The 263,346-nt window shown below is 37.2% G+C and overlaps 1 protein-coding gene across 1 annotated transcript; it reads left to right on the top strand.

Moving 5' to 3' along the window:
• Positions 1-22,906: 22,906 nt before the first annotated feature.
• ADGRV1 (adhesion G protein-coupled receptor V1) lies at positions 22,907-250,459 on the top strand. The gene is made up of 90 exons (XM_065750127.1): positions 22,907-23,089; positions 24,993-25,142; positions 26,227-26,322; positions 27,132-27,236; positions 28,416-28,529; positions 31,460-32,025; positions 34,225-34,495; positions 34,943-35,272; positions 37,188-37,364; positions 38,093-38,316; positions 44,571-44,603; positions 46,264-46,390; positions 46,480-46,665; positions 48,377-48,557; positions 49,157-49,320; positions 49,943-50,066; positions 50,466-50,732; positions 53,167-53,293; positions 54,603-54,820; positions 55,990-56,733; positions 59,343-59,716; positions 61,232-61,408; positions 62,488-62,668; positions 63,246-63,448; positions 64,041-64,170; positions 65,603-65,683; positions 67,062-67,201; positions 69,323-69,932; positions 70,839-71,054; positions 72,268-72,483; positions 73,960-74,204; positions 74,396-74,577; positions 75,356-76,167; positions 77,585-77,794; positions 79,653-79,783; positions 80,089-80,188; positions 81,198-81,377; positions 82,266-82,429; positions 82,997-83,090; positions 84,861-84,939; positions 85,483-85,621; positions 86,106-86,247; positions 86,704-86,966; positions 87,985-88,160; positions 88,828-88,952; positions 89,484-89,650; positions 89,741-89,884; positions 90,096-90,203; positions 90,696-90,948; positions 91,592-91,714; positions 91,929-92,151; positions 92,562-92,766; positions 93,685-93,831; positions 96,047-96,302; positions 97,812-98,020; positions 98,773-98,946; positions 99,444-99,626; positions 100,306-100,485; positions 101,399-101,563; positions 102,877-102,994; positions 103,606-103,729; positions 104,100-104,238; positions 104,362-104,547; positions 104,843-105,075; positions 106,824-106,972; positions 108,161-108,362; positions 108,776-108,995; positions 110,108-110,347; positions 111,933-112,082; positions 112,749-113,219; positions 113,972-114,115; positions 115,508-115,679; positions 116,026-116,161; positions 117,781-118,628; positions 120,534-120,651; positions 121,379-121,550; positions 122,895-123,137; positions 123,685-124,092; positions 125,053-125,237; positions 125,857-126,106; positions 126,258-126,397; positions 128,046-128,206; positions 129,325-129,425; positions 170,543-170,659; positions 178,987-179,165; positions 199,762-199,919; positions 211,321-211,442; positions 239,406-239,597; positions 241,126-241,303; positions 250,004-250,459. The coding sequence occupies exons 1-90, from the start codon at positions 22,907-22,909 to the stop codon at positions 250,120-250,122; spliced, it is 18,669 nt and encodes a 6,222-aa protein (XP_065606199.1). The 3' UTR covers positions 250,123-250,459.
• Positions 250,460-263,346: the final 12,887 nt, after the last annotated feature.

Here is a 263,346-nt window from a genome sequence, read left to right as displayed (position 1 = left end):
CTGTGTGGATGGGCCAACAGCTGGATGAGGTGATCTTAGTGGTCTTTTCCAGCCTTAGTGCTGCTGTGATTGTTGTGTTTTGTGATGAAGCACAGAGCAGAACTAAGCTGCCACCTTCTAAAGAGGAAAGTGTATTGCCAGCAGGAAGCTGGACTCAGCTAGTAGAAGCTGATCTGTAGGCTTTTGTCCTGTGCTGGTGAAATTATTGCTGTTGATGCCAAACCTGTTACCTTCTCAAACAAAAGTTTGTTACATGTCAGAGAAGCATTTCTGAATAGTTGAGGAGTTGAAGGAGGGATATTTTATTTGCTACAAATTATTTGAAGACCTCTGCCCAGTCAGGGCCTGCTGAGAAATAAGCATATTTTTAATATGGGTCAGATGCACAGCTTGTGCTAATTAACAGCTGCACTCAGCGCCTCAGACAGAGCTCAACACAGGAGCTTCTATATGGCAACAAGGAGCTTGGATTGACAGATGATATGGCAAATGCTTCACTATGCCTTCAGGGGCACTGGAGTAATTCTAACAAAATGTAGGTTGCTCTGGAAGTAATGCTGTCTATTTATTTCTATGGAATCTAAAGCAGAGTGTAGAGAGGAAAAGGACCTGGGGGTGTTGGTTGATGCTCGGCTTAACATGAGCCAGCAGTGTGCCCAAGTGGCCAAGAAGGCCAACAGCATCCTGACCTGTATTAGAAATAGTGTAGCCAGCAGGAGCAGGGAGGTGATCATCCCCCTGTACTCAGCTCTGGTGCGGCCGCACCTCGAGTACTGTGTTCAGTTTTGGGCCCCTCACTACAAGAAGGACATTGAGGCCCTGGAGCGTGTTCAGAGAAGGGCAACAAAACTGGTGAGGGGTCTGGAGCACAAGTCTTATGAGGAGCAGCTGAGGGAGCTGGGATTGTTTAGTCTGGAGAAGAGGAGGCTCAGAGGAGACCTTATTGCACTCTGCCACTTCCTGAAGGGGGGTTGTGGTGAGGAGGGGGTGGGCCTCTTCTCCCTGATAAATAATGACAGGACAAGAGGGAATGGCCACAAGTTTCGCTGGGGAAGATTTAGATTAGACCTGAGGAAACATTTTTTCTCTGCAAGAGTGGTCAGGCACAGGAATGGCCTGCCTAGGGAGGTGGTTGAGGCACCATCCCTAGTGCTGTTCAAGAAGCGTTTAGATGAAGTGCTAAGGGATTTGATTTAGTAGTTCAGTGGGTAGGGATAGTGATAGGAGGATGGTTGGACTAGATGATCTTGTAGGTCCTTTCCAACCTAATGAACCTATGAACCTATAAGATAGAGTGCATTAGCGCTGATAGAGCACATTCTCAGTTATAAAACACTGTTTTTCAGCATAATCAACACCGCTGCTGATCGACAAGAATATACATGCCATGTTCATAAAAAATATGACTGGCTTTCTGGAACATACCCTGTCTTTCATGTTGCTGACGCTGCTTCTGAAACATGCCACGTACCACTCACAGTGCTCACATCCACTGTTTGGTCTTAGGAATCACTGAGCAAATGTTGATGAGTGTCAGTGGATGCATTTTTTTCCTGTTGGAGGAATTCAGTAATACCCGTTTGTTCTATGCACACTTCCACATCAGACGCTGTTCTGTCGGACTGCCCTTCCACTGCCCTCTGTCATACCACAGGTAAGGAAATATTGATGGAAGGTTCAGCCATACCATACTGCCGTACCAACATCCTTCTCTGACACTGTGGGCTAGCGTAACAAAACCGGAGGCATTACTTTAGGAATAGCCCTCGTAGGTTGGATTTTTCACCAGTGCTCCTGCTGTATTTCCAGAAAGAGCAATATGCCTTTCTGAAGTTAGCAAGATTTAATTAATTTCCCATCAGCTCTAACCTTTCTTTTGGGATCTCAAGTTGCTAAGAAGTAATTATAACAAAGTGAATGAGAATTCCATCTATTGAGAGGTGCCGTGCCATATCTGGCAAAGGATATCTATAGCACTAACCCATTTTGTGTTGTCATTTAAAGGAATCTTTCAGGAGCAGAGATGAAGTGACTGTAGTTGTCCGTAGCTGGGAAACTGATGACTCAACCCCTATTTGTGCTGTTGAAAGGCTGCTTTATGAGACCTGCCAGAGCTGCGGGTGGACCTGGAGCAGTCTGAAGGCAGGCATCATACCCAGTGATGCCTACACAGTGATGTCTGGTGGGCGTCCCTTCATAGGCAGTTCATGGCATATCTTTCTGGAGATTTTCTTTAATCTTTGGCTGGTGGAGCTACAAAAAAGGTCAGGGCAGGGTATTTCACTGTTTCTTTCATCCAAGGAGGTGTACCTCCAGGTCAAAATAGAACTGCTGAAGCAGCACTCTGCATTAGAGGGGGAATGAAAGTACTGGAGTTTGCTTTGACCTTGCTACACCCCTGTGTGTAACCATTTGTAAGCAGTGACATATTTCCATCAATAACAAAAGGGTATGTTCCAAACTTGATGAACAAGACTGTAGCTGCATGTCTCCCATGAATGCTAATAGGAATACCTCTTTTCTCCATCCTCATGTAAAGTTACTTTGCATATCCTAATAGTGCATTCTCAGTGAGCAGTGAGGTCAGTGTTAATCACTCCATGGCATTCCAAGAGCAAAGGCAGGGATCTCCACCGCATTCCCTTTGGTCATGCTATGTCTAGTGCGTATTAATCACAGTCAGGAATTTAGGCATTCACACAGACATATCTTAAGGGAATATTAGAAAGAAGCTCTAAAGAAGATGTAAGAGGGGTGATGTGGTCTTGAAGTTACATTTAATTAAAAAAAAATTGTTTGGAAATTTTGTATAAATAATGTCCCACAACACTTTTTATGAATTTTTATATCACTTCTGTTCATAGTGACAGGGCTAGATTGATATTTACATGGCTAGCACCAGTATCTAATTGTAAACTTTAATTACTTGATTGAAAAGATAAGCTATGAGTTACCAGAATATTCACTTTATGATTCACACAGCCTTTATCCATCTCTGCTTCCCTCTGTAGTGTTTGGGAGCAGTATGAAAGCTGTACAGTGCAGTTGTATCAGGGTAGATCTGCAGCTCCAGAGAAGTCCAATGAAGTGCTTCCCTAGGGAGTGTCTGGCTGTAAGATGTGCATAGTGCAAGGAGAGCACCTGTTGAAGAACTACAGAGTTATGCCAGAGGTAAATAAAGCTAAATTTGCAGGCATTTGCAGAGGAGTCTCTTCTCCAGTGGAACTATTTTCATATATGTATCTAACTGTGAGTACTGTAATCCAAGCCTTGATTCTCAAAATTTGCATAAACCATAAACACTGGTCCACAAGTTTGGGTCAATTTCACTTAAAAGTACAAATACAAAATTTAATTAGCAGTAATACGATTTTGACGAGAATAAATGCTAATTAACAGCATTTTATTATTTCCTAATTTCATATTTCATTTTTTTTTGCTACTTCCTTTCATTTATTTGACTGCAATTCATTACTTCTTAATCCTTTCTAAATTAGGTGTGTAAGTATTATAGAAATACTCTGTACACCTTTCATTTCACAACCAGTAGAGTGCGTTGGCTGAATGATGCTTATCTAAAAAAAAAAAATCCGTAAAGAACTTACTTGGAAGTAATTTTCCTTTTACTTTGCACAGTGTAGTTGTCCCCTGAATAAGAAAATCTTCCAGTGAAACCAGTCAGTAACAGAGTAGGCAGAAAGCAAAAATGGTCTATAGTCTTTAGAACAGTTATATCATTTTTTCACAGGCAGATTTTCCTTTAAAATCCGGAATTACTACTCATGTATCTCTGCAACAATGCATAAGATCTTCTGTAGCTCCAGTTTCGTCTCTGTGAATATCCAGTTAAGCAGCTGTTACTTTTTGGTAAAAAATCGTTTCAAAACTCCTTTCTTCTCTGAAGGAATTTTTAATTGTAGTCAAATATTTCTTTCATATTTTTTTAAATTAATTACACGTTACGTACTTGTTAACTTTTGCTCACTGTTTCCTTTAGCTCACAGTATTTGGGAATGTGGTTTGTTTGTATCCTCTCCTCTGAGTTTCAGTGTCATTTCTAAAGTGCAAACAGCAGATCTTAAGCAGTTCAAATGTGCTTCTCATTTATACTACGTAAAATGGTAAATAATTCCCTCCCCTATCCCCCTACAACTGTGGTCATTAATATTCTGTTGGCATATATGAAGGTCACACTAACTGTTCTGTCACATTCAGAGCATTGCTCTGGATGTGTAAGGTGAGCTGCTTCTCCTCTATACAGATTCTGCAGAGGAAAATGATCCAGAATACCGTTGGTAAGGAAGATATGAACTCCATTTTGGTTTTGAAAGTATTCTGTGGTGTTAACATGATTTGTTTTTATGGGACCAGCTTGCCAAGTGAGCCGCTGCACTGTAGTGCTGATATTTCTTTCCTGCTAATATTGACATCACAAACATCCAGTTGTAATGTTTATATTTAGATGGAGAAAGTGTTGAGCAGCATCAAATCTATTTGTGTTCCTGGTAGAACTACGTAATACAAATATTTTCATTTTGTTAAAATGCAGTTTATATTTCTTATGGAGAATGCTTTCTGAGGCCTACCAGCTAATTTTTAATCAGTTTAACAGCACTTCAGTATTAGCATTGCTGTATGTACCACACAGCAAAGACAAATCCTCCAACTATCCAGTTTATTGTCATTCAAGAATCTGAATTAAACTAAATTGCGCTAATTGTAGAAGGTAGTTCTTCTGTTTTCTTTTTTTTTTCTTTCTTTTTGTTTTGTTTTGTTTTCCTTTCTTTACCTTTTTATAAAGGGTAATCTGAGATTTCACTTATGTCCTTTTGGCTAGATTTGCTGTTGGTCTGCCTGACACTCCATTGCTGGGGCAGTTTGCTTTGTCTTTCTGACAGTTGGAATACTCTTAATCTTCCCATAACATATTGACAAACAGCAGTGGGCCAACAGTCCTCATAGTTAAGCATTTTTGAATGCTTTAGATGAAAGGTACAGAAATCAACTAAATTCTGAAAAGTATTTTCCCTAAGAAAATCTCTCATCTGTATGTAACTAAATTAGTAACTAAAAAAAGTTTGGTTTTTTTACTCTTTTCATATAAAAGTGATTAAAAGTAAAATAGATAATGTGTTCCAGCTGTCAGTAATCTAGAATATTTATTAATATATATCACTTATGAAATGGTTGTGCTTTTCATATAAAACATGCTGCTTTTGTATTTGCCTGTATCTTTGTCATCCATATTAAATAACAATTGATGCAAATTTAACACGATTTTATTATATTTTAACCTCAATGAAACTTCTACTGAAATCAATCATCCTATTAAACTTTTTTAAGCCCTTAAGGTGTGATTACAAATCCCCAATTTATGACATAAGTAGGAGAGTGATCTAATAGACAGAGAAACACTTTATCAGGGGCATTTTCATGAATTTTAAAAAAGATTCCTTCACACCTGTTCTCTTACAGCTTTTGTGTTTCCTTTCAGTTCAGCTTCTATATGGGACAGCAGAATGCATCAAAAGCTTTAGGTTCTTTGTCTGAGTATCAGATTTGTTAATGCAAATATATCATGAGTAATCCGTCCGTGAGGAGAGACAGTAGTATTGGCCACACAACATTAGTAAAATGTTTACAAGGTATTAATAAGCCTACTGTGACAAGATGTATTTAATGGGAAGCAACAAGGAATTTGTTTTATTAGTTTTCCTCCACCCTCTAGAAATAAATCTTAAAAGCTTCAGTATTGATTCAATGAAATGAATGGCTGAGTCCTTCTGGGGAGGCTCTGACAAGTGGACAAATGCTTCCATGGTTACGCTGTGCTATGCAGTATGGTTACTGAGCTTTGTTGGTTTCCTCCTTCTGCCATTGAAGTAAAATAACAGACCACAGGGAAGCACCACACATGGTGGGCATAAACTGGAAACAACTTTAAAAGATCGAGCTTGCTGATCTTACACAGATTTTAAACAATATGGTCTTTATTGATTTATACTCTATACCCTAAACACGCACTTCACTATTCTCTCCTCTATGTCTCTTTCTCATGGAACCTTTTTATTACTTATTTGAGACACTTTTAACTTGATTTGTAATAGCATAATAGCTTAAAGGCTGTGTTGGAATGTGTTTCATGTCAGTGTTAAGTATTTTATACTTTTCTAGGAATATTTTGTGTTCAATATTGTTACTGCATAAACATATATGGAATTTAATGCAGTTGTTATAGGGTGCTTTCCAGTACGGCATAATTAAGATGTTTGCTTTTCCATCTCCTTGCATCTTTTGTACCCAAATTTCAGGTGTCACAGGGATGAGGGTGATAATATAGAAGTCAAATCACATTATTTAAAATAATGAGTAAGTACAGGTATTTCATTAGCTTAAAAATGTTGCAGATTCAAGCATTACAGTGATAAAAGGAAACACAGGAAGCCTGAGATGTTGTTCAGCACAAAGTATAAATAAAACTGAAGGAGATGTGAGGAGAAGCCTTGCATCTTTTTCTCTTGCAGACCAAGTCTGAAAAGAATGAGTATTAACTTTTGTGTTACCAGTTGGTATTGTTCTTTCTTCTACATGCCTGAGAGCCCCAGGATCAGTTTAAGTTTCAGGATGCTAAACACTCAGGATGCTGGAACACTCCTTTGCAGACATAGTTCTTCAGCCAGGTTTGATGTCAGGACTTCCTACAGCCAAGAAAGCAGTGTTAGAGGATTTTTTTTTTTTTGGGGGGGGGACAAGTTCTGGCCCCACTGCTTCCTGTTGGAAACTTTCATTTATTCTGGTTACTTAAGCTACGTGTATTACTCAAGTAATATCTTTTTATCTCAAGTGGGAAAAATAATGAATCTGTAAACATTTAAACATTTCACAGAAAGAATTTCGGAAAAGAAGGTCAGCTCTTAAGTTGAAAAATGTAAATTATTTGTATTTCCAAGTAGGGCTTTTTTCATTACTTGAAGAAAGCAAAATATGTATCTGTGAATTGAAAAAAATAATTCAGAAGCTGAAGCCTTTATGCTTTTTCCTTAAGGCGACTTGACAAACATGTGGAAGACTTTCAGATGAAGAGTTTTTAATATTTTTATTATGTTTTACCTTCAGAACAGTGCAGTTTTGGTAAGCACTTCTAAACTTCAGTCTAGTGCTTAACCTGTCTGAAGCTGTGTTTTCAATGATTTGATGGATGTTTTCTGTGGGAGCTTCTGACTTGTTACATACAATCTACATTGTCCAAACCATGCTGCATATGAAGAGATGGACACACTGCGCTGCAAGAAACAAGAGTGCAACTTTATTTAGCAACAATAACTGCACAAGAGGAGCAGGCAGACAGTTCGTGCCAAGCTTTCATCTTGGTGTTTCTCCCTGTGGCCTTCAGACCAGTGAGCTCCTGCTGGAGTTTGAAAAAGGTTTCCGAGCTTTGTAAGACCAAACCATCTCTTCAGAGATGATGTTCTTTCTGTGTTATGATATAAATTGTGTCAAAACTGCATGCTGCAACTTGATAAAAATATCTGGGCTGCTTTAAGGTGAAACAAAGGAGTTTATGTTCTCATGAGTTGTTTGGGTTTTTTTTACATGTCAACAGATTTATATTGGTGTTTCTATAAAAGTCATCTCATTTTTTTGTGTATGTTTTGTCAGGTATATAGCCAAGTTCAATAGTAAATGGTCCTAGTTATGTGAATGGATGTAATAGGTGTTAAAAAACAGAAAACCACTGTGAGCAGATGCCAGGGAACATTTGCTTTTCTTTCCTAATATTTGAAATCTATTTACCTATCTGTTTAGCTATACCTATATGAATGAGGGCTGCTCTGAAGGTAATGCCTCCTTTTTTGTTGTATTGGACTGTGACATTAGAGGCAGATGTTTGTGATATGGCTCCCTGCCAATATTGCGTTAGATTTTATTGTTGTGCAACAGATGGAATTACCTAAGTAGATATTCTCATTTTCCATTGTGTTAAATACTGAATGTCTCAAAAAAATTGAGAATTGAACTCTGAATTTATCTGTATTTGCATACCAGCCAGATAAAAACTGCTGGGACAGAAATGTCCTCAGTCTTTGTCATGCTGTCTCTGCAGGTTGTAGTACTGTGGTACTGTTTGGATTTGTCAACATTGTGATCTTCCAAGTATCTGTTTGTTCATCAGGAAAGTTTTCAGTAAATTAAAGATTTTAATGTTAAACCATTCTCAGCCCACGAAGAAGGACATGCAGCAGTTGAGGTAGGAGACCTGTGTAAGTTAACTGGTACTTGCACAGGGAATGCATGCTAAACAAGCAAATTGTATTGAATCACATATGAAAATCCAGCCAAACAGAGAAGAGTGTAAGTGCTTATAGTGGTCTGTAATATTCTCAAGAACAGTCTTCTACAGAAATGCTCCTGAAACAGACTTGCTAGAATAAACAATTGTTCAAAGAGGATCTCCTTTCTACAAAAAAAAAAAACAAACAAAAAAAAACAACAACAACAAAAAAAAAAAACAATTGAACAAAAAGCAACAACAACAAAGCCAAACACAACAAAAACAACCATCAAGCAATCAAAAATCCACCAAGTGGATTTCTTACATCATCTGTATCTTGCTAGCCACATCATGAACAGAGGAGCAAGATTACCCTTCCTTTTACCTGTGAACTGTGACTGATCAGAACTGTGTCTGATGAGTGTTAGGCATTTTTGAAGAAATTAATAAGCAGTCAAGAGGTAAAGTTAACTTATGTCTGGTGTAGTTTAATTAACAGTTGATCTTACAAAACATCTATACGCAAGCTTGGTGGTCCTCATTCTGAGCAGTTCAGTCTGTTTGAGCTGAAGTACCAGAAATGGCTGTAGGCAAAAGCATATGCAGAACTGATATCTCAAAATTCTCAGAAATTCCTTTTTCCTAATTGTATCCAAATAAATGTTTAGCCCAGAATTTGGAATCTTGGAGTCCTCATACAAGTGACAAAAAAACCCTTTTCTTTATTAAGTGTGATAATTTTTAGAAGTTAAGAAACATGGAAGGAAACTCAATTTTATAGCTGTTCATTGATATTCAGCAGATTTCATTATTAGCACTTATTTCTACCTTCTTATAGTATATAAAGATGCAATACTGGGATTGAAAACCAAATGGCCTTCATATTCATGCAAAACAGACATCTGCTTGATAAATCAAAGAAAAAATGTAAAGAAGAGAAAATATACTCTTCTGAAGCCCTTTGTTTTTTTCTTCTTGCTCCATTAACTCCTCTTTTCCTTCTCAAAAATTTGTTTTTTCTTTTAGCTCACTCTCCACTGATCTTTCCTTTCAGATTATGCCAGCGAAGGGAAAAGGCAAGATTTCAAAACAAACAAACAAACTGGAGTCTATTGATTCTATTGCCTCTGCTTTCAATATTAGTTTACCCACAGCACAGCCATTTCTACTGTGCAGAGTTTTAATGAATTCAAATCAAAGGAAGTGCAAACAAATAAAGAATCAAGGGGTGTACTTAATACACCTTATTTACTGCTTTTATTGAATAGAGGAGTTAAGGCTGACCTGCAGAAATTGTCATGTGCAATGCCAAATCTATTGTAGGCCCAATACCAGGCCCAATTGTTCATTCCTGACATTTGTAAGGGGTGAGAGCACTGTGTGGGCAGCATGCTGAGCTGTTAAAAGTGTGTGTGGAGTGTCCCATGTCAGTCATCAATAACTTTCCAGCTGGTTGAGGAACACCACTGACGAAATCCCATGGGAGCTCTGTCTTATCCTTGTAGATGACAAAGGGAAACTTAAGTCTCTAGAGTGGTACGGTGAAAATAAATAATCAGGAAATCCTCAGGGCTCTAATGAAAACACAGAGTACTGCAAATTGAGTGGGAGAGGATAGGAAGAGTGATAGTCATTTCAGATCAGAATACACTTTTGTTCCAAGTCTTGTGTAAATTACTGTGAAACTATTCATGCGAATTAGTGAGTTCTCAGGATCTTCCTTGTTTTGTGTCTCAGTAATTAGCCGCGTTTAACATGCATTTGTTTACAGTAATTGAGGACTGAGGGCTATTAAGACAATCCCTCCGATACTGGACAGCTTGATAACTATAGCTGCAGGTGGGAGCCAAACTGAACTTAGAGTCACTTCTCTTCCCAGAGAAACTGTAGGACAAAGGACAACATGAGAAATAAGTTACACTGAAATAACATTACAGAAAAGTAGAAACAGATCAAAACTATTCCTAGTACTAATATCCAGTTTTGCTTCTTTGTATTAAATCATCTATGCCTGTATCTGTTATGCTGTAGATCTTTAGTCCAGAGATTCATCTTATTTAATATTTACATAGTGTCATTACCCTCAAAGTCAAAGATACACAATGTCTAAACTGAGACAGTCCTTTTCACTCCCTGTTTAGGAAATGCAGATAAACAAGCACCTCATGGAGGCAGTTCGTTCCATCCCACTAGGTGGCTAGGTAAGACTAGACTGCTGGTATTGAGTGGAATGCATTGCATTTTCATGCTTGTATTTTAGTTTTGTAAGTTAAATACTTGAGATCTTTGAGTCTTTTTACTAAGTAATTTTTCAGGCCTCTCATCACTCTCTTGTGTTTTCATTGCTTTTTACAGTTTACTTGCATTATTCCTGAATTGTGAACCACACAGCTCTACACATTTCCAATGCAATCACCAGACTAATGCTATCAGGAGACGTACAGTATTTTGTATCCTGTCACTTTGTTGTTGGTTTTGACTTCTCCTTTTAACTTCTGCACTTTATTGTTACCTTGCAAAGATAATATTAACCATAGCAGATTCTCTGCTGGCATTGTATAGTCCTTTCCCTGTGTCAATGTGATCCTTTTTTTCTGTATATTCCATGAGCTCTAGGTGAACTAAAAACACCAAAGAAAGCTGATTTGAAATGTAAGAATTCTCAGTAAGCTGTAGCAAGCATTGCAAATATCCTTCAGTTTTCATTCAGGGCAGAATCTTGTCCGGTCTTTGTTCCTAAAGGTACTATCTCAGAAATAAAGCCTTGAGCTTTAGTATATAAAATTATGCTGGAGTTATGCTTGGATTTATTTACAAGTACTAAAATGCTAATATTAGAAGAGGATTTTATGTTTAATTTTTACCTGGTGTAGGGAGCCTGCTTTAGCAAGGGGGTTGGACTTGATGATCTCTAGAAGTCCCTTCCAGCCCCTATGATTCTGTGATTCTGTGATTTTGTTTTTTCAGTACTAATGAGCAACATGGGTTTAAAAAATGCATCTGTCAATATTCACATGGCACGTACATGTTTTTGCATCACTTTTACACCAAGTTGTGTCAGAGCCACGATCTTTCTAGCTACTCAGGAGTGCTATTTTAATAAAAGTCTGAAGATTTGGGACAAGAAAAAAAAAAAAAGATAGGATCTTGTGAACTTGAAGTTTGGATATGTGGTTGTCCAGTGCTGTAGATTAAGAGTGCAGTGGGAGTTAGATTTCACTGGAGTTAGAATCAAGACCACTTTACAAATCTGATGGAATGGTTTCAATTTTTATGTGAGATGAATAGAGTGTTGGGAGCATTAATGCATCTATGCATTCTTATATGATATGCTATCTTATTCAGCCTATGTGAAACCGTGCTGCTGCCACCACCTTAGTTTTCAGTAGCATTTCCACTTTTTTTTTTTTTCCCCTATGCCATAGATTGGGGTAGTATGGTAAAGATTGTGTAAATGGGTCTAAGTAAGTGACATTTCATCAGAATTCAGTACTTACGTTGTTTCAGGGCTTAGATGCAACATTTTCTGGAAAAGTAGGAATTTTCATAACTTGTTTACCGTAAAATAGGAGACGTGGAGAGTGTGGGGGGCAAACGCTGTCAGAGCCTGGTTGTGAGGAATAGCTGTGGGTCAGGATTCATTTGGGGTGGAGGTAACCGTAAAGCAGGAATTAGATACTGGTGAAATATTGACTCCAAAGTAACTGATCTGGGGATGGAGATTGTGCATCGCTACCCACCACTGCATTGTTCTGATCAGCTGTGTGTCCAAGGGCTTGAATCCAAAATCTGTTCTTTGGCAACACCTGTCTGTTTGCTGCCTTCAGTAATAGACAGTGCAGCTAAGAGGGACAAACGAGGCAGCTACTGGAGGGGCTGGCTCTGAACTATAGTGGCACAGGGGCAATTGTTGGGGTTTGAAAAATGTTCTCCTCTTCCATCCCACCCCTTTTTATCTCCACAGCAGCAGAAAGGCAGCAGGAATTGGAGGAGGGAGGAGAGTGCTGTACTTCGCGCAGACAGGAGGGAGGAGTAGTAGACGGAGTGCATAATGCGTGAGTGACAGCGAGTGTGTGCAGGCGGCTCGCAGAGTCTAGAAGGCGCAGATGTCCATGTCCCCGGGTCTAGGTAGGTTTGTTGTCTCTATTTTTTTGGTTTGAGGTGGCAATCAGCTTTGAAGCATCCTATATCAGCTGCAGAGATCTGCACTTCCCAGCACTAGAGTTCTGCCAGCAGCACCTGTTGCAGCAGAGACAGGTTTAGCCAGCAGCAGATAGCAAGTGTGCTGCTTACCCATGAGTGGCCGCTGGACAGGGAGGGTGTGCTAAGGTTTTTGTTGTTCCAGCAGCTCCTCTTTCTGCTTTGTAGGGGAGGGCAGGTGGAGACCACAGTCTTTCCAGTGGAAAATACTGTTCACAGGGAAAGATATCTAGATGCATCTCAGCCTGAAGTGCTCTAACGGGCAGTTTTTAACTCTCAAAAATGCATGAAACTGTTGGTGTTTTAATTATGTGAAATAAAGTAAGTTGGGGAGCTGTGCATGCACTGTGTTTTGCAAAAGTGAATTAAAAATCAGAATGAATTTTTCAAATGATCAACTGATAAGAAATGAGGTGTAAACAGTTTAGTGGTTAAAACTGGAAGTATTTCTGATGCTTGTAGCTTTTGATATGCTGATTCTATTTTGCTGCATAATTTGCTCTGGCTAACCCAGATAAAGTTAAGATCGAATGCATACAGAACTGTTTGCCAAACATACGTAATTGTTTTATAATGAGTCTATAATTGCTTCATAGGATTGATGTGAAATAACATGACTGTTTTTAAATCTTATTCATTATACAGAGTCCAAAAGTGTAGGGTTATTGTTTTGTTTCTTTGTTTTTGCTGGTATACTTTACACCTTTCTTCTAGAATAAGTATTTCAGTTAAATAATTGACATTTTGAGTATCTTCCATGAGATCAGTTTAGTAAGTAGAATGTGATATATTTAGAAAGCAGCCTGTCTGGCCCAGAAACCTAAAACAGTCTTTTTCCTGCTAAGGTCTTCATCATTTCCATGTGGAGAGAATAAGCAGATTCTTGAAGAAATAGAATAATTTGTAAAGTAATATGTTCAGAACTGAAATGGCCAAATAGTTGATAACATAACAACTAATGTATTTCAAGAATGTACAAGTTTTTATTTCTAATTATCATTTCTGAGATAGTGTCATTACTAATATTTATTATTGATTTCCTATATACGTTTTTGTTTCAATAGTTTTGCTTGAAAAAATCACTAGTGTTCATCAAATTTGTGAGCTAATAAGTGAACTAGTTAGCATCAATAATGAAGAACATGCTTACTATCTCACATATGTGATCTGTATCCTGCTTGCATGGAAGACTGAAGAAAAAAAAAAAAGAAATTGCTTTTGTGAGAACTAATCCTGGACAGTTTATTTTGCTGACAGTATTTTTAAGGCTGAAAATTACTATTAGATGAGCTTTAAAGAAATGATACTCCTGATTGAGTTTGATTATTATAACAATCAAACCTACTGTGGTATTGTTTCCCTGGAAGTTGCTCTGAGCTTCATTTGATTGAAAATTTCAGAATGAAGTCTAAAACATACTTTAGTATTAAAACTTGTGCACAGTTACGTACACATTATGGCTTGCACTTTTTAATTTGCTTTTGTTTTCACATTAGAGAAATGAATATTCAAGCTTGCAGATGCAAATCTTTAAAACACCTGAGTGTTTCAATAGCTAAGCTGAAGTACTGCAAAAAATATGAAAGCATATACCTTCAATGTATAGTACTACAAAAAATACAGCTACAGAAAGGTGTAAGGATCTGAATCACAAGACACAGAGATTTTATAGCAATCTGGGAGAAAATTTTTGATGATTCACAAGTCACCTATAAAAAGTGATTTGTTACACAAATATTCTTCAGAATTACAATGTGATAAAGATGAAGTGATCAGTAAGTGTAGTATTTTCTGGAAGTACTTCATAGTTATGAAGCTTTACAATGCTTCACTTCAAGAATGCTTCTTTGAAAACACGGTGGCAAAGTATATTATTGCATGATAGTTCAAAAAGAAGGAGAATTAAGCTTTGTTTTGGCTGTATCTGGAGGTTTTTTTAGCCTCCTAAATATCCAAACCCTGCTATTATTTGAGAAAGGATGTGTGATGCCATTTAGCTTCCTTTTATTGCTGGTAACCCCTTCTACTTTTTTATTTGTTTGTTCTGGTTTGCTGTGTTTTTTTGTTTTGTTTTTCTTTTTGTTTTTTGTTTGGTTTTCGTTTTGGATTGCTGATGTATTGATTGATTGATTGGCCAGCCTTTTCCATACCTGTGTTCCCAAACTGAATCAGTTTGTAAGTAGTTCTCTAAGAACAGATGAGCAAAGAAAGACAGAATCATGCTGAAATACTTTCTTGCTCAGTGAGTACTGGGTCTTGATATAACATAGCCATTTTCACATGTGTTAATCCTATTGATTGGTTTTACTTATTTGTTTAAATTGCTTGCATTTCAGCTCCACAGGACTGGCAAATTTAGGTGTAAGTCATTGTTTGATATAACTGTGATATAATACTTTTCTTCACTTGAAATAATATCTGGGTAGTTATTTCAAACATATGTGGAAACTCAAATGCTATGCAAAATCTCAGTCATCAAATTCAAGCTTTCCGGACTATTGTTGCCAATCCTATGTATTAGTAATAGTTCCAGAAACCTAAGAGTTCTATCTAAATAAGAGCTATATTACTGTTTCCTTGAACACAAGGATTGACAGAAGGATTCCATGTTACCTGACATTTATCTTATTCCAGTTGGATCCACTGTTACATTTTATTACTCTGAAAGATACTGTGTCTGCAAAGCCTCACTTGCCTCAGCCACTGTTTTAAGTGAGTAATCTTGCTGCAAAGTGCTCTGTCTGCATAAAGATTTTAAAGTTTTTCTCCATATATGAAAATCTGTGGTAGTATGCAGAAAAAATCTGGATACCAAGAGTTCAGAAATACGATAAAAACATGAAAGCCAGAGTTTCATAGTTTGGCTTATTAATATTTCCTATCAAACCAGATTAAATTTATTTTACAAGGATAATTTTTAAATCCCAGCTAACGTTATTCATAGGATAAAGTTGTACTTACTAAAAGAGGATTATCTGACAGGCTAAAGTAAACAATAAGCATGATGCTTTCCATGTTCATTGCATTTTAGATATTGTAGATTTTGTAGCGAGTTGAAGACAATTATCTCTAAAATATCATAATAAATATTTATATACATATGCCAAGAGATTAGTTTGATTGTCTCAATATGTATTTAAGTTTATTAGAGTATAATTATGAAATTCATTTTTAGATTGCAAAAGAAACTTCATTCTCTTCAGTCACTTATCATGGACTGGTCCAATATGTTACAGCTCTAAGCTGTTTGAAGCTTAGCTTCATTAAGGATTTAACATGGCCTTAATTCAGCCATCTGTTATGGGTTTGGCAGACTAACAGATCTGAACTATTGGTCGAAGCTTTAGAAATTTCCCACATTTTTAAAGGTTAGGAAAAGAGCTATGTTTAAGAATAGATTTTGAATAATTACTGGCAAGACAATGGTGCAGAAGTGGGATAAAAAATGCATGTCATTCTCTGAAGCACAGGGTCCCCTGTCTGTCTTTAGCTTTGCTGAAGGATAATTAGCATTTCAACCAGCCAATTTGGTTACATGCAATGAAGTACTTTAATTTGCTGCTCTCGGCTTGGTGCTGTTGAGAACTAGCTCTGTGTAATCCTCTCAAAGCACCTTTCTTTCCAGCATAGTTATTGTCGCTGGTCTTAAATAACTAAACAACAAAGAAATTTCCTTGTCTTGAACTACAGGGTGCCTTAGAACAAGGAAAAGAAATAACCATATAATAAGGGAATGATTATAATTATTAAATAGTGATTATTAAATTGTGACACAGGTTAAAAGGTTTAGAAAAGCCAAGGGGGAAAGATAGTGCGAGAAGTCTTTGAAACCAAACAAGTTCCGCTTGGGGTGTTCTCTTCAGCACATAACTGCTTTATTATGTGTTTTATTTACTTACTTATTTTTTCCGTAGGTTTAAGGAATTAATTCATAATACACATTAGAGAGTGCTTTGTGCACTTTGGAAAATCTGGAAAATGTTGCACATTCATTTTTACGTACATTGAAAGAAGTCTTTGGGGTGTTAATTCTACAAATACATATCTGAAATAAAACCAGCATTCTTTGCTGCAGTCCAGTAACTAGATAAATGAACATCAGTATAGAAATGAAGCTTGTTTGAATAAACTTCGTAAATGTAATGTAAATTTTTTCATATTTAACAATGCACTTTTCTGAAGTCAAGAAAAAATCACCAAGACATTTATTCTGATAATTAGGCAACACATTAAAATGCTGTTTGGATCATAAATGTATGTTAACTTGTAATGATATGGAGTGGGTAGCAGTTATTCTGTGGTCAGACTATTGAAATAATGCCACCTAATCCCCACTGTCATTCTATAAGCTACTGTTCTACACTTTACAGGCTTTTTATTGCAAGATCACTAGGTATGAAGTATTATTGAAAACAGGCTGGGGTTTTTTTTGTTGTTCTTGTTTTGTTTTTTTTCCATTTTATTTCTTTTCAGTGTGAGAAAAAATAACCAGTATGTCAGAGAAGCCCAAAGTTATTTGTTCTAATACATGCTATTTATTCTCTACATAGCACTTCACTCAGGACAGGTATTAAGTGGTTTTGTCCTTGCTCACTTGTTCTAAAAATACATTAAATCTTGAGGAAATGAGAGAAAATTGCAAAATGGAGACAGAAATGGAAAGTTTAGATATTTACTCAAGTAGAATGAGTAGGTTGTTCGTCACTGAAGCCTGCAGGCCTTTCTCAGCTGGATTTCTTGTTCCACATATGCAAGAGCCTGTTCCTGAGGCAGGTTCAGACATTCAGCTGGTTCCACATAAGACTCCCTTGGGAGTGCTAACCAGCTTCATAGTTGCTTTTTGTTGCTGTTGTTATTTGTTTTAATTTTTTCTTCTTTTTTTGCAAGAAACCACCTGTAAACATGTGAAGGCTTCCTTGTGGTGTTTTATGCTCTATACTGAACAAAATTCAACAGCTAAAAACATAGACCTTGATCCTGGTAAACCCTGGAAAATAATCTCTATTAATGAAGGATGTCTGGTGTTCCATAGGTAGAAAAGACGTTCTTGGTTGGAGCTGAAAGCTAGATTTAACTACTAGTATAAAACTATTCCAAAATAATATATTGGTTTATTACATTATGTAGTTAGGTCTATATGTAGGTAGATTCTTTCCAGTTATGTGAAATTCTGCAGCTGAAATCAGTGTGTTAGGCTGATTTTCTTACTTTTTTTTTTCTCTGAATAAAAACTAAAGTGAATTTAACTTCCCATTAGTGTATGTCCTAACATACAAAACAGTAGCCAAAGTTTGTTTAAATTAGGCTTTGATCTGTTTGATTTATAAAGTAAACTGAATAATATTGAGTTATTTCATTTGAATTACTTTATATTAAATTTATGTGACTCTTGCAACTAATCAAAAGTTTCACTGTTAGACCAACAAATTACAAGGTAACTGCAAGTATGTTGTAGAAAAGGATTGTGTTTGCTCTGGTTGCAGTTTGCAGTCAGAAGTAGTTGATTCAGCATAGCTTGTTAGTTTTTTTCTTTTATTTCCCAAATGGGGACTGGTTACTCAGGAACTCTTTAGCATTTATGAGATAAAACTTTGTTCTTAAATCATTATTATGTAATTTAAAATTCAGGATTTTAATTTAGATCTGTTCAAATTGTTCTGAAGAAGCAAAAAGAAGAAACTGACTGAAATCTTGCATATTCTGGGCACATCGCTGTTTCTTCTCCTATTAAAAGGATGAGATTATTTGGATTTATTATCAGGCTTCTGTCATGGCCTTGGCTTGCATGTTCACCATTTTCAGTATTGGTTCCTGTCTGTTATGGTGGATTTACCTTTTGGACTTGTAATGCAAAAATGATGGCAGGTAATTTATGCATCTTTTCTTCCTTAGGATAAGATATTTGTGTTGGATAGGTGCCTTTTTCAAGGCAATGTCAACCGAAGTTAGTTTTTGTATTGAGGTGTTTTTCATTTCATGATCAGTTGGCTACTCCTGATGATACACATGGCCATATACAGTAAGAATTTTTTTTTTTTCAAGTGCAGCAATTTTTAGGAAGCAAATGGTCAGGTGAAACCTTTCCTTGATGTTAGTGCCATTAAACTCAAATGCAGATAAATATTAGCACCTGATTTCGTGCTGTATTTGGTACTATGCCATGGCAGCAATAGTTTGTAAGAAAGCAAGCAAACAGCTGAGCCCCAAAACTTCTGGACAGTGAAAGATGATCACAGGACTTCTGCACCTTACAGTCCACTTTTCTGCTTTGACTAGCAGTTTCCAATGTTAGTAATAAAAAGGGGTACCTATGGTACCCTTGTAGTAAAGAGGAAGACAGGAAAGTCTAGAGAGCAAAGGTATCAGTGACACCAAGTAACGTGCATGGGAATCGCCGAAACAGACTCACTGAAATTCTGTAACTATTAATGCTGTCCTTAGTGAGGAGTGCAGAAAACACGTTATTTTTCATTACTTACCATTCTCATCTTTAGTCATCCTGAAGCAAGTTGAAGAAAAACAAAATAAATATATATCCTATGATTATTTGAAAATAAAGCTTTGGAACATTCAGCCTTTTCTAGTCCCTAACAGAGCAAAAGAGTTATTCATCCTCCCATGTGTGAAAAAAACCAAGCAATTAAAACAAAAATGACCAAAAATAAGAACAACATAACAAAAAAGAAAAGGTGCAGACTGGAGTAGTACTGTTCAAATGTTTGCTTTTGCCAACAGAGCTGCTGTGTCCCCTTTTGTGTATGTGTTAACTGTAGGAAAGTTGAGGAAATTTGGAAGAAACAGCACCTGACAGTCTGTAGTAAAATGTTTCAGTGTTGGTTTCGGGTCACACAGCACAGAAAGTAGAATTCTAGTGAATCAGAGTTGCTTTCCTCTTGTTTGTTCAGTGGTTCTGCAACTGCCAGAAATAGAAATGCTGAAAATATGCAGTCTTTTAATATATTTCTGCACCAGGTGCAGGGAGGGCAGTGACCTCGTGAAACTTCTTGCTCTGTTCTGTTCCAGTGTACTACAGAGAATCTCCTCTTTACATATGAAAGAGCACATGTATTTGTCTCTCATTGTATTTAACCAAAGATGCTGTTGGGTGCTGACATCTCTGCAGTGAATAGACTTCTGTCTGGCAACCATTGATAACTGTAATGCTGCACTCAGTGCAAAGTACTAGGCATGCCAGTTTTTGAATGTTCTGCTTGGCTGGGTATCTGTAATCACAGAGAGTAGACAAGGACAGGCAGTGAGAAGTGCACTAAACTTCACACTTGCTGTGTTGTGCCATCTCAGTGAACTTCAGAAATCTATGATAAGTAGTGCAAAGATAAGCAGTGCTGATCAAGTTTTAGCTTCTGAGCTGGAAAGTTCTTGCTTCACAATGCTTGCTTGTTTCTTCTGGCAAGCAGCGATGACCAGTCAAAAGGACAGAGTGCTTAATCTTTCCATCTGTTTTGTTAGTGAACTCCCATTTCTCTTACCATTCTCTGTTCGATATCCAACATCTTATTAAATTTCAGATTTGGAATGTTTTGCAGTAGTTTTATTTCTCTTTATCTATGCATGTGCCATTATATTTTAGGTTTTCTCATTCTTCACTGAAAACAGACAAGAGGTCTTTAATTTTTATGGAGTTTTTATTTATTAAGCCTGAAAGCCAGTGTAAAAAATCTGAAGAAAAGACTTGTCATCTTTATAACAGTCTGCTGAAATGACCACCTATTCTTTATAAAGTTTAAAATCTTTATCTCAAATTTGTTTCATAAACTGAGCGGAAAAAAATGAGCTAATACTGGTGACTACGGGAAACTTCCTCTCCTGAGCTCCAGCTTTACAGTAGGTTGAAATAGTACTGCTCACATCATTTATGATGTCACTTTGGAAATTACTGTGTTAAATCTGTGTATGATGGGTTCTAAGAGTCTACTTTTTTCAAGGGAAACATAACTGCACTTCAGAAAGCACCGTAACATGAATGTAAGATGTGCTGAGTGTGACTTCTTTGCTTTTTTGTTATAAGGTTGAAGACTGTATTTTTTAGACTTTCAAGATATTCTGATACCATTGGAATGTCTACATAACTTGTTTGAGAGCTCCTTTGTTTTTGATGCTGGGAAACAGTTTTATTATTGTACATACTCTGTGCTATCTTGCTGCTGGCTGTTATTTCAAAACCGTTTTGATGACTTCAATTTATTAATCTCATTTATAGATGAACTGGATGTCCTGAATTGAAAGATCTGAAAGTAGATTAATCAATTGTGATCTGATTCACTGCAGTTTCAGTTTCATTTGAAGAAATCAAAATTGCAATCAGTAGAGTCATTTCTTAACCCCTGGCCTTGAAAAGGCTTCTGCTGAACTTTATGCAATGCAATTAACGAAGAACAAACTGTGTTCCTTTATAAATGTGTTTATCAAAACTGGAAATACTGAACACAGAGTTGATATTTAATAAAGTAATACATCTTTTGGGCTGTTGCAATAATTTTGTTCTTCATTCTTCAAATCTTGACTTAGGTTGTATTTAATATATTACATCTTCTCTTTTTTAATTAATCGTGATTTTCAAAGCTGAGGTTATGTGAGTGAAAACTGCTTTTGGCAGACTGTGCAAGGTAAATCTTAGTACAAATAATGTAACAAGGAAGAATACACACCAGCTAAATAATTGATGGTATGACTGAAACCTCTCTTGTTCCACAGGAGTAATCCTATAGTTTCAGAATGCTCTCTAGTAGAAGTAATAGAATTCAAGTAATTCTAAACTTTGTAATCTTGCCCTCAAGGATCAAGTTTTCAGTATTACTTACTAGGAGCATGTACCGTGGGAAGATATTTGCAAAGTCTATGGCAAAGTAACAGCTGAAGCGAAAAGGTCAACAAATTCTTCGGTTTGGTATGGATTATGCCAGCATTTGCAGACAGTGTAGTTGTCTCCGAGTTTACAAAGGTTACACAACTGTTCACTTTCAGGCTTGAGGGCTGCTGTTTATCTGAGCTGTTCTACAGAAAAATATAAATGCTTTGTAGCTCAATACAGTCACCTTTTGAAATGTTGAGGATTTTTAAAAGCCAATGATTTGTTGAGGTATTTTTCATCTTTGCTTTCTGCATGAGGCTTTTTCACTAACATCACTAAGCAGATCACTTCTTAAGAATAAAGCCTTGTTCTTAAAAGTCTGTTACACATTTAATTCTGAATAAAAGCTGTAGACATCTTGAATAACCATGTTCATGGGAATAAAAGTTCAGTTTGTAGAAGTATGAAGTGCTGCAGGAAGCTATTTTACAATATGACCTTTTTGCAAGAGCTAATGAAACACTTTTCTAAGTAGGTTGTAACATGTTTGAAAGCACAAATGGTTGGTCCTGATTTTTAGCATTTAGTTTCATTGATCACCTATTCCCTTTGTGATGTTCAGTAGGAGTGGGTGAATATTTTATTGTAAGTAATTAAAATCAGTTAATTTTGTCATTCTGCCCGTCTTGTCTTAGCAGAATTCTGTGAAACACTGATAGCTTTATTGACTATTTTTATATCATATAAAACATGTCATGTCTGTGAATAATTCTTGTTTAACAGGTTTGGAAACGGTTTTATTTCAAGTCCGTACAGTGGAAAATTAACCCCTTTCCAGACAGAATTCACTACAAGATGAATGGAAGTCTCTCTGAAGCTTTTTTTAATTTTATTGGTCCAATGGCTAGCTTGGTCTCTATTCAGTGCAAGATAGAAGTTATCAAATTGCATACATAGAAGTCTTAATATGTGTGCTGTATGTACAGTGTTTTCTAATTTTAAATCTGACATATGTTTCACAAAAATATGTCTACGTAGATGAGTCTCTGTGACAAGAAAGCATGAAAAAATCATAGGGTGAGAGAAGATGTGAAATCTTAGGTAAATATGCAAATGTTTGAAAACATCTCATGATCTATAAGATAGCAGGAGAATGTACATGAGATAACAGCAGACATCCAACCCTCCCTTTGTGCCAGTGTGTAATTTTAAACAGAATCAACAGAGGGAGAAAGAACAGGAACAGTAAGAATGAGTACACTGACAACCCTTACACTATTCTTTGCTGATTGGAAATGAAAATAATTATTTTTTTTGGTCAGCGTTTTTAAATGATGCTTTTTATTCCTCCACTTGGAAAACACTAGAAAATGCATTTTAGAATATCATAAGATGAACCTTATAGAAATATGTTATCTAAGTTGATGATACTTGAGACCTGTGCATGTTTATTTTTCTTATTTCTGAAGCTTATAAGGAAAACACAGGATTGGAAGGGCTTGCAGAAACCCTTCCAGAAAAGCTGACTGTGTTGGAAGGGTCAACAGAAATTGTTTTGTATATTTTAGGTACAGAATTTATTTTTAATTACTCATTTATATATATTTTTTTTTCTTACAGGGATGCACTCTGATTCTTTAGTAGTCTATTTGCTTTTAGCACTACTCATTCACTTCATATCTGGAGAAACAGAAGTGAAGTTCAGTGGACAAACTGAGTTTGTAGTTAATGAAACAAGTACAACTGTTATACGCCTTGTAATTGAGCGGACAGGGAGGCCTGCTAATGTCACAGCAGTTGTGTCGGTAAGAAACAATGCCAGTTATATTCTCAGTAAATATTAATATCTTTTTACTATTTGAATGTTGCTTATACTTTTACCAAGCCAGTGAAAAAGAATATGGTAGTTCACTGGAACAGTGGTTTGTTCCAAGGGAAGGGACTGTCCCCTCTGCTGTGCCCTGTCCTGGTGCAGCCTCACCTCCAGCATTGGGTGCATGTTTGGGTGCCACAATGTAAGAAGGACATGGAACTATTAGAAAGCATCCAGAGGAGGGCTATGAGATGGTGAGGGGTGTGTAACACAAGGCATATGAGGGCCCTGGGTGTGCTCAACACAGAGCAGAGCAGCTGAGGGCAGCCCATGGCAGCACAGCTCCTCACAGGGAGCAGAGGGAACATGGAGCTGTGTCAGAAGGGGCAGCTGTGGGTCAGGGAAAGGTTCTGCATGATGGGCATGGAACGGGCTGCACAGGGCAGTGCTGAAACTGACAGAGTTCAGGGAGTGTTTGGACAGCTCTCTCAGACACAGGGTTTGGGTTTGGTGCTGCTGTGTGGAGTTGATCCTTGTGGATCCCTTCCTACTTGGGAGATGCTATGTACAACAGGGTTTTTTTACAAGAGAATTTCTTCTGAATGTGCCAATAGTTTTGAGAAGATGGCTTACATGTTAGTGAAGGAGCCAGGTCCCGCTTCTCAGGAGGAACATTTTTGTGCTAGCTGCAGGTTCCTAAAAATAGTGCAGGTATATCACATTTTCCCCGTTGAAGACTACTTTAGAACCTGCACTTTGATAGATATTCCACTGTTTGAGAGGTCTGAGTTGCTTTCATTATTACTTTTATTTCTTAGTTTCTGTTAACTGTGATTGTACCCCCTTTAAATATTCAAACACTTTGGAGTTTGTGTCATGCTGTATACGTATGTAGTAATATGCTCTGTGGTATAAGGACAACACAGCAGTGCATCAGAGACATAGAGTTTATGAATTTTTTCAGTGAATAGACAGAGGAAACTATCAGTTTCTAGCTTATTCTCCTGTAACAAAATGGGGAAACACTTGTAGAAATTACAGGAGTAGAAGGGGATCTGTAGGGATTTCAAACTGTATTACTATTAACTTTATTACTTTATCCACCTTGACAAAAATGTAATTGTATTTTGAATCTAGAACTGGCTTAGTTTCCATATTAAGGTCTGCCAGCTATGGAAATGGTTTTAAAATTACTTACTGAGTGCACTGTTTTGATTTGTCAGTTCATCATAGCCAAGAAAATCTTGGAAAAAACAAACGTAATGACAAAGAGTATGCCAGTTCGTCTCAACATCCAGCAGTAGGTTTAATTTAGAGACTTTGCTGTCTTAAAGATCACTGGCTCTGTAATCTCTCCTATAACCACCTTACCTATCATTGATTCAATACAATTTTCTGTGGTTGAGTGAAGTGAAAGCTGAGCTTTACGTTTTAGAAGAATTCACCTTTCCCAGCAATAGCAATCCAAACATTACCGAACATTATAGGTTACATTTGTAGTCTCCTTATATTTGCTAGAATGATGGTGGAAGGCAGAAGGCAGTTATATCTTCAGGTAAGTTAAATGCAGGTGGGCTAAAATAAGCCATGTGGATCTGTGCTTGGAACAGTCTTTCTGTTAAGAAATAGTCCTTTATTACATTATACAGAAGATATACAGTGACAAGGAGGGATGTTGTAAGTGGTTCAGAGTAAAGTGCTGTTATTTCTGATTACTCAGCATGGATATAAAGGCCCATTATCTGTACCATTATCTATAAATAATTTGTGTAACAGTGGGGTTAATATCAGGAGAAATCATGTTCAAAGACAAGTGTATGAAATCTGGGAAACCAGTGCAGAATATTATAAAAGATTGGACAGGAAGATGACATTTAATTGTGCATTTATTGTAGATTCATGGGGAAGACACAGGAGACTTTTTTGACACGTATGCAGCTGCATTTATACCTGATACAGAAACAAACCGAACAGTATATATATCTGTTTGCGATGATGACCTTCCAGAGGCTGACGAGACATTCACATTCTACTTGACACTACCAGTAAGTCAATGTTTTTGAATTCATCTTTTATCCAGCTGTGTAATCTGGGTAATCTGACATGAACAAATAGTATTCCACAGAATTCTGTGAAGTTGCACTTCTTGTGAGTTTAAGTCTTAAACAGGTATGAGCTACAATTTGAAGAATAATCAGAACAGTTCTTACTGGTCCTTTAGAAGGTCTTTCCATTTCTCTGAGTGTCTCTGTATGTTATTGCAGTGCAGTATAGAGATATACTGCAGGTTAAGAAGGCATTACATTCTGTTGCGGCCATTTCAAGAGGTTTCATTAGAGTCCAAAGAATTAGATAATGAAGAAAGTCATCCTTTCCTGTTTTATTGCATACACTGTATCTAAAAGAGAGAGTGGAAGTAGCAAAAGAAGAACTATGATGTCTGGTCCTCCAGAAGCAAATAATAGATGAGCCTCTCCTGAAAACAGCCAAACAGATTTTTATAAATATTTACAAATCTCCTCCGCATATTTTTCTACCTTACAGAAGTCATGCTAGAAGGAGAGATTTCTATTTTTTTTAAGTAACAGACCATGACTAAATTTGAAGTCAGTTCAGCATAGAAGAATTTTATGCTTTTTGTGTTCCTCAGCAAATTTTGGCTGTAAATGCCATGTTGTGACTTCTTTTGATGTGTAAATGCAGTAGCTCATTTTTAAACCACTGTAAACAATTTGCTTCTTTAGTTGCTATCTCAGTTCACATAATAGCTTCAAAGTCTTGGATTTATACAAAAGTTAGAAAAGAGAACAACTTGTGAGTTTGTGGCAGTATTGCATGCTTCAGATATATTTCTCTGTACCCATGTTGTCGTTATTAGATTGCCAAACTGTAAGTAATTATTTACAAATTTTGTTCCATGCTCTTTGTGGGCCATATAGAATGTATTTCCTCAATGACAATGAACTTTTTTGTTGCTTTCTATTAATCTGAGCAATATCCACTGTAATGCACAATAAAAACAGAAGTCAATTTCCATAGAGTTATATTTAAATTACAACACAGTTAAATCTAAATGTTTTTCTTATTTTCTCCATATTTAATATCTTGTTTTTGTTTTGTTAATTTTAGAAACAATCTTCAAAGATAAAGCTTGGCTCACCCAAGACTGTCACTGTAACAATCTTATCAAATGACAATGCCTTTGGAATAATTTCTTTTAACATGGTATGGCTTTTTTATGGTGTATATAAAAATGTTAGAAAGCACAGAAGGGAAATTTTCAAAGATGCTGGTAGTTATTCAGCTGAATCCTTTGAAAACAGTTTTTCAGTTATATTTTTTAAAACACCTTTAGTGGCAATCCATATATGCATTTGTAACTTATGCATACATACAACTTTAATACTTCTGTGTTTTTAGGTGTTCACAAATAGCCTAAGTGCCTCATATGTTAGTATAGAAAGTATCTATGCCTTATTGCTAGCATTCTCACAACTTAATCTTTTTATAGGATTTCTCTGTAAAAAAAAAACATGAACATATAAAAATTTTAAAGCTACAATACTAAGCCCAGCTTTTCACTGAACTAGTGAGTCCTTAACATGTCACATAACCATCTCTAAAAGCATCCGATGACCTAAATGATTGTCCTGTAATAGACAGTCAATTTATAGCTATTTTACTAATGAATAACCTCATAATGCTGAAAATGTATTTTTAATAGCTTAGGAGCTCCTAAAGATACCAGTAATCTTACGCCAGTGCTTTCTGTATGTTCATTAAGTTTGTTTACAGAAAACAAAAACCACAAAATAACCCTCTTTGCATAACATGATAAATATTTACTTGAAATCTCTCAAGGTTTTTATTAGCTGAACTAATTGGTTGCTAGGAAATGTATGCCATCACTGGACTGGTTTGTAGAGTGGATTAACTTGTCTGTGGGAGTTTGGTATTTCTATGGTAACAGTTTCTTCATTCTGCTGTGATATTTGATCTGTGCCTAATTGTCTCTCCCTTTTCTTCCTCATTAGTCTGCCTTAATCACTGTGAATGAGCCCAGAGGCAGAAATGAATTTGTGCCTCTTACTCTAATTAGAGAGAGGGGAACCTATGGGACAGTCATTGTAACTTTTGAGGTGAGTTTATCTGAAAGACTTCATACTTCAGCCTACGGGATGGAACTGAGAGGCTGTAATCACAGTTTACTGAAGTTTGTAAAAAAAAAAAAGGGGGGGTGGGAAAATACCTACATTTACAATTGCCAAATCTAATTAATAAAATTGATTCTTAATACCTGTCATAGAAGACACTGTAACTGCCTGACTGTTTAATTTGAATAAATATTAAGAGTAACGAGAGAAAACTGAATATTCTCTGTTGTTCATCTTTCAAGGAGGGCAACAGATGCAGTATTAGTTTACATTGTTAGAAAACAATGCATTTTGTGTGTAATAAGTGTCCTTATATATATATATATGTACTTACATATAAACATCAGAGTGAGTCTTGAAAGGTTAGCCCAGATTTGAACATGTAGGTATGAGAACTCAGGATTTAGTGAAATTCTGTCTATAATCTTCTGTATCTTTATCTGTATTTTGAATTTCCAGAAACTAAAGCTTTCAAATAATTACTCATGTTGAATATTTATGCTGTATTTACCTGCTTGATTTGAATGTGATAAAGTTATTGCTTTTATTGCTTTATCATCTAGCTCAGCTTCTATTACATACCTTAAAATTATATATATAGTTTTTCAAATGGGTATTTCTTTATCAGTTTCCTGTCCCTGGGGCATCGAGGGTTTCATCTTACAGCATCATTTATGTATATGTATTGAAAAATATTTTTCAAGATATTCTAAAACAAAAACATCTCACATTGCTTTTAATTGTCTTCCTTGTCTTTCAGATTTCACTTTTACATTTAGTATCTTTAACAAGTCAAGATAGGAGTGCAAAGCCAACAATATATTTATTTTAGAATTTAATATAAAACACTACTGATGTGAACTGAATTTTAATGATTATTTTGGTAATGTCAAAGAATCAATTATGCATCAGAATATTCCAGTCCTCATAGGAAGTCCCCTACATGGAAGCAGTTTTCTTCCTCCTGTTCTGGCAATACATCATTTCTTCAGATTGGTTGCACTGAGTTATTCAGTTCACCAAAAAAGAGTAGGTCTTCACAACTGAACATACATATTTGAACCTAGGAGATGACTAAGCATGCCACACTGTACACTGCCTATAGTACCTCCACCAGACTTGTGTTTTATATACTTCTGATGAGAAAAAAATAATACTTTGCAGATAAAAGATGGTCCAAACCCTGCCGAAGAAGACTTTAGTCCAGCCATGGGTAACATTACATTTACTCCTGGAAGATCTACACTAACTTATAATTTAACTGTGCTTGATGATCAGGTAAGAACTGGTTAACTGTGGTTCTGAAAATGTGTAATAAGTTATACAAATGGTTTGCATGGATAAGGATAATAAAGTGATGTTTTCACTCCATGGACTCTTTATTTTCAGTCTTTCTAATATTTCTTCTATAATCCTCATCAGTGAATATTTTTAGTTTCTGAGCTTATTCTGGCCTCTCTGACCACTAGCTGCTACTGCAGCAAACATAGAAATGAACCATTACGCCATTTTTTCAAATGATCCTATTTGCATGGCCAAAGGTAGTGTTCTCAAATGGAACATCAGTTTATCATTCAGTTTTTCTTTCTAAATGTGATTTGCTTTTCCCTAATTTTCTGCATGCAGATTATATATATATATTTTTTTGGGGGGAGGGTGTCTCCATTAGTTTTTTAGGCAAAGTGAGTATAGTCATGATATTGCTTACAAGGTGCATTTTTTAATACATCCTTACTGAAGCCAGTGCAGATCCTCTGTCTTCCATTAACAATACATATGAATCTATTCTACTCCTTAATAAATTTTATTAAACTTCACTCACTTTTATATGTGTGAAGAGCAGAAATTGTATGTTTTTCACTAAAGAAAGAATATATTTAGAATATTCAGGAAAAAAGTTTAAAAGAAGATGATTTACAGGATTTTGTGTAGATACGTTTCAGAGAAAAAGGATACTTGAAAAAATTCTGAAAATAGATGAGACCTGAAAGAAACAGGCAGTTCTGAACAGCCTGAATACAAGGTGATAATTAACATTTTTCTACTTCCAGATTGAAAATTGAAAAAAAATACTCACATGTTGAGAAGTTTTCTTTTAATCTCAGAACAAACAAAATAAGCAAATGTGATACAAAACAGCTTAATAAGGAAATTAATAGAAATTAAATAGAAAAAAATTTAAAGTGAAAGGCATCTATCTTCGAAGTGAGCAACTTTAAAGCAACTTTTTACATTTTCACATTGTAAAATGTGTCAGTCCTTGTTTCTGCTTGTACTTTCAGCATTTAGAAACTGTGCTAGACTGGTGTGCTGAAGTGTAGAAACGTCTGATTAGATAACATTTCTGTGGCATAAACACAGGAAGAAATTGTTAATGGTTTTTCCTTTCGGGAAGATGTGAATTTATTATTTTTTTCTGAGAGGTGTTATAAAAAGTTTCTGAAAGATCTGTATCAGTAAAGCGAGTCAGTGACTTTTTTCTCTGCAAGCTTTTCACATCTGTATGTGAAAGATGAGTTTTACTTAAAAGAATGTAGTGATGAGGATAGAGCTTATGGTAATCCAGTGTTACTGTCAGAATTTTCTTTGAGCTTTTAAGATTTGAAGTTAGGAAAAACAATGTAACAAGTATTTTCTTGGACTCTTTATATGGAAATAAGGAGACTATTGTCTTGATTTCTGCATCTCTAGATTGAGAAATTTTAGTGTGTACATTTTCTGCTTTAGTGAAGAATAAAGGAAAACTTTAAGAGAAAACAAAAGAGGCAAGGTAGTGCTGGAAATAATTTATCTGATTGTATTTGAAGCTTGATGAGTATTTATTAGCCAAGCATGATGCAATTAAGTGCTCCATGTCTTATTTATACAAAATAATAAGATGTAATCTGCAACTGTAATTGAATATATACTCTGACTGGTGCTTAAGTGCATATTTTTGTGGTGCAAGTCAGTGTATTGATTGGTAAACTAAAATGAACATAAGTTAATAATAATAGTTTCAATAAGATAAATCTGTGTTAAATCTCAGTATAGGGGAAAGGTGGCTGAGAGCTTGCAAATTTCACACTGGAGAAAAAGTGACCTCCCATTCAACAACAGTACCCACATTTATGTGCCATAAGCCAAAAAGGGAGAAAACTGTCCTCAGCTATAAAGACAGCTGCATGTTCACTCTTTTGGCCCTGGAAGATGATCTGATGGTGATCAATTAACAAATTAATATAAAAGGGAAGAAATATTGCACCACATGGAATTGTGGCTCTTTTTTTAACTTAGTAAACAGAAGCGCATGAAAACATTGTAAGTTGCAATAAATAGGCAATTTTGTTGTGGAATTTCTCTCAGAAGCAACTAATGCTGTCTTTTTTGAGAGACCAAAACAAAGATGAAATGATCATAGGTAATTTTTAAAGATTTAATTCTTATCTATCTTAATAAAGTAAATATGTATTTGAATTATGTAGATTTAGCAAAACAAAATGTAGGGAATAAGATTTAGGAATATGAAGGAAAAATATCCTTAAATTCTGAAGCTTATAGATCATGCTTTATCACCTGCTGCATCAGTTATCATGAAATAAATGAAATTACTACAAGGTAATTGATTAAAATTATATCTCAGTTTTAGCTAAAGTCTACTGAATAGCCTAGCATCAGAAAGCATGTCCTTAGATCTGTGACAAAGTCTCTCTGAGAATGTCTGTGTGTCTGAAAATAGGGGAGGAAAAAAAAGGACAAAAGTAGGTTGCATCCATATATTCATGTATTCTTTCAGGCCTACATAAAGGTAAATAAATGTTAACATCAGCAAACCAAGATGTCAGTCTAAATAACCGGGAGGAATATTTGTTCCCAAACTGAGTGCTTGGTTTCTGAAAGTTGAGTTTGGATCTCCTCATAGTCTCAAATTGGAAAAATTTTCTGATTCTTGCCTACTTTTTTGTTTGTTTGTTTTTATTTGGCTTTCCCCACTTTTTAATACAGAGAACACAAGAATTATATTTTAGAAAATGCAAACATTCTGTTTTGAAAAGGGATCTTCAGCCAAAGTTGCAAGAATGATTTTTTTGCTTATTCATTTTAATATGAGTAGTGTTCTCAGGTTTGTGTTGTTGACCCTTTTTCCAAAATATATAAAACATTTCTCAGTAAAAGTTCTGCATATACTTGAAATGTGACTTACACTCTTTCTAATATTGTTTTCCCAGATACCTGAAAATGATGAATTGTTTGTTATTTATTTGAGGAGTGTGGAAGGAGGGGCTGAAATCAACACCACGAAAAATTCCATTCAGATTAATATTAGGAAAAATGACAGCCCTGTGCATTTCATTCAGAGCACTTACGTGGTACCTGAGGAAGTGGATGTGTTGAGAATTCAAGTGGTTCGTGGTAAAGATGACAGTGGAAAATTAATTGGACCTGATGATTGTGAAGTATCTGTCAGTTATGCCGTGATAACTGGGAATTCAACATCACATGCACAGCTTAATTTAGATTTCCTAGATCTACAGCCAAATACAACTATTGTTTTCCCACCTCTAGTTCATGAAATATATATGAAATTCAAGATCCTTGATGATGCCATACCAGAAATCGCTGAGACCTTTCAGATCATGCTTCTTAAGGACACTTTACAGGGAGATGCTGTTTTGGTTAATCCATCTACTGTTCATGTCACCATCCAACCAAATGATAAACCCTATGGAGTGCTTTCAATCAACAGTATCCTTTTTGCTCAGACTGTTATCATTGATGAAGATCAAATTTCAAGGTACTACAGATGTTCAGACACTATCTACTCACATTAAGAGATTTTATTTTGAGATTTGCTTGTCACTGTTAAGCATCCTTAAGATTCCATTTATGGTAATTATAAAATCACTGCTGAAAATTTGATGTAGAAAACACCCACTCTGATTATTAACTATGTCTATAAAGATTTCAAGGGAATAATGTCTAATGATGCAGAATTATTTTAATTGGAATTAAAAACTGTACATATTTAATGATGTTCTCCAGATACTGAAAAATCCTTAATCTAAAAGCAGGATCATGTGAAGCTGAGATGCTGCCATACACCAGTTCATAAGAATGGGAAATAGATTTCAAGCTTCCTTTCCCAATATGTCTTTGCATATGCAGTATACTGTCAGTGTTCTCGGATTGAATGCCTTCTATGAAATACTCACTACCTTTAAAGTTCTGAATAATTAAAGTAGATGTAATTTTATGGATAAATTAGAATCAAAGCTCTATAGGAATGTTTGCAGGCAGCACTAATTATACAGTGGTAATATAATCATTTAAAACGTGCACTGCTACTACTGATTTCACCCTCAGAGACACATGTAATGTATCAAGCTATGATTTCCTGAACAATTTCCAGCAAATAGAGGCCAGCCCTTCAGTATTCACCATTCTTTCTCAGATGTATGTAGCATCACATTTCTATTATCATAAAGATAATAAAATATTTGAGTATGGAAGCAAAAAGTTAACTCAGATTTGTTATTTAAACAGTGGTGCCTAACAAGTGCATTTTGATGTAATCTGTAAAACAGTTCAGAAAATTATTAGAGAAGTTTTCTGAGATGTAACATATTTCCAGACAAAAACGTAATGTGCCAAGTCTCCACTTCTCAGTATCATTCTTGTTGTAAACAAAGTTCTAAGAAATTCTTTAGAAATATTACTGATTTCTTTAGATATATAAGCTCATCAGTAAATGCTCCACAAAAATTCTTCACGAGTGTTGCAGTTTTACAGATGTTAAGCCCTGACCAGATGTCAGTTGCAGCAGTTAATACTGATTCATACAATCATAGAATGATTTGGGTTGGAAGGGACCTTTAAAATCATCTAGTTTCCAAACCCCTGCTATAGGCAGGGACATATCCTAATAGACAGGTTGCTCAAAGCACCATCTGTGGGGTAAATAACTCCCAAGGATGGTACTTCACAAAGAAATAGCATAGATAACATTATATTTTGAGTAGTTCTATATAGATAGGATACAAATGAGAAGATGGCTCACCTTCAGGATATCAAGGCTCACAGGGGACTCCACGTAGGAGAGATCTCTGAGAAGAGATCCTTCCCTGGTGGTGGTCAGCCCTTAAATGGGGTTCGGGAGAGGTGGAGCCAGGCTCCACCCCTTCCAATCACACAGGTATATCACCTTCACCTGTGGCACCATGGCTGACTCAGTGCTCACCTCAGGTGACCAATCAGTGGTTCAGGTCGTGATTCAGCAGTTCCCATACACCATCAAGCCTGGCCTTGAATGCTTCCAGGGAGGGGCCATTCACAACCTCTCTGGGCAAACTGTTCTAGTGTCACTACTCTCACAGTTAGGAATTTCTTCCTTATATTGTCTTAATCTCTTGTCTTCCAGTTTAAAACTAATTTTCCTCATTCTGTTGCTACATTCCCTGATAAAGAAAGAGACCCTCCCCAGCTTTCCTGTAGGTGCCCTTCAGGTACTGGAAGGCCACTGTAAGGTCCCCTTGGAGCCTTTTCCTGTCTGAAGAGTCCCAGCTGTCTCAGCCTGACCACATAGGGGGGTTGCTTCAGCCTTCTGATTATTTTCATGGCCCTCCTCTGGACCCAGTCCAACAACTCCGTGTCCTTCTTGTGTTGGGGGCCCTAGAACTGAAAGTTGTACTTCAGATGGGGGTCTCTTGAGAGCAGAGTAGAGGGGCAGAATCACTTTCCTCGATCTGTTGTCCATGCCTGTCTTGATGCAGTCCGGGATTCTGTTGGCCTTCTGAGCTGCAAGTGCTCATGCTGAGGTTTTCATCAATGGACAGCCCCACGGGCCTCTCTTCAGGGCTTCTCTCAAGCCGTTCTCTGCCCAGAATGTTCCACTGAAGCCAGTGTAAATCTTGGATAACTAAATCATGGATAACTAAATTAAGAAAAACTAATCATAATGATACGCTATGAACTTTTATTTCATTCAAAACCATAGGTTTGAAGGAATCACAATAGTAAGAAATGGTGGAACACATGGAAATATTTCTGTGACCTGGATTATAATCCGGAATAGCAGTGATTCCTCACCTGTGACTTCAGACCTCATTCCAGAGACTGGGGAGATACATTTTAACCAAGGACAGATGCTGGTTACACTTGCTCTGAACATTGTTAATGATGATACTCCAGAAGAAGCAGAGCCCTACCTTCTGAAGCTCTTAGCTCATACTGTACAAGGAGGTGCAGAAGTCAGTGAACCATCTGAGGTAAGTTTACTTTCAGAACATGTTTTGGAGGAGGTGAGTAGGCAGTAGAGACTTGACCGTTTTTGTTGTATTGGCTAAACTGGGTGAAGTAGTTATTGAGTTTAAATGAAGCAAGCTAATGTATTCTTAGTATACAGAGCCACAGCTCATTTATTTGGCTTAACATGTTATGGAAGGCCTAAGTTATTTAACTCAGTACAATTCAGTTTAGATGATTCTCATCAAATTCAGACATAGATGAAGCGTGGTGGGAAAGTTGCTATTGTCAGTGTAGTGCTGCTTGTGCACAAATAATACTTTGGGGTTGTCAACCTGATTTCCTTCTTGAGTTCCAGTTCATTCAGGTGAAAAATGTACAGTGAAAGGATATAATCTAATGAAAGTATGAAAACTGTGATGCATAGTAACTGTAGCATTGAGTGATTGTAACTGTTTTCTGTTTTGCAGCTTTTGTTTTACATTCAGGATAGTGATGATGTTTATGGCCTAATAAAATTTTATCCTTTGGAGAATCAGAAGATTGAAAGTAATCCAACAGGGCGCTTTTTGTCCTTGAGTTTTGCAAGGGAGAGAGGAACCGTTGGAGATGTGCAGTTAATTTACACTGCACTGTATATTCCAGCTGGAGATCTGGATCCTGAGAGAGCAAAAGAAGGCATTCTAAATACCTCTATAAACAACATTGTCATGTTTCCAGAAGGAAGAACACATGAAACTCTAAATATACCAATAAGAAATGATGCATTTCTTCAAAATGGTGCTCATTTTCTCATACAGGTATCATAACTGGGTTTTTCAGTTTATTTTAATATGATCAGTGTAATGTAGTTCTCCTTCCCCTTCAGTGTAATTTAGATGACCATTCCTTTTTAAATAGAAAGCGCAGCTTAGCTCTAAAGCAAAGATTATTTTTTTTTTTTTTGTAAAGAAACAGCCTAATTAGCTGTGACATAAAGAGTTCTGCACTTAATCAATAATTACACATTAAAAGAAAAAAACAAACAGGATTCAGGTATCAATCACAAAATTTAACGAAATGAGGTCAGTGGTGATGGTTACCTGCCTTTTGAGTTCTGTTTCTCTTTCTGCCCCATGGCTTAGAGTTTGAACAAAATGAGGTTCTTAAATTACAGAAGCAGGACAAATTTCAGAAGTACAAAGAAAAAAAATTGAACCTGTCACCTTCCAACTCAATTCTACTCTATAAATTAAAAATTGTCAAACTTGTATTATCTTATGTATAAGTTTATCAGAAAATTTGATTTTCTTTTTTCATTTTTCCTGTTACAGTTTTCTTTGCTGCTTTTTTTTTTTCTTCATTTCCTTTTCTATCTGAATTTACAGGAAGAGAATTTTTGTCCTTATTAGTTAAGGTTGTCTGAAAAATGTACTAAAACAGTTTTTGACAGAAAAATGTATTTTCAGAAAAAATATTTTAGGAAGAAAAAGTCTATTTTAAGACTTCCATTTTTTTCACTAGATTTTTGTTGTTGTTGTTGTTTTTGTTTATTTTAACAAATTATTGTTCAGAAGTACTGCTGTGGAATGTTTTGGGTATTGTTACTGATGTTTGTTACTCATTTTCTCAGCCCAAAATTTCTATTTCAAGTGATTAACTGTGACACTTAGGTAATCTGGTATAAACTATCCAGATGGTGAACTTGATGCACGAGACTATTTGACACAACCAAAGAGAAATCACAGAAATCACTGATGAATTTCTTATATTTCTTCCTTGAATTAAAATTCTATCCATTTTAAATTAGATATCTTCAGAATTCAAATGAAGGTGCTAAAACACAGATATAAAAATTGTCAGACTTCATGCTTTTCTTATTGTCTAGCAAAGATGTTTTAATTGCTTCTGAAACCTTTAAAAGATTTCCTCCATCTCCTTCTTCCTCCATTCTCATAAAAGAGGAAAAAAAAAAGAAAATGGTTTCCAGCATTATACTGTTTTACCAGTATTCATTTTTTGGCATTCACAGTTCGGTTAGGAATTGCTTTCTGGAATGCAGTTATTAAGTTACTGTGTTCGATGTCTGCAAGAGGCCTGAAAGATCCTCAGAGTAATTGAAACATCTGATTCAAAATCACTTTTAAATGTAAATTCAAGTAATGTTGAAGTATGGGGCTCAATACGGTAAGTATATCAGAATGCATCAGCTTCAGTGATCCCAGACACTGTGCCTGGATTCTCAAACTGTATTCCAGCAGATTCAAGTATAGTTTTTTTTTTTTCTGCATTTTCTCCATGAACCATGAAATTATTTTCATTTGAACAACCATAATCAGAGGAACTTTCCATCACATTTAGAAACTTGTTTTTTAGAAAGTTTTTTTTTTTATTATTAGTGCAAGGTGATAATCAAATGAGTGGTGCTGTTAATAGGTTTTGTGTAGTGGGTGTAGATGGATCAGTCTCCATCTCTGACTGAGTTCCTCTTGAGTTATGCAGGCTAATATGATTTTTCTGGGAGGTGTACTATTCTGCTGAGAGTTCAACAATACCCACTAAAATTCTTTGACACGTCTATTAATAAATTTTTGTAACAGCATTGCTGTTAGCAGGAAAAATTTGTTCTGGAGCTATATGATTCCTCCATTTTAAAACTATTCTGAAATGTCAGGACTGTTCTGACTTGTTACTTAGGCTCCTTGTTTCTCAGTTTGGTCTTCCTCTTTCCTACAGCTCAAAGGAGTTGAACTAGTGAATAGAATTCCTCTGGTCCCCTCTGTGAGTCCTAGACTAGGTGAGATTCGAAATATTTCTCTCAGGATTACGCCAGATATTGCTAATGGAGAAATAGGCTTTATTAGCAATCTTCCGATTATTCTTTCTGAGCCAGAAGATTCTCCTGCCACAGTGGTAAGTAAAACTTTTTACATTGACCTTGCCTATGGAAAACATACTTGAAGAAATCATCGTTTCCTATACTCAGTGTAGCATTTTGAAGTTAATGTTCCTCCAAATTATGCCAATCCCAAACATTACCTCGCTTAAAAACTACATAAACTTGTAGAACTATGTTCTGAAATGATCTATTAAGTAAGTAGCAGAAAAGTGAAATTGGCCTTTGTTTTCTCTGTAACTATCTAAAACCAGTAAACATTTAAAAACACTTAGCCTTTGGTGCTCACACAGAACCAAAAATACAGATATTTTCAGTCTTTGTGAAGGTAGTAATGTAAGGGACCAATATACATCCAAATCAGATAACTCATTTCACATTCTTAGATTAGAACTGGTAATTGCCTTAAACACAATTGCACTGAACTGTTAATTGCAAGGTAAATTTGTGGTGCTTATGTTTAAAGTGTAGGTTATGTTTTGAAGAAGAGTGCATTCATAAAATTCATCATACAGTTGTTTGTTTGGCTGCTTACTGATTTGTGAAATGAATAGTCTATCATCTACACTAAGTGTCTGATAACTGGTTAAAAGTTTTACGTACATATACTTTCATCCATATTTTGATATGGCATATGAAGTTATAGCTAAAAAAGCTGAACATTTTTATGCTTATATTCAAATAGTAATTTACAAGGGGCTAATTGTTTTTCCATCTAGTCACAACAAATTCATGTGTTCTATAGGTTTCTATTGCATTGCATCGAGATGGGACTGATGGTCAAGCAGTGGTGTTCTGGAGTTTGAAACCTTCTGGTCTCAATCAAAAGGCAGTAACGCATGACGATATTAGTCCTTTTAATGGCTCTGTTGTTTTCTTATCTGGACAAAGTGATACTACAATCAACATTACCATTAAGGCTGATGATATACCTGAAATGAACGAAACAGTGTTATTAACTTTGGACAGGTATTACATCCTAATCTCTATTCATACGTATCATATGCAATACTCGATAAAACACTAGCACTTTATTAATTAGGACCTATTACTCTCATTGAGTCAGTATGTGTCTGTAGAATGATTAGGCTATTGATTCAAACTGTGTATGGATTCTACTTTCACTGAGATTGATGTTAGAAACTTTTTTTTTTATTTATTACCTGATGACTTAACTCTGACTGAATTTTGATGAAAGTACTGCGCTATTTTGAAAATTCTTTCAGCTTTGTTCTTTTTTTATAACTGTTGGTTCCAACAAATATTTTTCAGAAAAGTAATAGTAAGATAATTGGAAAAGGTACAGTGAGAAGTAAAAAGCAATGAAACTGTTTTTCAGTCAGAAGGTTTTTATGTTCTGCTGTTACTGCAAAAATAGATTGCTGTTTATTTGTTTGATCTCCATGTTCTGTGTTGCCTGCTCTTGATAATTAGGTACTTCTGTCTAGCCTCAATAATATTCCAGGGTGATTACTAACACAACTGATGAGAATGCAGTGGTGTCGCTGAAGCATGATATTCTAGTTGCCTCTCTACAGTAGATTGGGATTATTAGGGTGACCCAAGGTGAAGGGGACCTCAGGTAGTATTACTATTTACATGTGAATTTTCCTCAGAATAGTTAAAGTAGTTTATATCCAGGAGTGAATTCCTTCTTTGAGTTACTAACAGGAAAACTGTGACTTCTTTACATTTTCTAGCAGCTTGCCTCTCATGCTCTCATACTACCTCCTATTAGTCTAAGGTGCATTTTTCCACTTCTGCTGGAGACATGCAGTGGTTTGCCTCAAGCAGCTTCCACATTGAACATCTACTTGAAAAATCTTCACCTCATCCAAAATATGTGTTTTTTAGAGGAACTGTTAACTAGCTCATAGGAGTTTCAACACCAAATACCCATGGTGATTATACATTAGCCAGCAGAAGGCAAGAAGCTCTTCAAGTTATTGTTGATTACAAGAAGGTTGAAGTTCAGACAACATGATTTTTTGACAGGAAAGATGTTATCCATTGCAGGATTGGCTTGCTTCATTAAAAAATGACTAGTTAGTGCATCTAACTCTGAATGATTTATTCCAATCTACCTTGGCTACTCATTACATTAAAAGGTGAATCCCGTACAAGGCAAAAACAATGAGACTATTGCAAGCAGTTCTCTGCTTTCCTTTCTGTGGATGAAACTGGTTTGAAGGAATTCATTAGAGACTCTGGCATAGTAAGATTGAAATGATGACTAAACTTGTGAGTGCAAGGTTGTTGTTAATGCAGAGTGGAATGAAAAGAAGCAAGTAAGTAGATAGTGGTATGCAGCTTAAAAGGTGTTGGGTTTTGTTTTTATGGGGTTTTTTTTATTTCAGTTCTGACTGCTGTGCAGGTGTATGAAACCACAATTTTATTCTGTTTATTCTGAGCTGTCTCTGTAGGCTGTGTCTTGAAAATGATGGCTGAAATAAGGATTGAATTGGCAGCTGAACAAATACAACCAGTGTTCTGCTTTCACTATGTATGGTGGGAATAGTAGCATCCGCTGATCATGAAGTGGCTAGTAAAAAGTGTGCCAACAATAAGCAGCTTTCCCACACTTGACAGGGTCAGAGAATGAACTAAGGAACAGGTGGTCTGGACTATAAAAAAAAAAGAAAGGCATAAAGAAATGGGAGAATTTGAACTTTTCTCTAAGCCTGGATAATGTCCCTCACTTTAATTAGCAGAAACACAGAATGACATGACTGCAGAGATTGACATTTCAGTGCTGGAGGTGTGTCTTCATATCAGGGCTGAAAATTCTGGCAGGGTGATGTATTAAGCTTGTGCTGTTGCTTACTCAACGTTTGGTACTTTTTGGACAAACAGAAGATTTCAGTTTCCAAGGCTGGCAGCAAGCACTTTATAGTACTAGTGAATTAGCATGAAAACAAAGATAGACTGTGCAGTAGATGTGCTTGTACTGTTTTATAAATTATAGTGTAAGTCAGTGTGGAAAGAAAGCATGTAAGAACTTCAGTGAAACTGTAGACACTGGAATATGTTCATAGAGCATTCAATAGACTAGCATGGATAATGTAATCAGTGTAATTAGTTCCAACAAGGATGAGTTGTTTAGCAGTTGTTGGTGGTGTTAGGGCAGTTAAACTTTAAATGAGATTTAATTCCATCCATATCTGTAAGAAAAGATTCCTAGGCCATTGAAATAGTATTTTCCTTTCTTACTATATGGTCTTTATCTACAGGCCATAGATATTAAAGCTAGCTCTGAACTATTTCCACAAAATGAAAGCAACTGTGTATCATGAAGAATACACTTCCAAAGAAGACAGATGAGTAAGAAAGAACAAGACAATCTTGTGTCTGCTGAAGATTCTTCATACTTTGTTTTTTTTAGGAGCAGCTTCAGGTTGAATGCCTGCCTTTTCTGAATAGGCCTGAATTGATACCAAACATAAAATAAAACCAGATGTCTGTAATGAAAGCTATATGAGAAAGAAAAAGCCGTGGTCTTCCTGATGAATGTAGATGGAACAGGCCATGGAAATTGTGTGTATGCTTTGTGAAAGCATATACATACTAGGGCTGTTCATTTTACCTGGTAAGCACAAATAGAAATCAAGTTTTTTTCAAAATCTTATTGTTGTTTTTCCCTTCTACACAATGTGTTCTTCTATTGTCAGTTGTCATCTCCTCAGTTAAGGTGCAGACAGCTATTGTTTTGACAGCTGGCACAACTGAAAGACCAGAATCCCCAGGCCATGAGGTTTGAGGCAGCCCTGTATTTGTGCTCCTGAATGAGTAGTGCTAAGATTGAAAATCTGGAGATTATGGGATATGGGAACAGGAATATACTGATAAATTTATTTTGATTTGTGGAAGTAATAATCACTAACAGATGGCTGTTTTAACAGTCCTTGTGCACTACTGATTTTTGAGCGTTCATTCATAGAAATGAGAATGCCACATCAGATTCATAAACATTTAGTATGACTTATGTTTCATTTCCTATATATAATAAAGAAAAATTGAAGCAACATGATATGGAGATCTTTATAATACTAGTTATTTCTGCAGTGGGATACAAATTACCATAGGTTGAAATTCCGTCATCAGTATATGTAGAAAATGATTACACGAGTTACAAAGTGATTTTTCCGACAATTGTATGTATAAAATCCAGGTTTCACTATTTTATCGTGAAATATATGGCAGCTATTTTTTATTTTTAGCGTCTTTTTTGTTAAAGATGTTACTGAGTGTCAGAAGTTAGCAAATCATGGGAGAGTCATTTAAAGCATGGTGGACTATCAATGGTCAGTGCACAAGTGATTTTCTGAGTTTTTGCATTGGGATGCAAAGAAAATCTGACATACTATATCTTGGAGCTGGGATTTTCTTCTAACTTGGTGATTTCCTATGGTTAATTTCTGTATCAATATCTTATCTATCTTATTTAAATTCTGCATTAAGTAATACATGTAATGGTGTATGAGTAATCTGAGAGTAAAATAATGGCTTTTTCTTCAGGACAGACTGTTTTAATGGAGAAAAAGAATTCTGAAAGTAGAATGTTGAAATGAGTGCCACTGAACACCTACTGCTTGATTTTATTAATTTTTAAAATATTAACACCATATCTCTCCTGCTGTGAGCAACAGAATAAAATCACCTCCAAAATCAAGTAAATGATGGATTAAACCAGGAGAGAAGTTTTTTGCCCTGAAGAGAAGTACTGTGGAATGTATAATTTGGCAAATCCTAATGTAATGCAGTTCTTTATAGGCAGGTCCTGCTGCTAATTAAATGAGTAGATAATCCTGAAAAAAATAGAGTGAACAATAAATGCAAACTTATGAAGCAAATTGAGTAATATCCCACAAGATATTTGAATTCCCCTTTGTTGAGATACTCTGATAGAAAAGAGAGGTTGGTTTTAATAATGACAGTGATGCAGACTCACAAGTGCAATCAGTTGTCATTCAGAATATTCACTTTCTGCAGGAATTTCAGTCCTCTTTCAAAGCTATCGTCAGTGACCCTGTGCCTCTCAGTAATAATTGTTTTATTTGTGATTCTGTTTAGTGCTTAAAAACATTGAAATTCCCATGGTATCTTAAACTTAGTCAAAAACTTACTTTGTAGTATTTTATAGATCCGTGCATGTAAAAAAGTGGAAGAACATTTTGAAACTCCTGTTAGTTATCCCAATTCATCAGTAGTTACTGATAAATAATAATAGTGATTTTATTTTTTATTTTTTAAAGAAAGCATTTCCCTAATGACCAGCCATTTCACATTATAACTGCCATATTGGAAATACCTTATATGTTTTGAGACTGCTTTTCTTACATTAGCATCATATGGACCTATAAAATGTAATAAAATGAAACTTTGTGTCACAGATAACCTCATTACAGGAAAAGTTAAGGAGATGAAGTGGCTTTCCCAGTGAGCTGTATCTCCTTACTCTGGTCAAGCATTCTCTTCACTAGCTGGAGCTGCTTGCCATGGTTAAGCTGCAGTACAAAAGCAGCTGTTGGCCTGGAGGCTTGGTGTAGGCACAGGGCCTGCTCTCCAGTCCCATAGCTTCTCTGTCAGGTTATGAGCCTCACCAAACAAGGCCCAAGTTCTGCCTTTGCTGTATAGTTGGGTACACGCCCTCAGTGCAGGACCCCTGGGAGCATGAACAGGGTGGCTAAAACATATTGGATGTAGAGAAGCATTTAGGGTTCTGCTGAGGGTCGTAGCTTCCTGCTCAAAGTTTCATGCCACTCTTTGAGGAATGCTTTACCATGTATGGCTTAGCCCTGTTTGAACTTCAGCATCAGGATTTGAAGAGCGTGTTGAACCAGAAAGTACGCATTTCAGTTATGAAAGTAAAAAGTCTGAAGGGTTCTATTGTGTGTAAGGTAGTTTTATCACAGTGTGATTTTCAAGGCAATAGAACTGGGCACTTTATTTTGTAGAAATAAGTGTGAAAATACTGGATTTCAAATATTTCGGGCTTAAATTTAAAATAAACCTTCCCAACATCCTATTTTATTGCAGATTTTAAATTTTTCTTTGGTTAATGTATTCTATGCAATGAGAATTTATACATATGTGTACCTTACAATGAAGGCATCATTTAAAAAAAACAAAAAACTTGATACCTGTTTAGAGTTGGAAAGCTCAGCCTAGGTGCTTCTATTCAATTTTTGCATAGGATGGTTTATGACTTTTTGAGGTAGTAACTAAGGTTACTGTGTTAATAGTGGAGTAGCGATAATAGCAATCTGACCAGTTTTGATATCATCCAGAGAAAATGTGGTCAGAGATATTAAAAATTTAAAAAACACAATGAAGGGACTGAAGTGTTCACAATGAGGCCTGGAGGGAGAAACCTCTGACACAGTATTTTCTCTTTACCTGTTGGTGGACTGAACCTTACTGTTTGCTTCCAGTTCAGAAAGCTCTCTATATTCAGAGCAGACTTATACTGTGACTCTTTTAAATAATGAATTATTCTCAGTCTTCCATGTCGTATCAAAGAACACCTGTAGGTGTTTGAGATGCACACCTCATCCTCTTCCAGTTTTTGTATTGCTACCATTACAACTGTACTCCAGCACTAATCCTCAGTTGTTCTTAACAGACTTGTTATCTAAGCTGTATTTAGACTCATGCAGTGTAACTGTGAAGCTGAAAGAATGTATATACGTGTATATTCATAATCTTGAGTAATATGATTAATTCAGAATTGTCTTTAGTAAAGTTTACTGTGAGTTTGTGACAGATTACTTTTTTGTTATATAGCCATTACAGCTCCTTTTGTGTTCATCCTATTTTTTTTTAATAATTACTTCATCAGATTGATGAAATACTCAATCATAGAGGCATGTAAATTCTTTTCCTAATGGAGGACTAAGTATTTGTAAATGTGGACTGCTGCTGCATTTCTGAGCATGTAATAGTCAAGCTCTTTGAGAAGGGCTCGGCAGGCAATATCTTGAATGTACCTTGACATTCTGAATTGGTCATGGGACATTTCTCATATGTGGAAGCTGCCCACTTGCTAGCATTTGTCAGCAGGAAGACAAGCTAACAGGATTCCCTTAAAATATCCTTTATAAGCTTTTGGAAAGTAAAAATAAAAGCTTTATTTATTTATTTATTTAATTGAAATTCTTGGAAGTGGTACTTTCATTCCATTCCATCCCCTTTCTTTTTTTCTTTCTTTTTCTCTGTGCTAACAGGGTAGAAACAGAAAGGTTTGTCGTGTATTTTGGGTAAGTGCAGTGAACTGTTTTTTGTGTTTAGTAAATCAGTGCTTTGTTTTAAAACTGGTTAGTTTGAAGTTGTCTTTATTACTTCTTTTTCTGACAGGAATCACTCTTTCTTCATCTCTTCAGACAATGCATGATCCCCCTTTGGTGTTTCATTTGATGGCATGGGTTTCTGGCTTGAAGGCATTTTTTTATTTAAGATCTGTGAATGATGAAAGTTATGAATGCATGCCTCTGTTTTATATTTGAATGTTTAATGGAATAATAGATTAGTTGTTCAAAACTGCCACAAATACAGTTTGCACTAACTAAATGGCTGAAATGGCTGGCACTACAGGGGAGTTTCTGTTATCAAAAATGGGTAAAGTTATCTTGTTTTTGAATAGCACACATATAGTTTATGTTAACGTTTCTTTTTCTATCAACATTTTTTGCCACAAGCATGAATATGTTACTCTATTAAAGAGATAATTCTATATTTTGCATCTATTGTCTTGTTGTCTAGACTGGCAATTTCTTTCTTTTTTCTTGTGGCGGAAGGTTCCAGTTATTTGTGGAGTACTTGTAGACATAGTCCTGGAGTTGGTTTCAATCTTGGAGTCAATAGATATAATTCCTTTCTGAACAGAACAGTATTTGTTGAAATCTGGTTTGTAGTACAGTGAAAGCACAAAAATGCTTACAGAAGGCTGGAATGAGACTCCATAGAAAACATAAAACAGATAGAAAACATGAAAGATGTGAGGGAATCTAAACACATAAATTATAATAAATTGTATATAGGCCGTGAGCCTGAAGCTATATTCTTGATGCATTCTTCAATAGTATTTCTCTGGAATTCTTAGTGTAATAAATTAAAAATGAGGTTGCTGAAAATTACTGCTTCTGAGGAAAGGAGTACAAGTAATAGGCAAGGTCACATGTGGCCCATTCATGCTACTGAGTAGGATGAAGATGGTGTAACATGGAATCCCAGAGAGATAAATCCCTTACCAAGAAGAATTTGAAGTGTATTTGGTCAGCATATTTCATAGTTCACCATGTGCTTTGTGAGAGGGTTTGCAAAGGAAGGAAGGAGACAGGCGATTGAGAGTTAGGGTTAGAGTTAGGGTTAGGGTTGATCTGACAACCTCTGGAGGTTGTCTCCTATGTCTTCTGAAAGCAGATGGGCACATAGTTGAGCATGGAATCCTCAGTACTGAGGAGAGATATGTCAGTAATGAATTTTGTCTGAAGAGGCTAAGGGTGGTGATGTGTGATTATTAATACAATGTCAGTGTACTTAGTTTTGGATTTTCCTTTATGCCTTGATCCAAATACAAATACCAAATTTAGATTACTTTTTTCTTGCACAATTCTGTTTCTTTTCCTGTGTGTTTTATTCTTGTGTGATTTAAAAACAAAACAAAACAAACTAGACAGAGATAACAGGTGTAAGAACTAACCAGAAAACAGAAAAGGGCTTAAAAAAATAATTTCATAAATAAATAATACATTTTAATATTGTGCCTTGCTTACTTTATTCTATTCCTTACAGGTAACAGCTGGTTATCATAACTTATTCAAAAACTTCATCACTATTCTGTCCTCTGCATTTATATGGATTTACTTACCAAAGCAAATTGCCATTTGAAAAAAAACACCTTTTACCTTCTTTCCTCAGGGTCAGTGTGGAAAATCAGATACTGAAATATGGGTTTACTACTCGTGAAATCATTATTTTGGAAAATGATGATCCTGGAGGAGTGTTTGAATTTTCTTCCTCTTCCAGAGGTCCCTACAGTATCAAGGTAGTTGTCTGAGTCATATCTCTTAAACCTTATAGGCAAATTGGTTTAAACAGAACGCTGGAAAAAAAGATGGATTTTCTGTTTTACAGGAAGGGGAGTCTGTTGAGCTGCAGATTGTTCGCACCAGAGGAAGTCTTGTCAGGCAGTTTCTACGCTACACGGTAGAACCAAGAGACAATAATGAGTTTTATGGGAGCACAGGAATTCTGGAATTTAAACCTGGTGAAAGAGAGATCATAATTACCCTACTGACAAGAATGGATGGGATTCCAGAGGTAAAAATTTATATTTTCCTCTCTTCATTTTGTTTATGGAGACATTAGTTCATTGGTTAGTAAAATAAAAATGATTTCACCGCTGAATACTGTCAGTTTCTATATAGAATTTACAAGATTTTTCTGACTTGTGAGAAATAAATAAATGAATATTAGAGTTTCTCTATTAGCCCTATTGATTGGTAATCCCAAGAATCTGCAAAATCTGGGCATATTTCTGTCCTTACTATTTATTTCTGCTTTTCTTTATCCAGTTTTCATTTCGCTGTATTGTCTATCCTGGATTCCATCATAAAGTTTACATGGATTTAGTTGCACCATATTCATATTAACATAAATCTTAGCTTCTGTGATTCAGCACTCTTTCCTGCCTTTGCCTACACATTTCTGTGCCATATTTTGCATAAACAGCTGTATTTGTCTGACCCTGCTAAGGAGCTGCTGAAAGAGCTAAGCTGTCAAAAAGCCACCTGTAAAAGCTTTAGGGTACTTTATCATTTTTGTCACGCCAGATGATAATCAGCCATCTTTTGATGGACAGGTGGAGGGTCATATGCTGAGGGAATTAAGAGAACACAGAATCTTCAGTTGCAATAGGCTACTGTTGAAATTCGTGTTTATTTTTCCTAAACACATAAAGAGACATAGAATGAGTCTGAATTGTACTTGCAGAAGCCAGGAACATAAGGCTAGCAAGTAAAAGTTGGGCACTAAAGCAGTAAGTTCTTTAAAAGTTAATTAGTTCTTCATCTGCAGTCTAAGAAAAAAATATTTCCCTGCTTACAGCTGTTTTACTAGTCTGGCTAAGTAAGTCATACATGTTGAGATGCTCAGATAAATACATGTGCCAGGACTAAGAAATAAGAAAGCTTTTTTATTGTCCTCTGTCTCCGGAAGTAGCTAAATGCAGAAGCATATGGGCAAAACAAGTATATAAATAGCTTTTCACCAGAATGCTTTCTGAGCCACCAAGGGTTGGTAGCCCCAGGAAGCCTGGAATAATAGCTGGTCTTTGTTTGTAATAATCCTCAGTGCATTTTTTTTTCTCTTAATTGGAACAGTTTTGCTTAGCACTCAGGTAAAGACTTAGTATCCGTGACATTCCTCAGTAATGAATGCCATTTTTTAACTGAACTCTATGTGAAGAACCAGTTCATTCTTTTTTTCTTTCCTTGTAACTACCAGTGGGATTCACTGAGCTCTCTCCAGTTTAGACTAATTCTGTGGCCTTCTAGATATATGGGTGCAATAGTTGTTCTGATGTTCTCTCAAATTTTTTCTTGTATAGGAAGTACTAAGTCCCATTAGGTTAATAAAGCCAGCTAATGGATTCTTTCTAGATCAGCATGCTGTAAGTGGTTTTAAAATCTTTGCTTTACCTGTATCAAAACCAAGAATGTAAAGAAATCTTAGGTAAAAGAAAACTTACATTCCAGAGAGTATTACAGATATGTCATACCACTGAATTTATGTGATTCTATGTTAAATATAGAATTTATATAAAAAAAAGTCCTTGCTTACAATCTTGGAGAAAATGGTGCTTTTAGATATAGAAAATTCTAACGATTTATCTGATAGCAGTGTACAAATACTTCTTGCATATAGAAAGAGTAATTTCCTTTTGTTTAGAGACTGGGGACTACAGTCCATTTTGGTGTTGATGTAAATGTTGAATATATATTTTTATTTTGGCTGTGTTTCTTTCGTCTAGATGGATGAGGTATATTTTGTGGTACTTAGTGCCTACAGTGAAATGCCGGGGAAACTGGGAAATGCCACAACGGTCAGTATAACCATTTTAAAGAATGATGATCCACATGGTATCATTGAGTTTCTACCTGATGAACTAACAGTAACAATAAATGAAAGTAAAGGAGAAGACATCTATTCTGGTAATTCCTTTTTATTAGAGTTACTTCTTTATCTACTGTCTGCTCCCGAAAGGCTTCTTTTCCACTTCCTAGGATAATGTCTGACTGAAGTCTCCTCTGAGGAGTTTCCAGAGTGGTATAATGCCAGTGATATGAGCAGTAGAGACTCGAATAGAGAGAGATGGACCTGGAAAAACAGAGGGATCAATTCCATTAAAAAAAAAAAGTGGCTAAAAATGTGCCAGAAGGGAGGGGTGGATTGCAGATGAAAGTGCAAACTGCACTGTGAAGACAGAAGCTCTTTTTTGTGCAGCACAAATAATAGAACATTTTTTTAGAGAAACGTAATTAAATCTCCAAATGGATGATACTCACTGATCTCTTTCTATTTAGTTATCAATTATTTTTACAAGCAAGAATTAGCATGTGAAACTAAAGCAGTTTGAACTGCTTTAATAAATAACATCTTTGTTTGTCCTCTCCTGTAGTACTTACTGGTTATGAAATGAGCTTATTATTGCTTATTATTTTCCTTCCTTTTCCTACATTTCATATGTGCTTACCTTTTCCATTTTGAATTCCATTGTTCTGAATATGACTGTGTATGTTTGCATTTTCAGCCATTTACAGAGTTATAAGAAACCAAGGAAAGTATGGAAAAGTTAATGTGTCTTGGGTTGTTGATCCAGCATGTACCAATGATGTCTATCCTGAAGGAGGGACTGTTTTCTTTAATAATCTGGAGTTTTCTAAAAATATCACCATTTACTCACTGCCAGATGAGGTAAACACTTTAATGCTGTTTTATGGTGAGAATGTGGCGCAAAGAATAAGTGCTAAAACATTGGTATTCAGGAAGAGAATGAAGGAATTCCTGCTTATTGACAGCTTGATAACTTACAGAAAGGATGAAATTATTTAGTTAGAACTGAGATAACTTCAGCAAATCATATAAGAATTTCAGAACCTGAAAAAAGTTGAGAGCTGAGTGTAACTGTAGTGTGGTAAAGTTATAGGAAAGTTTATTTGAGTAAAACTAATGTCCTGATAGCTGGAATCTTAATTTCATTGTTATACACAAATATATTTGAAGTAATGTAAGAAAGATTGAGAACAATAGATAATAAATTAATAAATCTGTAAAAAATAAATATATCAGAAGCAGGAAGCTGGAAGATGACTTTCGTGTCATCACTACAGCAGTAAAGAGGAAATTTACTTATTGATGGCAATTCGTTTGTAAGTGTATGAACTGTCTTATGTAATCCCTTTTGACAAACCTACAGATTGATAAATATGAAGTGATAGTTAGAAATCTCTGGCCTATTAATCACTTTGGCTATTCATTTGAAATTTTTCAGTATTTTGTATGCTGGAAATTAATTTATTAACACTTTCTCATTCAGATACCTGAAGAGAGAGAAGTATTCATCATCAGCTTATTCAATGTTACAGGTGGAGCCAGACTGGGCAATGTAACCACTGCAGTTTTAGAAATTGCAGAGAATGATGATCCCATATATTTTGCAGGTTTGGAACTATTGTTTTTAAATATCGAAAGTGCACAGTACCTAAAACAGATAAGTACATATTTTCACAGACCAGGTAACTGAGAAATCTTTATTCCAAGAGGACAAGTGCAAAACTTGCATTTTTTCATTGTATTTAATTCATATTTGATTCCTTCAGAACTTTTGCTTATTTATGCTTTGTTGTTGTTATGCACGCTAATGCTGATATTGAGATTGGTTGGCTTTCAAGGTACAGAAGTATTCCTTTGTATATGGAATTATTTTCATGCCTTTACTACCTGTACCTTCTATTTCACTGAAAAAGAATGAGGATTAATTACAGAGCATGAGGAAAATAGAGCAAATGCAAGGAACTCAGGCTTGAACTCAGGTAGGTTTTTTGTTTTTGTATTTTCAGAACCTCTGACAGTGACTGTTCAAGAAGGAAGTGCTGCAAACTTTACAGTCTTAAGGAATGGATCTGTTGATGTTGCTGTTGCTGTCCAATATGTTACTGTCAATGGAGATGCAACAGCTGAAGAAGGAGACTTTATTCCTAGTGGAAAGAGCAGCATCATTTTGTTCAATATTGGAGAAAGAGAGCAGAACTTATCTGTATATATTAATGATGATGATACCCCTGAAACTGATGAAATGTTTTATGTCTTCCTTTTGAATTCTACAGGTAAAAGTAATGATTTGATGTATGCATAGTGACTCTTGTCTTGCTGAAATTTTTTAGCAGCATAGTCTTTTCGTAATGTTTACCCCAAGACTTCCATACAATTGCTGTAAAAATTGTGATTGGATTTTCATCTTGGATTTAATTTTTGTTAGAAACAAGATTTTCATTAGAAACAAGATTTAAATGATGCAGTTGAGACCTTTCCTGCAAAACCAACTGAAGTGAAAGTCTCTTTTCAAATGTAAATGCTCCAAATGTGATGGGTTTCAACATATCTACAACAACAGTGCGATTATAAAGAATTTTAGAACTGCTACAATCTCAGGAAATGAAGAGTTCTTTTAATTTTTATTTGTGCTCTGGTGTATACTACACAACTACCTGATTTTTTTAAAAGCAAACAGAAAAGCAGTATTTAAAGAAAGACTATGTAACTCAGTTTCTGTTTTTTTTTTTTTTTTGTGCTAGTAAAAATGTGTATGCACTCTGGGATTATATTTTTATGAGGCTTAATCTACAGAAAAATATATATTAGAATTACCCAGTGGACCATATCTAAAGGAAGAATTTATTATCAAAGGACTAACATCCTCTTTTTTTAAAAAATTATTTTTCATAGTTATTACTTATCAAGAAACAATCCAAATTATCCAGCACATTCCTGTAGTTTTTCAAGTACATATCTTTTGGAATAAATCATCACTGTTGTATAATATGTATGAGAACAAAAAGGGGAAGTAAAAGAAATACATAAATTTTCTTGTTCTCCAACTGCTTAATAAAGACCCCTCCCAACCAAAACTCAAGGTATTGTGGCAGTCATTTGCTTTTTTTTTTAATGATTTACTGTCTTTCAGTTTTTATTATTCTGTAGCTGAGTGGTAATAACAAGCAGTGAATGCACTGCAAATCTTTTCAATGTCAAGTAAATCTAAAGTGAATGAACCATCGCAGCAATATGTAAGAGCTGAGGGGCTGTAATTTAATAAAGCAAGGAAAGATGATCATTATTAACCAACAAACTGTACCTTGAGATTGTGTAACAGGTTCTCAGTAAAATAACTACCAGAGATTCAATTCAAGTTAGAAAACCTATAATTAGATATCTTCATTTAGGCATCTATGAGCACACTAAGCGCCTTAGCTCTTGTTGTTTGAGATGATCTACTCTTTACAGTTGATAAAGCTAGTGAGTGATTCAGGTCACACTGAAGTGGGCTGGCCTATGAGTTGCTCACAGGGCTGCACTGATGTCAAACAGAATCCTACCCTGCCGTTGCTTCCCGTTGGTGGCAGGCAGACAGAGGATGATAAGGACATTTTAATTAATTATTTGAGTGTGAGGTAGTTTGTCTGTTTCCTGAGACCAGAAATTCTTCACTGTGGTACCCAGGTTTCTACAGCACCTTAAATCTAGGGAAAGTGTTAGACAAAACCATACTTCTTTCTTCGTAAGTTTTGTCTGTTTCAGTCTCTTTCTACTTATTTCAAGATCTATGTGTGGTTTTTCTTATCACCCCATTGGGAACGTACAATGGCTTCTCTCCTGACACAGTGGTCCTACAAGAATGGATATCCACAGTCCCCCTTTTCTTCTTAAAGGTGCAGCTTGTCATTGTTGAGCCTGTCTAGAATCACTAAGAATACAGAATATTTCAGAGTGCATTCCAGAAAGCAGTTTCATTGATGTTCTTTCTGTGGTCTGTTACATGTATTGGCCTTAAGTATTATAGAGCTTTTGATAATTATACTGGAACTGTTGTACCTGACAGACAATACAAATGGAAGTATATGAAGTTAAATGTGTAGGCTCATTCATTAATGTGGAACTAAAGCTGGTCTGACACTCATAAATAGGATTAAAAATGGCATAGAATTGGAGACACGGTGTTAAGATTAACATCTCTAAAATGCTAATGTGCACAACAGTAATCCTACAAGCTTTTCTTCTGCATCATATTATCTTATAATTTTTCATTTTGTTATTCCATGATATGAGTATAAACTCTTAGGCACTGTTCTTAGCTTGTATTTAGTTTAAATGCAATGCTTTTAGGTCAGAAGGAAGTCTGGGTTCTTTGAATACCTTCTTATTTTATTCTATACCTCTTAATATCTAATCATTTTGACTTAGACATCTGTTCAAACACAAAATATGACCCCTTATATAGTCCTTTGCCCTAGCTAGGGACAACTATATGCAAGGATGCCAAGGAAATAGAATCATGTGTTCACAGTTCATGACATAACATATATTTTCCTAAAAACATTTTTACCCTGATTTGCCTGAATATCTCAAATACTGCTTTTCACTGACTGCTATAACTCTTCTTTTTATTTTTGCATAAAAGCAGTTGGTCTAAGTAGAAAACATCATTGGATTTATAGTTACTACATTTATAATTCCAATTCTGATTCCTCCCTCTCCTTTTAGGAGACACTGTTATCTTTGAGGCTGGAGTGGCTACAGTTATAATTGAAGCAAATGATGACCCTAATGGAATTTTCTCTTTGGAACCTTTGGAAAAGGCAGTGGAAGAAGGCAAGAGTAACATTTTTATGTAAGTAGCTGTTAAATAATATTTGTCGCTCTTTTGGAACTGCTGTATGTGGTACTTTGCCAGAAGTACTTTGATCTAACTTCATGCAAGATGATACTGATAGAATCGTATTGTAGAAAAATAGCTTTAAATAAAATTTGGAATAAATTATTTGTAAAGCATTGAAGGCATATACTGTAATATTTTAAAATAGGACAGACTTACATTGCATTGCAAGTACATAGGGACATAGTGTTGTTCTATTCTCAGCACTCTGTAGGAACAGAAGAATCTGACTGAGCATCGTGTAACCTCTGCTAATTGAAAAGTAAAAAAAACTTCTCAACAAATAGCTAAATAAGACTGTGGCTATAGATGGCTTTTGAAACACAGCTACAAATCTATTCTACTCTTTTTTTTAAACTAGTTTATTTTCTTTTATCTATTAATTACAGATTGAACTCTATTCTCAAATTCCAGATGTGACAGCCTTCTAGGCTGAAAATGCTCTTCTCTAATCTGACCTTTGGTATTTTCCTTTCTGCCACAGAGTTGTGTTAAGAATGAGAAGGGTTGAAGAAATGAATGTATTTGACATCTTATCTTGTTGCATAATAAATTAGTAAATAAACATAGTATTGAATTATAATTTGATGAAGATTATTATTGGTTTTTTTTGTTGTTGTTAAGAAATTTCTAGACCAGATGTAAAGAGAAGTTAGACTGTCATAAACATGGTAGTGTGAATAGTTAAGGTGCTTTCATATTTTTTTAATTATCTTTATGTATATATTTGATTTTGGTTTGTTTTAAGCAGATTGTTTTAACATGTCTTAATCATAATTATGAAATATTGTTTTCAGTTAGTATATTCTTAATCTCAAATAAGGCATAGAACGTAACCCTAATTTAATACTAATTTAAGAAATAGTTGAAAGAGGCTTGATGACTAGATGATTAAATGCCTGCAGTTAACTGTAAATGATTCTCTTTCCTGTCTAAAGGTGTCTAAATTTATTAATTTTTATTGTTTTATTGTTCAATTTCTGATGTATTTTATATTCATGTTTATTGTTTACATTCTAGAAATACAAGATTAACTATATTTGGGCCTTCACAGGCTATTTTTTTTCTAAGGTACATGTGGTATACCTGGGAGTAGAATTATACTGCAGAATTACTGGCCCTTAATTGGAGTTATGTTTATTGTTCAATATTATTTAGAAAATAGTTCATTGCTTTTCTCTCTAAGGAAGATGACAGTCTTTGTGTTTTCCTTTCCTACTGAATATTGATGCCAGGACCCACTGTTTCTTGTATCACTGAACAGGGTTTTGAGACATAGAGGACATTTCGGCAATGTTTCTTTGAGTTGGCAGCTGTTTGATAATAACTCTGCACTGAGGCCAGGAGATGAGTTCTACAAAACTTATGGAACTGTGCTCTTCATGGATGGTGAAAGATCAAAGCCAGTAACACTACATGCTATTTCAGATAGAATTCCCGAATTCAATGAATTTTACATTCTAAAGTTGGTGAATGCTTCAGGTATTGTCTTCCGTATCACCATTCACTTCATATCTGGTAGAAAAGAATTGTGTTTAGTCAATGAAAAAGAAACCAGCACTGGAAAGAGCATTGTTTTGAACCATGTCTTGATATCCTATGATTTTCTGGTACTGTTTTAGGTTTCATTTTTCATTTAGTATTAAATAAGGTATATGCATATGGTTTGTTCCTGAATTACTGTTATACATACTTTGTTGATCTGAACTTTAAAAAGGATGCCTCTTCATTTCTGAACTGAAAGTTTAGTACTTTCATTTTAGAAACAGAGAGATCTACATTTCAGAGACACATTTCTCCATGCAGAAGAAGAAATATTAAAGATATTAAAGACTATGCATATCTACTGTAATAGAGTTCCTTTATTTATTTTTTTTTCCCTAGAGGAGGTAAACCACTTGTAGACACCACCTCATATGACATAAATTACAACTTCAGATTGCTACTGGGTGTATTTCCTAATCTGGATTCATTCCATCTCAGTACTATTTATGGTCTTCTGTACCCTGGTGCAACTGAAAATGTGTGTTGACCTTTCCTGTAAGTGAAATCCATATGGGTGTACAAAAGATTTCCTACTTAAAATAGGTAGATCACTGTACACTTTGAGTGGAGAGTTTGCATTTACATCATGATCTTCATATCATAAATTCTTACTGCGGAGAAATAGATGACTAATAGCACAGCTTGTCAGCAGTTTTAATGCACAATTGTTCACTGATTTTGCAAGGGACGTATGCTTCTGTTTCTGAAGCAATGGACAAGATTTTGCCATTCACAGTCATGTAAGTTTTGGACTAATGTCAGAACTGATTTTGGCCCCATGCTTATCAAATGAAACAGCAGTTATCTAATTAAGACAAGTTGAATTTAATCTTTTTTAAGCCGAAAGATATCTTTGCGTTTTGCGGCTGAAAAATAAGATGGGTTTTTCTTATGGAAAATGTGCCACCATAGCATTTTAAAAATAATACAATTAAATTACATGGTTTTAAAGTTAGGTGATTTTCTGGTAGTCCACAGGATCTTAGAGTAAGATTTAGGCCTTTTAAAAAACATATTTTATTTAAGAATTGAAATACTTTATAATTTTTTTCCTGATCATGTCTGAAACCAGCCATTAACTTTTACTCTTAACTTCTGTTATGTAGGTGGATCTCCTGGTCCTGGTGGCCAGTTATCTGAAACCAACCTTTCTGTAATCGTCATGATCCCTTTCAATGATGACCCTTTTGGAGTGTTTGTTATAGATCCAGAGAGCCAGGAGAGAGAGATTGTGGAAGATACTCTTTCTGAAGACGATCATTCCTATATTACAGACTTCACCATCTGGAGACAGCAAGGCACATTTGGTGTTGTCCGATTAGGCTGGGAAATACTGTCTAGTACATTCTCAGATGGACTGCCAGCAATGATAGATTTCTTATTGCTTGGATCATTTCCAAGTTCAGTAAAATCACAGCCCCACATGAGGCGCCATCACAGTGGAACAGATGCTTTGTATTTCAGTGGAAAAGGGGATGCATTTGGCATTATTGGTCCTGAATACCCCTACAGTGGAAATACTGCACTAACCAATTTTACATTTTCAGCGTGGCTAATTCCTAATGTCAGTACAGATGGCTATATAGTTGAAAAGGACAATGATAATGGGACTTTATATTATGGTGTGAAACTCCAAACAAATGATTCTCATGTTTCTGTAGTTCTTCATTATACAGCATTAGGATCCAATATGACATATATGGCCAAAACAGCAATCGTGAAATACCTGGATGAGAATACTTGGCTTCACCTTTTGATTACTCTCAATGAAAGTATAATTGAATTTTACATTGATGGAATTCTTGTTCTGGGAGGAATGAAGAGTTTGAAAGGAGAGGCAATTGTTGATGGTGAGCCAACAGATTTAATTATATTTCTCTTTATATGAAGTTCTGAAATGCAGAGAAGCAATATACTGAAGTGATCGGTTCTGATTAGTTAATGTAAAAGGACAAGGAAAAAGAATGAAAAAAAAAAGAAAAACATTACTTCAGGATTTTAAGAAAGTTCATGGAAATAAGGCATGCAATGTTCTAAAAAATTCAAACCTGTTAACAAGCTTAGACTATATGAATTTGAAAATAAAACTATATATACATAAAATGTACATTTACTGCAATTAATAATTTCAATAAGATTTAGCTACAAGAAAGATACTGAGTTGCTAGAACACATTTGGAGAAGGACAGTGAAGCTGGAAAAGTGACTAAAAGAAAAGACATGACAAGCCGGTGAGGGAACTGGGTGTATTTAGTCTGGGAGAAGGCTAAGGGGAAGCCTAATTGCTCTCCTCAGTGCCCTGACAGGAGCTTGTAGTGAGAATGAAAGTGGTCTCTTTTATCAGATGGCAAGTGATAGGACATGAGGAAAAAGCCAGGTTGTTCAGGAAACAACATCTGGAAGAATTTCATGGAAATAGTGGTTAGGCACTAGAACAGTCTTCTGAGGCGCAGTCATCATTTCTGGAGGAATTTAAGAGACACGTGGTGCTTAGGGGTGTGGTTTAGTGGCTGACTTGTATTGTTAGGTCCTGGGCGTAAATGATTCTATGCATGTATGATTGTATTTACAGCAATGAAGCTTAGGAAGGGCTTTATTCCTTTCAGTTTCGGAAAAAAAAAGATGTGTGAAATGCAGTAATGCTTTTGTTACCAAACCTGTATCTTGAAGATAGCATTTTACAGGGTGTAGATTTACTGAAATACAAATTAACAAACTTAATGCTTGGTTTCATTATATTCCAAGGAAAATTAGCATATGTACTTCAGTTAATATAACATGGACATTGCAGATCTTTTAGGATTTTAATTATAGGTAACTATTGTCTGACCTGCAGTAACACTGACTAGGGAAGTGCCAGAAATTCCTCTATAAAGTCAAATGTTATGTGGTTGGAAAAAATTTATATTTATTCTTTTATTGTCGATTTTCTGTTATTCTGTACGCTTTTTTTTTTCCCTTGTTGACAATCTCTATCCTTCAGTCTTTCTCCTTCTCTTCTTCAGTTTCATGTTTTCTTCAGTAAGGACAGACATTCTCATGGATGATTATAAAATTCTTGATTAGAGCTTCCATTTCTCTAATTGAAGAAAGAGAATTTTAAAAGATAGAGTATGTCAAACACATATACATCAACATATATATATATATATATATATACACGCACACACACACACAAAAGTTGAGTGAAAACAGAGAACTTAGTCGTATAGTGTATTGTATTTCTGCTTTTAAAATTCCAGTGCCTGAAATCTCAGAAATAAATTTTTCCCAGTGTAAAAACAGTAGTACTTCTGCAATTAAAAAGTTCCATCAGATTTGTCGTACTTCAGCTTTTTCCCCCTCAGTTTCTGAAACAAATATGTGTGAAATGCAATAATGCTTTTATTGCTAGAAGGGTATGTCTGAGTCAGTGTAAATTTTCTTTATTGATGGATATGTTTGGGTATACAGCAATTGCGAGGTAAATATTCTGTCTCTCTTAGTTTAATGTTCATTGCTGCACAGTGGTGAGCTTAGTGGCCCAGTTTTTCTCACCGTACTCCACCTGATGCCCTGTAACTATTATTAGTTGCTGTGGTTGCTTATCATTGTATAAGTATGTATATGGTATGCTTGCCACTCAGTCATATATATGCCAGAACATCGAGGAGTAGGATTTTTGCTTCTTTGTTTTCAGAAAAGCAGCTGATAACAGCTGAGATGCATGTGTTTTAGCAGAATAGGGTAGAATAGAATGCAATAGAACACAGTGGAGTAGAAAAGAGTGGAATGGAATATATAACATATATAACAGAATGGAATAGAATAGAAATGAATATGACTTACTGGTTTAGTGTGTGTGTAAAAAGGGCAGCTGTGAACGTATAATTTGCTAAATATTATAACTGTTTAGAGTGAGAGAAGTAGTAATGCTACTGTAAAAAGCATTTGTGGATTCTTATTGAAATCTGTACACCTGGTGCAGTTGATGAAACCTATGTTCAGAAATGCTAATACAGTGTTGAAGAGTATTGTGGAAATTGATCAACTACCCTACTAAAGAGAGTCAAAATAGGGTTTGTTAGGCAAAACAAAGAATGAAAGGAGTTGCAGTTCAGTTCTGCAAATCTGTGGAGGAGAGAGGGAACCTCTGGCTTCTAAACCTCGTAAAACTAAGGGATTGTGACAATGTGTTGTTAGAATTAATGGGATGGAAAAACCTGGACAGTCTAAGATGGAATTGTTTGGCCTGTGATAATCTCAATGAAGCACTGAGTCATGGTACAGGGAACCTTCTGATTTTTTGATTCAAGATCAATATTATTCCAAATTCAGTGGTAAACTGTGTACTATTTATGTTTATTTTTTATTTATTACTGTGTTTTTTTTTCTTTTACAAAAAGAGCAGTTTAATTACAGACTTCTACTACTTCAGAGAAAAGCAGTAATGTGAAAAAAATTATAATTTTCTTCTCAGGTCCAGGAATAGTAAGAATTGGAGCAGGAATCAATGGTAGCTGTAGGTACACAGGGCTAATGCAAGATGTAAGGCTTTATGAACGTAAACTGACACGTGCAGAGATCTATGAACTCCATGCAACTCCTGCAAAAAATGATGTCCACCCTGTGTCTGGGTATTTGGAGTATCAGCAAGGAGAGACCAATAAATCATTCATCGTGTCTGCAAAAGATGACAATGAGGAAGAAGGAGAGGAATTATTCATACTAAAGCTCATTTGTGTGCGTGGTGGAGCTCGAATTTCGCATGAAAATACCACAGCAAGATTAAGAATACAGAAAAGTGATAATGCTAATGGTCTGTTTGGCTTCACGGGAGCATGTATCCCTGAGGTAAGGCGGTCACAGGAAAATTATAGGTGAAGGTCTGTGCGCAGAAAGGTTAATCCCAGGACCAGATGACCTGAACAAAGTCTTAACTTAAATTGCTTGCTGTCAGTTTTGTTAATACTAGCAGCGTTGTTTGGTTGGTTTTATTTTTTAAGATTTTTGTTTTCAATGTAATTGAAATGTAAATTTCAATGTAAATTTGCTACTTTTTGGAGCAGATCAAAAAAAACATAAATCATCTACTTTAATCAGTTATGAGGAGAAGAACATGACAGCTGTTTTTATTACTAGTGTATTATTTTGGAGAAAAAACAATGAGTATCGTTTCTGAACTGGGAGCTCTTACAAACTTATAATTACATTCTTTTTACTCAGAGTGCTAATGTGCAACATTTTTTAGAATAACGTCACTGACTGAGTGATGCTAGTTTTCAGTTTGGCTCAGTTTGCTTTTTGTGTGCCTACCATATGCTATGATAATGGATTCCTTCAGGTTCAAATGCCACTGATACACTGTGATGCCACAGATCATCAACCAAGCATGAAGAGAAATTAAACATTTATATGGTATGTTAATTGTTTTGGACCTCTCTTATGTCCATTTCACCAAGGAAGTATTAGAACTCTTAGTGATGATGCAGGAGCACAGCAGTTTTTTGCCAGTAGTTTGACTGCTTTGTGTGCGTCTATCTGCTAGACAGCCTGAAGTCATACACAGTATCCACACTGTGTTACAAAGCATCCCTGAGATTTAGTTAATGAGTATGATAACATTAACCTTTCTGAAAATTTTCAGATAAAATTATTTTATTTTTGGTATTGCTATAATTCATTTCTAAAACATATGATCCATATGAATATATTTACAAAGATCTGAAATTTTTTGCTGCAGAATTCAAATTCTCTGTTAAAACAGACTTGTAAGGAGGACTGTAGAAGAGAAAATTCATGAAAGACATTTGAAAGGACCCAGTGGTTTCAGCAGAACTGAGAATTTGTTCCCAGTTAGGGTAGTATGGTTAGGCTGTGATTGGACTTGGTGATCTTGAAGGTCTCTTCCATCCTGAGCAATTCTATGATTCTATGATTCTATTTTTTCCTATAGCACTTGGAAAAGGGATGACCCAATTCTTTCTGCAAATTATTGTCAAGGAAAATGAAGATAAACTGCATTAATATGAAGTACTTTTAGTTGCTTTCAAGTTGTACATTTCGATCTTATAGATTCTGTTTCTGCCACATAGCTTTGGGAAAGAGATTCTGTCCAGGATAAATTGTATGTGTTATTTTCCTTAGTCCCGGGGGACGCATTAGAAACTGTTGCAAATTCCACTAGGATTGTTCTGACTACTATCAAAGTCAGTTTCTGCTTCCTAAGACTCCATAAGAGCTGAAAATAACATGACAGCATTTATTTTATTTTTTTTAGCTAAAAATTTGAGTGACATTAGAGAATTCTATGTTATTGTTTATTCACTGGATTTACTCTTACAGAAGCAAACCTTTGCTTTCTTTCAGAGTTCTGATGAAGGTTCTACTATATCCTGTGTTGTGGAGCGTACAAGGGGAGCCCTAGACTACGTGTATATAAAGTACATTATCTCACAGGTTGATTCCACTGGCATTAATTACTCTGTTACCGATTTTTCTAATAGCAGTGGCACTATCACATTCCTCCCTTGGCAGAGATCAGAGGTAAACCCTACCTTCCTATTAACTATTCATCCTGTCCTTTACAAACCTTCTGGAGAATATCTTCCGAGGGTGCTGACTGGCTTTCATATTGGAGAGTGTTTACTTAGTATAACTTTTGTCATATTTTTCTTCATTATTTGATTTGTTGTTGTTGTTGTTGTTTTTTATATCACTGTCAAGAAAGTTGTATGATAGATCCTTATAGATCTGTGTATACCTCAGTTGAGGAATTAAAATTTGTGCATGTATATTTGGCTGCACATAAAGTTAGATAAATGTATATATACATTATATACAAATGAATAACAATATTTCTGTACATGCGTACAGAAAAGTTTTAGAAGTGTAAATAGTCCACGTACTTTTGAAAATCATCATGTTTTGAACTGAGTCCTGTAATCCAAATTTATCTTCACATTAGTTCAATAGCAGTAAAGTTAACTGCTGGTCTTGCATCCAGGTTCTACGTCCTTTTGCCTAAACTGTTTTAATGAATTCTGACCTGCAACACTGGATTTGTACAGTTATTTGAAGAAGTGGAGAGAGTTCATGTGTGTTTTCTTGTACTGTTTACATAATAAGCATGAATTCTGAGTAGAGGATGCCATCCTCAGTTTCACTTACATCAGTCTGCAAAAGACGATGTGAACTGATGGAAATTCACCAAAGACATTTGAAAGGATCCCAGTGGCTTCAGTTGAACTGAGAATTTGTTCCCAGTTAAGTAACAACTGACAAAAGCTTGTCATATCTGCAAGTAGTTTGTTCATGTCATTAGTCATTCAGCTTTAACTGTGGTGAATCATATTACTGCATTTCATAGAATTATACGAAGTAGAAGTTTTCTTATCTTTTCTAATCTGGTGTCCTGGATAAGGTGTTCCTTGCTCTACCTAGTGGCAGAAAAGGGCTGATATACACTCTTGGCTCCACTGCCTTGTGGTCCATTACCTTCAGAACTACACAGGAGATACAGTTGACTGACTAATTAAAGAATTCCCTGAGTTAGGCAGGTTCATGAAGCTCATCATGCTGAATGTTGCATGGTTTGATTTTTCCATGATTTGATCCTTCTCTAGGTGTTAAATTTGCATGTTATTGATGATGACATTCCGGAGTTAAATGAATATTTCCGTGTGACATTAGTCTCTGCAGTGTCTGGAGATGGAAAAATAGGTTCAACTCCTACCAGTGGAGCAAGTATAGATCCAGAGAAAGAAACTACTGACATCAGCATCAAAGCCAGTGACCACCCATATGGTAACAGTGATGGAAATCTACAGTCTTGTTTCAAATAATTGGTAGTTCTTGCTAGTCAGATAAAAATTCTTCTTAGTCTTGACAACTGAAGTAGTAATGCCAAGTATTCCACTTTATCTAACTTGAGGTTAACTCATTGTTTATATACCTGGAAGGATGGTGAATTGTTCCAGAGAATTTTAAAAGAAGGCCTTGAAGTTTTCCTAATGAAACAGGCAATGGTCCCCTTGTGAGAGCAAATAAAGGCTATGCGTTGATCTTGTGGAAAATTTTAAACAAATGTGATTTTCTGACAATGAGCATCATTTCTGCATGCCTGTTATACTACTAAATAGCCAGTAATGTGAGACTCTTTTGGGAAGAGCTGATTTTTTTATAGTGCTGTTGCTTTATCAAGACGAACAGGAAGATCAGTGAGAGAGGAGAAGACATAGCACATTTCTGGAATCTGTGTGATGCATGCATAAGGATAGATGGACATAAGTGATTTTTAATTTCAGAACCATTGTGAATTATTAATAATTATCATTTAAATTTGCTTCAAGAAGCCAAGTAAGTAATACTTCTTGTATGCTAGGTCTGCTCCAGTTCTCTGTGGGACTACCTCCTCAGACAGATGATAAAATGATTCTTCCATCTTATTCTGTGCCCCATATTACTATTAAAGAAGAAGTAGGACATGTCAGATTACTGGTTGTTCGTGCACAAGGCCTTCTTGGAACAGTTCTGGTGGAATACAGAACAGTGCCACTTACGGCTTTCAGTCCAAAAGATTACCAGGTATGGTCATTGCCAAGGTAGTATAACTATTTAGGGATTTAATTGCAATGCTAAAAACAGCCTTCAGTTTGACTACTCCAGCTATGACTCTTTCATGGAAAGACTGCTGTTTGTGGTGATGTGGTAAATTAATATGTAATATTCCCTTTAACATATATGTTGCTATGTGACTTCTATGTTCTTTCTATGTAGGAAGTTCCATTTCCTAAGAAAATACTCTGGTTTTGTCTTAAGAGAGATGTCAGTGTAGCAAGAAGTTTTGCTGTTTTTGTATATCAAATCATTCAGATGCATGTACAGATTAAATTATGCATTTATGTCCTGGGTTTTCTACATGCTTTAATAAGTAACCTGCATTTATATACGCTTGCTTATCCAGCTGATAATTGTGCAGAAAAATTACAAATGAATACAGATGTTCACCATCTGTCCATTTAGATGTCTTTTACTGTAAAATTGAATAATCAGGGTTTTTTTTTAAAGCGTAAGTGAAGAAAAATGGATGTTTTGAAAAAGACAAAATTAGAGTTTCTTTTATTTTTATATGGATGAAAACATTAGAACAAAAATATGAAGAGCTTCCATCTTGCAGGCTGTCATGGGCACACTGGAATTTCAGCCAGGAGAAAGATACAAGTACATTACTGTTAACATCACTGATAATTCTATTCCTGAATTAGAAAAAACATTTGAAGTGGAGCTGTTGAACCCAGAGGGAGGAGGTAAGTCACTTTCATCCATCACTTAGGTGTATTTTCATTAACTCCATTTATTAGAATCTTTTCTTTCTTAGTATTATTTTAATGTAATTTCTGAAAATAAACAAAAACCACTCCTGCATTCCTCAAGCTGTATTCTTATTTCTTAGGAAAAAAATATTCCTCAGTTTATTTGTTAATTACTGTAAAAAAGCAGACATGAAAAGGCGGTTGCTGTTTTTCACTTTATGCGACAATGGTTGGTAATGAGAATTAAAATAATATAGAAATTGTATTAGAAACTCATTGCATTTCAGAATTTTTGAATATTTATAAAATTATTGAGGAGGTGGTGGTTTTTTAAAAAATTGCTTTTTTTTTTCTTTTTTCCATCTATCTGAGTGGAATCAGAGTAAATGCAATACATTGGCTCCTAATGTGTTCAGCTGGGTTACAGTAATACTAGGCTGTGGGCTTTAAGAAGTTTGGGAATAACAGCCAAGTTGTAGCTGTCAGGTAGCTATTGTAAGGACAAGGAAAAATGCTCCAAGGAATTACTGGTTTAAGGTGCCAGGACAACAAGCATCAGAGGTCTTCATAATCCCTTAAATCAGCTTCTTCAATTGGAGAAAGTTTTTAGAGGAGATTTAATATCTGGGGAACTAAATTATTGGAGACACTGAGAGTCATATATTGATTTTTTTTTACTGGATGCTGTGGAAGTGTGATGCACTATAGGAAGTTGTGTCATATTACTTTGGATAAAACCAGCCATCCACTGTGTTTCTATGTGTCTATGGTATAGTGCGGCCTTAGTGATTCTTTTGATAAAATTATTAGACTTATTGTGTATTTTGTTTTTTTGGATGAATACTTGTTTTATTATGAGAAATAAAATCTTATTTTTCAAATTGCTGTGTCAGAAAACTTAAAACTAAATTTAATAACCCAGGAAGTTGATATCCTCCTTAAAATGAACTCTCTTTTTGGCCTTTCAAATACCACTCCAAGTACAAAGTTCAGGGTAAAGTCTCCACTAGTTAAGCTTTCTGCAGATCATCCCAACCTCCTGACATGTTCTCACCTTATGAAATGTTAGAATAAAGGGTCTGGGGAGCTTACTTCCATTATTTCAAATATACATTTCTCTATAACAAATGTCAGGAGTGAGAAATGGAAAAAGCAAGAAGTGGTTACAAAAAGGCAAAGAAAAGAAAGACAAAAAATGGGTGTAGATGTTTTCTTTCCTTCTGACCTCCTGATGCTATTTTCAATGTCATAAATTAATAAGTTTTAATCAGAGGTTCTGTACACTTCCGTAACTGTAGTTTATGCCTTCCTGGAATGCTTTTCTCTTTTTTTTCTTGTTGTCCAGAATTGTTTAAATTACCCTCTGCTTACTCTGTGTTTATAAATGTATATATGTGTATATATGTGTGTGTCTGTCATCTAAAAGTTGCTGAGCTCTTTAGAAATGATGGCAGTGGTAGTGGTGATGGGAACGTGGATTTCTTCCTTCAAACTGCCTATCAACATGGTAAGCATTTTGGATTAACCTTTATTTCCTTATTGCTAGCTGTAATATCCCTCATAAATTATTCCATTGACGTGGCTTATAATAGCATTGCCTTATTTGTAGATTCAGATGATTCATTTAGGTGTGTCATAGAATTCTGTCAAGATTTTCTTTACCCTGTTAAGGCAAATAGCTGTCAGTGCTGACTGTAACACAGCAAGTAGCTTCTCTATCTTCAAAACTATGTTGTTGTGAAACACAGTATTGTTAATTAGGATGTATGGGCTGCAAAATAGGTTTTGTTGTCAGGCATCAATTTTTCTGGAGAACAAAGAGCAAAGACAATTTTTAAATTGAGGGCAATTGAAGAATTAGCTGACTGTGTGCTTTGATACTTGTTTCATTTCACTTCCAGTCTCTGCATGTCAAAAACACCCTTACTGCAGTTTTTTAAAGGAATGCTTTGGTATTTTTTTTTTAATTCAATTTCTTTATGTTTGTGTCTATATCATGACATACAGGGAAAAATAACCCTGAGAAAATACAAAAAATACAAAGCAAACCAAAACAAACAAACAAACAAACAAGCAAACAAAAATTTTATACAGAAAACACGAAAATTATAATTATACATGCCTTTGATTTTAGCCTTACTGACCTGAAAAAAAATTGTTTTAGCACCCATTATATAATTATTCCACAGTGGCAGTCTGATTTTCTAATTTATTTCTAAATTCAGAGGAGTTCAGTTTGTAACTACTGAGTGGTTTTACAACTTTTTGGAGCTTCGAGGGGAGTACTTCTTTCTCTTCTGTGTTTCCAGAAATTGTTTTCTTAAGTGCCAGGCTCTTTTTAAGCAGCAAGTTATTTTACCTAAGATGATAATTGTAGTGGTAACACTTCCTGGATTTATTTATTTATTATTTCTATTTCTATTTCTATTTCTATTCCAACTGCTGTTGTGAGAGCACTTGCTTTTGTCCAATCTGTGGGTCACCATGTTTCATTGCATAACTGACCACCACCTTAAATTTTGATTGATACTCATTAATTAAACGGCAAATTTTCCTTCTGTTCCTCCCTTAAAATATTTAGGTGTTTTGTTTTTTTTTTTCTTTGATATGCTGTTCCTCACAAGGGTTGCCAGGACTGCATTACTACAAGTCAGTGCTTTGTGCATTTGGATAGTTATTGCCATAGTTTTAAATTCATTAAAAAATAAAAAGCTAAACAGCACAAATATGTACTTTTTATAACAGTGTGTTCCTTAGATCTCTTTTGTGTAAGAAATGGTGCTAGAAAAAAAATAATAACGCTGTTTATCTTGATTCACAGCTTCTGCTCTGTATAATCTTTCTTGTACTCCCACAATAACTCATTTTGGAACTTGCACTTACAGCCAGCTTGGGAATTGCATCGCACATCATTGTGACTATTGAAGCTTCTGATGATGCTCATGGAGTGTTTGAGTTCAGTGAGGAGTCACTCTCAGTGTATGGAACTGAGCCTGAAGATGGAGATAGCAATATTGTGCTGCAGGTTAGAAACTTCTGGGTTTCATGCTGCTAGGCAGTCCTGTTCTTTTCTGTTTTTACAGAGCATTCTGTTTACCCTTGGCCTAAAAGTTTTTTAGCTAGATTTAACATGCACATCTGTTTTCTCTCTTCATACCTCCATTCCTTTTGTGTATCTTTCAGCTTAAAGCTAAAATGACGTAATAGTTATATCCGTAGGTTTAAAATTAATTCTGTGTGTTTACATTTGAGATAGAAATATTTTAATTGAAGTGGTAAGGCACACCAAGTACAGCAAAGCTGAGATGATAATGATTAGACTTTTTTTAAAACATTATTGCTAATTCTTTTGTCAACAATTTTGTGCTATATGTAATAGTGGAGCTAAACTGTATGCAGTTTGTAGGAAGGGTGTTGTGGATGAAGTGGCCATTGGATGTCTTGCCATAAAGTATTCATGTTTAGAATCTGTTGTGGTAGGAAGAAAATGGCAAGTAAAACTTCAGCCTTTGATATGGGGAGAGCAGACTGCAGACTGCTTGAGGAGCTACTTGACAAGGATACTGCTTTTGTGTGTATTGGAGTCCATCAATGCCGGTCAGTTTCTTAAGACTACCTCTTAAGTGCACAGAAATAGGCAATTCCAAAATATTAGAAGTCAAAAAAGTTGGGCAGAAGACTGGTTTGACAGAGCAGGGATCTTCTTGAGTTTAGGTGGAAAAATAAAGTGTATGGCCACAGGAAGCAAGGTCTGGCTACTTAGGAGGCCTGTGAAGATTATGTTTGCCATTGCAAGGAGAAGGTTTGTGTAACCAAACTCAATTAGAGTTGAAGCCAGCTAATACTGTGTGGGACAACAAAAGAGGCTTTTAAAAGTATAATAACAGTAAAACATGGGTCCTTTATTTGATGAGGATGGCCACCTCACAAATAAGGACCTTAATAACATGGAGACACTGGGTATGGACTGGGTCCCCTGGAGCCCTGAGTTGCGAGACTGAGTAATTATCAACTCCCAGCCAACTCCAAGTTTATGTGGGATTTTATGCATATAAATCTATGGTGCCTGATGGAATTCATCTCAGGCTACTTGAAGAGCTGGCTGATGTAATCATGGGACTTTTCTCAATTATTTGGAAATCTGGAAAGGTCCCAGTTAACTGGATGTTGGCAAATGCTGTCCCAGTCTTCAAGAAGGGCAAAAAAGAAGATCCCACTAGTTACAGGCATGTTAGTATCACTTTGGTGCCTGGTAAAATTATGAAGAATGTTCTGGGAGTTATTGAAAAATACATGAAAGAAGATGAAGTAATTGGTCACAGTCAGCACAGGTTCACAAGGGAAATTTCTCTTAAGATATTTATTATCCATTTACAACAAAATTACTCATCTAGCAGAAAAGGGACAGTCAGCTGATGTAAGGTAAATTAGGAGGAGCTGTTGAATTACTGATTTTTAGAGGCTCCTTGCAGAGAGATAGTGGCAAATCAGTGGGCTGAACAATACCAATTATATGAATTCTAAGAAGAGGAGGTGGCCAGAATTAGTATGTGGGACAGGACAGCTCCGGCTGTGTGTACATACTGAGGAGAGCAGTCACACAGAAAGGGAGCTGTGGATTCTGACTGACACAGAGTTGAATATGAGGCACTGTGTGCCCTGCAGCCCAAAGGGCCAGTTATACCCTGGGGTACAGCAGTCCCAGCACTGCCATCAGGTGAGGGAGGGGCTGTGCCTTCTACTCTGTGTTGCGTAGCCTCGCCTCCAGCACTGTTTGCAGGGTGATGCCACAGTGAAAGAAGGACATCAAGGTATTATTGAGCATCCAGAGGAGGGCTAAAAAGATGAGGAGGGGTCTGGAGGGCAAGGTGTGAAGGGCAGCTGAGGGTCAGGGAAAGGCATTGCACCAGAGGATGGAGGGCATGGAACGGGCTGCTCAGAATGCTTGGAAAGCACTCTCAGACAAAGGATTTGAATGTTGGGTAGTCCTCTGCGAAGGCAAGAGTTGTATTTGATCGTCCTTGTGAGTCCCTTCTGACTCAGGGTATTCTATGGTTCCATGACTTTGCTCCATACTGTATTTTCTTTCTTATGGCACCAAAAAAAAAACCCAAACACCACATAAATCTTTGTATTTTCCACTTAGATTGTGAGAACTCATGGGGCTCTGTCTGAAGTGACGCTGCACTGGGTCATAGACTGTGATCTTACTGAAGATCTGATCTCTACATATGGAATCGTAACATTCAATGTTGGCCAAGTGAGAGCAAACATCACAGTACAAGTTTCTCACGATGAAGTTCCTGAACTGGATGAGATGTTTTCAGTTTTGATCATCAACATTTCCAGTGGTTGTCTTGGAAATCATACTAATGCAACATTAACAGTTTTAGCTAATGATGATCCATATGGACTTTTCATCTTTTCTGAGAAAAACAGACCAATCAAAGTTGAGGAAGAAATAAAAAATATCTCCCTAACAATAGTAAGGCTTGGTGGTCTCTTTGGTACAGTAATGGTAACATACAGAACTCTAGGTGATGAGGAACAGTTGTCCGCTCTTCCACCTAATGTTGTTAGAGCAATACAAGGAAAGGATTATATACCCATTGCTGGTTATACAGTCTTTGCTGCCAATGAAAGTGAGGCCACAATACCTTTGCCTATATTGGATGATGATGATCCTGAGAGGTCAGAATCTATTTTTGTGGAGCTAAACAATACTGTTTTGATTGAAAAAGTTCAAGATCGGCCAAGTAAGTATCTTACAAATGTAAACTGAAAATTTAAGTATGCAGGCTAATATTTAAGCTTTGTAGAATAACATGCAACAAATGAAATTATATTAAACTTTTACCTCTGCCTAACTCAGTATAGTTACATATTCTATGACTTGATATGTTAGAGTATTTTATATTCAGTATGATAATTCTATGTTTACTGTCAGCATGTATTTCCTTTATCATTATATTTTGTCCGGTGTAGATAAGCATTTCTTTATCCCTACTGCATTTGCCTTATCCAAGGCCTTTTAGGCTAATTGTCTTACTATATTGTTTTTGTGCATTGATAATTGTTCACTTGATGTTGTTTCTCTGAAGCACAGTGTTAGGAAATAAGTTATGTCCATTTGCTGAAAGCTGAAAGAACCTTTTAAAATTTAGGTGGTGTAGAATCACAGATGCATGCTGTTTTTCATTAGTGTGTAGAATGTTTGCTTGATTTTTTATTCTGATAGTTCTGGTCCTTACAGCCTGATTTATACTTCAGAGCTTCTTTGACATGCCTCACTGGTTTCCTCCCCCCACATCCTCCTCAAGATTAATCATGATTTAAGGGAAACTTCACCAATAATTCTGCTGGGAACTGACAGGACACATATTTCAAAATTCTATTGTCCTATAGACAAATAAATAAATGATTTTGGTAATAGCTCACCTCTTCCCTGTGCCACAGCAGGCTAAATTAAGTTAATAAAAATCAGGATTTTCTACCATAACACAATAAAAATACTAAAAGTACCTTCGTTTTATTTTGTCAAAATTTGAAACGATTGCTTTGTTAAAGCTAGTAGTGGCTCACATGTCTATGAACATAGAACATAGCCACATATAGGAAACATTTCTGACTTGTTCACACTAAGTTGTTTTTTGACATTTCAGTTGTAAATTCTCCTCGTCTTGGAGCAGCGAGTGAGACAATAGCTCATGTAATTATCAATGCCAATGATGATGCTTTTGGAACACTTCAGCTTTCAGCTTCAACTGTGCGAGTTGCTGAAAATTATGTTGGACCAATCATTAATGTGACCAGAACTGGGGGAATTTTTGCAGATGTTTCTGTGAAATTTAAAGCTATGCCAATAACTGCAACGGCAGGTGAGAAATCAGAACAGCAGAAATACGCATTGTGTGAAAGCAGAAAGGGCATTCTGTTTGCTTTCACTGACCAAAGCAAACACATGCGTATCAAATGCAGTCTAATGAAACAGGTAAAAAAATAATGAAGTGTAGTGTTTACTGACTGTGCTTAGGAGACAGGAATCCAAGCCCTGTGGGACCATACAACACATTTTACAAAGCTCTAAGTCATCATTACTGAAGAATCTAGCAAGAGAAATAAGGAAAGGAAGTGGCTTTTCATTTCCTTAGTGGCTGCCCACATCATCAAATTGAAAAAAACAATGTACAAACCAACAAACAAATAAATAAATCCCATAACGGTATATGTAGGTACTTTATAGTCCTGCATATGTATTTAAACCCATCATGCATGGCACATATGAATTTACTGAAAGGCAAGTGAGAGCTGAGAACTCAGCTGTGAAACAGAAAAAAAATAACCAAAACTCAAGAAGCTTTTTGCTTCTGAAGATAAGTGATAAAGTTCTGCACTCAATACCTGAAACTGAAAAATTACATGAAGAAAGGAGCAACTTTATGAACTACAAGCTCAAAAATCTCCTAAGTGGTTAGACCCACTGTATTTCATCTGTGCTGAAGGCTGAGTAGTATACCAGAATATATTTTCAATTGTGTTCTGAAGTTTAGCCATTATCTATCATATCTTAGTTGTTAATTAGGCATTCTTGGAGAAAAGTGTGACTAAAATAAGGTCTGTGTGCACACTCTTCCCCTTCAATAAAATTTACTTTGACAAAAGTATTTCTGTTTAATTTTATCTCCTGGAATGCCAGACAGCTATCAGAAATCTAAGACAGAAGTATCTCAGTAGGGTGACCTTCTCAATGGAAGAGAATAATGGACTTCTTGTAATTGCCTTTTGAACTTACAGTTTAAACTGTTTTGGCCTGAGTTTTAGTTTAATCCATCTTGATATTTAGAAGGCATTAGGTAATGAAAAACAATGTGTTCCCTGGCTTTGAAGATTAAAAAAAAAAAGGGTATTTGAACACAAGGGAACAAATGTCTAAGCAGAGAAGGTCACTGATTATACTGTATACATTATAATGTATATATTATATATATTACTGATGATAAATATTAGTGGTGCTCCATAATGAGACATAGTGTGTTAATATTCTTCTGTGTTTTTATTGGTTTTGGTTTTTTGTTTTATCTACAAATCTAGGAGAGGACTACAGTGTAGCCTCATCAGATGTTGTCTTACTAGAAGGAGAAACAAGTAAAGCTGTGCCAATTTATATAATTAATGATATAAATCCTGAAGTTGAGGAGTCCTTTTATGTTCAGCTGCTGAATCAAACAACAGGTGGAGCCTTGCTTGGATCGTTGACTAGAGCAATCATAATTATTGAGGCTTCTGATGACCCATTTGGATCTTTTGGTAAGTGAATCTCCCTATTTTCTCTCTTCTGTTAACATTTTTACAACATATTTTTGTCTCTGTGAAGACAAAGAGTCTGGATGAAGATAGTAAAAGATAAAGGAAAATAAACTTATAATGAGACATATAATGAAACATATAATGAAGTTCATAAGTTCATAAGTTCATAAGGTTGGAAAGGACCTATAAGATCATCTAGTCCAACCATCCTCCTATCACTATCTCTACCCAACTACTAAAATTAAGTCCTTTAGCACCTCATCTAAACGCTTCTTGAACAGCGCTAGGGATGGTGCCTCAACCACCTCCCTAGGCAGGCCATTCCAGTGCCTGACCACTCTTTCAGAAAAGAAATGCTTCCTCAGGTCTAATCTAAATCTTCCCCGGCGCAACTTGTGGCCATTCCCTCTCGTCCTGTCATTACTTATCAGGGAGAAGAGGCCTACCCCCTCCTCACCACAACCCCCCTTCAGGAAGTGGTAGAGTGCAATAAGGTCTCCTCTGAGCCTCCTCTTCTCCAGACTGAACAATCCCAGCTCCCTCAGCCGCTCCTCATAAGACTTGTGCTCCAGACCCCTCACCAGTTTTGTTGCCCTTCTCTGAACACACTCCAGGGCCTCAATGTCCTTCTTGTAGTGAGGGGCCCAAAACTGAACACAGTACTCAAGGTGCGGCCGCACCAGAGCTGAGTACAGGGGGATGATCACCTCCCTGCTCCTGCTGGCTACACTATTTCTAATACAGGCCAGGATGCTGTTGGCCTTCTTGGCCACCTTGGCACACTGCCGGCTCATGTTGAGCCGAGCATCAACCAACACCCCCAGGTCCTTTTCCTCTCTACATTCTTCAAGCCATTCTGCCCCAAGCCTATAGCATTGCATGGGGTTAGGGGGTAATGGTGCTTTAATATAGCAAAATGGAAGGAATAGTCAGTTCATGTATCAAGATTTTTTTCATAAGAGAAAAGAAAGTGGATTTTTAAGTCTTCCAGTGGAGATGGGTAGATTTTAAATTACTTAAACAAAAACCAAACAACAAAAAACCCTTTTTATTTCTTCTAAGTGCTGAATTCCTGCAATAGATTTAAGCCAAAGTCTACATGCCAATATCTGTTGAAATAGTTTAGTCTCTTCGTTTTACTAAACATTCACACAAAGCAGTCTTTCATGCTAAAATTTTCTCACTGGACATCATAACCAATGGGTTTTTGAAATGGTCAGAAATATCTCATGGCTTGCCTTGAACAATAGATGTGATGGAATAAACATTTGGGAAGAGAAATAAAAGCTTAATTTTCATGCAAATTTTCTCTGTAAATGAAATTATTAATTCTGAAAGTTTAGATTTTGTTTTAAACTTGATTAAATGTGATTTGCCTTTATAATCAAGCAGAGTAACACTATATACAAATAAGGATTATATTTCTACTTTAAAGATTGTGATTAACGCAGTAGTCCTCTCTGTGCTGTACTTTAGTTTTTCAGATTACTGAATCCACTGTGGAGGAGCCTGAGTTTGGATCAGTACCCATACACCTGCCAGTGATACGCAACGCTGGGACGCTTGGTAATGTGACTGTTCATTGGATTGCTACCATTGATGGGCATCTTGCTCATGCTGACCTGCAGTTTGCCACAGGCAATATTACTTTTGCCCCTGGAGAAACCTTTCAGATGCTTCTGCTGGAAGTCCTTGCTGATGATGTTCCAGAAATAGAAGAAGTAAGTCAAGCAGTTATATTTTTCTTGAACAGTATTTGAGTTTTAAACTGTTACTGAAATACATGTAATGGAAAACAAGGAGTGCTCTGGCCAGAAGGTATAGGATATTCCTTTTATACTCAGTCTATTATTATTGTTAGAAATACCGCAAATAGTTTAGCATTAATTGTTTTTCTGTTTTTCTTCTTGAGATTGTCCTTGTAGTATTAACTCAGGCCTCCAATGGTGGTGCTATTGGGTTAGATGGCATGGCAAAAATTACAATACCTGCCAATGATAATCCTTATGGCACAGTTTTCTTTCATCAGTCCTTATATCGAATCCAGGAGCCACTAGAAAGAAATTTGCTCGCAAACATTACAGTCAGACGAAGGTTTGTACAATCTTTGCTTTATTTATAATTACTAATTTTCTTTATTTTTTCTTTGCTGTAATGTCAGATGTCCTGCTTCTCTCATATAAATATTTGCATCAGTATTTTCATCAATTCTCCAGTCTGCCAGCTCAATACATTTTCATGTACATTGTTTCTGATGTAGATGTCTGCTTACTAGGAATGTACACAAGTTACTTAAATGTAATATATATTGAAATATATGACAAACTTTCTGTGCATGGTGTATGTGAAGATTCTTTTTATCCACTAAATCATCAGATTATTTAGGCCTGCTCAATATCCTGCTCCTATGATTAGAACTGAAAGAAAAGTAAGCCAACAATTGCAGAATGGAAATCAAAAAGAAAGGGAAAATGAGATTTAAGTATGTGATCTTAGAGGAAGAATTACAAGGCTGCAGAGCACTGGCTTTTTTTAAATTGCTATTGAAGAGAACTAGCAAGTCCTGAGAGGACAGAGATAATTCCAAGAAAGAAATGTTTACTAATGTGCAATTGTAACAGAGTATTACCCAAACTATAAATAATCAATCCTGCCATCCGCAAAGCAAGCAAGCAAACAAACACACAAACAAATAGTTATTTTGGTACTGGCTTCAAAGGAAATGCTTTTTAATCCATTACTTGGATTTTTTCATCAATTCAGATGTAGCCAATCAAATTTTTTCACTTCTATTCTTAACACAGAAACTATGATAGAGTATCAGACATACTTTGTCAACTAACAAGAGTTTCTTTATTATAACATCTTTTAGTGAGGGAAGATTTGGTCAGCTGCAAATTTTCTACAGCACGTCTGATACTGACATTGTCGCTCTTGCTGTTGAGCAAGGTCAGGATATCCTGTCCTATTATGAGTCTCCTGTACAAGGAATTCCTGACCAACCGTCCAAGACCGGAGTGAATGTGTCAGCAGCAAGTAACCCAGTGTATGTCTGTGCAACTCAGTGCCTAAAAGAACAAGCCTGTTCAGCCTTTACATTTTCCAGTGCCTCTGGGGTTCCTCTCTGCCTTTGGATGACATCAGAGGTCAGCCCTTTAACTAACACTTCAGGATTCTGGACCTACAAGAAGAACTTTACCAGTGCATTCATGCTCTTTAGCACACTAGCCATTGCTGGCAGTGATTATCAACCCATTACAAGACAATGGACCATAATGGAGGAAGGAGAAGAATTTGCAAATCTTACAGTTACCATACTGCCTGATGATGTGCCAGAACTGGATGAGGAATTCACTATAACCCTTTTGAAAGTTGAACTAATGAACATTTCAGCCAGCATAAAAAATCAACCAACTATAGGACAGCCAAATACTTGCACAGTTATCATAATGATGAATGGAGATGCGTTCGGAGTATTTAAGATCCACAGTGTAAATCCCAATGCATCAGAGAGAGGACTGTATGTTGAAGTAGAGGAACGCCCTCAGACTGATGTGCAGCTAATGATCCACAGAACGGAAGGCAGCCTGGGACAAGTGACAGTCCAATGGCATGTAACTGGTGGAACTGCTACCCCAAACGTGGATTTTGTAGGTGTTGGTGAGACTCTGGTGTTTGCTGAAGGTGAGACAAAGTTTTGCATTGATTTCTCTTCTATAAATGTAACAAAAAGAACCCAAGTAAATTCTTTGGATGTTTTTACGAGTATCATCTTGTTCTTAGACTTTATCTCCTTGAAGGCACAGGACATGTGTCCAAAAGAGAATGGTTGTATATTAGTGTATAGGATTATCTTTCAGAACACACACAATGGTAGTGAAAAAAAATGAAAACCATAAATATCTAAGAGTTTTGTTAAAGAGGTATTGCACTGTGCTGCTTTATAAAGATTCCTTTACATCACGTAAGTAGGGAATAATAATGCTGAAGAGAGTTGCAGCAGCAAGGATAATAGAAATGGGAATCAGACTTGTTTTTTTGTTAGCCTTTGGTCAGAATGGTGCAGAATTTTCATGGCATCTATTTTAAATTCTGAGATCATATTGCATAATGTAATAACATACTTAAAAATTTTTTGATCAGGACAAACAAATCATTGGCAGACTTTACTTACGTAAAGTGATGTATTTAATGTTGTATTGTGATCATTATGTATGCATAATGTGATGTATTTAATAATTTATTCTATATTTTCAAAGCCTGTGTTGATGAAACAAATAGTTTGAAAAGAATTTAAGGAGCCTAGTAAGGATTATAGTGTGCTAGCTAGCTTGATAAACCATCTAAATGCAAAAGATGTTTTCTCTTTTTCTTCTGGCCATGATTCTGAGGCTGACGTATAATTATATGAGTGGTTAATGAGTTTATAACTATTTTGAAAGACAGTATAGCTGAAAAAATGTGTACCTTGTGAATGGTTAGTCTCAGAATCGTAAACCACAGCTAGCTTGTGCATGTGGACTCAGCTAGAGCACTGTATTGTAAATTTTAATGGATATATAGAGATTAGAGATTGATAGTATTTTCTACTTTTATTATTATTCTTTCATGGCCTCAAAAGCAAGGAACTAACATAATGACAGTCTATATTAATGCATGCCTGCACAGTAAATATATTTAAATTGAGTGTACACACTTGTGCATATGTTTATCAGAGAACTTAGGAGCTTGGTAATTTAAAAATAATGTATTTTTAAAAAAGAATAACATTCCTCTCTCTAAGTTAAATTTTAAATTGAGAAAATATGTAACACAAATGAAGAATTCTAGACATTAAGAAATAATTCCTATTTTGTTAATTTCTATATAGTGTGATTGTATACTTAATGTGATAATTTTATTTGGCTAAAGTCACTGTTCAGAAATAGTTGAATGAAGCTTCGTAATGACATTCAGTAAACTTCTAGCAGGATCAGTAAGGATGATTCGTGCACTTCTGTTTTTTCCTCAAGAATAATTCCTTTCAAAAAGAGATCATTATCTTTTTCCAAGGTGATATCCACGTGCACTTGTATGTTTACATGAATTCTTCTCTGTGCAGGTGAAACAAAAAAGATGGTTGTGCTGACCATTTTAGATGATCCAGAGCCAGAGGATGATGAAAGTATCAAAATCAGCCTTATTCATACTGAAGGAGGGAGTCGGATTCTGCCCAGTTTTGACACTGTCACGGTGATTATTCTGGCAAGTGATAATGTGGCAGGGATTATAAGCTTCCATACAGCCTCAAGATCAGTTATTGGTCATGAAGGTGAGTCCTTAGTGTTGACTGTGCTCAGATTAACATCAATTTCCATCTTCATGCCTTCTGTTGAGAACAACTCACAGTGATTCTTTCACTGTACAGTGAATGCCAGCAGACAGAGAATAATCACGTGCATGAATTAATTTGAATTTCAAACTCTTGCAAGGATTTACAGAATCTAAGGTTGCAGACATATCAGGAGACCATCCGGCCCCACTTCTGCTCCAGCAGAGGGACATCCAGAGTAGGGTGCCGAGACCCAAGTCCAGGTAACTTTTGGAGATCTCTAAGGAGGAGAAGCCACAGCCTCTCTGGGCACTCTATGCCACTGCTCCATCACATGCACAGCATAGAGGTGCTGCCCCATGCTCAAAGGGGATGTCCTGTGCACCACTTTGTGCACATTGTCTCTGGTCCTGGCATTGGGCACCACTTAACAGAGACTGGCTGCATCCTCTGTGTAGCTCCTCTTCAAGAATTTATGGAGACCGGTGAGATTCCCACAGAGCATTTTCTTCTCCAGGCTGAGCATTTCCTGCTCTTTACAGAGGATGGTATTTTTCTAGTAGTGTTTTTAACATTTAGAATTCGGTTAGAATTTATATTTACATTTCTTGGGATAGTAAGTACATACATGAAGTATGTGAAAATGATGTATTGGACTTCAGTGTTTGCATTATCATGGAATGGCTTTATCTGTCATAATGCACTTTTTCCCAGTCTAGATAAAATTCACTGCATTTTATAAAGTTGTATTAAAAAAACCTTTGTCTTATTTGTGGTTTTAGCAAACCACTTTTCTGTTAAGTGTTGACTTGTTTTTAATGGGTGTGCAGAATTCTCAAATTGGATCTGATTAACTTCAGTGCAGTGTTAAAATGGATCATAGAGATTTTGAGTGTACCCTCAGATATGCAACTGTAGAAGTGGAATCCGCAAAAATTTTTCTGAAGCCTAACTTCTGTGCACCTGAAAGATGCCGGTGGCATATGGATACAATATCCCTATCTATTGTAAATAAACATCTGTTCTCTGCTGTGAATGTTTTGCATAATATTACCAGTGTTGCCCACTGGTCTATGCCGTATGGGTACAACGTGGAAATTTCACATGACCACACTGAAAATATTTAATATTAGTTGTATAATAGATTGAAAGTTTAAAACTGTGTTCTCTATATTTTACAAACATTTCTAAAAGGTTTGCTCTTCTTAATTAAAAAGCTGTGAGAGTTAAATGGTCAGTGTGCAAAATAGCATAATATTCACTTTCTGTACATGAACCCTATCAGTCAATACTGATTAACTCTGAAGTTATAAGGAATTACTAACATTTTATGACTGTTTTCTAATACTGATGATATATGCAAGTTCAGACTCACATAGAACTTAGAAATAGTCTTTGGCATTTTTTCTTCATGCATTATATAATGTCACAAGACTGTACAAATGTTGGGGTAACAATTATTCATTTCCAGGGAGTTGTTTTAAAATACTGTTTTTGTTCTGCCTGGTTCATACAGCACTTACAGACTCTTAATGCTTTGTTTATGCATAGTTTTTTGAGCATTCACATTTGAAGTTATTTGTCTGCTCCAAGTTCCCTCCTATTTTTGTAGTTCTTTCCACATGTGAACTAAAAATGAAAAAACTTAGAAGAAAAGGTTTGAATTTGGGTTTTTCTCTTCTTTAGATTATAACAACTGAAACAAATTGAAACTGAAACAAATTGAAACAATTAAAATGTGAATGTCTTTCAGAATGGTCATTTTAACTGTGTGATATTTGTTTTTGACTTCTCATTTTTACAACTGTTATATTGTAAAATGCAACCCAAATGGTTGCACCTTGTCCTTTATTCCTAGGAGAACAACTACAATTCCATATTGTCAGAACTGCTCCAGGACTTGGAAATGTTACAGTTGAGTGGAAGATTGTAGGGCATAATGTGGAGCAAAATTTTGAAACCTATTCTGGAGTACTTTTTTTTGCTGAGGTAAGAACATAAGCAGTGTTTTTGACTACATAAAAATATTGTAATTACAGCTGAGTGGAGAAAATAATGTGATTTTTTTCAACAATATTTGTTTCTTTATCTGATTATTTACTTGCTCTTACTCTTAGACTTCCAAGATGGAGGGAGCATATGATTCTTGATGCTTAATTAACATTTCTTGAAGGTATCGTTAGAAACATGCCATAATGTTAGTTGTGTTTTATATCTATACATTATACATATGCATATATATAAATACAAATTACATATACACAATAATGACAATTCAATTTAATATTAAATAGGGAACATTGAATACAACCCTGTATGTTCATCTGCTGGATGACCATATTCCTGAAGAAAAAGAAGAATACCAAATCATCTTATACAACATCAAAACAGAAGGTATTACAGAACTAAGGCTGATACATCTTTAAAAGAGCATTTAAAAATATAATATTTTCATATTTATTACTTCATTTTGAAGGTGTAGGACTAAGCAAACTCCTAATGGTGCAAAGTATGGAAAGTTCATTAACATTTTATTTAAAGAAGCTTGATTTACATATATGCACACCACATCTATGTGCATAAGTGTAAACCCCATAGTATCACTACAGATAATGCTTAAGTTTTTTAATCCTGATTTAACTCCACCTATTCATTTCGTTGGTCAGTTACTTTCCTTTAACTGAATGCAGACTTGTGTTTTCTGATGCATCAAGTTATGATGAAATGCATAGATATTTTTATGTTTTAAAACCATCTTGTTATCTTAGTGATCTGCCTCTGAATTTAATGTGGTCAGAATATTTTATTCTTGCCATCCCAAATACAGTGAGAAATGAAGCCGGAAACTCCATTCCTTGTATAAAACCCTCCATCAAGCTGAAGTTAATGTCCACTAATTTGGTATGGGTAGTAGTGCTGCTGGGTGACTTACTGCCTTCCTGGAGTCATGTGTTGACCCTTGTAAACAATCAGGATTATCATAGTTATTCATCAAGGCAGTATTTGGCAAAGGTGGTAATTTTTTTTGATTGTGAAGTAGAATATAGTTTCAAGCTTTCAAGGTTTCCCAGTAAGTCCTGGGAAAATTTTCCTTTTAAAATAAAGCATATTTAGTAAGTTGATAGTACTGGTTTATTAAGTTTCCTAATTACTAAATACATTGTTGTGACTTTATACTTGGTATGCATACAATTTCTGATAAGACTGTATATTCCTGTATTTGTTGTAGAAAGTAAATGTATGTGCTTATATAGGTCTTACACCTTCCATAAGCTTCAATGAGCTTTGTTTTTATTATATTTGGATAGCTGCTGGCTACCATTTGAATTTAATATCAGTACTAGTAAAATTAAAAAAAAATTCTTAACACTTTATTCACTGCAGTCCATTGATTCTCTTGCAGGAGTTTCTCCTACAGGTGCTGCTGTTTTGGATAGTCAAGGGTATGAAGCTGTTATAACAGTTGAAGCTAGTGATGAACCACATGGAGTTCTGAATTTTGCTTCCACATCAAGAGTACTTCTGAGTCCAGAAGAAAACAAGACAATTCAGCTTTTTATTAACAGAGAATTTGGATCCCTAGGTCTGTATAATAATTCTAAGAGAATGGAAGTTTTGTTTTGATAATCGTTTGGCAATTATAAGTCATGATAATAGACTGTAAAGTTTGGAAAAGTCTTGGATACAGTCAAAAAGTTCAGAATGTCTAAGCTTCTTAATGTGTGCCTGGAAACTAGGTACTAACTAAAACTAGAGCCATAATGCTCATCTATACAGCAAAGAATATGAAATCTCTGGCATACGCCAAGGTCTCTTACTAAATCAAATGGCTGTCATTGTTTATTCATTAAATAGGACTATTTTTTCCCTTATATATTATTTCATACAGAGTAGCTTTTATTTTCATATGCTGTTTAACTCTTTTAACGTTTACTACTTGATTTACTCTGACAGAGATGACTTTATTCTAAAAATGTTCAAATCTTCTATTTGGTAATATTTATGTTTGTCCCCTGATTTATTTTGTTTGTTTGCTTGTTTGTTTGTTGAAGTCAATCTGACTGGAAAACAAGGTAGATTTATTAAGCTGTGTTTCTGAGTACTAACTTTAGAGCTTTTCTTTGGTAACAGCATTCCTGAACGGTGTCTTTGGCACAAAAACTGATGTTAATAATGTATGAGATGTCTAATTTAGTAACACTTCCGCAATATTTTTATCTGCAAAACTTCAAATATGTCTGAATATAATTCTTCCTGATGACTTCTGGATTTTTGTTGGACATGCCAGCAAAAGCCAGATTGAAAGCACATTTATTTACTAACAAAAGTCCTTTAGTTTGAGTGTACTTTGGATTGCTCTTTTAATTCTTCTGTTTTGCAGTTAATCTATTTTTTGGATAAGAAATTGATCTCTTGTCTTTATCAATTAATATAAGGACTGAAAAAAATTTTTTCCTCACAAATTAAACAGGTACTATCAATATTACATATGCCACAGTTACAGGAGTGCTCTCTGTAAGTAATCAGACAGAACCAGCCTTGGCTGAACCAGGAGATGATTATATACCTGCCTCTGGTTCACTGATTTTAGAAGAAGGAGAGACTTCAGCCACCATAAATATTACTATTTTAGAGGTAAGCTCTACACCTTTTCATTTTGTACTTCAACAGAGGAATATTTTGGAAAATGAAGCTTGGAGCCTATATATTACCAGAAGCTATGTTTTGATTTCATTGTCATTTAGAAAGCTGATTTCAGTCTTAATAGTAGGAACACAGGAGAGCAAATAGTCACAGAAAGCAGCTGTACTTCTACATAAATGAAATAAAGCTGTCTCATTAAAGCTTTACTAAATATCTGTTACTATCTATTACTATCTAGAACAGTGTGGTTTTTGCTGGGTAGTGGCTTTTACTTTCTCAGTGTTCGAGATTCATGCTTTTAACATTAGGCAGTAATTTATTTGCAAGAATAGTTTAGTGTCACCAGAGGATCTTTTCATGAAATTTAGTGCCTCGCTTCATGATTCTTTTACGAGAATCAGTTTTACACCCAATACGTTTTTTTTCCCAGGAAAATACAATAATACATGTATTTTTTTGTCACTGTAATGTTAGAGAGTTCAAGTGTGTTGTTTTTCTGTTAACTTAGATTTCTTAAAGAAAAATGAAAAGAGCACATACTGTATTTGTGTTTTGCAGGATGATGTACCAGAAGTGCAAGAATTCTTCTTGGTTAATTTAACTTCAGTGGAACTCATCATGAACCAATCAATTTTATCCTCACCTAGGCTGGGTAAAACATCTTATATAAAATTGTATTTTTTCCTTTTTTATGGCTTATATGATTTCAGGAAATTATCATTACTTCACTTACATACCAACTATGCCAAGATAAGATGTGGTCATCTTAAAGAAACACAGAATATAAAATATATTCATTGCTGTACTTATTTCCTTCATAGCCTATAGGGAAAATATAAAGTAATTTTCATAGAGGAGTTACTGATAATTAGTTGGAAAGCAAAATTACCTGAAAAGCTTAATGTCAGTGTCTTTATCTCATTTTTATTTATGAAGTACGTAGCAAAAATGTGAAAAAAATTACTTAGTTTTTGTTCTATAAAAAATCTGTTCACTCCTTTAAAAATCTCTTTTAGTGATTCTTTTGTCCTATTTACTTTTAGGAACCATGTCCTATGGTTTTCTTACTCTTTCAGTAATCTTCCTATGCCTTTTATTTCCTCATTCTTCTGCTTCTGAATTCAGTAAATAGGTGTTATTGGCTTAAGGACACTTGGACTATCCTATGATACTAAAGACTGTTTATACTCTTTCAGACATCTTCTTTGACTCTTTTCCTTCTTCTTTGCATGCTTATAGAAGTGACTGAGTTAATTCGTTACAGACTGAAAGGTAACTTTCAAAACCTTTAGCCATTGTGTAGACACTGAGCTCTGCTTAGTTGAGTCTGAAATGTAAAAGGAATAGAAGGGTAGGAAGTGGATGATCAAGGGAGGGTTGGGATGCCAGACATAGAATAAGAAGTCTGATGTTCATGGCTAACTATTACAGATCCCAGGTGAACAGATCTACCATCAAATAAGATGAAGTGTGTGTTAGAAGTCATGCAGTAATTGCTAGCCCTGCCTCAGGATTTCTTCAGCTCAGTAATACTTCTATTATCATTGTAGAGCTATCACTCATCTTAATCTCTGCCTTATACTGACAGGTTTATATTCATGGCAGTGATCTACTTTTATTGTTTTGTCTGAATTGATAAAAATCTTTCCTATGGTTCTAAATATAGTATATTTCCTGCAGACTCAATGAAGCCAGGTTGCTTTTAGAAATAAAGATATAATTTATAAAAAGTGAGTTGAAGTAAATTAAATTAGTCATGTGTTTCTGTTATCTGAACAAATTATGGCTGTATTTTTTGCAGAAGAAGTTCTGACTGTCAAATTCTTGCAGCTAGTGGAAATTAACCTATTATTCAGTGTTTTCACACTGTGATACATTCAGTTATGTCATGTTTATTGCAAATACACGTCTTTATGAAGCAATAGAATTTTACAGTATGTAAATAAAAAAAAACAAATAAATTAATAATTATTTTTTGCTTGTATGTGAGGTGTGTGCCATTAAGGTGTATAACGAAGTAGTGAAGAATGAATGGGAAATGAAATACTGGGTCATTTATCTTACTCAATTACTCGCTCATATTTAGAATAGCACAGTCTACAAAGCATTAAATTTAACCATAATAAATGCTTACAATGAAGACAAATTAAGATTCCATGACAAATCTATCTTTTAGTATTTTCAAGTGTTTATGTATTGTGTTTGCTTTCTGAGTTTTCTTTAGTCATTTTTTGTAATATGCATTGTTTAATGTTACAGATATAATTCAAGCCAAGATATTGCATATCCTATGTACTCCTCCACATTTTAGAAGTCATTATGAAATTGGTAGAGTTTGAAAAAACGCTTCTGTTAATTCCTGAAAATATTGAAACTTGACTTTATTGTTCTTTCATTTTTGTCATTCTATTTTGCCTTTTAGATGTGGAAGGTTTAGCATCTCAAATTATTATTGACGCTAATGATGGAGTAAGAGGAGTAATTGAATGGGAAGGTACCAAGTAAGTTTTGTCTTCCTTGAGAACTCATTGAGCTTGTTAGTGATAAGAGTCGCCCATTTTCTTTGTAACTTAACAGTAAAACTCTTGTTAAATATAGTGTCATATTTTTAAGATGGCTAAACATCATTCCGTTCATTATAAATGCAGTAGATTTCCATGCTGCAAGTAAACATTTACAGTATGTTTGCTCAGTATTCTTTTGCAGCTTACCTACTTTTACTGTTGTCCTTTAATATTGAAAATATTTGCCTGCATTAGTTGTTCCAACTTCTCCGTTCATGTAAGCATGTATTCTTGACCTCCCAGATCTTTTTATCAGACTGATTTCTAGAAGCTGGAAAGAATGCATGCATGAACATGAGCTGTGTATAGATAGATTTCCTTAAACTCTCACATAATTATCAGTAAAAAGAACAATCTTCTATGGCTTAATTCAGTTCAGATAAAGGTGAAAAGATTATATTAGGCAACTATAATGTAGGGAATTGTTTAGTTCAAAAGAACATAGTGAATATTGAGACCTTTTATTGCTTTTTATTTTAGTTTTGAAGTTAATGAATCTCATGGGAATCTGACAATAATGGCTTACCGGAACAGAGGATCATATGGCAATGTGTCTGTATTTTTTTATGCCCAAAATTTGGAGGCCCAGATGGGTTTGGATTTTTACGTGACCTCAAGGGTAAGCGGTAATCTATAAACTAAGTAATTTTCATTACTACGGCTTTCTTCGAAGAATATCTAATGAATTATTCTGCAGAATGATTATAGTGCAGCTAGATATCTCAAGTTGTTTCAATTATTTTGAACAAAAAGAAATAAAATGCTCTCACAGTATCTTTATTTTTTAATAAATATTCTTTTTCAGCATAAGCACAATGTAAACTTCGCAAATTTAATTTTGTTTAGATATTAAAGCTTTTTCATAAAAGATTTTTTTACAACTGAACTTTCAAAGTAAACTACTCTTGTTTGTCCTTTAGTTCTGTAATGTGCTGTACTTCTATATTTCTGTTTCAATCAGTTCACAAGGGACACAGAGTGTATGACTTTTCACATGCCTCCTCTTTGTTTACATATAATAGAATTCTATTTACCATATTTGAAAAATTATGTGTGGTATTACCTGATGTAAGTATTCATTGCTCTGTGTGTTTCAATGATAGACTATTTTTTTTGCTGATGGAGAAAGGCATAAGTCTATTGATGTCATGATTTTTGATGATGAGACTCCTGAAGGTGACGAGAAGTTCCAGTTAATCTTAACAAATCCTTCTCTGGGGCTGGAATTAGGGGAGAACACAACAGGTAAAACTTAGTTTCAATGTTCTCATTCTTTGGAATTCTACAGCAATCATTTTAGTTTCATATTTCTCAGTAATCATTTTCACATAACACCATTGTCCTGCTATGGTGAATATATGCCTCTGAAATGTTTAACTTCCCAATGAAATCTGGGAAATTAATGTTTTATGTGAAATAAGGTAACAATAAGCAAGAAACAGTCTCAGTAAAAAGAGACCTTTTTAGATGTTTATAATCCTTTTATAGAAGGGGCTATATTCTTCCTGTACAGGCATCTTCCTTGTTAAAGTGAAATGGCTGCTTATTTCTTTTAGGCAGGACATGCAGGGATTACACATTAAAGGAAGAATGCATGTAATGAAAGGTTTGGGTTTATTTTACACATTATGTTAGCATATATCTGTAATTATATTTTACAGTGCTAATTAAAAAATATTTTCATTGTTTATTTCTCAAAAGCTACAATCACTATACTTGCCAATGATGATGGCCATGGAGTTTTGTCATTCAATAACAGTGAACACTTCTTCTTGAGAGAGCAAACAGCTATCCATTTGATGGAAAGTGTTGCAGTGTTGAACATTATTAGGGAACCTCCTCAGGGAATATTTGGCACTGTGACTGTTCAATATCTTGTAAGTGAAATTAATTCCTCAGAGCCATCAGTGGATTTGACCCCTTCTCAAGGATACATTGTACTGGAAGAGGGAGTCAGAGTGAAGGTAATATGCTAGTTATTACTAGAAAAATAAAGGAGCTTGTTTTGAATTTGTTGGAAAGATTTGGAAGTATCTGAATTTTGTCTTTTTTTTTTTTTCATTTTTTCTTTTTTTCTTCATTTACAAAGCACACTAATTCACGATCTGATACTAATTTCTTGTCATTGTCTTAATTTTCATGCTCTTCCACATAAATGGGTTCATTTTTAGATATTTCTTCTTGAAGTAGTCACTAAATATAATTTATCGTGAAAGTGAATAGGAATATAAAACATTTCAAATTCTTTATTATTTCCAAGTGCATAATTACTGTTTGTTTTTTTTTAATTTTATATAACAAAGATATATCTGCCTCTGTAGTTTTTACTTGTTCAGGTAACCTGAAGCATGAGCCCCAAATTAAAGTGAAACATCCAACTTTCTCTAGATTGTTCTATGTTAATTTGTGGTTGCCTTGCCTTCTCCTGCATAGTGGTGAAGGAGAAAGAAAGAAGCATTGAGAGGAAAGAATAGTTCCAGTATCCCTTTATTCTTTCCTTTTTTCTCCCTTTTCCCAGCATCAGTGCCAGGATTTTCCTGTTTCCCTACAGACAAGATAGTTTCCAACTAAACTGAATTAAAAACTATCTTAACTAAGTTACACTCATAGCTGTATGGTGGCTGTGAACTTCCAAGAAATGTGTGGAATAAATGGACCAAAAAAAAAAAGGAAGTAAGAATCAAAATTTAAAATAGTATTTTAGAGTGTTGTAGGATTTGAAGAGAGAAAAGAGAAGGAAAAAAAGAGTGAATTTGTTCAACTTAGAGTTGTACCAGTGGAAGCACCAGAAAGATGACTTTAAAACCTCAGCCTAATCAGTCCTTACCTCAGTCTTGTCCTCTCCAGATTTATGAACTAATATTCTTTTGTGTGTTTTCCAGAACCTTGCAGTGAGAGGAAGGAAAGGTGTCACTTTCTGTTAGAATTGCATCCTCATCTGTCATGTCTCAGTAACATTGTATACTTGTTTTTTGTTGTCAGACACTGCATATTTCTGCCATACTAGACGAAGAACCAGAAATGGATGAGTACTTTATTGTCACCCTGTTCAATCCGACTGGAGGAGCCAGATTAGGCACAAGAGTGGAAACAATGATTACTGTTTTACAGAACCAGGCTCCTCTAGGGCTTTTCAGCATCTTTCCAGTTTCCAATAGGTACTCTAAACTGATCAAGTTAAAAGGAAGTAATGTTTTATATTCAAAAGAGAGGATATTTCTTTGCAATTTTATTTTTTATTAGTTCTACTGAAGAAACTCAGCAGCCTAATTTTAAAGCATTTGTAACTTTGAAAGGTCAAATACTATTGCTGCTAAACAAAAGAAAAATACTTAAAAGGGCTGTTCATAATCAGATTTTTTTTTCATATATTGGTACTTCACTAGTGCCTATGTGTTCCACTAGTAGTCAACTAGTAGCCATATTAAGAGCCTCCAGATGTCAAACAAATACCTAGGAAATCATACAGCTTATACTTCATATACATTTTTTGGCCTGTGTAGAACACAATTTTACAGAAGGATGTTTTTCAGAAACAAATGATCCACATGAAATGACATTTTAAAAAATCATTCAGCTTAAACCATGCAAATAATATGTTAAATTACAGCGTAGTGAAAGATCTTGTACTGCCTGTGATTTTGCCAAAGCATTAGGATAAGAAACTTTGGGCAATCCTAACTAATGTAGCTACCACTCCATCAGATAATGAAATCAGTTTATTTCTGCAGCTGGAATTGTACTGTAAAAATCTTATTTTGTAATATATTTTAAAAAATAATACATTTTTTCTTCTTTTTATTATTTTATGAATGTCATATTTAGGTCAAATTTCCTTATAATTGAAGAAGCCAACACTACAGTTTATTTAAAAGTTTCACGGACTAATGGGCTCAACACATCTGTGAGCATTGAATGGGAGACATTGTCAAACACTGCATTTGGCATGAGTACGTTTACTTTATAGAGAATGTCTATTGATTTTGTCAAAATCGTTAATAAGAGACAAACCAAACACATATTGGATTGTAAATTCATTCATTCAAGCTTGATTAAATGATTTTCTTTGAGTACGTGAAGATTCATTAGCTGAAATAGCTTAGCTGCTTAAGAGTCACCTTGTCATCAGCCACTTCTGCCAGAGTTTCAGTAATATCTGTTGCTGTTTTTGCTGATAATACAAGCATTGCTTTCACTACTCTTTTAAAAATATGTATATATTTTTCTTAACTACTTGTAATTCTTGATCTTTTTTTTTAGTATAAATGACATGGTTTACATACGCCTGACATAATATTATTTTGAAAAAAGGCTATGACATGCATTTCTGTCTTATCTTCCAGTGTGTCTACTGTGATGCATTTGTGGGAGGCTATCATTTAATGACTGCTTCAATCTTGTCCAAACTAGTACTTACACTGAAGGAAGTTATCCTTCCATCTCTGCCCTCCTAAACAGAGTTTTGTTTTACTATGTTGCAGGGGGTGATATCAGTGTCCTGTCTGTTTTGCAAAGTTTTGTGGAGGAGTCAGTGTCTGGTTGGTGTTTCTTTACCTCAGGAGAAATCTTATATGGTGTTCTGTTGCGTGTGCCTCCGGCTACATTTTCTACTGTCTACCAGTGGAAGGGAATATTTATTCCCGTTGAGGTAAATGTTTGTTTCCAAACACTTTGGGGTTTGATGCTAGTTAATAAAGAATTTAAGTGATAATCTGACTTTTTAAAATTCCTCTCACAGAATTTCACTATGTGGAATCCCAAAAGCTGCATGTCTTTCCAAATTGGTGGGTATTCCTACCTTGTGATTAGCCATGGAGGAGCTGGACAGGGAGCTTCCAACAACAGTGTGTATACATTAATGCCTGGACACAGATTGTTGTGGGTAAATCTATTGTACTTATACAATCATAAAATAATGTAGATTGGCCAGGGCCTTAGGGATATCTTCCAGTCCATATTTTGCAAAAAAAAAGCATTCTGTGTGATAAAATATTTTGAGATTTCTGAAATACTATATGATTTTAGTAAGCATATTTGTATATACACATATACAGATAAACAATCACCCAACAATTGTCATGTTTCTCATACAGGTACAGACTCTATCTATTCTGGATACCAGACATGTGAAACATTTTGCTGTGGAGAAGAAAGACTATTTGATTATTGTGAGCTACACAATTAGTTCCAGTTCTATCCAGGTTTGAATATTCTTCAGTTTTCTCTGACTCAGATGTGGGTAGTTTTTTTAGTTTTAGAAATGAAAGAATAATAGTAAATCTATAAGTGTACATTTCAAAGAACTTAGTTCTGATTCTGTTATAAATTTATAAGTAAAATTACAGGCTTGTTTTTGTGTATGAATATTTGTCATGAACATGTAATTTACATCTGGTTTGTTTTCATTGCAAGTGTTATTTCTTTTTTTTTAAATTTAGTATATACACAGCAAAGAACAAAAATATGTTAAGAGCATAAACCTGTTTCTCTGGAGAGCAGGCACAGCTGCTTGCAGTAAGGTAGTTACCAGCCACTTAACAGTGGACTTCAGTCTTAATATATGGTCCACCTTAGAAACTAGGAATTTAGTTCACTGTAAATCTTTGCAATTTTTTTTTTTGTCATGTCATTTACTTTCTTTTCTCTCAGTGCTAATCAAGAATATATAAAGAAAAATTTTCATATTTCCACAGATTTTCCAGTGGAATAAAAACACATTTCTTCTGCATCATCAACTTCCACTTTATGGAGTTCTGAACGTAGTCTTGTTTCCTAGGGGAGGCTTTATGTATATGTTAGTTTCTTTATCAAATACCAGCCAAAACATGCTCATGTACCAGTGGTTGAATAATGAGTTTAGGAAGCTTCATGAAGTACCAGAAAAAGAAGTAAAACATATGGAGTCCTGGATTTCTGGATCTGATATCTATTTAATTACTGCAAAAGGTATTCAGTGGAAAACAACAAAAGAGTTTGCTAAGTATATGACAGTTTGTTTGATAGGAAAGGTATTGGTTGTAAAGGAGTTCAGGTAGGGATTGAATTATTACTGCGGGGGTGACAATCCTCAAAAAGAATGTAACCCTGATAAATATTTTATCAAAATAATCTGCTTTTTCTCTGGGAAAATAAAAGCATTGTGTTTGTTTTCAAATACTTATGAGACAAATGTATTCTCAAGAGCAAGGGAGATAATAACTACACATCCACCTGCTGATCACAGTGCTCACTGGTCAGCAAAGAACATATTTACTTTTCTACAGGTTTGGTATTTTAGATCTTTTATCCCTGTGGCTAAGGTGTTTATGTTGCAGTTCACACTTTTCTTTGCAATTGGCTCTTGTCAGATTTCAGTTTTAGTGTTCATACATGTTAATACTTACACTAAAGCCATTAAATGATGTCAGTGAATAAAATATCACATGGGCATCACTGGTACTATGGAGTTATGAACCAAATGAAAAGAAAAAATAATCTGTTGCACTTTGTAATTAAAACTACCAAACATTGACTTTTGAAGGGCAACTAGTATGTGAGTTAACTAAAAGGTAGCAAATTATGTGAGCTTTGTTATTTTGATTCTTTTTAGAATCTGGATATTCTTCGGAAATATTTATCTGGGAGACAGGGCAGACTACTTTTAGGCACTTTCAGTCTCTTCCAGTGCCTGGTGTCAGAAACATCCATGTCTTCATGCCCCCTTCAGGCTTAGGTGAGACTTAAATGAAAATATTTATTCAAATCCTAGTTTATAATTCTGGAACTGTAAAAATAGATGTGCTGTTTTTGTTTGTTTGTTTGTTTTTTTGTATTTATTTATCAAACCATGACAGTTGATCTACAAAGAATATTTCAGATGCCATATAAAGATCTTTTGAATATATGTAACACTTAAATAATTTATTTATCTTCTTTTCTCTGTGTAGTTCACATCCTGCTAGCTGCTAAAGATATAACAGAACTGTATTCTTGGAACTCAGAAGCAAACTGGTTCTCTTTAATACTAGAAGCCCCATATGTGGATCATATCACATCAGTTATTGCAAGATCTTTGAACTCCAGCAAGAGCTTGATTGTTTTGTCCATGGAATCCAACTCACAGATTTATGAAATGACCACTGTTTCCAACCAATCAGATTTTATACCCAGGTAAGTTTTTTTGTTTTATATAACTTGTCTCACAGCTCCTGTATTTCTTTTTCTGTGGTTACGGTATGGGCGTGATGAGCTTATTTTATTAACATCAAGGAGAATTTTTCACTGTTTAAGATAACCTGAAGTCAGACAGCTTCACCTCTGATTTTGGTATGACTTCATTTTTTTAAAAGCTTAAATCCTAAATTGATAGATTAATTTGCATTTATAATTATTTTCAGTTGCTTTATGATCTAATGTTTTTTTGTTAGAGAAAATACCCTTTTAACCCAAAATACTTCAAAGGAATTTAAAAAAATAATTGCATTTCAAAAATGCTCAGTAAATTTACAACAAAGCTTTCAGAGATAATTAATTGGCTGTTCTAAATTTATAATTTTTATATGCACATGTTTTTGTGCTAGTTCAGGTGAATTGATATTTGATCCTGGGGACATGGAAGGTGTGATAGCGGTCAATATCCTTGATGACACTATTCCAGAAGAGGAGGAATGCTTCAGAGTGTGGCTGAAAAACCCTAAAGGAGGTGCAGAGATTGGTGCTTATGGTTTTGTTAACATTATTATTCCTTCTAATGACAATGCCTATGGAGTCATTGCATTTGCTCAGGTAAAAATTCTAAGGTAAATCATTAAAAAATGTATGTATAATTTCTGAATAACTGAACACAAATATACTGGAAGTGTCAAATTCAGATTTTTTTTCAGAATTTTTCTCTAATGCCACCTAATAATCTACTTTTTAACATCTAGTTAGCATTGCTATGTGATTATGTAGAACACTAGGTGACAGGATGTAAGTTTCACAGTCTTTATTATGAGAATTTCTAATCCCCTTATGTTAGATTGACATGTCAGTTTATCAACTTGGTTTTGCAACAAACTAAAAATTCAATTTTTGGGTGTCATATTATTTGATGGCATCTGGTTGCTGCTTATTTTATTATTCAAGTGAATTCAGTAAACAAAGAGTTTACCGAAGAGCCTTTGTCTTGCTCCTCTTAAAGGGGGTTCTCTTATAGAGGTATACCTGATGGTGAGATTAAGACACAGTGGGTCAAACATTTGCCTGACTGGTGTATTACAAATCCTTGTTGATAGGGAGGTAGGGAAGAGAAGACAGGCAATAGAAAAGAGATAGAAAATTAAAGTAATGCGTCTTCGTAGAAAGTAAGAGGGATAGTCATCACCCAGGTTTTCAACGTTGCTCCTAGTTTTTCCGTTGGTCTCAGGAACTCATCCAGTCACCATGGGGGATGGGAGAAAGGCAGGAAGCTTTGCAGTGAGCAGGACATGGGGGCGTTTCTTTCCTAAGAGGTTTTTTCCCTCTTAGGGGATTCCTAACATCCATGAAACCTACCTTGATAGGTCATACATATTAATTGATTAAAGTTATATTTGTCTACTTAATGATCTACAAGTTTATTGATTCTTGATGTTATTGGCCCTTTTTGAATACCAAGATCACTAAATAAACTTTTATTTAGAAGAAAATAACATTGTGGTTTTGCTATTCTGTGTTTTCCAGAATTCTTTATTTAAGCAGGTTGAAGAAATGGAACAGGACAGTTTAATCACTTTGAATGTTGAACGTTTAATAGGAACGTATGGACGAGTTACAGTAGAATGGATAGCTAATGGGAGCATAAGTGATGTATTTCCAGTTTCAGGAATGGTATGTACATCACTGATATTATGGAAGCACTGACAGAAGATTACCCCAGACAATTGGTGCGGACCAATAGGAAAGTAGTAGTACTTGTACTATTTGTAAGATTTCCCCTGTTCTTTTAATTTTGGCTTCCTGGTCCTTGCCTGTGATGTTAGCAGTTCTCATTTTTGCCTGTCATGTAATACCACAACATGACTCTTTAGAACCAGATACTACAATTCTGTCCAGGCAGTAGAAATGTTTATCTGTAGTATCTTCTTTCCATCTTCCATTTTTTTTCTGCTGTGAGATCTGGCTAGCCAAGTCATTGCATAGGTAGGAATCTAGGTGTGTTTGCTCCTGTTGGAGCCAATACACTTGAGAACTTCATTGGCTTAGGAGAATATCACAAGTCCATGCTTAGCTTATTTCTAAAACTGTTCAGATTTTCAGTCATATTAAAATCTTTTTTTTTTTTTTTTTTTTTTTGCTGTCTGGAGATTAATATGCTTTAGAACACATAAATGTGATGTTCTTTAGGTGAAGTGCCTTCACCCAGGGGCCATCTATTAAAGACACAAAACCCTGTGATCCATGAGGTTGTGGAGCTCCAACACAACTCACAGCTATGGGAAGAAGGGCCAAAAAATTTTAGAAATAAGCTTTACTACTAGAAATAATGAGTCTGAAATACAGCGTATGAAGTGTGATAAAAAGATTTCGAGATAAATCAAAATGGGGAAACAATGAACTGACAATGGGGCACTGCTGGGCTTGCTCACAAAGGCTATGTGTAGGCCCCACTGCCAGAAACTTGCCACATAAGCCCAAACACTTGGCCACTCCTATGGGACTTTGAGATAATCAATAGGAGAGAGAGAGCCTTGATGCTGTGCAAGTGCTCCTCACCAATAACTGAAAAATTGATCTGTTAGAGCTTTCTAGCCACAAATGCAAAGTACAACACTTTATCAGCTTCTGTGAGGAAAGAAAGCTCCACTTCAGCCAGACCAAACACATTATAGAAGGAAGAATGCTGAGTTATCAGCGGTTAATTGATTCTTGCTCTCCTTGTAATGTTTGAGAAAACATCAAACTTAAGTGTACTTTGCAAGAAACCTCAGTGAAGAAAGCTAATTTTGCATAATTTGAAAAGCAAATTTTGAAGAACAAGTTTAATGTGAGCCGGCAATGTGTGCTTCTGTAATAGTCTGCTTTAGGCAGAGCATTGCAAGGGGATTAAAGGAGATAATCCTGCTTCTCTACTCAGCACTGGTGAGAAACATCTGTATTGCTTAGTCCAGCTGTGGGTTCTCTAGAGAATCAGAAAGTCCAAGGAAGGCCCCTAAATGTCATTAAGGGATTGGAGCATTTTATATATGGGAAGAAGTTCAAGGAGGATCTTATCATCCTTCATAAATACCTGGGAGAGGAGTAAAGAAGACAGAGAAATACTTTTCCTATTGTGTCCTGTGCCTGCAATAGGTACAATACAAAAAATTCTATTTGAGCACAAGAAGTTTGGCATCAGTAGTCAGATTTGGTGACCCTCCCATGGGTCCCTCCAAACTCAGGATATTCTATTATTGTATTACTCTACGAATCTTAAGGAAAGACACCATTATTGTATGGGTGGTGAGACGCTGACACAAGTTGCTAAGATAATTTGTGAAGCCTCTGTCCTATCCTTGGAGGTATTCAAAGTCAGGCTGGACATAGACGGGGTAACCTTCATAGTTGAACATATTCTTAGCAGGAAAGTTTGGACGTGTTGATCTCAGAGGTCCTTTCTAACCTCTACCCTTCTGCAATTCTGTGATAATGAGCACTTTCAAATGACTGACCTGTTCTGCCTCATCTTGAAGTGCAGCTTCAAAGAAGTTGAACACCTGTTTATAATGAAAATATTTGTAGTTTGCTTGATTATACCAAACTCATTCTCATGGTGATTACTGTACTTCTAATAGAGAATTTGTTTCTAGCTTTCGGTCTTGAGTTTCATAGTATTTTACCACAGTGCCTTTTTCTTGAAGCAACATTTTGTTGTCTGTGTCTTCTAGATCTCATATTTTGTTGTAATTTTTTTTTTTGTATCCCTTCCCCTCCCTTCTTCTCTTTTTTTCTTTCTTCTCTTTTCTTCTCCATTTTCTCTTCTGCTATTATTGGTAGAGTTATACAAATAAAATAGTTGGTATGACAACACTGAGATGATGTTTGTCTTTTTTCCCTCAAACATTAGATTACCTTTTCAGAAGGTCAGGCACTGTCAACGATCACACTGACAATTCTTGCAGACAGTGCTGCAGAGCTTTCAGAGTCTGTGGCTATCACCCTCACTCATGTTACCACTGTGGGTGTTCAAGATCCTACAAAAGGAGCTATCATTGATCCCAGAAGATCAAGAGCAGTACTTACCATTTTACCTAGTGATTCCCCACATGGTGTGATTGGTTGGCATACAAACTCTCTCCTCGTTAAAGTCTCAGAGCCAGAAGGTATGTCTGTTTTTTGATTGTTGTAAAACATGGATGTATTTTTTTAGGGTAAGATTGTTTTTTTAAGATGACATTGGTTATGTGAAGAGCAGTGTTCTTATACAAATTTTATAGTAGAAATATCTTTAAAAATACCTAGCTATGTTATTTCATTGCATGCTGTGTGTCACATTTCACATAGCAATATTACCTCATTACTTTTAAGGGGATAAGCTGTTAAAACGTTGGCATCCTCTGTTGTATTTCACTAGTACATAAAATCCTTCTGTTTAGTTGAAAATTTGCCTATTTGGTTAGCTTTATAATCTGATTAAAATAATTTACAGAAAAACACTTTCCTCAGGAAATAAGTCAAGAAGAGAGAGGGGAAGATAGAAAGAAGTAGAACAAGTGTGCATTACATTTCAAGAAAACTGAAGATTGCTTTTACCAGCTCATTTGATTGGATGATATCAGACTTTAAAGAACCTAACGTGTGGTTTGCCTGAAGAGAATTAAGTGGTGCTTGAGCTCCTGCTCTCTCTAATGGCCCAGGAATGCTGGCAGCTGATTCCTCTAGCTCTTTCTACAAACTTGGTGGATTTCCAGCAGCTGGCTGGGAGGATGGAAAGATAAGCTAATAATACTTCAAAAGCCCAATTGAAATTTGCCTGGCAATTTAATATCTTGTCCATAAAAAATATACATTTTTATGACATGTACATTTTCCTCATTTTCCATCGGAATATTAGTGGAGCTAAACCTCTCTGCCTGTTCTATTTTAAGGTCAAATAGCACTGAAGGGATTTTCTTTCTTCCATATAGAAAATGTACTATTGTGAAATAGTAGCTAATTAGTACATTAGTCAATTCATACAAATAATTAGTTTGATTTTAAAGCACAAAGCCTGATGATTTTTATCTCTTCGAGTTCCCCAGTCATAAACTTATCCAGATGCTCTGTTGAGTTCGCTGGAAAAAAAAAAAAAAAAAAAAAAAGAAAAAGAAGTAAATCTACTTTCCCTAAAAGGAGATCCTAGCCTTAGTGAAATAAGCATATCTCATTTTCTTCAAAATCTGTGTTACAGAAAGCCAAAATGGCTTCTTCTAAAATTTACAATCAAAGTGACTAGATGCAGCAGAGTTTTCCGTTATTATAATTAATGGTGGACAGGTAAAGAACAGGCAAAAATAATGAGATTGAAGGCATGAAAGAAAAATGAATAAGGATAGCAATACTAAATAAAAGTTTGTACAAAAAGCATTTTAAGCTGTAAATATTCAGAAATTTTTTATTCCTCTAGGTACTGTTTTAAAATAGTTTACTAGCTTTACGTACTGTTATGTGTTTGCACTGTCTATGTCTGTTCATTGTCTGAGTCAAACATGGCTATGTTGCTAAGCAGAGCTGGAGTGGACTCTAGTAAGGAACTCCATTACAATTAGGCAAGCTGGAAATCAAGCAGAGCAAGGGTTTAAAACAATCACATGTTCATTTCTCCCCCCCCCCCCCCCCCATCCTTTTTATAGGACAAATGAATTCCACTACTATTACTTTGCAAATTGTTCGTGAGCAAGGATTTGTTGGAGAGATTGCAGTTCAGTTGAGTACCAAACCTAACTTGGATCTTCCCCTCTCCAACCAAGCAACAGAGAATGAGGATTATATAATAGAAAAGAAGACAATTATTATGACAGAGAATACAACAATAACTTCAGTCATGATCACAATTTTACCTGTGAGTAGTCTTAATGACTTCAGTCAATAATTTATTAAAAAAAAAATGAAGATTACTGTTCCTAATTTAAGAAAAGGACTTAGTATTCTAGAAAAGACCAAGGTAGGATTCAGACAGTTTTAAATTACTGGGAATTGCAGTCATGTATTTCAAAAGAATTTTTGTACTGGCTACTGGGAGGGAACTAAGTAGTTTGCTTTGCTGTACTACTCAAGTTAATATTTATTAAAGAGGAGAAAATTTTAAATCTCTTAGTATCCTGTTATTTTTGCTACTTACTAAAGTTTTATGTATAGTTTATTTTATCTTACATGCTTATTAACAGATTTGTTCTGTAGTTTTAAAAATGTGATTTTTTCACTAAAAGTAGATGGATTATTCAGCATGGAGGTACTGTTTTATAAGTTCTGGTTTAGTTTCTGAAATCTGACCAACTTGTATTATAGATAGGAGAAAGAAGTAGCAGCTAACAATTCCCACTATTGCTTCAGCAGGTTTGGAATCTGACTACCAACTTCAGCTTCTAAAATTTAGTAAAGGTACTCTCTCCTACCTTTCACATGATGTGAAGTAAGGAATTGGTTTTATAATCCCAAGTTCTCAGTCAGCATCCCTGAAGTAGTTATCTTTATGCATGTAATTGAATCTTATAAAACATAAAGTTTATAAAGGTATAAACATATAAAATTAATAGTTATAAATTAATTATATTACCTTGTAGGATAAATGTGACATTTAAAATATTTTTGCAGGACAATGTTCCAGAATTACAGGAAGGATTTATAATCAATATTACTGATGTGCAACTGATTGATTCTCACACTAGAGGTCAGCCAAGTGTGAAGAGGCTTGGTTTAGAAATAGCTGAAATAATAATTGAAGAAAATGATGATGCCAGAGGAATATTTAGTTTCAGTGTTAAAAAAGTAAGTGAACTTGAATGACCTACATTTGCAGTCTGGTCCAGGGAGCTGCTTTGGCAAGGGGGTTGGACTTGATGATGTCTAGAGGTCCCTTCAAACCAGTACAATTCTGTAGTGATTCTGTGAAAACCACTTAAAATCACATTTCAGCAGGAGAGTCTGTGATTTCAGACCACTTTTGATATTATTCTAATAGGGTTTATGTTAGTAAATTGTTTGGGATAAACAGGCCACATGTCAGACAAGCAATTTAGTCTTCGAATTTTCTTCACAATTAATGTGCAAAACTTACTAGAGAGCTGGAAATGCTAAAATGAGAGTCACATAATTTTCTGAGAGGAACCTCAGGATGTCATCTAATAGGTACTTTAGCTATGCAAGATCACTACTAAATTCAGATCAATTTACAAATGATTATGTAATTCTTTATTTATTCTTATCCAAAAGGCAATCAAAGAATAGCAGCTGTGATACACACTAGTTTCTTATTGAATTTACAGGATAAAACTGGAACTGTTGCTGGTTATGAAGTACCATCACCACATAATATACTGAAACTTCCAGTTGTTCGACAGGCTGGGAGGTTTGGTTCAGCAGTTCTGTATTGGGAAGCCATTCTTTTAACTGCTGGCTTTGAAGACTTTACACCGTCATCTGGAAACCTTACATTTGAAAATGAGCAGGTAGGCACTTGCTTAAAGTTTGTCCCTAGTTATAAACTGAGAGTTTCTTACATTTTCTACCAGTAGAATTTTCATCCATTCATTGAGATCATTATATTTATTGCTGTAGGGTATGAATTATTCTCCTCACTTCAGTGCTTTAACATGGAGAAGCACAGTGTTTTTGTATTTGTATTTGTAATGTATTTGGTATACGTATACACTGTGTATTTGTAATTTGTATTTGGTCAAAATATTAACCAGATAGGAATGTATCCCTTTGGTACCTCTAATTGAAGCCATGATTTCTTGGAATAAAGCCCTTTACACTAAAAACCGACAATATAACATATCTTCCATACAGACTTTCAGAATGTACCTGTATGTTTCTTTAGTTTAGTGTTAAATTTCACACTGCCCCTGCAAAAACTTAGTGTATATAGGAGATATTTATGTCAAGAGAACTGGTCTTCAGCAATAGGAAAGTATACTTTTGAGCAGAATTGAAGCTGAATTACAGTGTGGTCTACCTGTATATGTAAATATACAAGTACAGTAAGAAATGAGCACAATCAAAGGATGCTTATCTAATCATATAAAATTTATTTTATATTTCACATTTTTAAAATAGTTCATACAGTATATTAGAAATGAAATTTAATTGTTTATTTATTTATTTATTTTACTGTTTTTCTTTCAGGCTACAGGAGAAATAGAAATTACGATCATAGATGACAATGAAGTTGAATTCCTTGAGATCTTCAAAATTGCTTTAGTGAGGGTAACTGGTGGTGCAAGACTTGGCAATGAAACAGTAGTAACTGTTGCTATTCCACCCAATGATTCCCCTGTTGGAGTGTTTGGCTTTGAAGAAAAAAATGTGAGTTTCATTTTATTTGAATTGCACTATATTATTTTCTTGCATTTGATTTGGATTGCAAAAACGGGATTGTGGATTTGTGTTGCTAACACACAGTTGATTTTGATAAGCCTTTGGTGCATTGGAAGACAATTCTTTCATTGAAAATGGATTTCATCACAAGAAGGTTGAGGGAGGTGATGTGGGCCTCTACCCTGCTTTCATGAGATCCCACCTGGAGTGCTGCTTCCAGTTATGGGGGCCCCAACACAAGAAGGACACTGAGCTGTTGGAGTGAGTCCAGGGGTGGGCCATGAAGACAATAGGAGGGCTGGAGTACCTCCTCTGTGAGGACAGGCTGAGAGAGCTGGGGCTCTTAAACCTAAAGAAGAGAAGGCTTGGAGAGGACATTATAGTGGTCTACCAGTACCTTAAGGGGGCCTACAGGAAAGGTGGGGAGGGACTTTTTTATAAGGGCATGTAGAGACAGGGCAAGGGGAAATGATTATAAACTGGAAGAGGGTAGATTTAGGTAGGATTTTTATTATTTTACTGAATGTTAAAATGGATTTAATAATCTTTGTTACTGAAACTAAAGTTTGGAAATAAATTACAAATCATTTCTCATCTTAGTGATTGACAGTGAATGATTCTTCTGCTGTCCATTTTACTCATGCTTTGAGTGCTTGTGACTCATTGTCTGTAATTGTTGTGAATCATAGACCATACGAAAGTAACTTGAGTGCCTTGTATTTGTTAGCAGAATTCATTTATTGTGTCTGTTATCTTCTTATTGATTTTCATTTTTTCCTTGTTTTATATTGATGTTAGTAATGCCTTTCTTGTATTTTTCTTACTTCTTTTTTTTTTTCCAAGTCACTTTGGGTGCATTTGCTAAAACTTTTTATTCCTCTTCCTGTTCTTTCTCCTTCAGATAACAGTGAAGGAACCTCAAACACCTGATGACTCTGCAGCAATTGCACTGTTCACTGTAAGTCGAAGTCCAGGTGGACAGGGAGCAGTTAAAGTGATATGGGTTCTTGAGGAGGCTGCCAGACATGACCTGACCCCTCTGAATGGTACTCTTCACTTTAATGAGGTATTTCTGATACAACAATAAATGATCTACTATTCTTAGATCTACAGAAATGAGAAAGACGAAGAAATGTCCAACCTTTGCAGATTTTAAAAATAAACAGAAGTCACCCTAGTGATTTTCAAATTGTACAGTTTTATTTGTTTGAGTTTTCATGGCAGGTCAAAGCACTGAAACAAGAGATTAAATATTGGATATTGTCAAGCTATTGTTATTTCAACATTGTATTTTACAGGCTACTACAAATTTTTAATGAATAAATGTGTTTTCAAATGAGGTATAACCTGGCCCATTTCTTGTGATTGGCTTAAAGTAGTTTTTATTGTTATGTAAGTTCTTAAGTTGTATGATTACATATAAGGATACAGGTATATTCATATGGTCTAGGAAAGTTATAAATGTTTTTTCCTATATTATTCTTAAAGTATTTATCCATTGTCAAAAATGTGGATTGGATAGGAATTTGCTGTGATCTGTTACTCATAATCTTAATAACTCAATTTGCATATTATATTGAATATTGTCAACGGTTTATGGGCAGGTTCGACCCAGTTCCATGACGATTGGTGTGGGGGACCCACGCCCCAGGAAAGGGGAAGGGGGAAAGGGAAAAGGGAAAAGGGAGGTGGGCCTAGGAACAAAACAGTGGCAACAATCTGAGAAGGAAAGCTAATTTACTAAATAGATATTAGAAAGCAAAACAACACAATATAATACAATATAATTGGAATTAAATCTAATAAATCAAATAAAATGAGCAAGAGAGAGTGTCCGATAAACCGAAAGCGAGACGGCAGTGAGCACCCACTGCTGAGTCGATCCCAAAGGAAAGAGAACGTCCTGTGATTGCAGACAGTTTTTATCTTTCCCTCTGAGTATAAACACATAAGAACTCAAAGCATCGCAACGTCCTCTGGGGAATGTAGTTCTTCTCTTCTGAGACAGGTATACCTGGAACTATCGATGATCCACTGAGCTGGAGCATTAACTCTTTAACTCTAAATGCACTACATGATGTTATGTTGTGGAAAACCAGTACCAAAAATCATAAAACCATGACAAATATATTTATTCTAGTCTGAAAATTTCATGTGAATATAATTTAAAAATAATATCTGTCATTATTTAGTTGAGAGAGCATTTTAGGTAAATCAGAAATTCCTTTTTTAAAAAAATGATTCAGAATATACCAATCATATGCATACTTAGCATGGTTTGTTGAAGATCAGTAGTTTTTTGCGTAGTACAATATTGTATTTTTTTTAGTTTCACTTTATATATATAAACATATATCTTCTGGTCTTTACGTGATCCAGACTGAGTCCCAGAAGTTTATTGTTATACGTGCAGTTGAAGATGGTATTCTGGAAGGAAATGAAACATTTGCCATTCAGCTAGTCTCTGCTGGAGATGCAGAGATATCCCCCGTAAATGGTAAATAATTATTTAACTACATTCTGTTTTTAGACACTTCATACGAGAACTCAAGTAAGCCTGTTCATATTACATTGCAGCGCTTATTTATACTGAGTTTTGGAATGTTTTTTGATGTAAGTTCTTGGGTTGTTTTGGAATGTCAGTCCTTATTTCATATGTTGTTTCCTTGTCTGAAGAAATGAGTGAGAATTTTAGGATGTAGTTTTTCATTCTAAATTAATTGTTGTTATGAAGCGCTGTGTTCAGCAGTAGAAAAACAAACAAAATACGGCAACTCAGAACAGTTAACATTGTGCAAAAAGAATTCTTTAACATAAAGCAACAGCCAAAACCAGCTTGAGCCCTGTAAGAACTGTAGGTTAGTTTTGTTTGTAAGGGACAATGCAACGTCGTGGTCTTTTAGTGGAAAGCCATGAAAAAGCAGACTTCCTGATTAAACCAGGTTGATGAGGGCCTTTTCTTATCCCATTCTAAAGACAGAAGGATGAGGTTTCTGCAGGCTTTCTAAGTGGCCAGTACTTAAAATTCAAAAAAATTTTCATAATTTAACTTCCAGTTGTACATTTAAAAATATGTATTTACTGTTAGAAGTTCTGTTCTTTTCATAGGTCTGGCCACCATCACTATTTTGGGTGATGAAGGAGCTTCTGGAGTGGTTGGAATAGCTCACTCATTTAAGCATGTTCTGATTGGAGAACCTTCTGGCAATTATAATGGAACTGCTCTTATTTGGTAGGTGCAGTTCTCATTTCTCCAAATAAAGGTCAATTTCAGAAGCGATGGAAAATCTGTATTTGTAAGCATTTCCTGATTGCTGTATATTATTATCACTTCTAAAATGAGAAATAGTTTTAAAATTAGAAATGTATTTTTAAGTAAGGTCAGAATATACATCATAGGAGTCATGAACTGCATAAATGTTCTCTCTTTGAAGAAAGAATTGTGAAGATCTTAGTAGTAATCTAATACATTAAAATTCAATCTTCATAGTCCTAATAGCATTTCTGTTATGTGCAACACTATGACATACTTGTTTTCTCTGGATCAGATATTAACTATTAAAAGCAGAAAATAAAATCTGTATTCGTGTTCTAACCTGCAGCCTGACACGTGGCCCAGGGATTTTTGGTGAAATCATGATATATTGGAATATAACACCTCCTCATTATACAGAATTTACTGAGATATCAGGAACCTTGACAATGAGAGATAGACAGTCTGCTGCAGTTGTTTTAATACAGGTATTAGATTTTACACCTCTAGTCCTTCCTTTTATTAGATTTTATCTTGGTTAGAAACTAATTATACCTGACTCCCAGGAAATAGTATAAATCCTTTTAGCTTTCATTGTTCTTCCTCTCTAGGCTCTAGATGACAACAATCCTGAGGAGAGGAGTTACTACCAGTTTCAGCTAACTGGAGTCAGTGATGGAGCGCTCATAAATGAATCTAGCAACATAGCAAATATTACCATGGCTGCCAGTGATCTTCCATATGGAGAGTTTACATTTTCAAGAGAACTATTACAAACAACGGAAGAAGAAAGAGGGGTATTAGATTAAACTTAATTCATATGTAAAATGTTACAAGATTTCAGTATCTTTATGCTTAACCTCAAAAGAAAAATAAAGATTTCTTGTGTTTATCATAGCACAGTCTCTATCATGGCTTTTGGACTTACTACTCTGAGAAAGATAGCCATCTGCCAGGCTGCACTGTGTTTACTGTTATCTATAAACCTGTGGAAAAGATGCCTTTAGAATAGTTCTGAAAGCAACTGTAATAGGAGAGCAAAGTTTCTTATCTATTTATTTATCTATTTAATAAGTGCTCTTTTCCACTTAGGTTAACATCACTATTGTGCGTTCCAGAGGGTGCTATGGCAAAGTGCGTCTTTGGTTTCAGATAATAAATGGAACTGCAGAGGAGGGAATTGATTTCACTCCCACAGTAAGGGAGGTGTTATTTGAACCAGATCAGGAGAGTAAAACGATTTTGGTTGAAATTCATGACGATGAAATTCCTGAAGGTCCTGAAGACTTTTCAGTGATTATGTCCAAAGTGGAACTCCAAGGAAGGTAAACTAAAAATATCTTGTTGCACACAGGATAGGTAACAAGCTGAAAAACATGATACCTCACTTAACTGCATAAAGTCATCAATGGAATTTAACTGTTGTCATGTAAAACTTAATAAGACAGCGCTGACAGTGATCATTATAGAAATGAGGAACTCATTTTTTTTTAATATTGGCATAAACTTTTTGCTGATTAGGAGTCCGTACATTGCATTCAGTTATTGAATGCATAAAAGCCATACATTGCACTCATTTCTTAAATGCATAAGAAACAAGTGTTGACAAGATTGTTATACATTCTAGTACAAGTAAAATATGGTTATTTAGTTGAGACATGCTTATTAAGTTATAAACTGTCTGTGGTTTAGAACTGTCACAAAGAACACTTTCTACCAAAAGGAACAGCAAAGCAGTGAATGCAGCACTGCATTTCAGGCAGATGTAATAAGTCTGCATGCAAATACTTTTCTGTTCCATTCCTTTTTCCTTACTGTATATAGCTAATTGTCTCTTTCCTGCCTGTCCAAAGTGTAAATGAATATTGTTTAAAATAAAGCATCAAATGTGCTGGAATCCTTGTCCTAAATCAGAGTACAGGATTAAAAGGATTGCCAAATTTGGCTGAAATTACATAGTCACTTTCTCCATTAAGTTGATAATTTATTGTTTTAAATCCTGTTTTTGTGTAGCTGTCATTCTTGGACACCCAGTTGCTGTCTCACTCTTCTCTCATATCTGAAAACACTATTGGACTACTGTAATTTCTTAATTTTAAATGACTAATGATTTAGAATTTCCGTGTCGCATATACATTCCAGACAATATGCAGTGTCTGAAATTGCTATGTACCTTCATTTCATGTGCACAAGTGAAACTCAGAGCCCATTATTCTTGATGCAATGGGTTCTTCTTTATGGGAATACATCAAGAAAAATAGAAACACAAATGTGACATATGTGAACTTGTCACTGTATGGAATTACTTTGATGAGGAACTGTAGTTTTTCTGATTCCAACCTCCTAGTTCTTTTTATTTTTATCTCCTGCAAGAAACTGTATTAAAATTTTATGTTTATAGTGACTGTGTTAGGAAAGATCATCAAAGTAATGGATTCCAACAGAGGTACAAACACAGCTCATTATGATAGCCATGTAATATATTAGCAATAGGAATGACCTATACAGGCAATTACCAGTTAAGATTTTCTTGATGGAAGTTTTTAAGGAAAAACATATTGTCATGTGTAATTCATAGGTTTCACTGTTAACAGATGGTTAATCTGCTTAGAGTATAAGCTTGAAAGAAAAAATGGAAGGTATACATTGCTGGAAGTAAACTATTATTGTTTCATATATTGTTTTAGGAAAATGTGGCAGAAAGTCTTTGGTGATTACTCTCAGAAAATAGAAGCATTTGTAGTAATCATTACATTGTCACATGTGCATCTTAAGATTGCATTGTCTACAGTGTGCATCTTTAGATTGGACATAAGGAAAAACTTCTCTCAGTGCTCAGGCACTGGCATGGCCTGCACAGGGAGGTGGAGGAGTTGCTGTCCCTGGCAGTATTCAAGAGGTGACTGGATGAGGAACTATGAGATATGATTTAGTAGCTTGTGGGTAGTACTGGTAATGGGTGGATGGTTGGACTAGATGATCTAGTAGATCCTTTCCAACTTTATACTACTATGATTCTATGATTCATACTTTCACAATATTTATTTATTTATTTTTATTGTGTTCTTGAAAGTGGATTTGATTTTACCATCCAAGAAAATGGTCTACAGGTGGATCAGCCTCCTATAATAGGAAATATATCCACAGTGCGAGTAACTATAGCAAAAAGTGACAATGCAGAAGGCATCATAGAATTTGATCCACAGTACATCCTTCTACAAGGTTAGTTTACAGTATGTTTTCAGTGTGAGTTAGAAGATATGTCTGTGACTCAAACTTTTTTTTTTTTGAGTTAGTTTCCAACATCTTGTTTGAGTTTGATGCAAACTATATAAGCAACTGTAAGTAAGTTCTTCAGCAATTTTTCTTCATAATTTCTGTCACTATGTCACAATTGTGGAGATTGTACTACTTCTGTGTCTGGCAGTAAACTTCAGAGTGAGAGGATGAGAAAAAAGGACTGCTACATGTTTCAGTGTTTTTCATCGTAAGATGAGGTCATTCAGAGTATTCTCAGTTTGCCTTTGAGACACTCAACAGTAACGCTGAAACTACTTTGGTATTTCTAAATGGAAATTACCTTAAGAATACATAACGGTTGTTTCGCACAGATCTTTCTTATGTGTGTGTTGCCATTAAAAATAATAACTAAGCCAACCTGATATATATGCAGTTGAATAACAGATGAAACCAGCTTATTTTTCCGTTAAAAACAGTAAAAATATAAACGAAATGAACTGACCTTTCATATGAGCTAAAATAATTTCATTCCTTGTCTTTATTCTTCTAGATTCTCAACATACCTCGCTCCATTTAGTTTGCTCTTGACTATTTCTTTTGAATTTAATTTGTTCCTGAGATGATTGCCTCTCTGCTGAAGTGTTTAAAATCTGTCTCAAATTTTCTTCATTTATCACATTAAGTAGAAGACATTACCATAATCCTGAAGACTTGCTTTTACATATTTATTGAGGACAAAATGAGCTACTATAGTAGGATAGAGTGTCTTAACATGTAAACTTTTCTTTTAAAGGAACAATAACCAGTCATTCATGTGGATGATTTTACAGTAGTGTTAGGTTTTGTTTTTTTTTCCCATTACTTATTTATTTGATAGAAATGCTTACATTACCTTTAATAGCTAGAGATCTAAATGAAAAATAGCAGGGGATGTCTTTAGAATCGAAACTTCCATCTTGATTGAAGAAAAAAGTGCTATAAGAAACAACTTCTTGGTTGCATTAAAATGATTTTAGAAGTGGAGTATTCAATTTTCAGAAGTAATGCTTGCGGAAGCTTCTGAAAATTCCTTCTGTTGAGCATGGAAAGAAACAGACTTTTTAATATAAATAATTATGTACTAAGAATGACAAACTAGCTATGGTACTTTTTTCTTATTTATTCTCGTAGTAGAGGAAGATGCTGGAGTAATCATGATTCCTGTTGTGAGGAAGCGTGGAACTTACGGCTATGTAACAGCTGATTTTCTTTCTCGAAGTATTTCTGCACTTCCCAATGGTGTTGACTATGTAATCCATAATAACTCAGTTACATTTTATCATGGCCAGAACCAAACATTTATCTACATATCTATTATTGATGATGAAGAAAGGTAATTTACTTTTCTTATAATTTTTCATTAAATTACTATTCAGCAATCCATTTTCTAGCATAAGCAGTATACCTGCATGTAGAATTGGAATAAAAAAGGAAATTGCTGCAGTGCTGAAAAATGCGTCTAAATTTAGAAAGAGAAATTATTACTGAAGTTTTGTAGACATATGAAACATAGACATTTCATTAGATTATCAGAATTACTAGGTATTTATTAGGTATTAGGTATTTAACATAAATGGGAAGTAGAATATTATTATTTCACTTATCACTATTCATTGTGAAAGGGAGGAATCTTCTGTTGGAAGTTTTATTGAGCTGACTTCTGGGATATATTCAGATAGCTCCGTGATTGAGTTACTTGAATTAAGTATATTTTGAAATACTTTTTTTTTTTTTTTCCCCACGCAGTGAATTTGCAGAGCAATTTGAAATCCAGCTGACAGGAGCTACTGGAGGAGCAGTCCTTGGACTCCATCTAGTGAGCCAGATCACTATTGCTAAAAGTGACTCGCCACAGGGCATTGTCCGATTTATCAACAAAAGTCAAATTATTCTTCCCAATCCTGATACACCCATGGCAGTGTCTCTGGTGCTTGAAAGGACAGGAAGATTGTTAGGAGACACAGAGGTAGGCTCTGGCTGCCAACTGTGTTGGTTGCTAAGTCAAAATGCTCCTGCATTTTCCTTCAGAATCTTTATGGCTGAATTCTGGTGGGATAAGTACAGCTTTTTACTGTGCTTTTATTGCACATACTTGCAGTATAGCAAAAAAATGTAGTTAAACTTCTCTTCTGTTTCTCCATCTTTCTTTCAACTTTCATTATGGTTTGATGTTTTAAACTAGCTCCTAATCCTCTCAGAAATGTGGTTCATATCTTACACCACAGGCTTCATTTAATGTAGTTGAATTGCTTCCCCAAGCTGGTCAATATTTTTTTAAATTATTTTCAGAAAATGGTTCATATGAAATTTTTAGGTTTCCAGACCACTGATTAAGAGGGATAAAAATATGAACCAAGGCAAGCTTTTCATAGTTTTGACAAATGTCTAGAAAATATCCTTCCCATGTAAAAAAGTGTTAGTCTTCTTTTATTTTTTTTTCTCTAGATGTCATTTGATAAAATGGAAAAAAATTAAAGTGATCAAAATTAAAATTATGTGAAAAGTGCAGAACAAGTCTTCTTCAAAAGCAAATCTAATTACAGGAAATTTTGAAAATATTCTAGCTTTTAGTCAGGCTGGCTCCAAAAGTACAAAAAATCATTTGAGGAATTTAAAACTTTTATTGCAGAATATTATATCATTGTTAGTCATTTAAGGTCAAATATTGCATTTCATAGGGTATGTATACCCATTTACTTGGGGAGTTTCACAAAAGAAATCTGGATAAGTGCAAAATTAAGAACTGGCATGTTGGTTCCCAATTATGTGATCTAAAGAACCCTGTTTCATTTCCAACTATTTAGATATATTATTAATATATCAATTTTAATAAATTGGCATTGTATTAAACTCTTCAAAATTTCCTTTTGTAATTTGTTATGCTTATTTTTTCAAAGCATTATTTAATTTTCTACATGCAGTTCATTATGAATATTTTGTAGTTTCAACAGAGAATTAGCCTTCTTACTTAGCAGATTAAGGCACTTTATTTCACTTATGGTGCTCTGTCATTTCTTGCTCTTGGTGGCCTATTATAACATAGCATCTTTCTTATTCTGAAACTGATATCTTCCACAGATTAATTGGGACATTTTAGGGCCCAATTCAGAAGAAATTTTATCTCCTTTGAATAGTGACATTGGTGACCCTGTAAATGGATCGTTTTATTTTGGAGAAGGAGAAGGAGGTCTGAGAGCTATTCATCTACAAATCTGTCCTCATGAAGAAATTGAAGTTCAGGAGATATTTGTTGTTAGGCTGAGCCTTGTAAGGGGTGAAACAGAAATAGATCCTAAGGCGAACAACGTTACACTAATAGTAAGTCATGCTCGCATTTCTGTTTTCTGAGACATATGTTGATACCAGTATTTATCCTGTGAATATTAATTTTATAAATTAATCATCTGGATTACGTAGTTTGTCATTTGGCTTTCTTGTCTCTTTTACTCACATGTACTGGTATGATTTCAGTTCTTAAGAAAATGTTTCAAATAATCTATCTGTAAAAATGAGTATATGAGCCCTGACTTGGCTCTCTTCCTTGCAAAAGCATATGGTTCTTTTTTGTGAGAGCATGGATGCGTCTTAATTCCCAACTGTTTGTTCACCATTTTGACCTCTACTTCTCCTCCCACTAGCACATATTAAAGAAATGAGAAAATCACAGTGAAAGACCGATAATCAGTCATATAGGCAGAGAAAGTTGTCAAGGATAAATATTTACTCAGTGGATAATGTGGTTAAATTTTATAAAGGAGACTTTAGAAGAAGTGGGCAAGAAAAAAAAAAGTCACATTGTATTTTTCTGGCCTGTATTGTAATGTATTGATGTATTTAACTCCTTTTTATACAGGTGTTCCTTCAGGGACCTAGGTTTATTCCTTGAAATGAAGTGCATACCAATGCACACCATATTTCATCTTGCATACCAATGAATTATTTTCTCTGTAGGCACTAGTGTTTGTGCAGAGCTAATCCAGTCTTTGAATCCAGAAGTCTTTGATTCTTCATACACCCTTTATGACTGGTGAAACGACACTAGTGCAGTAAGAATACAAAAATAATCAAAATATTTACTAATTGGATTTTGAGTTCAGTTTGTGTACTCTTCCCTCTATCTCTCTCTAGGTGGTCAGATGATATGTAAGGAAGCTTTAGAGGGTAGACTGGATTCATGGTAAAAAAAATTAGAATAAATTTGCAGCAAGGATTTATTATAGATATAGTTACAGTTAGTGTCTATAGTTATCTGTGATCTCACCATCCAGATCTGGGCAGTTTTGAGTTTGTTGAAAACTGAAAAAGGGACGCTCATGCTTTCTCTACTATGTCATAGTACCTTATCTCCACGGGATACTCTTTCCAAGTTCTTTCAAAATTAATTTATTCTCTCAAATATGTTTTAACCATTTACAATGTACAACTTGTTTGTGGTTGAGTAAGGCTTGATGAAATGGAGGAGTGATGGAATTGTCATTGCCATTTGTTTTCAAATGAAGCTTCAATTAATCAAAGACCAAGATGTTTGTGCATTTATTGACAACATAAAATTTTGATTCCTATTTAATTTCAAACTTTCTCGGACTTCTTCATGTATTGCTATAGGATCTTCTGGCAAGTCAGCAAGTCATACACACATCTCTTATAACAATCTTGTTTGTGCACATATAGGCTTGACATCACTCCCTCCTCATACCCTGATGCTCCTTATGCTGTTTTTTTTAATTCTTGTTCTCACAATCTCTGTTAGCTGTTACTGAACTTCTGAACCTTAAGATGAGAAAACTCAATAGGAAGAGTTAATAGATACATGCCCTGTAGCATACAACAATGAAAACTTTAATGATTTTAGCAAGAATATAATTGTCTGCTTTTCTGATTTTGTTGTTTGCTTCATTTTCAGATACAGAAGTTTGGTGATCCCAATGGAATTGTACAGTTTGCTCCTGAGTCGTTATTTGTGAGGAACTACACAGAACCCTCAACACTGGAAGGACCACAAAGTATTACACTGTTTCTCAGACGAGTTCAAGGGACTTTGGGAAACATAACGGTATTCCCATTCTTACGTGTTTTCCTATTATGCAGTACAACTTGAAATCATTAGTGTGAACATACAGAGAACAATGGGAATATTTTTTTCTGCTTCTTTCAATTACTTGTTGTTCCAATTCATTTTTGTAATGTTGCCTTTCAGACTGAATTTAGCAAGGGGTTCAGCTTAAGTGCCTGTGGTTTGGAAGTTCATAGTCTCTTCACTTACAGAAAAAAAAGAAATATAGTGCTGAGGTTGTCTGTCTTCTTTCTCTGTCCGTATTTCCTTGTCGTTTTGTTGGAAGAGGAGAGCATATTTTTATAGTGAGCTTTCTTTCAGAACATCAATATTTACCTTTTTTTCCAGCTATGTATAGAAGTTTGGTTCCAACTATTTTGAACCTCCACTCAATGTTATTTAGCTGAAGTGTTATAGAAGGCTATGTTTTAACAATTATTTAGTTGTTATTTACTCATTTATTTTCTTCCAATTAATGAGAGAATCTTCTGTATTAAATGAGAATTCTTGACCACTTTCTGTTCTAAGGAGTCTTGGAGAGAGGACAGAGACCAAAGATATCATGGTGTAAAAAAACAGAAGCAATTTTTAAACATTTCAAAATATATGTGTGTTTGTGATTCTGTGTAATTTTGTTTTCTTTTGCATTTTTTTAACTTGTTTCAGGTTTACTGGAAGATATATAGTGAATTTGACATCACAGGTGACTTTCTTACAGCAGAGGGATCTGTTGTCATTGCTGACCAGCAGAGTACAGCAGAAATAATTATCTACCTGTTACCTGATGATGTTCCAGAACTAGATGAGAACTATATAGTGCAACTGATTTCAGTGGAAGGTGGAGCAGATTTAGATGAAGATAAAAGTATTTCGAAGATCAATGTTTTTGCAAATGATGACCCCCATGGAGTGTTTGCCCTGTACTCTGATCAGCAGTCAGTATTAATAGAGAGAGACCTTGATCGCTATGTTCAGATTAATGTAACTCGGCATGCTGGGACATTTCGAGAAGTGGTCATTGAGTACCGTATCTTGTCTCATCAAGAAGAACTATTTGCACCTGAAAATGAGAGGGGATATCTCACCATAAAAGATGGTGCTAGCTTTGGTGTGAAAAGAGTGCCAATAAACAGCCAGGTCTGTATTATCCTTTTAGATCCTTTCATGTCTAGTGTTTACTTTTGTCTATAATCACAATACAAATGTGCTGGAATGAGTAGATAGGCTCAGCAGTATCCACTATTGAGGAAGAGCAAAGACATTTTATTAAGTAATTTTTAAATGTTTTTTTAACCTTATGAATCTTCCATTTATGGGTAGAAGTGGAGTTAAATACTGTGTTTTCTGATATTTGCAATCTTACTGCTATGCAAACATTCATATAGTCTGTTTGTCTCCATCAGTGATATTCTTTATTATAATTACCACATTTTATTGTCATATGCATCAAAGTACTTTCTCAAGTTTCTGATTTGGATTGTCAGTAGCAATCTGCTGCTGACATATAGAGCAGCAGATATATTTATCCTCAGCACTGCCAGCTTATTTGGTATACTTAGTACAGAGTTACATTCATAGTGTGGTGAATCATAAAGATGAAAAGTGAGCAGAGGCCCACTTTTCCATTTAAAATTTATTAAAATAGCAATAAATGCTTTGCAAATTCACAGTTCAACGAAGTGCTTGTCAGTCACATCCTCAACACTGATGTTTTATCCATAGTTCTTTTGAGCAAGACTATAAAATGCTAGTCTTCAAAACACTGCTTTTCTATGTAAGTAGAACAAAAGTTGCTCATCAGTCTGCTAATTAATTTTTTGAACCGGTGCATATCATGCCTTTTCTGGAATTAATTTTCTACCTTTTAATTTAAACTCTCTCTTTCAAAGGCATTCCTTTCATTGGGCTTGAACTTTACTCTGGAGCTGATTAATGTAAGCCTGGTTAGGGATAGTGCCAAGGATGTGCCTAAAATATTAGGAAAAGCAAAGTCAGCTGTTGTGCTTATTCCTGCAGAAGCTGCCAATTCACAGGTCAGTATAATATTTCAGGCTGTAGGATAACATTTCTACCATACAGCATACAGTTAATAAATGCAGTTAGGGTTCAGTTTGCTCTTAAAGTTTTTTTTCATTGCAACCAATTTAATGACTGACAAGACTTCTGTAATTATTATACTATCCTAGATACAACATTTTTTAATTTTTATAGAAAATGCATGAAAATATCTCTTCAACCAATAATTCTGATGTAAATGCTACAATCAATCCATGCAGGTCACTCTGAAAGTAACACCTCCTATTTATTTCTGTGTAAACTATGACAGATACAAAGAACACGATTACACTTTTTGGTAGAGCAGGTTCTCAGCTACAACTCATTATTTTTCAACATAATCACCATCATTATCTGATCTGCACAGATGAGCTGATCAAGGTGCTCTTCATTTCATGATGTGATAGCTGTGTGTGGCCAACCAGAACATGGCTTGTCTTTCACATCATTGTTGCCACTGCTGAAATGCAACACCTACCCTTCATTGTGCTCACACTCAATGTTTGATCTCCATAGATGTTCATCAAGCATCTGTGTATGTCAGTGGGTGCCACTTTTTATTCGTGGAAGAATCCAGTGACACACCTTTGCTCCATCTGCACATCCAAGTCAGACATCATTCTGTCAGGCTACCCCACTGCTGCCACCTGTCACACAGCAACAACACGTAACAGGATATTGGCAGGAAGGTTCAGTTTCTACTGCCGTATCACTGACATCTGCCTCTGTTTTCTTGGGCTGAAATAATAAAATAGGCAGCATTACTTTCAGAACAGAACTTGTATGTTTTTGCTAATGAAATTTAAAAGACAAGTAGTAGTTCTGGAATAATTCTGCCTTTAAGTACAACAGCCCTGAAGTAGGTAACAGCAACTATATTGAAGTATATGCAAAAAGAAGAGGTGGAAGTCATGCAATTTTTTTAATGCAGTTGGCAATACATTTGGCTAATCACACTGTGAGATATTCTAGCTTTGGCTAATTTATATGACCATGAGAAAAGAGAATTTGCCTATTCTAATATGGTATATGCTTCAACTGATTTCTTATCTACTAGACAAAGACAATGGAATTCTTAAGTGTTTTTAAGTAATTTTATTTCTGTTAAAGCCCTGATATTTCTTTTAATTTCTAATTAAACTTTTAATTTTGAGATTTAATTCTCAAAAAGCTCACATTTAGCAGAATTCTCATAGACTCGTTAAGGAATTGTTCGTACATATAAATGCATGTATTCCAGGCTTATGTCACAACTACATGTAAAATGATTGTGAAATTCCCGTTTTAAAAAATATATAGTTTGCTTGCATATATTTTACTGTTCATTCTTACTCCATTTTTCTGTAAGAAAATCTGCAATGTTTCCACAGGTTGGCTTTGAATCTGTGATTTTACGGCTTACAAATGTCGTAGCAGGGACAGGTCAGGCTGTCATAACCAGAAAAGGAGTTTATGGCTCTGTAACAGTTAACTGGATTTCAGGATACCCACCAGAACTAATCACTGACTTCATTCAGCCAGGCAATATAAATCCTTCATTTGGTAAGTGCTCGTCTGAGGAAGGAGGTATGACAGTTGCTTTTACTTATGGGTACCTGTACATATTTCCTTAATATATTAATGAAGTGTCATCAGAATGGAACTGTATGGTCCGTTTTTCATCTGTAAACAATATGTTTATTTCATGAGTAGAGAAAGAACTGTATGCAAAGAAATAAAGTCTGTGAGGTAAGCATAATGTTATGTACTGACAGACAGCTTTGTGTAGGAAGGACTGTTAAATTTCTTCGTGCTAAGTATCCCATCTCAGCACATACCCAGGTAGAATGAGAATTTCTATTTAGTGACTTTGAACTGTGCCCTCTCTCTTCTCTCTCTCTTACTTCAGGTATTGTTCTATTTTCCTCTGGTGAGCAAAGTAAAGTAATCTCATTTCGGGCTACTCCAGACATAGATAAACGTGAGTCATTTGCCATCTCTTTAACAGAAGTGCACAGCAATGTGTCTGGTGGGGCTCAACTGAGGTAAGGTTATTACTTAAAATCCTTGGTTTCACAGATACTGTAAGAATTATGATCTGTATACAGGAATATGCCTTATAAAACCCACTTCTGACTTACAGAGAGGTAGGAGGATTAGTTCCTTTTTTGGTAAATTTGCAAATCTTGTTTCAGTTCTACAGATCTGACCTTAGCAGAACTGAAGCTTCTCTCAAATTCCTATCTACTTCATGCCTGGAGGATCCAGGGTGTCCAGAATGTATCTCAAATCACAGGGACAGTTAAGAAAACGAAGAAACAAGATTGACAACTTTAGCCAGGAAGCTGAAGAATGAAAACAGCTCTAATAGTTTTTGTTAGTCTCTCTAAAAATCCATAATAAGATGTTCTTAGGTAAAAATTGCTATTTCAAATAAATTAAAACAAAATTCAGAATATGCTTTAATTATATTAAAAATGTTCTTAAAAGTAGAACTATTTCATTTAATGTAGTCTTCCATCTAAAATAGATTGTTACCTATTCTTCAAACTATTTTATTTTCGTTCTTCCTTATTTATTGATAGCTAAAAGTGGTATAAAATGAATGGACATAGAGCTGCACCGTGTATGGAGAAAGGTATTTGCTTCTCCACATTACAAATATACCAGCAAGTCAGAAGGAAGTAAGGAATGAACTGGATGACTAAACTCCTTGGACAGACCCATTCTCCTAGGCTTGAATGTTCTGTGGACTGGTGTCCTCAGAGCACCTAATTAACGTGTGAATTAAAAATCTCGAGTGTACAAGAATGGTGTTTTTTAGAAAACTTTTTACTAGATTGCACAGGAGGCAAAGCTGATAATTTTGACTCCTGTAGTGATGAAAAGTGTCTAATTTGTTAATGAAAATCACACACTGCAATTGTAGTGCTATTTGGTAGCCCATCGCACTGAATTACTGGGTCAGTTACATCTGAAATATAAGGCCCAAGGTTTAGTGAAGGTCTTTTTGGAAGCAGATTAACACAGTCTTCAGCACTATGCATTTTTTTCCTCATAAGAAGGGTATATATTTACTATGAGCATAGTAGAGTTCAAACTGATACTTAATGGTGCAAATCTGGAAACAACTAGTATGAGTAATATTGTGAGGGGATGATTAGTAGTTCAAAATCCCACTGTAAGTCTTCAAATAGATTCTATCTGCTTCCTGGCTAAAATGGTAGATCTGCTATCACTAGTCAAGTCCACAATTTTCTCTGTACAGGAAGTTTGTTCTTCAGTTAGGAGTTGTATTTTTCTGAGTACCTATATTGTAATGCATCTCCCTGCTTTTTGTACACAATTTAAAAACTTCATACCTACTTTTCCCTCTCTGTTTTCTCACAAAGACTGAATTTCTCCTGTATTCTGTATTCTGAGTTAATTCAGGATGTATTAAGCCTGAGAAAGGCTGTTCGACGATAATTCAAACATTTTTTAAAAGAGTCTCTTTATGTCTTAGCTTGTATAGGTGCTATTTCTTCCCTCAGCTGTTACAATTTTTTCTTTTAATTAAACTTCTTACTGCCTTCACTAGTTATTCACTGGAAGCTATTTTGTCTCTTTCAGTTTTCTTATTTCCTGTTTGATCATTCAACTTTCACTATCTTTTCTGTTTCAGACCAGGATTTACAATAGCTGAAATTGAGCCAATGGGGATATTCCAGTTTGCTTTTAACTCAACATTCGTTTCAGTTGAAGAAAATGTTGAGTCAGTTACACTGCATGTCCAAAAACTGTTTGGATTTCGGAGTAATGTCACTAAATTGATGTATCAGACCACTCCAGGAAGTGCCAAACCACTAGAGGACTTTAGGCCTATTTATAATGGGGAGCTTATATTTGCACATTTTCAGACAAATGCCATGATTAAAATATCCATAATTGATGACTCTGTTTCTGAAATGGAGGAATCCTTTTTTGTAAATTTGACTTCCGTTGAAACTCTGGATTTTCAACCTGCTGAACATGACTGGAGTCCACGTTTAAATCCAGCTTTCAGTGTTGCAACAATTAATATCCTGGCTAATGATATTCTTCATGGAATACTAAGTTTGGGGCCAGAGTTTATTTATGTTGAAGAAGATGCAACCAATAATACTCCTAACACAGTGAAAATTAATATCAGAAGGACCCAGGGATTTACTGGCAATATTGAAGTAACTATTAAAACCTTCGGAGGAATAAGTGCACAGAGTGGAGTAGATTTATATCCTTTTGAAAATTTTTATGGAAAATCAAACTTTATGTGGGCAATGGAAGGAGAAGATTTTGAGGAACAGCCAGTCTCTCTGACTTTGCTGGATGGAGAAAAAGAAAGCACGGTGTCCATAAAGATTTTTGATGATGATGAGCCTGAAGGACAGGAATTGTTTTATGTTTTCCTCTCAGACCCTAAACACGGAGCTCAGATTGTGAAAGGAAAGGATGAATATGGATTTGCTGCTTTTGCAACAGTATTTATTGAAGGTACCGTTGGTTTGTTTTTTCCCCAGTAAATAAGTACATTTATTGGAATTAAGTAATAGTGATTAACCGTAGGTACTTATAACAATATTTATGTAAACTTTGGCAGTTCTGTGGGACAACAAACAAGGTACTGTGTTGTCAAATCTTGACTTTTTCAGTTTGGAGAAAGCATCTAATATACCAGAGCCCAGTATGCATCCATTAGCAGTTTACCTCAAGTTACATTTACAGATTCTACTCATCTGTGCTCTTATTCCTGTCAAAAAGGGAAAGGCTAAATTTGAGTGGTTTTGTTGCATATGTAGTACCATTGCTTTTTTTTTTTTTTTTTCACTTCCACAATGCATGGGACTTTATGAAGCATTAAGAAAACAAACAAACAGGGAATCTGGTTTCATATTTTTATACTATCTAATTCAGTTATTTGTTTTAGTCATCCTCTGCTTCTGGAGATGGAAGATAGGATTAAGCTTAAGTGGATGTAAGGGAAGAATTTTTCTTTTGATCACTGGCACTTTTTATTGCTACTTTGAAGGAGAGATATCAGAACTCTCAATTTCACTTCACCATATTATGTGTAAGGTACAGCTTTTACAGGAATGTGTATTCATATTGTCTTAACAATGTAAGATAGATGTTGGGAAGCAAGATTAACCTTTGCTGTTGAATGAGTGTATGCAGCAACCAAAATTATGTACCAGGAATTTGATGAAAACATGAGTGCACAATCTCTCAAACTCACCATGCAAGTAACCAGTTGGAAATAGGTGCAAGTTTATTAAATAGGAGTGTGTGTAAGGACAGAGTGGAAATTGAACTTGTATTTAATCCCACAGATGTATATTATATGTTCTAGAGTTATACCCTGAGCATAATGTGTGTGTAGAGTAAGATCAAGAGACAGTTTAAGAGGCATTGAACGTACCTGCATTTAACTCTGTAAAGATACCTCAGATTAAATATGTATGCATGCACAAAAGCAAATGCACTTTCTGTCCATTGTCAGCACGTATACTGATGTTTTAATATGCAGAGTAGCTCTCACTACGTTTAAGGAGAGACCCTTCAACAGCAAGATTTTATGGGACACAGTGGAGGCATTAGTTTCCCTTCATTATCTCTGTTCTGGGCTCTGGTTGGTTGGTGGTTTTTTTTTTTTGGTTTGCTTGTTTGTTTTTGTTTGTTTGTTTTTGCGGTGTTGTTTGTTTTTTTTTCTCCTTTACTGCTTTGCTGAAAGTATATTCTCATGAGAACAATGCAGTATTTTCTAGCTCTCTAGTTCCACACACTGAATTAAAGAGAAGAAAACAAATGTAGCAATATGGGAAGATGACTGGATCCAATAGAGTGGGTGGGCAGAATAAGAGAGGTAAAGTGATGTCCTTGGAAGCTTGACGCGTCCTCGGGAGCATAACCAGCAATGATAGGGGCACATTGAAGATAATTTCTGTTTAGAAATGGAATGTTTTAATGGGTAGACATATTATATCCAGGGTGAGTAACTCATAGAGTGATTGTATGGTTTATGGAACTGCTCTTGACTACTCTAATACCTCGTCTCTCGATGGTAGGGAACAGAAATTCAGTTTGCTGAATACTGATGAAAATATAGATTTATGTGCACAAGTGGAACCAGGATTCTCATGATTTACATTCAGAGGAATTCTGTAGGTTAAAGTATGTGAAGTGTAGAAATGCCAGCATTTGAAGTTGGAGATAGATATGGAATGTACATAAAGAATAGTAATACCAAAAGCAATTTTCTGAAGGCATCCTGTAGTGGTCCTTTGGGGAGCATACTTCTGGTACCCATTTATTATCTTTATTTTATTTTTAGAGTAAAAATATAATTTAGTCACAGCTCAATTTCCTAGCCAATTTATTTTATGACTGTTTCCTATCTAGGAAGTGATCTTCAGAACGGCATTTTGGGATTCATTCCAGAAGTACAAAGTGGTCTTGTACTTGATGAAGACTCAGAAAACAGAGAGGTGCTGCTGGTTGTTGCAAGGCAACCGAACAGGTGCAGACAGCAATTGATCCAAGTACTCTTCACACATTCTGTGTTAAATCAAGGGTGCTGCTGTTAGCAGAAGAGGATATTGTAGAATTTTTTAAATATTTTTTGCCTTCCAGCTCCTTTAATAATTTCCCAGATTTTGGCAAACTTGCTTTAGTATGATTAGGCCTGTCACTGTGCTGGAAGCAGAAACAGAAAAGCTCGTAATGTGGCTGTGTGTGGCTGTGAAAGTTTAGATTAGTTTAAGGATTTACACTGCTGAAAGTGAAATTAAAATTCTCTTCTTCCTATGTAGTATATAGAAGGTATGAATATGTGAATGAGCAATTGACACAGTGTTTAAGTGTTAGAACTATCCCTGGGTAGCGCGGAGCTTGTTTTTTTTTTTGTACATTCATATGTACTTCAAACAAATATCCTCAAATATTATATGTTCCTGAAACTTACAGGAAAGTCAGATTCTGACTGTCTTTCCAGACACTCGTTTACCATAGTATTAAAGAATTAAATTGAGTATACCCTTGAATTTCAAGGGCCAGTTTCTGTGTTGCAGCTGATACCATGAAAAGTCAAGAAGAAATGTGGGTGCTCATCATTGCTTTAATTTCTTCCTGTGTTATTTTCTTTAATCTCTGCAGATTTGAGAGAAAGTAATTTAGAGTTTTCCATCTTAAGTCAGCTTGTTGCTTAGTTTGTTTTGAGCATGTTTGTTCTTTTAATTCGTTTATAGGGCATTTGAAGATGTGAAGATCTTTTGGCGTGTGACATTTAATGAAACAAATCCTATCCTTCTGAAGGATGGTGTGAACTTGGAGAATGAACTTGTGTCTGTGCTGGGAGCTACTACCTGCATAGCAGGTCAAACAATGTGCAACATCTCAATTGAAATAAAACCTGATAATGTAAGTAGTTAGTGCATGTTTATGTATAGCACAATGTCACTGAATTGTAATTTGTCAAGATGAAGAAATACATCTCTGGTACTGAGGAACTGATGCGTAGGACATGGCTGGAAGTTAGTAACAGCATCTGCTCAGTTTCTCAGAAAACGTGTTTTTATGTACAGGTTTGTACTGCCTCCATTGTGATTGGTAAAAATGCAGAAAAGAGTTAAGTATTTAATGTGAGGGGTAAAATTCAGGTCTCACTTTCCATAGAGCTATAGAAAAACCAGAATGGAGTTATTTTACTGAAATGTTTGTTCTTTTATGCTCAATTCTTAACCTTCACACAGAAAATTTTTAACCGTCAAACACTCATTTTTGTGATTTTTGCAAATCATATCCTTTAAAAAATAATATCATGTTCAGCAAAAAACTTCTAGAATAACTTATGCTTATTTTTTTTACCTATGTCTTGCATGATGATCTGCGAATGCTATTCAATCGTAAAACTGTATAAGGATGTCTGAATGTCTGAAAATCTCTCTGTATACATCCAAGTTGAGAATAGTGAAGTCTGGTTTAGCAGCCATCATCCATTGAAAACATTTAGCATTTGCCAGTTGGGTATGCATAAGCATAACTGCCTCAAGAGGCCCAACTGGAACTCAAAAAATCAGACATCATTTAATTAACACAAAACACGACATTCAGTAATTTTTGTTGACAATAAAATGATCATTGTATAGAGCAGTCACTTAAGAAATGTGGGATCAATGATTTATCATTCTTATAGAGTGTTCAGAAAGGTTTAAACTTCCCAGGGCTTTATCCTTGCAGCTAGGCTAGTGGCAAAGCTGAAGCATGGGGAACAGAAAAGACTTCCTCATTTTTTCTGACTGCTTTATAGAAAGTAGTGCAAGTAGTAGAAAACAGTAAGAAGGGTGCATTGCCGTAGTTCATGAAGACAGCCATCCTTCTTCAGATGTTAATTTTTAAATTAAAGAGCCAGTGAATAAAATATATAGAGTAGTTTACTATGATGTTTAGTTTACTATGATGTCTTATAGCAAAAATATTAATACCTCTAATGTATAAACAGCTGCTTTACTGCAATCAAGTACATCATCATGTGAAAACCTCAGATGTCACTGTTGCACACTGACAGTGTGGTGTCTATTGCAACATTTTTTAGGGGATATGCTTCGTTGTACTTACTGCATATTTCAATAAAAGTGTTTGTGGTAAGTATTAGTACAAGTTGCACATTAGTAAAATTGCACATCCAAAAAAAGATATATGCTTTTTAAAGCTGGAAATAATTAAAACCGTTTATTGATATGAAAAATTGTTCCTTGTTTACAGGTACCTGAATTTGAAACGTATTTTTTCGTTGAGCTGTATGCTGTAGGCACAGGAGCTGCGCTGAACAACAGTGCCAGATTTGCATTTGTAACAGTTCTTGAAAGTGATGCACCTCATGGTTTAGTATATTTCGCTGTGGGATCTCGTTTTGCTGTGGCTCATAAGAAAACAACTTTAATCAGTCTGCAGTTGCTCAGAGATTCTAGTACATCAGTAACCACAATGGTTAGCTACAACATGAAGGTAAGAATGATCTATTATTAAATCATTGCTTATTCTCTGAAGTCAGTTTGACTGCAGTTAATTGGATGTTTCTTTGAACTATGTATACTGAAATTCAGACTATTATCAATTCATATTATTTTCAGCAGATTTCTGGAATGTTTACTTCGCATTTGCATAGTTTTTACTTACAGATCTGTACTCTGATTTGATGGTACTTATCCTGCATGTATAAACTTACATGGAACCCTCTGGAATTCACCTTGTTGATATTTACCCAGAAAAGCTTTGTGATTATTTTTCTCAAAAAAGTGAGAGAGCCTGTTTACTGATTTGGATAATTCTTCCTTCTGTGTTCCCACTTACCAAACTGAGAGATTCCTCTTTCAGAGACATATTTCATGTAATGTAATAGTGATAACCAATCTTAGGAAGTGCATTTTGAAAGGAGACTTTGTTTTATGCACCTAAATTTTAAGCATTTAGCATATTTTTGTTCAACAGCAGCTGTTTTCCAACAATCACATCTATTATCATGGTATCTAAAACTCTTTTGCTTTGTTTAAAGGAGCTGCAGAAGCCTGAAACTATTGGTCGGACCTTCATATCTCCAGCTGTTGCAGGACAAGATTTTGACAAATCAGAAGGTTTACTTACTTTTGAACCTGGACAGAGAAATAAGTTTTTGGATGTGACCCTTACTCCAAAGACAGCATCATTAAACCCGTTTCCTAAACGCTTCCAAGTTGTGCTTTCTAATCCCACAGGAGGTGCCAAACTAGATGATCTATATAGTGTTGCTAATGTCACCATTGTCTCAGATTTGGACTCCTTGCCATTCTGGATGCTGATTGATCAACTACATCAGCCTCTCGATGACATGATTTTACAAAGAGTCCTTCAGAATCTGAATGTCAAGGTGTCTACAGAAACTACTGAAGAACAGCTTACTGCAGTGATGCATGTAATAGATAAGGTAAATGTTTCCCGATCTTGACTAAAGACCAGTGACTTTAATAAGTGTGGCCTGTGATAAGATCAAAGTTATAATTCACAACAGGGTCCCAGGAGCACAGACTGTGAAAGTAAAAATGCAAACAAGTCCCATGATCAAGGAATAAACTTGTTGCTAGTTAGGATGATGATAGCAAATAGTAGAAGAATTAGATTTGGAAGAGCAACTAGTATTAATTTTGCATATTCACACATAGCTCAAGATTTTCTGTTGTACAGAAGTTTACCTTCAATGCTATACTTTCAGAGAACTTGTTCATATCTTTGTTGGTTCTATCCCTGGCACAAGAAAATGAGTCATGTATATCTTCTACTGTCAACGCACAGACTGATAGTACCACGGCCAACTTGGAGTCCACTGTACTCTTAGCTAGGCATACAGCTTGCCTTTATTCCAGCAATAGCGTTGGAAATTGAGTTGGCACTACAGCTGGGCACTTTAGCACTGCACTGAATTCTGTGAAAACTCCAGGTCTAGTTCCGTGGCATTCTGTCTCTTCTGTGCCTCTGGAATAATGCACACAAACAGAAAAACAGGCATCTAGACATTGAATATTATAGCACTGTTCATGAAGAGGACATAATAATTTCTAATTGTTGCAGGTTTTACACAGAAAATAGATAAAATAATGTCAAAAATTCTCAAAAGGAAAACAGTTCTTGATTTGTGAAAGAATGAATGCCACATGGTTTCTTTACATAAATGGAGTTGATTAGTAAGCACATGTCTATGTAATTTTGCCATTAGATTGCCCCTCACATCTTAGCAGCAGTGATTATAAGTTGGAAAAATTGTCCTGAACATTCAGAAAAATACTGCGAGAAAAATTAAGATGTTGTAAAAGACAAAAGAGTTAATTGTGAGGAAATGATTTCAGCAGGCTTCTGTGCTGTTTGATAATTTTTTTTCCCTTCACAATAGGTTACAGATGTAGGTGAAAAACATTTACTCACTGGTAAAAGTAGAAGTCTTTTCTATGAGATACTCTGTGCTCTTGCTAGCCCAAAGCGCAAGGACACACGAGGATATAGCCTGCTTGCTGAGGTGACTGAGAAGTTCGCTTTTTCTTTGCTGACTGAGATAATGTGTGGATCAGCAGGGGAGAGGTTAGTGAACATGAATTCATAGTTTTTATTTTAAATATATGGTAAAATATTGACATGCATATAAGAAGATTTAAGTGAAGTTTTTAGGTGTGGGTCTTGCCTATCATCTGTTGTGAGGCTTTAATGACAATGTGTTCTGCTATGGAACACATGTGCAAAACACTAAATAGGCAGTAAATGACATACATACAAGCATTACCCAGAACAGAACTTGAAAGTTGCAATTCTTTTTTCTGAATCTATTTGGTTTATCTACTAGAAGATGAAGCAAAATCATCAGTTTTGATGACTCCTCCTTTTGTAAACTCAGTTTCACATCAAGTTATAAAAAGAATAGCTTAGTTTATCAGGGAGTAATTTTGTTTGCATGTCATGATAAACAAAACCCTGGAGGAAAATAGAGGATTTGGAATATGTAATTATTACATACATATATACCTGACATATTTATTACTTCAGCTTTTCATTTCTTTTCATAGCAACTGAAACTGTCTATTAAATGTCTTAAATCCTAAAATTATGGAGTAATAATGTATTAATTACAAATATGCTTTAGAATCACTCTGTGCAAATAGCTAAAGCTCAGTTCCACTTATCTGTTGCTTCCCTATTTCAACAGAGGCAAAAATATCCTTGATAGCTGTCCACATATTGCAATAATGGCTCACAACTGGTATCCTCAGCAAATCAATGGACACAGATTTGATGGAAGAGATGGGGATTCTATTCAAGTGCCTGAACATTTATTGAAGGTCTCTGTTGTATTATCTCCTCCCCAAGAAAAGAATTGTGAATCTATACAGTTCACAGAATACAGCAGTCAGCAGTGGTTTCTCAGTGGAGATAAAGAGCTTGCCCTGAAGAACAAGGTTTGAAAATAATACATTTTATTTTTACAATAAATCAGCTCAATTAAGGTACTACTCAAAACAAACAAAGTGCACTTAAAATAGTGTGTATTTCTGAATAAAATGAGCACTGACTGTAGAATTTCAGTATTAAATTTGTATTTAATTTCAGGTTTTTTCTATGAGTTTGAAGAGTCAGAGCTCACACCCTTTGAAAGACAACAGTGAAGTAATTTATCGCATTTACACTACAGGAGGACGGATTGTTCCAAAGAAGTCTCTATGTCTCCTTTGGAATCAAGCTGCAGAAAGGTTATTTTATTCATCTGTTTAATGTTCTAATTTCCACAGTGAACCTGTGTATTTGTCTAAAATGTAATAACTCTGATTAGATCATCTGTAATTATAAGATTTCTGTTTCCCATCTGTCTTTTGTTTTGTTTTATTTATCTTTTCTGGACATTGTACTATCGTACAACAACTTTCATACAATACAATAGGTCATTATTCTAGCTTGGATAATTCTGAAACTTCTACTTTTGACTTCTTTCACCAAAATACCATTTAGGTTATGTAAAAATGAGGCAGAGCTGACAGGTCATAAATTCCAGAATTGCATTTCTTTGTCAATCTTGATGTTTTTTTTCTACTTCTTTACAGTTGTTATCAGACAGCACTTAAAATCCATTTTTACAGAAGTAAAGAATTAAACATGCTTCTCCAGTGTTGCTTCAAGTCTCTGACTCAGGATGTTCCTAATTTTACTAGCTTCTAGTCTTTTCTTGAGGTCTGTAAGAGAAGTTACTGTGTAAGTGAGCAAGAAAAGATTTCTTAAGAGCAGATCAAGGATTTATTTAAACCAGTAACCTGTCTTACATAGTGACAGAATAATCATGTCATAGCTTCCCTAATAAAACTCTGTTACCGTGCAGTGACTCCATGAGCTGAATTTTCCTTATCATTACTCCATCCAAATCATTATTCCACCACAAACTTGTGTAGTCTTTACTTGCACCACCAAAGACTTTTAGCATCTAGCACATCTTTTCAATTGGATGCCTATAGGGCTACCACGTTTGGGTTTTTTTGACAGGAGACATCTGCTGCTTGTTCTGAATATACTGCTACTAACTTCATTTGATGTTTTGTGCTTTTCAGAAGAGGCAATGGAACTCTCATCATTCTCTGTTCTTACTGCTATTCATACCATTGTAAACAATGGGACAGGGTTTTGCATGCGTCTCTTCAGTGCTCCATTATTCAGTCTGTGTCTTTCCCTCTCACACAAAATAAGTCAGTGAATTCAAAGAATTTTGTTCTGTACTCAGGGTACAGTTGGTTTGACTCTGATGTCATTAAAATAACTTGATAGTATCAGTCTGAAACTGATAGAAATTATTTCTGTTCAGAATGGAGGAGCAGCAGAATGTGCCTATATCCTCTCCATTTATCTAGGTGCTATTGTAGACAAGGTGTACTTTCAATTAGAAATTACTTGGTTTGTCACCTGTGCTATCCTCTTCCCAAGTCATTTCAGAAATACTGAATAACAAACAAAACATGATGCTAATTTCAAAACAACAAATATAAGTATAAAATTAAGTGTTCTCCACAGTGAGGTAGGATATAGTGCAGGTAGCAAACAAGATCAACAATCAGTGCCATATTTGTTGCAGAACTTTAAAAAATATGACTAAAGAAATTCTTTAATGGAAAAAAAAAACATTCATTATCATCTGTTCAAAATTTCTTTTTAATACTAACAGTTAAAACAAAGCCATAAACAATATTTTAATTTCATGTAAATGTTTTATTATGGAAGAGATCACAATGAACTATTTATTGAAATGAAATAGTTTAGAAAACTGCATTTTTCAGAGGTAAAATGAAAATTTTCAAAAATGCTTACTATGTAAATTACACAAATCCATTTACAACTTTGTAAACCTTTGTTCTGCAGCTGGTTATCTGATAGTGGGTTCTGCAGAGTGATTGATGACACATCAGGCTATGTGGAATGTGCTTGTTCTCATATGTCCATTTATGCAGTGTATGCCCAAATAGATGACTTATCTTCATACAATGAGGCCTTTTTCTCTTCTGGATTCATCTGCATTTCAGGTCAGTAGATATAATTTTCTCATTATCAGTCACTAGTGACCAGAAAGATTAATTGATTTTTAACAATTTTAGTAACTCATGACAATCTTTTTAACTGGAGGACTATAAACTAACTTCATACTACTGAAGTTGCTATCTGGGCTGCTATATGCACATTTAAAAATTTTCACACTGAAGTAAAATACAGACCAGAAGAGAAGTATGTTGTATGTTGTTTTCTCATGTTGTTTTATTGAACCATGCAAAAGTGAAAAATGTCAGTTATTTAGGGCATGAAACTTTAAAATGCAAAATACTTCTCTGATGGTAACAGCAGTAGAGTTGTCCTTTATTGTTAACTCTTTCAGCCAGTGTTGTACTTCACCTGAAAGTTCTTCAACAATTTAAGTTTACAGTTTACACTCAGAAGTGATAATTTGAAGGAGATAGACTTGTGTCACATGTAGAGTTTTACTGCATTCTGCTGCCTAACTGCAGTCTAAAATCTTGAGAGAAGACGAGAGTTTAAACTTAACAGGATCATGACTGTTTTCATTGACAGCTATGGTAGCATTTGAAGAAGGCTCAAGGCCTCAGACAAGAAGATCTAAGTTTTAAATGTTAACATTACACCTTTCACACTGCAGTCAGTTCACTTGTGCTGCAGTCAGTCCTGAATAAAGTACTTCCTTCTTCACCTGCTGATGGGCACTGTGCAAGCAGAACCTATAAGTAATGAGATCACAAAAAAAAAACATGCTAAAGAGATTCTTGGTTTACTCCTCAGGCACTTAAATGGTGTTCTGGGTCTGCTCCATGTGAGGTTTATGAATTCTTTCCTTTATATTTAACTATTACGGCAATCATCCATATGTAGAAATAAAAAAATACTTTGCAAAAATGACTGCTCTATATTATGTAATTATTTTAGCTCCCAATGAGATGAAAAATAGATGTTAAAAATAAATTCATGTGTCATGTGACACAAAATTAACGTTCTCTTCAGTTTTTGTTCTTTTACTTTTTTTTTTTTTTTTTAAATCCTGATCCGCACCTTCAAGAGAGCAAACATTGTTTTCTTTCTGTAGCATAGTGTATTGGTCTAAGTCTTTAATTTCCATTTTTTTGTTCCTGTGTAGGTTTCACTTTGGCTATTATCTCCCACCTTTTCTGTACCAGATGTGCAATGTTTGCAGCTAAACTTCTCACTCATATGATGGTTGCTTGTTTGGGTACTCAGGTAAGAAAACAAGCTGAAGTTTCTAAGTGTAAATTAAGTAAGTCATTGTTTTCCTTTTTGTCACATCCATGGTCATGTATGTAGACTTCCCTCTCCCTCTTCTCCCCCTCTCTTGTCCTCTCCCTCCCCTCCCCTCACAGTTTGACAGCAGCTGTTCAGAAAAGAAAACTACTTTAAGACAGTGGCAATAGAGAAGTTCGGAGCAGGTTGCTTTCATCAGGACTGAAAGGAACTACTCTGCTTGCTGTTCTAGCTGAAACAAAATTATTTTACAGTTATCTGTGTTGTGATGTATGGCATGTGTTCTGCTTAGAGAGAACTATCCTGTTTGTGAAACACAATTTTAATGGAACATTCTAAATATGTCTGTACAGCTATGTCCACTTAAGTATTTAGGAAGTACTGCTATGATTACTGATTTGCTATGCAGTTAACTTTTCAGATTTTCACTAGTACTAACAATATGATGTTATTTAAGACAGTTTCAACGGAGAACTTTCAACATTAAATCAGTACTTAATAATTGCTAACATAAACAAAAGGAAAGTGGTACCACTTTGCTTTTTTGTCTAGTAATACTTAAGCAGAATTTACAGCTAGTATGTCTCAAGCCATTCTACAGAAAGAATGTTTTTTCTTTATACAGTTAATTGTTTTTTTTCCAGAATAGAAATAGAGACACCTTTTCCAGTGAGATAGATTTGGTGTATATGAACATAATTAACTTCCCTCAAACATTTGCGCTTGTACAGGTTATTTTTCAATGGCTACCGATGCATTAATCAACATTATCAGTAGAAGGCAGTCAAACCTTTTCAGCGCATTGCTCAGAAACTTGTTCTTTCATGGCTATGCCTACTTTGTGTTTACTTCTCAGTGAAGGGGAATAGCGGTTCACAAAATCCAACCTCCTTTTCATTCTTCCTCATGGACCTAGAGCTTCCAGTGCTAACTGAGCATTTGTAAAGCATTCGAGAATGTATGTTTGCACATTTAGTATACCCAGTTTTGAAGGATCTCACCAAAAAAAACATAAAAGGCTAGAACTTTCTAAAAACCTTTTTTCTCTCACAATACTCAGGGTATCATGACATGACCAAAATACACTGCTTCTTGAAACCTCAGTTACTGATAGCAATTTGTTAGTTTATTTAGCCAGCCTATTTGTCATCAAAATTCATGCAACTATTCTGTTAAGAATCTCAAGGAAAAAAAAGTAGTGGGCTGAGATTTTCAGTTTTGGGGTAAATTTAAGTCAAGATTTCTGTACTTGAAAATATATAGCATGAATGAACTTCACATCATCAGTAGACTTTTACTCATCTGTAAGGTTCTTATTTTTGACAAACTAAACCTAGACTGGAATCTTAATAGGAGTTGGCATACTTTTGTCCTGGAATAAGTACTTTACAGATTGTTTGTACATCCTTACTCAGTTTGATGCATTGTATAGTCAGAAAATTTTAATGTGAATGTCTAGGCCATTTATACAGCATATGCTCTGTGTCTGTAGAAGACATTGAGTATTACGAGTGACATGAATGTATGGTAAGTTTTGACTTTTGTGTGTGAGCTACTCTCTATATATGTGCTGCAGTAACTTCTTTGTAGTATTTGAGCATGCGCTATCTGCTGACAGTAGTAATTGTGTACAAATGGCTCGTTATTCTGGACAGTAATACAGAGTTTAAGTCCAATAGTCTAATAGAAAATAAGTCATATGGGGAAATTTGTCACCCTTTTTGGGGGTTTTTTTTTGGCCAAACAGTAGGCATATACTTGCTAATTTAACCAGTCCTCAAGCTATAATTATCAAGCTGGCAAGCCAGATCCTTTCTTTCATTGTATTCAACAGAAATACAAGATAAAGAAGACTTACGGTGTTTAGCTGCCTGAAAGCTATGCAACCTGAGCCAATGCACAAACAAACATGTTAGATATGTGTTATAAAGATCAAATTGTGCAAACAACCCTAGTTTAAAAAAATTGTTAAACATTTATTTGAAAATGATAAAACTGTAGCCTTAAGAACTAATCCTTGGAAGAACTGTTATCACTTGGACTTAGTCAGATGTAGACAAAATTAGAAAACACAGTTCTCCTGGAAGTAGGATACGTTGGAAGGAAATGATGAAACTCCAAGAGGTGATACAGGAGTAGGATTGTGTAATCAAGAGGTAATGTGGAAGTAATGTGTTGGAAGGCTAAAAAAAAGTTTGGAGTTGAGTAGGAAGAGAACAGCTAATAGGATGGTGTATAAAAAAGTCCAAGGCAGAAGGGTAGACAGCCCTCAAGAACTCGGGGTTCAAACTTCAAGTAGCAAATTCTGCCATGTATTGTCTGTCATTTGATGAAAGTGGAACTTCTTTGTTGTTGATCTTAACCACTCCCTGCCAAACTAGTGGAAATCTTGATTTCGATATGGTTGAAATTCAGAAGAAATTATCATGTGTATCAAGATAGGGAAAGTTTAAAAAGAATATTCCAGGATGCGTGAGATATCTGATCGAACTTCCTTGAATCCTGCCAGGAGTAAACAATGCTGAACATGGTATTGTTAGCCCTTCATGAAGATGAACAGCTCACAAATTTAGTGAGATGTCAGAGTAAACAGGACCAGACCCAGTAGTCCAGAGTTGCTGTCCACTCTAGAAATTCAGCTTCATGATAAGGCTGGGATAACACTGAAGAATAAATTTATATTCTTTTTTGACTCTGCAATGAGAGCTAACACCTAAAATTTTCCTTCCAATAGATGGTTTCATTTGGAATTGATTATTTTTAGCTGATTTCAGTCATTCCCACAAAGTCAGAACAGTTTTAAATTTGTTTCAAAAGTAGTTTCATCTTAGCAGTAAGCAGAGCTATTTGGTTTTTAGTTTGTGTAAGTACATTTCATAGTAGATTCATCTAAATTGAATACTTTTATAATAAAATAGTTTTATGATCAGGAAGGCCCTGAAGGCCTAACTTTATCGTGCTATGTTACTAGTTGTGCGTTCTCAATAACCAAGTAGAATAAGATTGTCAAAGCTGGAGCTAATCAAAGATCTGTACTAGAAGAAATGATCATTTATCTCAACATGTCAGTGACCTGAGCTGTTTTGCTTATATATTTGTATACATTTTAGATTTAAATACACAGACTCTTTAGATAAGGTGTATCACATCTTTTAGAACCTGAGGGTCAAGAAATTCCTATCTCAGGCACTGGGGCATATGGAATAGGTGTCATACAAAATAAACCCTGAGGAAGTACTGTCCACACCGAGTGGTTCTTAGATATCTGGACGTGAGGGAACCAATTCACAATTACTGCCTATTTCCTTTATTCCTGTAGGGGGAGCAATTTTGCTTTTAAAGTTCCTAATTAGGGAGAGTGCAGAGTGGGGAGAACTCAGTTGTGAAATTTCTGTGCCCTGAGATGCTTGATATTAGCATGAAGTTATATGCTAATATTTAAAGACAAAGACCGGGCAAAAATAAGGGTCACTGCAGTGCAATAAGAAAATATATTTAACGTTTCAGACTAGAGAGTGTTGAAACTTAAAAGCCACTGCATTAGCTTTACCTCATCTTGAAAAGAATGAGGACAAGGAAAAGTGCTATTGGAGTTATGGTCAAGTGATGGAACCTATAAAAAGTTAAAATCTGAGATATACATATAATTTAATTTTTGTCATATTTTTTAACTTACATATGATTTTGATCTCACTAATAACTCATTGTTACGGTAGTACCTATCTATTTCTGCTTCTGTTACCTTTAGATAATGTTGCTTTACCATCTTGCTCACTTCTCTGATGTTGGAACTACATTAACAAAGTAGTGTTAATGCACAGGCTGTTAGTATCTGCTTAGAAATAATCATCTCCTAAGGTTTGCCAAAACAGAAATATGAGCAATACTATAACATATGTTAGAATTCTGCTACATTATCTCACACCTCCTGTCCTCACTGCAAACAGTCAAATGTTCTACTTATCACTTTAAAGTATAAAACTGTGAGATTTCTATAAGCTAATGCCTTCCAGCTCTTTTTTTTCTTTACATCCCTACTTTTTCCCAACATCACAAACTATCAGGGACCACATACAGAGTGAAATAGACAGCAGCTTTCCCAAGTTGCCTATTGATCCGTTACTCCACGTTTTACCAGAAGAAAAGTTATACTGCTCCCTCTCTCTGGTCCATGCTTTTCCTTTCTTATCTCTGTTCATTCCCCTTGTGTATGCCATTCTTATATAACAAACGTGTAGATAGCAATTATTCCTCCTAATTAGCAAATCTCCAAATTGCTCATTTTCCTGCTAAAAGGCTTTATTCAGGCCTGTCTTGTTGAAGACAAGATCCTCAGCAACTGCTGTTACGCAAATTCTGACCGCAGGACCATCTGGCCTGAAAAACCTAACCTAGGAAGGAGGAAATCTATCAGCTTTCTTGAGCAACAGTATCTCAGTAATTTCACTTTGCAGCAAATTAAAGTTATATTAACCAATAAATAGAAGCTAGACGGCTTCACTTTTTACACCACCACTATCACTTTGTTTGCATATTTCCATCTTCTAGCATATGCTTGTATTTTTTAATTTTTTTTTTTATTCAATTTTTGGCAGTTTCGTTGGGACTTTCTTCTTCACATCTTCCAGCCAGCTGATGTTCCATACACAGTAGATAACAAACCCTTTTAAAGACTAAAGAGGATTAATTACTGGTACAAATGATACCAGAGACTGACTGTGCCAGATTCATCTGGAAAGTACAGCTAGAAGTGTGTCAGGGTCTAGATTGTATATAGAAAATAATACAGTAAGATCACAGTTTGCTAGTTATCACAGTTAACTGTGATTAACTATAATTGCATATGTTTTGGTTGTTTCATCAGCAGGTAGAGGTCACAACATAATGACGAGAGAGTCTCTGTTCATTTTAGTTATCCTTTTCTTAATGCCACGTAGCTGAAGTTGATATTTTGTGCTAAATTAAATGTCATTTGAAATTTGAAACTAATTGCAGATCTGAATGAACTTGGGACAATGATTGTGAAATATGGTGAACACTGGTGAATGATCACTGAATAAAAGCAATAAAGAATTTGTGTTTGGATGGACAAGCAAAGAGCATATGAAATGTATGTTCATGTGGGAAAGTTTCATGTTCATGAAAAAAGTCTTTAAAAACATGATTGTTGATTATATGCTTTTTCACCACTATTTGGAAACAGGTGGCAAATGGGTAGTGTTCACAATGTCACATGAAGTTTAGTAGGATCCTTCAGAGTAGGATCAGAGTCCTCTAAATGTGTTATAAACAAATATTTTCTTTTCCTACCGCCTCTTTTACAGGTGCTCTAATAGTTCCTGCTATTGGTTACTTCTGAAGTGTTTTTAAAACATTTCAAGTTGTGCTTGAGTATATCTATTATCTAGACGCATTAGTCTATTTCGATTAGAGGCAATTATATCAGCATTCTCAAAAGATCTCTACAGCAGATATTAGACTGAGCTCTGTAACAGAATCAATTCTCACATTTAACCCTGCTCTGTAATTGGTGTAGATCTTTCAGCCTTGTACCTTGGAGCAAAGTTTGGGGTAAATGAGTGGTTGTTAATGTGTTCTAAAACCCTTCTTTTAATTATTGCCAATTCATTACTTCATTGTGATACACTTGGCTGTAACCTTGACCTGGAAAATGAAAAAGTGATGTTCATGTATTAATCTTTATTAACCTTCCTATTTCAGATAAGCGTGCAACTTCCCTTCTGTTCTATATAGAATAATATATGCCATTGATATTATGAAGCTCTTTAGTAACTTTTAGCTGATACCAAACATCATAGCTACTGATCATTTCAGATTAATTGCCAGTGTTTGTCCAAGCTTTCCAAGTTTGTCTTAGAACAGTAAAAAGCTTTCCTTATTAATCTTGATAGCAAATACTGTTGTTAAAAATATAGTTTGTTAATGTCAGACTGGTTTCTGTATGCTTAGTGAGTAATAGTATTATCTCTTCAGTTTCCTTCAGTGTTAAAAAATCCTATGAATCAAGGATGGAAAGATCATATTTATCTTTTTCTGACTATGTGAAAGTTTTCCTCTGTAATGTTTCTTTGGTTATGTTTATTTAAGAGAGTTTTGAATTAATTGAGCTTCGTCACTTCTAGCATTAAGATTTTAAGATTTATTTGTTCTGTACTTGTATGCTCAGTACTACTAAAATAATAAAATCAAAGGTGAACTCAATCTTAATCATACAAACAGATCATTCCTGACATAGGAAGCAAAGTTAAGGCCAAGTTGGTCTTCTGTTTAGAAGTGTGAAGTGAAAATGGTCCTTTTTAATCACAAGCACAAATGAGAAGTAACTCCTTTAAAATCCATGGATAGCAGTGGACTGAGCCTGAAGTTGCTGAACTTGTCTTGCTCTGGCTGGAGTGGAAGTCATTTGGGAGTTCATAGAAAACTCTAGAAATGCTGCCTTTTTTTTCCTGGAAAATTTTGCTTCATAAATATACTTTGCTTTGTATCATAAACTTTTACTAAGCTTGCCATAGTTTAGAGTTCTAGAAATAATGCTTTGTAAAATAATAAAATATAAAAACAAACATTTCTGAAGATAACAGTTCACAGTTGCCAGAGTTTCTAACATTCTGTTGAAAATGTGAAACTCATCCACATGTAGAACTAGAAGCCTTTGTGTAAAAACAAATAAAATTACTGTGAGCTTTATTTTTCAGTAGTACATTACCAGGTTAGTCTGTACATTCTATTCTGTCTGAGCAGAAGAGATCAGCAATGATGGTAAGAGAACTGGGAAGCATGTTCTATGAGTGGAAGCTGGGAACAGTTGGGTTGCTCAGTGTTCAAGAGACGTTTAGATAATGGCCCCAATAACATGCTTCAATTTTTGTTTAGCCCTGAAATGGTTAGGCAGTTGGACTCAATGGTCTTTGAAGGTTCCTACCTGCTGAACTTTAGAGAATCACAGAATTGTAGGGACTGGAAGGGACCTCTAGAGACCATCGAGTCCAACTCCCCTGCCAAAGCAGCTCCCTAGCCCAGGTTGCACAGGTAGGAAGCCAGATGAGTCTTGAACATCTCCAGAGAAGGAGACTCCACCACCTCTCACAGTACACCATGGTATGGGTACTAAAAGCAAACAAATGAAAAACAATTGTGCTTTACAAAAGTTATTAATAGGATTAAGAATAACAACAGGAAAAACTTATAAATGCAAGTTCGTAGAGGAGATTTGAAACTTTGTTAGAATTCACTGCTCTCTTGAGCTAATGGGGAAGTAGACTCCAGTTTTGTGAGAAACTAGAAAACAGGAAGAAATCCATTCCCTGCATCAGTTGGTCCTGTTTGATTTACACCCTATTTCATTTTATATGTGACAGCCAAGCTGTATTAGCCACCTACCACTGAAGTCTTCATAATCTACCTTTGTGTTCAGATTCCGGGCCAATAACTCCTCACAGGTACCAGACCCAAAATTTTCTTTTGCAAACTATATTTACTGTAAAAATTTTACTGTAGTTTGTAATTAATACAAATCAATAACAAAATTCATTTTCCTATGATTAGACACAAAGTAGACATCACCATAAAAAATCTACACACTCTAAATGTTGGACTAAGAAAATTATACTGTAATATACATTCATATAGACTTTCTGCCCTGAGTTTTTATTTTATATATATATATATTTTTTTTTTTTTTTGCTAGATGCAGAGACAGCTGCACGAGTTTTACAGGTTTTACACAAAGGTTGGCTCCAGTGCAGTGCATCTACCCCTCCTATACTCCCTTCACAGTCTTCCTCAGCATCAGAACATTCAAGCTGGTCAACGGTTTGAATTGCTCTATGGGAATTCTATCACACTCTCTTGACTATAGTAAAATTGCTTTCACTATTTTGAGTTTAACCTCTGTGAGTTTCTTCTCTTTAGTGATGCCTTTGTCATGGTAGTATCAAAACAAAGCAGAACCCTATCAGTTTTGGAAGTGTTAATGCATATGCCTAATTTCTATAAGCAGTAGGCACAAAATTATCCAAAGATAATTCTCTAGTAAAATCGTTCTTTACTAGATTACACTACTGCTATGGGAACTACGCTTGACACATTTGTTTTGCTTAGGTGTCCACTTCTTCATAATTAAATCTCTTGAGAATGATAATATAGAAATATTTGAAATTTATAACATTATTAAAATATTTTTTAAACATGCATTTATATTTAAGAAAAAAATTATTTTCTGTTGACTGAACAGAAGCAAGAATTTTAGTTTTTTTAATGTTTATACATATAATACACCAACATTATAGTAGTATCTGAACTGTTTAAAAACTCGGATGACAAAAAAAATTTATTAATTGATAAGTTATGTGAAACAGTATGCAATCAAAAACGTATCTGAAAGTCAATACATATATAGAAAAAGCAATTTTACATTGTCTATAAGTGAGAGATTCTGTGAAATTGCATATAATGTGATCCTACATCCTATAGCCTGTCAAGTTGCAGATGATTCCCAGACAACACAAGTACAATAATAATTTTATATCCTCACCTGATATAATCACACATAGTGGTAGGTTGAAGTTTTTTTGTGTGGGTTTTTTTATGAAAAATAATTAAATGGTTGGGCTGCAGTTCCCGGAAAAGTTGCTCTTGCTCATTATTTCTAGCTTATTTATGTTTAAAAAATAATACCAACTAAGAATAAGACACTGTTCAGTAACTTGTATTGCCGGAAATGATAACAGTGTTAAATAGATTTTCTTTTAGTAAAGAGGTCCAATTACTGCATTATTAATTATATTATTTAAGTACTCATTAAATGTGACATTATTTAATAGGTCTGTGTTAGTTTAAAACCTTCATTAAAGTATTACTGTAGGGGGTTTTGTAATCTTGTATTTTTCCATCAATATAGTGTTATATTTCCCACTGTCCTTATGAACTGGGAAACTTATTTGGATAGTGAATATAGGCTCTTAGGCCCTTGGTGAAGATGGAGATTATGTAGTTTTCAAGTGAAGTGGAAAAAAAAATTAGCACATTCTCTTTCCATTGACCTCTTTTAAATTATTGAATGATGTTAAGGTGATGTTTATTTGTTATATGTGTCTTAATAGCAGGTGGCAATTTCCTGTGTTGACAGCATCCTATTACACTGTACTGAATTTCACAATTGACCAGAGGCAGAAGATAGGATTTCAGTATGAGAAATGAGGCAATCAGCTACTTCTGTGTTACGTAATTGCAAATGTTTTTTTCTACGCTGTGAGTAGACAGAGTTAAGGTACAGACGTGATTATTCTTCATCCCTTTTTGTTGGACAAATGGAATGTTAATATCCTAAGACTGGAGAAACATTCTTTTATATCAGAATCTGTGAGGAGTTGTAACTTTTTGCAGTTGATGATTATTCCAATTATAGCTACAGCTAGATTGGTAAGAATGATCCTTCTGTTTTTTGGGTTTTTTTTTTTTTTTTTTTTTTTTTTGCCAAAGCATAAAAAATTGCCCTTCTTTTGTGTATTTTCTGAATTATGAATATTAATGAATAGTTCAATCTGTATGAAGCTTTATGTCTACAGAGTGAGAATAAGCCAAATTCTGTCACTTTTCTATGTAGTATAAGTTACTTTATGAGAAGTTTCATTTATTTCACCAGGACAGCCTAGGAATAAGTATCTCAGGATTAGAAAGTCTTAATTCTGGATTCTGTTTCAGAACTGGAAAAATCTGAGTGCAGTACATTGACATTAGATGTTATACTAAAGATGTTTTGAGTGAATTAATATCATTCCTTGGGAATTGCTGTGTGAGTGAAAAAAAATACTTTATCCATATTTCAAAAATACATTTAAACTGTACTAGACTAAAGCCTGATCCTTTTGTGTATAAACATACATATATGAACATATGTATTTATATAGAGATAAGAGTTAGGTATATGGTTAAGGAAATAAGAGAAAATACAGAGGTTAACTCAACCATATATGCAAGACTAAAGTAGCCAAAACAGAGTACGTGACTAAGTTGCAAACATAGGCATTCATGCAATTTAAAAAGAAGCTATGCAAAATTATGCGTGCATAATCACATGTGTATTCTTTGTTATATCTTTTTAATAACATATTTGAGAGCCTGCTAGTTATGACTTTCCAGTGCTTTCATGATTCTTAATTTTTTTCCTGAACTCTCACCTGTTTAGGATACTGTTTGTCCCTTAGTTATACAAAACTCAGTGTTTTCTTTTCAGAGTACTTCAGGGGTGTTCCAAGATGAATATACATTGGAGAAATGTCATAACTTACTTTTCTTAAGATATTGGTTATATAAACCATGCTTAATCTTTAATTTAGCTGCCTTTGTAGGCCTGCCAGATTCATGAGGCCTACACTATTTTCCTGTGAATTGTGCTAGAATGATAAGAAGTGCAGAGGACAGATTAATCCCTTTTCTTTGGTTAAAATAAAATTATTTCATAAGTAGAGAAAACAGTAGGTTTTCTTCCACAGTATTTACTGAAATTTTCCTTGCTTTTCTTCCGTTCTTAAAATCAGCTGTTTCTTAACAATGGCTCATACCATGCTCAAACTTGTAACTTCCTACATCCTTCCTACCCCTTCCTGTAATTAAATTCTGTTTCTTTTCTTCCTCCCTTCTGATTTTATCAGACTCCACCAAAACCCTCTTCACTCTACTGATTACCATCCATGACCTCTTCTTATCTCTTAGCTGTAGTAGAATACTTGATGCTTTGACATTCTGCTGCTCTTTCATTATAGTCTTTCTCATTCTGATACCTCACTGTGCCACATCCAGATGGTTGAGTGCAACCGTCCAGACAATTCTTTATCCAGAGAGTGCTCCATCTATCAAATCCGTTTTTCTCCAGTTTGACAACAAAGATGTCATGTGGGTCAGTGTCAAACACTTTGCACAAGTCCAGATAGATGACATAAGTTGCTCTTCCATCTGCTTTTTGTTTTAACCTGCTCTTCAACAACCTATACCTTGGATTCTCATTGCCTGTAGAAGCACTCCCATCTTGCTTTTCTACTGTTAATAATAATAGTAATAACAACAACAATTAAAAGATAAAACAAGTTAGATGGTTGATTAAAAAATAGGTTTGGCCCTTTGGAATTCAGTATTTATAAACTGTTGAACAAGATTTCTAGCAAGTTTAGCTAGCTGTTAGTATCTAGCAAGGCAGAAAAATATATTCTTCATTTGATACTCTTTATCTGATGTTGTTTGTACAGAGTAGAATTCTGTCTGTGACAATATAAAAGATTATAGAATTTTTATATATGTCTGTGCAGCTCAAATAAACGTTTTCCAGTATTGCTTTTTTTTCCTTTCTGTTTTATTTCTCTTTTTCTTTCTATCTTTCTGTATCTTGATGAGTGAGTTTTCTAGCTTTTGCTCTTCCAATTCTCTCCTCACCGACTGTTGCAGTGAATTGTTTGGTGACCATGCAATGGTTAGCTGCTGGCTCTGGTCAGCTGACCACATATAGTTACTAGCTGCCTTGCCCTTGAGGAGACAACACACCAGGGCCTGTAGTGACAGCAGAATGGGAAACAGTTGTAAACTGAAAGAGAGTAGATTTAGAATGGATATAGGGGTGAAACAATGGAACAGGCTGCCCAGAGAAGTTTTGGGTGCTCATTTGGAAGTGTTCTGTGTCATATTGGATGTGTCAATCTGTCTGAGGGTAGGGAGGCCCTACAGAGGGATCTGGATAGGCTGAATAGCTGGGCTCAGGTCAATGGGATGAGGTTCAATAAGGCCAAGTGCCGGGTCCTGCACTTTGGCCACAATAACCCCATGCAGTGCTATAGGCTTGGGGCAGAATGGCTTGAAGAATGTAGAGAGGAAAAGGACCTGGGGGTGTTGGTTGATGCTCGGCTTAACATGAGCCGGCAGTGTGCCCAGGTGGCCAAGAAGGCCAACAGCATCCTGGTCTGTATTAGAAATAGTGTAGCCAGCAGGAGCAGGGAGGTGATCATCCCCCTGTACTCAGCTCTGGTGCGGCCGCACCTCGAGTACTGTGTTCAGTTTTGGGCCCCTCACTACAAGAAGGACATTGAGGCCCTGGAGCGTATTCAGAGAAGGGCAACAAAACTGGTGAGCGGTCTGGAGCACAAGTCTTATGAGGAGCGGCTGAGGGAGCTGGGATTGTTTAGTCTGGAGAAGAGGAGGCTCAGAGAAGACCTTATTGCACTCTACCACTTCCTGAAGGGGGGTTGTGCTGAGGAGGGGGTGGGCCTCTTCTCCCTGATAAATAATGACAGGACGAGAGGGAATGGCCACAAGTTGCGCCAGGGAAGATTTAGATTAGATTTGAGGAAATATTTTTTCTCTGAATCTAACTTCAAGTATGAGGTTAGCAATGGTGTTAATGATATGTCTTCCTCTATATCTGAAGGAAAAAAACCTCACTGTTTTTCTCTTAGTCTCTTCAGATACACTTTCACTAGGTTTAAAACTGGTGAGACATTTTCTGAATGTATGCTTCGTTGTTCTAATCTGAAATTAAAAGCTTGGATTTATTTGTGACCAAAGTTAGAGGGGAAAAAAAAAAGAGGAAGACAGAATAAATTTCTCTCTACTGAAGATTATTCAAAAGAATGGGAAGATGTATGTGGAAAGACTAGTATGAACCCTATGAAGTATAGCTGAGACCTGTTTGAAGCTTTCTTCTGGGACAAAAGAGAGTAGTGCAGCGTACGCCTCTGAGGCTGCTGACTCTTCTGTTGAGGACTTCTCATGTTTTCTCCTCTCATCTGCACTCTGAAAGCACGTCAAATGGTCTTAGTTTCATCTCAGTTTAGAATGTGGTTTTGTTTCTTTTTTTTTCCTTTTCCCCTCAAAAGCAATTTTTTTAATAAATTCTACATAGAAGTCTGACCTTTAATTATTGTTGTGTACCTGCAGATGTCGAGGAACACATTTTTCAGATTCGTTCTTTACATATTTATTGTTAACTGTATATGAGGAGATTGAGAGGGATTCTTCACTTGAGATGTCCAGGACAGATAAGATAGATAGCATACACTGTAGAGAAAAATTAAAAGCCAGTAAATCTAGAAATAAAGTTTGCAGTGCACTGTGACACACTATGTTAACATAGCAAAATTCTTATAAAGATATATAAATGTTTAGCTACCTATAATACATCAGTTGTTCTTGAAATCTGGTTCAAAGAGGAACATATAAATATGTTGGGTTTTTTTTCAGATGTCTGATCTTGCTTTTCCTTCTCAGATAGAAACTTTTTCAATGGGTCTTATTCAGCATGTGCGTGTCAGATATGGTGATCTGATTAGGACTCTTATTTCTTTTTTCATAAACTTCAAACGTGTTTCAGACTTGACATCTCCCATCTTGTCTTCTTATGATTCAGTTCTTCTGTCTTTAAAACACAACAGCAACACAAAAAGAAAAAAAGAAAGGTATGCTAGCTTCAGTAAAGGAGAAGTAATAAGGCTCAGTGTGTGTATGTGCCACACCTTAAACCTCAAGCAGCATTCATCACTAGGATTTAGCATACCACCTCCTATTTATTCAGACTGTTCCCTCATGAGCTGGTATTTCAGCCATGTTTGCCTTAGATGAAGTGTGCCAGTTCTCAGCTTATCTCTGTTCTGAGTACTGGTGTTGTAGAAGAGCTCTGTCAACACTGCTTCATTCCTTGCCTGTTATCAAACAAGCATTGACTATGAGGAAAGGAGAACACCAAAGATGCTAATAATCCAATGTTGCTATTTCAGCTAATACCAGTTAGATTTCTGTTTCCATTTTCACATGTGCCTATCAGTGAACTGCTTTGGTGCTGTTTTTTTTTTTTAAATCTGTCGGGATTCAGTTACACCCATGTGAAACAGTATATAGTGACCAAGGCATACTGTCTGTGAAGGCTTCTAATCGCTCCCTTTTGCACTGGATATTTTACCTGTTGACATGCAGAATCACTGAGCAAGTGCATAACTCCTGACTCCTGCATATTAAACTAAATGTCTGCTCCAAGAGTAATTAATGTGGTTTTAACTTGTCACAACGTAAAAAGAGGTTGTATGCAACAGTGCTATACTTTTCAAAGGTCTTTCTTTTAGAGTAGGAACCTTAGAGTGTATAAGTTCTGATAAGAATTTGTGTGTTTTTCACAGTCAGTTTCCTAAGAATGAAGCTTTAATATGGAGATAAAGTCCCACATAAACTACACACCCTAATGCGGAATGTTTCAGCATGCCCTGTTCCCAGCCTGAATAAAAATGGTTCATTTCATCTTGGGACCTGACTATCAGTCTATAGGCTAGTCTGGATGGGAGGCTCCTTCCACTTCATTTTTTGATGCTATGCCAACACAGAAAAAAAAAATCAGAATTCCTTAGGTCAAGGTGAGGGAGCAAGAGGGAGCATAACTCTGTGGCTAACTGAGTGGGGCACCTACGTAGAAGAGGGGAGATCATGGTTGTGATTTCTGCTGAAAAGTCTGCACGAGAATCTTGTGCTGGAGAGTTATTTGTGTTTGGAGACTAATAACTGATCTGCCCCCTTCGCAGTCTTAAGGTTGAGGACAGCATGGAAGCCAAGTCTCTCCACTTCTTAGCTGGATCTTATAACCACTGACCTGTTGCATAAAAGAAGGGAGTTGCTGCCATCTCAACCATTCATTTTTTTTAAATGAAAGGATAAGCCTCCTGCCTTCTCCTGTCTTCTGTCTGCAAACTTGAATAAGATGTAGACACCTCCTTGCAATTCCAGATTGCAAGACTAACTTCTGAGAAGAGACAAGCTTTTTGAATTTTTCTCCCTTATGTGACCTCTTTCGGTGGAAATTGTGCCACTTACGGGCTGCAGTCAAAATGCCAGCTGCTATGAAATACATTCCTAGGAGCCTGTGGCAGCAGTGAAGCTGAGATGTACTCTGCCTGACACATCCTCGGCTGCATGCTCATATTGTCTTGTGTCTTTGTTACCTGCTTGGAAACCTTTGTAGCTTATCTGGATAGAGATTCCTTCCAGCCTGTTTGTGAATTACATTTTCAAGGGGACAAAGAGATGTGGGAGAAGTGCTGTGAACCACACCCTCCAGAACTCCAGAAGGGGAGAGTGCAGGTGAACTGAAATGTGTGTGCCTATTCTAGAAGCATCCTGCAATACTGATGTAGCCCCATGAGCACCCTGCAAATGCGCAAGGGGATGCCAAACTCCAGGTTCAAAGCAGGGATGCGGTTCAAGAGCCAAGCATCCACATTTCAGGGCTGCAAACTCTTTTTGGTGTTTTAATATAACACTTCCTGCTGAGAATCACCCAGGATGTTTGGTGGTGATGCTGGGAATGTGTTGAACACCAGCACCTTAACTATCCTTTCTCCATAGCACAAAACATTATTTGGTTTTGAAAGACTTTTTAAATGCTGATGAATATTTGAAGAGAGCAATCAAACACAGTTTTGAGAATTTCTAGTAAAAGGCTGAGTGATATGTTACAACATCCTCCATTGTTTATAAAAAAATTATTAATGAAATAACTTGTACTGTAATTTTCCTAAATATAGAACATACTGAGATACCTTGATATTCCAGAGAGTTATGTTTTTCACATGCACTTGCATCTTTCCTTTACTATTTAAATTGACAATCTAATTTAATTTGCAGTTCAGCTTTTAGTTTCCTGTTCAAATTAATGGTCTACCATTAGCCATAAATCACATACTGCCAAACCTCCCCCAAAGAACAGAAAGCTTGAAAAAAATGTTTCATACATAGAAATACTTCAATTCATGCATTTCACATTAGTGATTAAACAACCAGTTCTAGAGATCATTACTACAAGAATGCTTTGAGTGCCAGTGTTGAGGTTTCATGTTCTCAGCAGCAAAGAATGTTCTGGATGGTCTCTTGGACTACTCAGATTTTTACAGTTTGATAGAAGGAAATGTCATAAATGTGCAGATCCCTCAATCCTGTATACTGAGTGTAGGTGTTTAATCCTTTTAGGCAGTCAGATAGCTTTGTAAGTGCTGTTAATGATCATACTTCATTGCTGACCTGTTTGTTTCTTGACTTGCATAAAAAAAATGATGGTGAACAGATATAAATATACAAGGACCAAGAATAAGATAACATTGTTAACTTGTACTATGGAAGAAAAAAATATGACAGAGGATGTGGTTATTTAATTTTGGCTGGAATAGATGTGTTTTGTTTCAAAGAAAATTAAGTTATTAGAAAATGAAATCTTGTGGAGAAAACACAGAAAAATGAATGCATTGTCTTGGAAACAGTGTTTTCTTCTCATCTGAATGAATATGAATATGAAGTAGTTTTATTGTTTTTTATAGTAACGACTCTGAAAATAATATTATCTGACGAATATGGGAACAGCTAGCTGATGTGTCTGAAGGGGGAAGTTAATGCATCAAGAAATTTGTCCGTAAAAGAAAGAGTGAGGTAGTGCAGGAGATTTTTTTCTGGTGGTAGCTTTTGTATTGGTGATGCCTTTCTGAATTGCAATATTCTCCATACAAACTGTCTTGTATGTTTGTGCTCATTAGCAAGGCTATTCCTTACACATCGGAGACACCATTTGAAGATTCTACTGTCCATTTTGGATGTGATTACAATTACTTAATTTATTCATATTTCATAGGTGTCAGTGGTCATCCTTCAGTTTGCTTTTCTCTTTGAGCGCGTTCTCTTCTGGCACCTCTTTATCATGATCTTTAACATTAATAGTGAAGACACCAGAAGACTCTATGGGTTCTGTAAATTAAGTACCCTTCTATGCCATACTGAACCTCCATATTTACTGTAGGATGTATCTTTCTTCAACAGATCTATAATGGCTCATTTGTCTTTTTAATTCTGAAAGACCCTTAACTTACTTTGCACAATATTAAAAAGACAACTTTTTTTTTTCCCCCCCCCGGGAATCTCAAGTATCTCGAACAGTACATTGTCAAAATTAACTCATCAAAAAGACAGCCTGATAAATACTACTTTGCTATGATTTCCTACACCACTTATCAAATTATTTTATTCTGTAGCCTAGTTACAAAAACAAGAAGATTATAGGAATGCACAGTCAGCAGTCAGTTGCCAATCCTTTTTAGATATGCCATGAACAATGGAAGGTTCCTTAAACCCGTATGCACCGCAGCTGGTGGAAAAATGGGACTTAACAATCTTCTATCTTATATAATGCATAACTCTAGCATGATCAAGTGTTTTCCTCTTTAAAACATCCTAAAGATCCGTACATTCAGTTATATCCCAGATCTTTCAAAGACACTCTGATATTTGACTTGCTTCCCAGAGATCACAGACATGGTCTTGAATCCTGCCTATTCAGACTTGTCTTGCAAAAATATTTGCTTGTATATCATACCAGTTATGTGATTCAGATGGACTCTGAATTGCTTCCTCTGAGTTTCATGAAGCCCATATTTCTTGTCTTAGTGTCCAATAACAATAATATGCAGTTATAATAAATATATATATAGTTAGTCCTACATGTATTTTATTTTTCTTCTTTTATTCTACATCTCTCACATTCTGTTTTATTAGCCATGTTTGTGTTCATTTTCCTCACTTGTGTACAGGTTCCCAGATGAAAAGAACATGAGTAAACAGATTTCTTCTCATCTTTTCTACACTGTCATGATAGTATAGCAAATGATAGTAGGGTATGGTGACAGAATCAGAAAATAATTTACACTAAAAGGGACCTCACATGGACATCTATGCAAAAACTCCCCCTCAGAGCAAGAACCTTTTAATAATTTATTAAATAATACTTACAAAGTTGCATTTATTTTTAGCACATAAAAGGTTTATTGGGTTAGCTAAACTGTTAGAGAATGAAAACAGAAAATAAAAGTGGAGAATGAGTCTGAATACTTCCATTTAGCACTTTTGTTGGAGTTTCTAATTCTGGCTGTTAAAAGCGGTGTCTTACTTCTGCTTAAAATTAACATAAACAACAACAAAAACACACCATCAGAAAGCCTTCAAGCTGATTATTTCATATCTGAGTCCATGACAGACTGAGTTAGAGAGATAAAGTGGTTAAGTTACAGACAAAGAAATGCAGTCTCTCTTACTTATTATCCCTACTACAGATAATGGAATTTGAGGCCCATGAGCTCTGTTTTTCTACTAGGTAAACTAGTTAAAAACAGTTAAATTGTGAAAATGCCCAAGTAAGCATGTTGGCAGCAATCTTGTTTTCCTGACTTTCCCAGATAGTAGCTGATAGAAAGCTTACAGACGTGCTAATTGGGTACTGATGACTTACTTCACTATTAGCAGCTCATTTTCTTATTTCAACTGAGGCAGAGATCACAGTGGCTTCTGTGATCAGAATAATGGTGGGTACTGGCCATTGTCATGCTTGGAGAGAAAATGCAAGGTGATGCCAAACCCAGAGAAAAAAAAGTTTTCAGGCTGCAATTTGTTCTGCATTAAGTTCTTAACAGACCAGCCTAAAGGAGAAGCACTACACAGGCATCTATGCATATTTGGTAAGGAATTATATTTCTGCATGCAGTTGAGAGTATCATGATTGCATAAAGTATAACTAAGTCTCTGAAGTAGTTATGAAAGTCCATTATGAGAGTCAGTCATTAACAGGATTAGAGAACAAATCAGACACAATGCATAGTGGATTCTAGTGCTTTCAGCTGTCATATGATATGCTTTTTTCTTTTAATAAAGTATTTTGAAGAGAGCTTCTGTGAGACACAAAGGTATACAATAGCCAAAATGTGTTTCTGAAATAAAGAATAACCTTAAGGTCAGCAGCTACTTGTTGACCTGAATTGTAAGCAAACTACAAAACTTGCCGTGACTGTCCAGACTTTCCTGTATATCCAACTCCCATTGGCATGGAGATCAGCTTTAGGCTGTTCTGGCTCTGAAATTTTGAGTGAAGAAACACTCATTTCCAAAATGTCCTACCATTGTCTAAGTACAGACGTGGCATGCCATCTTTCTCCTGACTCCATCCACAGTCTGGTGCACTGCATTTCCTTAACTTGTTGACTTCTGTTCCACAGCTGTCTATCCCAGTCACATGTCCCTGAGTGCAGATTTCCTGCTTGGCCTCCACAGAGGGGGATCTCTAAATTTTCACAGTACTTTCTTGCACCCTGTTTTGCCTAACTTGCCTTTTGCTGTGCTGCTAATCTACTTAGGATGAGTTCTATATGTTCACCATGTGAAGTATATCAGACACGAGTATTTTATGGTGGTTCTGGGTTGAGAATGATGGGATCTAGACTATCATGAAGACCAAGCAGACTTTCATATACTTATAATGTACGACAGGATTCTTTGCTGTGGGCAGAAAAAGAGAACTTGTTACTGAAAGAGATACTGTTAATAGGAAAAATAATAACTTTAAAAAACCCTTGAAGTGTTTAAGAAGTTGTTTGAAGATAGCCTCCTACATCTTTCTGCTTCTTATAATCAGATTAGGTCCTAAACCTACTTCAAACCTTTAAACTGACAGAACTTAGTTTGTTTCCTCTCTATTTTCAGCCTGGCAATCATGTATAGATGTCCTCTAATTTTGTAATACATTTGCTTTAGATGAATCAATTTCCATCCTTAGATAACATTCCTATGAAATGTTTCTGTGGTACAGGGTCCCAAGTGAATGCTCCCGGCAGTCATTTATGAACGTGGTTATATGAATGCAGGATAAATTTTCCTGTACTGCCAGCCTTTCCCTGTCCAGAACTGCGTTTACCAGAAGCCTGTATTTTAGACTTCTGTCTAGTTAGAAGACAAGCTTCAAACTAGTTTTTCCCTTAGATAGCAAAGAAGAATCTGTGCAGGATCTTTATACACTCCTTGTTCAATAGAGGACACATATTCCTTTCTCCATTGCAACAAGCTGATGAGATTTTTCAAGTGTTCTTGAAAAAAACATCAACACTAATTGTACTGGAAAGTGAAATAAACAGTGTTTTCATCATTTCTGGTTCTATCTGTCACTCTTTAGGAGTCATTGTTGCTCAAGACTGAAACCAGAGTAGGCTTCTGTTTGGGTTTTCTTTCCGAAAACTGAAAATCCAAGAAATGCACAGCAGATGATCCAAAGGCTGGGGCACCTCTCCCCTATAAAGGCAGGCTGAAGGAACTGGGCTTGTTCAGCCTGGAAAAGAGAAGGCTGAAGGAAGAACTCATTGAGACCTTCCAGTATTTACAGGGATATAATTAACATGAGGGAAGTTTTTTACTGTGAGAGGGCTGAAGAACTGGAACGGGTTGCCCGGAGAGGTGGTGGATGCAGCCATCCCTGTAAGTGTTTAAGCAAGAACTTGTAAAAAATGATACCCAAATTTGCTTTCTGGAATATGTGCTTAACTAAACAAATACGTGAACTTTTTTATTTGTAAACTGTTGCTATTCTTGTCAAAAAGAGGAGAGAGATCTATCAATACAAATTACTTAGATAACTGAAATCCTTAAGAAAACTTGTCTTCATAGATGAATGCTATTCTAAAGAATTTAAAACACATTATTAAAACTGAATGGTGCCCATGCTTTCCCTGCAAAGTTTGTATTCTCGCCAGTCAGACTTTGTACAGGTACCAGTACTTTTTTAGTGAAGGAAATACCAGAAAATATGTCACTTATCTCTGCAAATCAGAATCTGTTTGTATAATAAATATCATATATCCCATACATTGATCATATACAATGTATGATATATCATATTATATATACTAGATATTATATGTTATTATGGCTGAATTGCTTGAATCTGAATTGGGGAGACTGTGTGCCACGCGTATTGTCATACAGTAGATATCCTACTGTTTCAAGGCTGGATTCTCTGCAACAAATGACTGTCTGTATTGTCACAACCTCTCTCCATTTTCTGTCCTGTAATTTATATGTAGCCCCCCACATTTCATTCGATTTACTATAGATGTGAAAATAGGAACAGTAAAATACATATTTATACACATATATATTTCAAATAAATAAAGCAACGAAGGCCAGCCTGAGCTCATTATTCTCATGCTGATAAGATACTAGTCAGGCCAGTTTTGCTGCTGAAGTCAGTGGGAAGTGGGACCCTAGGTGACCTTGGAAATACATTCTACTGATGGACTGGAATGGCTTTAATTTCACAGTGCAAGTTTTGCTTTAAAAAATTATTGTTAAATACTGCAGAATAGCTGAATCATGTTATACAAGCTTAGATTTAAAGCAAGAGTTATTTTGAGCAATGGGTTTAAAGAGCTGTGTAAAGAGTTACTCATTAGAGTCACGCAAATAATTGTTGCATATCTTGTAGTTAAGAATTTTTTCAGAAAAAAATATTTTTCCAGTGGCCACCATAAGATAACTTCTACAGCCTGAGCCTTTGTCTCTGAGATTAAGCTTTCTAACCCCCCATAACCTTTGTTGTAGCTCATTAGTTCTATACTCACCACAAATTACTCAGTCTCATTTACTGAGAAAGAGCAAAAATGTTTGTATCTTTGTCTACTTTGTCCTAGCTGAGCATCCCACATACTATGTTATTAGATATTCCACAGGAGAGATTCATTTATCTTTGAACAGGACTTTTTTGTGTGCAGGGTTATTTTTTTCTTGTCAACTCTTGCTAAAGAATTGGTTTCAGCAAATAAGAGTTTTAAACTGAATATGTTTGTGATGGAAAATCCCAATATGTGGAATTTTACAGCAGTGGGGGGGGGGGGGGATTATCTTTAGTACTCTGTTCAATCAGAAAAAGTAAACAAAGACGTTGCTGAAGATTAGGTGTGATAATGTTGCCAACTGTGATGGAGAGAAGTACTCAGCTGCTAAAGGCAGTATATTTCAGCTTGTTTGTCACTAATGAGAAAAGCATGATCGTTCTTGGAAGATGTACCTCTTTACAACAAAGCAGATGAAACATTGTGATGTTTATGATGTGAATTTGTGAACCCAATTAGAACTATACAACATAGAAAATTATTTGCCTTGTTCTCTTTGTTTTCTGAGTTACATGCCTCAAAGTGTTTCCAAGTTTTTTTGTGTACTGACAGCAGGCAAATACAAGACTCTATTCCACATTTTTTTAGCACTGTTTTGTTCTCTAACGCTTCCAATCGTGTAGTTTTGAATGTAAACACTAGTCACTTTTGATGAACCTTACGTGGGATGAAGTCCAAAATCTTTGATGCATTGAGTGAGAAAGATTTTGCTCAGGTAGGGCAAGGACCTGTACAGAAAACATAAGTGTCTTCAGGCTGTTGTCAGTAATAAATGTGTTCTCAAGAACTCTGAATGCGTCTGAGGATGTGATATATGCATGTTGCTTATGCTTGTCTCTGGGCCTTTCACAAACTTCATTTAGGACACCATCCTTTTGCCCATCAGCAGTGCTTTAGCTCCTTGGAAAACAAGCGGATCAAATATACAAACAGCCATGTGAGAGGATAACTGTTTTGCCATATTTTCACTACAAACACTCCAGAAAGAGATAATAATTGTGCATGCAGTAAGTTCTGTAGCCAGGAACAGTTAAGTTTTCAAAGGGACAAAGAGAGATTATTAAAAACAGCACCTCAGGTAATCATTCACAGGCAGAGAGTTTGGAAGTTGTGTATTGACTTTATTAACCTGTTTTCATTCTCAGTCAACATAGGTATGCACCAGCGTCTCCAGACCAAAACATTCTAGTTCATAAATCAGGTGTTGAGTACATGGGCAGTTCACCTTTGTACCTTTCCAGAGTTCATGTTGAGGTCCTCTCTGTGTCCATTCCTATTGTGTTTCCAGGGAAGCAAAAACAGATTGGAATAATAGTAATTTACCAAACAGCTGAGAATATCATGTTTGATGGCAAAGTACATTGTATGCCCGTGATTATTATTATTATTATTATTTGGCTCTGTATAGATATCAATCAATCATTTAGGGGTTTATTTTGCTTTCTTAAATTATTATTATTATTTTACCAAATTCAAGGTGTTATTGGAAGTGAGGAGAAGTGTAGGAAATCTTGTTCACAAAGTACATACTCCTTTTGGCTTCTCTTTCAAGAATACTTCATTAGTCCTTTCTGTCCAGTTGGGAAATACTATACTGACATATATTCCTTTCTAGAATACAAATAAAGGAATAAAAAGGGTATCAGCAAATAAGAGGTAAATAGTACTTTCCTGCTTTGCACACACAAACAAGCAGAACTACAGGGATTTTGAAATTCCATCTAACAAAGTAGTTAAAAAGGATTAAATAATTCAAGTTGTAACAGGCATCATTTTTCAATGAGGTTGAGTCATGCGTGAAAAGCCTGTATGATCTAAGAGGAGATTACAAATTTGATGGTTGTTCACAGGTTTTAAAAAGAGAAACAACAATAGAAGTCTCTTCATTAAAGTTTTTACTGTGTAGAAGCTACCTTACAGAAAAAAATGGTTGCTTGTATTCACTTAGGCTTGGTAAGTCTATAAAATATCACAGTGATTCTAAAACAGTGAAACTCACAATGATTCTAAAACAGTGAAACATTTACAGTGATAAAATAGTAGAGATTAAAAGTCAGATGAGGATACAGTATATTTTCACAGAAGAGAATGAGTACCCAAGTCAGCCTGCTGGAGAAAGAGTCAAATTACCAAAACATGCCGAGCAGTGGGAGACAACAGTTGGCATCTTCATCTTAATAATAGAGGGCGTAAGTGGGTAATAACTCCAAATTTACTTTGACATATTCTGAAGCTTCAATGTATCATTTGAAGCTTGCTTTCTTTCATTTATAAACAGAGGAGGACCTGCTTGCTTTCTTTGTGCCTCTCCTTACACTGTGAACTGATCAGACTTTGGAAACACGATTCACTTGGTTAAACAGCCATTATGGCACAATAGCTTCTGTATCAGAAATGCAACATATCTGTGTTGCCCTTCAGTTGCTGTTTTGCAGAAAAACACCAGCTTGGCTTAATTTTCTCCAGAAGATATTTCACAGCTGTTCACAGCAGGACTATTTGGAAGAATATTTGTTAAATACTTTCCCCCTGAGGGGTAACTATATCAAAATAGAATTGTGCTCAAAACTTTAATTTCAGACAGCATTGTCAGTGGGTAGAACTGGAACATTCTGTTTCACTGATTCACTCTAGCTATTGAAAATCTGCAGTTGACAAACTATGCAAAAATCTCAGATGTATGTCTGCTGTGCTTAAATCATATACATACAGGTCTTAGACAATGTGTTTTTCTATGGTATTTCCTTTTCTCACGATAGAAAAAGAAATGTTCAGCATACTTAATTGTACAGAATGGCCAAACTGTAATGAAATAAGGCAGTGATGCCTGAGCCTTCTAGATTGCTGCTATTCCTCATCAGGATCTCAGCACCAATGATGATAACACCATGGACACCAAAATATGTCCTTTCAGTACCTTCTCTCTGCAGAGAAGAAAAATCTTCTAATATGTGACCATTCCTTCTACACCATCGTCTATCTCTAATATACATCTTGCAGCTTTACAGAGAACGAGAATGCTGTAATGAGTCATTTCATAGCTGTACCAAGAAGTGTTGGACTTCGGTTCATTCAGCATATCTTTCACAAGTAAAGCATCTGAAAGTAGTCCCTGCTGCAAGTGAATGTTTTTCTTTCATAACAGTTGTGACTTATGATTTTACTGCCTTTTTGTGTATACTCCCGTGTCAGTACAGACTCTTTGCACTGACGTCTTGGAGACTATAGAAAAGAGTCAAAATTCTTCAAGGCAAAAAAAAAAAAAAAAAAAAAATTGTGTGTTGGCATAAAACTGTTGGGGATCTCTTCAGTCAAATATGCTAAAACTCAGCTTGGCAATAAGAATCTCTCAGTGTATAAGTGCCCTGATAGTCTTCTGATTGCTATGGTAAAATAAACAGAAGTGAAAACACCACTAGGAAATGCTCTGCTAAGTCCTTTTATAGGCTGATGTTTCAGGCGTTATCTGTAGAGCTGTAAATGGTAAGCTTCTGGCACAGAGTGTAAAATTCCAGAAAAAGAGTATCTTTTTCTGCAGAATCAGATTTAATATTTAAACACAAGCAGTGTGGATGTAGCCCAGTGAACTTCAACACATTGAGGACAGTGTTCTCAAATAAAGTGACCTGCAAAGGTTGAGTTCTGGTCTTGTAGACCTTTGAAGCTAGTTTGTTTAATTTAGGGCAAGTTTATGTACATGAAAGAGAATTGTCTATTTTGGCTTTGGAGTCTGGATTGCTGTTTAACCTCCATACATAATTGTGGTATTACTTATTAATCTTTGTAGCCTTAGGTCAGTAGAGCTCTGAAAAGCAGCTGCATGGCTCAAGCATGACAAGTTGTCTCCAATTCTTTCAAGTGACTGATGGTTTTAAAAATAATGTCAGCAACATTTAGTTCATATGTGTTATTTTTTCACAGCCCGTTACAGAATACTTAAAAAATACACACATATGAAATCCATATCTTCTAGATTAAGAAAGTGGGAGGCAGAGAAAAATCATTCTTATTCCTCTGCAAGTCCTTAAATTAAAATAGGGCATGGTCAGGATTAAAACATAGGTCCTTTTATTCACAGTCTAGAGCTCTGTGTAGTTCACTGTGAGAAATACTCACAAGCAAATCTCAGTAAAAATCTTTATTTTTCTTTTTTTTTTTTTTTAATACAAATTGTATAATCCCATGTTGTCTTTGAGATACTAACTCTAGATCCTACTCTAATATTCTGACTCGATTTTCCAGAATTTCAGACCTCTAGCTGTAATGATTTTTAAAAATCTTAATTATTTTACTTTGAAAAAAACATTCAACCTTAAGCGTTTAGAACTTTCTATTGACTACAGCTCAAGTTGTCTTGTCAATCTTAAATTTTCTGATAGAAAGCAGTTCCACTGCTGGATAGTAGCTTGGTTACTTTAGCGGCATTCAGGAAAGTAGGTCGTTTTCTCCTATGTTTTCAGAATGTTGTCAGAATTCATTGCTCTCAGGTTTAAAAATGTTCCTTAAATAAGAGTAGCCACTTAAAAATCTAATACAGTGAAATGTAAGTATAGTTACTACTTTTTATTTTTTCTCAGAGTAGCTTACGTCAAGGTATTTCTGCAGGAGTTCCTCTGATGTCTTTTGTGTGCTTTTCAGGATCTTTCCACAGTAGATAGGATGCTACATTTTTATTTCATAGCAGACACTTTGTAGTTTTCTGTGTGCTACTTAGAAGTTTGTGTAAGATATGGAATTAATCACTTACACAGTTCCCCCTCATAGTGTAGTTTATCAGTTGACCAGACTAAGTATAAACTTCTTAAACCATTGATGATTCCTTTCTATAAGTTGACAATGCCATTAACCTGCACTCAAGCGATGAATTATTGTCCCTTGAGAGAGGGGTTGAAACCATTGAGCCATAAAGGTTCTTCCTACAGTAGTCCTTGCAGGGCTAAAAACACACCACTGTTACATATAAATATCTCCTTTTGTTTCAAGGTCTAAATTTACAAAGGAGTGAAGTGAGTAGCTGAACACCTCAGGGAGCTATAAGCTGTTAAACTAAAGCCATAAGCTTCAATCCTTTTCCCGCAGGAAAGAGGACTTTTTTGTTTGCAGCTGGAACAGAAATACACAAGGTCAGCTCCAGTTGTTCCATTCATAGTTTCCCAATGTGCAGAGAAGGAAAAGCTGCAAATGTGGGAGGAGGAAGTGATTTTTAAAGAACATTATTTTGTGTTCACAAAAAAAAAAAAAAATCTGAAAGTATTTTTTCTGCTGTTTTTTCTTCTGTGTATGCTAGAGTGAAAAAAAAACCTCTATAAAAACACAAACTACTTCAGTAAATTGATATGTTTAAAACTAACCACGTCTTCAAGTTATGAATATGATACAGTATGCCTCTAAAGAAATGAATTCCAACATAAAGATACATGAAAACATGTGAAAACCTAGTTTCCTGATTACCCTGAAAAGCATTTGTTAAGAAATTCCAAATGCTTGGGTAAGATTGGATTCAGATCTATCACTTTTCCCTTCTAAAACAAAAAATCAGTAAATGCACTGGGCTGGCTGCAGAAACAAATGGAGTTTGGTGAACACTTACTATTTAAGACTAAAGTTTAGGCCAGACAGTGCTACAAAGGTCAGAATGAATGGATGTGATACTGTCACTCCAAATATCCATCCATTCTTTAGAGTAATGACTCCTCACCTGTAGTATAAAGCACTGCTGGTGGGGAGAATGGTGATTAAGGGTGTACTGCTTTTGCTCTGTTTTTTGTAAAAGACATGGGTCTCGAGGAACATATTTCATATATCTATAAGAAAAAACATATTCTAAGTCAGAGTGTGTTTATAAATATATCATACTTTCCAGCAAACCTTCCTAGAATTCCAGCAGTGTCACGCAATGCTAAATTTGTAGGTGAGTTGCTCCTGTCTGGCAGTAGTGATATCACTTGCTGTTAGTGTTTCACTTCCTATTTTAATACCTACATTCAAAGCATGTTAGGAAAACATGCCCTCTGCATGTGGGGAAGAGAGGTTATCTTTGACCATATTCCCTGTGTGTTTTGACAGAAAAAGGCAGAGTTGTGTGCCATCTGCACACTGTTTTTGTAGGAGGGATTGCTTGAAAAGGCTCACTCAGCCTTTGCAGCTGTATGGCACTACAGGTGGATACGTACTAGCTGTGTGACCTTACAGTTTTCAGCAGAAAGATATCCATGGTCTCATTCTCATTCTTCACATATTCTATTGGGAGGATATTTTTTCTGGCACTTTGTCACGTTTTTCAAGCAACATTCATTTAATTTCTTCTATGGGAAAAATGGAAGATAGTACAGCGGAACATGTTTTGCTGTTGCTTCTATACCGAATATATTTGAGTTGACACCAGTCCATCATGCATCACTGTGCTCTTGAACCTCCTCGTACAGGAATACATTTCCATCTCTTGCTGACAGCTAAAGTAATTTTTTATCCTCAGCAACACCTACTGAGACCTGGTGCCTGGCCTTTTAAGAAGTGTTGTCCTCAGCAGTCAGCAACACTGTCATTCCCACCTTCTGCTTGGAAACATTACCAAAGTCTCTGTAAACTGACCTTTGTAAATTTTCTCGCCTATATTCACAAACTGAAGGAAATTCAAATTCAAAAGGAAAGAGAAGGAACTTCCTTATTAAGAGTATGTAAGTTATTTGAATTGTGGTTTATATGACAGATTTATTACAGTGTCTCAAAACTGCCAAACTTGCCTGCAGCTCTGCATCAATTCTCTGTATTGGTGTGGTTTTTGCTTACTTGTCTTGCAACATTATTTTGCCAACCTGCAAAAACATACTGGGAGTTGAACCTTACCTTATCGGTCAAGTAATAATTAATAATGTTTTAGGAGGGGGAGAAGGTCTGTTAAATTTTTTAACTAAGCTTCAATATGGTTTTGAACTCTATCACAAAGCAAACACAGACTTTCTATTAGTGAATACTCAGTTCAACAGTAAAATTCGTTCTGGGCTAATTTAGACTTTAAAGGTCACTGTTACAACTCCAAGATATTAACTCCTTGCATGCAATGGTACTGTTGAGTTTTGCCACTGTTTTTAAGGGCTGGGCAAAGTGTTTTGTGTGGTTTCCCAAAACATGAATAACATGAGCTATGTGTGTTCAGCTGAAGTGTCTCTATAGCATTTCCAGTACTTCTACCTTGTTCCTTTAGTCTACATTTTATCTTTCTTCATTCAGTTTGCTCCTATTCCTTAAAATTACTTTTTATGAAACATCTTGATCACTAGGCTAGATACAAGGAAGAAAAAAACTTGGGGAAAACTGTGGGAAAGAGAAGAGAAAAAAGAGAAACCAAAGATATTCGTTATCGTGTGAGCTTGCGAGATGGTTCATGCCCCACAAATCTGACTGAATTCCTTTGTTTAGGGTCAGTTCAGGCCTAGAGCAAAGAGGTTTTAGAAGAGTAGAAGAGATGGTAACCTGTTTAATTGCTCTTGGAGAAGAAAGAGTGATCTCACCGTGCAGCAATACTAATACATGGTAAAAATATGCTGTTCAATTCTTATGGCTTGCTGACCTCTCTGAAGATACCAATTCACAACTCATAGTATCAGTCCTGTGTAAAGAACATAAGCAGCCTCCATTTCAAAGGCCTTTCTTTGAAGTCCTAGGAAGAGCTGACCTTTGAGAACAAGTAGGTCTAAAAAAATTTCTCTTCCTGAAGGGTACAAACCATGACTTTTCCACCTATTCAGGCATTCTGAAAAAGTTGTATTGTAGACACAATAAGAGCATTTTTCTGATCCTCTGTAACTTAATTTCCACCTTAAGCCTGTTTCTCAATGCCTCTCTCCCACCTCCTGTGCCAGCCCCTCTACCTGCATCCTTTATACAAGGACTCAAAGCAAACAGTGGGATTGGTTTTATTTGGCGACTGTGTTCTGTCTCGTTTAAATATTAAGGAAGAAGCCACTTTGAATGAAGGTAGGTATTTGTAAGATTGGTTCTTGAGTAGACGTTCTAGGAGACTGCATGTAGTACAATGAATGTTTGCAGTTCTTTGGAACAGAGAGAGGTTACTGTAGTAAAAATGTAAAATCAATATTCAGAGAAAAAAAATGCACATAGAGAAATTTCTTATACACTTATATTTTCCACATTTCATGGAGTGTCTGATGAATTGCTTACTTCTACTGGAAGTACAGTGTATTGCTGCATCAGAGAATAGGTAGTTAAACATAACAATTGTGAGGTCTTTGCTAAGATACTAATCTCTTCAGTGTTGTCTTTTGTTTGCACATGATCACTGTCAGAATAGTGACTGCCTTTAGCTTCTTTTTTAAATAATTATTTAAATATTCTTATTTAAATAGTTAATTTCTGAGCAGTGCATTTTTCCAGTTTTAGTATTCTACTTTATGTTGAAAGCAGGTATTATTTAATCCTGTTTTGAAGAGATTCAGTGCAAGTTAAAGATTCTGAGATCAGAACAATGCTGTTTACCCATGGACGTGGATGAAGGGGAATGAGATATGCCTGGTAAAAAGATAAACTTAGGAACTTTGCCAAGGACTTTGTTGACATCTATCTTCTCTGAAAAATGCAAAGAGAACAGAAGTGAAAAAATTAGCCAAAGTAGCATTTGGTGTGAAGAACAGATCGCTTTAAATATGCAGTGCAAAAAAAGTACTTTTTATTCCTGGAAGAACCTCACCATTGGTATTCTTATGATGATATGTACAACTGTGCAAACAAACAAACAAAAAACAACAACAAAAAACCCAAGTAAATTAAGTGAATTAACTGAATTTGGGAAATGCTTAATGATTATCTCTCTGTAGATCTATTTGATTTTGGCAGTGACAGAAGCATGAGAACACACATGATGATGAGGGGATTTCCATTTAATTAGACGACTTTCACTTTCACATTGAAAACAGATATGCCCACTGAGAGGCAGTCTTTACACACACTCCAATTGGAATGCACAGGAGGATGATGTTTCTTCCAATTTGCCCATAGGGGATTTTGCTGCTATATTCTGCATGGACTTTCTTTACAAACAGTTTACAGAGAGGGAGAAATGAAGGGGTTTCCTATATCACGTTCTCTAAAATGTTTCAAATCAATTCTGTCGTGAGCAGTTAAAGATGTTACAGACAGCATAAAATAAGTATTCAGTGAAAATTTCGAGACTCTGGAGAGAAATGTGAGTGGAACTTCGAGTTCATGTTTTTGTGACTTTTCTAAATAAAAAAAAAAAAATATATATATATATATATATACTTATATATATATATATAAGATTTTCTAAAAAAAGAAAAATTCTGATTTTTTTCAATCTTACAGTTTTACATGCGCACTTAAATGTGGTAAGACATACAAAATTTAACCCAATTTTTCCATATATTAATTTATACTTTGTAATAAGAAGTATTTGACATGACAGAGTAAAACATAGACCTTAAATTCTTCAATTACATTCCAAATTTATTCTGAATAAGATTATCAGGTTCGTTCAAATCAAGGTAGCAGGGAAGAATCTCCAGTTAAGAATGAGTGTGTGTGTGTGTGTGTGTGTGTGTGTGTGTGTGTCAAAAGGTGAAGCTTGACATAAGTTGTATAGCTATTTTTGTAACCATTTGCCTTGTAAATTTTCATGGTGTATGCTTTTATTTGATCAGATATACGCAAAAAATACAGATACACATGTTCATGGGGATATGCTAAATTTCAGTATGATTCATGGAATAATACCACTGTAGCTGTAGCTTGCTCACAAAAAACTTGTGGGATGAGATAGTATCTCTTATTACACCAGCCAGCCCAGCTGGAGAAACCAGACAAGTCTTAAAATGTCTTTTTTGTTGTTGTTGTTGTTCTGATGGAGTACTGAAGAAGGGGTTCCGTTTCTCAAGCTCCTGTATTTTTTATTTTTTTCTAATTACATGGCTCACAGAAAGTTACTACTTTATCAAACGGCCTTGCTTCAATGTAAGTTTTGTTTGTTGCCAGTGACCCAAAAGGGCAGCCTGATATTGCTGGAAAATTTTAGGAGAACTCAATCTGTTTCCTAATATCTTTCCTTGAACTCCCATCCTATTGGCTGTGCAGTGCAAAAGATAAAGTATACAAGCCTTATCTTTTCCAGTGACATTTTATTCTGAGAGATCTGAGAGAGCAAGGACATGCCTATGTAGTCCTTTTCTGGCAGAAATAAGTATAGACTTCAAATGGTCCAGTCTGGATTCAGGCCAGAGCTGAACAGAAACTGTTTAGCTGCATTTGGAGTTGCTTTGTGTTCAGACAAGTGTGGGCCTCAGCCTCTCAGCAAGACTTATCATCTCAAGTACTACAGATATTTAGCCCAATTGCATAGCTTTAATCTAGTGCTAGCTTACATTCAGCTGAACTTGAAGCATAAGGCAGATGAAAACACATCTGTGTACTTGCTAAGGTAAAAATAATAGCTGATGTTATGCAACATGGGTAATTGCCAGGCATGCCAAGTCTGCCCTCACTGTGCCAAGGGGTGTGTGGACTATTTGCTAGCCTAACTATTAGAGGTGGGAAGGTGCAGAGGGAGAAAGCAGAAAAGGACCTCCACAGGTCCTTATATAACAGTAGTTAACTAAGCAAATTAAGATGTTTTTTTAAATTATAATTATTATTAATTATTATTATTATTACTTTATTTCTTTGTAATGACAAAATATAGTTCAAGTTTTTTTTCAATTAGAGTAATTGTGATGATATAAAGGAGAAGCATAAAAGGAAGAAAAATATGTGGCAGTGTGGTCATTATAGTGAATAAATTAATGTGCATAAGCTACTTATGCATTTTTGACCTTCTGGTGCTGATTAATTTAACACATGGGAGGGGTCTGAGGAGAGTATTTGCTATTATTAGTATGGTTATATTATTAGTGTAGGAAGCGTTTGAAGCACTTGGTCACAGCAAAAACATCCATGTTTCTGCAGGAACAGGCAAAATATTGTGTTTAAATACAGAAACAAATTCTAAAATGTGATTGGTTTAAGATGTTTGACTGTTTAACACAAACATGCTTTGTGTTTGGTTTGTTTTGCAATAAAAGATAAGGACATGTTCCTAAAACACTAGGCTACAGAAAAAAAAATGCCTTTGTTCACTTCTTTAAAGTAAATGTGGTGACTAATTGCTTTAGAATTACCAGTTAAGTAAGTAAAGAAGGCGTTAGCTATTTGTATAGGGTACTCATACACAATACCATTCTGTTTTACTTTTTTGCCTTGCACATTTGATTTGAGTGTATGTTCTTCAAAGCTGTTTTTCAGAGCTATTTTCTGTCCTGGCTCTTTTGCCTGCAAAATTTCCACACATCTGTGAGAAATCCTCATTGTTTGGGACCTGCTGAATGTAAACAGTACTTGGTTTTTCACAGAACTGCAGAGGAGCTGTAGTCACCTCAAGGAAGGAATGCAAACTGGCTGAAGCATCTATCAGCTCACAAACAGCTCTTTTTAAAGACTTAGATCTTTAGTTGTTTGACTCTGGTCCTATCAAGGGGAAATAGATTTCTGTGCTGTGAGTGACAGGAAGATTCTCAGTGTTGAAAACATTCCCAGAAAAACAAAAACAAAACAAAACAAAACAAACAAAACAAACAAACAAACAAACAAACAAACAAAAAAAACCCAGCAAACTTAAGGTACTCATACTTCTCCCTCTGAATGCTGTATCCTAAGTGATTTTAGAATAGGATTTCTCATTATGCAGTATACATCCTGTGAAGTCCTAACAGATTCCTGCAACATGTTTTCTGTCAGTCGATAAATGGTATATAGAATGCACTGGATATCAGTTTTACTAGTAGGGTCACCAGCTTTCCTTACCATTCTGAAAGGTACAGTAGTATCTTTGAACCTAAATATTCCCACTGTGACTTTTCCCTGTCATTTTTATTCCCTATCATGTATGATTTTGGTTACCTTTGAATTTTTTTCCTACCTAAAAGTAGTATTTGTGCAAGGAAATGGATTTGAAATGTTTCTTGTTACTTTTAATGTTTTTAATTTCACAGAATCATAGAATTACCAAGGTTGGAAAAAATGTCCAAGATCATCCAGTCCAACCAACCACCTACCACCAATATTACACTACTAAACCATGCCCATGGTTCTTGAACACCTTCAGGGTCGCTCACTCCACCACCTCCCAGAGCAACCTGTTCCAGCACCTGACTATTCATTCAAGGACTAACTTTTTCCTAATTTCCAGCCTGAACCTCCCATGGTGCAAATGTGAGGCCATGTCCTCTCATCCTATCACTCGTTATGTGGGAGAAGGGGCTGACCCCCGCCTCACCACAGCCTCCTTTCAGGGAGCTGTAGAGAGCAATAAGGTCTCCCATGAGCCTCCTCTCCTCCAGACCGAACAGCCCCAGCTCCCTCAGCCACTCCCCATAGCACTGTGCTGCAGGTCCCTCACAGTTTTGTTGCCCTTCTCTGCTCCAGGGCCTCACTGTCTTTCTTTCCATGAGGTGCGCCAAGCTGAACACAGTACTCAAGGTGTGGCCTCACCATTCCTGAGTTCGGGGGGTCAGTCACTTCTATGCTCCTGATGTTTCTGTTTCTGATCAAGCCAGAGTGCCATCGTCCTTTGCACACTGCTGGTTCATGTTTAGCTGTCAGCTAACACCCCCAGGCACAGGCTTCCAGCCGCTCTGCCCTGAGCCTGTTGCATCGGGTTGTTGTAGCCAGAATGCAGGACCTGGCACTTGATCAGATCTGACACAAAGAAAATGAAGGTGGTTCCACACTGCTGACGTATTGAAAGTGGGTTTTGTTTGACCTTCAGTGTAGGTTCAGCATAGCACATAATGGAAGGTAATAAATGTAGCATTAATTAGAAGTTACCAGAGATTAGTTCTTCACTCTGAGCCATGGTGTATTTAAAATCAGTGGGCAGGAGGCATCAGCAGCTGTTGTTCCCTTCAGTGGCAGTGCCTGAAGCTGTTTGGCTACTATGCTGCGAGGGGTGAGTAAAGCCCCCACCACTGGTTCTATATGAGGAGAGATGCAGTCTCTGTCAGATGCAGAGGGTGATGCACTCCCTGACAGCACGCAGTGTCCCATAACCAGAGCCTTGTTATGATAGGCAGCAATCATAAAAGAGCATTGAAGCTGTTCATATCTGATGTAAGTAATGAGCTCTCCCTAAGTGGTCTTATTTGCCTAGCAGGTTGGACTGAGACTGCTGAGAAAGCTGTACAGACCGTGTCTCTGTGCATGAATCCTTGCAATGTAAGGATCATATCCTTTGGAAATGGCATATGACAGAAGCATAGTCCAGAATCTGAATTTACATTTAAAATACATTCTTACACATTGAGGAAATAGGCCCAAATCATACTGTCAGCTTTACTCTGAAGCAATCTGCTTTTTCCTCACTCTAGTGGGAGTTTGAATGTTGCCTGGTAGTTTTTTAGTGACTTGTTTATAAGTGTGTCAGGATTTCTAATTTTGCAGTAAATTCTGTATCTTTTTTCAGATGCCTTTTTCCTCACAACTTTTGCTAACACATTGATCCAGGCCTGTTAGTTTGTCCCACAGCTCCTTGCAGACCAAGCACAGAAAGACCTTTTTTTTTTATTCATTTTTACTTTAATCCCAGCTTTTTCTGGTGAAAGGATGAAGATTTCCTTTAATGCAGGATCTGTTCTGCATATTCCATGCTAGACTTGGGCTAAATGCTGAACAGAGTTCTTACAGTAACTCCCAGACCTTCTTGCTTATCACTTGGAGGTAATATACTCCTACTTTTTAACTGGTCACTTTTATCTGGGAAGTTATCAACTATTTTACTCTTCTAGCAGGGCCTTCATACCCCTTCTTGCATGTGGACTGTTCCACATCTGCACGACTGACATAAACAGTCTGGGAATAAACTAGTCAACAGATTCTCCAGAAAATTAAATACTAGTAAGTGAATTTCATTCCTGTTTAAGTACTATAGATCTTGGATACTTTTGTTATTTTTCAGTAAGTCCAGGGATGAATTCTAAGTACTTTTGGGCTGAGGAGTTCCATATAAAGTGACATACAGAAAGGCAGGCCCAGTGACTTCTCTCAAGTTATAAGTCAATCAATTATGCATATCAAAAATTGAAGCTATTTAAATAATAAAAAATGTTTTAAAGAATCAGCTGGAGAAGTATTTATAAATCAGAGAATTCAAGAGCACAGTATATGTTTCTAGTTGCAGCATTTAAAAGTTATTAAAACTTGTTTTACTTCCTGTAGCTTCAAATAATGTTAAGTGCTTAAAATTCAGATGCACTTAGATTTGATGACTCCAAATCACTGGATAATGGCTGTAATGGCTGTTTTGGGACTGATAAAATATCTCTTTTCCCCCTAATTATTTGTCATGGTTTGTGACATTACTACACATGGAAACTGGAAAATTTATGAAGTATTTCAAATGCTGTGAAATAAAGAGAACTGCATCTCAAATTTTGTCTCGTTCTTATAACAAACTGCGTAGATATACCTACACACTGATGGAAAACATAATAGGTAATTTTAAAATGGAATAAAAAAACTTGTAATTCATCTTGCTCTGAATAAAGAAAAGCATTCTCAATTTAAACTGATGCTGATATTCAAAAAATATCCATCCTATTTGAAGCTAGTATGAATAATAATAAGTGAAAATATGATCAAAGTGGTGCTTTACTTTCAAAATGCTTAACTTTCATTCTCAGCATCCTCTGGTACTAGTTCAGCACAATAATATTTCATATTGCAAGGAAATAAAACTGGAACATTGTAAAAGCAGCTGATTAATGACATCACAGAACTGTATGCTCAGATTCATTTACTACTTCACAGTTCATCCTGAACCTGAAACAGGAATTAAATCATATGATCCTATAAAGGCCAGCCCTGTGCATGGCTGTCTAGTTTACTAGGTAATATTTACTTCACTGTCACTGTACATGAGAATCTGTGTGACATTATTGCCTCAATAGAAGTCCCTTTGATAATAATTAAGACATCATGTAAAAGTTTTTAACTTAGTTGAGTTTTAATTTTGAGAAATTTTTCTAAGTCTAAGGATATGACTGCTGTCTGGGAGTCCACTTACATTAAGCAAAGAAGTTAATTTGTGTTCAGTGTAATCATTGTGCTGATATTTGCATAGATCGCATATCTTGACATTAATTTCCATTTTGTGTCCAACACAAATGAAGCTGGATTAGGATTAATGCTCACTGTACACAGCTAAGCCAGTGAGAAACTGTTAAAGAGAACTTTATATTCTCCATTGTTCACTAGAACTCCTAGTCACTAAATATCAAGTAAATATCAAGCAAAGTATGCATCAGAGTAAATTGTTCAGATTAGTTTCCTGTGCAGATACTTTATTCTGGAATAGTGACTTATATTATAAATCATTCAGCATGAAGAAAATCAGAAAATGAGTTATTTTAGGAATAAGGGACTTTCTCTACAGTTTGTTTTCCCCTGCTGACAGAAATACAGACTACAGGTTCTCGCTAGATGAGAAAGTTCATTTGTTTGAGTGGGAAAAAGCAGTTAAGTCTGTACCTCTGAAAAAAGCCCATGGCACCAGGCATCAGCAACACAAGTTTTAAATCCTATAAATATTTGCCCCTTATTATTGAATGTATTTTTACAATGTTGTCTCAGTACTAGAAGTTGTATGTGGTACCTAATCTACTCTACTGCTTTAAGATTAGGCACAATTCTGGGATCCTTATCTTTTTGGCATACTTCATGCATTTTTCTTGTTTGTCTGTTTTTAATCTAAGCTATTCCTTAGAGTACTAGTGACCTAATTCCTTCCCTGGCTTGTTTACAGACAAGGTGAGTCTGAACAAAACAGCTAAATTACAAAAACATGGAGATTATTTAATGCTGTTTAATACTCTGTGTCATTTGATATCCTTGTGATAGCTTTATTATCGGTGTTTGAAAAATCCTATCTTCAAATCATTTTAAACCTTTACTGCTTCTTGTTGCCTACGCTACTTAGTAATTTACAATGCTTTTTTGCGGGTTCAAAAGTCAACCTATCCATTAACAACAAATACAAATATGTTGTATTCTACTTCCAATGGAGATGGAAGAAATCTGCTCCTCTTCCTGTTCTGAAGCCTTGGGCGCAGAGAAAGCAGGCAGGTAAAGATACTTGTATCACAACAGATACTGCCAAAATGATTATTCTCTAGGTCACATTTGAACCTTTGTTAAGGAATCTGGATCAAATGTTGCCATAGAGATGTAAATAATGGCAGTATTTCTTTAGTATCAAGGGTTACAAATAACAGAAATATAGGGAATGAAATACTCTTCAACAAGGGCTAAGAGTGAAAATGAGGTTTTCACACAGAATGCAAGATCTTCATGCTTTCATGCTTTCATTTATTCATTGTAAGGACCATTCTAAGAAGTGTTAGCCCTTGCTGAAGAGCATTTCATTCATTTGAGGTAAACTTACCTTCATGTGTTAAATGCTTGTGACAGAAGTTAAACTGCTTAATTAAATATCCTCTCATATCACACTACAGTTCTTCTTAGAGTAGTTCTTACAATGCATAATTGGAAGCACATCCCATAATCTCATGAAGATCTTGCTTTCTATGTGCAAAACTCTTTTTTACTTAGAGAGCATTCACTCTGTATTGCTGAAAAGCATAACCATTTGCCAGCAGCTGCCTTCTCCTAGAGGTTGGATTTTTAGCATATCTGCTTTTCAAGCTGCTTGCACTGCTTCTAGTTCTGTAAACATGGCTCAGATTACCCTTAACAGTTTAACCTGAAGTTTTTTTTTGTTTTTTTTTTTGCCTCTTTACCTTTTTAACCTCTGTTTGCTATCTGAAATCTTCTAATGCTTTTAATTACTATGAATTCTTAGCTAAGTCACTGCTTTAGCTGTATTGTTTTATCTCACCAACATTGCTCATATATATGAGAATACACACTTTGCGCAACTTTGGGCACTTTTTGTTTTGTTAGAATTGTTTTGTTAAAAAATTACAAAAATTGTTTTGTAAATTACAAAATTACAAAAAAGTTACAAAAATTGTTTTGTTAGAAGCCTGGTAACAGCAAGATGCCTCTTTTATATACAAAAATATTCAATTTTTTTTTCTTTTGAAATGCGGGAAAAAACTTCTCTGCAGACTCAAAATACCTTTCAGCCAAGAAATGTGCCAATAATGTATTCCCACCACTTGCTTAGTCTGCACTTCTCTTTCCATTCCTTCTTTGCCTCCAGTGTGATAATCTGTTCTTGACATAAACGCAAACCTTCAGAGAACAAAAGGTGATAAAGTGCCTCTTCCCATGTGTTGTAATCTGTTGTAGCTACAAGCATTTACTCCAGTGCTAGGAAAGGTACTAGTGGTCTGTTGGTGCTTTTTTGAGCTAATTAGTTAGACAATTATGCTTGTTTCACCAGTCAGTACTCGGCAAACAGTAGTCTGCTTTAAGCTGTGTATTGACCTCTTGGTAACCAGGTGGTAATGTTGCTATGGTTAGACTCCATTTTCTACTGGGATGCTCCTGAACTTCAAATACAGAAATTGCATTTGTTTTCTTTAGATCATGAAATTTATCTTACAATTGCTTTTACTTCAGCTGTTGCCTAGTTGCTCTCATTGTAAAGAACTTCCCCCTGACATCTAACATAAGTCTTCCCTCCCTCAACTTAAAACCATTTCCCCTCATCCTGCTGTTATCTGCCCTTTCAAAGAGCTGACTTCCCTCCTGTTTATAGGCTCCTTTAGGTCCTGAAAGGCTGCAATGAAGTCACCCTGCAGCCTTCTTTCCTCCAGGCTGAACAAGCCCAGTTCCCTCAGCCTGTCTGCGTAGGGGAGGTGCTCCAGCCATTTGAGCATCTTTGTGCTTCTCCTCTGGACCCTCTCCAACAGCTCTCCAACAGTGGCTCATTCATATTCTTCTATTTCAGTCTTAGATAACATTGTGTGAGAGATATCTCTCTGCTGTGCCATAGTATTTATTACTGTATAGAGCTTGGCTTTATAAGAATATTTGGACAGTAAAATCACTGGATGTGAGCTATCCAATACTATTTTTGTCCAGGTGTATACCATCTCCTTTGGTACACTTTAACTTCCTTCTCCACCCTACTCCTGAAAACTTACATTCACTAACTCTGTTTTGAAGCAGCCTCTACAGCCTATGAACTGTAATACCATCATGTTAATGGGCTGTTCCTCAAAATAGCAGTATTTGTTGTTCTGGGAAGGAAAAATCATCACTTAGTACAAGCATTCAGCAGGTAAAGAGAATGTTTCTTTATGTGAACACCATAAATCTTCCTTCATAAAAAAAAAAATAATAATCACAGAAGACAGAGCTAAACATTTCTGATACATGTCTTAGATTTAAATCTAATTCTGACACTGTGTAGCAGTGCTCAGTGTGGTCAGTCAGCAGTGGAGCACCTTTCTCCTTTACATAATGGATTGTCTGCTTATTTCAGTGTCATATTGTCCTTCGACATTTGGCTTGTCTGTGGAAAATAATTTATATCATTTTGATGAGTGTTAAATCCTTACCTGCTCTCAGGCAGCATCAGAAGGACTTACTCTGCTTTATCCAGTGCTACCGTATCATCTGATGTCAGTATGTCAGTATGTCTCTATATATATCTGTATGTCAGTAAAATGCCTCTTGAGTTCACTTGCTGATTTTTTTTTCTCTTAGGAGACTGATAGGGGAGCTGATAGGAGTTCTAGAAGTTTCACATGTGATCTTCTGGGTTTGTACAGAATCTGTAGTGGTGGTGAGATATGATAGATGCACTGTAAAAGCTTCCAGTAAGACAACTGCCCTTATGTTGGTGTGTTGCTTTTAACTAGCCTGGAAACCAACATTGACTGAAAATTACAGCTTGAACATATTTTACATATTCAGGATTCAGACTCTGAAAAAATCTGTGGGCCTGCTTGTCTTTTAATAGTTGTTCAGTGTAGGAACAATCAGACCTCTATGGGTGTGAATTGGAGGAGATTTGGGGCCCTCATGTTCTGCCAGCAAAAGGCACACTAGTAGACAACAAATAACAGACAATAGTAGATAAATTGACAATAAAAAATAAATAACAGACAACAAAAGCCACAAAGCACAACAAAATAACAACATCAATACATTATTTTTCTTACCAACCAATAACATTTCTGGCCTTATGGAAGTTGGAAGATAATGTCTCTTTTTATGGAGGAAAATCTTTACCCACAGTCTGAAAACTGGTATCTAATATTGGATGGTAAATAGTCTGGGGAACAATATTTAATAATAACAAATAAATCTCTCTGTAATTTTTCAGATATGGATGTAATGGATACTAGTTTTGTGACTGATACTGCTAAGAGATCACTTCTTTTGGGTGATTATTAAATGTAAATTTCCGAGGTATCTCTCAGTCTCTGGAACTGTAATTGAGTGTTTGAAACTGAAGATAATTTCTTTCCTCTCACCTCTCCTAACAACTTCCATTGTTAATGTTGAAATTGTTTTGTTTGACATCAACATGTATTTATTTTTTCTTTCCAGATTTCATTTCTAGCCTCTGCTTACCTAAGCCAACATCTCTCAGAGGAAAGCTGCTCTGCACTTGCATCTGTTACACATTACCTTTATCTTTGCCAGTTCAGCTGGATGCTCATTCAGGTTAGTCTCATAGTCTTTACACCCCTTCACCAAAACCTCTTTAAAATAACTGACACTAAGACTATGTTTCTGGTATTTTTTTGGTGTACACATGCTGGCAATCCGGTGCTAACTAGGGAACAAAACATTATGTTTTTAATATTAATCCTAGTGTATCAGAGGTTCAAACACTGTAAATATTTTTTCCTCTAGTATCCATTATGACTGCGTATTTCCACATCTCACTTTCTCCTATAGATATTACAGTCTAAAAACACTGAAGAAGTTCTTATTATAGTTACTAGCTTTTTCAAACACATAATTGTTTTTTGGAAAGAGTTTCTTGAAGTTAAACTACATTTTTTTTAAGTCAGTAACATCTTAGTCATTAGATTTGTGAAATGTGACATGTCTACCTTCATAAGTTTTCATTAAAATAGACTATATTCATTCATAGATGCTGTTAGCATTTTGATGTGTGTATGATGTAAAACCAAACTGAACTTATGTGACCACAAACAACAAAATATGTCATAGAGGAGCATCAGTTTTAAGTTAGTCAAAGTAAAAATCATTGAGCTAGTTTGAAAAATACATTCATTTGGCTGCTTTTAAAAATGCATATTTAGCACTAATGACTAAATTATCTCATTTATGTTTATGTTATTTTATCAGGATTTGCCTATAGCACATATCATAGTCTATTTCATTATATATGCAGCTACATACATTCCCATACCAGCTGTCCAATAGCAGGTGGTCAGACCAAGCAAGGAATTGCAAATTAGAGTATAAATGTAAATGCAACTTTTTCTTCTTGTGATATTAATGTTGTATCTGATATTTTCCTGGGATTTTTGTCTGGTTGCATGCACTGAGAACCCTAACAGTCTGTCTGATAGTTCCACTGTGCTGTTGCTCCTCAGAAACAATGATTTTAAAGGAAATATTAGTTTAAAATCATGTACCTTAATGCAGGAAGAGAGTGTTTTAGGTCCTGTTTAATGTGGTGTATGCACTGTGATACAGTCAGAAGCAGAATGTCTGTCAAATTATATTGCTTTTGTAACTGCTCCTAAAAACATAGTGCTGTCCTTCATTTATTTTATTCTGTACAGAGATCTAAACTCCTCAGTCTGTAGTGAGGCCTGATATTCTCTTCTATTTATTTGTTGCTTTATTTTCCTGAATATATACCGTTAGCCAGAATAAATACTGTCTAGGAGATGTTTCTTTCTTCCCACTCTATCAACACTGAAATTCTTCATCTCCTTTATCTATCTAGGCTAATTACTTTCTCTTTGACTTACTAACCTAATGTACTTTGTTACCTGTAGACTTTTTTTTCCTTCCTCACTTGCTCATTTACTTCATTCCTCACTCACTTCAGTTTTCTTGAATGTTACCTATTTTCTACAAAGAAATTAATCCTTTCAAATTACCAGTTTACTGGGATGCCTCATATTTTGACTGCAAATGATTCCCTTTTTGAATTCTGACTTTTGCAAGCACTAATCATTTATAATGACAAAAAAAACCCAACAACAACAACAAAAAAAACCCCACAAAAAAAAAAAAACAAAATTTCAGTGATTATTAACAGTTAGTCATTTTTATGGCTGTTGTTGAAACCCATTGTTACTGTAGTTGGAATAGACTTTGACCAAGTCCTGAGAATTTATATGTTACATTTTTGAGGGGAGGCTTCAGACATTAGTCATGAAGACTCTACACTGAAATTTGAGGTGAAAAAGAAGCTTAAGAGGGAAAGCACCCTTTACAACCGGTTAAGTGATGAGCTGACAAGAGCAGCCAGCAGTAAAACTTGGAGTGAAGGGGAATATCCACTTTTCTAGGCACAGGTCTTCATCTGTGAATCATTCCTGAAGTTTGAAATACTCAAAAGAAGTTGTCCGAAATGTAGATGAACCCAACTCACAGAAACGATCTACTACTGTTGATGGAGAATATGTCCTGAATTTCTGTCACTCTCATAGCAGAACTGAGTGAATTAACTTTCTAGCCATTGTTTATATTGTAGGACTCTGTTTCTTTCTGCTGTTGGGGCTTATAAATATAATGATATATTTATTGGAGCAGGAACAGCTCTAGTTGTTCCTCTTACATCTCTTTCCTTACCGCAACTTGTGCTTGATCTACAGAGTAAGATGAACAGACATTGATTTTTTTTGTGGAGTGAAATCCTCAGCTGATCTAAGGGAAAATTTAGGATTCAATACCTTACTTTGGACACAGGGTTGAACCTTGAATCTACTTGTACTAATTATGTATCTCATCTTTACCATTCTACACAAGATAAACAGTACCTTAGCTACAGGAATAGTCAGAGCCACATCCAGCCTTGCCTTGAATGCCTCCAGGGATGGGCATCTACAACTTCCCTGGGCAGCCTGTTCCAGTGCGTCACCATCTTCTGAATGAAAAACTTCTTCCTAGCATCTAACCTAAATCTGCCATCTTAGTTTAAAACCATTCCCCCTTGGCCTATCACTATCAACCCATGTAAATAGTCATTTCCCCTCATGTTGTTACACTCCCTTCAAGTACTGGAAGGCCACAATGAGGTTTCCCCAGAGCCTTCTCTTCTCCAAGCTGAACAACCCCAGTTCCCTCAACCCTTCCTCATAGGAGTGGTGTTCCAATCCTCTGGTCATTTAGTGACCCTCCTCTGTACCCATTCCAAGATCTCTGCATCTTTCTTGTGCTGGGGCCCCAGGCCTGGACACAGTACTGTAGATGAGGCCTCACAAGAGCTGAGTAGATGGGGACAATCACCTCCTCTCCCTGCTGTCCACCCCTTTTTAATGCAGCCCAGGATACAGTTGGCCCTCCAGGCTGCAAGCATGCACTGCTGGCTCATGTCCAGCTTCTTGTCCACCAGGACCCCCAGGTCCTTCTCTGCAGGAAAGCTCTCCAGGATATCTTCCCCCAGTCTGTATCAATACCTGGAGTTGCCTCAGCCCAAGTGCAGCACCTTGCACTTGGTCTTGTTGAACCTTATTAGATTCACACAGGCCCAATTCTCCAGGCTGTCCAGGTCCCTCTGTATGGCTCCCCTTCCCTCCAGTATATTGACTGCATCACTCAGCTTGGTATCATCTGTAAACTGCTGAGAGTGCACTTGATTCCATTGTCTGAATGTCTCTGATAAAGATGCTGAAGAGCCAGTCCCAAGTCCCTGAGAACACCACTCATGGCCAGCCTCCACCCAGACATGGAACCATTGACCACAGCCCGTTGGCTGTGCCCAGCCAACCAGCTCTTAATCCATCGAACAGTCCATCCTTCAGAGCATACCTCTCCAATTTAGAGAGAAGGATGTGGTGAGGGACCACGTTAAAGGCTTTGCAGAAGTCCAGGTAGATGATATCCATTGCCCTTCTCCTGTCCACCCATGTCCATCATAGAAGGCCACCAGATGGGTCAGGCAAGATCTGCCCCCTTCAACAAAAATGGAGGGAGGAATGTTCTTCAAATTACAGCACCTGTCTGAGTTACAATGCAGTCATTAAGAATCTCGCTGTCAATATTAATGCAATGAGATGGAGACAGAGGCTATAGTTTGGAACATACATTCTCCAAAAGCCCACTACACCCAGAAAAGCTTAGGTCTTGTTATGGTTTTATGATTTTTGTTGTATTATTGATATTCCACATCATAACATCATGTGGTATATTGGGAGTTAAAGAGTTAATGCTCCATCTCTGTGGATCGTCGATAGTTCTGGATGTACTTGTTTCAGAAGAGAAGAAGAACTACATTCCCCAGAGGACTTTGCGATGCTTTGCATTTTTACATATTTCCGCCCAGAGGGAAAGATAAAAACTGTCTGCAGTCACGGGACTCTCTCTTCCCTTTGGGATTGAGCTCAGCAATGAGTGTTTGTTGCAGCCGTCTGCCTTCAGCGTTAGCGTAAGGCCTTCGGTTTATCGGACACTCTCTCTCTCGATCATTTTATTTGATTCATTTGCCTCAATTCCAATTATATTGTATTATACTGTGTTATTTTCCTTTCCGATATCTTATTTAGTAAAGTAGCTTTCCTCCTCAGATCGTTGCAGCTGTTTTGTTCTTAGACCTATTTCCCTTCTCCTTTTTCCCTTTTTCCCTTCCCCGGGGGGGTGGGCCCGTGGGCCCCCTGCCTCAATTGTCACGATACCGTGTCAAATTGTCCTGCAAACTGGTGTCAGGTCTCTGTCTTACTAGTGGGTGGAGACATGGCAGTAATTTTGTCAATCACATCTGTAGGGATGTGATGGCATCTATCTTGCCACTTTTTACCTAGGAACTGAGTTCCTTGTACAGACCCTTTCACTTTGTTTTGCTTGACAGCAAAGCCAGCTCATAGGAGAATTTGGATAATCTGCTCTCCTTTCTCAAAGACTTCCTCTGCTGTATTTCCCCATACAGCAATGACATCAATGTACTGCATATGCTCGGGCGCACTGCCCTGTTCCAATGCAGTTTGGATCAACCCTTGGCAAATAGTTGGGCTGTGCTTCCACCCCTGGGGCAAACGGTTCCAGGTGTACTGAACGCCCCTCCAGGTGAAAGCTAACTGCGGCCTGCATTCTGTGGCCAAAGGAATTGAAAAGAAGGCATTGTCAGTGTCAGTGGTGGCATACCACTTGGCTGCTTTTAACTCCAGTTTGTACTGCAGTTGAAGCATGTCTGGCACAGCAGCAGTCAGTGGGGGTGTGACTTCATTCAGGCCACGGTAATCTACTGCCAACTCTGCCATCAGTTGTCTGTTCTCCCATAACATTTCCACCCAAGTCAGTGAGGAAACAGTGCCAGCTCCCTAAAGGAGTGACAGGGATATCTTTGTGCTTGATTTGGACCCCAAAGCTCTACTAGCAAAAATATAGGGGCAAATACAGAGGCTAATTTGGAAAGCCTGGACACTATGGCTTTATAAATGTAAGCTTTAATGCCTGTTTAAATTTTTCAGCATTGTATACCTAACACATCTGACATGATTAGGAAGGCAGCAACATTAATAGTATATTTATATAGGACTTACATACTTATGTCTGGGAAACAGTAAAATATATGTGAACAGATTCTGTGTTGCTCATGCACTCACTGCCATCTGTGAGGCTGATACAGCAAAGCATAGTCCTGATCACTGTAAACATGCCTGCTTGTGCAGTCTGGATCAGTGTGCACAGAAGTAGGCCAGTGTTACAGTCGATTGTGAGCAGCATGCACCTGTGTGCCATTCATTATGAAATGAGAAATCCATAAAATAAAAAAAATAAAAAAAGTGATCACAGGTGACTAAGCAGCACTTCCAGGAAGCTAATGTTTATAGGAAAACCCAGATTTAATAGTGAGTTGGTCCAGCTTATGCAGATGCATTTCTGTAGTCCGGATCAAATATGCTCATTTGCTAGATTCTAGGACAACATCCTTACCTTTTTGTCCTACTCTGTGTATCTCCTGCATATTGCTGTTGTAGTACTTCAAACTTAGATTTTATGTATTTTAGTGAAGATTACAATAACAAAACACGTAGCACAGTGCTCTAATTCTTTTTCCACTTTTAACGTTTGTATGCTTGTCTTCGATACCAATATTTACGGTACCCACATGCTGACTGAAATGCAGGAATGGGAAGGACCCAAGGCTGAAGGAAAGGATTGTCAGCAGAGGCAGAACAAAGGGCACATCAAATCATCCTTTCCAGAAGCATATCTGACAGTTGCCTTTGTACTGTATTGTCATGTTTCTTGGCTTTTATGTGAGGATTTCTGTAGATTGCAGAAATTTAATGTCATTACCCAGTATTTCAGGGATGAGGCTTTCTTGATTGCAGAAGGAGTAAGCAAGGCACACATTACACTTTGTGCCAGCAGAGTGAGCTTTGCCTGAAATGTCTGCCTTGTGCTAATGGTGAAATTGAAAAGACTCAATTCTTACAAATGCCCCAACATGTAAGTGTATTTGGCTGCAGCATAAGCTTGTATTTTCAAATGCAATCTGAAACCTCTTTGTATTCTGTTGTTGTTCTTCCTGTGATAGCCATTATTCAAGAAACATAACTCCCTTCTTTTAAAATGTCCTAACTTGTTTGAAAAATAAATGAATAACCCGAATGGGAATAAATTGTCTTTTGGGGAGAAAATGAAACTTGTATAATCTTCAGCTACCAATTCTGACATAGAGAGAAGTTGTGTTAAAAAGCAGACTTTTGTTCTGTTTTGATCCATTGCTGGGGTACAGTAAGCCAGCAGAGAAAGCAGCAGTTCTATGAGAAAATCACTGTGAGTGGTCCTGAGCAGCATACCTGGCTTCTTTTCCTTTGTGGATTTCATGGCAACCTTAAGGTATTTTTATGAATTTATTGCAACCTTGTAAGACAATTATTTCACAAGAAGTTCAATTCTTATTTTTAAGCGTGATTAATGTGCTGTTTAACAGCTTATGAAAAGGCATTACATGAAAACAGGCAGCCATTCTTAAAATGAAGGCTGCCATTCATAGAACGGATGGAGGAGAATATTTCCCATTGATCTGGGAAATGCTTTATTTCAAGTATGTTTCAGCTTATGTTTACCTGAAATTCACAAATATCACTAAAGATAGATGAACAAGTAAAGAAATAAAAAATGTTCTGTCCTCTGGAAGGTAATTTATTGCCTCATTCAAAAAGCAAAAAAAGCTTTACTGACATTAGCACTGCTTCATTAGAGTGTTATTTGAATTTGGATTTGTTTTGTTTTCTAAATCAGAACAATAGCTACTTGTACATTTCTTCTTCCACTTAAGCAGCTGAGAAATGGACGGTACATTTAATTCTTCTGCAAGGCTGGCTATTGTTCCAGCATAGTAACAGTGAAGGATTAACACCAATGTTTGTATTTAGTTGATTTAATTTCTGAAAGACTTAAAGAAAATAAAGTATAATTACGAAGACAAAGTTCACTGCACAGGAAATGGTGAAGTAACCACACTCCCTTACATGTTTACAGGAGTACTGATGTTAAAGTCTTCCTTTATGACAGATGAGATGAGATGAGATGAGATGAGATGAGATGAGATGAGATGAGATGAGATGAGATGAGATGAGATGAGATGAGATGAGATAGCTAAACAAACACAGAGCAAGGACATGAAGTACCATTTCTTAGAAAGAAATCTCTGTTGTGTGGCTTAGAACAATGTTCTATGGTTAAGTCAGAAACAGCAGAACCAACAATCCCTAAGCATAACTGCAAAAATAATTTCAAGGATTTGCTATTTAGAAATGCTCAATGTGAAGCATAGCACAGTCAGGATTATAGAGGCACATTTCTTCATTCCTTTTTCCATGTTCACTGCACAGCTGACATTCATCCACTTGTTTCCTTTGAGAAGAGAACGCTTATTGTAAGGTTGTCAAATAAAATATCAAATAAGTTCTCAAACTCATGTTAAGGAGAGAAAATTGTAAGAGAATAACCATAAAGTGGGAAAAATATTTTCACAAAGTGGTTTTCTTTCCTGAATTTTCATCTGTTCGGTATTCTTGTGGAAGTCCAATAATGGAATTAATAGTTTTTTCCAATGTTCTTTTTAGTTATACAGGAAAGTTCCAAGTGTATGCTAGGATTTTCCTATATTCTTTCAAGGAAAACCAAATTTGCTTTTGGTCACATCTTGGTCTTCTGTTGGGCTCTTTCCAGTATGTCCAGGTTGTTCCTCTCTTGTTCTGAGGTGCCCAAAACTGGAGGAAGCACTCCATATATACCCACTTCTTATTATCATTCCATTCCCTCTATACGGCCTCCAAACCTCTACTTATTATTCCTCAAGAGAAGTTTTCTTCCACAGTTCAGTCCTCTGTATGTTGTTACATTGAAGTTTTGGTTGTAATGATATTCTTATATTCTCATACCACATGTTGAAAAGTTGAGGGAGTTTAGTGCATTTCCTGCAAGATAAATACTGCTGAACAATATCTTAAAAGCCTTTAATACAAACAGATTTAGCAATATTATGTGACAGTCTTTGGTGTGAGAATGTGATTCCAAGAAAAAAACTGTTCTTTACACTGCGAAAATAGCATTTTCTACTAAATAGAGTGTCCTTTTTTCTCCAGTAGTCTGATTGAAAGTCACACAATTAGATAATTAAGCATATTTCTTTAACAATCAGTGTCTTTTGTTTACTTAAGAGTGGAAAATTTGAACAAACTATATTGAAAAATGTTTATATTTACAAACATACTAGGAAAGAAACACATTGTATTATAATGTTTAGAATGACTTGGTTTTTTTTGGGGGGGAGGGGGTAGTTATTCATCCACTAAGTATATTGATTAATATTCTGCATTATTCTTCAGGCTGTAAATTTCTGGTATGTACTGGTGATGAATGATGAACACACAGAGCGGCGCTATCTACTTTACTTCCTTTTGAGTTGGGGGCTTCCAGCTTTTATTGTCATCCTGCTTTTAATTATCCTGAGAGGCATCTATCATCACAGCATGGCCCAGATCTATGGCCTGATCTACAGTGATCTGTAAGTTTCCCTTCAACTATCCATCAGCTAGCAATTGCATTTCTAGGTTTTATTTTTAATTTGCTTTCATGCAGACCAATGGATGTACGTATGGCCGAGTGCAGTAAGGGGCAGGGGATTTCCTTGTCTGCTGGAGATGAGGCAGGCGTATCACCCAAACACAGTGCTGCATATTATATGGAATTGGGCTTTGTCTACTCCGTGTTCTCCACAGTTCCATCCCAGGTTGAGCATTGGTGAAGCCAGCTCTGGCATGTCCGTCTTTGTGGGTAAATTATTTATTCTTTTCTGAGGTTGTGCAGTTCTGAGGTGAAGTATAGAAATGGCCACTACTGCAGAAATGAGCTGAACAGTGTATTTTTCTCCCATTTAATTCTAGGACTGATTAATTAAAAATTAACAAACAACAAAAAAACCACAAAGGAACCTTCAACCCTCTTGACTTAGATTATTAAAAATATTTTCTGCTGAACAGTGTTACTATATTTATTTGTCTGTACTATTCCTTTCTGATTATTGACTATAATTTATTCCAAACCATTCTCAGTTTGAACACTGATGAAATGCCAATGCCAGTGCTTTCAAAGCTATATTTCATCTCAGAAAACTGTGCTACTTTAATGCATCTGCATATAACTTCAGAAATTAAAGTGGAGAAATACATAGATAAATATTTTTGTTATTCTTTTTGCCTCTTTGACCCTGACATCTTTTCTGGCATATATAATCTATGACAATAGCTATTCTAGGATGTGAGGCTATTATGCTTACTTACTTGGTGTCAAAATTACACACACCATGTACAGCTGAAAGCAAACACACAGTTTCTATTTAATGTACAGATGTAGATATTTTCTATGGAAACTTCTTATGAGAGTGCTTGCAGAGCAGGATTAAAACAGGAGAGCATTCATTTGTCTTCCACACAGGTGTAAGATGCAGTGTACATTGTACCATTTCAACCCACTGAAATTCACTGCATCTATTATTGCACCATAGAAAGGGAATTACTTTAGAAGTAGATGCTGGAATTATCTGCATGTGTGAGTATATGTATGTGCATATGCATGTGAATATCATCTGCATGTGCATATATATTTGTAGAAGCATTTTATCTTGGAGGGACAAGCTTCGTTATATCTAATTGAGCTACACCGAGTTCTGGAAGCCAAGGTTACCACCTCAGTGAGGGACACCAGCTCTCAATTGGGAGGTCCAAACTGGCAGGCTGTTCATGATATTAATGCAACATAACTGAGTGCTGCATTGGCTCTGTACAGTGTTTCTTCTCCAAACATGGCAAAGAATAGTATTACATGTTTCTTCCCAGTAAAATGCTTCTTTGTGCATGGTAAACACAATAAATGTGCTTAATCGAGTCTTCTAATTGCAATCAGACTGCAGTCTAATGGTGTCATTATGTGGAGAAATGCAGCTTCACAGCTGCTTTTTGTTTTTAAGGCCTATTAAAAAAATCCCTAAGTTTTGACAAAATTATTAAGTAGTGGAAAATTACTAATTTCAGATCACTTGCCCAAATTAAATGTAAAACTTTTCCAGCAACTTATTAAAGAAGACAAATGCCAGAAATCATCCTGAGCTTATTGAGCGTGCTGTTCAGTCCAGCTCAGTAAGAATGAGCACTGTAAGGAGATAACTGTGAGGACTCTAATAAATAGTGTCAGTGCTGAATCCTAGCTTGGAGAGAGCTTGAGAAGTTCCTCATGATTATACAAAGAGAACTTTCAAAGCCAGAATTTAGGAAAGAGGATTAAATTACATCACTTAGTTTCTTTTCCCGGAATCAGGATGTAGAAGTGGAAAAAGTAACAAAGAGATTTCCAAAGACAAGGTCACTGCAAAATAACTTCAGAATCGGCATCAGAAATTGTTTGAGAACAATGGTTCACCATTAAGGAGCTCATTCCATGTCAGAGTTGGAAGACAGGTTAAAATAATAACACAAGTGGAGCCTGCTATCATAGCTGTGGTGTAAGTCATCAATCTATTGGGAAAGTCACTTTTGCATTTCTGTGGTGTCTGACTGACTGTTTTCTTCCTAGCCAGTGTGCCATGAGCACAATTAATAGCTGAAATTAAAAGCTAAAACTTGTGCTGAAGTAACTTATGTTGTGTGTAATAAAAAGATTTGAGCTATGTTATGATTTTATACTTCAAAGCAGCTGTTAGGAAATGGTCTTCCTTCAGTTATGATGCCTTTAGGTACACACAGATGTATTTTGTACAGTATTTTATAACTCCCATAGCATGTAACCGTATAAAACCGACACACTGCCATGGTGAGAGTGGTAGTATAGAGATGGTGATTAACTATCAAAACATCTCATATCTATCATCTGATACGGTATCTCTCATAACTGACTGAGTTTATGTATGGTACGAACACCACACTCTTTGGCATTACAGAAAACTTGTTGTGATGCAGGGAAATTGTTCCATACCATGATACCACCAAGTAGCATGATGTTTTGGGGTCATAGCTCAGTTATGTGTGAATATGCTATGTGCCAAGAAAGATTCATCTGTTTTTCCCTGTGCTAATTTCCCCATTGCTCAGCAGTTACCAGTTCACTGGCATTTGAAAGTCATTTATAGTGGAGTTTGCAGTGCAAAACAATATTGTGGACAGCAAGACCTTCCCAGCTCAGCTTCTTGTTCCTAGAACTCACTCTCTTGCCCAGACTCTCCTTTTTCCCATTCCCATGCTGGCAGTTGAGGATATCTGTCCAGCTATGAAGTTTTGACACAGTACTTTGCCATGGAAATTACTAAGATTTGATACCTTCTTAAAAGCGAGTGTTAGTTCTCATGTCTTTGAGAAAGAATTACAAGTTATTTCAGATAGAGGTGTCTGTAACTTCTCCCTCTGCATAACTTATCTATGTAATACCTATTTGCCCAGTCATATCATGGAACTTCAAAGTGAGGGTATTTCTGCAGCCTGTTTTCCACTGCAAGAGAAATATAGGAGCCCCCATACACTTTTACCATCTGCTCTGTTTTTGACATTTTGAGTTCTCATAAAAAGTGTACAACAAGGTTTGTCAGTGTTTGTAAATTAAATCTCTAATGTAAAATTTCAAGTATGTCATTGGCTTTGGTCTCTACTCAACATGCTCTAAAAAGTATACCCTTGCTTAAGAACTGCTGTGATGGCTGAGGCACTAATGTTCTTTAGTGATAAGGGGACGATTATTGAGAAAGGTGTCAGATCTTTTCAGCTGGCTAATAACTGAATTTTGAATTAAGCTCTGAACTAGGCAGTTTAATATCACTCTTAAGAAAGTATGTCATCCTTCTGTATTTCTGAGTTTTTATGTTTTACAGATAATTTTTTCAATCCCTGCTTCAGTTTTCTTCAGTACCTGTGCAAAATATTTTCCAAGTGCATAAATACTACTGGTTATGTATATGCACTTTTAAAAAAGTATTCCCTTTTGCCACTTCTTATTACACTGAAGTTCACTGTAACTTTGATTCAGGGAGAGAAGCCAAGACCCAAATAATCTTTTCTCTTCCATTTTTTAAAAAGTATGGTTTTTTTTATTTCCCACCTGATTTTAAGCAGTTTAGGCAAAACCCAGAATCGGTATTTCTGCACAGGAATTTTTAATACCCTTACACACTTTCTCATTTTATGAAGTTTTCTGATGGAGTAATGAAAACTTGAAACAGCGAAAATATTTCATTTGCTATTAGATAAGACATTAGGAACAGATTAAATAAGAAAATATTTTGTTGTTTTGTACCATTGCCCCTGCCAGACACCTACATTCCTGAAATGTTTCTACACAGACAGTTGTAGTGGTCACACTTGCTGTGGGAAAATATGAGTAAATCCTTCTTCTGCCTGTAGTTTGAGCTATAAATTAAAACAAGGATCATCTTCAAAGCAAATTTGAGGTTCACCTGTTCCTCCTCTCCCTATTTTCCCATATTTTTAGGTGTGTATTAGATCTACACGTCCATCCCTGATTGAGTTTCCTTTTCTCTATATCAAGATGCATTCAGAAAAAGACAAGAGATCTGCCCAAAGACAAGTCCCAAAACTTTTTGTCGTTCCCAAACTTCAGAAAACTCAACACTTGCTGTTGTTGTTGTATATAACACTTAAACAATTTGTTTAAGCTGACCAGTTTCCTTCTAGCAGCTCTCATGAAATACAAATACAGTTCACCTGGTATGGTGGAAAACATTTGAAGGCCAATTAAAGCACACTGGAAAAGAGAGACAGACTATATAGTGGAGATATCTACTTAAAACTGAAGTACTACTTAAAACCCAATTTAATTCCATTCTCTGATGGTTGCTCTGAATAAAAAACACCAGTCTTATTTGCTTAGTATGAACCTCTGACTGCCTTACGGAGGATTTACAAACTGTAGATAATTGATAATTATTCTGGAAGCCAGTAGAATTGGTACAGTTGTAAAACCTCACACTGTTGAATAACTTGAGACATGCAGCAGTTCAGACATTTTTTATTCAGGAAGCCAGGTTTGGGTTTGTGGCACCTTATATATCCTGAATTTATAAAACAATGAAGGAAGCAAAAGGACTTATGTGGGCATCCTTGACAGTAAAGTGACTTTCAAATCTCACATGTAACCCTGAAAATTTTTCTACATATGCATAGGAGCACAAATTTCAGAACTGTGTGAAGTCATTGGAACCTTACCACTTGCAGAGTTCTGCCTTAACTCATCTGGTTCTGAGCTTAGAGGCTAGAACTATTCAATCAATTATATCCGTTTTTGTTCACAGATCTGAGTTTAAAGGTTAATTCACTGGGCCTCTACTCAAGAGACTGTCTAGAGGTGTAACATGCTAAAAAAAGAAGGAAATGTTCCACCATAAAATTGTCCATAATCACAGGGCAGTGGAGCTTTAGCTTTTGGTGCACTTGCGTAGTTGGAAAAATCTTATCTACAATTATATTAAAGTATGTTTTCTCATGAGTGTAAGAAGTACTTTTGTGCATAACTGTATTGCCACTTGAAGGTTTGAATCTGACTAGACCTTCTGCTTGAAACTGAATTCCCCAAAATGGACTAAAGACCTATTTTTTTTTTTAGAGTTTCAAGTAAAACAACTAGCCTGTGAGATGGAGAAAAATATAAATGACTGGACATGATAGAATACAAATATAAAAGATTATAAACAAATATTTCCTGGCCCACCGTGTCCTTGCAAAACACTTTTTGAGCTGGTTTTCAAGCACAGTTTTAGTCTAGCTTTTTTGAATTGAAACAAACTTTTTGGTTTGCTCTGGTTCTCAGGATGGGTTTTTTTCAGCCATTTCTGAGACCTGGATGTCTGCACTGTTATTTTACCTCCTCCAATCCCTTCAGTGTCTGGAAGCTTCTCTTTTCTGGCAAGACCTTTATGCAGAAAGCATGAAGTGATCCTCTCTTTACATTGGGAGGTCCCATCTGATAAATACATTTTCCTCAGACTGAGTACTGAGGAACCATGTGTATCACTTACAATGCTTTATAATTGTAGAAGTAACTTGTATTTGATGTCTGTGATGGTGATGGCAACATCTAATAGCATAAAAAGGCAAAGCTAAGTGTTCTCACAAACATACCTTCTTTGTATTGTCTGTTGTTATCATGATACCTATAAGAAAAAAAATAAAAAAAGAAGAAAGCGTGCAGAAACATTCATTTTCTGGAAAAAAAAAATCATACATGCAGAATAGTACAAAGCAGGCATTTTTCAGCAGAATCACTGAATCCAGGACACTGCAGCCACACACAGGAAACAGGGGAACACAAGGATACAGAAAGCTGGAAATGATGAACTGATTTTTTGTGACTAAGAATTATAAACCTTCCTGTTACTCACATTGCTGTTTCTCTGAATCGAGTTTGTGCACTTGGGCACGGCACAGGGCACGTATGATTACCTAGGAGCCATGGCCAACTTTGTGAGGAAAAAAAACTTCACTGAAAATGAGTTCCAATGCCAGGCATATGTGTCTGCAAGCAGCAGTGAGTCAAGGGCACTTTGTGATCTTTGTGAGAGAGTCAGACCTGATTTTCAAAAAAAAAGCAGTGCATTTGCTCTCTGAATAATCAGTTTCTTTGAGTGAGTCATCTGCTGTTGGGTTGTAGCCCAAACTACTGATAAAACAGAAGCCTGCAGACAGCTCCTGGATTAGGAGCTTGATTAGGGGTTTGTGAAGCAGTAGACTCCGCAACTGTGCACAGAAGCCACATACACTTCCAAAGATATTCTCGTGATGAAGCACTAGTGCTAGCAAGTGAGTTTAGATCATTTGTGAGTGTAGCAAAGAAGGAGAAAGCTGGAAACTAGCAAAACGATTATGCCCTGTTATATATGGGGCGCTATGCAAAAAGCATAGGAGTTGCAAGTGGTGAGAAATGTTTACTTAAAAGTGTTGCTGAGACTGGAAGCTTGGATGGTAAGACCCATCAAAGACTTGTTAAATAACTTTAAACTCATTGGGGTAGGCAGAAGGGTAGGAAACAGGCCTTAACTTGAACAGAACAGTAAGATACAATTCATGATGTTTTATGTAAGTACTTACCCATTGGGGATCATTTGTTTTGATGCTGTTGCAAGGATGAAATCTTCCAGAAGCACCTTTCCAGCCAGTGCTACCCATGTAGTTTCTTTCCCAAGGGTTACAGCCTCCAGAATTTCTAATTACTGCCTTCAAGTAAAGTGAGGACCACACTTTGCTACAGATGCAGTCATGCTTTCTCTCTAGCGAAGCACCTGCCATGCTGGTGCACAGATGTTTAACCCTGACAGACAAAATAATGGAAGCTTTAGTGAATATTACCGCAGTGTATGGCTCTTTCATTGCTGGTACAACATCTGGACACCAATCATTTGCTGTTTCCTGTTCCCTGTCGTGCAGCTCTGCTTTCTTAATCCCTAGTGTTGGTCATCCTCCCATTAAAAGTTTGAGTGAGCTAATCTCTGGGCAAGTATTTGTATTAAGTCTCCTTTGTCTCTCTTCCTATATTACTAAAGAATTGCTGAACTTAGTTCTGGTTCTTAAGAATAAATGCTGAAACGCAAAGTTTTTACAGGCAAGAATAAGCCAACATCCTTGAAAAGAATTTAGCTGGACTGTCAGAAATGCTGTCAGAGGTTTGTGTGACGAATGGACGTGTATTCCCAGCACCTGGTTCTTGTTCATTGTTTCATATTCCACACAGATGTGGAAATGCCTCCTGCATGTTCCCCTCCCTCTGTGTCCTGTGTTCCTGTTATCCCAGCCACTTCTGTTTCCATTTCCTTTCTACTCTGTTCACTGGCAGAGCATCTCGGTGGGATCTTCTGCAAACTGCTGTTGCTAGCATTCAGAGCAGAATGATTAAACATCTGGGTTTGGAGCCAAGTGCTGCAAGAGCTCCTTGTTGAAGCAGTGGGTGGAAAAACATGTATTTGTTACTGGCTGAGTTCTCATCATTCACTGCTTTGCCCTTCTCAGCAAGATAAATCAGGCCATGCTGAGCCGTTTCCTACTGAATGAGAAATATTTCAGATGAACCTGAGTTACTTCTTGTTATGTCTGTATTGCACTACAATAGAAACAGTAACATATGTATGTATTACTGGACAAATATTCAAGTAATATAGACATACTACTTCCCTGATCTATAGCAACAGTTAAAAGAGCACAAAATTTATCATTTTCTATTCTGTGCTTTTATTTTCTTAACAACCCTCACCCCCCACTATTTCCAATGAAGCTGCCTACTGTGCTACCCAGAGCTATTAATTACATAAAAATATCTCACTGCAAAATGCAATTGCTTTCATTAACTTTTATTTATCCCTCATAGGGATGGACTGGGGAAGGGGAGAACAAAGGGCTTAGTGCTTTCTGTATCTTGAGAAATATTTGCCGATAATGCTAAGCAAATGTTAGTGCATCACAAAGAGGCATAATTCCCATGTTCTGATTCTAAAGCACTGCAATACAGAGGAAATTCTGAGTGGTGAAATTTTGAAAAGTGAGTTGAGAAAATTTTTTTTTTTTCTTGGTGGTAAAACTCTTGATCACTTTGAAGAGTCTGAGAAATCAACATCATTCAGAAGATTGCAAAGAGAGGTTGTTGTAAGTGAAAGCTTCACCCACGCATGCTCTTGGGGCCTGATTCTTCAAACAGCTTAATCTGAGGGCACTTGTACCTGAGCAAAACTCCACAGATTTACTTGAAGTCTGCATTTGCTTTTGTGATGACAGTATAACACACCGGATGAAGATTTGTACCACAGCTTTTAAAAGCTTGGTTCTTCCTTTCAGGTTGTGTAAGAAATTAACAGTATAGACCCTCCTATTTTATGATCTTTAGTTAGCAGGATACCGCCTACTGCTACTAAAAAAGCTTGTTCTTAGGTTGCCTGTTTTCTAGCAGTTTAGAAAAGCCTTCATCTGATAGGCTAGAATATAACAGGAAGTGCTAAAAAAAGCAATTCTGATATCAATACCAGCATCTGGCTGGGACTGCTTCATTGACACTGACATGTTGTTTATAATATATAAACACAGCTAGCCTCTCCTGTTTGAACTTCCTGAAAAGAGTAAAGAAAAATAATTTTTTCTTGAACTTTACCACAGCACTGTTCTGCAGCGGATCAGTTCTGTGCTTACATTTTAGTTACTGGAAGTGCATGGGCACTGGCTGTTCTTGGTGCAGTGAGCAGTACTTTAGGAAGACAAACTTCTGTCGCTGATGTGTAACAGCACCAGAACGTGTGAGCATGTCTCACAGACTGTGCTCAGATACATCCGAGAAACAGGAATGCAACTTTAGCAGGTTTATTTTTGTTAGCAGCCTTAAATTTAATTGTCAGAATGGAGTGTACAGAGCACGTATAATAGAAGGTTGCAAATGGAATGGTTGTCATGCATACTTGTCCTGGGCTTTTATTATGAGGCAACCCACAGACAGGTTAGTAGTGGAGGACAAAATGTGCAGATATAAAAACAAAAAGTACTAAATAGTGCTGTGAAGGGGAAAAAAAGCAAAACTGTATGAGAGTTTCCTGCCAATGGTAGGGCTGTGGGCCTAGGCCTGATATGTACTTGACAGTTTGCACAAGCTAACATCTCCTTTTTCAGATGGACTTATATGAAAGCACTTCCCTTGAAGGACGTATAGAAAAGCACTCCAGTTAGACATGTCAGCCCTAAAAGTTGGTACCGGGAGACCATTTTCATGAACATGAGAAAATGTAAAAATAATAAAAACTCAGAAAAATAGCTGTACTTGTAATTGGTTATTTCAGAGCTATTATTTCAGAGCTATTGATGATGAGTGATACAGATGGGGAAGAACCTTTAAATGGGAACAAGATGATAAAATCAGTCACTCAATTCCTTACTCAATTTTAAAATCGTAGTGTTAGCACAGTCTCCACTCTAAAAAATTTCCAGCAGGTTTCTAACAGTATATTTTTCCTGGTCAAATTCAGAGGACTATGAGAGTTCTGAGTCCTCCAGAACAATCTGTCGTGGCACTCCAGAGCTTCCAGTGCCTTGAACGGTGCTAACTGTGCTTGTGCCAGGTCCTTGCTACTTCCCTTTGGGTAATTGGTGCTTCCATAGGATTTACAACCAAAGAGAAGAAAGGTGGGGAAAAAAAGAGTAACTCTGTTTAGAACATTATTTTAGAAGGTGCTGTTGTGTCATAAAAAGACTCAAACATAGTGGGTCATGTTCTAAAACAACAGCAGATGCCATTTGGGGTTCTTGTTATTAGAAAAGCTATGCCCAGGCACTTTGTTTTACTCTTTTACCAACTGTTTAGCTCTACAGTAACAGCAGCATTAGAGAAAATCAAGAAGTTGATTTTTGCTTCATTATACAATAGATCTGCTTTAATAACTGAGCTGTTGTTGACTCAAACCAAACCATCTGGAGGTCCTGGTCTTTGCTGTTTCAAACTAGCATCTTGGCACTTCTTCATTCTTTGCGTACGGTCTTTCTCTGCTGTTCCCAACTGTTAGTAGTTATTCCATTAGTATCTCCATTAATGAATGTAGAACTTACAAAATTATGAGTTTTTATATGTAAGTAAAGATTATTGGGTCAAATTGCCCTGTTTAATTCCCATCAATAATTCACACAATATATGGTTGTCTTTTAAGAAATTTGTTGGGAAAGCCTGTCTAAAAGTAAACAAGGAAGAGCAAGCACTGTAATTTCTGTAAGATCCTCTTTCTGAGTTTATATTTCTTAACCAGATCAGTCTAAATTTACATCTCTCTTTTCTTTTTTCCCCTCCTCCTTCTCTTCCTCTCACTTTCTTTCCTTTTCATTTGCTGTATAGAGAAAGAAAATTACCCTCCCCCTCCTACCTCAGTAACACTCGGGATTTAACTGCTACATTATCACTACATGCAACCCAGGAAAATGATTTTTCAACATTTTACATTTTCTTTGAAACATAAATTCAGTAATAGAACTTATTTTCACTTGTTAAATTATATCTGAAACAAAGCGTATAGGCCTGTCTCTGAACTAATCTGCATGAGATATAAACTGATTTAGGCTTTCTAAACACAGACACACATCTTACATTTTAGTTCGTACCAAACAATACCCACAGTAGCAGTATGGACTGTAGGAGATCCCTGAGATCATCCATTTCCCCATCACTCTGATGAGGTGAAGACAACAAATACAGTGCAGAGTCCAAGGAGGTACATTTAGCTGTGCTGTATTTAGCTGTATAGTCCTCCATACTAACTAATTGTCCCAGAGAACATCCCCTATTCTTTTTTTTTTTTTTTTTTTTTTTGGAGGAAGAGTTGTTAAAAAAAAGTAAAAGCAATATCATGCTGTTAGTTAAAAGGAAAGCATACACCTTTCTTACAGTTTCCAAAGTAATTTCGTATGTCTTTACTCACTCAGTCAACTGTTTTCCTGAAATTGTAGAGCAAGAAGTGTTTTTCCCCTAGCTTAGTTCTCGCTACCCATCTCTCAGGTAATCAGGTTAAACTGAGCCAAAACCATCACATTTTGATGTCAAAATGCAGTAATTGTCCTGTTTACACTATGGACAAAGACCACATCTCAGTGTAGGTTGAAATGTGAGACAACTGGTGGAACATCTTGGCTGTGGATTTATGATGAACTCACACAGCACAGTGAAAGGGATTTTCAAATGTGCAAAGCTGCACAAGCATGTAAGAAGAAATGTAGCTGCAACCCAAGGGATATTTTGGGGGATGGCAGCTCAGTGCTTGCACAGGGGCTGCTGCTCCATGTCTTTGAGGGGTGTCCCAGCACTGGGGTCCTGTGCATGCAGCTCAGCCTGGATCTGCTGTTCCTGTTGGGCTAAGGAGGGTGCAGTGCTGCAACACAAATTCAGCTTTTCTGACTATTTATGAGGAAGCCAACTGGTACTTCCTCCCGAGCTGTAACACCATGAGTTTCCGCTCCGCACCGTGTCCTGCACAAGCTGTACCGAGAGCTGCATGTCTGTTTACAAAGCAGGAAAAAAACCTCCCTGAAAACTTCAAGCAAATAGAGCTCTACATATTGCAGAAGTCTCTTTTAATAGTGGAGAAAAGTGATCCAGAACTCAAGGGCTGGAGTTTCTCAGGCTGTGCTTTTAGCAGTGAGAACTGAGAGAAAAGGGATTTTGTTTTGTTTTTTGATCAGTAATATCAGGAAAAATATGTGGTTCACTCACAAGAAAGAGTGTTTGTTTGCCTACCTATCAGTACAACACTGACGTGAGCTCATGGTCGGAGCTCAACAAGCGCCGTTTAAGGTAAAAAGAGAGACAAAACTTTGTGACTGCTGCTGCTGAGTGTTGTTAAATTTCTAAGTTGTTTTACCTGGCGTTTTCTTAGCTTCCCTAAGTGGCTTGATTTACTGTTAGAAAGTCTACCTACTTTTAGCAGATTTACTTTTTAAAGTACAGAAGGGTATTTTTTTCAGGACTAGAAGTAACAGGAGCTGACATTTAAATAGCTCCAGATAGATCTCGTGCAGAGAGAAGCATAATATTTGCAATTGTTATGTCTGTCATCTGAAACTTCACACATCCTGTGCCTGTAACAGATTATTCTTTGGGGCTTCAACTCACCAACATTACGAAACTTCTTTGCAAAATGTAACCTCAGCAGAGTGACAGCTTTCTTCAGGCTTCTGATGTCTGCAATTGTCATAAACTCTCTGATTTATATACAGACAGTGCAAAGTGCTTGGGTTTAGGACCTCACCCATGACTACATTTTTTTACAGAAAGAAATAGGAAAAATACTTCTAATAAGAGGATACACACATTTAACTATAACTTAAAAAACTGGATGTCTCATTAGAAATGTCTGTTGTGAAATGCACGAGTCCAAAAATGTTTCTAATAAATCCAGAATTGACATTATTTTGTAATTCTGCACTGCAACTTAAAATTAGAGTTCAGATCATAGTTTGAGTCCATGTAATTTGGTCAACATGGTTTAATCATACAGTTTGTTTGCAGGTCACTAAAAAAAAGTGGCAGGGATTTTCCAAAGAATGCAGGAGAGCTGGTCAACCACAAGCTGTAAAGCCAATACGTCAGCACGATGTGGGCTCTGCCAGGCATCTTTGAAAGCTGCAGCCAACACCCTTTGAGTCATTTATAAACCACTGCTACTTTCACCTTAGTGTGAGGCCATTTCTTGGAGCGACCTTACGCAAATATAAGCAGATAACTCTCCCCTGGTTATTTTGAGCTACTCTCTTGTTGCAGAGCAAACAAACAAACAAAACTCTATTTCCTGTGAGGAGCCTCATGTTAAAAGAAAACCTTGCATATTGGAGAGTCATCAAAATGTGAAAGCCATGCTGCATTTCAATTGGTCTCCGCTGCTTGAATAACCTCTCTGGCCTGCTAATTGTAATTTAGAATACCCTGAGGCTGCTGTAATTTATGCTGTCCAGTGTGAAATTGCTCTTCTCTGCTCAGTCCTCTAGAAAAATCAGCCTATCTGGAGGGAAGGTCCTTGTTCACTATGCCCACATGAAGATTTCCGAAGCACTGAATCATGAAAAGGGATAGATTTTCCTAAGTCACAATGCTGCTCTATTTGCCTTCCAGTGTTTGATTTACCCCCAACCACGTGATTTCTTTTAAAATGTGTTGTGGGTTCAAGGTTTTTATGAATAGTGAGCAGTTTGCAGTGCAGAGTGCATCTGACCATAAATGCTTACCTTCAGTACAGCTGCCGTGGCTTTTTGAGTCTTATTTTTACAAAGGCATCCACAGCCACGTGTAACAGTGCTGGAAGCCAGATGTTTGTTTTTGATCAAATCATCCTTTCTCACTCTTCGATGAGGGATTTATAGCTTTTAGAAAAACAATGTAGTTACCATCATTATCATAATATTATCACTGCCATGAAGTACTTTTAAAAGAATGGAAATTGATGCCTCTTTTTAATGCAGGTTGTTAGGCAGCTGCAGTACATTATTTGATGTTGACTTCCCTCTTTGTATTGTGGCCAAAGTTTCCTGTTTCATAAAGAGATGCTCAAACACTGCTCAGTTTTTTGAACCATCATAGACATAAGGATTCACTTTTGCTGGTTTGGAAATTGTGATATCCTAACATTACAAAAAGACAAGTTCATGATTAATCTGTGACTTGTGTATATTCTAATTGAACTACTTAAAGGTGACTGTCACTGTATGAATGCAGTGTAAAAAAAGCAGTATTTTAATGAACTTTATAAGCTGATTTAATTTGTTCATAAACACTGTAATAAAAGTGTAAGAAGTTATATTGTTATTGCATCTTCTCTAGAAGTTTGAGCAACCTGGTCTGGTGGGAGGCATTCCTGCCTATAGCAGGGGGATTGGGGACTAGACGATCTTAAAGGACACTTCCCACCCAAACCATTCTATGATGCCACTATTCTATCATTCTATTATTCTACTATTCTATTATTCTGTTATTCTAGGATTGTGATGTGCTTTGCCTTATGCACTACAGAATATAAAAATCTGCTTTGACGAGATCTTTTAAAATTCTCTTGTTTGTGTGTGATGCATACCTTTCGAGAAAGGTTGTCAAACATAACAAGGTGCAAGACATTGGCAAAGGAGCTAGTCTTTGGTTTGCATTTCTCTAAGTGCTAGATAGGAAAGTAAGTACTGATTTTTAGACTGCAGCTGCACATACAGTTTTTTTCCCCCAGGTATCTGAAGGATTACTTTTTCCAATAGATTTTATCATGCAGTTTGTATTGTGCGATACTGTAGGTGATAATGGCTAGACAAAAGCTTTCTTTTGATCAGAGGCATTGACAAGCAAGAACCAAGCAAATGCTAAGTAGAGTTCAAGATATCAGATCAGACAGACTTGACTGTAGATTAATTGCAAAATGATTAGCAAATCTTCACAGGAACAGAGAACTTTATCTGTGTGACATACTTGGAGGCTTGATTGGGAAAGAAAAGTTCAAGAACAGAGCTAAATAGAACCTAACATCTTTCATTGAAATGCATTTGCTTTAAGTATTCTTTTGTGCCTTTCCTTGTGCGATTATTTCTGGGAATTCAAGTGCCTGGCTAGTTTGTGTCTGAGTCCTCTTTTAATATCAGAAAATGGGAAGTGTGGACATGATAATTGTGGAATACTCCTAAAAACAGCTAATCCCTGCTCATTTAACTATTATGACAGCTTTCAGACAATTTTTTCTTTAAATACTCTTTAAATAAATTAATAGATAGATAAATAGATACATAAATGAGTGTGTGCAGAACCAGAAAACTATTCAAAAGCACTATGAGAGGCGAGAAACTATTTACATCATTCCCAGCAGATGTTTGTTCAGCCTCTTTTAGACAGTCTTCAGTCAGAAGCACTGCAGTGTTCCCCCCTTTAGATTTCTTGCATTAGGAAGCTTTTATTCGTGTTTAGATCTGGGTGTAATTTAAGGCCCTCAGCATGTATTTTTCAGCAAGAAAAAAGTGTTAGAACATGGAGAAAGTATAATTCTTTTGCAGTTTGTCTGCTTGAATATTGCGTGTTCCATTGCCTGCTTGTAGATTGCCAGTACATGCCATGTCTCTGCAAAGAAATAGAACAAATCTAAACAATTTGTTTCTGTCTTTCTGTGGGGAATATGTTTATAAGGCTTCTTGTAGCCTTTGTTGATCTCCTGTGAACTGTCTTCTTCCATTTTGCAATGCTGACCAAATCCAAATGATTGCTTAGGTGTTGCAGCATATGCTGCTCTTCATACATCAACACGATATCTACTTTCTTCTCAGCAGCATGAGATTATGACTCATGTTCTGCTTAATGTGACGCACAGTAATTACCAGATTATTTTCTGCAGAATTAAGAACTAGCCATTGAATGGGGTTGGAATTTACCAGGTTTCCCAAATTTACCATTTGCATTGCTTTACATTGTGTAATTCAAATACTGCCAAAAGTGTCAAGGTTTATAAACTAAATCTGTAACCTCATGAAGGAGTGAAATCAACTGTATTTGTTGCATTCTTGTTTCAGAAAAGTTTCTTGAGTTTTCCTTTTAATTCTTCATCAACTGAATGTTCTTTCTGTCTCTCTCGTTCAACTGAACCCATTCAAGAGGCTTATGTTAGTTAGATCATCTCTTTGCCCTGTATGACATTTGCAACAATGTTAGTACACATCCAGTCATCTCAAATTTTGCTGTTTCAAGATGTACTGAAAGCAAACATCAATAGGAAAGCTGTGTTTTCAGGTCAATTTTTCAGGATTCTTGGATGAAACACATCAATAAGAAGTCACGACTTTGAAATGTCTTTCAAATATTGCTCACATCTTCCTTGGTTATTAATGGACTGGAAAATATTACATTCACCTCATAAAATATGAGTCTGGAATAAGGAATTTCCATTCAGATTTACCACAACACAATGCTGAGAAAGAAGTCTATTGAATGTCAGTTGTAATTCAGAATGTTACTGACAACTGAGGTCTTTTCTGGAAAAGTAACATGTTATTCAGAAGGGCCATGTAGAAAGAATTGTGTCTTGCCAAGTATAATTTGCTGTCCAGAAATAGAATGGGGAATAACTGGCTGTTAACCAGTTCTGCGCAAAGAGATCTCATGTATATTGTGGACAATAAATTGAGTATATGTCAAAATCATTATGCTGTGGCACAGAATGCAAGTATGATTTTGGCCAATATGTAAAGCACCTTAATCTTAAGGACACATAAAGCCCTTCTGCTTTAGCCATCTACTGAGATAAAATACTGTCAAAGGTTTGGGGCCCTGCAGCTGAAGAAGTGAACTTCACACGAGTGAAGTTGAGTAGTCAATGAAATTGACAGTGATCTTAAGTGTAAAATATCCTCAGACAGAGATTCCAGTGAATATAAATGTGAAATCTGAAACACAACAAGTTGCTTTTTTTTGAGGAAGCCTGCAGTATATGAATACAGATTGTAATCTGTCTATTTTCACTTTTTAGCATTGTTTTATCCACTCCTTAAAGAATTTCCCGAGTGAGCATGACTAAATGATTCAAACCTTGTCTTTTGTTAGTTGGTTGGTTTGTTTTTTTCAGTATACAGACATCTTTTGTTACACAGAGGTGATGAAATACAAATGAGTGCAAATTCATGTGTCTGACCTTTGTCTTTTACCTTCCTGATATAACATGACCAATATGAGCAAACTCACACAATGCAACAACTCCCTGTTCTGGAGTTAAGCTTCACAACAGCTCCAGTGTTTCTAAAGGAAGGGAGAAGTGTGGTCATGCTTAATGCCCAGGATTAGAATAACAATAATAGAAAAATAAAAGTAAATAATGTATTTTAGAAGCCATAGTAACAATAATAATCTGGGTCTAGACCCGGAGAGAAACTCATAGAGCAAATAAAAGAAGGGTGAATAGTTACCTGGTGGCAAAAGTAGAAGAGAGCACCAGGTGAAAATGTTTTTTTTCAAGCTTAACTTTCCATGGTTTAAAAGCTGCCTTTGAAGGAAGATGTCCTTGGAATTTAAGAGCTCCAAAAGAGGAATGAAACTGTCTTCAATGCATTGAAGTATCTGAAACATTTCTTGCTTTGAAAGGAATAAATATGTCATAACTTGTATTCAGTATCTCCCCAATGTTTTTGAAAAAAGTCCTGAATTCCTTATCAGTTTTCATACTTTGCTTACAAACTGTCCCAGTAAACATCATGTAGTTGTTTTTTCCTTTTTATACTAAAACTATTCAGAGAAATAAAAGAGGGTCTTGTATAGCTGGAATCCCTTTCCTTGTATTAGGAGATGTTGTGGTTTAAGAGATCACAGAAGACTTTACAAAAGCCCTCAAAGGCTCAAGTAAACACACTTAACTGCCTTGAGAAGAAAGCAGATGTATGAATTCATGTTGCTGATTTAAAAGAAATTAAAAAGAAAAAAATAAAAAGGAGAAAAAGAAGGAAACAACCTGATTCTGGCTGGCCAAGAAAGGTTATTTTAATCAATAGAATGACTAACATATGTATAATTATTTGAGATGTCTTTTCTAAAAGAAGATGTTGCCTATTAGTTTCTTTGTTCCCTTATTTAAAACTTCCAGTTTAGTTTCTATGTACATTTAAGGTAAGAGAGAAAAAATATATATTAAAGATATTTTGCATCGTTCTGGTCCTGGTAAAAATACATAGAATGAATATCTTATTGCTTTGTACTGAAGGAAGGATAAACCCTGATTTGATATATTTGGGGTTTTGTTTTGCTGGGTTTGTTTTTGTTTTCTGTTTGATCATTTCACAAAAACAAATCTAAAGTAAGATTTGTAGATTTGTGTATTTTCTTGTCCATGTAATCTCTCAGTTGTTTTACTTCTGGAGCAAGTACCTTTATTTGTGCGGCTTCTGTTATCTGAGTGTAAAGGAATGTCCACAGAAACCTTTCAAGACACACTGAGATAGCTATTTAACAGCATGTGTCATCTCTGAAATACAAAAATGTATTTGGAGGCAAAAAGTTACTTTCATATCTAAGAAATATTAAAATTAGAGATACGAAATAAACCAACAGTGAAGTCAGCAGGTCAGTGGGGGTGACTCTTCCACTCTTCTCAGTACCTGGAGTCTTGTGTCCAGTTCTGGGCCCTTCGGAATGAGACCGAGTCATGCTGTAGATACCAGTGCAGGGCCTGGAGCACCTCCTCTGTGAAAGTCTGAGAGAGCTGGGACTGTTTATCCAGGCAAAGAGGAGGCTCGGAGGGATCTCATCCATGTCCATAAACCCCTGAATGGAGGATGCAGAAAGGACAGAGCAAAGCTTTGTTCAATGGTGCCCAGTGCTGACAGTGGAGATAGTGGACACAGCTTGGGCAATACAGAGAAGCTAACTTCCCTGTTGCTTTCTCATTTTGCTCACTGATGTTATCAGGCAGTATCTCAGCCTGTTGTCTCACTAAGCCTATGCCTTCTGAAGAGGAGTCAAACCCTTAAGGCATTTAGCATACTGCTGGAAGTTATTTTGTGATTCATTGAATATGCCAGACTAAATCTCAGAAACTTGGAGTACTTTCTGAACAGATTACTAATAGCACATTCACCTGACCAAAGGGGTAATGTATGCTAGTGAAACAAATAACCAGGCTTTTCCTAGATGCACATTATTATACCAGCACTGGAGAAGAACTTATTTAGTAGAGCTGACCCAAAACACTGGGCTGCGTAAGTTACACCCTTCTAATAGGGGGAGCATACTGACTAGACATGCTGACTCCTGAGCTGTCCCTTGGGCTGCTCAGTTTTGCGTCATCTCCAGAATAGGTCAGTGGCAGTAAAGCACGTACTGACCTCAAGGGAGTTCATAGCAAACCCTAATCAGTCATACAGTGGAGATCTCTCTGTAAATCTCATCTCCATATTCCTCAAGTTATAGTCTTATATGTGCAATTTGACTGTTGGGTTTTTTTGTTGTAGTTTTTTTTTTAACACATCTTTATAAATAATTATAACTTTAACAAATGGAAAGAGTAAGGAGAGAAAGAACTTTTTTCCTTTTTTTTTTTTGAAGTGGGAAGAAGGAAGCATTTGGTTTCTCTGTGCAAATGACATACAATTTCCAGCTACTTGAGAGGAATCTTGCCTTTATGACTTGTTCATTTGTTTTAAAAATATATTTCCCGTAATTTAATTTATGGTTTTAAGAGCTAAGTATAGAAAATTGCATAATGACCTTTTAGACCTTGGTGACTAAGAGTGATCACGTTGAATGAACAAAGCTTGCATAGAGTTGGTTAAAATATAATTTGTTGTATTGCAACTATATAAATCTCTCAAATATTTGTCAGGCTAAAATATAACATGTGTACTTCTATGGTACAAATGTTATATTCCGTAACATATGATAAGGAATAAAACCAACAGAACCCAGTGCATCCATTCAAGATTACTCTGGGAACAGAGCTAAAGGATGTATGGGATAGAAGATGGGACAATGAGGTGGGTTGGGAGGCAGCTGACTGTCAGAGCTCAGAGGGTGGTTACCAGTGGTACGGAGCCTAGCTGGAGGCCTGTAGCTAGTGGTGTTCCTCAGGATTTGTGGCTGGGCCCAGTCTTGTTCAGTATCTTCATCAGTGAGTGGGGTGAAGGCATAGAATGCTCTCTCAGAAAGTTTGCTGATAGTAGAAAGCTGGGAGGAGTGGCTGACACACCAGAAGGCTCTGCTGCTACTGCGTGAGACCTGGACAGCCTGAGAGTTTGGTGGCAAGGAGCACGATGACATTCAGCAAGGACAAGTGCAGAGTCCTACACCTGGGGCAGAATAACTGCACGCATCAGTACAGGTTAAGGGATGACCTGCTGGAAAGGAGATCTGGGAGAAGGACCTGGGTGTTCTGAGCCAACAGGAGGTTGTCTGTGAGCCAGCACTGTGTCCTGGTGGCCAAGAAGGCCAGTGGTATCCTGAGGTGAATTAAAAAGAGTCCCCAGCAGGTCGAGGGAGGTGATCCTCCCCCTCTACTCCGCCCTGGCCAGGCCACATCCAAAATACATTGTGCTGTTCTGGGCTCCCCAGTTCAAGACAGGGAAGTACTGCATATAGTACAGCAGAGGGATGCAAAGATGTAGAGGGGCCTGAAACAACTTCATTACTAGGAAAGACTTAGAGACCTGGGACTGTTCAGTCTGAAGGAGAAAAAACTGAGAGGGAATATTATCAGTGCTTACAAATACCTAAGGAGAGGGCGTCAAGAAAATAGCTTCTTTTCAGTAGTGCCCAGCAACAGAGCAAGGAGCAACAGGCATAAACTGGAACACAGGAAGTTACATCTGAACTCAAGAAAAGCTTCACAGAGAGGGTGATGGAGCACTGGGACTGGCTGCCCAAAGTGGTTCTGGAGTCTCCTTCTCTGGAGATATTCAGAAGCCACGTGGACACTTTCCTGTGTAACCTACTGTAAAGAGCCTGCTTTAGCAGGCGGTTGGACTATATGACCTCCAGAAGTCCCTTCCAACCCCCATGATTCTGTGGCTTGATTCTTTAATTCCATGATCTGTATTTTGTAAAGAGTATTCTTATTTACTAATGATTTGTGCTCATAAAGACCATTTTTTTCCCTTTTTTTTCATCAGATGCTTCATTCCAAATGCATATGCTGCTCTCTTCACTGCTGCTCTGGTGCCGTTAATGTGCTTGGTAGTGGTTTTCGTGGTATTCATTCATGCCTACCAAGTGACCCCACAATGGAAAGCTTATGATGATATTTTCAGAGGAAGAACGAATGCTGCAGGTAGGATACATCATCTACCCTTGAGCAAATAAGTCAGACTTTCAACATGGTGCTCATAGTTCTCTCCAGTCCAAAATAAATAAATAAATAAACCCACTAGAAGCCACAGCCCAATAAATACCAAAGCAGTTCTATAAGATTAAGCATGCTAGTGGTGCCTTTGAAGTCTGCGGAAGCACTTCTATAATGAAAGTTATGCAAGTGCTGGGAATAAAAATGTGTGAAGCCTAAACAAGAAATTAGTACCACTGGTTATGTCTAGTCTGGCAATGAGAACAGACATAAGTAAGCACACTGTCCTGCATGTTGTGGCTGATACTATGTAATAAGTCTGCAAGGAGGGCAAAGGCTCTGTCAGGAGCAGCATCACTGCCCAGGCTGTGCAACCGTGGCTAAGGTGCTGAGCAGTGCCTTTGCTTTATAGCATGTCCTGCAGGTGTGCAGGCCTATGGGCTGTGTGTTAGAGCACTTGGAGTTAACATGTCTGTTTTTGAAATTTCTTAGTGCTTCACGTAACTGAAATGTGCTTGCAGGAAAGATCTGTCTCACTGAAGACAGGATGCATTGGTCTGTCTGCTCTGTTACAGCAGTTGCAAATACATTTATGTTCCCAGAATAAAATTGCAGTACTTTATACCAATTCTGAATAATTTGACACTCTGGAAAGCTTAGAATAATTCTTTTGTTTTCACACAGTTCTTGAAAAAATAAATCTCTGTTTTGTAAACAGGGGGAAGCATGTAGATTTTAGTAGGAGCATGCCTATTTTTGCAGTGACTAAGTAAGCCAGTTAGATTTTACAATCTTTCAAAAACTCTGGAATCATTTTTCCTAGTTTGTCGGTTGAGTATCACCTGAACTTAAAAGGGACAGAGGATTATTAAAAAATTCCATTCAGCAGCCCAGTGCTTGTAATTGTTTGCGTTTACAGGCACCTGTCTTTTTAAATTTGCAGTTATAATTATAGTGTGAGGCAAGGAGTTGTTTTATTTTTAACATTCTTGTTATAGAGATCTATTCATTTTATGAGAAAATGAAAATGCATACAAAGCATTAATTATTCAGATGTTTCTTATAAATTAATTTCTATCTGTGTGGCAGTGTGTCAGCTTTATTATGAGCTGTATATGAGTTTGTGTAAGGTCTGATGAATATAGCTCATACATATGATACTCAAGACCTTACTTGCACTTTATGCTTTTTTTTCTTTGTGATATAAAAGGGACCACCTGGAGCAATCACAAAGGTGGCTGCTTATTCAAGTGTTGAATAATAAGGTTCATTTATTTGTAAATAACTAGGGTTTTTTTAGTATCTCTTAGGATGGAAATTTCATATCATCCATATGCTGAAAAGTAATGTTAAGCCAAATCGAAAAACCACGCTGTATTCTGAAGCAGTAACATTACCATAAGCAAAGACTTATAAGTGTAGGTTCTTCAGATGACTACATAAACTGCTGGAAAAACCTCTTCATCTATGTGCAATTAACCTGAAGTTCCAAACTGTGATCTCTACTTGAGGAAGGTTATTGCTAACTTTAATAGAAAATAAATAGGAATAGAAACAGTAAAATGTATCCTCATATCTGCTTTATACTGTTACCTTCAAATGAAATGGGATGTAGATGGCTAAGCTAAAAATCAAGTAACATGTATTATTGCTCTCTTTTCTCCTGTTGTTGGAAAACTCTCAAGCTTACCTGTCTAAGAAGTTTCATCCTGTCTCCTCTAGCTATCAGAATAAATTCTGTCTGCTATCATAAATTATATTCATGAACTTAGCACTGCGCTTTATTATTTTGTTCTGTTTGTTACCCATTCACAGATTAGTTACAGCTTATTATTTATACCTCCTTTTCTGTTATGCATGTGTTCTTCCTAGTCCTCTAAGTTCATCTTGTGTACTCAAGCAGAGTCACATCTCTTACAGTCTATTCTCGTAGGTCTCAGGCTTTAAGGAAAACAGCACAGCAGAAGGACAGTCATTCCAGCACAATTCTGCTCTTAGTAATCATTGTCAGCTTCTTTGCCAAGGGTCTGTGATCTTCCTGTAGAGCTTATCATAGTCTTTTCATATGCCTGGAATAGCTCTGTAAAAGCTTATGGTTACAGATAATGCTGTACTGGAGAATATTAATATATATATATATCATTTGCCAGCTTCTATATTGAGGAATATGCTGTGCACACAATTCTCATTGCCCTGGATGGAGCACCAGATTATGTGAATTTGGGCTCTGTTTTTTACCACTCCAGCATCACCTAATACTGTCTGTATTGTTTTACACTGTGGTTGATACAGCCTGCTTAGGGCAGGGAGTTTTTCTCCACAAAGTAAGGCTAGAAGAAAGGGCAATGGAAGAGTCAAGAATTAATTATCTTTTAAAGCAAGTGACATTTCTTCCTTAAAAAAGAGTGCTGGAAAACTGTGTGAAATCCGATTTACAGAGGATGCCATCCTGAACCCCAGTGTCTTCGTTCAAAGATATGCATTAGGCTTGATAGAAAAGAGGTTTCAGTTTGCACTAAATCAGCCTGTCAGCCTTTCAGCAAACATGTTCTATTGACTGATTATTCTTCTATATATAGAAACCAACTTCTCAAAAGTTAGCCTTGACAGCAGCCAAGTCAGGAGAGTGCATTGGATAAACAGCCTCTGGGTGAACTAATATTTAAGTTTGCAGCAAGAAAGGCTGCTTTTGAAATAAATCAGGTGGTCTGAGAGCAGTATAGCTGTATTTGGCTGTAATAACAGGAGGTTGGAATAGGGTCATACAGCTGAAGATTTTTTTCTCTTGACGGACCTAATATGCAATTACAAAAATTGGAAATAAAAAAGATATCGGTCCAATACTTATTGTTTTCCTTTCCAACTCCTCATAATTTTGCAAAGATTTGAAAATATAAGGGAAAAAAATTTAATGAAAAAACATCTGGGTTTTTTTTTGTTCCAATAATACCATTGTAAATGGATGACCTCAATTTCTGGAACATTGTAACTGAATTTTCACGCCCTAGGCATAAATACTGCAGTAGATTGTTCCTGATTCAGATATCATGACTGTAAATGTACCAGAAGGAATCTAAAGATTAAAATATTTTGTTGCCAAAATAGAACTTTATGAAGAATACCTTAAATATTTAGCTGTAAAACTATAACTATTTTTTCATGTCTTCCATAATATTAATTTCTTTAGTGTATTTATCATCCTAGCAGTGTGCAGTTCCTGGCCATATCACATCATTATGGATAACCCACCTAAATCTACTACCAGGTGATCCTCTTAAGAAACAAGCTATCCAAAATGCAAATGCGGGACATTCCATTCATCTGCACTCAGGAGATTTTGCTGAGGACTGGGATTTTGATTCTAAGTGAGAATATACATCTCAGTCTGTTGTTACATGTCTTCTTTATCCTGTAAACCTGCACACTAAATCTTTGTCTTGAATTTTAAGATACATATCATGTACCTAAAAGAAGCAAAGGAATGATGAGTTCCAAGAGTGCTTTCATCTAGACATGACAGTATGCATCTCAGAATCAAAATCCAGGTGTTGGCCACCTCAGTATTTATGGTATTCATCACAGTTGTACACTGAATAATATTTTAGTCTTCATAGTGCTCAAGGGTCTTTTTTTGTACTAAGAGAAAAACAAATGTTTGCCTCTGAGGCTTTTAGAAATATAAAGACAAAATACGAGAATGTAATTACAAGCTGAAATAAAGAACAAAGATCTGAATAAGATAACTTAAAATAATCATCTGCTCTCATGCAATTTAAACTGTGTTTTTACAGTGTTTCGCATGCTCAAATTAGCTTTCTTCCTTTAAAGTATTCTGCAGAAGCAAGTTAATTTGCATGATTTATGACTATAAAGTTGTGAATTTAGCACTCATTTAACATCTTACATAATGCTTTTAAATAATTTTATTATACTAAGATGAGTAGGTACTTCTTTTTTTTCTTTTTCAGTTTGCTGTGGTTCTTGCCATGTTCTCTCTACAGCAGTAGTAGCATAAGCTGTAATAAAATAAAATAAAGGCATCTCTCATTCGATTATGCCTTGAAAAATCTTTAAGATTTGTGAGAAAGTTAGTTGAAAACCTGAAATGAAATGTGAATGTTGAAGAAGAAACTATTTTACGCTTTTAAGTAATGACTTAGTCTCCATTCGTAGTGTGATAAGTGCTTCTCTTCTTTAATTTCAAGTCTCTCCTTGTCAAAAGGCCAACAGATCAAAATAAGTAAATGAACTAAAGATAATATTTTGTCAGGTTTTTTGCTTTGTGTTTTTACAAATTATCTATGAGCAGTTTTTTGCCAGTTGGACTTTATGGACATTTATGTGCCAGCTTTCTAGTCTATGGTATCAAATGGTGTTAAAGTCTGCACATCTTTAACATTTACAATCTGGAATCAGAGGTTTTGCCTTGGGTTGCTGATCACATGTTGGTGGTGTTGGTGGAATTTTTGCCTTTGAACTCTATGAGGAAATCTGTTAACTTCTTTACTTTGGCCACAAAATCTGAACTCCTTTTCTACAGCAGTTGTCAGAAGCAATCACGCAAGGAGCCAGCAGGACTTGGAACGCTGTTACTCAAGCTTTGTTTCAAAAAAAAAAAAAAAAAAGAAAAAGACTTTTGTGGCATTTTTGTAGTTGTGCTGCTAAGTTTAATTCTTGACTTGTTAACCCATAGTCTGTAAATGTTCTACTAAGATTAGGTCTTCCACAAAACAGTGTCAGTCTGAGTAGTTACACATTCTCCCCAATCATTGAAAAAAAAAGTGTTAGGAAAGATTATCCAGGTTTTGTAGCAGGTCTATGTATCTAGCCAAGAATAATTAAAAACAATTACAGTTGCATTATCAGCTTAACAACATGAGGGGAATAAATATACTAAATATTTACAGGTAAACTCAAAAGATCATTAAAGCTGTATTATTTAATTGAGTCTTTCATTGACCTTTCTATTTTTAGAAGAAAAAAAACAGGCAATAGACACATTGTGAGCCAGCACAGTGGAAAGATTACAGACATTTTGATATGTTAGCAATGTGCAGCACATCCTTTATTTTTCATTTTTTAATCATTTAGATGGTTGCAAGCACTTAATCAACATTATACTTTGGAGTTTTAATATTTTGTAATGATTTCACGGCTTATTCATTTCTATTTCATTTAACATTTTTCACTGTCCAGGCTCATATTCGTGAAAATACTGTCTGTTACAGCAGGCAATAAAGGAAAGAAGGAAGCCTTCAGATATTCTACCTGGCAGCTTAAAGCTGGTTTTGTAGTGAATCAGACCAAATATGTAACATAAAGGAGTGGTTCTCAACTGCACAAACAGAAGAAACAAAAAATTGGCAATTTCAGAATCTGAAGATGGTTTTCTTTTGAATTAAGCATCATTTCTAGAAAGATTATACCATATTATCCTCTAAAATATATGATCTAGGCCAGACTTTATGGGTACCAAACGCTAAACCTTGATCAGAGCCTACCTTGACTGGGTGTGATTTTCTGAAAGGACTAATTGTGATATCCCGAAGACAGCTGCAATTCTGGCAATCTGTAATAGCAATTTGCTTTCCTACTTCAGTTACTTTTCGTAGTAGTGCAAGAGGTTTTCTCTGCAGCAATTGGGTGACCTTAGTTTCACAAGTCTTGTTTAACCCTGCCTTCATCAGAGGGTTGGAGCTCCATGATCTTTAAGGTCCTTTCCAGTATAAACTGTTCTATGATTTTTTATTCATGTTGCTCTTACTCAGGTACGTCTGTTCAACCAAGTAGTTGGTCCATTCAGCTACTAGGTTTTCTCTCTGCCCAAGTGCAAGTTTTCTTAACTGTAAAGCATAGGATCTACAGCAAGAACACATTTTTAAAGAGCTACTTTCTCTGCACAATGGGCAGCTGGCTGAATGTGCAAGAGGATTTCCCCTGCCACTTTCCCTCTGTATTAAAATGGGTAGTGGCAGGCAGCATCAATTTAGTCTATCACAACTGAAGTGCACTCCACAGGGATAGCTGTGTTTCATGGTTACATGAAATTAAAATTATGTTTATGCATCCATCTCTTAGAGTGTAACTGATGAGTTGGTGAGGTAGAAATGCCCTGAAGATTTCTAAATAGAAAGAAATCAACTTTTTCTGGTTTCAGAAGAGTCTAAGTTGTAAACAGAATTGCAGGGACAGTACTGCACTTGGGCAGCTTTTTTGGCTATTAATTGAGGCAAAGCTTGATAAATTTTCTCACCCAGAACAGCTCCTTCCAGTTCTCACTGAGGAAACTGTATGTTTCCTCCATTTCAATACTTTTCCTGTTTCAAGAATTTTATGATCCAAACATGTCATGAGAATATTGCAGCCTTTCTTTCAAATTCTCAGCAGCATTTTTTCAGTGTAAATCACCGAACAAAATCTAGAGTGTTTAAAGTGGGAAACCTTGGACAAAGAATGCTATTTGGTAAATAAAATGTCATTTCACCTGGTCAAATACCAGCCTGGACTGTGCTAAGTCTGCAAAGACTGAACAGCTGCAGCTAGGGCTGTGTAAGCTGCATTTATCTCTATGGAATCATCAGTTCTGACAGTGTCTCTTAAACCTCTAGTTAAGGAAAAGGGAAGAGATGTTTCAGGAGATGTGAACAGTCAGGATGGTGATATATACATACATTATGTCTGTATGGATAGATAGATAGATACAGATATAGTCATACTTAAGGAGTAGGTAGACTGACTGCTACTTAAATAAAACCATCAGTCCTTCATCAGTCCAAGTACTAAAAAAATTATGTTCATAGGTTCATAGGTTCATTAGGTTGGAAAGGACCTACAAGATCATTTAGTCCAACCATCCTCCTATCACCATCCCTACCCACTGAACTACTAAATCAAATCCCTTAGCACCTCATCTAAACGCTTCTTGAACAGTGCTAGGGATGGTGCCTCAACCACCTCCCTAGGCAGGCCATTCCAGTGCCTGACCACTCTTGCAGAGAAAACATGTTTCCTCAAATCTAATCTAAATCTTCCCCGGTGCAACTTGTGGCCATTCCCTCTCGTCCTGTCATTATTTATCAGGGAGAAGAGGCCCACCCCCTCCTCACCACAACCCCCCTTCAGGAAGTGGTAGAGTGCAATAAGGTCTCTTCTGAGCCTCCTCTTCTCCAGACTAAACAATCCCATCTCCCTCAGCCGCTCCTCATAAGACTTGTGCTCCAGACCCCTCACCAGTTTTGTTGCCCTTCTCTGAATACGCTCCAGGGCCTCAATGTCCTTCTTGTAGTGACGGGCCCAAAACTGAACACAGTACTCGAGGTGCGGCCGCACCAGAGCTGGTGTACAGGGGGATGATCACCTCCCTGCTCCTGCTGGCTACACTACTTCTAATACAGGCCAGGATGCCATTGGCCTTCTTGGCCATCTGGGCACACTGCCGGCTCATGTTAAGCTGAGCATCAACCAACACCCCCAGGTCCTTTTCCTCTCTACATTCTTCAATCCATTCTGCCCCAAGCCTATAGCACTGCATGGGGTTATTGTGGCCAAAGTGCAGGACCCTTCAATAAGGCACTTGGCCTTATTGAACCTCATCCCATTGAGCTCAGCCCAGCTATTCAGCCTATCCAGATCCCTCTGAAGGGCCTCCCTACCCTCAGGCAGATTGACACATCCTCCCAACTTGGTGTCATCTGCAACCTTACTGAGGGTACACTTAATCCCCTCGTCTAGGTCATCAATAAAGATATTAAACAAGATGGGCCCCAAAACTGACCCTTGGGGGACACCACTCATAACAGGACGCCAGCTGGACTTAACTCCATTAGCCATTACCCGCTGGGCACAACCCTCTAGCCAGTTCTTCATCCAGAGAAGAGTGAACCTGTCCACACCATGGGCTTCCAGTTTCCTTAGGAGAATACTGTGGGAGACCGTGTCAAATGCCTTGCTGAAGTCCAGGTAGACTACATCAACAGCCTTTCCCTCATCTACCTGTCTGGTCACCCAGTCATGGAAGGAGATGAGGTTGGACAAGCATGACCTGCCCTTTGTGAACCCATGCTGGCTGGGTCTGATCCCCTGGTTGCCATGCACGTGCCGTGTGATCTCCCTCAAGATCGTCTGCTCCATAACTTTCCCTGATACTGAGGTCAGGCTGACAGGCCTGTAGTTCCCCGGGTCTTCCTTACTGCCTTTCTTGTAGATGGGAGTCACATCAGCAAACCTCCAATCTTGTGGGACCTCTCCAGATAACCAGGAATGCTGATAGATGGCAGAAAGCGGCTTGGCAATCACCTCTGCCAGCTCCCTCAGCACCCTTGGGTGGATCCCATCTGGTCCCATGGACTTGTGGCAGTTCAGATGGAGGAGTAGATCTCTGACTGTCTATGCTTGGATCACAGGGGGTGCATTATGCGCTCCGTCCCCGACTTCCAGGTCAGGGCAAGTACCCCGTGGATAACTGCTCTGTCTATTAAAGACAGATGTGAAGAAGGCATTGAGAACCTCAGCCTTTTCCTTATCCTCTGTGTTTACATTCCCTGCCTCATCAAGTAAAGGAGAGAAATTCTCCTTAGTTCTTCTCTTACTGTTAATATATTTGTAAAAGGATTTCCTGTTCTCCTTTACAGCAGTAGCCAGTCTAAGTTCGAGCTGGACTTTTGCATTTCTAACTTTCTGCCTGCAAATCTTGACAAGTTCTCTGTAGTCTCCCCAAGTAGCCTGTCCCATCTTCCAGAGGACATAGACTCTCTTTTTCTCCCAGAGTCTCAGCAAAAGTTCCCAGTTCATCCACACTGGTCTTTTTCCCCTCCGGCTCGACTTATGGGACTCTGGGACAGCCTGCTGCTTTGCCTTTAAGATTTCCATCTTGAGGAGCATCCAGGCTTCCAGGACCCCTTTACCCCCCAGGAGTGAGTCCCAAGGGACCCTTGCAGCAAGTGTCTTGAACAGGTCAAAGTCTGCCCTCCGGAAGTCCAAGGTAGCAGTTTTGCTAGTCACCCTCTTGACATCACCAAGAATAGCAAACTCCACCATTTCATGGTCACTCTGGCATTATGTTAATCTTATAAAAAAGAACTAACACAGTTCAAATATATACAATGCCCAACAAATCTGCTTTACACTGCCTGTATATAGCAGTGTTCCTCAGGGGTCAGTGCTGGGTCTGGTCCTGTTCAACATCTTTTTCAGTGACCTTGATGATGGGATGGAGTCCAACCTCAGCAAGTTTGCTGATGATATGAAGCTGGGAGGAATGGATGACATGCAGGAAGGCTGTGCTGCCATTCAGCGAGACCTGAACAGGTTGGAGAGCTTGGCAGAGAGGAATCAGATGATGTTTAACAAGAGCAAGTGTAGAGTCTTGCACCTAGGGAGGAATGACTGCATGGTACCGGTACAGATCAGGGGATGACCTGCTGCAGAGGAGCTCTGAGGAGAGGGACCTGGGTGTGCTGGTGGATGACAGGTTGACCATGAGCAGTGTGTCCTTGACAAAGACAAAAGCAGAATATTCAGCTGTAACCACATTCAGCATGTGGCACAAGATGTGTCTTAAAGACATTGTTATTATTATATCACATGCATGAAACCTGTAACCGAATCATTTGTACCGAGTGACATTTGTTTGATAATCCTTTATCTGAGTTACTCTTGAGTGCTTCTTGGAGATCCTGCTACATTCAGTGAGCTTAATTCTCTTTTTACCTGCGGTACTTCTGTTCTGGTGGGATGGCAGTGAATGCATCAGAGCTATCCCTCATATACATCTGAAGGTTATAGTAAAGTCAGGTCATTGTACATCAAAAGTAAATGATCTAGACAGTATTGATCTGTCTCCTCCAGCTTTACGTCCAAAGATCTAGAGCTGTCACGTCATGATTAATATTGTGGCAACCATCGTTATGTGATGTGTGTGTAGTAAAAGCAGCAGTCAAGCTGTTAACTTCTGGCACACTCTACTGCCTGCAGGTTGTCCTCCTGTAACTTCCTTTCTTCTCTTTCCAGCTCCCCACCTGAGCTGAACTGTACTGCAGTGTCATGCAACAGCCAAGTCATCATTCCAGCTTTCTGAGAAAGTTCTCTGCATTGATGACTTCGATCTTTGCATGGTGCTTGACAACATCAGTGATCATTAATTGCCAGTCCATTGCATCGTTTGTGCCTTCTAATGAGCTGAACTTTATTAAATTATTTTGATCTTTAAAAAAATGATCGCTTTTTTCCCTTTATATCTGTTCATAAGTAAATTTAGGAGTTTCCCTATGGATAACTATGGAATTTGACTTCAGAAAGATAAATCTAAAAAATCCAGTGTTGTGTGTACATTTTTTCACTTTTTATTTTGCTGTATTTGGTTGTTTCTGTAACTGGACGTATTTTGAGATTGTCATGCCCTTGCCAATTTTTATGAACTCTGTTAAATCCTCACCTGGTAAGTACTTAGATTCACTGTATATGCAGTGTGGGATAAAAAGGAATCCTAGTGCTTGATTCCTTGCTATGCTGCCTGGTGCTTTGCAGAACTTAACAGTTTTAGTTACTGTAGAAGCATTGTGCTGCTAGCTGCGTACATCAGTAGCTATTACAGAAAAACTTTGTTAAATGTCTGTTGAGGCCATGAGGAAATTTTCTTTTCCCCTTGGGGACTTTGAAGAGGGTGTGAGTTTCTCAAACAGTGCTTCCCACAGCTCTACACTGGTGCACTGTGGTTGGCACTGAGTGGAGCAATGCCTAGCACACCTCTGCACCTCTGAGCTTGTAGACCAGGCAAGCATGGACTGTGTCGTTTGCCATGACTCAGAACTGGGGCCTGGGAGTCAGGAGCAGGATGGGCTGGTGCTGAGAGCTGAAAGTGCTGCTGCAGTCCTCTGTTGTTTCGTGCAACCACCTTCGTGGCAGTGCTCCTGAAGGCCCTCACTCTGTGAATACCACAAGGGCAGTGAAGTGTTGCCGCATGTATTGGTTTCAGGACACATTTCTTGTGTGTTTGTGCTTGTGAATGCAGTGCAAATTCTGTCTTTGGCAGACTCCTCAATGGAGCAAAGGTATTGTCTTTGTATAGGGCCAGGTGTATACTCATATTCAGTTTGCAGGGTAATCAACAGCAAATCAGAGAATGAGCTGCTCCTGCACTGGAGAGCCAGAGCCTTTGCTGTTTTCTGTGCTTACAGCACTAATGTTCATTCCCTTTTCCCCTCAGTTCCTGAAAATACATTTCCCCCACGAATCCCCAGAGTTTGCCAGGAGTTCTGCTGTGCATCCTGTGGGCTCATCCCGCCCTCCAGGCTTAGCCCCCAGCTCAGGGACGTGGCTGCCCATAGCCTGCATAGTGCTTATAAAAAGTGCTTCTTCACACCAGCTGAAAGCCTCTGCTTCTGCTTTGCAGAAATCCCCCTGGTGCTGTACCTCTTTGCCTTGATTTCCATCACCTGGCTGTGGGGAGGACTGCACATGGCTTACCGGCACCTCTGGATGCTGGTTTTCTTCATTATCTTCAATAGCCTGCAGGTAAGAGTTGCCACTGCTTCCTTCTGTCCTCCTGCAGACATCTGCTGCTTGGGCTGAACAAAATCCAGAAACAAATAGTGGCTTGTGTGTCACACACTGTAAGTGTTAATGGAGATGCCTGTCTGTTTCTGAAATTAAAATATGGAATGCATGTTAATTGTTTTGAAACAATTGCCACAACTGTATGCATTTAGTTTTGTAGTTAATAAACAGGGAAAGAAAATTGCTTCCTTACTTATGTAATGTTACTGAAATAATTACAGCAGTGAAACTGAAGCTTCTGCAGCCTTCCCAAAGAAACGTAATTTCAATTTTGACTGTTAATTCTATTTTTTTTTTAACAAGCAAACTCACAAACGCAAATCTTTAAAATTCTGCTACTGTAATACTGTTTTTTTTAAATTATTATTATTAAAGGTGAGTCTTGGGGATGGGCTTTTCTCATTCACCTTCAGTAAATTAGAGACCTTTTCCTTGAAAAAGTCAAATGTAGCCTAGATGTTAATGATCAATTTCCCCAAAAATAAAAATAGCCCTTTGAAGAAAGTCACATGTGAGTGCTTCCACTGCACCAGTCCTATGTTACATGGAACTCAGCACCCTACTGAACATTATGGAGTTGTTTACAGAATAGAGGGCAGTTTATCATGGATGGGAAAGAGCCTCTAATGTATGAAAACAGTGAAATGATGAGGAATTTAAAACACATGTTTATGAATTTATATATTTAATGAATATATTTTTCAAAACAGATGTATTTTAGATTTGAGTTCACAATGGGAGGTTTTCCTTAGCAGAAATCTACACACTTTCAAAATGTATATCTCAATCAATAGCACTTATTTAAACTGAGAAAACAGACATAGCTTATTCTTCTTGAAGAATTACATTTAATTGTTAATTAAATTGTCATTTATTTATTCTGTGCATACTGGCATGTATGGGCACAAATTCATTCAGACTTTTTCTTTTCTGTGAAGTTACATGAGCAGATTTTCTCTAGTAATCGTCTTTTAAGTTGCATTTTAGGAAACTTTTTTTGCAGTGCCCTGCAGTGCTCTGTGGTCACAACTCTGCAGTGCTGGCCACAGCATCCTTGCCTGTGTCCTCCCTTTCCTCTCCCTCTGCAAAATTTCAGAGCATAAGTGAAGTCCCACAGGAGTTTCAGCAGCATGACTCTGACTCTGTTTCACCCAAGTAATGTCACAGTGCCGTGGAATTATTTTTTTAATGAATGTTCCAAGTTTCAAAACCCTTCTACCTGCAATAGCAGCAAGAAGTGAAGAGGGATGCTAAAAACTGGTTGTGTAAAATATGATTAGTCCCACTAGGTCTGTCAAGGATTTATTATACTGGAGGTCCAGTATGATAGTAGATGATGGCATGGGAAATAGGCACTGAAACATGGCTAGGATAATGTTCAAGTCAGGAATTATATTACAGGATGTGCATGTTAGGATTTCATCTAAATCCAGATAAAACTGAGATGGCATATTTGCTTTTCTCAGTCTAGATGAAGTTTTTAAGTTGGGTAAATTTGATGTCTTTATGTTGTTCTGTTTCAAATCACATTCTTTAAAGTTTTTGGCCTGTAGAAGTAGCTTATTTTTACTTTTATTGGCTAGTTCCTGTAATTGACTGATCTCCTAGCAGTGTTGCTGGTCCATGCAAAAGGTATTCACCAATAAGTGACACACAGATATAACGAACGTTGTGTTCTTCTGTACAAAGCCTTTTATGGATTTTAAAACATCAGAAATGCTTGCACGATTAATTTCATGCAAGTGAAAAAAAATAATACAGGTATTTCTATAGGTATTGTTGTGCCATTCAAGGTCATGGCTTAGATAACTTCTCTGTCAGCTGCACCCAGTGACAGCACAGACTGCAGAACCACTTGTGCATTTTTCATAGATATTTCTCCTGTTGCAACTCAGCTCTCACTTGTATATGCCCAGCAGATTTGTTTGAAATTAGATTCTAAGGAGCTAGGAAATGAAAAATTAAGATGCCAGATATTGGAGGTTTCACCCTCTGGCTCACTGGCTTTGTGCATGGGGCACAGCTTTGAAGCTGTAGCAATGTCAGGCTGCTTGCACTGTTTACCTGCTAGAAATGCTTCCTTAACTCTCTACCTAAGCAAGCAACTTGTATTTACCAAGCAGACATGGACAGTGTCCAGGAGAGTTTGCTGACCATGCGGCCTCTTGTAGTGTCTTCTGTATCCAGTTGACATTTGTCTTCTTGCCCTGATGGAAGGAGGAACCTGGGGAATTACTGTAGGTGGCAGCTGATCTGCAGGATGTGCTACAGTACTTCCAGAGCAGACATATTTCTATCAAATTACATCAGTGTGTATAGATATATCAAAAGAATAAATATGTTGCATTTTTTTCTTTTCCTAGCACTAGAGGATCTGCAAAACCTCAAAGATAAAATATCATCTCTTCTATTGAACAGACAAAAAAATTCCAAATCTCTTCTCTCTTCCTAGCTAATTTTTTAAATTTTAGACATGAGATATAATTGGATACCTACCCTTCATTACTAGACATTATAAATTATTTTTTAATGTATAAATCTATCAAATGTTTAAAGGGACAAGGTACCTATTTAGCATTGGGTACCCTCAGAGGAAGGAAGGAAATCAAAGTGATCTTTCTCAGCATTACCATTTTTATGTTTGTTTGTTTTAACGGGCTAGAATCTGCGGTGCTTTGTAAATCTCTACAATAAAAGGTGCTTAAAAAACATTTCCTGAAACACTGTGGCTTTATAAATAACCTCACCACATATGTTGTTCTCCTGTTTTAAAAGTTATCTAATCAGGAAACAGAAGAACTGATGTGTGGTTCAGGCTACCAGACATGCAGCGTGAATTAAAAAAGCAGTGAAAGAACAAGGTGAATCGTTCATAAATAATACCCAATTTCTGCAAGATAACCACGTAATACTGATCTGTGTCAAAAAATAAAGTGTCATCATGTCAATTCTGTAGGAGGAGAGTATGCATTACAGACCTGCCCAACAGAACCATTCCCAGTGTGCCTGGAATCCCTGATCTCAGCCTGGTTTGGGATGAGAGAAACATGAAATGGGCTTTAGCAGTGGATAACGGGTTTAAGTAATGATTTCCCGGGGACCCCACTGTCTCAGGATGTGCTGTTTACATTTCATTTCCATGTGTTACATCTTCATTTTCACTCAGAACTGATAGTGATTGTTTAACCTAGGCCAAGGCTTTCTGCCTGAAAAGGTCACTTTATTATATTTTGCTGGCCATTTCTGTTACACTACATGCCCTGTTTAGAAACTAATTTCATGTTCATTAAATGCTTTTCCCCAAGAGGAAGGAGAACGTGAAACCTGCTTCCTCGTTTCTCAAAAGTTGCAGACCCCCAGACAGAGGCACAGTTCATTATCCAGAAGGATTCAGCTCAGCAGCCTGCAGAGGCACTGTGTGTTATCCAGTTTAGTTGGTTAGCCACATGACAAATATTTCCTAGGACATGCACTGGATAGAAAAATCTCCTAAGGACAGATTGTTTCAAGCTCTTCCTGTGAGAAATAGTTTCCATCAGAGAGGAGCTTATGGTGAACGCTATTCATGTGCATGAAGAGGGAGGACAGTCCTTTCCCTGTAACTTCAGGAATTAGCATGCAGAGTGCTACATGGGAGAGCAGTGACTGATTTATGTGGTCTCTGAGTACGCCCTCACCAGAAAGTCAGCGTAGCTGTATCTCCTCTGTTCACAGGCCAAAACGAAAGTTTAAAAGCTATTTCAGAACTTTCCCTTCTGCTGGAAAATAATTTTAGAAAGCATAAAAGGAGCTAAGGACCATGCTTAGGATATCTGATGCTTGGAGTTCCTCAGTGGCACGATCCTGATTATCCCATCCAGGCAGCACCTGTGTCACTGCAGTATACTGTGCTTTCTCGTGAAAGGAGGATGCTCCTGACCCTTTTAGTGCAGAACAAGAGAGGAAAATTTACCACTTTGCTTAGTGGGTTTATTCACAAGCTGTTTGTTGGGGTCAAGAGGAAAGGAACAAGCTGCTGTCTTGTGTGTATCTTTCTGAAGGTTAGGATTTCACAAGCCATTTTGCATATGCTCTACTAGTAGCATACATCACTATGTTTTTCATGAGATTTGTGGGGTGTTTCTGGTTTGAATAGCTGAGGTCATCAGTGGCATATTTACTGTTCAATCGAAGATGATCCAAAGTTCAGGGAAGTGGGTGGATCTCTTCCCTTTGTTTGCAGAGAGATTAGGGTTAGGCTTTAGCTGAGGCTGCTCAGCTGAATCCATTTATCTGCACCCTTTTTCATTATAGTCTTGATTATTCTTTCGCTGTATTGCCAACAATTTGAAGTGGACCCCTTAAGCCTCAATCTTACAATTTAGAATATATACATGCTGCAAACTAGAAAGCATTAGGTACACTGCAGCTACCCCTACTCCTGCACCTTGTTCTAGATCCCACCACATATCAACAGAATCAAAAGTCCATTTTTCATCAATTTTAAATGAAGTGAAGAGTAAATCAAGACTAGGAGGTATCCCATCATGAATCACAGTACTCAAAAAGATTTGGCTGTTGTGGCTGACACAGAAATCAGTAAAGTGTCATTATCCATTCTGTGTTTGAGCACAGTGGAGTGATTCATACCCACATAACCAGATAACCAGAAGGGTTACACTTAAAATAAGTGTTCCCAAGACACCCTGGAAAAATCTGGAATTTGCAGATGCTTTTCCAAACTGGACAAACCAGCTGAGTTGACTAAAAGTACAAATTTTAAAAGTCAGCTGATTGGCAATAAGTAACAGTAAGAAAAAAAGATTCAGAATTTCATATATGAATGTTTTAAAAGCCCACAGTAAGTTTAACAAGAAGATGGACATACAGATGTCTACTGAACAGGTGCACAGCCAAGGCTGGACTTGGCAGGAGCAGAGGTCATTCTCCAAACTTAAATAATTAGAATAGCAGAGGCTAACTGGAATGTGAGCAAACACCAGTTCAAGTAGAAAAGAGATAAAATGTAGGAGAAAACTAGTAGACGTGGTAATGAGGAAAGCCTTGTTTCTGGAACAACAGAAAATAATTGTGGCAAGAGAAATGCCAAAGGTTTTAGAGATAAAAACAAAACAAAACATAGCACAACATTGAGATAACAAAAGAACAGAGATAGAAAGTTTTTAGGCATGCAATAGCACTACACCGCAAACAACAAATTAAAAAACAACAAAAAGGAGTTCTTAAACCCATACCAGTACCAATTGCAAACAGTCTTTTCCCTAGGATATCCTATTCAACTGGGTGTGCATAGCTGGGGAATACTGAAAGGGGCACAGCTACAAATGTGATCACTTCCTGTTCATTCTGGCATCTTCCTAAAGCACCTTCTCCTGATGCATCCCAGGTGGACTACACAATCCTATTCAGAGCTGTACAAAAAAGCAAACAAATTCAAGTCCTGGACAGACATGTAAATACAGTGGATCACAAAAGGCTTCCTTGCAGTTTTGCAGAAAAGGGAACACTCAATAGATCAGCCCAACAAAACGCTGTGAAATTGTCACTGTATCACCATGTTAAGACGAACTACAATCAGAATATCAAGAACACTGCATAAGCTTGTTCACATAGAAAGAGTGCAAATAATACCAAACCATGTCAGTTGAGTGGATGAATCAAATGCAATTGAGCGCAGATCAAAAAATTCATACACTACCCGAGGAAAAATAAATAAAAAACACCTAGACATCTACAGCAGGTCTTGCATTTTGGCATCCTGCACTGTTTCTGGAGACTTTTGTCTTCTGAACATACTGTACCTGAACAACAAGAAGTAGTATAAAAAGGACAGTTTACTTGTTTTGTAATTGAACAAGACTTCATAGAAAAATAAGTTACTTCTCTTAAAGTCAACAGCCCTGCAAGGTTGGCCAGAGTTGAGAAATAGCGTACATTCATATGCATTTATTTGAAACCAGGCAGTGAAAGGAACTAATACAAACCAGACAGGGCTTTTCACTTTTTGAGACTTGTCACATTTTGACCGCAGCAGATAAACTTTTGGGATGTAATCCTATTGGGCAGTAGCATTGTTACGCTTTATACAGCTGTCCAACTTCAAGAAATCGCCAGAGTGCCTTGATCAGTCAGTGACTCAATGTGACAACACAGTATTCAGTTTTATATCCCCTTCTCCATATATACGACCTTGTGTTATTCTCTGTGTTCCACTGTCAATGTACTCTAATTCATGATTACCACAATTTTATTTAATGAAATATTTGTAAAAAACTGTCGCATTATTTTTTAAATTATTGTAAAATATTCCCTTTATTTCCTTGAGTCCTTAGTTAATGCACCCAGACACCAGTCAGTAGCAGAAAAGAAGACAAAGCAAAAAAGTGTGTTGTTTCAAATAAACAAAGGAAGCATTGCTAGTCTGGGAGTTCTGTGTTTATGATGGTGCACATCTATAGAATGTGCTTTGAGTAATCTAGGTTTTCAAGTAATTTCAAGAAAAAAAGGATTATTAAAATCACTGGCCCACAAAGAATAGGAAGAAAATAAATGTATTTTTAAAAAACAAATGTAGGTATTGAATAACATGCTAAGTCTTCTAGCACTTACTGAGTTCCATCAGCACTTAATGAAGAACGCACATCCTGAACATGCGTTTCAGGAAAAATCTCAAATCATTTTTTGAGATAGAAGATGACACAGCAGTTTCAATCATTTTGCTAGAAATCTAGTAATAGTAAGAATGATGTGGTGGGAAACGACGAAAGAAATATAACTGTAAGATGAGTTGCTACGTCCAGTGGTAATTTATCCACTTAAAGAAACTCGGGATCAGGTACATTCTTTTCATCTTCCAGCTCTGTCAATAAGAACTTATTCTTCTCTTATTGTTGAGTATAAAATAGCAGCCTACTTGAGTTCCTATCTGTAACTAATTACCTGCCTCTTCATTTAATATTACTTCTAATCTCTGTAGCTTTTTTCTCAATAACTCAGCAGAAAGGAGTATGTCAATATAATCATAATGTAGAATTAATCTGTATTTTGCCTTTAAATTCAGTCTTCTAAGTTCAGCACTATTATTTAAGACTAATTGATGGAGCACTGCCAGCTCACGCCATTCAGAAGTTGAGAATGTGGCTTTTATGTGGAGAAAGTAATTAATTTCTTTATAATTGGCTGAAGTGCTGAACACTTTTATTTATTTATTTATTTATTTATTTATTGGTATTGCTATTTACCAGCAAAGCATTCTTCATGCACTGGCTCACTTTCAGACGGAGATAGTAAAAATAGTAAGGGAGAAGCAGTCTGGGGTGTGATTAGGAAAGTTGTAATACCCGTATCCATAATGGTGAAAGAATTCATATAGAAGTGCTGAAGAAGCTGGATATTTAATGGTGACCACACCATTCATTTTTTAAGAACAGTGGCAACTGAGAATATGGCTGATGGCAAGGAAAAACATGTAGCCTCAGGAAATCTGTGGCTGACCATAACCAGGGGATGTGGCTGATGTGACACATGGCAGAAGTGATGTTGGAAGACTTTCACAAATTTCAGGGAAAACTTCTCAAAGGTCAGTAAGGAGATGTGCAGCGTTACACATTTAACTAGACTAACCCTATGCATGTCTTCAGCCTTGATGCTATATATCTGAGTGCTGATCTTGCTGAAGAGTGAGAGTGTGCCAGGATAAGTGTGGAGCAGCTGTGTACTCCTCTTGTAGACAAGACAATTCTGGGATGCTATGGGAGGATTTGGGCCCACAGTTTGTGAGTTAATTTCAGTCTACTCAGTGTTAAGGAGGTTACACCTGGAATACTTTGTGCAGTTTTGGGACCTCTAGTTCACAGTGTACGTGGAGGGTGTGAGTACAAGTATGGGCTGCCACAGTGGTCAGAGACGTGGGAACATGTCCTCTGAAAAGTGTTTGAAGAAGCAGGGCTTATATAACCAGGTGAGAAGGACACCAATGGAAGATGTAGTAGCAGTGTGCGGATATTTGGTAAGTCAATAAAATAATGATGACAGTGTGCTCTTAGAATGAAAGAATCACAGAATATCCTGAGTCAGAAGGGACCTGCAAGGGTCATCAAGTCCAACTCCTGGCTCCACACAGGACCACCCAAAATTCAGATCCTCTGTTGGAGAGTACTGTCCAAATGTTCTGGGGTGCCAGAACATTCTGGTTCCATGCTGTCTAGTGAAGAGCCTGTTCCTAATCCCCACCCAAGGTTCCTTCAGGCCATGTCACTGTCACACAGAGCAGAGCTCAGCCCTTTGCTCCCTGTGAAGTGCTGCAGCCGCCATACAGCCTCGCCTCAGCTGAGCAAACCCAGGGACAACAGCTGCTCCTCACACATCTTGCCCTCCAGATCCTTCACCACCTTTGTAGTTCTCCTTTGGACACTATCTAATAATTTTATGTCCTGATATTTTGTCACCCAAACTGCTGACTCACATTCCACTTGCCATTAACCAGAATTCAAGATACCTTTCCACAGGACTTTTCACCAGCCTCTCATTCTCCTGACTGTATGTACGCTGGAGTTGCCCCATCCCAGGTGCCAAATCTACAGTTGTTGAACTTCATGCAGTTGGTGATTGGCCAGTCCCCTAATTTGTCAAGATCTCTCTGCAAGACCTCCACACAACTCACAGAATCGCCAGCTCTTCCTAATTTACTTTCCTACACAAACTTAGTTAGTATGCATTTGAGAACAACATCCAGATCAATTATGGAAGCATTGAAGAGAACTGGCCCCAAAACAAAGCCTCCAGGAACCTCACCAGCGAATGGCTGCCAGCCTGATGTTACCCCATTCACTCTTACCCTTCGAGCCTGGTCTGTCAGCCAATTCCTTACCCATCACATTATGTTTCTGTCTAGCTGCATGCTGGATATATTTTTTTTCCTGAAGGAGAATATTATTGAAAGCTTTTCTGAAATCCAAAAATGTTACTGGTGTGCCTTGGTGTCACGCTCCAATATAAAGGAGGGAGATGAGGTTCTTTATATGTATATGTATACCCGATGGCAAGATTAAGACACAACGGGTCAAATGTTAGCCCAACCGGTTTATTACAAATACTAGCTACTTAGGGATATGGGGAAGGGAAGGTGGGCGATAGAAAAGAGATGAAAAGCAAGGAGACTTGGCAGAAAGCAAGAGAGATATAATCACCACCATGGATCCAGCGAGGTTCGTAGTAGGTCCGTTGATCTCAGGAACTTGTCTGGTCACCACGGGGGATGGGAGATGGCCACAAGCAGGCCTCAGGGTCCGTCCTAAGTCTCTTCGGGAATTCTCCTCAAAGATTTTTCTTTCTTTGGGAGTTCTTCTCCAAAGTTCTTTTCTGAAAGTTCTTCTCCCCCAAAAATCCTTAGTTCAGTGAAGGCCTTTTATCCCTCATTTCTCAGGTGTTTTTTCCTTTTCTCTTTGTTTCTGTGACATGTCTGGCCCAACAGATAAGCCAGCAGTGGATGTCACCTTCATTGCCATGCAGGAGCATTGTTGTCTTTTTGTGGTGGTCAGCTTCTCCAAGCGTACCCCCACGGAAAAGACTATTTGCACCTATTTCTGCTTATCTTCACAACCATAAGCAATGACAGTGGCACCATAACACCCATCCAGATAACCAACAGTTATCAGTCAGAGTCTTGTCACCAGAAAAGGCCTTATGAAGCAAGCTTTGAGACAAAAGAAAGGAAAACAGTTTCTGTCTTTCACACTTGGTCATCTAGGTGTACAACCTTGTCATAAAAGAAAATCGAGTTCCTTCTGAAGGATTTTCTCCTTGTGATCCCATGTTGGCTATGCTCAGTTCTCTTGGTCTCTCTTTAAAGTACCAAGTAGTAATAACAAGGAACAATGTCCACAAAGTTGTGGCTTGGGAGATTTGGACTAGGTCTTAGGAAATTTAATTCATTAGGGAGTGTTACAGAAACTGAACTGTTTCCCAGAGATGATTTGGATCTCCAGTGTTGTAGAATTTTAAAACTCATCTAGGCAACACCATACTGACCAGTGGACTAAAACACCTCCAGAGGTCCCATCAGCCAACTTTTATCTGTTTCCGGTGATACGACGTGTGAAGCCCTATTCTCAAGCTCTTCTTTGTAATAGACAACACCACCAACCAAATATTAAAAGAGCAATTACAAATCCTAAAGAGCTGGAAATATTATAGGCAGAAAAATTTTGCTACAGTGTGAGTCATCTCCAAGGATGACTGTGAAGCAGTGGGTATAATATTTCTCATGTTTCAGAAATGCAGAATTGTCCATGTACGTACTCATCTTCATGCTGAACACCATTATGTTATGAAGGGTGATCTGAAATCACTTAATGACTTATGAAGGGTGACATGTCAAGCTTTAATAGCTTCTGGGGAAATAACCATTTTTTCTGCACATAGATATTTCCTGTACAAGAACCCTTTTTGTTGTACAAATCTGATATTTCATCAGTGTATGAGAAAGATGTTTTTTTCCTTGTCTTCACTGTAAATAAAGTAAGGCATTGTGGGAAAAAAAACTCCCATTAATTCTGCAATTTTATGTATTTCTTAAATGGCCTTCAAGCAACTGCTGTAGAAGGAATGAATGGGTTTAATACTTTTATCTCTCATAATTTTTTTAATTATTCAACATACTACATACAATTTAGAGAAAACCATGGTAAGCTTTTATTCTAAAGTTAATAATGTGAAATTCAGTAAAGATTGATCTCATTCTTTTTTCTTTTTCTTTTCTGAAGGTTAAAGGCATTGTACAGTCCTTCTTCTATTTTAGTGTTAACCTTTACGTACAATATACTTTAAGCAGTTAGTGTTGGAAATGGTTTAGAGTTTTGGAATGCCATCCAGCCGATGTGTCAAAGTTATTGGACCACCAATAGGCAGGGTTTTTGAGTTTCTAAGAGAAGAGAAAAATAAGGGGATTGAAAAACGTATACAAGACTGGGATAAAGAAAATCTAATCATGTAAGCAGTATATTCCTTGTAAAATAGTACATGAAGGGAATTCTCTCATGGATAAAAATGTCCATGTGTACTACAACCAAAATGAGGCACTGAAATTCTAAAGATTAAAAAGGCAGACCACTTAATAAGATTCATCATCTAGTGAAATTCTCATCTACTGTGATTGTTACAGTTAGAATCATCTTGAAACCATCAGTGAGACCATTCTTTGGCAGCTTCTTCTTAGAGTACTTAATTTTTTTCTTCTGTTAACTTACATTCAAATAACCTGGAAATGCTTATTTTCCAGTGGAGAGCATTTCAAGTGCAGTTAATAATGTTTTTGCCAGCACAGGAAATAATGAGTAGAAGTTGTTTGGATTGTGACAGAGTTGGCCTAAAAGAAATGGATATAATGGATTCTTTTTAGAGTATTTTCTTCTAAAGCAGCATTATTATGGGCTGTAATAGATAGTTTGCCAAAAGAAACAATGGGGTGTGGAAACAGTAGGATAGTATGAAAATAAAGTTTGCCTCTTATTTAAAAGTGTTTTGGAATGGAGTAAGCAAGGAATCCCTGAAAATGAAGCTGCAAGAGACCTGTAGACATCAGCAAAACCTTTCATGCCACAACACAGGGTCTGTTATATCTCATATACTAACTGTATTTTGATTTTGTCAACTATTAATTAGATTTCAATATTGTAATTAGAGATCAGATAGTTAAAAATAAGATAAAATTTACCTATCCAGTACTACTGCAACCAATTATCTGGAGCCCAAACAGTGGATGTGGGCCCAGTGAGGCAGTATGGAGTACATAACAGTGGATCACCTCCTCAGGTGCAGATTGTTATGAGTGCAGTATGCAGGCTCTTGTTCATCACTGGTGAAAATGCACAGCTAATGGTGGTAACTGCTGAAGTATTTTTCAGCTGAGAATTTCCTCTGTGAAATAGTGTTATCATTCTTTTTTATCTGTTGTAGTTTCCATGGAAATAAATAGGAGGCATGTGACAGGCTGAAATAGATGTGGTTCTTTGCTGCAGGACAATTTCACATCACTGGCATGATGCAGACTTGAAGCGTGCAAATGTGATGCTAATTTTGTACCCCACCACAATACTGACACCACTATATAAAGTACTGGTGACACATTATTTGGATTCCTGCAGACAATTCTGAGCCCATTGGTCAAAGAGATGAATTCTCTATTTGATAGGAGCATTAAGGGAATATTAGTGGTGATCAGGGATTTGAAAATCGAATTCTAGGATCCTGAGAGTATTTCACACATCAGCAGTTCATTTGTTCACACATACCTGCCATGGTCCAGGAGTTGTGGTGCAACACTACTGTTATGTTGCACACCAGATAATACATCCTGTTTCTCAACAAGCATTTTTTAGACATTCAGAACTGACCCCAACTTAGAGCAGCTTTTTAACTTCCAGCACTACTCTGCCAGTTCTGATTTGAATGGGCAAGAAGATAAATATCTAAGCTGCTCGAAATGCTGTACATGGCTGTAATCTCACAGCACTGAGTGCTCTGAGATTTTCAGTATTTCCTTCTATTAACAAAAGAATCATGGATTTACAGAACATGATGACTGGACTGCTATATGTTTATTCAGCAATCAGTTTGAACATTTTTAAGTGTACTGCTGCCTACGTTTTAATACTCAATTTTTGTAATGGATTTTTTTCTCTGAAGGGGAAAATGTCAACAGTTATATGTGAGATCTGAATATAACCACTCAGTTGCAGGTCTTTCCAGAAGCTTTCTAATGCATGTGAGGACTGCAAATCATTGGAATTTGGAAAGAGCAACTGTGGAGCTGGAGCTAACCATGGTTGGATGAAAACTGCTAATTATGTTTTCTTTATTCTGGGCAAAATGTCCTGTGTTGCTCTTTTGCCTTTGCCTTGATGAAGGTCAATTGGATTTTTAAAAGCATCAGATCGACTCATACTGTCAGGTTATTATTTGTTTAAATTCTTTGTGTTATTTTGCTGTTAGAGTCATGTAAAGTTTTAGTGACAGAGATGTAATACATCTTCAGTTGTAAAACTGGTAACCACACTGAAAGTTTTTATTTATTCTTTGTATGTCTTAAAGCAGGGTGTGTAGAAGACTTCAGTTTGACAGTGGCATCCTCTGTGTCTGTGTGTGTATATGCATGTTCACAAACAAAACACAGATTCTAGTGGAGTGTACTTTATCCAAATGAAGAGATTTCCTGATGTTGTGGTTGTGCTTCAAAAAAATGTGGTGGGGGGGGAAACAGGCTGAAAGTAGTAAGACTGCAGTCCACTTAATTGCACACATACCATCTTAAGGATTTTGAAAGTTGAGTATCTTTTACCGTCCAGCACCTCTAAAATTGATCATATGAGTTCCAGGAAACACAGATTTGTCATTTTAATGGGCACAGTGACACCCTTCTGGAGCTGGGAATGAGGAAGGAACTTTTTCTCATTCCTCACATTTGAAAAACATCAGGAAAACAATCATCCTCACTATGAATACTGTTGTTCTCCTGCAAAGTTTTGTTATTTTCACCCTAGCTTTCATGTAACTGCATGTCATTAGCCAAATTGGCCAACCTTCTTGACAGAAAATTTTACTTCATGAAAGACAAGTGGTTCTGTCTTCAGCTCTGTCACTGCATTATCATGAGAGAACAAAGGAGGGCTGGTCACACTCCTTAACGTTAGGCTCTAAATTAGTACTCTGGCTTCTAAAGACTTATCCTGTGGTCAGGAAAGAAAAGAGTGATTCCAGAAGATGCTTCACTGTACACAACTGAGGTTCCTGCTTTCGAATTGTTTTGGGGTAGCAGAATGTTTCAGTACTTAGGCTTTTAATCCCGTAATAGATGTTTCAGTAATTAGGCTTTTAATCCCTTGATAGAAAGATTTGCAATAGCTAACATACAAAGTATGGATTGGAAGAAAATAATGTGGTACTTAATACTAAATGATATCCCTCTTACTTGCCTGGAAACTTTTCTTTGCAGTGAACCAATACACACAAGGCAAAAATAAAGTTAATAAAAATCTGGAAATAAAGTTAATAAAAATCTGGAATTGTAACTGTAACTTTCTGCCAAAACTGTCATTTCTGGGTGTTACAGATACAGATTTAGCTGTCCAGTGCAGGAAAAGATTTATTTATTTTTTTTACTTTGTTTGCATACAAACCTAAATTATGCTGTAAACTACATCTTATCCAAAGAAGTGCTTCATTAGGAATTTGTCTTTTTTTGTTTGTTTGTTTGTTTGTTTTTAATTAAAAGTAGGAAGCAATCATCATGGCAATATTCAAAGACTGTGTAGAGGATGGAAGGTGTCACAGAGTGGGTTTAGGAAAGTTCTGTAGGATACTTGGCCAGAACTGCTGAGCAGGGGATTGGAAGGTAATTTCAGAGGCCTGTATCTTTATGGCTGTCTTTGTTGCTATCCACTGCTGATGTAAGGCAGGCAGCAGGGCAGAAATAACCCCAGAAGAGAGCAGGGTGTGAATTTGTTGGATACTCTTCTCCTGAGTGGTGGGGGCTGATACCAGGTCCTATGGGATCACAGAACCACAGAACTGTAGGGCTTGGAAGGGACCTCTAGAGATCAGTGAATCGAACCCCCTGCCAAAGCAGCTCCCAGCCCAGGTTGCACAGGTAGGTGTTCAGGTGGATCCTGAATATCTCCAGAGAAGGAGACTCCACCACCTCTCTGGGCAGCCTCTTGCAGTTCATTCTCAGACTGAATCAAGTCCTGATATCAGTTACCTAGGAATAGAGGAAAATGTAGTAATCTCAATGAAAGTGAAGCCTTCCTTCCATTGCGTTCCACAAATACTGAAAATGGTATAGAGACTCTTGTTTATTTTCTTTCCAGAGAACTGTCAGTGCCTCCTTAAAGCATGAATACCAGATTACTGGGCTGCCATTCGAAATATATCTGTACTGCATATCTGACATGACACAGATAATCCTAAACAGACGTAAAGCACATCTGCTTAGGAGCCAGGAGTAATAAAACCATGTCAACAACAAGGCAGAGACAGGGTGTGGAACACTGAGGGGAGAAGCTCTGAAGCCTGGGCTCCGTGCCGTGCATGCAGCTGCTTAGCTTTTGACCCATCTCCTTCATTCTGCTGCTCTTCACCACAGGAAGATTTATTAAATAAAAGATACTTAAATGTTTTGGGTTTTTTTTTTTTTGCATAAAGACTTAAAAGTTCAACAGGGTGTTTGAAATAAAGATGTCACTACAGCCATGCCATGAATAAATATTCATATAGCCATGGAATCACAGAATGCTTTTGGTTGGAAGGGAGATCAGGATGCCCAGAGCCCTCTTCACCCTGGCCGTGAACACCTCCAGGGATGGGGCATCCACAGCTTCCCTGGGCAGCTGTGTCAGGGCCTCATCATCCTCACAGTTAAGCATTTCTTCCTGATATCAAATCTAAATCTTCCTTCTTTTACTTTAAAGCTATTATCCTTTGTCCTGACTACACTCCCTTTGAAAGAGTTTCTCATCATCTTTTCTGTAATTGTGTGCTCTAACATCTGCAAAACAAAACATATCTATAGCACGTATTAATGTTTTCCTGACCATCTAGGAACTATGCAAAAATATAAACTCGGAGCAGATTTTGCAAATTATTTTTTGAATTAGTAGTAATTAATGATCTCATCTGATAAGCATCCACATGGATGGTATAAATATGCTTTCTGTGGGTAAAATTCTCGTATAAGCAGAAACATTAATTACAATATTTTATTCTTTTTACTAGCAATTTATCATCCTATTTATGCTTATAGTGAATTTTATTTTAGCATTTTCCTTAAATACAGAAGTTGTTCATACAATGCTCACACATGAGATCAAATCATGATCTTCTGCTGTTCTCAGCAACATTAGATAGCAGTTACTATAATTACTTATTTTCCTTTTAGATTCCTTCCCAAATTAAGAAAGTCACTTTATCATCTATTTATTCTATTTCTGCAGTGAAGTCAACACATAACCAAATTGTGACCCAAAGTAAACACACTTTGTTGTCCTAGTTCATACGTAACTAATTTCCATTGTGTGTTTGTACCTTTTAATGGAGAAAAGAAATACTTAACAAAAAACTACATCTATTAACTTGATATAACCAAAGTCTGTGAAGGTGATTACAGTTAACTGAGTATATATTCTCAGTGTCCATATGGAGGTAGTACAACGTGGAGTTATCCAAGGACAGAGATGGAAGTTTGTCTACACATTAAACTTCCTTACTTTCTGACAGTGCTCGAAAACCAGTTGTGCTGATAAGAAATGTACTGTACCTCACCTATGCTAAAGCACATCTGTAGTTCTACGTAAACAGAAAGTAATATATTTTTCTGTTACTCAGAAAATCCTTATTGTATCTCAATACAATATAGAAACAATGCAAAAAACAGCTTCATAAAAAACAGAAAACTAAAAGAAGAATAAACAAAACAAAACAGAACCCTAACCCTCTCTTTAAAAAAATCTTTTTATATGTGAAAAAATAAAAAGAAAAAACTACTGTCTCACAAGCAACTTTTAGACTTGAAATAGCAAAACTATGTGCAATGGTGAGGCAGAAGCTAGGTATGTGAAGACAGCTAGGATTTCCTACTGAGAGTACTTAATTCATCCAACTTGGCCAGTAGTGCAATTGCATTATATTTTTGTCCAAGTGAACCTTTCTGTGCTGGACTTAGGTGTGGAAAAGCAAAAGTAGCCAAAATGTTCCCATTCCAGGAGTCCTTACCAGAACAGTATGGTGAAAGTTATGCTGTGGGCTTCTACATTCAGTCAGTTATATGAAATAGCACATCAGGCAATGAGACTTCCCTCACTTTGCTTTGTAGCTGACTTTTATAAACAAGCGTCCAACCTGTTTAACATAAAACTGCTTTGAAATCCACCCTCCTGGCAAAGTTTCCCCTAACACAGAAGTGTCTTACTGGAGTTTCATTCCATTTCCCTCTCAAGATTTCTTCTACCTCCCTTCAGGCTTTTTATCACTTGCTATCAGCTCATCATTCCTGCTGACTTCCAGAAGACAACGTGCAGCTATAGGCACCTCAACATGTGGCAGTCCGGAGGGAAAGCAGCATTAGGTCAGCATTCCCAATGTCATCTGACCCTCCGGGCTGGTGAAGCTCACTTTGGTGTGCTGGCCTTTCTGTGCTCATGCCTGTGAATGCATGGACCGAGGCTGGAGGTCTTCTTTGTAAAACATCAGGGCCTGTTTCCCAGCCACATGCTCTTTGCCTGAACTACCGTGCAAATCTGAGAGTTGGCAGCTTTCTGTATTTGCTTTATGTTGGACTTCACTGTGCAGCCAAGACAGCTCTGTCAAACACTTTGGGTGGTTTTGCAATGAGAAAACATGATAGTGCCGAGCCAGCAGTTATTGCCATACAAGGGTGCTGGAAAGAATAGGCAGTGATCTGCAGCTCTCACACAAAGAGTGAGACCTCAAAAGGACATATATTCCATGCTAAGTAATGGGAAAATCTAAGCTAACAGAAAAAAAGAAAAAGCCAAAAAAAATCCCAAATCTAAAACAACAGCTGAGGGTCTTAGTGCTTTGAAAATATGCGAAAATCCATCCTTCAACTGCTCACATCATCTTTTTCCTCTTATGAAATACTCCATAGATAGCTGGTCACAGAGCAGGACTTATCCAAATTTTTCTGTTTAGTGCTGCAAACATATCTCAAGTCACTTCTGGCATTAATCCATTACAGAGAATTTCCAGCAGGAAAACTAAATTCTTGTTTTCCAAGTACAAGCAGAAAAAGACTTGCACTCTGTTTCTGACGATGGATAGAACTGTGTCCACTCTAAATTTGATGAATGTAGCAGGATGTGAAAATGAACAGTTCTCTTGCTTTGTTTTGATTTACATCTATCTATATATCCTTTAATATTGCATTGCAGTATATTAACTTGGGCTTTTTATAGCAGAATCACAGTAAAATAATTAAATACAACAAAGCCATTACTCTGTGAAGTGTTCTTATCTCAAAAGTAGAGAGTGGTCCCTGCTTAGAGTTACCAATGGAATGTTCTTGGTGTTCATTTCTTCCTGTCTAGTTTCTGTGAATTTCCCAATTTTTTTGTTTGTTCGTTTTATGTGTGCTAATGCTTCTGTTTAGCATGTCCAAACATTGTTTTGTTTTCTGACAGTGGCTTTTCTGTTAAAAACAAAAGTTATAACCTGCAACCAGAAAGCTTTTGAGTAACTAGATCTTAAAAAACTCAAGCCATCAGCCTAACACTAGAGGGAAGTCATATTCATGACTTGTTTTTGTCGTTCGTTTTGAATTTTACTTTGAGTAGCACTCCATATGAAAAAAAGACGTCATTAACTCTTAAGGTACTCTTTTTCATTCTGAGCTTCCTATCCTTGCTCATACTTGGGGCAACGCAGAGAGGGAGTGGAAAATCAGCTCATTATATGAAGGCAGAAAGTGAATGATATCAGAGACAGAGCCAAATATATATCTCCACCTACTTTGGTGCACCTACTTGTCAGCTGTGGAAGGACATCTAGTCCTTGTCCTCTTTTTTTTTTTTGCCCACAGTTCCTTTCTTTGATGAGCATTCCCACTCAAAGAAGTGTTAACTTCCTGCTTTAAAAATAAAGCTTCCTTCTGCTGTTTCACATACTGTAGAAAGGCTGTAAATATCTACAGTAATAGCCATTAAAATCTAGAGGAGTAGGGAGCTAAGATACTGACAGGGTTCTATGAATATTCTTTTAATAGCAAGACCTACACAACAAGATTGTGATAGCTCCAAAAGGTTTTTCCAGAAGCCAGAGAATGCAACAATATAAGAATACCTTATTTCCATCAACCTTTCCTAAAAACTGAGTCAGCAGGTACATGGAAGGTAACTATATTGGTAATGCAGAACCCCTACGTTCCCTCTGAGTCAGATTTTTTTTGTTTTCTTGTTTGCTGAAGTAGTTGCAATCACTCACAGTTTTGCTCCTTTATGATGCTCCAGAAAAACGCTGCTGAATAAATCATCTGTCCTGTTTCTCAGTCACATCTCACAGAGTAACAGGGAATGAAGAGACAACTATAGGTGTAAAAGAGATTACAGCACTGAAAAGATCAATTAAAGGAAAAAGTTGTTGTCTTGATGATAACTACTAGCCACTGCTTAACTCTTTGTTTTGAAATTTTCTCTAATAGCAAATAAATTTCAGAGATATATGACTCCCTACACTGGTCAGTGCTTTCTTGGACCTTCCGTATGGGTGAGACTGACCTGTGTGCAAAGATGTTAGCTTGTACGTAGCTTATTCAGCTCCCAGATTCCCTCTTGGGTATTGCCTTGCTATGGCATCTTGCTGCCTGCTTTCGTGTACATCCAGAGATTTGATTGCTATATCACCGTCAGTCAGGGAATCTCACAACCGATGGGCGTAAGTGACAAAAAAATTTTTATCTGTCTATTCTTGCCTGTTGGAAAAAGAAGTTAGGCTGAGGCAAGGCTTAGACTCTGTGGTAAACGTAGGTTTACCTTAATGTTTACCCTGGAGAGCAAGTGTGACCATAGATTTTTAAAGAATATTATGAAGTTTAGGGTTAAATCATGACCTTTATTTATTTTTAATCTGTGTAGTCAGTGCACTTGAAAAATATGTTAGAAATAACTATGTAGCTTTTGGTACGTCTTATTTTTTAGAGCACTGTTCCTCAGTAGACAAATAATCCAAGCTTTACAGTGAAACATGCTACCTCCAAATAGCACAAAGCACAAGAGGAATCTGCTATAAAGTGGACGTCATTCCTGACTTCTGTTTCCTCTGCAGGAAAGAAGGAAAAAAAAGTAGAGGGAAACAAGCTATGGGCAGAGAAAGGAGGCAGAGATGGGGAAAAATATGCAGCTGTTCTGCTTTGCCTTGTCTGTTCTTCACTGTTCTTAGCCCCCTGTGGTTGGTGTGATTTACTGAGTCTCACAGAGTACTCTAACAAACAAAAGACTGCAGCCAGGGCAGCAGAGATGAATTTTAAGCTCCTTCTGCATGCTTGCTGTCTTGTGTTTGTCCTCCACACATCATGCCTGTCCTATTGCCATACTCTTGCTGTTTGACTAAGTATTTATTTCTTCCTCAGCTCAGCTGAAGTACAGAAACAGGGCTTCCTTGGTATCTGTGGAACGGCTACATTGGAAAGAAGTAACAGAATCTTACTCCAGCCCAGCTTGCACATCTGGCAAGCTTGGCACAGCATGTGTACTTTCAATGCATCTTCAAGCTGAACCCCTATCTTATAAAGGTTGAATCTACCATCAACAATAAATATAGAAGAAGGGCTGAAATAGGAGGTACAAATGATTGTCATGTGGGAGTAGCTGAAAGTGTGCTATGAGCTATGCAAAATATTTATAGTGAATCTTGAGTATCCAAGCAAATCTGCTTTTTAAAGATTTCCCAAAGTCTGTGAACCTTATAGGTGAGGCTCAGCCAAGTTTAGACTAATTTCAAGCTGAATGCAGTTTGCCAGAAAGGGATTTATGTCTTTGGCACTGGGTAGAAGCTGCAAGATTCAGCATGGTCTTGGCATAGCTAGCATTGCATAAAAATAAACTTGGCAGTGTGGACTAAGTTTCAGGTGTTATGCTAATATTAAGAAAATATTGCCAGTAATGAAAGCGCCTTATTTTATCATTATTACAAAATATAAACCCCATTTTAACCTCGGAAATTATAACTTTATACAAAGGAAAGCACTTGAAACCACCATATCTTAATGCAAATCTGTAAATATATAGATCTCTCTGAATGTGATGCCTTATATTTATTTACGTGGAAACTGCAACAGATATAAAGAATACAAAAATATTATTTGACAGAGCAAATACTCAGCTACACAACACTATTTTTAAATATAGCCATTACTTTTAGCTGACGTGTGGATGAGCTAATCAAGATAGTATTCATACCATACCACCAACATCTGCCTCTGACATTGTGGGCCAACATCATAAATTAGGAGGCATTACTTTCAGTGCCGCCCAAGTACGGTCCCAGTGGCGTTGTCTGAATTATTCCCTTTCTTACCGCGTGACTTTACGTTGGCTTTTGAGTGCATGATGTATGTGGTGGTGGTGGTGGTTGGTTGGTTGGTAGGTTCAGCAAGTGATCTTCTAACGTCGCTTGTCAAGATGGTGAGTTTTGCAGTCCTCAATTACTTTTGTCTTTTGATCTCTATGTGAATTTTTAGAACTTCAGCTAAAACTGAGATAAATCCTTATCTACAGAGCAAAACAGAAAACAAACACCTCTTGAAGCAAAGTGCTGATAGTCAGTGAATGTTCCCACTGGAAACTATGATAAGTAAGAAAAATATAATTGATAAGTATGATAATAACATCATGAAAACTGCTGCTTAATGGCAATTAAACAGTCAAAATGTTGATGATACGCAGCAGGTCCATAGTTGACTTAATAAACCCCACCACTTGGCAGGGTTGCATTACTAAGGATACAGCTTTTACAACAGTGACTTTGAATGCCAAGAAGAGTTGGATTTAAACAGAGGGATCTGATTTACATTTCAAAGGTTAATATTTCTGGAGAGCTATGAGTGGGAGATGTTATGTGATGGCTTAGGATATAGTAGCATGTGACTAAGATAATACTTCTGTCATCATGAAACCAATGAAAGATTTTCAAGCTATTCTCAAAGAAAACGTGGATGATAAAGACACACAAACAAAAACAAACAAAGCCATATTTAAAGTCTGCTCTTTAATAACTAGACATGCACAGAAATGCTGTTCTTGAGGTTCATCACTATTATGCTTGAAAACCAAGTAACTTGGTGACGTGAATACAGAATTATGTATGTTTTACATGTGTCACTTGGTAAACAGTAATGACTGTGCAAAAGCATATTGAGTTCCATGGCTAATTTTCTTCCAAAACAGACAAGAAAAGACAATGTTCAGTATCTATCAGATGTTGTACAATGGCTCTGGTAGCAATTTCCTAATACGGATTCCCTCAACATTTTGAGTCATTTCTTGAATGTGTAAATGCTCACTTCTCGAACATGGCAAAACATGCAGATTATCAGGATTAATCAGAACAGCTTTTTTCCCAAATGCAGTAGGCAATTGTTGCATGAATTAGTACTAATCCAGAGCAGGCTTTGTCAGCCTACTGATAGAAAACTACATGAGAAAGCAGCAGTCCACAGCATACGAACTTATCTAACCCTGATAAGATTAATAAAACTGGAGTGAAACAAACCAAAGCACAGCCTGTTGTGCATAAATTCCTCTGTGGTGACTGCAGAGAGCTAATCCCAAAAGTTCATCAGAGTAAAGATCAGTTCTCAATTGGAAGAGACGTCTGTTTGTGTCATTGCTTGTTATTTTACCACCTGGCACCAATGAATGTGATCCAAGGCTATGTCGTAACAAAGAACAATCTGGCTCTGGACACAGAGATCTGTCTGTGATACAACACGAGCTACTATCTTTCCTTGCAAGCCTCGATTTCTCCAAATAGTCCCTTTTGGAAAGTCAATTTTAGCAATTAATAAGTAAGAAGTAAGCTATACATTTTTAGAGCACACTGAATTTTGTTAATTCTGATAAATGCTTTGAAATTGGTTGAGGAAAGGTGGATGTTCAGTGACATTTATTTTCTAGAAGTCCTGTTCAGATGCTTTAGTTTTATAAAGAGAATTGCCATTCCTCTAAAATAGATCACATTGTCTGAATATACTTCTCCTCAATTCCAGGACAGAGTATCTCAGCCATGAATTAAATTATACATATGTGAGGAGTGTGATATACACTTGTAAAAATTATTAATAATTTTGTGCCTTGATGTGTTTGCTTTCATTAAATTAGTAAAACTTCTTTATCTTACACTTCAGAGTTATGAGAAACAGAAAGCATCTTGGTTTTCTCTCGGTATGTAAAGGAGATAAGGAAGAAGTTTGTTGATGGCCTAAAGTCTGTTGCGTCCTTTCTCCTTATTATTGTCAGAATTGTCTCAATTTCTGAATTTAGATATTCTGCAGTGGAAGCTCAGTGTCCTGGAATGTGCAGAATTAGAGGGGAAAGAGAAAATATGAGCATCAAATATACAAAGAAGGCATTCAGTGGATCAGTCTACCAGGTCTGCATATGATGTCAAGGAGATGTAAAATTTATTATGCCTCTTTTTTTACAGTTGTGGGAGTATGTCCTAAATTTAATAGCTTCCTGACACCATTGCTCCATAGAGTAGATTAAGCTGCTATATTTGAGAATTCCCTTCAAACATATACAGGCACAAAACTCTACCAGAGGAACCTCCATTCTTCTCCTATGGACAAGTGAATCAGGGAGTAACTGGAGTCTGAAAAAATTACCATGCAGATCACTGCTGTATGTTGGAAAGAATCAACTGTACAACTTTGGATCGTGTTGAAATTGAGGATAAAAGGACAAGTAGATTAACACTAGCTGCAAAGGCCACTCAGTAGATCTTGTCACAGCATCATATGCTTTTTAGTTGAAAACAAAATTAGATGCAGTAGTACTTTCAAATAACATTCACAGCCGTAACAATCAGAAGTTTTAAACCCATAATCCTGACTTTTTGAGTTTGGCTCTTCTGTGCTGGGTGATGAGTAGAAGTGCCTCTTATTTTTGTGTTCCCATGAGTCTGTGGCTGCTTGACATTGGCAAGCTGTGTGGTCCAACCTTTTGCTCGAAACAGGGTCCAGACTGAATTTAGGCTTAGGGCATTGGTCTCCAGCAGCTCCAGGGATGGGAAATCCACAGCCTTTCTGGGCAGCTTATTCCAGTACTTCACTGCCTTCAGCCTTCTTTTGGTTTACAATGACCAACGTGATTGCTGTCTGTGATGCTGTCACTTAATCCAGTGGACAAGAGGAAGTGGTAGGGAATGAGAGATACTCATCCTAAATTCTAACTGGGTGTAAGGAAAGATGTATTTATTATGTCAGAGCAGGGCCCAGAGGAGGGCTGTAGCATCTCACCTGGGGGTGTTCAGATTGAAGAAAATTTTGTTGAGACTTCAGTGCAGCTGTTCAGTACTCCAGGGCAGCTTGTAAAAATGCTGGACACAGACTTTTTACACTCGTTGGCAGTGGTATGACAAGGGGAAACAGCTTCAAACAAAGAGAGGGCAGATTTAGATTAGGTGAAAGGAGGAAATTCTTTACTCAGAGGGTGGTGAGGTCCTGGCACAGCTGCCCAGAGGAGATGTGGATGCCCCATCCCTGGAGGTGCTCAATGCTAGGCTAGGTGATGCCCTTGGCAACCTCATCTGGGGGGTAGTAGCCCTGCCCACAAGAGGAGGTTGGAAATAGGTGAGCTTTGAGGTTATTCAGTGATTCTATGACTGGTGAAGTATCTGGATTAGCCTAGAGCAGCATCAAAGCCGTTTCCACCTCACTGGCTGAAAAGGTAACAAGTGGATTCTTTCTCATGTAAGATATCCATCAAACAGTTGTGGGTTTTTTAGATGTTTGTTTCCCAATGTTTGCCCATTAGCAGTGGAAGAAAGCGGATATGACAGGCAGAGATGTACAGATTGGTTTGCTGAGATTAAATAACAAAAGCTGAGTTGTCTTGCATCTGCATATGTCAGTAACATAAGCAGCAAGCTTTAGTGGCAATATCTTACACACATTTTTCAGGCCGCCACCTTATCTATTTGAAGAGAATTGCAAGTTTCCTGCCTGCATTTCCATCGTTATGACAGCCTAATTGGCTACTTGAAGTAGTTCTAATCTTTCTCAAGAAGAAACACATTAGTAACACTTTTCCCTCTTATCTTTTGCTGCGACATGAACAACAGTGCTAATACTGCTATCACAACATAGCCATTATTTACGTGGAGTTAAATGTTTTCTAAGCAGCCCTGTGGGTCCAGTGCACAGAAGCTGTGTAGCATTGCAGTTATAGCCTCCAGAATCCTACTTCATTCTCTTCATTTTTCAATCTTCTCCCAGAATATCAGGTTGGTAATCACAACATTCAGTTCCAGTGGTTTCTGATAGTGACATCGAATAGTGAGAATATGATCATAAGCCTCTTGGATACTTCCAGACCACAACAATAGCATGCAGAACCTCATCTCTGCAAGCCATATATTCTCGACTCTGCAGAACTGGGTACAAATATGGGATGAAGAAAGATCCATCTTTTTTCCACCAAAGCAAGTAATCATCTACCCAACAGTGCAGTTCCTGCGTAAGTGATATCAGTAACCTAATTAGGTGTGTGGGTTCTCTTAGAATGGTTTTGTAAGCCTCTGCTTGTAATATTCCACTGGACAGGAAAAGTGAAACTCACAAATTTTTACTTCTGTTACCTACCTCAGTCTGTGAATTCTCTTGTCCTCAGACCAGTCAAACAACTCTCTGATTTGCAGAAGGACCCACAGCAGCCTCATCACTGTTCCACATGAACATGTGGGAGTTCCCTGAACATCACGTGCCAAAATTCCTTCCCAGACTTCCGTACTAGCAAGGGGAGACATCACAAGGTCATTCTACAGAGTCCTTGGTCCCTGTTCATTTTCTCTGCAGCTCCTTACTGAGGTTGCCTGACAAGCTCGTGTCCGTACCTTAACTGGAAAATATGCATCATGGTTAACAGACAAATTACTGTATGATTGATGCCCACTCCCCTATTTCAGGAATGTATTACTATGAAACAAGAGAAGGCTATTAACACAGCTTGAACCCTACGGATCACATCTCATCAGCCTGTCTCTGAATCTAGATTAATGAAAGAAGGGCTGCAGCTAGAATTAAAGGAGAGTTGCCAGCTGGGAGCCAGTGCATCCAGGTACTGGTGGCTCCTGCTGCTGGGAGAAAGTCTGTGTCCTGGCAGCAGGGTGACCAGGCCAGGGTGTTTTAGCTGTCAAAACGCTTCCTGTGATGCTGGTATGGCAATAGGTCCTCAGAAATAGCACTGCCCAAAACACACTGAGACTTAAATCAGGGAACTGAAGTTAGAGAGGTCATTTTGGTGTTGTATTCTGTGTTTGTTTGCCTTGGTAGAATGTGTCCGCATTCAGGCCTTGCACAGGAGCAAAATATAGCATCAGCCTTTCTCAAAGGAGCTTAGTTTCCCCCTGATTCTGGAAGACAGCTGTGCAGAGCTTGCAACTAATTGTCTTTTGTGAAAAATACAAAATGTATGTATGACTTTTATGGCTGTGTCCTTAGAAAAGGGAGGGCCAGAAGCTGTTCTGAATTCTGGAGCTGACTGTCACCACTGCTGTCCATTCTTCTCAGATCTCTTATCCTTTATACTTCCATTAAACTTAAATTAGAAGAAATCTGCTTGCTGGTCCCGTTATGCTTGACCTACATGAGAGTCCTTGGATTTGTTTAGAGAAGGAAAGGACATTTTAGTCCCTTTTTAGTGTCTCTTAAGTGCAGTGTGCGTTTGCATCAGTTCTGTGGAATGTATTTACACGAATCACACAGAAATTTCCTTTGTAAGCCTCTCAGTTAAGTGCTCTGAATCTTCATGACAAAAAAAAAAAAAAAGAAAAGAAAAGAAAAGAAAAAACAACTATTGAAAGTGGAAAACTGTTCTATTAAAATAATTGTTTTTATGTTTTTCTGATTGCTGTTTAAAAAAAGAAAACAAAGTTCATCCCAGACTGTGTAGCCATCTGGATCTATAGCAGCTGTACGAAGGCATTTCCAGAGTTTCCGTAGCTGAGACTGAAATCATTTGCTTCTGTTAGCTTTGTACCAAACTGTTATTATGCGTTGTTTTGTTATGTAGTTTTGGCATTAGAAATTATGAATCTGTGGATGAAGTGCTGTTTATGTTTCCTGCTTTATAGGAATGGCAACGAACACGCTCTCTCAACACACATTTAAATTTCTTTCTGCTAAAAATTCCCAAATATAATTAGATGAAACTCCTCACTATTTATAATCCCAGCTATTACTGTCATGCCGATGGGCTCCTTTCCAGTAAATTGTTCTGTTTATTGCAATTGGTCATAGGGATCTAGAGGACAAGATGAAATATAAAAAGCAATGCAAACTACAGTAATCAAGAGGAATCCTGAGGTCTTTGTTATGCACACTTCTCGTTAACCCCCTCTTTATTAATTATTATTTGTTTGATTCCTTAATTTAAATGGACAATTTTCACTCAGTATCAGTGCAGTTTAATAATTAGAGAAGGAGAAGGTCAGACTGCATGTTCAGAAATCCGATCACTGTATTCCTGTGCAAACAGAAGACATAGTTATAATACTCCTCTTGGCTGAGCCTAAAGGTCAAAATCAGCAATTTTTAAAGAAGAACTGTGGCAACACACAATACAGCCTTTATAGTAATCACAAATGAAAGACAGTGTTAAATTACTGGTTATCATAGAGAATATAATTTGTAGCCACAACTTGGTGTCTGTAATACCAGAAACGCAGATTGAGACTGCGGTAGAAATGTAAAGAAGCAACAGGTCAGTAATAAAGTAAAAAAATTGTAGCTAGATTCCAGCAGCCAAAACCTATTGTAAAGGCAGTCTGTAACCACATTTTCACTGCTATGACAACGGTAAAAATGTTTCTGCTGTGAACTTGGATCTGCTCTGGAGCTACGTAGGTTCAAGCAGTCATTTTCAGTGACTCTTTTGGGTTGCATTTGTTATTTTTTCTTTCTTTCTGTGGGAAGGACAGTGTTTAACTGGAGGCCTCTGTATGTGAACTCACTTATAGTCCAGGTCTCTGATTGACGGTGACATCTTTTCTTATTATCCAGAGAAACAAGACTGCCACTCTGCAAGGGGAAGGAATCTGTTAACAGCGTACTGGACCTTGCAGTAACCATGCTCAAAATCTGATCCAAGCATCCTTCATTTCACACATCAGTGTTCTTTTTCTCTCCCTGTGTTTCAGGGTCTTTATGTCTTTGTGGTATATTTCATCCTGCACAACCAACTTTGCTGCCCTGTGAAGGCAAGTTACACTGTAGACATGAATGGACACAGCACTCCGGGATCTGCTTTCTTCACACATGGCAGTGGGTTGCCAGCTGCAGGTGGAGAGATCAGCAAGTCCACTCAGAACCTCATCAGCGCTATGGAAGAGGTAACAGTGCTCTGTAGTCATTTAATTATGTACTTTTAAGTGGTGAAGTGAATGAGAAGATACTTATCATAGCTCTTCCTTTTTTTTTTTCCCTGGGTGTGTATGGGAGAAATGTTTCCTTTTACTGTGAAGAGATGTTATCCTTGGCCATGATGATATTCTTGGAACATACAGTTCACTGGCAGCATCCCATCTAGGGAATTTCTCTTTCTACTTGTGTGTTCAATTTGCTACAGAGGTTGGTTAAAATGTCATCAGAAGTGGGACACGAGAAAAGAAAATATCAGGATGATTCTTTCAGCTTACTATAGGTCTTAAGATGACTTTTTGTTTTCTGATTTCACAAAGTTAATTTTGAGGGAGATGATTTCAAGCTCTTCATTTCTGGAACTGGAGTGCTGCTACATATCTATTTTTTACTATCTGTAGTAAACCAAGGGGACTTTTGCTGCTATGTACATATGAATGTTGATGGAGATGAAAAATTTCAAGCTAATTTAATGGAACTGAAATATTTCAAAGAACTGTGTCAGCTCTGGTAGTGCTTTTTGCGGAAACCAAGCTGCAAAACTGGTGTCTGTTTCTCCCATTTCTCTGCCTGCTCAACTGTGGGTTTGTCAGGGGGTTAAAGCTCCACCTGGCAGACTGCTCAGTGGCTTAGGCTTCTCAGAATGTCATTTACAGTGGGGCCTGACCCTCAAGAACAGTGGACAGCAAAGCCCTTCAGCTCCATGCAGCAAGCTTTTGTATTCCTGTCTCCCAAGCAATGGGTGAGCAGTAAGCCAAGAAAATACACTTTAATAATCATAAAATATATGCATTTAGAGTTCAGTGTGTTGGCTTTGCTCTACAGTTATGGAGGAGATAGATTTAAAAAACAAAAAATTAAAAATAAAAAAATTAAAAAAAACAAACAAACACCTGTTCGTAATGAACTGAAATTGTGATTCTGTGTGTGTGTGTGTGACTCCACTTTAAAATGAAGTGCCAGATGAAATATAGCAAAGTTAAAATCAAAGCTGTCAGGCTGCAAACCAACACTTTCAAAGACTGATAAATGACTTTAAAAGATTACATTGGTAGATCCTGGAAAGCCATGAGTTGGCAATGGCGCATCATCAAATGCAACATGATGCTGAGCAGTGGCTGTAGAAGGGAGAGGACCCAGTGAAGGAAGCAGCAGTGGTAAGAGTCACAGGTCATATTTTGGCTGGAATTATTCAGCAATTTTACTTAAAAGTTGTCCGTAGCAGAGGCCAATACTTAGCAATAGCAAAATGTTCTGAACACTTTGAGATGAGTAGGGCAGGTGTAGTAAGCACAAGGTTAAATGATTTGAGTGCAGATATTAACATATGTATTTAAATTAGCCTACATACTTCAGTACAGAAGTGACTGAATAGCTGATTTTAAATCTGAGCTCGGTTATAGATTCCAGTCTGTTATCTCAAGATAGCAGTCATGTCAGTTATTTTTACAGTGTAGATGTTACAATTACTGCATTTCCATGTCCTTTCAAACTTTACAGGTGCCAGCAGACTGGGAGAGAGCATCGTTGCAGCCTGCTAGTCAAGCTAGTTCTGCCTTTAAGCAGAGTCCACAAAATGGTAATGTTTTCCACCCTTCTGGAGGATTTAGTAACAGCTCACTGGCTGCTGATGAGGAATCACAGGAGTTTGATGACTTAATATTTGCATTAAAAACTGGTGAGTGATAACTTTCCTTGATCCTCAGACAGTTACATTGGGCCTGAAAACTGGTGCACTCTGGAAAAAATAAGCTAAACAGATTTCTGCCTAAACACAACAGTCAGCTCTGATTAGCTCACCGTGTTGCTGGATAACAGAGCTTTGGGGAGGACATTCTAGGTGTCTGCACTCAAACTACATTTCTGAAAAAAATCATTTGTAGTCAGTATTCTCAGTGTTGTTAGAGTTCAAGTCTTTAAAATTCCCAGCTCCACCCTCAGCGTAGGATTGCTTTTCTATTGTCTCAGCCACTCCACCAATGAAACCTTAGCTTATTCAAATGACAACATAAATAGGCAGCGAGGCATGGCCTTAGGTGGAAGAAATGGAGCAAAACCTGATTCAAAGATAAGTAAACATTAGAACTTCTAATGAGGAGACCAGAAAGGCGAACGAGCCCCACCTTATAAGATCTAGCAGATGTTAACCCAAGCCCACCCTCTGTAGACATGGTGAAGCCAGCTTGGTGAGGCCCTCAGGAGCATAACAGGAGGTGACCTGAGTGATCCTGAGGGCAGCCCCACCAAGCTAGTGGGTGTCCAAGAGTCCTGCAGGAGACAACTGGTTGAGTTACTGGGTTAGGTTCTCAGACTCTTTACCAGTAATTCCCTCAGTGATACCAGTGAGAATGTTCAGACTGGTAATAATGGGAATGCTAATGAGGGGACAGTTTGTTCATCTTATTCATAATGCTTAATCTCTTAATCCAGCAGCCACTGCAGAACACTCTTCAGATTACAAAGATAACTGGATGATTTAAAACTGAGCTAGTGCTACATAATCATGGTTTCTTATACAGATGGTCACAAATGATAAGGAAAAGATGATAAGGAAAAGGCTGAGGTTCTCAATGCCTTCTTCACATCTGTCTTTAATAGACAGGACAGTTATCCAAATGGTACTTGCCCTGACCTGGAAGTCCGGGACGGGGTGCATAATGCACCCCCTGTGATTCAAGCAGAGACGGTCAGAGATCTTCTCCTCCATCTGAACTGCCACAAGTCCATGGGGCCAGATGGGATCCACCCAAGGGTGCTGAGGGAGCTAGCAGAGGTGATTGCCGAGCCACTTTCTGCCATCTATCAGCATTCCTGGTTATCTGGAGAGGTCCCACAAGATTGGAGGCTTGCCGATGTGACTCCCATCTTCAAGAAAGGCCGTAAGGAAGACCCGGGGAACTACAGGCCTGTCAGCCTGACCTCGGTATCAGGGAAAGTTATGGAACAGATGATATTGAGGGAGATCACACGACACGTGAATGGCAATAAAGGGATCAGACCCAGCCAGCACGGGTTCACCAGGGGCAGGTCGTGCTTGTCCAACCTCATCTCCTTCTATGACTGGGTGACCAGACAGGTAGATGAGGGAAAGGCTGTTGATGTAGTCTACCTGGACTTCAGCAAGGCATTTGACACGGTCTCCCACAGTATTCTCCTAAGGAAACTGGCAGCCCGTGGTGTGGACAGGTTCACTCTTCTCTGGGTGGAGAACTGGCTGGAGGGCCGTGCCCAGAGGGTAGTGGTTAATGGAGTTAAGTCCAGCTGGCGTCCTGTAACGAGTGGTGTCCCCCAAGGGTCAGTTTTGGGGCCCATCTTGTTTAATATCTTTATTGATGACCTAGACGAGGGAATTGAGTGTACCCTCAGTAAGTTTGCAGATGACACAAAGCTGGGAGGATGTGTCAAACTGCCTGAGGGTAGGGAGGCCCTTCAGAGGGATTTGGATAGGCTGAACAGCTGGGCTGAGCAAAATGGGATGAGGTTCAATAAGACCAAGTGCTGGGTCCTGCACTTTGGCCACAATAACCCCATGCAATGCTATAGGCTTGGGGCAGAATGGCTTGAAGAATGTAGAGAGGAAAAGGACCTGGGGGTGTTGGTTGATGCTCGGCTCAACATGAGCCGGCAGTGTGCCCAGGTGGCCAAGAAGGCCAACAGCATCCTGGCCTGTATTAGAAATAGTGTAGCCAGCAGGAGCAGGGAGGTGATCATCCCCCTGTACTCAGCTCTGGTACGGCCGCACCTCGAGTACTGTGTTCAGTTTTGGGCCCGTCACTACAAGAAGGACATTGAGGCCCTGGAGCGTGTTCAGAGAAGGGCAACAAAACTGGTGAGGGGCCTGGAGCACAAGTCTTATGAGGAGCGGCTGAGGGAGCTGGGATTGTTTAGTCTGGAGAAGAGGAGGCTCAGAGGAGACCTTATTGCACTCTACCACTTCCTGAAGGGGGGTTGTGGTGAGGAGGGGGTAGGCCTCTTCTCCCTGATAAGTAATGACAGGACGAGAGGGAATGGCCACAAGTTGCGCCAGGGAAGATTTAGATTAGACCTGAGGAAGCATTTCTTTTCTGAAAGAGTGGTCAGGCACTGGAATGGCCTGCCTAGGGAGGTGGTTGAGGCACCATCCCTAGCGCTGTTCAAGAAGCGTTTAGATGAGGTGCTAAAGGACTTAATTTAGTAGTTGGGTAGAGATAGTGATAGGAGGATGGTTGGACTAGATGATCTTATAGGTCCTTTCCAACCTTATGAACTTATGAACTTATGAACTTATGAAATGTTCTACTTTACCTTTTGGTTTTCAGACTTTGCAGACTACAAATTCTTTGTCACGTAGTTAAAGAGTTTGAGCAAGGCTTTCAGCTGTGGATGCATAAGCTTAGATTTGCAAACCCTTTTTTAAATGCTTAACCTTCATTTTTTCACTCCTTTCAGAATATTTTGAAGGAAACCAAATTATTCATAGGATGTTAAAAGGATGTAGGAAACCATTTAAATTCAACATTGCACAGGTGTTTACTGCCTGAGCAGCTCAGTTGACATCAGCTGACACATTCACTGGGTAAATGCTGTGTACTGTGCAGGACTGAACTTTAAATCATTAACAGCAACAATGGTAGTTAAAAGCAATGGTTAACATAATTCACCACAACTCTTTTTAGCGTTGGTTGATTTTTTGTATAAATATTCAAGCTGTATCCTTATTTATTTTCTGTCCTACAAAAACAAGCAAGTTTTGAACCAGTTTTTGCCTTTTTTTTCCCTTTTACTGTTGTCTTCTCTAGTATGTATGCTAATATTATCATTTGCTCTTATGAGCCTTTTCAAGCTTGCAAGATTAGAAACTGGAACCTCAGGGCACAGTCTGAGAAAAGCTTTTGTTGACAGTACTTGTTCAAGTAGAACCTCTACCTTTTGCCTCAATGCCTGTTCTCATGCCCAAGCAGTGTTACAGGGGCACAACTCCCCTATTTCTACGAAAAAAACTCTTATTATATCTGGTTCCATCCCCACACACTTGAACAAACCAAACTGAAGAGCAGTTACTGAGGTTAGGGTTGCTTTAACCACCGAAGTAAATGTTTATCAGCTCCTGCCTTAGATACAAGCTGCAGTTCAACACGTGCTTTAAACCAAGACGTGAGTTTCTCTAAAAATGGAAATCATTGCTGTTTTGTTACTATCAGCTAAACCTACTCTGTAATCCACTGCATGGCTAACGAATCAAGGCGCTTTGATGTCATGAGGGACCATATCGAGGCAATGAAAAGGGACAAGATGTGATAGAAAGTGGGATTTCTTCTCTGTTTCAAGACAGGCTTCTGCTCTTACCTCATCCACTGAGCTGAAGGGAATTTTATGATAGATTTAAACCAGCAGCCACTGATGGGAGCAAGTCCCCAGTCCCCTCTGCGTACACATTTCTTCTTCCTCCCTTGCATCACTGGTTGTTCTCACATGAAACCACAGTGGCTCAGGTCAGAGAGTTCTCCTCTCCTTCCTCTCCCCACCTTCTTCCCCTCCTTCAGTCTCTTCACACTGTCAGTCTGCTGCTTGCTCACACCGGTCCCAGCTCAAAGCAGCATCCCAGCACCAAACAGACTGAAACGTGTCAGCAGCCAAGATGCTCATAAATATTTCTCCACCTTTGTAGTCCAGATTTTCATTCAGCTGAGAATTCCTAGTCTGGGAAAAGGAAAGCTCCTGGGAGAGCAAAGGAAAGATGCTTTTGCAGTATATCAGCTGTTTTTATCATTCTTGAACTGAGAAGTGTGGCTCCTGGGGATAGAGGTACAAGAGAAATGCTTGCTCTGCTCTTGCTTTAATTTTACCACTAATAAGCAGAAATAGAGACCTTCATTACCTGTCATTCCCTGAAAATGTCAATCTGTAACCAAACTCAGTCTTAGCTGTGCTAAAATATTAGCTCCTACTCTGAAGGCTGGATGAGAATTGGCACTGATTAGCAGAGGGCTATGCAGAAATGCCTTTATGCCTCTCTGTGTTTCATCTGTCCTTTCTGCTTATGTAGCTTGGAGCTGTCTGAAGGTTGCTTTAATTTATGCTCCGTGCCTGTAGATGTGAGGTTTACTCTGGCAGCCAGGATCAGTAAGAATGAGGGTGCAATCATAGGTCTGTTTCGCTGTCAACAAAGCTCAGACCTCATTCCTGTCATCCTGCTTCACTCTTGCACTGCAATTGGCCACACTGCGTGCTATTAATAAAAGATGGCTGAAATGATACAGCTTAAAAACAGTCACAGAAACCTGCACTGCACAACTTTCTTCTTTGCCTTGCAGTGGTTTAGAAATTTGCAGTTTGCAGGGCAGCTGCACAAACAGATGCACTGGCACACTTTACCTGATTGCTACAGAGATGTGTAGCAGAACTATGCACTTAGCCCTTGGTTCCGTAATCATTAATGCTGGACCACATTACAGATTAACCTAGGATACAGTCTGGACCAGAGGAAGGCAGACAGCTGTGTTTCTAGCTAATTATGCACACAACTGTGCAGTTTTGTATCCAGCTTTTGTGCTAACCTTACACAAACCTTGCATCATACAGCCACAGGGCTTTTCATGTGGTGCAAGAAGTCCAAAAGCTGGATTTGTTCTGTCACCAAAGCCATAATTATTCATTAATTTGTTATTGCTAATAGCAATCTATAAATTTTAAAATTTATAATTTTCAACGATCTTTTTTTGCCCTTTTCATCTTTGATCTGTAACAACAGACAACTTAATAAGATGATTGTCTTCCAGATTGTCAGAGAGTTTTAGACATCTAGGTTAAAGCCCACTATAACGTGATGCTCTGGGGAATTAATTTTGTGTTGGTTAGGTATGAGGAGATAAAAACTGAGCCAACCAAACAAAAACAGATAGAATCTCCAAACTGCAGTCCATCCATCATCTTTGCACTAACAAATAAATACCATGAATGCACGGCAGCTTTGCTGGTCTCTTAGCTTCCATCCACTTTCCATCACAAATGCTCTTGTTCTCCCCCTTGCATGATGCACCATACTAAACCAAAGCATTCCATTTCAAAACATGGCAAAACCTTTGAAAGAGGCTCTAAGCTGCTCCTGCCCTGACTGACAACCCACCTGGGTAGCTAAGGAATTTGTGGGTCAGAGCTGGGCATAGTGGCCCAGCACATGGCACTTTCCAAATATGTATCAGGGGGTATCAGCATAGGATTTTGCCCCATCTGCAATGTCAGAGTATTTTTGCTCTAAAAAGAGGCATAAAGTGGAAAATATTAAATAAATATTCTGCTTGGAGAATACTTGAAAAAATCTGCTAATACATTTGAAATAAGCACACACAGATGCAGTTATGGCAATAAAATGTGCTATAAATTAACTTGTACTTGTCAGTTTTGGAACACAGGCCCCAAAATCAGGATGTGTTTAAACTTTGGTGTCATCACTTTAGGTACCCAGTTTGGGAACTAAGCATTCACTGTCCAGAATTAGAGAAACTTTTGGAATTCTGAATGCTGAATTTCTGAAAGAAATGCATTGCAATGCCCTGGAGACTGTCAGTGGAGTGATAAGCTGTAGACAGTGTCAAGATGCCACTGGTGTAATTTCTGTAAAGTCAAAACCCTTCAGGTAGCAATGACTGGCCCATGTATCACCTTTCTTCGTGATGCACCTTATGCATTCAGCATAAATTGTGATTAATTTCGAAGACAAGACAGAAGTGCTCATGTGGCAAAGACCTCCCCCAAGATACGACTATAGTCATTAAAAAACAAACCACATCTCACTTAAAATGTTTTAGTGGAAGGAGACGATAATAATTGTAGTTGAGTGCACGTAGGCATGCGCTGATAGTCTTTTAACCAGCAGATGTCACTGGAGGGACCTTGCTGACTTTGCAAAGCTCTGTGACTTTTCAGTTTCTAGCTGGTCCTGTGATACAGAAAGAAAGGCCTCGATCTTTGGTGTCGTTTTTTTTTTGTTTGTTTGTTTGTTTGTTTTTTTTTGTGAAGTAGTTGCTTCAACGTGGGTTAAAAGTAATACTGGCAGCTACCCAGCTCCAGCATCTGTAAGGGAGTACATGCATTTTTGGGTAGGATTATGTTTAAATTCTCCTCTAATCTGAGGACAAGCTGAACCTATGAATTTTCTGAAACTCCATCGTGTGAACAGTTGTACCCTTCCCGGCCAGTAGCTTGTTTGGTGAGCTGATGAGTTCTTGATACAACTGGTTACACCTCAGCTCTCATTCCTAAAAAGGATCAGCTCTTAAATAGTTTGTATCAGCAGCTGAACAGGGCTGTTGTAAACCCCCAGCAGACAGCTCCAGTCTCAGGTTTGCCAAATCCCTGATAAAAATGTCCTTACTGACAAAACCCTCCCTCAACTTCCCACAAAGCATGTGCATATGAAATTTCAGAATAAGTGTGGTATAATAGCAGATTAGCCTGGTATTTGATCTTTTTATAGTGACCAGCACAAGATTCTTCTGGATACCCCATGCTGAATAATTGCAGTATAACCACCGGTGAGACAAACGCATTTCTAGCCCTGTTCAGTTCAGTATTTGCCTTAAAATCTTCAGCATGAATGTTCTTGGGCATACAAAAAGCAAATTCTGTAATATAATTTCAGATGTTTTCAGTCATGTCTTTTTCCATTTTTGAAATGTGTCCTTCTCAGCCAAAATAAATCTTTTCATGTGAGTTCCAATGATGCAAAATAAGAATTTTTGTTTCTTCACTGGAAGAACCTTATTTCTGTCACAGTTATCACCTTGTCCTTCTGTCACCAAATGGCAAATACAGCTGTGACACTTATCTTCTCTATTACACTCGTGTTTCCGTTCTAAAGCAAACAGCTTTAGAGAAGATAAGAAAAAAAAACAAATAATTTGCTCATGCAATTGTTGTTTTTCCCAGGACTTTGAAACAACTTTTATTCATTAGGACTGTAATTTGATGAAAAGGTTAAATATGCATGTAAATTTCAATGAGTAAGCACGGCTTAATTATCTTCAATGCACTTATTAACAAGATCTGTAATGATTCAGACCCATTCTTCTTGCCCTTATTACGATACCAGTCCTTATTACAATACAAGTAACTTTGCTCCCATCATGGTCTGACAATAGTGGCTGATCTTTGAAGAGCTTGGGTCATACAAACCCAAGCTTGGTTCTCCTCTGACAGATGTGATTGAATGCACTTTCTCCACAAGACCCACACACGAGAACTAAGTGAGGTGGAAACCCTGGCACGTCAGCTGAGACAGAAATAGGATTTATTGTATGACACACACACCTCTAAAGTTGTGCTTTAGTATGAATATAGAAATTACTGCCTCCCCTGGCATGCCCTGTTCATCAGGGCTTGTTGTGTCAAGTGTCATTACTCTGCAGCTCTCTTTAACTGAGCATAGTTGTACATCTACTTCTACCCCAAATGAATAACTTCTCCTGGTTGTTTGTAAGTGGCATTACTGCAGGACTATCAGTCTGTCTGGAAATCGCCATGCCTGACTGCACTGATGTCCAGCTCTGAGCTGTACAGCCCAAAGTGTACAGCCCAGATGATCTGAACACTAACACAACCCAGTAAGTTTTTAGGGTTCACTCTACAGCTCAGACAGAAGGAACTGGAAGTGCACTGGAATTCACAGTTCCAACTGACATTCTGTGAAGTAGTCTGTAAAAATTCTCATTTAATAGAAAGCAGTGCAGATGTCTGTATTTCATGCTACACAAACCAGAGGCAAAACAAGAAGGGAGCAGCCGGCTAGCAGAACTCCCACGACACAGAGATGGAGAAGGTGGCCTCCTGAGGCCTCTCACAGACATGTTTTGGAAGTTTCCATTGTGCAAAGGCTTGTATTCTTGCACGACAGAAGAAAAACACAATACACCAGCTTGTGCCAAATGTGGGTTTAAAAAATATTTATTCAGCATATTTTCTCATGTTGAAATTACAATCCTATTAAAACACCTGGAATTATAATTTAACAGGGAAATTGTATCATTAAAAGTCAATTCTTCATGAAACTACCCTTGGAAATACCAGACTCTAACAGCCAGCCCGTGAACCAAGCCTAAAACAGGCCTTAATTTATGCTCTTGTGATTTCAAGGCAACTGCCGAAGAGCTGTTGTGTTGTTTAGCAGGGGAATTAAAGTGATGGGCAGTGGAATTGTGAAAAAGTGCATCTGGGTGGCACAGAATTACATCAGATCATGTTATAATCGGAGTGTTCAGAATTGTTGGCCAATACCAGACAGCTTGCCGTGCTTCAACCACCCAAATAAAGCAGGGCAGCCCTGTCACAGGGCTCGGTGTCCCTGTTTCTGTCTCAAAGCTCTCTCTGATTCCTAAGGAGTTTTCTGCCTTCTCTGTTGTAGGTGCTGGTCTCAGCGTCAGTGACAACGAATCTTGCCATGGCAGCCAGGATGGCAGCAGCATGGCGAACTCTCAGATTGTCGAGCTTAGAAGAATCCCCATAGCGGACACCCACCTCTGACCCCTCGGCTTGCTCCTTTTCCTTTGTTTCCTTTTTTTCCCTTTTATTTTAAATTTCAACTCACGCTCATTTGCTTCTTTATTTGTACTTCCCTTTGCACGAACACTGTATGAAACTCTGTAGTAAAATGCTGCCAGCTGTACTGAGTGCTCAACAAAGGATGTTTGTTTGAGCGTTTGTAATTTCAAAAAATAAATTGTAAGTCTTTTACAGTGGGCATCAGCAAACACAGTGTCATTCGGCCTAGGCCTGTGTCGTGTAGTGAGATGGCATACTTCATGAACTGTAGCTTTTTTAAGTTAACCTTTATGTGTAACACTGATTAATAAAAGCAGTAGAGTCCTTGATACAACCAAGCCTGTTATTTCTCATGGCTGCTTGTGGAGCTGCAAGGTGACACACACACCCCTCGGACAAGAAGCCGTACTCGTTGACGTGTTCTCATTCTCCCACACCATGCTGTTCTGATTGGCTTTGGAGAACCCAAACCTGGGATCTTTGCAAGTACAGACAGCCTCGACCCACATCCTGACCTGATAAAATATGTGATGATCTGTAACAAACAGGGAATGGGAGATGAAGCACTGACTAAAAGGTCATTGCAGGGCGTGTGCATGCTGCCATTTGCATTATCTTGCTGTTTTCTTAATGCTGAGTTCTTACCTTCTCCTCATCGGGAGAAACAAGGGAGGAGTTCCAGAGAGTTGAATTTTCTGTCAGTCTGCTGTGTGCCACACATGTAGCCCTGCTCTGATGGAAGGCCTCGAGCCTCTCACTACACAGAGTTAGATCAGAAATTTGGGGTCACAAACTAGCAAGGAAAGTTCCTCCCCTAGATGAAACGGGGGAAGTATTTCCGGTCCTAGGGGGAGGCAGGATGGTCTTGCAGGAGTCGTCAGCTCATTGCGTCTGCACAGACGCTCTGGAACAAAAACACACGAAAACAAGACACCCAGGGATTATTTCCCTGAGTGCTTCTGAGCTCGTATGAAAATGCAGTAACTGCGAAGCAAGCATTTTATACCTAGGGCAGGATGTTGCCTGAAGGCTGTCCTTTGGGCAGGCTCTGAGCAGCAGTCTGTCCTTTTAAATGCAAAGTTTTCTCATGAAACCTCTATGATTTCTAGTATAGCAGTGCACCAATTTGTGGGAGAAACAAAAACAAATAGTTTTCCTTGTCCCCACTGTGCAGTAACTGCTCATACTGCACAGCATGCAGTCACATCTAGAAGCAGAAATCATTTTTATAAGGGAAGTTTGGGTCCAATACAAAAGCATTCTCAGACACAGGTAACTTTCTAGCCAGCAAAGCCCTTAGATAAGTGGCTTTTAAGTACACGTTTGAATGTCTGAGACATAAGTCTGTGCCTGTATTTACTGCACACATGTCCTGCTGCATCGAGCCTTAAATTTCTGGTTCCTGGGAGTTTTGTTGACTCCATTTATGCTCGACATGCTGTAGAGTAAATGGAGCCAAATCTCTGCAGTTAATAAGGTGACCTGGGTTGTGCCAACGATGCAGTGTGCACAACAGCATGGGGCACAGCAGGGTGAGGGGAACCTCAAACACTGCATGCAGGGCATCTGAATCACTGCAGGTGATCTGGTGGAGTGTGACTCATCTAAGGGCATTCCATAAGCCCCTTTGGAACGGGACCTGACCATTTCTTCTAGCAGCACACTGAGCACTGGAATGGACTGCAAGTGTCTCTGAAATGAGATGCTCAGCCTGGAGTTAAAATCTGGCTTGAGATAGTTTGAAATATGGTGATACTGTACTGTATTTCCTTAATTTCTGCACGGGGAACCTGGCTCTTTAAGGCTTTTTTTAAAGGCTCTTCTTCCTGAACCAACTGAGATGAGCATTGACCGTAGCTGATAAGTGCTCATCCATCCACTAATCCTTAACAGAAGCTTGGCCTTTTGGAATGATTGCAACACTTGCTCAGTTGTGAGAGCTGGGGCTGTAACAGATGCTTCATTACTTGCAGTACATGCTACTACACGCTGTGAGAAAGCTTATAAAAGAAGGATGTTTGTTTGATTTTGACTCACCACCATAAATGTTAATACTTGGTGTCACTTCAGCTTGTTGCACAACTGGCCTGGTAAGGGATTTACTGTAAATGCATCAGCATTTTCAGGGTAGATCAGTGGGATTGTGTCCGCTGCCAGCACTTGCTGAATTTTCCATCCCTAGGTGGTGCTCACATGGCTTAAGACCACGAGATGAAGCGCAGCTCCAGGCAATCCTTTTGTACAGACGCTGTGCAGCCTGTAGAACGTTCAGTGTTCCCATAGCTCAGGTCTCTGTCACTCCGTGTGTGCTGTGCCTCAGGGTGCTGATGGCCACACCTGGGCAGCAGTGCCTTTACGGACAGCTTGGCGTACACCAGCAGGGCTGAGCACTTCCTGAGGTGCATGATCTCAGTGTTACCCAAAAGGTAGTATAGAGATTTCTTTGTTCCCATAGGGTGAATGAACTCACAGCTCCATGGTTTTCCACCAGAGATCCCTTTTCTCCTTGGCTGTACCTAACGCTGCTCACACGCATTGTCACAGAGCATGGAGGGCAGATGAGTGAGCGGATGTTTCAGGAGTTTATTGTCACTTCTGTGCCAACACAAGGAGACTCACATCCTTAAAAGATGTCTGAATTAAATTCAGATGCATAAGTGGTGAAAATTACTGAGCTTGACAAACATCCCTGAGGAGTTGTTTTTGTAAAAGCCAACGTGGAAGATTCTGGTTTCACTTCTCGTTTTGGACATACAAAATAAGTCAACTCATGACAGTAATCTGGGCAGAAATATTTGGATTTTTTTCCTTAGGACCTATAGGAGAGCCCCATCATATCCATGTTCTGCTTCTACAGGTGCTTAGTTTGCCACTATCCACATCCAACATCATTATCCTGAAAAGAACATCACAGTGCAAAAGATTAATTTGTACTGACAGCATCCCAGCAACAAAAGGTGCAAGTGTTCAGCATATGGTTACGTTATATTGACTGATCGTGTCGAAGTTTTACTACAGAAGTGCTTAATTCAGGCATATCCTGCCTTCAGATATTTTTCCTTAATGCTGTGTTGTGGACCTTGAGCGAGTATTACAGATTCTGCTTCACCAACACCAGTGCAAAGCAGTAAGAAATCAGCATGAGTCTCCAGTTTGCTGGCAGCAGACTTTCCCTCTGAGCTCTTAATGCAGGCAGTAGTGTGGTGAAACTGCTGCATGTGAGTTTGCATGAATCTGCTCAGTTCAACACGCTGTTCTGTTAAGCTTCAGAGTATCAAGAAGCATTTCTGTATTTTGTTTCATTGTCCAACATTGTCTTGTATGAATTAGGCAGACAGAAATGATTGCAGTCTGGTACTCAAGCGTTATTGAACGAAATGCCTGGAACTGAAGTTGTACTGAAACTGTGCTGACTCGGTTGTATAAACTGGCCTAAACTACGAATGTTCTTGTGTGCTTGGTTTTTAACTACTGTGTTCCTGATAGCACCATCACAAATACACAACGTTTTGGGAAAATTATCAGTATTTCTTTTTTTTTTTTCCTGCTACTTTTAAACCTTTTATTCTCTCTCTGCACACACAAAGACTGATGATGGCGTGTCTGTTTGGCATCGAGATGAAGGTGAATGCACAGGAGTTGGCTTTGCCTTCCTTGGGGGATTATTTTGCTGATGGATACAGACTGCTAGGACTTCCCTGGAGATGCAGGATAGGGAGAAGTATTCCAGGGATTATCAGCAATAAGATTGAGCATATAGAATTATACAGTTGTTTGAGTTGGAAGGGACCCTTAAAAGCCACTTGGTCCAACTCCCCCTGCAGCAAACAAGGACACTACAGCTTGAGCTGGTGCTCAGAGCCCCGTCCAGCCTGGCCGTGAATGGCTGCAGGGACAAGGCATCCACCACCACTCTGGGTAACCCGTGCCAGTGTCTTACCACCCTTATCGCAGCAGGCCTCTTCCTCATGTCCAGTCTAAACCTTCCCTCTCTTGGTTTGAAACCATTTACCCCTGTTCTTTTGCAGCACACACTGCTAAAGTCTCTGTCCTTCTTTCTTATATAGATTTACCAGCCCTCACTCTGCTCCCTGGTTAAAACATACAGCTCCAAGAAGGCGCCAGGAATGTCTCACATCAAAGGCTGTTGTCAAAAGTTCAGGGAATTGTTTTTACAGAAGCTGTCAGGATTTTCCCCAGCTCAGCAGTTAGCTTTTGAAGACAGCATGGTCACTCCTGTGCTGCAGCTCAGCAGGTGAACACACAGTGATTTTATCCAGAAACACCTTAGCCTCCACATCTGGCACCTTCAGCGCAGTCTGTCCTTCACATGGAGGGATCGGCAGCATCTGTTTAGCCCAGCCTGTGGAGGATACACAAACGTAAGTCAGCATGCATGCAGAGACAGAAAATAATTATGGAATATGGGAACTTAATGAATATAAACAAATCCGGTTTCCGTCTGAAAGCTGAAACACTATGGTCCAGATTATGATCTGGTTTTCCCTGGAAATGTCTGGCCTCCTACTTGGCAGTTCTTGAGCTGAGGCTAAGCGCATGATTTCCCCATTTCCTCACTGGAATGAGCACTGAGCCTAAGGCACGGGATACGCCGGCACTTGCCAGCAGAGATGCATGAAGATGTCTAAAACCTCTCTGTACTCTCAGCCCACAGCAGTGCACAGGAGTGTGAGTGGAACTCACCACGGCACTATGGCTCACACCGCTTGTGTCTGGTTCTGCACAGTGGGGAAGTAGAGAAGCAAATACAAGGATTTTCCCATCTGACAAGGACCTGACAGATATCTGCACCATATGCACTCAGCACCTTATTTCTTCTTGCCTTGAGAGAACAGCATGTCCTGGAGAAGGGAGGAGGGCAGGAGGAAAAGAATGAACAAACAGTGACCTGGCTCCAAATCCCTCTTGCATCAATGCTGTCAAGTCCTGATAAAGGGGGACAGAGAGGGGGCTGCTGCACACTTGTGCTCCTTCCTGTGAGGAAATAACGTGGTGGTGCCACCTCAGCTGCTGCCGGGGATTTCTGAGAGGCTGTGGGATGGAGCAGGCCATGCTGGTGCCAGGACACTTTAACACTTCAAAAATACTGACAGAGTCACAGGAATGTTTCCTGGCGCTGCTTACTTTCTGTACAGACTTTATTTCTGGCTTTCTTTTTCATGATCTTTGGTTCTGCAATCCTTACATTTTGTACTTCTTCTGGTTAAGGCCCTAAGGAGTCAGTCCTAGCCCACACGAAGCCACACGAGGATGCCCCTAGCGTTAAACACATCCCTACCTTTGGTTATTCTAGCCTGTTCTCATCAGTAGCCTAGTCTCAAGGAGTAACAGGTGAGTCTGTGGGGCTGCAGAGGGCCTGAAGCTGTACTCTCATTTGCGAGGCCTGCTCTGGTCAGCAGGACACTACATTTAAGATGAGATGTCTACAGCTTCTGTCGCAACCCTGGGAGAGGAACAGTGTTTTTGTGCAGGTCTTTGAGAAGGTGAGAATGGGTACTCCTGCCCAGAAAAAAAACATACAATGGTAGAGCAAAGGAGAAACTTCCCAGAGCTTCCTTGCCTTTTTTCTTTTCAACCACTCACTTGATTCTCAGTGTTTCCATATACGTGGTTCTGTCTGACTGCTCTGATGCAGATGTCTCCTGCCAGCACTGTGCACCAGAGCAAGGCACCTGAGACACGCATGCCAGCTCTCCACCAAGAAGAATGTACCTACATCTTTAAGGTTCTTACACTTTTAGAGCAAAATTTAGGAAGAATCGGGTTAGTTTGCAGGCCGTTCAGAGTTAAGAGTGCATCAGCTCCTTAAATTCGGTGCCAAAAGAACATGTCTGCTGCACACAGAGGTGGAGTAAGGGTTAGACTGATGCCTGACCTACAGGCACACTCCTTTGGCATGGCACACTCTGCTGCTGAGCACAGAGGACTAGCAGGGTAAGTGCTGGTTGGGGAACCTACCGATTTGCAAATGGCACGGCTCTTTGCAAACGCTGGGAAATTAATGTTAAAGATAATTCTCAGAGCATGAAAAGGAATCCTCCGTAGCCTGAGGAGATGGACAGCTAAATCCTTGGAGCCAGTGTACACAGTTATGCCATCCAGCCCCAGGGACATAGACCTTGTTTTTGAAAGCAGTATGCTCTAGAGGAGAAAGTAAATGGAAAAACAATGTCATCTTGATTTTGTAACCCAGAAAAGGAGCCTCGAATGTTCATGAAAACATTCCTTTATTGCAAAGGAAACAGAAGTTGAGATTTTTCTCCTTATAAAACTGAGCCTAACATGATCTAAAAGATGTCTTAGCTTTCTGAAACAGTGTGAATTAGCAAAGGAACACAGTGTGTATTTCTGTTCATGCCTTCTCTGGTTGTACTGAAATACACTGAGAAATACTGTTTGAATTACTCCTTTTTTTTTTTTTTTTTTTTGTATTCAGAAGTGCTAGCCAAACAGAGGGAATGTTTTACGTACCATATGAAGTGAGTTAACATCTAGAGTACAGAACACGAATTTACTGCCCATAGACCACAAGTCTTCAGAATGCATCAGTTCTGACTATTTGAGCTGCTCATTACTTCTTTCAACCTAGTATCTAGCTCTAGAAGGAAAACTGTTGTGTTGAAACTATTTAAAGAACTTCTATTTTTGTCTTATATGAGTTTTATATTGGTGGCGGCAATACATGTTTTGCTCAAAATTAGGTCCATTATTTCTAGTTCTCCTGGGGGAGTGGGGAAGAAAGGAAAGCTTAATTCCTTGTAATGGAGAGAGAGAACTTCTCTTTTTGTTATGAGCTCATATTGCACTTCAATAAATGACCCTTTACTCATTTTTTTGGGGAGGGTTTGAAAGTGTAAAATTTGCATTACTACACTTTTGTAGACAGAACAACACAAAGCAGGAAAGGAAGCGCAATGTTTAACCTCACTGAGTATGAAGAAGACAAAGTGTCTTCCTGGTACAATCCACACGAGGCCGAAACCGAAAACAAAGCTGAGATCAGCACCAGTGAGCATCACTATCTTAGCCTGGTTGTTAACAACTGCAGGACTTATCCTGCGGCAATCCTTTTCATGTGTGCTGGCAGCAGGAGGCTGCCGGTGACCACTTTGCTACTCCTCAAGGTCAGATGCTGATCCTCCTGCTTTCACACATGTGACATCAAATTTGTACCCACTGGGAATTATACATTATATTTACAGGTGTTAAAATCAGGTCTTGGCTGACTTCTGTTATGAATATGTGTGCAACTTTTGGTTTGCAGATGGAGAAATTTGGTTTCCAAACCTCCCATAAAAACCTGAAATTGAGCTTTAGTTAATGCAGCCCAAGGCTTGGGTAAGTGCAACCTCAGCAAAGGCAGCTGAATGTTGTGACTGACGTGTTTGTTTTGGAAACACTTTGCCTGATCACGGCAGCGTGCTCACACTGGAGTTTTCCAGCTGTCTTCCATGATCCCATATGCTGGCATAGACTTGGCCTCTATCTTGACTCCACTGCTGAGGGTGGAGGTGAGAAGCACCGACTACACAGGACACATGGGTGCCCATGGAGGACTAGGCCCACTCACCATATCTCAGCATCAATGCTAGCCTTGGCTTTCCCCCACAGAAAGAAGTGTGGCAGGCCCCAGTACCTCTAGTGCTCACAGCCCTACCCATGGTCTTGAGGGTCTTGTTTCTGATAATACCAAGAATGGACATATGCTAGACCAGGAACATGCTCATGGTGAGCCACAGTGAGAGTGCTGCCCACACTACTTGAGAGCTGCACCAGTGAAGCTAAGGGCCAAATGTTGTTCATGGACTAATTTTACATTGTTACTCGAGCCAAAATGAATATTGGTGGCTACAGGTGAACACCGAGCCTCTGGTGTCAATGCATTTCCTCCTTTCTCTAGGCTATGTCAGCCTTAGTTCTGCAGCAGGAATAGCTGGTTGGACAGGCGACTGTTTTGGGAGTGCCTTCTAATAGTGAGGACACTGAGGACAATGTCTCAGCCTACAGAGACTGGTGGCTGATGTGCATGGCCCCCCTCTCCCACCTTTCCACCCAGCCTTTGTTATGTGAAGGACATAAATGAAAAGTACATGTCAGTGTTAAAAGCAGAGCAAGGTATAAAACTTGGCAACCAGTGAGGGATGGGTGGATGGTTGGACTGGGTGATCGTGGGGGTCTTTTCCAACCTTGGTGATTCCAAGAACTGACACAGTTCCACAACAAACAGGACAGTCAGTTCATTGCCTGAAACCACTGCTGTTATTTCTTACGAGGACTTTAGTGGCATTAAATGCACTATCTGCTCTCTAGTTGCATCAGACATGCCTGCAGCAGAAGTGCCCCTCTGGGATATGTTCACATAAAAGCAGAGACAACACTAATTCTGCTTCTGTCACCTCCTTTGTCTAGAGTCTTGCTTTTTGCAGTCACAGTGACAGCCCTGGGCAGTGCCCAGGGGACATCTCAGGTCTCCTGTCTCCCTTCATCCCCGGAGACATTTCTCTTACGTCTAGGATCAGATGATAGGGATGAACTACTCTCAGAGGAATGTTTCTGGCATCCAGATAGCAGACCTAGATGGGACAGAGATAAAACACTGCCAGTATATCCATGCTTTCATTATCTTGAGGGCAAAATTCTTGAAGAAGAATGGGTTGCACCTAAGCAAACCCACCTTGAAGTCTTCAGTTTGGGTAGTGACATAGGCAATGCACGTTGTAGCTATGTTTTGGATGAGAAGAGGTTCATTGTCTGGACCTGCAGGGCATGGGAATGACTAGCACTATTAGGAAAGTGCTTTGGAAACTGGTCTGGCACAAGGTGACAGGGAGAGGAGACACGAGGCTTCAAGACTGGGTTTTTGAGGCTCAGCCACTGGCACTCACCTTCCTGGGCAGTCCAGCCTGCAGCCCTGCCCCAGGAAAGTCAGGTCTGACTTCCTCGTCAATAGAACATAGGGAGTACATGGGCATGAAGTTTCCCCATTTTTGCTCAGCGAGATTAAATATTCAATAAAGGTAGGTTAAAATGTTGTGATATAAAGCTTATCCTTGAATGTTTGGCCAGTTTGTCTTTCAAGCCATAAAAGGAGCTCTGTTTGGGTCTGACAGGTTGTTTCAGGCTTGGTTTGGTGTTTGGATTGATCTTTAACTGTTTTCCAGAGTTACTAAGTGGGCTGAAGAGAGACATGGTTCTTGTGATTGACTGTAAAGTTTGAGGCTGAAAGTCTGTCTGTGGACACATGATCTGCTTGATTCTTCCTCTCCTTGGTTTTCTATATGACAATGTCCCCCGTACACTTACTTACTTTTCTCTTCTTTCTGGTCTGTTTTGATCCAGGGGGTATGTACATGCTGTGCAGTTGGTGCCTGCACGGTCAGTGTATGTGTTGTTAGGGCAGATGGTGGTGGTGGTGACATGGTGAACGGGAGCGTGCTCACTGCCTGCTGCAGCAGCGTGCTAAGGTAAGGGCACAGCGGGTTTGGGGCCCGTGAGCTCACTGAGTTCAGAATTCAGCTTCCGCCAAACACATCATTTTTCTTGAACTAAAAAAATCTCTCTTAAGCTTTTGCCTCATTCATGGAGGAGCTTCAGAGTATTGGCACTGTCAATTTATATGAACTGTGAAAAAGTATTAATAATACAAAGCTGCAGTTTATTATAATATTGCTTTGGTAACCATGAAAATGTGAAGGTTTTTCTATGAATCACAAGCTTGGAAACACAGCAGTGATAAAGATTTTATTTATGTCTGGTTGACTCATGCTCTTACACTCCTGCCTAGTGCATTCTGGAATGCCACACATTGGTTAAAAGCAAACATACTTCACTTTGTTAAGGGAAAAGGAGAGGAAATGTTAAGAAATGTTGTAGATAACATGCTAAGTTCCTCTGTGTGTGTGTGTGTGTGTGTGTGTGTGTGTGTGTTTGTGGTTTTCCCTTTTCCTTTTCTTATTGATATATTTGATCTTACACAAATATGGAGTCTTCAGTATCATCTAAAGATGTAGGTTACATTTCTGCTTCATTATCTCTGTTTCTTGGACATTGCAACTGAATAGGGAGGTAGAGTGTGTTTCTCTGAAAGTGAATGCTTTCTTCTTGTGGAAAGTTGCTAGAATATTCAGTCATTAATTTGTAAAACAAACAACCCAAAAGAACTTGGCTTCTACCTTCCACACACATCTAAGAGGATTCAGTCAGCATTAGCTAGGTATGCAAGCCCACCACGTGAGGCTTTGCTGCAGTTCCCATTTGGCTGCAGACTTTCCACTCTATTCCAGCAAGACTCCCCATGCTGTGGGTGAACCAAAGTGCTTTGGACTTCCATATTCCATACAAATAATTGGTAATGATGCAGATTGAATTTTCAAGTTATAAGAAACTGCCCAACATCTACAAAGCCCACACTGAAACAAAAGCATGGCAGAGTGCTACCTGTCTCAGCTTTCCAAGACACCCATCACTCTAGTAAGTGATTCCTTGTTTCTCAAACTGTACCAGACACTGCCAAATATAATATAACCATTTAATCATCTTAAATTAGAGCTATATTAGTCACTGCTTAATAGCCTTTTTTAAGGCACTAAAAAAGTAAAGTCTTGCCAAGAATACTGTTACCTTCTAGAGTTTAAATCAATAAATCATAACTGTACTTACGTACTTTGACCTCTTTTCTACCACAATGTGGAAAACAAACAGCAGGAAGACAGAGACTGTTTAAGTAACCTAAAACAATTTGTAAACTATAATTAAAGTGACTAGTTAGGCATATTAATTAGTAAATCATCCACTGTGTCAACAGTATACAAATACACTCAATTTCAGTAAAATATTCGCAGTGCAGTACTCCAGCAATGTGACTGCCACTGTCAGGACTGTGTTCTCTTCCACTGCTTCCGTTCAGTGTTTGAATATAAATTGATAACCACATGCCAGAAGTTGATTAATCAATTTCCACCATTCCCCCAAAGTTGGATGTGCCAGAAATTACGGCGAGCCGGAACTGCTTCATCTCTAAGCACTCACTACAGTTCTTTTCATCAATATTCCCAATCTCCTATTTCTGCAGACACAGGTCAGGACTCGTCTTGTTTGCACTGCTCTCAATCAGCTGCTTTCTGACACTGATTTTTAGCTGCTTTACCCTCATTTTGCTAACAGTCAGTGGGGCAAACAGCCTTTGAATATTACAGCAAGCAGGATCACATGTGACTCTCAGTTAAGTGTTTGCTCAGTGAAATAAACATTATATTCTGATAATGACAGAGAAATTCCAGGCAAAGCTTGTTCTTGACCTTGATCCTGGAAGCGATCAGAAACTGTATGTGAAAGTGAAGAAAAATCACTTCTCTGCTCCCCTGAAAGAAAGGGAAGGAAGGAGAGAGAAGCCAAGAGCCAGGATATTCTTAAAAACATGGCATTTTCTGAACGAAAGGAAGGAGCATGGCTTTGATGAATTTTTACATCGCATTGCCAGCTATGGATTCCTCAAACTGCATCTGTGCTGCAGGGATTTACAGTAGGGCAGGACATGTTCTGCTGGCTGGGCTCAGAAGTTTTAGGTACCTAAATGGGGATTTAAGAGGAATTTTATGTTATCTTCAAAAAAAAGAACTGCCTCTGGGCTTCCTCCCCTTGCCCTGAAATGGCTCCATGGCCACATCCTCAGCTGCTGCCCTGAAACTCTCATGGGCTTGTTGTTTGTATCACAATGGAGACCAATCTGGATTTGCAGAATCAGGATTGTGCTACCTCTACTGAAAAAAGATCCACATTTTTCTGGAGGTCATCCTTCCTTTTATACACTAACTGAGCCAATTGGGCTCAGTCCAGGAAAAGAGCACTGCCCAGAAGACAGATATGCCTCTTCCACTTTCTGCAACTTCTACAATTAGAGGTTTATTGTCGTGCCTGAACAAACCCATGTGGTGCGATGAAGCTCTCAAAACACACACAGCAGAAAGCAAAAGTAAGGGTTACCTTGGGAGTTTCAAACAGGGGGCTTGCACAAACACACATCAGAGAAAAGCTCCCAGCCAATGAATGCCCAACAAGACACTTTCACAGTGGTTAAGGGTGTCCTTTATATATGCCTCATGGTGTCCTTTATATATGCCTCCCCATGCCCACACCCTGGGTGCCTGCTGGAACTAAACAGCATCCACACAGGCTGCCATGTGCCCTGGGAGCAAGCCCACAGGAATCCCACAGGGCTTTCTGTGGAAATGCCCTGGTCAGTGGCCACAGCAGGCAGGGGAAGCAGAAGGTGTGAAGCAACCCACAGCTCTTGCAATGCCGTGACAGCTTAGATCCAGGCTAGCAAAGAAGCCTGTCTGTGGACGTTGTACTTGGGAAAATAGCTGATTTTGAAATTTGCCGTAAATAGTACAGGTCATTCTATTTATGTAAAACAGTGACTTCTGGAGATGTATGGCCTGAAGAAGTGCTTTTGCAAGCTAAAAAGATGGAAAATGTGATGCTGCTGCACAGTAATTATGGGGAAAAAATAAAAGAAGGGAAAGGGAAAGGGCAAGGGCAAGGGCAAGGGCAAGGGCAAGGGCAAGGGCAAGGGCAAGGGCAAGGGCAAGGGAAAGGGAAAGGGAAAGGGAAAGGGAAAGGGAAAGGGAAAGGGAAAGGGAAAGGGAAAGGGAAAGGGAAAGGGAAAGGGAAAGGGAAAGGGAAAGGGAAAGGGAAAGGGAAAGGGAAAGGGAAAGGGAAAGGGAAAGGGAAAGGGAAAGGGAAAGGGAAAGGGAAAGGGAATTTCTGGACCTCTGCTCTCTCTGACCTGCTTAGTGTTTGAGGTGGAGAGTATCTATTCAGTGTCAGAGTAAGTGAACTGACATATTTAATGGTGGATGATAAATGTTTTTATGAACTGTGATATCTGTGTTTACACAGGGACACTGCTTTCCACCTTGTGCAGAACTGTTGTGCAGATAACACTCACGTTTTCCTCACGTGCTCTTTGTCTTTTGTGTTTGTGTGCATTTAAATGAAAATATTTCATTTTCCTTGAATAAATATCTTAGGTAGCAGGAACGCCACTTGCAGTTGAATTTAAATCTCAATGTGCAGGTGTTCTGAGATTCATTTCAGAGCATAATCATTATTAAGAAACCTTCAAAGAATGTTTTTTGTTATTGCATGTCATAAACACTCAAAGTCCAATCAGAGTTTTTGGAA

This window comes from Cyrtonyx montezumae, unplaced genomic scaffold (genome assembly GCF_038088225.1).
Source record: "Cyrtonyx montezumae isolate F1298 unplaced genomic scaffold, pur_monq_1.0 scaffold_64, whole genome shotgun sequence".
Taxonomy (NCBI): Eukaryota; Metazoa; Chordata; class Aves; order Galliformes; family Odontophoridae; genus Cyrtonyx; species Cyrtonyx montezumae.
Note: the sequence above shows the minus strand (reverse complement) of the source record. Positions and strands in the feature narration are given on the sequence as shown.

Bases quoted from the DNA above. Each gene is read 5' to 3' on its own strand.
- ADGRV1 (XM_065750127.1), top strand. From the start codon at position 22,907: ATGCACTCTGATTCTTTAGTAGTCTATTTGCTTTTAGCACTACTCATT. The intron at 76,168-77,584 runs GTGAGACAAAGT...TTCTCTGTGCAG, and splicing joins GACTCTGGTGTTTGCTGAAG to GTGAAACAAAAAAGATGGTT. The intron at 211,443-239,405 runs GTAAGAGTTGCC...CCTGTGTTTCAG, and splicing joins TTATCTTCAATAGCCTGCAG to GGTCTTTATGTCTTTGTGGT.